At 51.3% G+C, this 281669-nt stretch overlaps 7 protein-coding genes across 15 annotated transcripts; 3 read left to right on the forward strand and 4 right to left on the reverse strand.

Moving 5' to 3' along the window:
- Positions 1 to 28522: 28522 nt before the first annotated feature.
- Positions 28523 to 41976, reverse strand: KLHL28 (kelch like family member 28). Its single transcript, XM_084207379.1, has 5 exons — positions 41905 to 41976; positions 38354 to 39252; positions 34329 to 34772; positions 30178 to 30386; positions 28523 to 29463 (listed from the first exon to the last, which is right to left on the reverse strand). Exons 2-5 carry the CDS (start codon positions 39250 to 39252, stop codon positions 29300 to 29302), a joined length of 1716 nt encoding a protein of 571 aa, XP_084063505.1. The 5' UTR covers positions 41905 to 41976; the 3' UTR covers positions 28523 to 29299.
- Positions 41977 to 42330: 354 nt separating this feature from the next.
- Positions 42331 to 76967, forward strand: TOGARAM1 (TOG array regulator of axonemal microtubules 1). 5 transcript variants are annotated; one of them, XM_084207344.1, is made up of 23 exons: positions 42331 to 43731; positions 48914 to 49070; positions 49943 to 50071; positions 50628 to 50924; positions 52073 to 52272; positions 53501 to 53733; positions 55631 to 55731; positions 56801 to 56881; positions 57139 to 57299; positions 58111 to 58285; positions 58421 to 58555; positions 60883 to 61027; positions 62160 to 62265; positions 62606 to 62841; positions 65565 to 65723; positions 67263 to 67389; positions 67533 to 67651; positions 70270 to 70416; positions 71766 to 71955; positions 73517 to 73736; positions 74009 to 74095; positions 76105 to 76371; positions 76773 to 76967. In XM_084207344.1, exons 1-22 carry the CDS (start codon positions 42352 to 42354, stop codon positions 76344 to 76346), a joined length of 4827 nt encoding a protein of 1608 aa, XP_084063470.1. In that variant the 5' UTR covers positions 42331 to 42351; the 3' UTR covers positions 76347 to 76371; positions 76773 to 76967. The 5 variants fall into 5 exon arrangements, with proteins under 5 accessions (XP_084063470.1, XP_084063469.1, XP_084063471.1 ...); XM_084207343.1 differs by having other exon boundaries at positions 76105 to 76967; XM_084207345.1 differs by having other exon boundaries at positions 42331 to 43698; positions 76105 to 76967.
- Positions 76968 to 77931: 964 nt separating this feature from the next.
- PRPF39 (pre-mRNA processing factor 39) lies at positions 77932 to 92699 on the forward strand. 3 transcript variants are annotated; one of them, XM_084207014.1, is made up of 14 exons: positions 77932 to 78037; positions 81319 to 81670; positions 82038 to 82163; positions 82800 to 82918; positions 83659 to 83826; positions 84479 to 84635; positions 85643 to 85750; positions 87627 to 87791; positions 88100 to 88226; positions 88312 to 88580; positions 89125 to 89309; positions 90512 to 90586; positions 91157 to 91277; positions 92410 to 92699. In XM_084207014.1, the coding sequence occupies exons 2-14, from the start codon at positions 81341 to 81343 to the stop codon at positions 92458 to 92460; spliced, it is 2001 nt and encodes a 666-aa protein (XP_084063140.1). In that variant the 5' UTR covers positions 77932 to 78037; positions 81319 to 81340; the 3' UTR covers positions 92461 to 92699. The 3 variants fall into 3 exon arrangements, with proteins under 3 accessions (XP_084063140.1, XP_084063142.1, XP_084063141.1); XM_084207016.1 differs by lacking the exons at positions 77932 to 78037; positions 81319 to 81670; positions 82038 to 82163 and adding exons at positions 82335 to 82405; positions 82510 to 82672; XM_084207015.1 differs by lacking the exons at positions 77932 to 78037; positions 81319 to 81670; positions 82038 to 82163 and adding an exon at positions 82342 to 82672.
- An 893-nt stretch (positions 92700 to 93592) lies between these two features.
- On the reverse strand, positions 93593 to 97672 carry FKBP3 (FKBP prolyl isomerase 3). The gene is made up of 7 exons (XM_084207017.1): positions 97415 to 97672; positions 97230 to 97331; positions 97046 to 97153; positions 96438 to 96573; positions 95461 to 95528; positions 94560 to 94657; positions 93593 to 93820 (listed from the first exon to the last, which is right to left on the reverse strand). Exons 1-7 carry the CDS (start codon positions 97523 to 97525, stop codon positions 93766 to 93768), a joined length of 678 nt encoding a protein of 225 aa, XP_084063143.1. The 5' UTR covers positions 97526 to 97672; the 3' UTR covers positions 93593 to 93765.
- A 115-nt stretch (positions 97673 to 97787) lies between these two features.
- Positions 97788 to 157448, forward strand: FANCM (FA complementation group M). Of its 3 annotated transcripts, none has more exons than XM_084207011.1 (23): positions 97788 to 98344; positions 99364 to 99536; positions 100478 to 100555; positions 101155 to 101313; positions 121495 to 121626; positions 122451 to 122583; positions 123268 to 123396; positions 123828 to 123929; positions 125310 to 125497; positions 127831 to 128037; positions 132113 to 132329; positions 137107 to 137264; positions 137802 to 137966; positions 147190 to 149032; positions 149738 to 149817; positions 149919 to 149987; positions 150450 to 150560; positions 152204 to 152360; positions 153213 to 153319; positions 153915 to 154451; positions 155113 to 155917; positions 156315 to 156606; positions 157290 to 157448. In XM_084207011.1, exons 1-23 carry the CDS (start codon positions 97912 to 97914, stop codon positions 157417 to 157419), a joined length of 6405 nt encoding a protein of 2134 aa, XP_084063137.1. In that variant the 5' UTR covers positions 97788 to 97911; the 3' UTR covers positions 157420 to 157448. The 3 variants fall into 3 exon arrangements, with proteins under 3 accessions (XP_084063137.1, XP_084063138.1, XP_084063139.1); XM_084207012.1 differs by having other exon boundaries at positions 125313 to 125497; XM_084207013.1 differs by lacking the exons at positions 155113 to 155917; positions 157290 to 157448 and having other exon boundaries at positions 156315 to 156534.
- LOC311155116 (heme-binding protein 2-like) lies at positions 105584 to 113342 on the reverse strand (the record flags this gene model as incomplete). The annotated part of the gene is made up of 5 exons (XM_084208033.1): positions 105584 to 105755; positions 106747 to 106930; positions 108369 to 108510; positions 109541 to 109632; positions 113114 to 113342. The coding sequence occupies 5 exons, from the start codon at positions 113340 to 113342 to the stop codon at positions 105584 to 105586; spliced, it is 819 nt and encodes a 272-aa protein (XP_084064159.1).
- A 1513-nt stretch (positions 157449 to 158961) lies between the features above and the next one.
- Positions 158962 to 171389, reverse strand: MIS18BP1 (MIS18 binding protein 1; the record flags this gene model as incomplete). Its single annotated transcript, XM_084207970.1, has 16 exons — positions 158962 to 159053; positions 159201 to 159243; positions 159813 to 159897; positions 160390 to 160538; positions 161019 to 161158; positions 162331 to 162500; positions 163280 to 164129; positions 164807 to 164912; positions 165368 to 165531; positions 166192 to 166355; positions 166586 to 166676; positions 167583 to 167713; positions 168278 to 168354; positions 169138 to 169649; positions 169871 to 169993; positions 171272 to 171389. The coding sequence occupies 16 exons, from the start codon at positions 171387 to 171389 to the stop codon at positions 158962 to 158964; spliced, it is 3015 nt and encodes a 1004-aa protein (XP_084064096.1).
- Between the last annotated feature and the right edge of the window lie 110280 nt (positions 171390 to 281669).

The following is a 281669-nucleotide window of genomic DNA, read 5'->3' on the forward strand; positions in this document are numbered from 1 at the left end:
GAGCTGGAGGGACCACAGGGACCATCCCAGCCCCATCCCTGCCCAGACCCCCACCAACCCCACCCTGTCCATCCCTGGCAGCGCTGCCCAAACCCCCCTGGAGCTCTGGCAGCCTCGGGGCCGTGCCCATTCCCTGGGCAGCCTGGGCAGTGCCAGCACCCTCGGGGGAAGGGCCCTGTGCTGAACAAGGCGCTCCCAGAGCTCTGCCCAAGGCTGCTCTGGGTGCTGCCACCAGCCCCAGGAGCTTTGAGCTGTTCCCGTAAATCCATGGCAGGGCTGTGCCCAGGGCCCCTCTGGACCCCTGGCTCAGCTCCCCAGGACATGGAAAGCACAGGTTTGCAGCCAGCTTAGCATCCATCATGCAGAATAAAGAAAAAGTGCTGGCATTATCTCTGCCTCATTGTCAATGCAGCCGACAAGAGCGATTTCACTGCTCCAGGCCCAGCAAACTGCACACGATAGAGGATTGCAGATAAAATATTGGGCTGCATTCAAAATTCACTTTCAATTTGAATGCATTTGAGCTGGAGCTGGCAGCTCATGGGGAAAGGAATAATGGAGCAGAGCAGCGTGGCTGGATGTGCTCAGTGCAGAGCCTGCAGGGCAAACAGCTCTGCCTGGAGCTGCTCCCCATGGAGCACAGAGAGCCAGGGCTGGAGCCCCTCTGGAGCCAGCCTGGGAGAGCTGGGAATGTTCCCTGGAGAGGAGAAGGCTCCAGGCAGAGCTCAGAGCCCCTGGCAGGGCCTGGAGGGGCTCCAGGAGAGCTGGAGAGGGACTGGGGACAAGGACAGAGGGACAGGAGCCAGGGAATGGCTCCCAGTGCCAGAGGGCAGGGATGGGTGGGAGATTGGGAACTGGGAATTCCTGGCTGGGCTGGGATTGCCAGAGCAGCTGTGGCTGCCCCTGGATCCCTGGCAGTGCCCAAGGCCAGGCTGGACACTGGGGCACCCTGGGACAGTGGGAGGTGTCCCTGCCATGGACACTGGGACACCCTGGGACAGTGGGAGGTGTCCCTGCCATGGACACTGGGACACCCTGGGACAGTGGGAGGTGTCCCTGCCATGGACACTGGGACACCCTGGGGCAGTGGGAGGTGTCCCTGCCATGGCAGGGGCGGCTCTGGGGGGGTTTAAGATCCTCCCAACCCAAACCATTCAGTGAGTTTGATCCTGATTTGATGGGAATTGTCCTCACAGGTCCCTGAGAGCCCTCAGGATGTCCCCAGCCTGTCCCTTGGTCCTGGCTGGCACAGTGGGAGCTGTGCTCAGCCCTGGGGCCCTGCAGGGAGCCCAGTCCTGTGACAGAACACAGGGAGTGAAGATGTCCCTGCACTGGCTGCCTCATTTTCCTGCCATCCCACTTCCTGGCCATTTCATTTGTCCCTTTTAAGGCTTCAGTGGCCTTTAGGAGGAAAGGCAGAGCCTGAGGAGAGGTTCCCCATGCTCCCATCCCAGCCAGCCCTCTCCACATCCCGCTCCAGTGGGCTGGGCAGTGAGCCCGGGGCCTGGAGCTCTGCAGATGGGCTTTGGGGCAGGCTGGGGGGGACAGCACCCTGGGACACTGGGAGGGGTCCCTGCCATCCCAGGGGGGGCACTGGATGGGACTGAAGGTCCCTTTAACCCAAACCATTCCATAATTCCATGACATTTTGAGATTCACACCCCCTCTGTGGGGGTGTTTGCAGGGATCACAGGGGGAGGGAAGAGATAAGGATCTGACTCCATGTCCAGAAGGCTGGTTTATTATTTTATGATATATATCATATTAAAACTGTACTAAAAGAACAGAAGGAAGGATTTCATCAGAAGGCTGGCTGAGAATAGAAAAGGAATGAATAACAAAGGCTCAGGCTGACCAAAACAGTCCGAGACAGCTGGGCTGTGCTTGGCCATTAATTAGAAACAACCACATGAGCCCAATCCCAGACCCACCTGTTGCATCCCACAGCAGCAGACAATCACTGTTTGCATTTTGTTCCTGAGCCCTCCCAGCTTCTCAGGAGGAAAAATCCCAAGGAAAGGATTTTTCACAAAATATCCTGGCTGCACCCCTCTCCCCTCACCAGCAGGAAACGCAGATTTTGAGCCCTTTAAACTCTTCTGAAACGAAGCGCAGGGCAGGGCAGGAGGAGGGTGCAGGGAACGTTTCCCACTCCCATCCATTCCCATCCCTCCCTGGGATGAAGTTCTGGGCTCCTCCTGCCTTTGCCTTGGGGCCAGTCGCGTCTGCCGCGGCCGCGCTCGGCGGAGCGACGGCGGAAATATGCAAAAGAAACGTTATGAAAGCAACATGATTAAATTTTCTGACAGCGCTTGCCATGATGTTCAGAAATGCATGAAATGAACGAGGCTCGTTCGTGGCTTTGTTATCTCTGCCAGGTTGCCAGGGAGGGAGGGAGGGGAGGAAAAAATCCTGAAAATTAAAATAATTTTTCAATATGTTAGATAAATATCAGGGCTCTGGAAGAGGTGTGAGAGCAGGCATGAGAAATACTTCAATTTAAAGAGAGGGAAAGCTCCATCAAAGGGCTGCCAGGGGCTGGCTGTGTGCAGGGGAGGGAGCCTGCTCAGATCCCAGCTTGGGGACAGCCTGGGAGGTCCTCCCAGCCGTGGGGATGCCGTGGGTGTTCCACCATTCCAGCATCATCCGTGGGACTCTGGGGCTGGGAGCAGCCTGGGACAGTGCGGGGTGTCCCTGCCATGGCAGGGTGGAGGCCAATGGGATTTTAACTTCCTCCCAATCCAAGTAATTTTGGGAGGAACCAGTTCATCTTCTCCATGAAGCAACATCCCAAACCGGCCTGAACTCCAAGAACCTGGATATTTTAAACCAAAAATTCTGCTTCTTACTGCATCTCCATCGGGGTGGGGTTCTTGTGCCCCCCTGTCCACTCAGGGTCCCCATCAAAGAATCATAATCCCAGGATGGGTTGGGGTGGAGGGACCTCAAATCCCACCCAGTGCCAGCCCTGCCATGGCAGGGACACCTCCCACTGTCCCAGGGTGTCCCAGTGTCCATGGCAGGGACACCTCCCACTGTCCCAGGGTGTCCCAGTGTCCATGGCAGGGACACCTCCCACTGTCCCAGGGTGTCCCAGTGTCCATGGCAGGGACACCTCCCACTGTCCCAGGGTGTCCCAGTGTCCATGGCAGGGACACCTCCCACTGTCCCAGGGTGTCCCGTGTCCAGCCTGGCCTTGGGCACTGCCAGGGATCCAGGGGCAGCCACAGCTGCTCTGGCAATTCCAGCCCAGCCAGGAATTCCCAATTCCCAATCTCCCACCCATCCCTGCCCTCTGGCACTGGGAGCCATTCCCTGGCTCCTGTCCCTCTGTCCTTGTCCCCAGCCCCTCTCTCTGCTCCTCTGAGATAAAACCTCTCCTGGAGCTGCTGCTCTGGGCTCAGCTGGGAACTGACCCAGTTCCCAATCTGCTTCACTCACCTGCAGTCAGCAGAGAAAAAATAAAAACAAAAACAAAAACAAAAACAAAAACAAAAACAAAAATAAAAAATAAGTATTATATAGTAATAGTAATAATAATAGAACTATTGTGTGCCTGCAGCCCCAGCTGTGCCCTGTGCCTGCCCAGCCCCATCCTGAGGAGCTCTCTGCACCAGCCAGGGCACCTGCAGCTCCCAGCCCTGACCCCCAGAGCCCTTTCCCCTCCAGACAGCTCCTGTGGCTTTGACATCTCCCACTTCTCCAGCTCCACTGAATTAATTTCTGACTGGTTTCATGTAAATCAAATTGCTTGAGATTTCTGCCTTCAGATTGGAAGTGATCACATTAAACCACAAAATGCTCTTGGCCACAGTGAGACTAAAAATGAGATTTTGTACACTTGTTCTTCCTCATTAAAATCTTTATTTTTTTGTCAACAGACAACTTTGTCCTTCCCAGATCATTTGTCCACGTGGTGTTTTGGTGAGATCCAGCTTGGAATGTGGCATCCAGCTCTGCAGGAACCAGCAGCACAAGGAGCTGGAGCTGCTGCAGAGAGCCCAGAGGCATCCAGGGAGCTGCTGCAGGGCTGGGGCCAGGCTGGGAGAGCTGGGAATGTTCATCTGGAAAAGGGAACATTCTCCAGGGGAACATCCAGGGACACCTCAGAGCCCCTGGCAGGGCCTGAAGGGACAGGAGAAGTTGCTGCTGTTGCCCTCCAGGTTCAGGAATTGATCAAATCCTCCCATTTTAGGGGAAAAAAGGGCTGGGGTTTAATTAAACCCACAGGAAAGAGCTGAAAACCAGGAAGGATGGGAACTGGGAGAGCTGGAAAGAAGGGAATTGGATCCAAGGATGAGGCAATTCCAGGAATTCTGTGCAGGAGTTACCTCCCAGGAGCCAGAATTATTCAAAAATGAACCTCTGCTAGGGAATCAGGATAATTGGGAATGTTCCCCTGGAGAGGAGAAGGCTCCAGGCAGAGCTCAGAGCCCCTGGCAGGGCCTGGAGGGGCTCCAGGAGAGCTGGAAAGGGGCTGGGGACAAGGACAGAGGGACAGGAGCCAGGGAATGGCTCCCAGTGCCAGAGGGCAGGGATGGGTGGGAGATTGGGAACTGGGAATTCCTGGCTGGGCTGGGATTGCCAGAGCAGCTGTGGCTGCCCCTGGATCCCTGGCAGTGCCCAAGGCCAGGCTGGACACTGGGACACCCTGGGACAGTGGGAGGTGTCCCTGCCATGGACACTGGGACACCCTGGGACAGTGGGAGGTGTCCCTGCCATGGACACTGGGACACCCTGGGACAGTGGGAGGTGTCCCTGCCATGGACACTGGGACACCCTGGGACAGTGGGAGGTGTCCCTGCCATGGACACTGGGACACCCTGGGACAGTGGGAGGTGTCCCTGCCATGGCAGGGGTGGCACTGGGGGGATTTAGGGTCCCTCTAACCCAAATTCTGGGATTCTCTGCCGGTGTCTGGCACAGGGCTGCCTCCCCCTGCTCGGCCCAGGGGTGTTCCCAGTGCCTGGGAAGGGCTTTGGGGCTGGGTCTGAGGGGACAGGGCTGGGGGAGATCCTTGGATCAGGACCAGGATCCCTCCCAGTGCCACCAGCCCAGCCCCTGGACTGCTCCAGCCCCGGCTGCCTGAGGCTGCTCTGCTGCTGTTGTTCCCTTTAATGAGGCAGGGAAACATCTCCCTGGGCTGCAGGTAATTGGAGGAGCAGCCCGGGCACTGGGGAACTCGGGCAAAATAAATGCAGGAGCCTAAATTAGTTCCAGCATTTTTAAGTTGCAGAAGTGCAGAGGCAAAACAGAAAAAAAGCCCAGCAGCAGCAGCAACAAATATTCCCAGAGAGCTGTGTTGGCTGGAGGGAGGAGGAGCAGGAGCTCTGCATTCACAGGATCCAGTTCTGCACTCTGCCAGCCAGGACAGAGCCAGGGCCCCCATCCAGGGACATCTGGGACTCCAGGCCCTGCTGGGACACCCAGGGCTGCAGCTGGGGCTCAGGGAATTGCTGGGATGGGCTGGAGCCCAGGGAATATCTGGAGCTGGCACTGGGGGCTGGGCACGGGGTGGGCATCGGGCACAGCTGGGATGGGGCACCCTGGAGGGCTTTGCCAGCCCCAGGGATCCTGGGATCTGAGCCTTGGGCACAGCCTCCAGGGGCTCAGAGGGGTCAGAGGGCTCTGGGAGGGCTTTGCCAGCCCCAGGGATCCTGGATTCTGGGATCCTCCAGGGCTCAGGGGACTCAGAGCACCCTGAGGGCTCTGGGAGGGCTTTTCCAGCCTTGGGGATCCTGGATTCTGGGACTGAGCCTCGGGCAGGGGGCTCCAGGGGCTCAGAGGGGTCAGGGGGTATGGGAGGGCTTTTCCAGCCCCAGGCATCCTGGATTCTGGGATCCTCCAGGGGCTCAGGGCAGCCTGAGGGCTCTGGGAGGGCTTTTCCAACCTTGGGGATCCTGAATTCTGGGCTGAGCCTCGGGCAGGGGGCTCGAGGGACTCAGAGGGGTCAGGGCAGCCAGAGGGCTCTGGGAGGACTTTTCCAACCTTGGGGATCCTGAATTCTGGGCTGAGCCTTGGGCAGGGGGCTCGAGGGACTCAGAGGAGTCAGGGCAGCCAGAGGGCTCTGGGAGGGCTTTTCCAACCTTGGGGATCCCAGGATTCTGGGATTGAGCCTCGGGCAGGGGGCTCCAGGGACTCAGAGGGGTCAGGGCAGATAAAGGGTTCTGGGAGGGCTTTTCCAACCTTGGGGGTCCTGGGATTCTGGGAGCTTCCAGGGGCGCAGGGGACTCAGAGGGCTCTGGAGGGCTTTTCCAACCCCAGGCATCCTGGAATCTGGGATCCTCCAGGGCTCAGAGCAGCCAAAGGGCTCTGGGAGGGCTTTTCCAACTCCAGGGATCCTGGATTCTGGGATCCTCCAGGGGCTATGGGGACTCAGAGCAGCCTGAAGGCTCTGGAGGGCTTTTCCAGCCCCAGGGATCCTGGATTCTGCCTCGGTGCCTCTCCCACAGCCCCAGGGGAGGCTCCAAGCAGACCCAGCTGCTCCTGTGGGTTTGCCATGGGGGTCCCAGGTGGGTGCTGGAGCATCTCCCCTGGGACACTGATCCCACCCAGAGCCAGCCCTGGGCACAGAGCTGTGCCAGCCCCTGCCCAGTGCCACGGATGCTCTGAGCCAGGGGGCAGCAGCTGAGCCTGGGGTGAGGCTCCAGCAGCCCTGCCCTCCCCAGAGCCTGAGCAGGGGCAGCTGGAACCTTCTGGAAGGAGCAGCAGGGCTGGGTAAATGCGCACTGGGGATTATACAACCTTACAGGCATACACAGAGCTGATTTTTACTTTCTCTTATTAATATTTTTGGGGAAAAAACCCACTGAGCACAGACTCTGAGTGTTGGGTGTCAGTGCTGGGGGGCTGGGATGCCCCTCAGGGCCAGGCAGGGGTGGGGGCTCGGGGGCAGAGTCCCCTTTCTTTGGGTGTCCCCCCCACTGTTTGGGACCCCCCAAAGGGTGAGGCTCTGTCAGGGGCTCAGGGGCAGAGTCCCCTTTCTTTGGGTGTCCCCCCCATTGTTTGGGGCACCCCCAAAGGGAGAGGGTCTGTCAGGGGCTCAGGCCAGGCAGGGAGGAGCTGGGGGGCTTCACTGGAGCCTTTTCCTTGTGATTGCAGCCAGGCTGAGCCAGAGGGGCCCAGGCTGGGTCCAGGGGTCCGAGACCACCCTGGGTCTGTCCCCAGTCAAGCTCTAGCAGCAGCACAGATTAATTATTGCCATGGCTGCTGCTGCCTGCAGCAAAGAGAATCCCAGCATGGTTTGGGTAAAGGGACCTCAAATCCCACCCAGAGCCACCCCTGCCATGGCAGGGACACCTCCCACTGTCCCAGGGTGTCCCAGTGTCCATGGCAGGGACACCTCCCACTGTCCCAGGGTGTCCCAGTGTCCATGGCAGGGACACCTCCCACTGTCCCAGGGTGTCCCAGTGTCCATGGCAGGGACACCTCCCACTGTCCCAGGGTGTCCCAGTGTCCATGGCAGGGACACCTCCCACTGTCCCAGGGTGTCCCAGTGTCCATGGCAGGGACACCTCCCACTGTCCCAGGGTGTCCCAGTGTCCAGCCTGGCCTTGGGCACTGCCAGGGATCCAGGGGCAGCCACAGCTGCTCTGGCAATCCCAGCCCAGCCAGGAATTCCCAATCTCCCCTCTAAATCCCCCTTCTTTCAGCTCAAACCCACCCCCCCTGGCCTGTCACTGCTTTCCCTCACAGAAATTCCCTCTCCAGCCATGGGGAGATGCTTTCATGACTTCCAAACCCTGCAAGAAGCTTCGATTCCCGAGCTGAGGCACAAGGAACCATCAGAGAGAGCAGGCAGATTGCTTTTGTTCTCCTTTCCTGCAGATTTCCCCCAGAACAGACAGAAGCAGTGACACTGATTACTTGTTGCATCATTAATATTTAACAGCTTGCCATAATAAAATATTTAAACTCAAATATATTGATTTTTAGCACGTTAATACAGTTGCAGCACAAACAGGATTAGCAAGGTCTCATATGCAGAACTTTAATTAAATCCATAAACCACACTTTTTTAATAAGCTCTCACACAAAACTTAACTCCAAATAAATGCTTTCTAATGGGCAGGGAGCCTCTGCAGGAGCCAGAGAGGATTTTTGGACCTGGGCAGGTCCCACATTTCCTGAGAGGAATTCCTGCCCTCCTGGGAACCTCAGGTGACATTTTCACCCACTCTGAGCCACCTAAATGTTGTCTTCAAGAAAGAAATGACAGTTTTATCAAGAAATGATGGCAGTTTGGCTGGTGGGGGAAGGAGATGGGGCTGGGGAGCTGGGGACACCCTCAGGGCAGGACCTTGCATGGGGTCAGAGCCCAGGACATCCCTCTGTCTGTCCTGGAGGGCTCCAGCCCCTGCCTGGGGGCTCAGAGACCCTGGCACAGAGCCCAAGACCCCTGTGCCTTTGATCCTGACCCATGGAAAAACAATTACCAACCTTTGCAGGAAGAATTAGAAGTCAAGAGAGTTTAAGGAGAATGACAGTTAGTTTGTCATGGGGTGAAAATTTGATTTTTGGGGTTTTTAGAATGGGGGTTCAGGAGGCAAGATGGAGGAATCTGGGTGTGTCCTGTCCTCCTCCTTCTTCTTCTTCTTCTTCTTCTTCTTCTTCTTCTTCTTCTTCTTCTTCTTCTTCTTCTTCTTCTTCTTCTTCTTCTTCTTCTTCTTCTTCTTCTTCTTCCTCTTCTTCTTCTTCTCCTTCTTCTTCTCCTCCATCTCCTGCTGTGATGGTGGCACTGCTGGATTGGTTTGGAGCAGAGACAGACTGTCTGACACAGGGGATAGGTATTGGGAAATTATTGTAAATAAAGCACAGGTAGTTTTAGTATAAAAAGATAACTGTGTGTAAGTATAGTTATATACTTATATATGGTTATAACTATATATAAGTGTAGTATAACTATATCTTAGTATAAAAAGATAACTATATAACTTACTATAAAAAGATAACTAAAGTTTTTAGTATAAAAAGATAACTCTGCCCTGAAGGCAGTCAGTGTGCCATGCCCTGCTGGACAGAACTCAGCAGCTCAGAGAAAGAATGGAATGGATATCAGAGAATAAACAGCCTTGAGAACCAGAGCTGAGGAATCCTGGCTCCTTCAAACTTGGGGCTGGGAAAAAGAGACTTTCCAACACCTTGGGGTGATCCTGACCCCAGAGACCCCAAGAGACTCCAGGGTCACCTGCCAGAGCTCTGGGGGATTTGTCCTCCTCCACCTCCAGGGACACCCCAGCTGCCACCCCATGCTCTGGCAGTGAAAATATCCATTTTGTGCCTTTGCTGGGAGTTTGTCTGTGCTGCTGCCCCCAGGGATGCTCAGACACAGCAGGCAGGTGGTGGCTGCAGCCACACTCACATGAAGCCATGAAGAATTTGGGGGGCAAAAAGGCAATTTTAGCACCCTGCACCTCCCTGTGGCCTGATGGGCACGCAGAGGTCACAGGAAAGGTCAGGAACCTTTTCCCCCAGTCCTGTTCCATCCACCCAAGCTGCCAAGGGACCTTCCCAAGAAGCTTTCCATCAAACCTCCTCCCTGAAACCCTGGGTCTCAGCAGTGCTGGGAGAATGTCAGCTCATCCTGCACGAGCTGAATCCCAGCCCCAGGGCTGAGGTCACACCAGGAGAGAGCTGAGCTTGTCCTGGAGAGCCAGGGAATGGCCAGCAAGGAGCCAGCTTGCCATCAAGCCCCAGTTTATTTGCCATCACACCCCAATTTATTTCCCATCAAACCCCAATTTATTTGCCATCACACCCCAGTTTATTTGCCATCACATCCCAATTTATTTGCCATCACACCCCAGTTTATTTGCCATCACACCCCAAGTTTTGCCATCACACCCCAATTTATTTGCCATCACACCCCAGTTTATTTGCCATCACACCCCAATTTATTTGCCATCACCCCCCAGTTTATTTGCCATCAAACCCCAATTTATTTACCATTAAACCCCAGTTTATTTGCCATCACACCCCAATTTATTTACCATTAAACCCCAGTTTGTTTGCCATCACACCCCAGTTAGTTTGCCATCAAATCCCAGTTTGTTTCCCATCACCCCCCAGTTTATTTGCCATCACACCCCAATTTATTTACCATTAAACCCCAGTTTATTTGCCATCACCCCACAGTTTATTTGCCATCACCCCCCAGTTTATTTGCCATCACACCCCAATTTATTTACCATTAAACCCCAGTTTATTTGCCATCACCCCCCAGTTTATTTGCCATCACACTCCAATTTATTTCCCATCACCCCCCAATTTATTTGCCATCACCCCCCAATTTTTTGCCTTTAAACCCCAATTTATTTCCCATCACCCCCCAGTTTATTTGCCATCACCCCCCAATTTATTTGCCATCACACCCCAATTTATTTTCCATCAAGCCCCAGTTTATTTGCCATCAAATCCCAGTTTGTTTGCCATCACCCCCCAGTTTATTTGCCATAACTCCCCAATTTATTTGCCATCACCCCCCAGTTTATTTGCCATCACCCCCCAATTTTTTTGCCATCACACCCCAAACCCAGAGCCAGCCAAGCTCCCTCCCTGCCCTGCCCCCTCCTGCAGAGGGGATTCCTGCCTGGGGTGGGGGTGGGTGCTGATGTTCCCAGAATTTTGGGGCAAGGAAAGCCCAGCCAGCCCCCAGCACCCTCTGGAGCCCTTCCCATGGTTACCCCTGGTTTTATAGTGCCCACCCTGAGCACTGCCAGCCCTGCTTGCAGAGGTGGGTCCAGGTGGGGATGGGGCTCGGGGCCATGGGCAGGAGGGAGGAGCCTCAGATTGCCCCAGGGGATGTTTAGATGGGATCTTGGGGAAAATTCCTCATGGAAACCTTGTCCAGTCCGTGGTGGGTGAGGTGAACACCTCAAATCCTGAATTCCTGCCTCACTTCTCACCAGCCCTGTACCAGAAATATTATTTCTGCATTTCAGTTTGCATTTTCCAGTTGTTTATTTTTTTTCCCAATAAAACAAAACAGTGGGGGAAAATGACCTTTTCAGGTTTTAGATGTTCTGGAAAGGGGAAAAAAACCCCCAACTAAGTGATTCTGCTTTAAAAACCATTAAAATATTCCAATGGAGGAAGCTCAGGGATCTGTAATTATTACCAGTGGCAGGGCTTATTTTTCCTGCTCTTGTTAGAACCTTCACAACTCACAGCCTCCTTCCTGCCAGATGAGATCCTCTGCCTTGCCTTCAGGGTCTGCTGTGGGGAAAACCAAATCCCTGCAGCTGGAAGGGGACCCAGTGCCCCAATTCCTGAGGGGCACAGGCACCCCCAGCCCTGGGTGCCCCAGCGAGGAGGGTGGGGGGGCTCAGCTGGGGGGACCCCAATGCCCCAGCACCACCCCAGGTGGGGATCTCAGGCTTTTCCCCATCGTTTTCATGGTTTTCCCCATCGTTTTCATGGTTTTCCCCATCATTTTCATGGTTTCCCCATCATTTTCATGGTTTTCCCCATCATTTTCATGGTTTTCCCCATCATTTTCCTCCCAGATAGCAGGAATTCCTGCTGGACCCTGAGCCAGCAGCTGCCCTGGGAGCATTGCCAGGAGAGCCCTGCCTGGCTGAACCTGCTGGTGACCACTGCAAATCCCAATCCCTGCTGCAGCCAGCCCCTGCCAGCACTGGGACAGCAAATCCCAAATAACCTCTTCCCTAAAGCTGTTTAGGACAGACAGGGACAGGCAGGTGCTGCTGAAAATGCCTTTTCATCTCCCAGCATTGTGCCTGTGGAAATCCCTTCCCTGTGCTCGGCTGTGAAATTGTAAATCTGCTTGGGCTGGCTTTGAGGGGATCAGGATTGTTCCTGAACCCCTGAGAGACCCCTCAGGTAAATCCTGGCTCCTCCTCAGCAGCCAGTGCCATCAGTCTGGGATCCAGGATCAGCTCCCTCAATCCAGGATCCAGGCTGTGGATCAGCTCCCTCAATCTGGGATCCAGGCTGTGGATCTGCTCCATCAGTCTGGGATCCAGGCTGTGGATCTGCTCCCTCAATCCGGGATCCAGGCTGTGGATCTGCTCCATCAATCCAGGATCCAGGCTGTGGATCTGCTCCATCAATCCAGGATTCAGGCTGTGGATCTGCTCCCTCAATCTGGGATCCAGGCCATGGATCTGCTCCATCAATCCAGGATTCAGGCTGTGGATCTGCTCCCTCAATCTGGGATCCAGGCCATGGATCTGCTCCATCAATCCAGGATTCAGGCTGTGGATCTGCTCCATCAATCCAGGATCCAGGCTGTGGATCTGCTCCATCAATCCAGGCTTCAGGCCATGGATCTCCTTCCTTGCTTCTGCTCCATCCATCTGGGTTCCATACCATGGACCTTTTTACCTCAGTCCTGCTCCATCAGTCCAGGGGCCACAGTCATGGAACTCCTTCCCTGGTCCCACTCCACCAATCCCAGCTCCATCCCATGGATCTCCTTCCTCATTTCCCTGCACATTCCCAGCTCCATCCCATGGATCTCCTTCCTCATTTCCCTGCACCATTCCCAGCTCCATCCCATGGATCTCCTTCCTCATTTCCCTGCACATTCCCAGTTCCATCCCACGGATCTCCTTCCTCATTTCCCTGCACCATTCCCACCTCCATCCCACAGATCTCCTTCCTCATTTCCCTGCACCATTCCCACCTCCATCCCACAGATTTCTTTCCTTTCCCTGCCCCATTCCCAGCTCCATCCCACAGTTCCCCTTCCCCCCTGCACGGGCAGTGTGGCTGAGCTCACTCCCCGGAGCCAGAGCGAGCACGGGCTCCTTTTCCCTTCTGGAAAGATGCCGGGGAGCATTTTTGGGCTCTGGAATCGCAGCCCTGGCAGCAGTGGAGCTCTGCTACCACCTGCAGGGCTCCTGCTCCGTATCCCAAAGGCAGCCGAGGCTTTGCAGCTCCCTGGTTTCATTCCCGAAGGTTTTCCCGTCGCTCCCTGTCCCCGCAGAGGGTCGCACACAGCCCGGGCAGCTCCCGCATCCCCGCCCCGCTCTGAACAAGGCGCCGGCCCCAGGAATGCCAGGAAATGTTTTATTGGTGCACAACAAAGCAACCGCGGATGCCAGCACACGGCGTGGCATGGGACAAACCCTGCCCTGGCACGGAACAAACCCTGCCCTGGCACAGAACAAACCCTGCCTAGCACGGAACAAACCCTCCCCTGGCACGGAACAAACCCTGCCCTGGCCCTGCCCCTGGCCGGGGGCACCTGCTCCCTCCAGGCCCCCCAGGACCCCGAGCTCCTCTTCTGCCCAGCCTGCAGAAGAGGAGGCTCAGAGGGGCCCTTACTGCTCTCCACACCTTCCTGAAGGGAGGCTGCAGACAGCTGGGCTCGGTCTCTCCCACCGGGCAGCACTGACAGAACCAGAGGACACAGCCTCCAGCCAGGGCAGGGAAGGGACAGTTGGATATCAGGAGGAAATTTTCACCAAAAGAATAATAAAGCACTGGAATGCTCTTCCCAGGGAGGTGGTGGAATCACCATCTCTGGGTGTGTTTAAAAAAGCCTGGCCATGGCACTGGGTGCTATGGTCTGGGTGAGGTGTCAGGGCATGGGTTGGACTCGATGATCTCAGAGGTCTCTTCCAACCCCATCATTCTGGGATTCTGTGATTCTGTGATTCTGGGATTCTGTGATTCTGGGATTCTGTGATTCTGTGATTCTGGGATTCTGTGATTCTGGGATTCTGTGATTCTGGGATTCTGTGATTCTGTGATTCTGTGATTCTGGGATTCTGTGATTCTGGGATTCTGTGGTTCTGTGGTTCTGTGATTCTGGGATTCTGTGGTTCTGTGATTCTGTGATTCTTCAGCCCTGCTGCTCCCTGCAGGCCCAGAACCAGCACCCAGCCCCGGCCCGGGGCAAGGAGCATCTCCAAGGAGATGGAGCAGTCATGGCTGAGATTCCACCTTTCCCTTGGCAAAGAAGGGCAAGGACGGGAGGTGGCGGTGTCGCGGCGCTGGAGCGGCAGGGATGCCCAGGTGAGCCCAGCCGCACACCTGGCACGGCAGGGGTGCCCAGGTGAGCCCTGGCACGGCAGGGATGCCCAGGTGAGCCCAGCCGCACACCTCTGCCGTGCCCGGAGTGCCCGCAGCCCCCCGGGCTCTCTGTTCCCCGCTCTCCCGAGGCAGCCGCGCATACCACTCGCAGGTTTCCCTCCCATCTCCGAGTGACCCGCACCCGGCAGCAGCGGGGAGCAGCCCTGCCCTGCCCTGCCCTGCCCGGCGGGGCTGGGAGCCTTTCCCGAGACATTCCCTGCTGGAAATTAACCCCTTGCTCCCCGCCGCTGCTCCTGGCTGAGGACAGACCTCCCCCTCCTGTCCCGCGGAGCCCCCAGCCCCAGAGCAGCAGCGATGGGCCCGCGGGCAGCGCCACCCGCCCCGGATCCATCGGGAATCTGGGCTGGGGGTGATGCCAGGTGGAGGGCGAACTCCTCCCGGGGGGAAGATTCCCTGGTGCTGGGCGGGAGCAGCGCCTCGAGGCGCTGGAGTGTCCCCGGCTGTCCCCGGGTCCCCCGTGCCCACCGTGCCCGCCCGAGCCAATTCCATGGCACGAACCGGGACAAACGGGAACGGGAATGGCTAAAAGTGAATTCCGGCGGCAGAGCCGACACCGGTGCTCATCTGCCGGGGTTATCCCCCGGGAACCGGAGAGGCAACGGAGAGGGAGGGGCAGGCACAGAGCGAGGGCAGCTGCGGAACGGAACCGGCCTGGGAATCACAGCTCCCATCATCCCTGCGCCCCGCTCCTGCCCCGCCGCGTCCCGCACCCATCCTGGATCCCGCATCCATCCCGGATCCATCCCAGATCTCACATCCATCCTGGATCCCGCACCCATCCCGCACCCATCCCGCACATCCCGCACCCATCCTGGATCCCGCACCCATCCCGGATCCATCCCAGATCTCACATCCATCCCGCATCCCGCACCCATCCCTCATCCTGCATCCATCCTGGATCCCGCACCCATCCCGGATCCATCCCAGATCTCACATCCATCCTGGATCCCGCACCCATCCTGCATCCCGCACCCATCCCGGATCCCGCATCCATCCCAGATCTCACATCCATCCCGCATCCCGCACCCATCCCGCGTCCATCCCGCACTTATCCCGGATCCCACATCCCGCATCCGTCCCGGATCCACCCGGACCCGTCCCTCATCCATCCTGCATCCATCCCTCGTCCATCCCAGATCCTGCATCCCGGATCCCGCACCCATCCCGCGTCTGTCCCTCATCCATCCAGCATCCTGCATCCCACACCCATCCCGCATCCATCCCACGTCTATCCCTCATCCATCCCGCACCCATCCCGGATCCCGCACCCATCCCTCATCCATCCCGCGCCCATCCCTCTCCCCGCCCCTGCTGGCAGGCAGGCCCCGGCCCCTGGTGCTGCTCCGGGCGAGTCCTGGACCCCTCTCGGTCCCGGGGGAGCGTTCGGAGCTCCCGCAGCCCCCGCAGCCCCCGCAGCCCCCGCAGCCCCCCAGCCCCGGCCCCTCCCCGCGGGCTCCCGGGGCAGCCCCGGGCGCTCTGCCGGGTTCCCGCAGCCCTGCCCCGAGCCGGGCACTTCGCTGCCCAAATCCGGGCTCGGATATTATTATTCAGCACAATCTCATCGGCTTTTATCCCTCAGCAGTGACCTTAGGATAGCGCGTTAAGCCTACAGAAACAGCATTTGTAATTAATCTATTTCCATAAGATTAGCATGTCAAATGTCACGGGGATGCGTGTAAGATCCCTTCGGAGCGTCAAATCCTCTTGTCCGAACGGCTTTGAACCCGCGGCGGTGGCAGCGGCGAGCGGGGGCGGGGGCTGCCCGCGGACCCCTCCCCTGCCCGGAAACCTCGGCTCGGGCGGGGGCTGCACAATCCCGGAGCTGCTCCATCCCCCTCACCGGGGGGGTGAGGCCAAAACCTCCCATCCCATCTATCCCATCCCATCCCATCCCATCCCATCCCATCCCATCCCATCCATCCCATCCATCCCATCCAATCCCATCCCATCCCATCCATCCCATCCCATCCCATCCCATCCCATCCCATCCCATCCCATCCCATCCCATCCATCCCATCCATCCCATCCCATCCCATCCCATCCCATCCCATCCCATCCCATCCCATCCCATCCCATCCATCCATCCCATCCCATCCCATCCCATCCCATCCCATCCCATCCCATCCATCCATCCCATCCCATCCATCCCATCCCATCCCATCCCATCCCATCCCATCCCATCCCATCCCATCCCATCCCATCCCATCCATCCATCCCATCCCATCCCATCCCATCCCATCCCATCCCATCCCATTCCATCCCATCCCATCCCATCCCATCCCATCCCATCCCATCCCATCCCATCCCATCCCATCCCATCCCATCCATCCCATCCCATCCCATCCAATCCCATCCCATCCCATCCCATCCCATCCCATCCCATCCCAGTTCCAGCTCCCTGCTCCAGGCTGAGTCGATGCCATCTCCGCCCTCTCCCCGCTCACCATGGTGCATCCTTTCTAAACCAGCAGCCCAATAATGCCAGGGGCATCCAAGGGATTTGTTTTGTCTTCCTGTGGCATGAAAACATCTTGTACCGAGTCCTTACCTGTAAGGAAATTCCCTTTCTCCCTCCAGCACCAGACATTTTTCAGTTTAATTTTGGGTATTCTCCCAGGGGTCGGTGGGGAACACCCCAGATCCCAGCAGGGCTCTGCTGGGAATCCTCTGCTCATCCCAACATTTTCATTTCAGCTCAGCCCCAGCTGCTCTGGGCACCCTGTGCCAGCCCCTCCCCACCCTCCCAGGGAACAATTCCCAGTTCCCAATCTCCCACCCATCCCTGCCCTCTGGCACTGGCAGCCATTCCCTGGCTCCTGTCCCTCTGTCCTTGTCCCCAGTCCCTCTCCAGCTCTCCTGGAGCCCCTCCAGGCCCTGCCAGGGGCTCTGAGCTCTGCCTGGAGCCTTCTCCTCTCCAGGGAACATTCCCAGCTCTCCCAGCCCTTGGAGCAGCTCCATGGGCTCTGGAGGAGGCAATGGAAGTTTTCATTTGGACTTTTGGACTTTTGTGGCAAGAGGAAAAGTCTTCTATTTTCTAATCACAATCTTCCTCTCAGAAACTCCCCCCTTTAATTGGGTTCTTTGTTGAGTGCAGCTCTTTTCTTTTGAGTAATTAAAAACTATGACCTTTACTAATTAAATTTAATAATTAAAATGTAATTTTGAAAGCAGGTTCCTCAAATAGAGTTATTTATTTCTTTTCTTTGTGCAGAATAAAAAAAAATTTCTATCATCAAATCCTCACTGAGGCTGAATCAGGGGGGGAAATGCTCCCCTCTCATTCCAAGAGGGGATTATCCCTAATCCTGGTTTTTGTCTCCTTATCCAGCCCCAGGCCATCCCATGGACAAGCCAGGTCACCCACGGGCCCCCCTTCTGTCCCAAGGCCCCCATCCCAAATCCCCCCTTCCCATCCCTTTGGTTCCCCCAGGGACATCCCAGCATAAATCCCATGGAATTCCAAATCCTGTCCCTGCCCCAGGGGTAAATCCCATGGAATCCCAGATCCTGTCCATGCCCCAGGGGTAAATCCCATGGAATCCCAGATCCTGTCCCTGCCCCAGGGCACTCCCAGGGTAAATCCCATACAATCCCAGATCCTGTCCCTGCCCCAGGGCACTCCCAGGGTAAATCCCATACAATCCCACAGTGTGTCCCTGCCCCAGGGCACTCCCAGGGTACATCCCATACAATCCCACAGTGTGTCCCTGCCCCAGGGCTGTCCAAGGGTAAATCCCATACAATCCCACATCCTGTCCCTGCCCCAGGGCACTCCCAGGGTACATCCCATACAATCCCACAGTGTGTCCCTGCCCCAGGGCTGTCCAAGGGTAAATCCCATACAATCCCACATCCTGTCCCTGCCCCAGGGCCCTCCCAGGGTAAATCCCATGGAATCCCACAGTGTGTCCCTGCCCCAGGGCACTCCCAGGGTAAATGCCATGGAATCCCACAGTGTGTCCCTGCCCCAGGGCACTCCCAGGGTAAATCCCATACAATCCCACAGTGTGTCCCTGCCCCAGGGCACTCCCAGAGCTGTCCTGGTGCCCTGCAGACCCCCCCAGCTCCCTCCCAGGGATGTCCCCAGGCTGCAGGGGACACCGAGCTCAGTCCCACCTGCTCCCCCTCTGTCATTCCCAGGGACCCCACAGCTCTGGGCACTGCCCTGGCACCATCCCAGCCCTTGGAATTCTCCCTGCCCCCATCCCCAGCCTCCCTGTCCGGGTTTGAACAGCCAGGTGTCTGCTGAGGAAGGCAGGATCCGCCCTGAAATGGGAAATGTAAATCCCTTACCTCCAGATGATTATAATTGTTAAATTAAGGGGCTCTCAGGCAAAAATATGGGATAGGAATAACAGTTCTTAAACAGGGAAATTAAAAATACAAATGCAATAGTATTTTAATACCATTAAAATATAGAGATATAGACACAAAAATATATAATATATATACATATCTTATCTATCTGTCTATATCTATAGATATATAAATCTATCTCTCTATCTATCTCTCTATCTATCTATCTATCTATCTATCAATCATCTATCTATATCTATATATCTATATCTATGTCTATATCTATCTATACATGTATATAAACCCCACTGCCAGAGTGAGAGCATGCCCTGTCCCCCTGTGTGTCAGGGTGGTGGCACAGTCCCATCCCAGGGTGGCACAGTCCCATCCCAGGGGTGGCACAGTCCCATCCCAGGGTGGCACAGTCCCATCCCATGGTGGTGGCACAGTCCCATCCCATGGTGGCACAGTCCCATCCCATGGTGGCACAGTCCCATCCCAGGGTGGCACAGTCCCATCCCATGGGGCTCAGCCCTCCTGCAGTGCCAGCTGTGGCTCTGCTGCAGCAGGATCCTGCACAAGGGGGGAGTTTTCCTCTGCAGCTGCAGGGCTGCTGGAGATGGGCCTGCTCTCCCTCTGGGAATGCAGGGCAGGAGAAAGCTGCTCCTCTGGGAATGCAGGGGGCAGAGGCTGCTGTGCTGTTCCAGGGCAGATTGGATCCAGGTAGGAATGCTTGGCTCCTGCCCTGGGCGCAGCATCTCCCCATGGGATGGTGGAATTGGATCAGCCCTGCAGGGACACTCAGTGGCCATGGACAGCAGAGATCTGCTGCAGGGAGGATGGGCTGGGGGAGAGATAAAGGGAACTGCCCCATGGACAGAGAGAACTGAAGGAGCGCCAGGGGGAGGATGGTCAGGACGGATGGAGATGAGAGATCTCTGCAGCCAGGTCCTGGAACTTGGGGTTCATTGCAAAGGGCCAAGTGCAGGGCCCTGCTGGGAGCTGCCAGCCACAGCTCAGAGCAGCCCCAAAGAGGGAGAGAGAGGTAAAGAGAGAGAAGGGAAGAGCGGGGTAAAGCGGATGAGGGAGTAAAAGAGAGGATAAGAGAGCGAGGTTCCCATTCCAATACCATAAATCTTCTTCTGTGCTGAACATTCTAATTCTCACTGACCAATCTGGTACAATACACAAATCCTACAGCATTTACACACAGACTATAGGAATCATTCCATTCCCGTGCTGTGTTCCATTTTAAACCCTAAAAACTCCTCTGTGGGCCCCTTCTGCCAAGCCAGCAGGGTCTGCTCTGCCCCTTGGAGCTGTCTGCAAGCAGAGGGTGTTGTTCCATCCAAAGGGGATCACCTTCAGCTGGCCACACCATTGTTTTCCAGCTGTTCAGTAACTGAGGTGTCTCAAAGCTGCTTTCATTTCAATCTCTCTTACAGTTTCCATATTCTCAAAATCTTTTGCCAGGCAATCACATTTATAAGGCTTTCCTGCCTCATCTTCCCCAGCAGAGAACTGCCCCAGCTCTGGCAGGTGGGGACAGAACACACCCCCAGCCACATCTTCCAGCCTGAGGCACACCCAGAGCCTCTCAGGCTGTCACAGAGAGGCTGGCACTGAGCTGGCCCAGCGCTGGCTCCACGTGTCCCAAATTCTCCCCGTGTCACCACTTGTCCCCAGCATCTCCAGGCAGGATTAAAATGCTTTTCTTCCCCCATTTTCTCCCTCTCTTTCTCTTCCTGCTGCTAAAGTTCAGGATGACACAAGGCGATAAGCTCTGTCACTTTGAATTAAAGCAGCTGGGCTGGGTTTATCTGCAGCAAGGGGAATGCAGATAAAGTGTGATATCCCTGGGAAGTGTTACAGACCCACGTTACAATATTGGCTTTTTGCAAATATTCCAATGGATTCTCTCTGTGTGCTGTTCCAGTAACTTTGCTATAAAGATCCAGTTGTTATTCCTGCTGCTCATGAAGCTCAGTGCAGGAGCTGCTGGCAGTGTGCTGTGTTCCAATGCCTGCTGGGCTGGGAGAACTGTTGGGAAGGGTGAAAGTTTGACAAGAAAGTCTCACAGATGTGTGTGTGCCTGGCAGAAAGATTTTTGAATGTGGAGTCTGAAGAAGGAATAGAGATGGAAGCAAGTTTTGATACAGAAGAAAAGAATTGCTGAGCCAGCCTTGCTGGCTAACCAAGGAGCCAAAGGCTGTGTGAGTTAGAAGGGGTTTTATGGCTCAGAGCAAAGGATAAACCCAGCCCAAACAAGAAGATGTTTTTACCAAGCAGGAAGAGAGCACAGGCAAACAAGGCAGCAAAGGTGCAAAGGAGAAAAAAGGTCTCAGAATTTCCCACTGCAAGAAAACTGCAAAACAACTTGTGGCTGAAGCTGCAATGTGCTGACTGTGAGTGACTGGAGAGCAGCCCCATGAATGTGGCACTGACAGGAGCTGGGATGGGCTGGAGGTAACAGTGAAGGGATGGATTGGCTCTGCTGTGGGAAGGTGCTCAGCAAAGAAAAGTCAATCATGCACTGGAACCTAAACTAAGGGTCTGCAGGGCTGCCTGCAGCTGGAGCTGACAGCTGTGGGCACAGCTCTGTCACCCACGGCCCTGGGCTGCTGGGACACCTTGGATGGAATAAATTGCATTGGGAAGAGCCCCTGCAGTCCCACATCCCTCATTTCAGCTCTTACATGTGTGCTGTGTGTAACTCTGCTCTGCAGATGCAGTTGTTCTGATTTTGGGAAGGAAGGATGCTTTGTGCCCTCTCCCAGGAACCAAGGTGGGGCTCTGCAGGGACCATCCTACTCCCCTGCAACCCCTCCTCTCTGTCCCATTCCCATGCCCATTCCCATTCCCATTCCCTGCCCCATTGCCATTCCTGTTCCCATTCCCATTCCCACACCCATTCCCATTTCCACTCCCAATCCCAGCCCCATTCCCATTCCCACACCCATTTCCGTCCCCATTCCCATTCCCACTCCCATTCCTATTCCCACTCCTATTCCCACCCCTATTTCTATTCCATTCCCATTCCCACTCCCATTCCCATTCCCATTCCCATTCCCACTCCCACTCCCCATCCTCACTCCCAATCCCATTCCATTCTCATTCCCGTTCCCATTCCCACTCCCATTCCCATTCCCACTCCCATTCCCATTCCCACCTCCATTCCCACCTCCATTCCCACCCCCATTCCTATTCCATTCCCATTCCATTTTCATTCCCATTCCCATTCCCATTTCCATTCCCATTCCCACTCCCATTCCCATCTCCATTCCCACCCCCATTCCTATTCCATTCCCATTCCTACTCCCATTCCCACCCCCATCCCCATTCCCACTCCCACTCCCCATCCTCACTCCCAATCCCATTCCATTCTCATTCCATTTAATTCCCATCCCCATTCCCACTCCCATTTTTATTCCCCATCCCACTCCCAATCCCATTCCATTTTCATTCCCATTCCCATTCCCATTCCCATTCCCATTCCCATTCCCATCCCACTCCCATTCCCACTCCCATCCTCAATCCCATCCCCACTCCCATTCCTACTCCCATTTTTATTCCCCATCCCACTCCCAATCCCATTCCATTCTCATTCCCAATCCCATTCCCATCCCCATTCCCATCCCCATTCCCACTCCCATTTTTATTCCCCATCCCACTCCCAATCCCATTCCATTCCCATTCCCACTCCCATCCTCAATCCCATCCCCATTCCCATCCCACTCCCATTCCCACCCTGCCAGGTAGCAGGACCCCACTCCAGTCCCTGTGTCCGGCCACCTCCAGCCTCCCTCTCCCAGGATTTCACCACCCTTCACTGGATCCATTATTTCCACAGCTTTCTCCCTGTGCTGGGTGAGGACCTGGAAGGAAAAAAGCTTTGGAAGAAAAAAAAAAAAACCTTGGAAGGAAAAAAACCCGCCTGCGTTTGTTCCTAGCTGGGCACCAGCCTGAGCTGAATTAGGTGAATCTGAATCACCACAAACCACTCGGGAAATGGAGGGGAAATTTATAAATTCTTATCTCCAGCTCTCCAAATTAATCTGCACAAATAAGTAAAGTACTTTTCCATTTAGGATTTAAAATAAACAGGAGGGCAGAGAAGGCTCAGCGCAGACTCGGTGTGTGCTCTGGCACAGCTCCAAGTGTTCCCTTGGAATTCCAGGGCCATGTGGGGAAGGAGCAGAAGCTCCAAGGGAAGCAGAAGCGCTGGCACAGGTGCCCAGAGCAGCTGGGGCTGTCCTGGATCCCTGGCAGTGCCCGAGGACACTGGGGCTGGAGCAGCCTGGGACAGTGGGAGGTGCCCCTGGAATGAGATGGGATTTAAGGTCCCTTCCCACCCAAACCATCCCAGGATTCTGTGACTTTTTGAGATGCCCCTTTCTCCATGCAACCAGGAGAAGCAAGTTCCAACCTATTCCCAACCCCTGCCTGCCCAAGGAAAGGCTCTCAGACACAGCACCCCCTCCACTGACACTCCCTCATCCATCCATACAGATTTCCATGACCTGGCACGAGGAGGAGGAGGAGGAGGAGGAGATGAGGCAGAAACACACCTGGGGGCTGGGAGAGCCAGTGGAGCTGCTCTGGAACAGGGATCTGGGGAAGAGCTCCCGGTGCTCTCAGGGGCTCCCTGGGGCTGTGCCCAGGGCAGGAGCCCCATTCCAGCTGGGAGAGTTCCCAAAATGGGATCTGCAGGGAGCTGAGGGATGGGGCAGGGCAGGAGGAAACAGCCTCAGGCTGCACCAGGGGGAGGCTCAGGTTGGAAATCAGGGAAAATTCCTTCCTGGAAAGGCTGTGCAGCCCTGGCACAGCTGCCCATCCCTGCAGGGATTTAAAAGCCCTGTGGATGTGGCACTTGGGGACATGGCCAGTGTGGCCTTGCCAGTGCTGGGGAAGGCTTGGACTCGATCTCAGAGGGCTTTTCCAGCCTCAAGGATTCCATGATTCCATGGTGGGGTACCTGCCAGCCGTGCCCAAGGACCCAAGGGAGAAATGCCCAAGCCCAGCATGGCTTGGATTCACTGAACCCACAGCAGCAGGAATTTCCCCATGGAAAGGGGGCTCAGGAATTTTCCCATGGAAAGGGGGCTCAGGAATTTCCCCATGGAAAGGGGGCTCAGGCCTTGGAGCTGCCCAGGGAGGGTTGCAGTGCCCATCCCTGCAGGTGTCCCCTGGAGGTGGCACCCACAGCTCTGGGCTGGGGACAGGATGGGCACAGCTGGGGCTCCATGGGCTGGGAGGGCTTTTCCAGCCTCAGGGATCCTGGGGTTCTGTGAGTGACCCTCGGGCAGGGGTTTGGGGGCTCGGGGGGTCAGGGCAGCTGGGGGGGCTGGAGCAGCCTGTGCCTGTCCCTGTGTGGTCCCACAGTGATATGCAGAGCCTGTCCCTGTGCCACCGAATGGTGACATCCAGAACGTGTCATTGTGCCACCCAATGGTGACATCTAGAGCGTGTTCTTGTGACACCCAACAGTGACACCCAGCGGGATCCAGCACTGACACCCAGCGGGATCCAGCAGTGACATCCAGCAGGATCCAGCAGTGACATTCAGAGGGATCCATCAGTGACACCCAGCGGGATCCAGCAGTGACATCCAGCAGGATCCAGCAGTGACATCCAGCGGGATCCAGCAGTGACATCCAGTAGTGACACCCAGCGCGGTCCCACAGTGACACCCAGCAGGATCCAGCAGTGACACCCAGCGCGGTCCCACAGTGACACCCAGCGCGGTCCCACAGTGACACCCAGCAGGATCCAGCAGTGACACCCAGCGCGGTCCCACAGTGACACCCAGCGCGGTCCCACAGTGACACCCAGCGCGGTCCCACAGTGACACCCAGCAGGATCCAGCAGTGACATCCAGTAGTGACACCCAGCGCGGTCCCACAGTGACACCCAGCAGGATCCAGCAGTGACACCCAGCAGGATCCAGCAGTGACATCCAGTAGTGACACCCAGCGCGGTCCCACAGTGACACCCAGCAGGATCCAGCAGTGACACCCAGCGCGGTCCCACAGTGACATCCAGTGGGATCCAGCAGTGACACCCAGCGGGATCCAGCAGTGACATCCAGCAGTGACACCCAGCGCGGTCCCACAGTGACATCCAGCGGGATCCAGCAGTGACATCCAGCGGGATCCAGCAGTGACACCCAGCGCGGTCCCACAGTGACATCCAGCGGGATCCAGCAGTGACACCCAGCGCGGTCCCACAGTGACATCCAGCGCCCGCTCGGCCCCGCTGCAGCCCCGCTGCCGCCACCCCCAGCCGGCAATTCCAAGGAAAAAGCGCCTTTTCCTTTTCCTTTTCCTTTTCCTTTTCCTTTTCCTTTTCCTTTTCCTTTTCCTTTTCCTTTTCCTTTTCCTTTTCCTTTTCCTTTTCTTTCCCTTTTTTCCCTTTCTCTTTTCCCTTTTCCGCTTCCCGGCAGCAGCCCGGGCCAGCGGCTCCTCGGGAGCGCTGCTGCCGGCTCCGCTCCTCCCGGACTCCCGGCACTGACGCGGACAAGGCACGGACGGGCGGCTCGGAGCCCAGCCCAGCCCGGTGCTGCGGGGCCGGGCCACCAGCACCGCCCGGATCATCCCCGGCACCGGCGCATCCCCGGGACCGGCACCGCCTGGATCATCCCCGGCACCGGCACCCCTCGGATCATTTGCGGTACCGACACCGGCACCGCCCGGATCATCAGGGTGCTGGCACCGCCCAGATCATCCCCGGCACCGGCGCCGCCCGGATCATCCCCAGCACTGCCCGGACCATCCCCGGTACCAGCACCGGCACCACCCGAATCACCCCCCCGACACCAGCAGCATCCTCATCCCCCCGGTACCAGCACCGCCCGCATCCCTCCCGTACGGCCCGGGCCCGGCTCCCGGCCCTGTCCCACCGGGGGCAGCTCCGGGCTCTGCCCCCTTTCCCTCCCTGGGGATGGAGGAGCTGAAATCCCTTCTCTGTTGGGAAAGGCTGGGAGAGCTGGGAATGTTCCCTGGAGAGGAGAAGGCTCCAGGCAGAGCTCAGAGCCCCTGGCAGGGCCTGGAGGGGCTCCAGGAGAGCTGGAGAGGGACTGGGGACAAGGACAGAGGGACAGGAGCCAGGGAATGGCTGCCAGTGCCAGAGGGCAGGGATGGGTGGGAGATTGGGAACTGGGAATTCCTGGCTGGGCTGGGATTGCCAGAGCAGCTGTGGCTGCCCCTGGATCCCTGGCAGTGCCCAAGGCCAGGCTGGACACTGGGACACCCTGGGACAGTGGGAGGTGTCCCTGCCATGGACACTGGGACACCCTGGGACAGTGGGAGGTGTCCCTGCCATGGACACTGGGACACCCTGGGACAGTGGGAGGTGTCCCTGCCATGGACACTGGGACACCCTGGGACAGTGGGAGGTGTCCCTGCCATGGACGCTGGGACACCCTGGGACAGTGGGAGGGGTCCCTCTGAGGTCCTCCTGGAGCTTTCTCCAGGCTGAACAATCCCAATTCTCCCAGCCTTTCCATGGACATGTCCCATTTTCCAGAACAATAATAAGAGTTAAAGTCCCAGTGCTCTGACCCTGTGTGTGCTGGAGCTTGTCCAAGTGCATTAATAATAAGTTAAAGCAGTGTGGGGGTAAAAAACAGGATTTGATCCTAAACAAGCTGGAAAAGTGGGGGAGAAGGGGCAGCAGCCATGGAATGAGGACATTCCATGAGAATGGGAGCAGCTCCAGAAGCTCCAGCACTGAGCACCACACAAACCAGGATTTGCCAGGTTTATTTCATTGAACAGCTTTGAATCCAATGGAATCAGCACAGCAATGCCTGGAGAGCACAAGAACAGCAGCCTGGGAGCTTCCAGAGAATCACATCCTGTGCAACTCAAAGGCCACTTTTGTAGACAAAACAAAACCAGGATGTTGCTGCTTAAAAATATATATATATATATATTTACAGGTAAGTCACAAATCTACAGGGATCAGTTTTTACCCCCAGCCAAAGCACTCTGGCCAAGCCCAAGTACAAAATTTCCTGTACAATTATTAAATCCTGCTAAAAATCTGAGTTTTCCTTGGGTTTAAACCACAGCACTCCACATAAGGCCAAAAAAGGTGAAAAAATAGGAATTACCATGCAGTTCTTTGTGCTTCAGATCAATGGAAAGAATTGGAGGCAATTTGGGATGTTTGCATTGTTTCCTCCAGTGAATGGGGATTTATGGATGGGAAGTTCACTGAAGCAATGTCATCTCCCAGACACAATGTTTGTAACATGCAGAAAAATTCCAACAGCTTCTGGAAGGAAAGCATTCCTAGGAGGAGCTTGTAGATTATTGTCTTTTAAAAAGCAGAAATTCTGGGCTGTATGGACACAAATAAACTCATTTAACCCATTGTAAAGTGCAATTTCAGAGACAAGGAACTGGAACAGGATGAAAATTGGGAATTGTCACATCTTAGCTGCAGGTCCTTGGTTTTGCAGCTCCCAGCCAGGCATTCCCATGGGATTGCTGAGTTTCCACTCAGCTTTACCCTGACTGTTGTGTCCCTCTGCCCAGGCACTGAGGGACAGGACAGAAATGGGGATGGGCTGAATTTTAGTGACACAGTCCCTAAGCTGATCCATCTCCAGGTAAGGAGTTCAGCAATAACAGCGGGAAAATTCTTCAGGCATTTCTCCTGCAGAGTGAAAAACAGTTTCTGCTGATTTCTCCAGTGAGGCAATGTCACACCCACAGCACAGGGCCAGTCTGGGACATCGTTCACCTCCTCTGGCCTCACCCCAGTGGAAGGATTCCCCAGGGAAAGGGGAGGAACAGGATGATCTTTAAAGCCTCTTTCACCCCAAACCACTGTGGGGTTTATCATTCCCACTGCCTGCAGAAAGGGAATAAAATATTTTGCAATTTTCAGTGCTTTGACTTCCATAAATGCTAGATGTTGATATAAATAATCATCATAATATGGATTTTTAAAAAAATGCTGATTTATGGAGTTTTTTTAATGATGTTTTTGTTGTTTATGGATTTTTTTGTTGTGATCCATCCCTGGCAGTGCCCAAGGCCAGGCTGGACACTGGGGCACCCTGGGACAGTGGGAGGTGTCCCTGCCATGGACACTGGGACACCCTGGGACAGTGGGAGGTGTCCCTGCCATGGCAGGGGTGGCATTGGGTGGAATTTAGGGCCCTTCCAACCCAAACCATCCTGGGATTCCATGATTCCTTCTCCTCCCCACACACAAGAGAGCAAGTTCAGCCTTGGAGCCCCTCCTGTGCTGCCAGGAGATGCCCTGGAACAATGACATCAGGCTTTTATTGCTGTCACTGGAACGAACCCCTGTGGGTCAAATGAACAATTCCAGCAGCTTCAAGGCAGTTTCTCTTTTTTAAAGTCCTGCTCAGTTCCACCAAACCTGAAGGAGACCAGCAGGATTTTATGGTCTGTGCAGTCACCTGGGATATGTGAATGGTGTTTTATGGTGACAACTCCCTCCTGGACTGGTGAAATCCCAGTGACTGGAATGGAGGAACTGAAGGAGCCCTGGCTGCAACCAGCTCCGCAGGAGTTCAGGATAAATCCAGAACACTCAAGCCTCCCCATTTAGGAAAATCATAAAGAAGTGGCTTTTAAAGCAGCTATTTCAAATATTATTGCACCTTTCAAAATAACACTGTGTGGGCTTGGCAAACAAACACCAAACATGTTAAAATAAAGGGAAATTCTGGAGGCACAAACATCCTTAGTACCAGGCCTGTCAATGGGCAGCCACCACAAAAATTTAAGGTAATTGAGATCAGAAGACAACCCAAAATGTGCTAAATTTGTTGAGTTCCATTTAAATGATGATTATAACCCACAGCATCACTTTCTCTCTCTCTGGCCCAGTTCTCACTGAGCTCAGGGCTGTGTGGTTAATGCAGTGGGACTGTGGTGAACCCCAGACCTGCCCCTCAGCAGGACACACATTTGGGATGAGCCCTGTCTGAACTCCCTGCACTGCTGGAGAGGCAGAACTGCCTGAAGAACCCGAGCTGGCATCTCCCCGTTTGTGAGCATGGGAACAATAAATCTGAACCCCCCCTAAACACCCAAGAGGGAGCTCATTCCACAGGGAGTGAGGCTGCAGAGCTGCAGGGGCACGGGGGGATGAAGCAAAGAAGAAACCAAACCAGTGGAACAATCCAAACATGCTTTATGCACCAAAATCAGGAACAGCCTCGGGGGTACCCCTACATTTAGCACCATTGTGAGATGGGAACACTCAGAGGAAGCAATCATACAGTCCTTGAAAAAAGGGGAACACGGACATGAGCGAGGATGGGATGGGCTGGGATGGAGGTTTTATTGGGTATCATGCTAGGAACGCTGCTGATCTGATTTCTCCTCGCATTCCAACTGAAAGCACACAGCAGCATGAAGTCAGTTCATCTAGCACTCGTTTCTCCACGACAAGAAAACAGAAGGGAAAAGTTAAAAATGCAAATTCTCTTCAGTCAGATCCAAAAACGTCCCGAGGAGGCAATAAATTTGCCTTGTAAATGTCTCCGAGGATCATCCCGGCCCTCCTACCAGGAAGCAGGTGACAAAGGAGAGTACAGGCAACATCCTACGGCATTTATTATGTACAAACCTTGAGATACAGAAACAAGGCAGCCCTTGAGTTACCGGCCATGAGAAGCCCCGTGCAGCAGGGGCGCTCCCGGCGTGCAGCACAGGCGGGGCTCGGCCCCCTGCGCTCCCCCTGCCGCAGCACGGGCAGCTCCGCATCCTCAGCGCCAAGAGACACAAGCTCTAGAGAGGCTCGGACAGACACGCTCCCGGCTGGATCCCGGCTCTCTCCGAACGCACAGCCGCGAGCAGGGTGCCCAACCCAGCCGGACGGGGCAGCACCGGAGGCTGCCCGGGAGGAGCGGGTCCCTCCCGGGCCGGGCCCGGGCTCGGCTCCCAGGTCAGCGGCCTCAGAGGGCCGTGAGGCCGAAGTTGCAGCGGCAGTACATCATCCCCGCCGAGTCCAGCCACGAGTCCGAGATGGGCTCGTACCTCTGCACCGTGTTCAGGTAGGAGGAGCCCGAGTGCCCCCCCACCACGTACAGGTGGTTATCGATCACCGCCGCGCCCACGCCTGCGGAGAGAGGGGAGCGGCATCACAGCCTGCCCTGCTCCCGGCTGCGGCCACCCCGACTCCTCTCTGGCTAAAGGAAGGGGCTGGAAACGAGGAGCCCTCTCTGCTCGGGTCTGACACCCCTTTGTGCTGCTCTCATCCCCTTTCCTGCCACAGAACAACCTCCCTCTGAGCCAGTGCCCCATCAGGGACTGCGGGACAGACTGAGATCCATGGCATGTCCTGAGCTGGAGGGACCATCCCAACCCCATCCCTGCCCAGACCCCCAGCAATCCCACCCTGTCCATCCCTGGCAGCACTGCCCAAACCCCCCTGGAGCTCTGGCAGCCTCAGGGCTGTGCCCATTCCCTGGGCAGTGCCAGCACCCTCTGGGGAAGAGCCTTTCCTGATACTTCCCCTGGCCCAGCCCCAGCTCTCCCTGAGCCCTGTCCCAGAGCAGATATGGGAGCTGCACCCCAACCCTGCACCCCTGAGTCTCCACACCCAACAGAACAGTGAGCACAGAACTGCTGCAACTCATCGCTGCTGAAATCACTGAAAAAACAGGAGGTCGGGTAGAATTACTACTTCCTACCATTTTTGTTACAGCTCAGCATTAATAAACTGAACTTGGAGAAATCAAGATCCTTTCCCAGAGTGCTGCAGTGACCCTCAGCCACAGCTGGAGTCCCTGCCACTCTCCCAGCTCAGAGGTTCATCTCTGCCATGTCTCACCTGTCCTGGGCTCCTTCATAGGCCGGCACACCGTCCACTGGTTCTGGTGGGGGTCGTACCTCTCGATGCTGGACAGGTGGGACACCCCATTGTGCCCCCCCACCACGAAGATGAAGCCCAGCATGACCCCCACCCCAAAGTTTATCCGTTTGTCAGCCATGGAGGCCACGGTCTCCCAGGAGTTCTTGCTTGGATCGTAACGTTCCATGCTGCAAGGCAAACACAGCTGTGAGCCAGGGAGCTGGGCATGGGATGCACTCCTGGAGCGGCACAGGCACAGCCAGGAGGCTGGGGAATTCACTCCTGGAGTGGCACAGGCACAGCCAGGAGCCTGGGATCTCAGGGATGGGGATTCACTCCTGGAGTGGCACAGGCACAGCTGTGAGCCAGGGAGCTGGGCATGGGATTCACTCCTGGAGTGGCACAGGCACAGCCAGGAGCCTGGGGAATTCACTCCTGGAGTGGCACAGACACAGCTGTGACCCTGGGATCTGGGGAATTCACTCCTGGAGTGGCACAGGCACAGCTGTGACCCTGGGATCTGGGGAATTCACTCCTGGAGTGGCACAGGCACAGCTGTGAGCCAGGGATCTGGGGAATTCACTCCTGGAGTGGCACAGACACAGCCAGGAGCCTGGGATCTGGGGATGGAATTCACTCCTGGAGTGGCACAGGCACAGCCAGGAGCCTGGGATCTGGGGAATTCACTCCTGGAGTGGCACAGGCACAGCTGTGAGCCAGGGATCTGGGGAATTCACTCCTGGAGTGGCACAGGCACAGCCAGGAACCTGGGATCTGGGGAATTCACTCCTGGAGTGGCACAGCCAGGAGCCTGGGATCTGGGGAATTCACTCCTGGAGTGGCACAGGCACAGCTGTGAGCCAGGGATCTGGGGAATTCACTCCTGGAGTGGTACAGGCACAGCTGTGACCCTGGGATCTCAGGGATGGGGATTCACTCCTGGAGTGGCACAAGCACAGCTGGCTCTGCCAGAATTACCACACAGGAATAATGGAGTACAGAGGGAAGGACTGCAGCTGATGGAAAATGCAGTGGGTTAGTTGCTTGGTACAACTCAACAGCAGCACCCAGAAATTGTGTTATCACCTGGGAAGCATCAATCACACCCCAGGGCACTTCTAAAACCAAAGCAGCCCAACAGTGTTGCCAAAATTCAGTTTTAACCTATTTTTATAATATATTCAGTCAAAGGTTGAGCTCAATGATCTTAAAAGACTTTCCCATCCCAAACGGTTCTGTGATATTTCCCCCTGGCACAGGAGCTGGTTCAGCCTCTCCCATGTCTTCAGGTCATGGCCTAAAACCAAGAGTCAGAGCTGAAAGCTCCTTCAGAATGTCTGGTGTGATTTTTTTAAAAATAAGAACTTCAAATGTGTATCACATAAATAATATATTAAAATAATATCATAATCTATTAAAATAATATAATAATCTAGTAAAATAAAAATGCTGTGAGAAACAGAACACAATGCAGAGCTGAAGTGTATTTCTTTGGCTACACAGCAAATCCAAAATTACCTTGAGGTTGGCCTAAAAATACCATTCAGAGAGAAAAAGCATGTGGAGAGCGTATTTATATTCCTCAGGAAAAGCTCAAAGGGGCTGCTGATCAAACCACTGAAGGCAGGAGAGGTTTCAGGATCAAAGGGAAATGAATTCTCATCGTTATTAATATTTCTGATCACTGTACAGATGGTCAGTCATTAACACACTCATGGCTCAGAGCTGTTCCTGCCCAAGCACAGAGGGGCAGGAAAAGGGGGCAGAGGAGATCAGCAGCAGTATAGAGTTTGGAAAAGGGGTTCATTATCCAATGTGAGCTGGATTTAATGCCAGAGCTTGGGGAGCCTGGTGCTGCATGGCATGGCCCAGTACTCACACCTCCAATCATAAATAAAACCAGAATTATTCACAGAATATGGAACACCCTGAGTGAGAAGGATCAAGGAGTCCAGGGAAACTTTTCCTAATAGAAAGAAGAACCTTTTCCTAAAAGAAGAACCTTTTCCTAATATCCAACCTGAACCTGCCCTGACTCAGCCTGAGTAAAAAAGTCGATGCAATTCATCATCACAACATCTGGTGCCACCCTGCTGAACAATCACTGTGTCCCTCCCTGGGAACAGGAGTTTCATTCTTCATTCAGCTCTTACACTTGTAGTTTATTACTCTGCTTCCTGGAGGGACATTCAGCTGGTTTGTTCCCATCTGAATGATGGCAAATGATTCCTTTGGATAGCTGCATGTCCCTGGACATCCACAGGGAACAGAGGAGTTAAAGAGCATGGTGGTACCAGGAGAACTCCTTGGGAATGCAAGGTCTGAAACAACCCCTGGAGTCACACCAGTAATGCCCATCCTCACTCCTGCTATGAGCAGCAACACTAATTCAAGATCCCATCAGAGTTTTGTATTTATTTTGTGTATATTGAGCATGGGAAAACTCCTATTCACCTCAAATCAGGGCTTTTGTGGTAAAGCTCAGCACCCACCCTCAGATTTTGCAGGCTTGAGTTCCAAGGCTAAGTAACGTGCAGGCATGTCTTTGTTTTTACCTTTTTGGTAAAATCACCTTGTAGGTGATCTAAAAAAGAGTGCAAACAAGGTGGAACACACAAAGTGGAATAAAAATAAAGATTTTCCTTTTGACTGATGGGACTGGTGTGACAGAACAGAGATTAATGAGGCCCAGGATCTATTGGAGATTATTTAATTGGCTGCCCAGGGGGTTCACTGGTGCCCAGGTGGGCACAGGGTCAGCCCAGCACATAGAGGGGCAGGACAAGGATTAATGAGGCTGCCCAGGGGGTTTGCTGGTGCCAGGTGGGCACAGGGTCACCCCCAGCAAGGACCTGTTCATGTGGGCAGGGGAAGGATTAAAAAAGATGCCCAGGGTGTTTTGATGATGCCCAGGTGGGTGACCCCAGCAGGGACCTGTTCCTGTGGGCAGGGGAAGGATCAATGAGGCTGCCTGTGGGGTTTGGTGGTGCCCAGGTGGGCACAGGTGACCCCAGCCCGTACCTGTTCCTGTGGGCAGTGTGGGTTCCCCCAGGCCATACTCCTGTGCCCAGCTGGGTTCCCCAGCCCACACTCCTGTGTGCCCAACTGGGCTCCCCAGCCCGTACCTGTTCCTGTGGGCAGTGTGGGCTCCCCCAGCCCACACTCCTGTGCCCAGCTGGGCTCCCCAGCCCACACTCCTGTGTGCCCAGCTGGGTTCCCCAGCCCACACTCCTGTGTGCCCAGCTGGGTTCCCCAGCCCATACTCCTGTGTGCCCAGCTGGGTTCCCCAGCCCACACTCCTGTGCCCAGCTGGGATCCCCAGCCGTACCTGTTCATGTGGGCAGTGTGGGCTCCCCCAGCCCACACTCCTGAGCCCAGCTGGGCTCCCCCAGCCCACACTCCTGTGTGCCCAGCTGGGCTCCCCAGCCCATACCTGTTCCTGTGCCCAGCTGGGTTCCCCAGCCTGTACCTGTTCCTGTGCCCAGCTGGGTTCCCCAGCCCGTACTCCTGAGCCCAGCTGGGTTCCCCAGCCCACACTCCTGTGCCCAGCTGGCTCCCCAGCCCACACTCCTGTGCCCAGCTGGGTTCCCCAGCCCACACTCCTGAGCCCAGCTGGGTTCCCCAGCCCACACTCCTGAGCCCAGCTGGGTTCCCCAGCCCACACTCCTGTGCCCAGCTGGCTCCCCAGCCCACACTCCTGTGCCCAGCTGGGCTCCCCAGCCCACACTCCTGAGCCCAGCTGGCTCCCCAGCCGTACCTGTTCATGTGGGCAGTGTGGGCTCCCCAGCCCACACTCCTGAGCCCAGCTGGGTTCCCCAGCCCACACTCCTGTGCCCAGCTGGGCTCCCCAGCCCATACCTGTTCCTGTGCCCAGCTGGGTTCCCCAGCCCACACTCCTGTGCCCAGCTGGGTTCCCCAGCCCGTACCTGTTCCTGTGCCCAGCTGGGTTCCCCAGCCCACACTCCTGTGCCCAGCTGGGATCCCCAGCCGTACCTGTTCATGTGGGCAGTGTGGGCTCCCCCAGCCCACACTCCTGAGCCCAGCTGGGCTCCCCAGCCGTACCTGTTCATGTGGGCAGTGTGGGCTCCCCCAGCCCACACTCCTGAGCCCAGCTGGCTCCCCAGCCGTACCTGTTCATGTGGGCAGGCCCGTAGCCCCCGATGGCGTAGATCATGCCGTCCAGCACGGCAGCAGCGAAGCAGCTCCGTGTCCTGCTCATGGGTGCCACCAGCTGCCACTCCTTGCCCTTGGGCACGTACTTCTCCACGCTCCTCAGGTAGGACTGGCCGTCGTAGCCGCCCAGCGCGTACAGCTCCCCGGCCAGCACGGCCACGCCCAGCGTGCTGCGGCTCTCGAACATCCTCTCCAGCGAGCTCCAGGTGTTGGTGTCGGGGTCCCAGCACTCCACGGAGCTCTCGTGCTTCCTGTAGCTGATGCCCTGGCACACGTGGGTGGCGATGCCCCCCACCACGTACATCTTCTGCTCCAGCACGCACACCCCGAACTCGTAGCGCGGGATGCTCAGGGGCGCCAGCCCGATCCACGAGTCGTTCTGGGGGAAATACATCTCCATGCTGCAGGGGAAACGCACGGCCAGTCAGCAAAAGAAGGACTGGAATGGCTGAAAGTATGCCCCAAAGGGAGGAGAAAACACACCAAAATAACCACCAAACCAGCCACAGAAACGGGAGAGAGAAAAGCAAATTAAAGAGAGGGAAGCACACATCTGCATTTACAAATGTACATTTAGAAACTACTGCCAGCAGTTTATAAATGTGCATTTTATCTGCACTCTGTAATTTAAACAAAATGTCCACGTAGCACAAAGTAACCTGAAAAACACATCTTTAAAACAGCTCATTTCTTTTAAACAGCATTTTAAACCTTAAAGCTAAATCTTAACCTTAAGTCTAAACCTTAAAGCTCAACTTTAAGGCTCAACCTTAAAGCTCAACCTTAAAATATCATTTTCTTTTAATTATACTCAGTGTGAGAACACGGTGGATCTAGCTTGCCCCATATAAAGTCTAGCCAATCTACCTGAATAGTTTAATTAATAAATTAGCTAAATAATTAAGAGGCTATCTGGTACAGAGGAAATGTGATCTGTTCAAAAACCATACAGGAGCATGAGGCCCCTGGAGAGCTGACAGGCACTAAGAGCCCAGGAACAGGAGCTGAGACACCAGAGAACAGAGATTAATATATTCTAGGTAATTTTGTTATTATGAAGCACCAAAAAACTGAAAATAATCCAAATTATACTGGGAGGCTACATTTTTATAATCACTGAAGAAGGAGGGAAAGAAGCAGAGCTGAAGAGTATCAGAGAATGACTTTGTTCACCCAAACATTTTCTCATGAAGCACAAAACCCTCTTTACTTTTTAAGTCTGTAAACCCAACAATTCCCAGCCCTGACATCTGGTTTAATATCAGTGACCATCACTGGGAAAATTAACTTGAAATGACTTTGATACCTCTGAACCCAGGGAAAAGAGCACCCAGCTCTGCCCAGGTTTTCACATGTGTTTCTCTCTGCAAGCACAGAACTGTCCCAGCAAAGGAGATCCCAGAACAGGATCCAGAATCCAGCTGTGGGACCAGTTCAGGCAGCCTGCCCGGGCACAGGGAACACTCCTGGGGCTGCTCAGGGCTCCCTGAACATCAAAGCTCTGTCAGTGGGAGTATAAATGGATAAATGGGTATTTGTATAGAACAGCCTGCACACAGTTTAACCAGCAGCTCTGGGAATGCTGATCCCATCTTCTAAGCACACCCAGCCACACCAGCTTGGGACATTAGGTTGTTTTTCTCTCTCTTTTGTTCCTTCTGCTCCCAGGAGGAGCCTCAGGGACACTCCAGGAACGGAGGAGGTTCATTCTGGAATGCAGTGAAGGAGGAGGGGCTCCCACCTGTTCCTGCCTGCTCAGACACCTGCCCAGAGCTGGGATTAAAGCCATGATCACACCATGATCCAGAACTCCTTCATGGAATCACTGGGAGGTTAGAAAAGAGCTCCAAGATCAGAGTCCCAGCTGTGCCCACCCTGTCCCCAGCCCAGAGCTCTCAGTGCCACCTCCAGGGATGGGCACTCCAACCCTCCCTGGGCAGCCACTTCCATTTTTTCCTTGAAACAATTCCTCCTGCAAATACCCAATAATCCCTCAGAACAGACAAAGGCAGAGCTCAGATCTGTGCCTCTCTTCTGGATGGAAAAATCCAACAATTCATTCCCAAAATTCAGGAATGGCAGCCCCTAAATAACACAGGCCAGCTGCTGGGGAGACAATTCCTGCTTCCAGAGAGGAACTTTCTGTCCTAAATCCCATCCCAGGATCTGCAATGCAATGGAAAAACTGGACTGAAACCCAACCTGGCATTACTGAAATATGTTCAGATTAGATTGGGTATTTCATCAAACCAGCCCAAAAATCTTATCAAAATCTTATCAAAATGAGCCCCAAGCTGGAACTCCCAGGTACCATTTTCCATGGGGAAATTCCTGCTGTGCCCACCCTGAGCTCCCCTGGCCCAGCCTGGGGCCGTTCCCTCTGCTCCTGTCCCTGTTCCCTGGAGCAGAGCCTGGCCCCTCTGGCTGTCCCCTCCTGGCAGGAGCTGTAGGGAAAAGTCCCCCTGAGCCTCCTTTCCTCTCCTTCACTCTGCTCTGATTAAGCCTATCTTAATTCCAAGGATTTTTGAATTATCAGGAAGTACATTTGTCAGATAGCAAGTTAATTTTTATGATTTGTTTGTAATAATAACAAATCAGGGGAAAAATTAAGTAAAACGGAAATACCTGGAAGGAAAAATTGAACTGTACAGACTTAATTAACCACCTTATTAACTCAATCAACAGAATGAAAATTATTCCAGAGTTTGTTTTTTTTTTTTGCACAAACAAATGTCTGGCACAAACAAAACCTCCTAACACTGCAAATTACTCATGAAATAAAAAAGGATTTTGAACTTGGGGCTCATCCTTGTTAAAAAAAAGAAAAAGAAAACCTTCTGAAGAGTTTTTATGGAGAAACTTGGGGCTCATCCTTGTTAAAAAAAGAAAACCTGCTGAAGAGTTTCTATGGAGGAAGTTGGGGGTTATCCTCGTTAAACCTGCTGAAGAGTTTTTATGGAGAAACTTGGGGCTCATCCTTGTTAAAAAAACCTGCTGGAGAGTTTTTATGGAAGAACTTGGGGCTCATCCTTTTTTTAAAAAAAAGGGAAAACCCGCTGAAGAATTTTTATGGAGAAACGGGTTTCATCCTTGCTAAAAAAAACTGCTGAAGAGTTGTTGTGGAAGAACCTGGGGCTCATCCTTGTTAAAAAAATCTGCAGGAGAGTTTTTATGGAGGAACTTGGGGCTCACCCTTTTTAAAAAAAAGAGAACCTGCTGAAGAGTTTTTATGGAGGAACTTGGGGCTCATGCTGGTTAGAAAAAGAGAACCTGCTGAAGAGTTTTTATGGAGGAACTCGGGGCTCATCCTTGTTAACAAAAAGAAAAAGAAAACCTGCTGAAGAGTTTCTATGGAGGAAGTTGGGGGTTATCCTCGTTAAACCTGCTGAAGAGTTTTTATGGAGAAACTTGGGGCTCATCCTTGTTAAAAAAACCTGCTGGAGAGTTTTTATGGAGAAACTTGGGGCTCATCCCTTTTTTTAAAAAAAAGGGAAAACCTGCTGAAGAGTTTTTATGGAGAAACTTGGGGTTCATCCTTGCTAAAAAAAACTGCTTAAGAGTTATTGTGGAAGAACCTGGGGCTCATCCTTGTTTAAAAAACCTGCAGGAGAGTTTTTATGGAGGAACTTGGGGCTCATGCTGGTTAGAAAAAGAGAACCTGCTGAAGAGTTTTTATGGAGGAACTTGGGGCTCACCCTTGTTAAAAAAAAGGAAATCTGCTGAAGAGTCTTTATGGAAGAATTTGGGGCTCATTCTGGTTAGAGAAAGAGAACCTGCTGAGGAGTTTTTATGGAGAAACTTGGGGCTCATGCTGGTTAGAAAAAGAGAACCTGATGGAGAGTTTTTATGGAGGAAAAGAACAACCACACCCCGCAAACCCTGGTGGGACTCCCAGATCCCTTCCAAGCCCAGGGACTGGGGGATCCCAGGTGCCAGGGTGCCCTGCCAGGGGTGCCAGGCAGCGCCCAGAACCGCTCCTCACCTCTCCAGGCAGGCGAAGAGCCCGGCCTTGCCCCCCACGGCGCAGAGCACCTTGGGCGCGCAGCGGGGCCGCGTCAGCAGCATGGTCTGGTGGGACAGTCTGTGCTCGGGCATGAAGTGGTACTTGAGGGCCTCGTTGAGCAGGTGCTTGCAGGTGTGGTCGTCCCGGATCAGGTGGTTGGCCTCGTAGAGGCGCGTGAGGAACTTGACGCTGAGCAGGGGCAGGCGCACGCAGTGCAGCAGCTGCGCCAGGTACTTCTGGCGCTCCTGCACGTCGTACTTGATCCAGGACTCCAGGGCGTAGAACACCGTCTCCTCCGTCAGCACGTTCAGGCAGTCGTTGGACACGATCTCGTCCAGCTCCGAGTGCGTCAGCTCCAGGAACTCCTCGGTCTGGCACACGTCCTCGAAGTTCTGGCAGATGAACTTGTTGGCCGCCAGGTAGAGCTCGCGGCAGCCGTAGGTCTCGGCGAAGCGCGAGATGCCGATGCAGTTGCCGGGGTCCAGCTGGCTCTCCAGGAAGGCGCAGCACTCCTTGACCACCAGCTTGACCTGCAGCAGGTTGGCGGCGGGCAGCAGCGACTCCACGGTGTCCTGCGAGATGAAGACGGTGCCGGTGTAGGCGTACTCCACGATGGCCTGCAGCGCCGCCTCGTCCACGCACTGGAACTCCACCTCGGCGTTCTCCTTCTCCGACAGGTTCCCGGTGAACATGGCCTTGAAGTAGGGGCTGATGCTGGCCAGCACGGCCTTGTGCGCGTGGATCTTGGCCTCGCCCGCGCGCAGCACCACGTCGCACAGCTCCTGGTGCTGCCGCAGCAGGTTGAGGCCCTGCAGGAGCTGCTCCGAGTGCAGCGGGGTCAGCTTGGCCAGCAGGAACGGCGGGGACGACGGGTCCATCTGGGACAAACACAGTGTGCAGCTGTCACTCCACGTTTTGGCACACAGAACAGTTAAAAAGCAGTTAAGTTATTCTGTCTTGGCTTTTAACTTAATAAGGTTTGTTACTCCCCAGTTCCCTTTTCAACCCTTACCTTACCTGCCGCACTTTTTCATGCAAGTTAAATCCAGGACCTTCAAATGTTCATTAACAGTCTATGCTAGATTCAGCTCTCAATTAAAAAAACCCACAACAATCACTTTTCTTTTCGTTCTGGAGTAAAATGTGATCTGATTGTTCTGATGATCCCTTCCCACTCAGGATATCCCGTGACTCTACATTAAGGGTTTGAGAGAACTGAACAGCAATAGAAGGAAACACAGATAACTAAAGAATAAACTGGCTTGTTTGAGATGAAGTTTTAAAAGTTCTTAAACTCCTTTTGTGCAGTTCAATTCCTGCACTAAACTCCTTTTGTTCAGCTCCCTCCCTGCTTAGAGCTCCTGGGGAGCAGCCCAGCCTTGCTGTGCATTTCTCTGGCAGGGAGCACCTTCCTATTCCCATTCCCTCTGGCAGCCACCCCCACAGAGCCAGCGGGGCTGGAGCAGATTCCTGTGCTGTGGATGCACAGAGGAGAAAGGGGAGATCCTCACCTCACCCAGTGGCTCCCAGCGTGCCAGGAAACCCCTGCTGGGACGGGCTGGGGCTCTGGAGAGCTCAGAGCTGCCAGGTGAGCAGGGGACAGGCTGAGCTCTCAGCACTTCCCCAGCACTGGCAGCTGCCCACGCTCCCCAGGAGAGCAGAATCCTCACTCCCCCACACAGCTCCTCTCCCCCAGGTCCCGTGCACATCGTGACACTGGAGCCCCCGAGTACCTGCTCTAATTAGAGGCACCTGCTCTAATTCCAGCTCTGTGAGCACTGCCAGGGTGCAGCAGCTCTTTGTTCAGCCCCCAGTGCTGCTCTGCGGAGAGGTGGAGGGTAGGGATGTGTCAGGATCCTGGGCCACGGGGAAAGAATCCCATTGTTCTCCAGGGAACAACCCCCCACTCCTCAGCAGAGCAGCTTTTGATTTGCTAAATGATCTCTGCAAGATCTTGCTTCTTTTATCTTCATAATAAGTTCATCATTTGCACTGCTCCCTAAATGACACCTCACTTGCAGGTGAGCCCACTTAAAAGTGCTTAATTGGAAATATTCAACGTTTAAATGCAGAATACAATAGCAGTGACAGGGAAGGGGCTGAAAAACCTCTTACCCACAAAGAGATAAATAAGCTCTCTTATTATCACCCTTCACTGGAAAAAATAACTGAAAGAAACTAATTTAAGTGCATGTGCAAAAGGCAAGATCATAGGCAACAATGTTTTCTCTACCACAATTTTGCAGCATAAATTATCCATGGAAAAAATTTAAAAATTTAAAATAATAAAAAAAGCTGTCCAGCAGCTAAAAGAATGCATTCCCCTTTTGTGTTCGTGTTCAGTTCCTGGTTTGATCATACAAACACACAAAAAATAAGGAAACACAAGGCACCCATGGAAAAAGGAGTGGTCCCAGTTCAACTGCATGACCTGCCAAAACCCCTACAAATAACCATATTTAAGGTATTCTGCACCAATAAAGCTTTGTGCACCATGCTGGTAGAACCTCTCACCCCCTGCACGGCCAGGCTCACCCATACCATGGATTTGCTGCTGTTTATTTTTCTTTTCAGCAAGAAAGCAGCAGCCGGAACATGAAGCAGCCCTGGAATCGCATCCCAGCCCAGCGAGCCGTGCTGGGGACACCAAACGGCCACGCCCGGGCTCCGGGCTGTCCGATCCTCCCAGCCTGTGGCTCAGACTTATCTCCGACCGCAGCAGGGGCTGGAAACAAAGAGGTTAACCCAGGGAACTCCTCAGCTGGGGATGTGGGCGTGCTGGGGAGCAGCACAGGAGCTGCGGGCTCTGCCCTGCCCCGAGCGCGGCTTCGGGACCGCCAGGGACGCGGCGGGGCCGGCTCTGCGGCCAGCGGGGAGCAGCAGCCCCGAGCGGGCTGAGCGCGGCTCCGACACCCGGGGAAGGACAGACAACCGCAGCAGAGGCTGCCCCGCTGCTGGAACGGCTGCTCGCCCCGCGGCTGTGCCTCAGCCCGTCCCCGCTGGGCTCCCGGTGTCCCTGCCCGGGATCCCTTCCAGCCTCCAGCACTCCGGGTTCCCGGTGTCCCTGCCCGGGGTCCCTTCCAGCCTCCAGCACTCCGGGCTCCCGGTGTCCCTGCCCGGGGTCCCTTCCAGCCCACAGCGCTCCGGGTTCCCGAGCGCACTGGACTCCCGGTGTCCCTGCCCGGGATCTCTTCCAGCCCACAGCGCTCCGGGTTCCCGAGCGCACTGGACTCCCGGTGTCCCTGCCCGGGGTCCCTTCGGTGCCCCAGCTGCCCTCTCGGCCGGGTCCCGGAGCACGCTGGGCTCCCGGTGCCCCTGCCCGGGGTCCCTTCCAGCCCACAGCGCTCCCGGTCCTTGGGTCTCCGCCACTCTCCCCGTGCCGGGCGGGCCTCCCGCGCAGCCGCTCCCGCCGCATTCGCACCCCGCCCGGGGACATGGCACCGCCGGCAGGCGGCACCGCGGCTGTGTCCCGGCGGGTCGCGCCTATGTCCCGGCGGGTCCCGGCCGTGTCGCGCCGTCCCCGCTCTCACCTGTGCCGGGGTGCCCCAGGCCCGGCCCGGCCGCGCCGCCGCCTCGCTCCGCCGCTCCGCCACCGCCCGCTCCGTCACTTCCGGCCGCCCCGCCCCGCGCGCCCCGCCAATCAACGGCCGTGCCGCCGCACACACCCACACCCGCCGGTCCCCGGGCGGTACCACAGCGCGCACCGCGCGGGGGGCACGCCGCGCTTTCGCTTCCCCGGCGGCTTTGCTGCAGCCCCGTCCCGGCCGCTCGAGTGACGCTGCTCTCCGCTTCCTCGCCACCGCGCCCGAGCCCCGTCCCGCCCGCAGCGGCCTCAAAAGATGTAGCGGAGGTACGCGTGTCCCCCCCGCTCGCCGCGGCGTGGTCGGCCCCGCGCCGGCGCGGCACGCGGCGCCCCCTGGCGACGGCGGCGTTGCTGGGCGGGGCCTGAGGGCCGCCCATGGCCGCGGCCTCGGGCCATGGCGGAGCCGCCGCCCGGAGCCGCCGCTCCGCGGGGCCGCGGCCGGGCCTGGGAGCGCGGCGGCTCCGCGCAGGACCGTGAGGACGGCACGGAGCCCTCCGGCTCCGCTCACAACGGTTCGGGCACGGAGCCCTCCGTTCCCGCTCACAACGGTTCGGACACGGATCCCCCTGGCCCCGCTTTGAACGGTCCGGGCACGGATGCCCCCGGCCCCATTCACGACGGTTCGGACACGGAGCCCCCCGGCCATGCTCACAACGGTTCGGGCACGGAGGCTCCCGGCCCGCAGGAAGACACGGAGTGCCCCAGCCCCGCTGAGGACGCGGCCGCCCCGCTGGGGCCGGAGCTGTCGCTGGTGCCGCCGGAGCTCCGCGCGCGGCTGCTGGACCGGCGGGACTACCGGGGCCGCGCCCAGGCCGTGGAGCAGCTGCGGCGGGCGGTGGAGGGCTGCAGCTCCGCCGCGCTGGGCGCCGCGCCCGCCGCCGCGCTGCTGGGGCTGATCGCGCTGCTGGACGCGCTGCTGCACGACCCCAACTTCGCGGTGGCGCGGGGCGCGCTGGAGGTGACCCGGCTGCTGGCGCTGCGCCTCGGCCGCCGCGTCCCCGCCGTGCTGGCCCCGCTGGTGTGCGCGGCCGCCCGGGCGCTGGGGGACGCGCAGCCGGCCATGCGGCGGGACAGCGCCCGGCTGCTGCTGCGGCTGATGGCGGCGGCCGGGCCGCGGCCCGTGCTGCGCCTGCTGCTGCAGGAGCGGCTGCTGCGGCACCGCAGCGCCCGGCTCCGCGAGGAGCTGCTCAACACGTGCATCGCCGCGCTGCTCGCCTACCCCGCCGCCGAGCTGGACCTGCCCCAGCTGGCGGCCGCCCTGGCGCCGGCGCTGCTGGACGCCAAGCGCAGGGTCCGGCACGCTGCCATGGAGGCGTTCGCCGCGCTGGCCTCGGCGCTGGGCCCCGGCAACGGCGGCGCGCTGCTCCGCGCCCTGGACGCGGTGGAGCTGCGGGCCGGCGGCGCGGGCGTGGCGCTCGCCGTGCGGGCCCGGCTGGCCAGGAACGTGCTGCCCCGCCTGGGCGAGCAGGGACTCGTGGAGTACGGCGTGCCCTTGCCCTGCTCCGGCCGCTGCCGCGGGCCCTGCCCGCCGCCCGGCGCCGACACCGAGTGGCTGCTGATGGGCGGCAGGAGCCGCAGCGCGCACGGGCACTGCGGGCGCCCCGGCTGCCGCGATGCGCCGCACGGCCCCGCCTGTGCCCCGCGGGGACTGAGCCCCAGGAGAGTCCTGAGCGCCGGCAGAGGCAAAAACAAGCTGCCCTGGGAGAACGAGCCGGCTGCCGACGGGGAAGGTGGCGCGGGGGTGAGGATGCCTGTCGCGAAGGGTGTGGAGCAGGTAGGGAACTCCCCGGGTGCCTTTGTGCTTAAGGCGTTTCCAAAGGGAGGATGAAGAGTTGTCAGGGGCTTGCTTTTGTTCATTACATTAAGTGGGAGATGTTTGGGATGTATGGCTGCTGTTTGATAGGTCTGTTCACTCACATGCTCTGGAAAGGTAAATTTGGGAATTCGTTAGGTCAGATTCAACCAAGCAATTTACAAAGAAATAGATGAATCTTTTTTTGAGACCTGAGATGCTCTTTAGATCTCACGGTAGTGACATGACTCTGACATGTCAACAATGACAGGTGAATCGCTGGGAATGAGCACAGAAGTGGGGAAAACAGCCTTTATTTGTATGTTTGTGTTTGAAGGTGTGGTACTGACTGCAGAGAGTTTCCTGTTTGGGTGAGAACTGAGCAACTCCTTCAGCTCAGGCTCCGAAGGCCGAGCTGCGGGATGGGGCTGAGCCAGGGCTCTTTGGGATAAACCTGGTGGCTGCCAAGGGCCTGTGTGGCTCTTGCTCCTTGGGCTGATCCAACCAGGAAGAATGTAGGTCAGGCTGGAATAAGGACTCTGCTGAGTTTGGCTGTAATCACCTACTGACCACGTCGGCAGCTGGAAAGGGGAGGAACCTCTGGAAAACTGTCCAGGTTCTTTTCCCTTTGCCAGTGGTTCTGTGGTGTGTTTCGGATCCCACACAGGGGAGTGTATCTCTGTGAGGTGGTTTTTCTGTTGTGTTTTGGGGTTTTTTTTTAAAGTGGGCATGTTTGATTTATCAGAACTTGATGTCCTGTGAGGGAGCTGAAGCAAACAGAGCTCCTCAGGAAATGAGAGGCTGTGCAGAGCAGATTCCTCAGTGCCACATTTACGTACTCAGATTTTAATTCTCAGTTGCTTGGTAACTTGTTGCTGGGCTGGATGAGGTCATGGACAGTGAGTGCTCCTCTGCAGCCTGGCTGTGGGGCAGGCTCTTAACCAAATAAACTCAGGTCATGTTTCTGTACTGTCAGACCTTGAAGTTCATGCCTAGACTTGAATGCTCATCTCTTTCCTTGGTGCCTGTTACCTCTCCTGAGGCTCCTGAAGACATCTGTATCTTCCTGAGCTGCTGAATCAGTTCCCTTGGGATAACTGCAAACAGGGTTGGGATAACAAGATGTGTAGGAAACACCTCTGGAGCAAGAAGGGTTTCCTTTTTGGAACAGTTTTTCAGTATTAACTAATACAGCTTGTAAAAAAACCAACAAAAACCAGTGCCAGTGTTCTCCTGGCAGGCTGGGCCAAGCCCTGTGCTGCTGCTGTTTTTCTGCAGCTGTGAACAAAAAGCACGTTAATACAGGCACCAACACCTGGCTGGGGTTTGGAAAGGAGGAACATTCCCTGCATGGGACAGCCCCTCTGCAAGCCAGTCAGGGAGGGGCTCTGGGAATTGTCCTGCTCTGAGAGGAATGACCCTTTGTGCATGAGGCTGTGTTTATCTCTGTGAGGTGGGAGGCGTTTCCAGCCCTGCAGACAGGGAGAGAAAGCAAGGAACCTGTGGGCTCTCTGTGGTTGGTGTGTAAAGTGCATTTGGAGGTGGGGTAAATCACCAGTTCCTGGAATGGTTTAGGTTAAAGGGACCTCAAAGCCCACCCAGTGCCACCCCTGCCATGGCAGGGACACCTCCCACTGTCTCAGGTGGCTTCAAACTCCAGTGTCCAACCTGGCCTTGGGCACTGCCAGGGATCCAGGGGCAGCCACAGCTGCTCTGGCAATTCCAGCCCAGACAGGAATTCCCAGTTCCCAATCTCCCACCCATCCCTGCCCTCTGGCAGTGGGAACCTGATTTGGCACAGGATGAATTGAGTCCTGCTGGCCAGACCCAGTTACTGTAAAGGAAACTTAAAACATTGGGGTGGTTTAATGGTGGAGTATTTACCTGACTGCTGTGGTTGACACCTTTGCTGCTCCTTCTTTGCATCCTGATCTTTTGTCTCATCACATCTGACTGAAGCTCTCTGGGGCAGGGGGCACTGCCAGTGATGCTGGTGACCAGAGGGAATGGCTGGGGCTGGGCCAGGGGAGGTTTAGGTTGGAGATCAGGAAAGGCTCTTCCCCAGAGGGTGCTGGCACTGCCCAGGCTCCCCAGGGAATGGGCACGGCCCCGAGGCTGCCAGAGCTCCAGGGGGGTTTGGGCAGCGCTGCCAGGGATGGACAGGGTGGGGTTGGTGGGGGTCTGGGCAGGGATGGGGCTGGGATGATCCCTGGGGTCCCTCCAGCTCAGGACATTCCATGATCTGCCTCGGATGCAGGAAGGTGAATTGTGTTTTCAGTGTGGGAATGTAAACCTGGCTGGTGTTCCCTGGGCTGAGGACATTCCAGGAGCTCTGTGTCAAGCTCCTGTCCCTGGGCCACCCAGCAATCAGCATCTGTGTGGGGAGTTAGCCCTGCATCTGCCCTTAGCTGCCTCAGTGAGGAAAATGCATTTATCATGCATAAATCTCAGGCAGTCGACTGGTTTCTGGACATGTCAAATATTAATTATTAATTCAGACATTCCTTAGAAATGAATTTGCTTAAAAATTAACTTTTGGAGTCATTCTGTGGCTGAAAGGATGCATGGAAGTAGCTTAATGTTTAAAGCTGTTTCCCTGCCAGTTTTTTTAGGGTCATGTTACAGGGTGATTGTCCAAGGCTGTGTCTAGACTTTCCTGATCAGATAAGGTGTGAGTAAAACATGTGTAAGTTAATGTGTACTAAAAATAAAAGGTAGATAAGGCACATGGACCGCAGGGGTTTGTCTGGCAGCCTCTCTGCAGAGCTGCGGGTTCTCCATCCCTGGAGGTGTTCAGGTGTTCAAGGGCAGGTTGGAATATGGAATATTGCAGGCTGAAAGTTACCCCTGGCACACACAGACCCTGCAGGCCCTTCCCTGCTGCTGGAGGTTCCTTTTGGGGGAAACAAGAGCATTTGAACATTTCACTGGACATTGAAGGCCTCTCACAAAGTTCATGTGAACTGTGGGATCTCCCCTCACTCTGTATGGAAATCTGCTCATTTCCATATTGGTCTGATAGCTGGAGAAACTGATAGCTGGGCTTTGTGGAGTGTTCAGATGACCTGGGAAACCCCATTTATGGAACAATCCCATTTATGAAATCCCATTTATGGAACAAAACTCTCTGTTTCCCAAGGGTCAGAGGGACACAGAGGGTGAGCAGTGTGTGGGATAAAGGTGTCCCTTCCTTGGGCATCCCTCTGGGATCTGAGCCCTGCTTTTTCTGGAGCTGGGAGAGGATTCTGGGGAGATGTTTTTCTGTCTCTGTGTGGTGTTGGTCTGTTTCTGAAAGGACATTGTGATGCTGCTGGTGTTGGGTTAGGAGCACCTTTGGTGTCTCCCATGGCACAGCTCTGCAGGGAAGGGATGCAGGGAGGGAATGTTTGCTGTGACTCCAGCTTGGACAGTGGGGCTTGGAGCAGCCTGGGGCAGTGCAAGGTGTGGGATGGGATCCGTGGGATGGGATCCATGGGATGGGATCCATGGGATGGGATGGGATGGGATCCATGGGATGGGATGGGATCCATGGGATGGGATCCATGGGATGGGATGGGATCCATGGATAGGATGGGATCCATGGGATGGGATGGGATCCATGGGATGGGATGGGATCCATTGGATAGGATGGGATCCATGGGATGGGATGGGATCCATTGGATAGGATGGGATCCATGGGATGGGATCCGTGGGTGGGATGGGATGGGATCCATGGGGTGGGATGGGATCCATGGGGTGGGATGGCATGGGATGGGATCCATGGGATGGGATGGGATCCATGGGATGGGATCCATGGGATGGGATGGGATGGGATGGGATCCATGGGATGGGATCCATGGGGTGGGATCCATGGGATGGATCCATGGGATGGCATGAGATCAATGGGGTGGGATGGGATCCATGGATGGGATGGGATCCATGGGATGAGATGGGATCCATGGGTGGGATGGGATCCATGGGATGGGATCCATGGGATGGGATTTAAGGTCCCTTTCCACCCAAACCATTCCAGGTTTCCCTCATGGGTCACTCTCAAGGGCTTTGCTTTGGTAACCAAGTTACCAATTCCCGTGGTAGATGGATTCAGGTGTTTTCCAGCATTTGTGGAATTTAAAGGAATCTGAACTCTTTTGAGGAATCCCTTTTCTAGGATCTGTTATCTACTCCAGGGAAACATCTGGCAGCCTTGGGTTTGCTGTATTTCCCACCTCCAAGCCTGTGTTGAGTGAATTTGCAATGCTGGAATTATAATTTGGGTACAAGGAAGCAGAGCTTTCGCTCCTGGAGCTGGGATGGGACCAGCTGAGCGAAGCTGTACAGTCCTGGCAGTGTTGGAATTTACTCTTCTGCATATGTTGCTTTATCTGTATGGGAAAATGGGATGGAAATTTATTCTGTACCAGCTCCTAAGCAGAAAATTCCCTCTATCCCAGCTGAAACCAGGCTGTGGTGGTGTGTACAAGGAATATTTTTTTATGGACTGAAGGATCTGTGGATGGAATGATGTTTGGTGATTGCAGTAGTGGGAAGGAATGCCAAGGTCTCACATCTTTTATCCCAACTTGTAATAGCCTGGAATAAACCACTTCAGCATTTTCCTGCTCTTCTTTTCTTCCTGCGTCCCTCAGAAGGAAGAGCAGCCTGGGAATGACCTAAATCACTGACTTTACTAATTAAATCAGAAATTTATTTAATGCATGACCTTTTCTTTGTTAAATATTGGTATGATTGAGATTTTCTCCCTACCTGTAGCCAGTTCTCAGTAAAAGCTGCTGGTGTAGCCAGGTACAGTTTTTGACTGGAGTGCATGGTTTGCAAGAATCTGGAGTGTGTGGTCATTCCATTCTGAGATTTTGGGGTTCTGTTTTCTATTTAAACACTTCCCCATCTAAAAGCAGATAATTCAAGAGGCCAGTGTTCAATTTTTAAAATAGTTCAATTCTCTATCAGTTTATTTTGTTGAGGTTTTTATTCCCCTTTCAGTGGGAGTAGTTTTAACCTGTATTTTAGTATAACCAGCTCAAATGCTTTGCAATGCTTAAAATATTTGAATATTGGGCAGGTGGGGAAGTAAAGCTCGTGTTGAAATGTTGTAAGTGTGCTGTTTGCCCAGAGCAGGGCTGTGCCTCCCTTTCCCACCAGTTTCTTTTGCTTTTCCCTGCAGGTGGCTGCAGCCAATGATTTCCTGCACTCCCCGAAGCTGCGGCCCTCGCAGGGGATCCCAGGCAGTGCTGAGCTGCTTTTCAGCAGGAGCAGAACTTCCAGGACTTTACTCCAGCCCAGTGTGGAGCTGACCTCTGAGCACCCTGCCCTTGCTGCTGGTGAGTGGGGGCACAGGGACGTGCTGCAGCTGCCAAGGCAAGACAGATTTTAGTGTGGGAAATGAATTTGTAGAGTGAAGCCCACCACAGTATGGGGGAGAGATGTGTTGTCCCAGTGGGGAGTGGAGGTAGAAGTGGCTTTTTGATGGAAACCACAACTCCTGCCACTCTGAAGTTATCTTAGAAAACCCATTCAGATAGATCAATGGCCTCTTGAGCAGAAAAAATTGAATGCTCTCAAAAAATTAGTAAATGAACAACTACAAAAAGGCCACATCAAACCTACCAAGAGTCCCTAGAGTTCCACAGTTTTTGTCATTCACAAGAAGACTTCTGATTCTTAGAGATTGCTGCATGACCTAGAGAAGATCAGTGAAATGATAGAGGACATGGGGCACTTGCTTCTCTTGGAGAGATTCCAAGAGCCTGGCCTCTTGCTGTCTTGCACAGTTCAGCAGCCAGAAGGGTCTGGAAAGCTTGGGCAAGACCAGACCTGAGGGACTGTGGCCCTGGGCTCTGTCCTTGTCCCCTCTGGGGAGTCCTGGCCTTGCCAAGTTTGCTCCCTTGGGTTTTAAGGTGTTTGCTGCCCTTCATTGTCACACACTCAAAGAGGGGATTGTCCAGGGGGTTCTTTTGCCCCCCTGCAGTTCCCAGCTGGAGCAGTGCCCTGGAAGAGCAGCCAGTGCTTTTCCCTTTTTCCCTCTGAGCTGCTTTTTGAGGTTGCTTAGAGACTCTGGAATGAAGTGCTTGGAGTGTGAGTTTCCCACTCAGAGCTACCCAGAGTCTGCATTCCCCATGAAATGTGATTGGATATTCTCTGTTGGACACCACGTGGGAACATTGATTTGCTTCTTTGTGTTCTCTTCTGGAAGGTGCTCTGGGCTCTCAGCAGCCCCAGATTTCAGGGAAGTGTGGGACACTCGGATGCCCACGTGGGAGGAGTGGCAGTGTGGGCTCTGATTTGCAGTTTTTGGGACTGAATAACTGTCAGCAGGACAAAGGTACGTGGCTTTGGCCAGGGCCTGTCACTTTGGAGCTGTCTCTTTGTTCCTTTGCTTCCCCAGGAAATGGGAGCTGTTACTGAAAGGTTGCTCAGACCCTGTTCAGGTGGCTCCTCCTTCCTGTGTCATTAATTAGTGGCTGTTAATTCACAGCCCCACCTTTGATCTCTGGCTGTGTCAGGGTGTTAGAGAAAAGGAGCTGTTGGGGGAGGATCACAGCACTGTGTGATCTACTTTCATCACTGTTTTTTAAATACAGTTCTCCAAAACATGCCTGAGAAATCATTTTAAGGCTTAAATTCACGTGTTGAGGGGAATGCAATTTGCAGAATGAAGTTGATTGATTTGTCTGCTTGCTTGGGCAAAACCTTCAGGCTCTGGCTGCCTAGTGGTGCATTATTTCATGGGAAATTATTCTTATGATAGATGATTTCATTGGAAACTATTTTTATGGGGCATTATTTCACTGGAAATCATTCTTATGGTATTATTTCATGATAAATTCATCTTACAAGACCCAGTTACCACAAGCACTGTTCTCTTTTCCTTTGCTCAGTTTCTTCCAGCCTCAGTTTTTCCAGCAAGACCCAGAGAAGTTTTTGCACTCAGGCAGAACCCACCGTGTCCTTCCAAGGTCCCAGTGCCAGCCAGGGCACCTTCATCCTGCCCTCCTTCCCCCTGTCATCCCCCAGGAACAGCCCCAAGCACCTCTCTGCTCCTGCTGCTCCTGCAGGGAAGTGCCAGGAGGATCCCAGGGGCCTCTCCAGCTCCTGGCCTCTCAAAAGCTTCCAGGGGCTGCCTAAGCCTGCTTGCCAGAAGCAGCTGCTCAGCCAAAAGCCAGGAGACAACACAGGTGGGAATGGTCTCAGTGTGATCAAAAGGGATTTGGGGGTTGTGTTTTGAGGGATTTTTCAGTGGTCAGAAAATCCCCAGTGGCAGGTGACAGGGAATTGGGCAGTGCCCTGGGTGCAGTTGGGAATGGGAGGGATTTATTGATTTATTCACTTATTTATTTATGGCTTCACTGCTCACATCCCTGCAGGCTTCTCTTCAAAATTGGAGCCTTTTGAAAAATATCTACAGCTCTGCTTTTCCTAATGTCTCAGGGCAAGGAGTGTCTTCCAACTCAAATAAACCCAAAGTGGAGCACTTTTAGGGAAAGTCAGTACAGAAATCCCTGGTACTGCTCAAACCCTTAATCCACGTGCAAGAAAAGGGTTACTTGGTGCTTTTTAGCTTTTTACCTCTTCATTTGAGTCATGGAATCCCAGAATAGTTTGGTTTGGAAGAGACTTTAAAACTCATCCAGTTCCAAACCCCTGGGTAAAAATACCTTTACTCTCTGTTTAGGTTAAACTTCTTCCTCATCACTCAGGAGGTTTCTGAAACAAAATATCAGTTTCCACACAAAATTTTGCACTGATTAAAAAAAATCTGTTTGAAATTTCATCTTTACTGAGACCCATATTTTTGTGCATATATAGAAAATTTCTAACTGAATGCTTTGGGAATTTCCTGCCCCTGGAATGGGACTGTGCCTTGTAGATTTATTCATCACTTGTTTTATTATTGTATTTATTATTTGTTATTGCATTTATCACTTACCATGTGTTTTCCATATGCATTTTGATTTTCTCTGGTTCTTCAGAGTACCTCTGTTGTTACAGCACCTTCCATGGCAGTTTGGGGATGAGTGTTTTCCTCTTAATGAAGAAAGTTAATTACTTTTTAAAGGGTCTAAGGGCATGTGCATACAATTCAATGATCCTTGTGTGTCCCTTCCAGCTGAGGATATTTTGATTCTTTGTTGGTGTGCACATGCATGAAACACTCCTTTATATTTTCCCAAAGGAAGGAGACACTAGAAATGGAATAAACTGATACCTGAGCCCACACAAGTGTGCTTTAACCCTGATCCATGGCTGGGGGAGGTTTCTAGGCACAGAACTGAGAGGTGAGGTTTGTCCTGGCGCCGTCCCTGACAGTCCCTGTGTGTTCCAGGGGACAGCCTGCTGGAGAAGCCCCCCCTGCAGCTGAGGGGCACCCTGGGCAGAGCCCAGGGGCTGCGGGGGGCCCGGCCCGTGCCCCCCATCCCGCGGCTGCCCAGCCCCCGCGAGCCCCCCGGCGGCAGGGGGGACACGGAGCTGGCGGCAGGGCTGGCAGAGCTGCACCTGGAGCAGGAGGAGGTGGACCAAGAGGAGGTGGGTGACATGGATAAATGCATTTTTAGCAGCGTTCCCCATCCCTTTGGAGCTGCCTGGGGTGGTGCAAGGTGTCCCCACCTGCGGGACAAGGGGAGCTTCAAGGTTCCTTCCATCCCAAACCAGTCTGGGATCCTGTGGCTTCCTGGCTTTGCTTTTCTGTCTGTACCTTCCTTTTCTGTCTGTACCTTCCATCCTCTGGTTGCCACTGAAAGGAACCTGAGGTGTTAAACAGAGGAGGAATTTCTAACATGAAAAATATTCAGCAAAAAGAGGGGAGAAGGCTGCAGCATGAAACTCTAATAATTAGAGATTTTCCCACTCATTTGAGTAGGATCTCTGCTTGCTGGGCACTGATTGCGTGGTTTAGAGGAGGTTTAGATGGGATATTGGGAATCAGGAATTCCTGGCTGGGGGGGACTGGGATGAGTTCCCAGAGCAGCTGTGGCTGCCCCTGCATCCCTGGCAGTGCCCCAGGCCAGGCTGGACATTGGGGCTGGGAGCACTTGGGACAGTGGGAGGTGTCCCTGCCATGTCAGGGCTGGAATGGGATGATTCTTGAGGTCCTTAAGGTCTTTTCCAAGCTGTTCCATGGTTCTGTTTTTGGGGTGTGCAGATTTGCTGGGGAAAGCCTGAGCTCCCACTGTGTGCTGGCAGCCATCAAAGCCCTCCTTTAAGCCCCTGAAAGCAGAGAGCAGGTGCTGTGTTCAGCAGGAATCTGTCCCCGTGCTCTGGAGAGGGCAGCTGGGGCACAGCACTGCTGTGAGGCTGTGTGTGCTCACAGGATAACTGCTCTTGTGAAATAAAACAGGCAGCACACAGCCTGGAGCTGTGCCTAGGGAAATCCAGGTTGGATAGCAGGAAAAAGCTTTCACAGAAAGGTGATAAAGTTCTGGAATGTTCTGCCCAGGGAGGTGCTGCAGTCCCCATCCCTGGGTGTGTTTAACAAAGCCTGGATGTGGCACTGGGGGCCAGGGCTGAGTTGAGGGGTTGGGGCTGGGCTGGACTCGATGATCCTGAAGGTCTCTCCCAACCCAGTGATTCTGTGTGAAACCAGGAGAGGGATCATTGTAATCCCCCAAAACCATGTGTGTGCTGATCGCTTTACCCAGCAGGGCCTTGGGCACCCCATGGGCTGGCCTGAACTCTCAGAAATAGATTTTATTTAGCTGAAAGAACCTTTTCCTTCTGCAGTGAGTGCCCCCTGTCATTTTTCCCCGCTGTCCAGATGCAGAATTCCCTGAGGTCCCTGCGGAGCAGCGCGGCCAAGAAGAGGGCAAAGCTGAGCAGCAGCATGGCCGAGCTGGAGAGCCCCGACTCGGCGGTGAAACTGGAATTTCCCGGGGACTGTCCCTCCCTGGGCTCCTCCCCCGGCACCACCTCCACCGGCGAGAGTGGCATTTCCAGCCAGGAGTCCCCGGGCTCCCCCGTGGCCACGCTGCCCCCCAGGAGGAGAGGGATGTGAGTGTCACCTGGTGTCACACAGCCTTAGTTAAATCATGGTATTAACTGCTGTCTGTTTTATGTAGCAGTGCCTTGCTCAATAGCCTGATTTTTCTATGTGAATTATGTTCCCCTCTGATTTTTCTATGTGAATTATGTTCCTCTCTCAATGACATAATTCTATTTTTTTCTGGCTTCCAACGTGAAGCTGCAGTAGGCCAGGGCAGGGGGCAGTGCCAGGGGCAGTAAATATTTGATAAAGACATTCCCTGGTACTGCAGAAACATGGCCAGAGCTGAGCAGGGGAGTCAGAAGGACAAGAGGGAAGAGGAAGGGTAAGGTTGGGTTATTACAGCCTGGAAATTGAATTGGGTTCGTTGAGAAGAGGAAAACAATGCACATGTTTCTTATTGTGGATCAAGAGCTGGTTCCACTTATTCTTGAGAGATAATTGTGAATTTAAAATGCCTTCCCAGAGCTCTTCTAAATAGAAATTGGGTGGTGACAAATGCTGCTCTGATTGTAAAGGGCAATAACCCAGTTGGTTATGAGCAGTATAAACTATTGTTTAATGGAATAAAAAGAGTTTTGAGGAATTTTGCAAATTTTCCAGTCCAAAAATCTCCTCCTCTGCTCTCAGAGCCCATGATGAAGCTCTGCTCTGAAGATATTTTTATGTGTACTAAAAGCATCTTTTATAGACTCTCAGACTCCCAGAGTGGTTTGGGTTGGAAGGGACCTGAAAAATCAGCTAATTCCAGCCCTGCCATGAGCAGGGAGCCTTCCATGTAACAGAACTGAACTGCATTCCCAACAGAAAGCAAAACAGGGAACAGAAAAAGCCAAGGGCTTTGAGGCAGGGGAGCCTGCAGTGATTCACTAACAGCAGGTTTTCAGTTGTGCAGCCCAGAGCTAATTTATATTCACATCCCTTCCCCGTGTGCATTACTGCTGAGTCACATTTTAAAAATAACCTTTAAAATGCCACATCAGATGTGGAATCCTGCAGAAGTCAAGTGGAGCCCTGGGTGTGCTGGTTTGGGCTGAGGCAGGCTCTGTGCCACACTGCCATGTCCATTGTCCAGTGCTCCACTGCATCCTCAGCATCCAGAGGAGTTCTGAGCAGCCCGGAGGAGAGGGGACACCTGGCAGTGCCCCCGGACTGGAGAAGTGACAAAACCCCTCCCAGGTGTCACTGAGAGCCTTGCAGGGCTCAGAGGAATGCCAGGGAGCTCAGCTCAGGGGGTTGTGAGCCCTGGCACAAAGTGGCACTGTCAGTTCCCACAGTCTGTGGCTGGGCACCAGGAATGGGGGTTTGGGGGGTTTGCCTTGGCAAGGGTTGGGTTTATCTGCTGATAAACTGCCATGGGTGATGGGGTAGAGGAATTAGGGACATTCCTGGAGCATGAGCTCCCCTTGGAGCTTGAAGAGTCTTTAGCTGTGGGTATTGCACTGGCTCTGGGTTCCATCACCTTTTATAGGCAGAGAAGGATTTGAAATTTAAAATAATTTAAAATTGTTCCAGTAGATAAGAGCATTTTCCTGGTGAATGTCTCTGCTGGCCACTGAGCTGAGAACAGCTCATCCCTGTTGTGGCAGGAGGATTTGGTCACTCTCCTTGGCCAGGCTGGAACCAGCATCATCAATCCCCAGGCCAAACAATTCCTTACTTCATGGGTGTATCCTGAATTTACTCCTGGTGTAAGGTTTCCTCATAAGGGTTTTCTTCAGGGTGTTCTTCATAATGGACCTGCTCGTCAAATAATTCCCACTGAATTCTGTTCCTGCTCAGTGTGAACATTTGTGGGAATACTGGAAATGGATTTGCCATGGAGAAACTGAAATCTGTTGTTGTTTCTGGCTGGGCTTTATTATTGTGGAGAATTGCCTCTATAAAATGTGTTTATCTGAACAGGTCAGACACTTTTGCAGCCCTTGGCAGCAAATCCCATCCTGCAGAAGCATCTGCAGCAAGGCCCAGAGGCACAGAGGGGGCAGAGCATCCCCCCAGCACAGGTATGTTCCTGTCAGTGCTCACCTGAGGGACCAGAGTGCCCCTGGGGTGAGCACTGAGCCCATCCCTCAGCTCCTAGCAAAGGCAACTTGCAGCTGCTCTGGGGCCAGACTGGCATTTCAGGGTGCTCAGGGGAGGAGTTCCAGCTCATTTCCATTGAGGTGAAGTGCTGCTGGTGTGTTCCACCCTGCCAGGGCACTGCAGGCCCCTGAGCTGTGGGGGTTATTAGCAATCAGAAACACATAATCACAGAATGATTCTGTGCAGGGGCTTTTATTGAGGAGCTCTGGGTGTCAGGGGCACAGACCCAAAGCTGACTCAGACATGGCTTCAGGATGAACACGTTTTTGTACCCCTGTGGTTATATAACTACATATTAATTACTAAACTTATATTGTTCTACTGTATACATTGAGTTCATTCAAGCATGGATTTTGTCATTTCCATCAAACCCCCCAAACACCATTTCTCATTAATCTTGTTACAATTAAACAATAATTATATCCAATTACCAATTATCACATTTGCCAATCATATCATTTATCATAGTCATTAAGTGATTATACAGGTGCAGTTTTGCATGAGCCAGTAAAGCCTCACATTTCCCCAGGGCCTACCAGGCCCAACCTTTCTTGCCAACTCCCCTGAATATCCCTTGATTTTAGAAACATTTTATCCCTATACTATCAGGATTATTTGTGTTTAATCAGTTCTGGTTCTACTGGATGGAGGAAAGGAGCTGAGGGAGCTGTGTCCACAGACTGTCCCTCCATGCCTTGTCCCCAGTCCCTCTCCAGCTCTCCTGGAGCCCCTCCAGGCCCTGCCAGGGGCTCTGAGCTCTGCCTGGAGCCTTCTCCTCTCCAGGGGAACATTCCCAGCCTGGCTCCAGGCTCGTGTCAGGGGGATGTGAGCATCCCTCATCTGGGTGTTCAACAGATCCTGCTGGCTACCCAACAATGCCCTGGTTCAGGAAAGGGATCAGCTCAGATGTGGGGTGACATTTTAGGAGGATGGAACACATCCCAGAGCATACCCACCATGATGGGCAGGGGATGCTCTTTGTGCTTTCAGGCCCTGCAGAGTCAGTGCCTGCTTTTGCACCAAAGGACGATCTGGGTTTCACTTCTGGAGACGCTGCTGTTGTTGGCACAGGTACTGCAGACCCAAAATCATCCCCTGTGTCTCTCTGAGTTATGAAATGAGGGTAAATGTGCCTCTCTAGAGTGGGGGAAGAACAAAAAGATCTGTGCAATGTTTTAGATTGTTCACAATGCCCAGTTCAATGGGAGCACAAAGAATGATGTCTGAAATCGTTGCAGTTGCTGGATAGACAATTCCGGTCTGGAATGAGATGGTTTGGTGTCCCTTCCCTCCCACAGCAGTCTGTGAGCCTGTGTTCTGCCCTCCAGGTGTCTTGGGGAGCCCTCCTGCCCCAGCTGCCAGCCAGTCCATGCCCTGTGTGGCCAATGGGGATGCCCAGGGTGCCCGGGAGGGAGCAGAGGCAGCCCCAGGCAGAAGCTTCCAGAACAGCACTTCCCATTCCTGTTCCCAGGCAGGGAGGGAAGGAGAGGTAAGAACTGCCCAGCCTGGTGCCCTCTCACCCTGGGGGTGTGGGGTGCAGCCAGCCCTGCTCACTCACAGTCTGTGCTGGGGCAGCAGGAGTTTGGCTGGAGCTGCTGCTCCTGATTTTCTTTTCTTGTGGTGGCACCTGGATGTGCCAGGAGCTTCCCACCATGCTCAGATCCCTGAAGAGAGGCTGCAGGAAGGAGTGGAGCTGGGAAGTGCCCTCCCTGAGTCCCACAGCACAAGCAGATGTGGAAGGAGGGGTCAGCTGGGTGGGATCAGGTCTGGTTTTCTCCAGGGATGAATTAATCCAGCTCCAGTCAGTTTTTCTTAAAAGCCATCCTGAATATTTGGCCATAGTCTGGTCTCTGAGGAGTGGTGCTGTTTGTTAAAAACTATTCACAAATGTAAATGGAGCGAGATTTATCTGAGTGAAGTGTGATACAAAGTCAAAAAACATTGAAATGCAGCTCTTTCTGCAAGCCTTTAGAGTAACATTTGAAGAATACTGAAACTTGAAGTTAATGATTTACAGTGTCTACATTTTCTGATTTCCCCTGAACATGTGAACCCTTGACAGGATCAGATTCAAATCAGTAAATTGATTAAATTTATTAAACTGAACTTAAATTTAACTGGATTCAGTTTATTTGCTGAGTTTTCCTGAGGCACAAAAGTGTCATGAACACAGGAGAGAGAAGGGTCAGATCAGAGAAGATCCTGATTTTCCATGCTGACCTTGGCCAGCATCAGGAACTGGGCATTCAGTTCTGGGGTAACTTATGCTTGATTTTTAATTTTTTTTTTTTTTTTTGCAGATAAAAATGACCTTGTCAAAATCTGCTCAGGAGAAGCTGAGGAGGAGGAGGAAAGAAGACAAAGAACACAACCATAAAGAGCAGCAGGAAGGCAAAGACTTGGAAGGGAAGGAAGAATTCCCTTGGGAAAGGATTAGACTGAGTATGAGTGAACCAGAGAAACTCACAGCAGAAAGTGAGCATGAGGGTTTGTCTTAAATTAATATTCCCAGTTCAGTGCTGCTGAAATGGAAATTAGGGCTGGTAATTCTGGGTTTTAACTTGGTTCTGATTGGTTTTATTGTAGTTTGGCCATTTTCTTCTTTCCTAGGGTTTAGTCTCTGTGGGGATTTACTGACATCACCAAGAAATGGATCTTTGTCCTTAGAAAATGTGGCCTTGAACCCTTCCCTGAAAAGAACATCCAGTTTGAAGAGGTCAAAGTGTTCATCCTTGCTAGATTCTGGTAAGCTGGGACAGTAAACTCTTTAAATATTTGGGTAGGTGGAGTGAGACAGTTTCAAAATGCAATTTATTTGTGCAGGGGACAGTTCTGAGGTGCTCTGGAAGATCAGTACTGTGGGGATTTAATTCCTCAGGGGGATTCCACTGATCATTTTTCATCTAGAATCTCTTAGGGAGTTCATGAAACATCAGAGGCTTTTAGTTTGATCAGGATCTGGAATGATACAATGCATTAACAGCAAACTGACTCCCTCCTGTCCCCAAAAACCCTCTTCTGGGTACATTTTGGCACTGAATTGCCTTTAAAATAAGCAGTAGGAAAATGTTAAGAGTAGGAGCTCCTACTGATGGTGCTTAAAGGTGGCCAGAATTTGTCTAGTGTCTCTTAAGGTTTATGATGTTATTAGCACACTGTGCATCTGTTTTTACATTAAACATCCACCACCTTTGTGTTTGTACTCTTAAAAGTGAAGGTTGTGTGCAAAACTGAATTTACATGAACAAAACTCTGATTGATTGGGGCTGCCCCTGGATCCCTGGCAGTGTCCAAGGGCAGGGCTTGGTGGTGATGCCTTGGTGGCTCCCTGGGGCAGAGCTGGGCAGGGTTAAAGGAAAGAGCAGGGATTCATTAAAAGGAGATAATTCCCTCACAGGACACCCCTGGGGTAGGGCTGGGCACAGTTAAAGGACAGAGCAGGGATTTATTCAGAGGCCTCACAGGACACCCCTGGGGCAGAGCTGGGCAGGGTTAAAGGACAGAGCAGGGATTTAGTCAGAGGCCTCACAGGACACACCTGGGGCAGGGCTGGGCACAGTTAAAGGACAGAGCAGGGATTTATTTATTCAGAGGCCTCACAGGACACACCTGGGGCAGTGCAGGAGCCCGGCCAGGGCTGCCCCCAGCTGGAGCCTGGCTCAGGAGCTCTCACACTTTTCTGAGCTTTGCTCCATCTCCAGGCTGGGCTCAGGTTCCAGTCCCAGCCCCAGGGGATGCTGTCCCACCCTCCCAGGCTGCTCTCCTCCCTTCCCTGCTGGCACTTTTGGGGCTGCAGCTGCAGCGCTGTCCCTGCTTCTGGGGCTGGGAAAGGATTGAGAGTCACCGATGGCGTGTCCCATGTCACTGATGGTGTCCTGTGTCACTGATGGTGTGTCCCATGTCAGAGCTGTGTCCCCCTGTCACTGATGGCGTGTCCCATGTCAGAGCTGTGTCCCGTGTCACTGATGGTGTGTCCCGTGTCATTGATGGTGTCCCCTGTCATTGATGGTGTCCTGTGTCACTGATGGTGTGTCCCATGTCAGAGCTGTGTCCCCTGTCACTGATGGTGTGTCCCATGTCAGAGCTGTGTCCCCTGTCACTGATGGTGTCCCTGTCCCTGACGGTGTGTCCCATGATGTCCCCTGTCGCTGACGGCGTGTCCCCATCACTGATGATGTGTCCCATGGTGTGTCCCCTGTCACTGATGGTGTCCCCCTGTCACTGATGGCGTGTCCCATGGTATGTCCCCTGTCACTGATGGTGTCCCCTGTCACTCATGGCGTGTCCCATGGTGTGTCCCCTGTCACTGATGGTGTCCTGTGTCACTGATGGTGTGTCCCGTGGTGTGTCCCCGTCACTGATGCTGTGTCCCCCTGTCACTAATGGTGTCCCCTGTCACTGATGGCGTGTCCCTGTCACTGATGGTGTCCCCTGTCACTGATGGCATGTTCCATGGTGTGTCCCCTGTCACTGATGATGTCCCCTGTCACTGATGGTGTCCCCTGTCACTCATGGCATGTTCCATGGTGTGTCCCCTGTCACTGATGGTGTCCCCTGTCACTGATGGCGTGTCCCATGGTGTGTCCCCTGTCACTGATGATGTGTCCCATGGTATGTTCCCTGTTACTGATGGTGTCCTGTGTCACTGATGGTGTGTCCCGTGGTGTGTCCCCGTCACTGATGGTGTGTCCCCCTGTCACTAATGGTGTCCCCTGTCACTCATGGCGTGTCCCTGTCACTGATGGTGTCCCCTGTCACTGATGGCATGTTCCATGGTGTGTCCCCTGTCACTGATGGTGTCCCCTGTCACTGATGGCGTGTCCCATGGTGTGTCCCCGTCACTGATGGTGTCCCCTGTCACTGATGGCGTGTCCCGTGGTGTGTCCCCCTGTCACTGATGGTGTCCCCTGTCACTGATGGCATGTCCCACGGTGCTCCCCCTGTCACTGATGGTGTGTGCCCCTGTCACTGATGGCGTGTCCCATGGTGTGTCCCCGTCACTGATGGTGTCCCCTGTCCCTGTTGGCGTGTCCCGTGGTGTCCCCTGTCGCTGACGGTGTCCCTGTCCGCAGAGGAGCCGTGCCCGGGGCGGGGCCGCTGCCGGGAGCCGCCGGTGACGCAGAGCCCCGAGGTGCTGGACCCGGCCGAGCTGCTGCCCTTCCCCCGGCCCGAGCCCGCCCTGGCAGAGGCGCTGGCGCTGCTGGCTGACCACGACTGGTGCGTGCCCGGGGCTGGCAGGGCGGGCACGGGAGGGCTGGGGCAGACACAGCGCCGGGCAGAGACAGCCGGGGCACCGAGCCGGAGGGGAGGGAAACGGGCTGGGCTGGGAAGTGGAGCGGAAAGGAATTCTTAAAGCTGGACAGAAGGTTTGCATAGTATGTGTTTGTATGTGAGCAAATACATCCTGTATAAATATAAAAGTACTGAGAAGTTTTTAAAACCCCTCTCTCAGTTGCTCCATCTCTGGGTCAGAAAAGGACTGAATCTCACAGGGGGGTTCAGGCAAGTTTGAGATTAAAGGAGCTTTGTAAATCAGGGCTGAGAACCGAGCCTACAGAGGCTTGAGGAGTCTGGCTTGAAGGACTGGAGAGGCCCCACCAACACCTTCTGGGGGCTCTGTGTGTAAAATCAGCAGCCCAGCCTTGGGGCTCTGTGTGGAATCAGCAGCCCAGCCTTGGGGCTCTGTGTGGAATCAGCAGCCCAGCCTTGGGGCTCTATCTCGACTTAGAAGCTCCTTTAGGTGCTCTGTGTGGAATTAGCAGCTCGTCCTTGGTGCTTTGTATGGATTAAAAGCATCTCTTTGGTGCTTCCCAACTTGGGATGAGCTTACAGAGCTGCTCCCTTCAGTCTGGGGAAGGAAACTCCTCTAATTGCCCCTGGTGCCAGCTGGGAGCAGAGCTGTGGGTGCTGTGCTGGAACTGCTAAAGTGTTCCAGCACAGCACCCTCAGAAAAGAAAAGACAGATTTGCTTGGAAAGGTTCCTGCTTTATCTCTTCCCTGGCAGGGCAGGCAGGCCGTGGCACAGGGTGCCCAGAGCAGCTGTGGCTGCCCCTGGATCCCTGGCAGTGCCCAAGGCCAGGCTGGACACTGGGACACCCTGGGACAGTGGGAGGTGTCCCTGCCATGGACACTGGGACACCCTGGGACAGTGGGAGGTGTCCCTGCCATGGCAGGGTGGCACTGGGTGGGCTCTGAGGTCCTTTTGAACCCAAACCATTCTGGGATTATTTCTCATTGCTTTATTTTACCATCTAACTTGTTTGCTATTTGATTCCTTAGAATTCCACACTTGAGGATTTTAATGAGGCTTTTCACGTGGATGGAATTAAAATATTATTTTTTCACACAGGGAGAAGAAAATTGAAGGTCTGAACTTTGTCAGGTGCTTGTCTGCCTACCATGCCCCTATTCTGACTGCAAAGCTCCATGAAACAACTCTGGCTGTGGCTCAAGAGGTTAAATTTTCCTACCAGAATATTCCACTGGCTCTCTGTGTGTAAATATGTATTTTACAGCTCTCTGAAATGATTTATGCTCACCTCTGTTGAGTTTTCCTCAACTGAGCAGTCTCAAGGATGATTTGAGACTCAGAGGCTGAGAAAATGTAGATTTTAACTTTATAACATTTTTATGAGTGTCTATTTTAATTCTCACCCATTATCAATCAAGTTAGAAATGTGTTTCTCAGTTGCTTGTAATGTTACTTAAAAATGACAAAGGGCAAACATGAATATTTATTTTAAAGTCTCTCTGATCAACATTATTCATTGTTTTTTGGGTTTTTCCTGTGTGCAGGTCAAGAATTTACGCTCAGGTGTTTCTCGAGCTGCTGTGGTCTGTTTAGGGGATTTGTTCACCCACCTGAAAAAGAGCATGGATCAAGAAGTAGATAATGCAGTAAAAGTCCTTTTGCACAAAGCTGGGGAATCCAACACTTTTATAAGGGAAGAGGTAGACAAGGCACTGAAGGCCATGGTTAATAATGTGACTCCAGCACGTGCACTTTGTTCTCTTATAAATGGAGGGCAAAGGTAATTCCTATAAAGACTTTATCAAGAATATTGTGAATAGAGTAAATTTATCAAATGTAGGCTTTTTAACATCAAATCAGAGTACAGTAGACAGAAATTTGAAAACCAGTAAATCAGCTGTGCTAAACCTCTACCCAGGGCAATGTTTGTTGGCATACATTGAATTAAAGCCCCTCTCTTCCTTTCTGTGCATTATGTAAGAGGTTGGCTGTTGATTTTGGTGTATTTTCTGGCTGTTTTGCACCACTTCAGTGATTTTATTTGCTGTTACTGTATATTCTTGGGGAGCTGCTGTTTTGCTTTGCCTGGTAAAGCTGACATAATGTTCTTTCTTTTCCTCCTTTGCTCTGCAGTCAGTTCCTGTCTTGGCCAGTGTTCAGCACCTCTCTTTATTTAGAAAACTGATTTATAACTTCCAGTTCCCTAGCTGCATCTGTCTTGCTTGATTCCTCCTCTCTAGGCTGAGCCTTTGTGTCTGCATTTTAATTTCCTTCTCAGTGCTGGTGGCTATTCTTTTCTGGAGTTAATTCCTTTCTTTCCTTGGCCCTGTTCAATTTGTTTTCCTTTTCCATCCTCATTCACTGCTCACCCATCTGAGCTGGGTGCACCCCCTGGTGCTTCCTCCCTTCTCTGCCACCCCTTGGCATTTCCCAGGTTCCATTTCCCTTCATGACACATTTCAGGTGCTCCATTCAAAATCTCTCCACAGATTTCCTGCACAGCTCCAATCCTCAGAGTTGAAAATGTTCTCTTTTGTTTCCTGGGCAGCTGGTTGTTGGGGGATACATGGATTCTGTCTCCTGACAACTCTGCTGCAGTTTCTGCTCTTTAAACTGAAAGGCAAAAGTCAGCCTTGGGATTTCCATTCTTTAGGAATTTCTGGGATCCAGACTGACTTGGGATGGATGTCCCACCCCTGGGAGTGTCCAAGGCCAGGCTGGACAGGGCTTGGAGCAGCCTGGGGTAGTGGAAAGTGTCTCTGCCCATGGCTTTGTGGTCCCTCCCAACCCAAACCAGGCTGATTGCATCATTTTGTGAATTCAGGAGTAGCGGGCAGTAACTGCCCATGGCTTTATTCAGCGCCCAGGGGAAGTGCCCTGTTTGGGTTCTCCCTTCTTGGCCTCAGACCCTTGGACCCCCTGGGCAGAGCTGTCTCTCCAGACCTCCCCACCTTACCTGGCAGATCCAAACTCACCTGCTCAGGGGTTTTCTGTAGGGATTTGCCCCCTCCACTTGGTGAGTTTGTATAGGTTTTCTGCTATTTAAGGCATCAGAACTGAGCTGAATACTGCCTTTGGGCACAGATTAATCTGTTCACAGCTCAGACTTTCCTAACTCATTGAGTACAGGAAGTTTTTAATGGATCACACATCAGGGCATGCCTAAAGGTGCAGCTTTTCTAGGCCTGGCTTTAGGAAGCTCTGGCCACGTCAGCAGGAAAGCTCCTGGAGCACAGGGCAGCTCCAGCTCCAGAGGCTCTGACAGGAATATGGAATTACCCTTCAAAGGGGAATCTGTGTCTCAGTTGGAAGTGAAAAGTGTTTGACACAACTGTAATTCCACAGGGGATGCTCTCTCTAAGTTGGACTGAGTTGCTTAAATTCACCACAACATAATCCTTCAATTATGGTGTCACTTGCAATTCATGGGACCTCTTAAAATGTGCCTGGTTTCTGCTCAGCTCCTTTCAGCCCTCTGTGATCATGACTGTAATGCTGGCAGCCCTGACTAGACAGAAATACTGATTCTTCATCAGCCCCAAAGTTGGGTTTGACTTTACAACAAGAATAATTCCAGTGGGAGTGTCCCAGCCCCTGGCAGGGGTTGGAACAAGATGAGCTTTAAGGTCCCTTCCCAACCCAATCTGGGATTCTGTGAGTGGAGTCATGATCCAAGAGCCTGATTCCGGGGACAGAGCTGAGAGTGATTTTACTTCAGGGATTTTAAAATCCTGTTTCTTACCTGTATGCACTGTGTTTGCCTCTAGGGTGTTGTGTGCACACAAATGTTTTCCAGCTGTTTCCATGAGCAGGGGTTGTTTGCTTCATGGAGTGAGGTCTCTAAGCCTCTCAATTCTTGTTTTCCCCTTGACAGTGCAGCAGGAGTTGCAAATTGTCCTCAAAGTAGCATTTTTAATTCAAATATAAAATTGGAAACATTAGAGTTTGCAGGATTTTGTTCCTGAACACAAGTGGGACCAGCAGGGGCAGCAGGATTTAGATAAAAGGATCATTTGCTGCACGAGTTTGAAGGCTGAGTCTGGCTGTTCTCTCCTTTGCATCAGCACAGGTGTTTATTTTGTACAAAGCAGGGATCAGGAGACTCCTGCAGGATCTTTAGGAGTCGATTGAACACTGCTTTAGTCAATTTTAAAGTGATGTCAGTCAATTTGCTTTAGTCAGTTTTAGTCAAGTGCCCAGAATGTGTGTCTGAGCACAAGAACTGGTTTATTGTAGAGCTCATTGAAAGAACAGTCATGTGCTTTGTAAAATGAAATTATCTGAATGAAAACTAGAACTGAAATTCTAAAAGCCCCCTGCCTGAGTCCAGGGATTGTTGGAAGGTGTCCCTGCCCTGGCAGGGCTGGCAGGGGATGTGCCTGGAGCTCCCTTCCAGCCCGGCCGCTCGGCATCCCGTGGCCGCGGGGCCGTGCGTGGCCGGCAGGGCGGGTGGGGCTGTGGCAGCCCTGCAGGGCCGTCCCTCAGGCCTCTCTCCCTCCCCAGCCACCTGCACTCGGCCGTGAGGAGATGCACAGCCCAGCACCTGGGGGACATCGTGGAGCGCCTGGGCCCCGAGCGCGTCCTGGCCGGGGGCCGGCCCGTGGCCGAGCGGCTGCTGCCCGCCATCGCCAGGTTTGCCCAGGACAGCTCCCAGCAAACACGGTGAGCACTCCTGGGGACAGGGAACTGTCCCCTGGGGCTGGGGCTGGGGGTGAGCACTGCCTGGGGACAGGGAACTGTCCCCTGGGGCTGGGGGTGAGCACTGCCTGGGGACAGGTAGCTGTCCCCTGAGCCCCTGGGGCTGGGGGGTGAGCACTGCCTGGGGACAGGGAACAGCCCCTGGGCTGGGGGTGAGCACTGCCTGGGGACAGGGAACTGTCCCCTGAGCCTCCGAGGCTGGGGGTGAGCACTGCCTGGGGCTGGGGGTGAGCACTGCCTGGGGACAGGAAACTGTCCCCTGAGCCACTGGGGCTGGGGGTGAGCACTGCCTGGGGACAGAGAACTGTCCCCTGAGCCACTGGGGCTGGGGGTGAGCACTGCCTGGGGACAGGGAACTGTCCCCTGGGGCTGGGGGTGAGCACTGCCTGGGGACAGGGAACAGCCCCTGGGGCTGTGGGTGAGCACTGCCTGGGGACAGGGAACAGCCCCTGGGGCTGGGGGTGAGCACTGCCTGGGGCTGTGGGTGAGCACTGCCTGGGGACAGGGAACAGCCCCTGGGGCTGTGGGGTGAGCACTGCCTGGGGACAGGGAACAGCCTCTGGGGCCCTGGGGTGAGCACTGCCTGGGGACACAGCCCAGCTGCCTCTGGGGCTGTGCCCTTGGGAGAGGTTGGGTTAGGAGGGAAAAGACCCTGGGGAGCAGTAAGGGTTGGATAGGCCTGGAGCAGCTGGGAGGTGTCCCTGCCCTTGGCAGAGGTAGAAGGGGATGGGAGTTAAGGTCCCCTCCAAATAAACCTTTGAGTGCAGCTGTTATCCCAGCACTGGCAGGACTGTTAGGGTAGTGCCTGTGCAGGAATCCCCTGGATACCTCCCACACACCCTGGCTGCAGGAGGAGAGGGGCTCACAGGATGTGCTGTGCCGGGCACAGAGGGAGAGGCAGCCACACAGGGAATGCTGGCTCCTGAATCCACACCTGGAGCTGATCCATGTGTCTGGTTGACAAGGCTGGACCACTCTGGTCAAAGCCAGCAGAACTGGAAGGCTGTCCTCATTCATTTGGTCAGTTAATTTAAGTGATGCTTGAGCACATCCTCTGGGAGAGGATGGAATAGGGACTCAGCAATCTCAGAGTCATGGAATGCCTGAGGTTGGAAAAGACCTCCAATAACACTGACTGGGGACTCCAACCCTCCCTGGGCAGTGCCAGGGCCTGAGCCCCCTTTCCATGGGGAAATTCCTGCTGTGCCCACCCTGAGCTCCCCTGGCCCAGCCTGGGGCCGTTCCCTCTGCTCCTGTCCCTGTTCCCTGGAGCACAGCCCGACCCCCCGGCTGTCCCCTCCTGCCAGGAGCTGTGCAGAGCCACAAGGGCCCCCTGAGCCTCCTTTGCTCCAGCCTGAGCCCCTGCCCAGCTCCCTCAGCCTCTCCTGGGGCTCCATTCCCTTCCCTGGACACAACCTCCCTGCACCTTTCCATTTTGAAATCCCACACCTGGAATGACCAAGCCAGTCCCTGTCCCTGGATGTCCTGGTGCTCTCCCTGCAGGTACTATGGGCGGAGGATGCTCTTCAGCATGATGGCTCATCCTGACTTGGATAAAATCCTGGAGAAGTTTGTGCCACCCAAGGACTTGCCTTACATTAAGGAAACTGTTGGCAGCCTACGAGAGAAGGTGTGTGGGAAAGCTCTTGTGTAGCATCTGGGGCAGCTGGAGGTGTCCTGGGGGCTACTGGCTGTAGACAATTGCAGCACTGCAGCCACAATAATTCCCTGTGGTTCCCTTGGCCCATGAATTCCTGCTGTACCTTTGTGCAGGGCCTGGGGGAGATGCCCTTGGATACACCCTCAGCCAAAGGAAGGCGTTCCCAGACTGGAAATGTTGGACATTTGAGGTCGTCCTCTACTTGCAGAGATGCTCCCATCATCCCAGACAGGTAATGAGTTCCATTATCCTGTGAGGAGCGTGGCCAAGGGGGGAGCACAGAAACAGCCACACAGGGCTGGCAAAGTTAAACATCCCTCAAGGAAAAGGAAAGTCTTGACCTGTTCCAGAGAAACTCTTAAATAGAGTGACCAGTTACATGAAAATGGTTTTGTGCATTTTGAAATTAATTTGTCTACTGGCCATGTATGAAATACAGATGGTGCACAAACCACCTGGAATTCACAGTATGGAATCACAGAATCATGGAAGGGTTTGGGTTGGAAGGGCCTCAAAGCCCATCCAGCACAACCTCCCACTGTCCCAGGCTGCTCCAAGCCCAGTCCAGCCACACCTGGGACACTTCAGGGATCCAGGGCAGCATCATCCCAGATGCTGCTGTTCAGACTCATGGAAAAACCATTCCTGGTTGGAGCCACAGCACAAATTACTCATTTCTACACAACTGTGGACACCAAGGACTTACTTAGACCCTGACTGAGGATGCTGGGGGGGGTTAGATCGTACTCTGACCACTTTTAGTTTTGTTTTATCTTCTTACCGGTTTTATATTGACCTTTTTTAGGTCTTGGATATACAGCAGCAATTTTTGGGCTCAGATAGATATGAACACAATGACGCTATGGGGATTACCACGGGACATTCCACCCCTTCTTCCATATCATCTGGTTGATGCCCAAATGAGTACACTGGAACTTTAAACACAGATATCTATACATTATACATATATATATACACACACACACAAGTACAGTTATTTCAGTGGTCACTGCCCATCCCGGATATCCCAGGTAGTTCTGGTAGGACTGGAGCAGCCCATGGTAGTTAAATCATACAGCAGCATAGAGCAGCCAGGGGTGCCCAGGCCTTCCAACATTACAGGTTCTTCTCACCCCCAATCAATCCCCCTGATGCACCTGAGACATTTCTGCATCACCCACCAGGTCAGCCAGGCCCCTGAGCAGAGACAGCCCCATGGATGGGTTTGTCTTTGCCTGAGGCAGGATTAATGCACCCAGTCTTTCCCAGCATCCTGCACCTGTGTGCACCACAGGGGGGCCTCCCCAGAGTTATCCTGAGACCCCAGATCCCAGGGTTTCTCCCACTTGGCCCTGATGGCAGCTCACATTTTCATGGATCCATGTAAGAGCCTGACTGAGGGATGTGGGACTGCAGGGGCTCTTCCCAATGCAGTTTATTCCATCCAAGGTGTCCCAGCAGCCCAGGGCCGTGGGTGACAGAGCTGTGCCCACAGCTGTCAGCTCCAGCTGCAGGCAGCCCTGCAGACCCTTAGTTTAGGTTCCAGTGCATGATTGACTTTTCTTTGCTGAGCACCTTCCCACAGCAGAGCCAATCCATCCCTTCACTGTTACCTCCAGCCCATCCCAGCTCCTGTCAGTGCCACATTCATGGGGCTGCTCTCCAGTCACTCACAGGCAGCACATTGCAGCTTCAGCCACAAGTTGTTTTTCAGTTTTCTTGCAGGGGGAAATTCTGAGACCTTTTTTCTCCTTGCCACATTTGCTGCCTTGTTTGCCTGAGCTCTCTTCCTGCTTGGTAAAAACATCTTCTTGTTTGGGCTGGGTTTATCCTTTGCTCTGAGCCATAAAACCCCTTCTAACTCACACAGCCTTTGGCTCCTTGGTTAGCCAGCAAGGCTGGCTCAGCAATTCTTTTCTTCTGGATCAAAACTTGCTTCCATCTCTATTCCTTCTTCAGACTCCACATTCAAAAATCTTTCTGCCAGGCACACACACATCTGTGAGACTTTCTTGTCAAACTTTCATCCTTCCCAACAGATCCAGTCATGGATTACCCAGGATGCAGTGTCCATGGTAAAGGCCACCCCTTGGTCTCGTGCCCACTTAGAGGTGGCACCTCTTCCCCGATGACCTGAGGCCCTGCCAAGCTGGAAGGAGCTCTCCCTTGTTTGCAGTCCAGAGCTACCCGTGACACTTCACTCCTGCAGCCTGACCCAGCTATTTGCTGTGGTGATGCTCCTCACCAGCCCAGCTCTGAGGCACAGCATGGACTTTCACTGTCAGCCCCTCTACCTGGCCAGGGATGTTCTGCCATTCTCCAGCAGCCAAAACCAGTTTCCCTCTGTGCTGCCAATTTTCCTTTTTCCACCTTTCCAGCCACTCCCACAAAGTGTTTGCCACCATCCACCAGTCAGGGCAGAGGGAGTGTTGGCCACTTCCCTTGCTCAGGGGTGTCCAGAGCCAGCTGGAGGCTTTCAGCTCTGCAGCCTGCCTGGATCCACCTTCAGAGCTTCCATGACTCCCCATGGAAGGCTCCACATACTTCCCATGTCCTGCTGGTTTCACCAGTGAGCAGAGCGTCACCTCCCACCCTCTGCTGGCTGGTTCTGTGCTGGGGCCTCCTCAGCACTGTCACCTTGTCTTGCTTTGAGACAGTTTAATGAGGTGGGCACTCTGAAATGAGCAATGAGCTCCCCTTGATTCCAGTCAATCCCTTTCTGCCAATAAGGAATGGGATGTGAGTAGATATAAGTGAAAAAATAAGTTTTTTAACAGACTGCTAACAGGCAGAGAGGAAAATGTAAATAACGGCTGGATAGTTAAGTGCTAAATCTCATTAACTCCCCAGGAAAAAGAAGAGACCCAAAATGCTGGAAATACCCAATGCTATCAGGGATGGCCTTCAGGACAAAGGGACAAGCTGGTGTCAGATCCCTCTTGGGAAGCCTCGTGGAGCAGTTCCAGCAGCAGAAAAAGGCCTGGCAGCTCATCCAGGGTCAGCCTCCCCCTCCCCACAGCAGGGCAGGCAGGGCAAGGGGCCACTCGGGGTTGTGTCTCCCTGGCTGGTGCTGCCCACAGTGGTTTGGAGTGGGGCTACTCTGCTCCTGCTGGGACTCCTCAGCTCTGAACAAGCACCCGCAGAATTTGTCCTTAAGGCAGCTCAGACCTGCTCACTGCAGTCCCTCCGAGCTGAGGGAAAAACTAAAAATGAAAAGGGAAGAAAAAAGAACCTCTGCCTGAGCAAAGACCAAGCAACTGCAAAGGCAACACCACACAGAGAAATCCCACAACGTGCCTGGGTGGAGGGATTTTCCAAACCCCCAGGACAGCACCACACACACACACAGGATCCCTGGCTGAGCTGGATCTGGGATACAGGAAGCACCCCAGGGCATTTCACTGTATTCTTTCTGGGAGGGTGGCACCCAAGATCACCCCAGGGCACTTCACTGTATTCTTTCTGGGAGGGTGGGCAGGCCCTGGCACAGAATTCCCAGAGCAGCTGTGGCTGCCCCTGGATCCCTGGCAGTGCCCAAGGCCAGGTTGGACACTGGGGCACCCTGGGGCAGTGGGAGGTGTCCCTGCCGTGGCAGGGGTGGCACTGGGTGGGATTGAAGGTTCCTTCCAACCCCAGCCATTCCATGGTTTGTGATTGAATGAACTGAAAAAGAAGTACCCCCAATTTGAAAGCAAGCCAAGAACTGCATCCAAGAACACAGAGTTCAGAGGGTTGTGACTGCAGTGTCTCTTCAGAACTAAATTTCTTTAACACAACCCTCCACAGTTCAAAATAATAACTGGTTCTACATTTACTGATAAATTTTGATTGCTTATTCCATTCCTCATCCAAGCCTTGTGTCCAGGAATTAGGAGAGTTAATGACTGTCTGGATGGTCTGTAAATACCTGGACAGAGAGGTGATTCCACAGGTTTTAGAATTCTTTCCATGACTCTAATGGGATCAGGTGCCACAGGAAATTTGTTTCTAAATATTCTAGGAAGAGTTGTAGGGTTTTCAACTCAGCATGGAGTGTTACTGAGGTAACACCTGGTCTGGGGTCAGCCTTTAAAGTACTCTGGGAATAAAGATTTGAACTACAATAAGTTTGGGGAAGTTGTTACCCATTGATGTAAGGGAAGTTCCCAGTTGATCCTGGTCACAAAACCAGCTGTATTTGGAGCAGAGTGGATATAAGACTTTGGGAACAACACTTACTATTAGGTGATTTATTTTTAATTCATGACATTTAAGGTGAAACTTTGTGTTTACTTCTGATACTTGCGAGAATGTGTGGGATGAGCCTCCTGGTCCAACTCACGGAACAACATTTCCCTTTCCCACAGGGACGGCCCGGAGAGCCACGAGGCCCCACGGAGAGCAGCCCCTCGCAGTGCCCTGGAGAGCGAGGAGTACGTCAGGGACATCGTGGGCTCGCTGAACGCCAAAGATTTCCGGGAGCGCATCCGCGGCGCGCGGCAGCTGCTGCTGGACACGGAGAGCAGCCCAGCCCTGGTGCTCCCCAACATCGTCAGGGTAACGCTGCCACAGGCTGGGGTTCAGAGGGCCTGGAGCTGGGCTGGTGCCTCAGGTTTAGCTTTTGTATTTTTCACATTCTGTGCTGCTTTAGTGGGCAGTTATGATCTTCATATGAGGGGATGGTGAGCTCTGTGCACAGAGCAGGGAGACAAAACAATTCCTGCTCCAGCTGGGCACCAAGGACAAATGAGCCAAATCTCAGCCCAGGAGCACAAACCCCGTGGGCTGGAGAGAGAAACAAGCAGGGTGGGACTGCAGGGGCTAAAGCTGGGATGGGACAATGAACTGCAAGGTGCAAATGGAGCAGAACTGATCCCAGGGAGAGACCCCGTGCCCGGCCGGGCATTTTGGGGCCATTTTGGTTCATCTTGGGTGCAGCCCTGGCTGGGCTCTGGTGCTGCCCAAGGTGGGTCCATGGAGGAGATCCTTTGAATAAATCCCTGCTTTATTCTTTAAGTCAATCCAGCCTCTGTTCTGGGTCAGCCTTCTCAAGGCATCAGGGTCACCAAGTTCTCTGAGAAAAGTCTTGGATCCTTCTTGGAATAAGGATGATGGACAGAGAGCATTGAGGAGCAGAGGGGTCTGTGAGAGGCACTAAGGGAGGAAAGGAAGGGAATGGGAGGAAAAATGTGAAATTTTTCACTCAGGCCATTTTTGAATCACTGCCCTGAGAAGCTGTGTCTGTCCCATCCCTGGAAGTGTCCAAGGCCAGGTTGGATGAGGCTTGGAGCAGCCTGGGATAGTGGAAAGTGTCCCTGATGATGGGATGGGCTTTAACATCTCTTCCCATGGAAACCAGTCTGTGATTCCATGATTTCTGGAATCCTTGTGCTGTTTTTCATACCACTCTTGGGTAAATATCAAAATATGGAATAGTTGTGAAAAAAGCAGAAGGGATTAATGAAGAACTGTAAAACTGAAGTAGAGTTACAAGTTTTTGTGTGGGAGAAGGTGAGGAAAGTGTTATGCCAAATTTACTGTGCTAAAGCTCACGATGAGGATCCTGGCCAATAGGAAAGGAGGTTTTGTAGGTGAAAGAAACATCCAGCAGCTGTAAATTAAAGACAGATACAATGAAAGGAAACCAAAGCTTGTCATCCAGCAGTGCCATATCTTTGTGTGGAATGATGGAACTGTGCTGTGGAACCTCCTGGTATCCAGTCTGGGGATGGGTTTGAAACCTTTCAGACATTCCCTGTGCTGAACAGAGCCATGCTTCCCTAAAAATACTGACTGGCAGAAAATCTGGGTCACAGTGAGAGTTACTGTGCCTGGAGTCCATTGCACTGCAGGGCTTTAGATCAGATTAATGCACAGGGTTAAAATAGCAAATCTGGCTTGACTTGCTCAAAAAATGATCCCAGAATTTGCATATCCCAGAATCCCAGAATTTCAGAGTGATTTGGGTCAGAAGGGACCTCACAGAACACCTATTTCCAGCCCCTGGAGAGAGCAGAGCCATCATGTGCCAGGGTGGACAGTTAAAGGGTAGCACTAAAGCAGGTGATGAGCTTTATTGATTCCCAGTTCCACGAGTGCTGCTTGCATGCTTTTCCAGATCTTTGACGCTTTCAAGCCTCGCTTGCACGACTCCAACAGCAAAGTGACCCAGGTGGCTTTGGAGGCCATGCACAAGATGATCCCACTGCTCAAAGACAATTTGTCACCTGTGATCAACATGTTAATTCCTGCCATAGTGGATAACAACCTCAACTCCAAAAATCCAGGGATTTATGCAGCTGCCACAAATGTGATCCAGGCTCTATGTCAACACTTGGGTGAGCAATTTATTTTCTCTTAATTTGAAACAGTTTTAATTGTGGTGATTAAGTTGTAAATTTCAAGTGTTACTTTTTCCAAGAGATGCACAGAGTTGCTACACTGTAAAAATCATTTGGTTTATTCTCACCACACAAATCACCTTGATATTTCTCAGTAGTGCTTTGGTTATTTTTCCATAGCATTTCTTCTTTACCTTTTCCCATGTTGTGTTTATTTCCAGATTTAATTTCCATTCAAGAATTTAATGTGTTTTGCTCTTTGCCTTTAGACACGTCCCTGCTCCTGCAGCCGTTCTGCACAAAAGCCCAGTTCCTGAGTGGAAAAGCAAAGCAGGACCTGACAGAAAAGCTGGCTGGTAAAGTGCTGCTTTCCTTTGCTTGTTTGCTTGTTTGGGTTCCCTTAGTTAGGGAAATTAATTGCAAGGTGGAGGGGTGGGTCTGTACCTCCCTTTCTGTCTCAGGAGGTTGTGCAGCAGTTGTCACATTTCAGCTCTTTAATGGAAATTGGAGCTATTGCTGACAAAACAAAGGATTAGTATTAGCATTAGTGTTATGTAGTCAGATGGAAGATGTATAACTACCTGGAATTTATAAATATTTATAAGTATATTAAGGATTTAATTTAAATGTAAATACCTCATATATTTAAATACCGTAAGGATTAACATTTATAAATACCTTAAGCATACAATAATTTTAACATGGCATTGTATTCCCTCTCCCAGTGCTCATTCCCTCGTGCTCTTGTCAGGAATCCAGACTGGTTTGGGCTGGAAGGGACCTCAAATCCCACCCAATGCCAGCCCTGCCATGGCAGGGACACCTCCCACTGTCCCAGCTGCTCCAGCACTGCCAGGGATCCAGGGGCAGCCACATCTGCCCAGCCCCTGCCCACCCTCCCAGCCAGGAATTCCTTGGGAAAAGCTGAATTTCCATGCTTTAAATGAACAAGGAATGTCTTCATGGGAAATACGCTTGAACCAAACATTTCCTTGGCTCATTTTCAGAGCAGTTCTGTGTGAAATGGAACTCAATAATAACACAATGGACAGGCTGTTCTTGAAATATCTCTAAGTTTGTGCTTTCTGAGGGTGTTAAACAGCCTTTAAACAATCCCTCTCTTGCTGGGATTTTTGGAGTGTTTGTATTATATATCAGAAGAGGCTGTTCTGACAGAGAGGGAAACATTTGCTAATGAAACATTGAATTCATTCTTGAGGAAAATATTTCATCCTATAAACAGATATATTTATTTTATACATATTTTATATGTATGTGTGCAGGGCCAGGAGCTGGACTCATGATCCTTGTTGGGTCCCTTCCAGCTCAGGATATTCCATCATTCATCAGCCTAGTATAAGGCTGTTTTTTTATTTCTTTGAGTTTTTTTAGCTTAATGGAGAAGTGTAATTATCAGCAGCACTGGTGCTACTGTGTCAACTCCTGGGAGATGATAAAAGGAGTGGTTGTGGGAAAATCTGGTATTTTTTATGGGAGCTGATGATGTTGCAACAGCAAACTTGTGTACAGCAGCAGTTTGAGGAGATGATTTAAGTGTTTTTAAACCCTTCTCAAAGGCGGGGATCACATCAAAATCAAAATTTTAATTTAAATTAATATTTTATCCTAACTCTTTCTTGCTACCTTGCTGGAGCTGAACCCCTCTCAAAGCTGGGGATGACATCGAAATTTTAATTTAAATTATGATTTTGTCCTGACCCCTGGCTTGCTGCCTTGCAGAGCTGGTGCTAGTACTGTACCCGTCTCAAAGGTGGGGATCACATCAAAATTGTAGCTTAAATGAATATTTTCTTGCAGAGGTGGTGCTGGAGCTGTACCCCTCTCAAATCTGGGGATCCTATCAAAATTATGATTTAAATGAATATTTTCTCCTGGCAGAGTGGGTGCTGGGGTTGTACCCCTGTAAAAGGCGGGGATCACATCAAAATTGTAATTTAAAGAAATATTTTATTGCAGAGCTTGTGCTGGAGCTGTACCCCTCTCAAAGCTGGGGATTCCATCAAAATTAAATTAATATTTTCTCCTGGCAGAGTGGGTGCTGGGATTGTACCCCTGTCAAAGGCAGGGATCACATCAAAATCGTAATTTAAATGAATATTATATTGCAGAGTGGATGCCGGAGCTGTACCCCTCTCAAAGGTGGGGATCCCATAGAAATTATAATTTAAATGAATATTTTCTCCTGGCAGAGCAGGTGTCAGAGCTGTACCCTTTTCAAGCTGGGGATCCCATTTAATGTAATTGAAATGAATATTTTCTGGCAGAGGTGGCGCTGGAGCTGTACCCCTCTCGCATGCGGGATCCCATTGCAATTGTAACTGACCTGAGTGTTTTCCCCCGGCAGAGCTGGTGCCGGAGCTGTACCCTCGGAAGCCCTGTGCCGTGGAGCAGAAGGTGCTGCCCGTGCTGTGGCACCTGCTGGGCAGCTCAGCGGGCGGCGGCTCCGTGCCCGGGCCCCGCACGGCCACGGCCGCCCTGGCCCAGGCCCTGTGGGCGCAGATGGGCCCCGGCCTGCTCGCCCACGCCGCCGCCCAGCCCCCGCACATCAAGAAGAGCCTGGAGGAGCTTTTGGAGACGGGAACATAAAATCGTCAAATGGCCATCCCTGCAGGTGAAGCTCCAGCGCCGCCTGAGCCGGGCACACGGACGGTGCTGCCGGGACACGGGCGGGAACAGCCCTGAGCTGGGCACGGTGCCTGAGGGAGAGCCCTCAGAGCCGGGCTGGGCCGGACTGCACCGGGAGAGACACCGGGGCCAGGCTGGGCCAGCCTGGGGAGCTGAACTGGGCTGTGCTGGGCCAGCCTGGGGAGCTGAACTGCGCTGTGCTGGGCCAGCCTGGGGAGCTGAACTGGGCTGTGCTGGGCCAGCCTGCAGGCCTGAACCGGCACAGTGTGCGGGGCTGAACTGCGCCGTGCTGGGAGAGCTGTGCTGGGCAGTGTGGGGCTGGCTCCCCTCACTGTCACCAGCGTGGCCATGGAGGAGCTGCTCCAGTCCATCTGTGCTTCTCTCCAGAGGCTCCAGCCCAGGACCTGTCCCTGGATTGCCCATGAAGAACCACACATCAGCACTGCGCTGTACATGGAGAAGTGGAAGAGGGTCCTGGACACAGTGATGCAGTGCTGTTTGTGAAAAACATGTATTTTTGTACCCTCACAGGCAGTGGTGCAGTATTTGTTGTCTCAGGGCTGGGCAGTAGGGAGAATGAACCCTGACCCTTCATTTCCAGCTGCAGGCTCTGGGCACATTGGACATGGGACACAATGGGATATATAAATAAAGGGATTTATTTCTGTACAGGGATGTATTTCTGCAAAGGGCTGGGGAGGAGGGGCTCAAGAGCTGCTCTGCTCGAAGAAACCTGGTGACAGTGGCTGAACGTGAGCCCAGGCGTGCCAAGGTGGGCAACAGCCCAAAGGCACCAGGCCTGGACCAGGAATAGTGTGGCAGCAGGGCCAGGACAGTGGCTGTCCCCTGGGCTGGCACTGCTGAGGCACCTCCAATCCTGGGAATGGCTCTGGGCCCCTCAGTTTAAAAGGGATAGGGAGGGGCTGGAGCATGTTCAGGGAAGGGAACAGAGCTGGGCAGGGGCTGGAGAATCCCTGAGGGAGCTGGGCAGGGGCTGGAGAATCCCTGAGGAGCTGGGCAGTGGCTGGAGAATCCCTGAGGAGCTGGGCAGGGGCTGAGCCTGAAGCAAAGGAGGCTCAGGGGGCCCTTGTGGCTCTGCACAGCTCCTGGCAGGAGGGGACAGCCGGGGGGTCGGGCTGTGCTCCAGGGAACAGGGACAGGAGCAGAGGGAACGGCCCCAGGCTGGGCCAGGGGAGCTCAGGGTGGGCACAGCAGGAATTTCCCCATGGAAAGGGGGCTCAGGCACTGGCACTGCCCAGGGAGGGTTGCAGTGCCCAGCCCTGCAGGTGTCCCCTGGAGGTGGTGTGGGTGACTCGGTTTAGTGGTTTAAGGGCTCCAGTGGCAGTGCTGGGTGTACCGCGGGATCTCTCCATCTGCTTCTAGGATGTGTTTCTATAGGGGCTGTATTTATTCTGTTCCCTTTACCGGGCTGTATATATTCCCGTAGCGGCCCCTGTCTCACAGCTCGGCCCCTCAGGGCCCGGCGCCATTTGGCGGGAAGGGGCGGGCGCTGGGGGCGGCCGGTGCGCACGCGCGGGGGCAGGCGGGCACGCGGGCGGTGCGCGCGCGCGCGCGGGGCGCTGTGCGCGTGCGCGGTGCGTGAGGCCCGGGCGAGGCGGCGGCGGCGGCGGCGGCTGTGGCGGCCCCGGCAGGTACCGGCGAGGGGCGAGGGGCTGCGGCGGCACGGGGCCAAGGGGAGGAGAGCGAGGCGCTCCGACAGCAGGCGGGAGCGCCCGGGCGGAGGGACAGCCGTGGCGGGAGGCCGAGGCGGGCGGAGGCCGGGCCGGGCCCGGCCGCGCGCGGGGCGCTCCGAGCGCCGTGTCGGCCCCGCGGCCGCTGCCAGGCCTCGGGTTTGCTCGAGAGGTGAACTGTGCCGTGGGGGTGTATCCCGGTATCCTTGTTGTATCCTTGTATCCCCGTTTTCTGCGTTGAACGGCCTCTGGGCGAGTAACGGGCCCTTGCGAAGCCGCTCCGCGCCGCGCGGTTTGTGACGTTATTGCTCAGATTGGGCCCCGAGAGGCCCTGACGGAGAGGGAACGGCCTCAGCCGGGGCCAGGGCAGGCTCAGGATGGACACCAGCAGGAATTTCCCCATGGAAAGGGTGCTCAGGCCTTGGCAGGGGCTGCCCAGGGAGGTTTTGGAGTGCCCATCCCTGGAGGTGTCCAAGGAATTCCTGGACGTGGCACTCAAAGTTCTGGGCTGGTGGCGAGGGGGGGATCGGGTACAGCTGGGCCTCGATGGCCTTGAAGGGCTTTTCCAGTAAATGATTCCGTGATTCAAACGAAATCCCGGCCCAGGCGCGCTGGGCCCGGGCAGCGCCCGCCCTGCCCCGGGTGGATCCAGCAGTGCCTTATCAGGGGTGTGAATGGAGCGTTCTGGGCAGAGCTCAGATAAGGCTCCGCATTCCTGCTCCTCTGCAGTTTCCCTGTTTGTTTTCCATTAGTCCGTTCACGTTTATGAGCGGCAGTTTTGTGTACAGCAGTCTTTTGCTGGTAACAGGCTGAGTAATACATGTTGGCATCAATTATTTAATACCAGTGTGTGTGTAGCTGTCTTATACTCTGATTCAGTTGTTTAGGCTGTGTGATGTCAAACCCTTTGGAATTAACTTGAAAACCCGTGGAATTAAGGTGGAAACCCTGGAATTAAGTTTCCCTGGTGTGCCCCATCCCTGAACTTTCGTGGCCTGTTGCATTGGCTGGTTTAAGCCATGGATTGCAGTCAGATTTTGGGATATGCCAGGGATCAGACTGGAAGGTGTTTGGCTGGAAGAGCTGTTAGACAGACTTGGTTTCAGTTTGAAGCCACGTGTGCCGATCCTTGTGAGTTTTCACAAGCTCAGCCCTTGTGTCCCCATCCATACAGCTTCTCCTTTATCCTTTTTTCCCTCCTCATCTGAAGATGGCTGGATTTGGAGAGCTGTTTTTTAAGATGGAATATGTCTTCTGAATCAGCTAGAGGGAGGAAACATCTGTTAAACATCAGAATAAGTGTAGGTCGTGAATTACTGCATTTCTAATGATGACAGAATCCATGGAATCATTAGGACTGCTCATTAAGTCCAGCCATTCTCCCGTGCAGCCAAGGCCACCCCGTGTCCCCAAGTGCCACATGCACAGGGCTTTAAATCCTTCCAGGGATTTAAAAAAAAATCCTCCCTAGGGATGTGGACTGGGCAACTGTGCCAGGGCTGGACAGCCTTGCCATGAAGAATTTCCCCGATATCCAACAGAAACCTCTCCTGGTGCAGTTTGAAGCCGTTTCCTCTTGTCCCATCACTAGTTATCTCTGTCACTGTTAGGTCAAATTTTATAGCCGTAAAAAGCCTTTAAACTATTTTTTCTAGTTTTGGGGCTGCGGTTTGTGTCACTCCTTCCTCTTACCACTCGGTTCGAACCTGCGTGAGGCACCCTCTGAAGTGCAGCGGCCTTTGAGTGATTCATGTCTCTGCCTGTTGCACTGGGATAGGCACAGTGATACTCTTTGATACTTAATGTATAACTTAATGTTACAAATGAGGTTTTTTCTCAAAATCCTAGAGTCACAGAATGGTTTGGGCTGGCAGACCAAAGCCCATCCAATTCGCCCCCTGCCATGAGCAGGGACGCCCATCACTACCCCAGGCTGCTCTAAGCCTTGGCTGCCTAATGATGGAGAGCAGAAATACTTTAAAAAGCAGTTATTAGAAAACTTGCAGGATAGACAAAGTTCCTTGGCTTGGGGATCTCCTGGGAAAACATGAGCTGTTATCCCAAGAATTGAAGCTGCTGGAGATAAGGGAGAGAGGTTTTGCATTCCTGGCAAGAACTTCACCCCAGTATGTAGTGGTGTCTTCTCCATGCCCTTGTTGAAGTGAAAGCAGTGCTCTGGGTGTCATCTCTTCAGGTTTTTGGTGTGAAAATACTCTGGACAGTTCTGGGCTGGGCACTTGTGCTTTCTTTTTGAAATCCCAAATGTATTTGCCACCTGCTGCAGGGAGAACACGGGAGGAACCAGGAGTGCAGTGCAGTGTGTGAGGATGTCAGTCCAGCGCTGTCCTTCGTGCCAGCTGGACTCAGGGCTGGGAGCTGTTGTGTCCTGCAGGGTGGTGTTCCCTGGGGTCCCTGGGCCACTCCCCTGAGTGCCCCTGCTCCAGCTCTGGGAGGGAAGGCTGGGATCAGCCGAGGCTGGGTGGCACCCAGCCAGGTCAGGCTGGCCTGGTGCTGGCACAGCAGGGCAGGGCCAGGCAGTGGCTCTTGGCAGGGACATCAAAGGAAGAGTGGGAGGAAGCAGGAGTCTGTCCCAAGGGCCAGGAGGAAGCGCCTGGCACTGGGTGTCGGTGGGACTGAGGGGCTGCAGGTCAGGGGCTGCCAGAGCATTTCTGTGGCCCTCTGGTGCTGGTGGGTGTGTTGGGACATGACTGATGGGGACTGAGTTGGTGCTGACAGGAATTCTTGTCTTTGCTTTAGCCTGGTGTTGAGGGCACCTTTTAACACCTGTTTTTTTCCCAAAGAATTTACTGACTGTACTAGTGGGAAAATTGAATGAATTTAGGGACATGGGTCCATGGTGGCCCTGGCACTGCTGGAGTGACTTGGACCTGATGGTCTCAGACAGCTTTTCCAGCCTGAATGTTTTTATGAAATTTGAACATAATTCTTTATTTAGAATAAACTTCCATTGGACTCCTACCGGAAAACTGTAATGATTCACTTTTATACCTCGGTAGCTCCCTGCAGTGGTTTTTTAGAAATCCATATTGATTTGTATGTGCAGATGTGAAAATTTGTGACTGCTGTTAATATTTTTTATTGTTGAGCCAAGCTGACGCGTGAGGCAGGTGTAACGGGGGTTGTGGTGAAAAACAGGGATGCCTGGAGCGCCTGGGCCACTGTGAGCTGCTGATCACAGCCCAGCTGTGCCCCAGGAATACTGAAGGGTGCTGTTCCCCCAGGATCCAGTCGCACAGTGGTGCCATGGAGAACACAGAGAGCACGGAGGAGGAGCAGCCAACTGTGGGCAATGAGAGCGCGGAGCCCGAGGCCGAGAGCGCGGCCGAGGAGCAGCACATGGACTTCAGCACCGAGATCATGAGTGTCACCGAGATGGAGCAGTCCCCAGACAGCTCCCCAGACCTCAACGAGGACAACACGCAGGAGAGCGAAATTCCAAACATTGAGAGCTTACAGACCACAGATATCGAGGCTGATTTCCCTCCGGATTTTGACAAGTTTTGGAAAGTAGTAGAGGACAATCCACAGGATTTCACAGGATGGGTTTATCTACTGCAGTATGTAGAGCAGGAGGTTCGTACCTGCCCCTTTCTCCTCAGTCTTCCCGAAATAAATAAACAAAGAAAACTAAAGTAATGGAATTCCAGTGGCAAATGTAGAATGGACATCAAGCTGTCACAGACACTGATTTAAGGCAGCTGCCCTTGCCACTGCTGTCATTTAATCACAAAATGCCAGGATGGTTTGGGTTGGAAGTGACCTTAAAAAGCTCGTCCAGTTCCACCCCCCTGCCATGTGCAGGGGCACCTTCCAGTAGCCCGGGTTGTCAGTGTCTAAATAACACCAGGCATTTCTAACACGGTGTTAATAATTGTATTTAAAATAGCCTGAAGCTGTTGCTAAGGGAAGCACTGATGTGCTTGCTCTGTGTTTCCCACAGAACCACTTGCCAGCAGCCAGGAAAGCCTTTGACAGGTTTTTCTCACACTACCCCTACTGCTATGGGTACTGGAAGAAGTATGCGGACCTGGAGAAGCGCCACGACAACGTCAAGCAGTCAGACGAGGTACGTAGGGCCCGGGGCCAGCGCTGCCACCAGTCCCAAAGCCACCAATGACTGTCCCACTGCGAGTCATTGGGCTGCCAGTGCCTGCCCTGCACGGCCAGGGCTCGAGGGACGTGTTTGCACGTGTCACAGCTGTGGCATTTGGAGCTAATGTTCTCTCTCTTTGTTGGCAGGTGCGTTAAACCTCTACAGTTTGTCAAGCTTTGCAGTGCAAGCCTCTGTATTACACTGCAGCTTAACAAGTAGGGCAGGGCTTTTCTGTCACTTCCATTTATTACTCATTTTCAAAACAATAATAGTTGGTTTGCTGGTCACAATTGCTCCATCTTATTGCATTTTTGGTCAGACGCTGTCAATGATGCTCTAATGGGTCTGTGCCCTATGGTCTGTACCCCAAAGCCTGCCCACACAACCTGGTCAGAATGCAGGGACCGCTGCGCTTTGAAGATCAAGACTCTGCACGTGGAGATCAGAACATTGCCATGTTCTATCCAACCTCCACCCGAATGGTAATGGTAGATTATTTAAACAAAATTCCAGTAATTAGTATTTCTAAGGTTCACCGGATAACACAGTGTTGCCTCTCTCTTAGGACCCCATTAAGGATTTGAAGTACAGTTCATGTTCTCTTCATAGGTCTATCGCCGAGGACTTCAGGCAATTCCTCTTAGTGTTGATCTTTGGATACATTATATTAACTTCCTAAAGGAGACCTTGGACCCTGCTGATCCTGAAACTAACAGTACCATCAGGGGGTGAGTTGGGAGCACCCTGATACCCATACGCACCAGTGGGATCAGGTTATTGAGTTCTTAAGACAAGGGGCAAAACCCTAACAGCCTGGTGTCACTGTAAGGAATTTTAAATTAAGAGATGATGGAGCCAAATTCCATAAGAAGGGGGTGACTGTACAGTGTGGTGGTACAAGGGGAAGAAGCTTCAGAGCTTGATTGGATGTTAAGAAATACTTAGTACAACATCTGGAATCCTGGAATTTAATTTCTTGGCGTTTCCAGGGTATGGCTAGGATGTGCCTGCTTGCTGTGGCTGGCAGTGGACCTGGTTAAAGGGTTGGGCTAGAGTTTGATCTGAAGGCTTAATTGAACTGGAATTGAATCTGAACCAAGCTGCAGAATTGCTGCACAGCTTTTGGGTGTTACACTGCTGCACTGGTGGGTTTGGAGTCTGTACAAGACAAAAAGTGGTAAAGGTTGTGTATTTTCCTAATATCTTGTGTTCCTGCCAGTGGCTTCTGCTGTTGCCTGTATTTCTTCTGTTGTGGAAGTGCTGCAGGCAAAAAATGAGTGTGAGCTTTTGGAATCTCTAGACACCTTTCTGTAGCTATCTGGAAAACACTCTGAAGTGTGTAAATAATTAATATAAGTCTAGTTTCAAGGAAACGAGGATGCTCATGACCTTTAATAAGAGCTCGGACTTTCCTTCCTTGCTCTGGTCCTGGTATCCAGAAACCAGTGTAAAACCTTTCCTTTTGCAGAGCCTATGAACACGCAGTGCTGGCTGCTGGGACAGATTTCCGTTCTGACAGACTCTGGGAAATGTATATAAACTGGGAAAATGACCAGGGAAACCTAAGGGAAGTTACATCCATCTATGACCGCATCCTGGGAATCCCAACGCAGCTCTACAGCCATCACTTCCAGAGGTAAAGGGAAAGCAGGCAGTTAATGCCATGAGCACAAGAACTTGGAACAGGTTTATGTAGTTATTTACTTACATACTCAGGCAGCTAGACTGATTGTTAGAAAGGACTGATGCACATTTGAGGAATTTGGTTTTAGGTAAATTCAGAGGTTCTGTTGTGGAATAAGGACAGGCTTTGAAAGTGTGGGGAAGAAGAGAGGATGTCTTTGAGAAATCAGAATGAGCAGGTTTGGACTTTATTAGACATGCAGTGCCCATGTGTGGTGAAGCACCAATTTAACTGACTAAAGAGGAATCTTGGTTAAGTTTTAGATAGTGGAATTCTGCACTGGTAGGAAGACTTGAGCAGCAACCTCAGTTAAATTGCACACAGTTTTTCCCAGATCTCTTGGTGTGGGAAATAAAGTATTTCCTTTATAACTGATTTTGTCCTTTGCCATCTCTTTTCTATGGCAAGGGTTCTGTCCCTTTGGCACATGTTACTTGTGAGGGAGATGGGTGCTGGCAGTTCTGGGTGTGAGCTGGCAGCACTCAGTGTCACTCAGGGGCCATGAAGCAAAGCAGAACCCCCTGGGATTCATAGTTGTGCCCTGTTGGGCAGCAGTGCAGCGTGAAACAACCCCTTTGCAGTGCCTCTTTGTGGCTGTTGTTAGGTTTAAAGAGCACATCCAGAACAACCTGCCCCGAGACTTCCTGACCACAGAGCAGTTTGTGCAGCTGCGCCAGGAGCTGGCGGCCGCCAGCGGCCACAGCGGCGAGGACGGGGATGAGCTGCCCTGCGGCACCGAGGACATCACCGACCCCGCCAAGGTACCTGCAGGGCTGGGCACAGGGCACCACCCTGCCCTTCCCTGGGGCTGGGCAGGCCTTCCACTGCAGCCAGCTCAGTCTGCTGGGGCTGGGCTGTGCCCAGAGAGCTCCTGCACAGCAGTACCCTGTGGCACTGAGGACATCACTGACCCCACCAAGGCACCTGCATGGGGTGGGCACGGGCACCTCTGCCCTTCCCTGGGGCTGGAGCAGAGCTTCCATTGCACCCCCTTGAGCTGTGCCCAGAGAGCTCCTACAGCCCTGCAGCACTGAGAACATCACTGACCCCACCAAGGCACCTGCATGGGGTGGGCACGGATACTTCTGCCCTTCCCTGGGGCTGGGGCAGGGCTTCCACTGCAGCCACCTGAGCTGTGCTCAGAGAGCTCCTACATATCAGTGCTCTGCAGCACTGAGGATATCACTGACCCCACCAAGGCACACGCAAAAGGTGGGCACTGGCACCCTGTCCTTTGCTGGGGCTGGGGCAGGGGTTCCACTCCAGCCACTTGAGCTGTGCCCAGAGAGCTCCTGCACATCACTGCCCTCTGGCTTGTGTGGTCACAGGACAGCCCCTTCCAGTGCTGGCAGGGGTGTTAAAGAAACGTGTTAGAAAATGAAAAAACATGAACAAACACTAATTATTCTAGGTCAGCAGATTGGGATCTGTGGTCTAAGAATGCTCCTCATCAACAGTGGCCTGGGCAGGTTCAGACTGTTACAGGCCTAGGAACACCTGGAGCTGTCCAGAGGAATTGCTGTGAAAACACAGGCACACTAAAACCTGGGCTGACTTGGATCCAAATACATCCTTAATCTCCAATCAGCTTTAGCATAGGATAAACACCAGTTCAGCTGTGTGTGCTAAGGCCCAAGTCTCCATCATGCAGTGTCCCAGCCCTTCCCTGGCTGCTCAGGGAGAATCCATGCATGTCCCTGGCACAGGAGGCAGTTACAGAGGTGATACCATGTCTGCTTGTGTTACATTTTCTGACATTCTGTTCTAGCTAATCACTGAGATAGAGAACATGAGGCACAGAATCATTGAGATCCATCAGGAGATATTTAACCACAACGAGCATGAAGTCAGTAAGAGGTGGACGTTTGAGGAAGCGGTAAGTGGGGTGGGGTTTGTGTGAGGCAGCATCAGCTGTGGTTTGGGAACAGGACTGGGAGCTGGGAATTGTGTGAAACAGCCTTAACTTAAACTGCTGGGAGGGGATTGAACAGAGACTCAAAGTTGGAACAGTTTCACTTCTCTGCCATTTTTCTTGTGAAGAGGCACCTGGTGATGTAAAGATCTCAGAGCAGTGCTTGGAGAGAGGCAAGGTGCTGTAATGTTTGCTAAGCCAGTGAGTCCTGGGAGTTAGTGCTGCTCATGCCCTGGGGTGGTGCAAAGGCATGAGGGGATGGAGGGGACTCCCTTTGTAAGGTAAGCCTGGTCTCAGAGGAGAATGAAATTCCTGTGCTTTTGTATTGTAACATTACACACTTACAGGTAGCTTTTGTTTTGGACCTCCTCTGTATAATGTATTAAAAGTAATTAATTAAACTAATAATTTGATCACTGCAAATATACAGCTTTTGCTGTAGAGTTAGGTTGGATTCCATTTGAAAAAACAATGGGAGGTTTTCACCTCAGTCTTTATATTTTTCTTCCTGGCAAACATGGTCCTTGTTTTCAATTTACTTCTTATTCTAAAGAGTCCACTGTGTTACCCAGCCGGGACAGATTTTCAGAGACTCTTTACTGGGTCGGGTGTCAGAACTGGTGATTGTCTGCAGGGGGTGGGACTGGCTCAGGTGCCTCCACAGCCCAGGAACTCACGGGCAGAGGGGGAGCCATTGTCAGTGAGCTCTGTACCAGTGACCCGTGGCAGGAGGGAGCAGAGCAGAGTGTCCCAGATTCCTGCCTTGGGAAGCCTTAAGCTGCCAGTCTGTGGTTCTTGGGAGAACCCTGGAACTGTGGGCATTGGGCAGGAAAGGTGTGGGAAGCTGGGTGTCCCCTTGCTGGTCACAGTGTGCTCTTGTTACCAGCAGTGTCTGCTCTGGAGCCCCGAGGGGCTGGGGGGAGCTGCACGTGCAGAGTTCAGCCTGTCCATAAAGGACAGCAGTGAGGTGCTGGGCACAGGATCCCACCCGGGGCTGGGGATTCCTTGGAGCTGTTTCCAGCAGGAATGGGACTGTGAGCTGGGTAAAATAGCCACAGAGTGTTGGGTTCCACACCAGAGATCAGTGAGGAGCCTGAAGGGAGGGATTGGCTTTAAATTTCAGGTGGCTTTGAAGAACTGGATTCTCCTTAATTACTGTAAGTTCTTCATCCATTTGTATGGGTTTGGATCCGAGAGGAAATTGCAGCACAGGAGACAGATAATCAAATGCAATAAAGATGGTGAGCAAAAGCAAAGGATCTCTGGCAGGATGCCAGACAAAGCAATTTCAGTTTAAACAGAGCAATGCTTAATTTTCTGTGCTGAGCTCTGTCCCACCCAGCCCCTCTTGCAGCCACCAATAACAAGACAATAGTGCTAAATTTGTGGTCTTGCTGTAACCAGATTGATGTAAATATTTGATAGGAAGTCCAGTTCAGTGCTCTGTCTTTCCTTGTCATGATTCTGAACGAAATTCTGAGTTGAATTTTCAGGCTGGGTGTCCCACAGTGAGCACTTCACTTGTGTGGATGGATGTGGGCAATGTCCAGTGTGTCCATAATGTCACTGACCCTGGGCTGCCATGGGTCCTCCCCTAGCATCTCTAAACACTTGCACTCCTAAAGCTCTCTAGGAAAGGAGGTTTCTAGCCTGGAATGTCACTGCAGTAAATCCCTTGATCCACACCTGGATAACCCTGGATTGAGTAGATGAGGAGGTGTCCCTGGAGCCCTGGTCACTGAGATGGCAGGAATTGAGTGTTGGCTGTGTGGCTGTTGATTGTTTGGCCCCCGTTGGTGGTGTGTTTGTAATCACCAGTTGCATCCTGTGACTCTTGCAGATCAAGAGGCCTTACTTTCATGTAAAACCTCTGGAGAAAATTCAGCTGAAAAACTGGAAAGAGTACTTAGAGTTTGAGATAGAGAATGGCACTCACGAGCGAGTCGTGGTCCTCTTTGAGAGATGTGTCATTTCATGTGCCCTCTATGAGGACTTCTGGATCAAGGTAAGGGAGGCAGCTCACGGCTCTGCTGGTGCACACCTTGACCTGGTGACTAACCCTTGTACCCTGTGGAACGTTGTTCATCTATAACTATATCTGTTGCATTAGGAGATGGTCTGCTTGCAACCAGATTTGACTGCTGCATTTGCCAACTGCGTTGCCTCTCTACGTCCTTCCTTACAGAAACTAGTCTAGTGGTTCCATAAAGGTGCTGAATGGGTTTAAACAAAAGAATTTTATCGTTCTGGCATGTTCTTGGAGACAAATACAAGCTTTAACCTGCCTGGTCTCTGCTCTGTTTCCAACCCTAGTATGCCAAATACATGGAGAACCACAGCATCGAGGGCGTGAGGCACGTGTACAGCAGGGCCTGCACCATCCACTTGCCCAAGAAACCCATGGTGCACATGCTGTGGGCAGCCTTCGAGGAGCAGCAGGGTAAGGGCAGCCCTGCCTCTCAGGGGGCTCTGCTGGGGGAGCTCTGGGATCTGCCCTGTCCTAAAGCATCTCCCTGCTGTTGCAGGCAACATTGATGAAGCCAGAAGGATCCTGAAGACGTTTGAGGAGTGCATCCTGGGGCTGGCCATGATCCGCCTGCGCAGGGTGAGCCTGGAGCGCCGGCACGGCAACATGGAGGAGGCGGAGCAGCTGCTGGAAGATGCTGTCAGGAATGCCAAGTCCATCAGTGAAGCCTCCTTCTATGCCATCAAACTGGCCCGGCACCTCTTCAAAGTGCAGAAAAACCTGCCAAAGGCAAGAAAAGTGCTGTCAGAAGCCATAGAACTGGACAAAGTATGTGTTCCCTCTCGGCTGTCTTACCCAAAACTCAAACCACCCTGGTGTCTTTCTCTCTTTCTGAAGCATTTTGTATAACATGGCAACAGTGATGACAGGTGTTGTAACTGGATGTAATGTCCCATTACTGCATGGAGACAACAGTCCCTCTAAACTGATGTTGCCATGTCCCAGCTTGGGAATGTGGAAGTTTGAACCCTTTTCCCATAAGAAGCACAATGTGCTTTGCACCTTTATTTTAATTTTTAGAATCCTAAATGTTCTCAGTGTGTTCAGTGTTATTGGTGTGGGGGCAGTGTTTGGTGGTTTGGTGTCAGCACGGGAATATCTGGCACTCAGATGCTGCCAGCAAAATGCAGCACCTGGGTTTGTGGTGTTGATCACTTCTGGTGTGTTTGTGCGACAAACCAGCCCAGGGAGAGAGGAAAATCCCTTTATTGCCTGTCACTGTGTGTGTTATGGGGTGAACTGGGGTGTGTAACAGAGTTAAAAACCTGCTGTGAGGGTCAGGTGTGCACCTCCTAATGCCTGTTTTGCACAGGAAAACACCAAACTGTACCTGAACCTGCTGGAGATGGAGTACAGTGGTGACCTCAAGCAGAACGAGGAGAACATCCTGAGCTGCTTTGACAAGGCCATCCATGGGGCCTTGTCCATCAAAATGAGGATCACATTCTCACAGAGAAAAGTGGAATTCCTGGAAGATTTTGGGTCTGATGTGAACAAGTAAGATGTCCTGTGGGCAGTGGCCAAACTGGGGTCACTGGGAGAGTGCTGGGAGAAGGGTGGGGTCAGTGGCTTCTGTAAAATTATTTCCTTTGTGCCATCAGCTCTTTATAAGGAACAGCTGCTTTTCTAAACCAACCTCCTGGCGTTAAACAGGAATAGATTTGTAAACAGGAATAGATTTTTATAGAGGAATTTCTTTTCAGAGAATTGCCCCTTTTATCTGAAGTGCCCAACGCCTCACTGAGCAGAGCTCTGCTGCCTGCCAGGTTTTCCTGTGGTTTCCCCTTGCTTGGCCCTATGGAGGGAGGTGCTCCCCAGGGGAAGGGGACAGGTCTGGCACAGGTGTCCTTTGAGACTGTTCCTGGGAGCTGCTGCTTGTTTCAAAACTGCACTGGTCAGGTTTTTCAGTGTTCAGCACTATCAGCAACTGTGAACTTCTGTGGAAGGATACACCAGAAATGCAAGTTTTAAATTTAATGCTACGATATATTTTTCTCTTTATTTTCTATTGTTTTTGTTTACATTTTGCAGCTAAATAACTCAGAAGGATTAATGACAAGTCAGTTGTTCTGCTTTGTATGTTTTTAACAATAGCTGTCCTTAAATTCTGCTGCCTCTGCATGGCCATCAGTCAGTGCAAGTTTAGGATCTGAGACAGATCAACACAAAGAATTTTGCAGTTCCCAAATAATCCCAGAGCGCAGAATGAGTACGAGGAACTTTTTATCAGAGCACACTGTCAGAAACGGCAGGTTTTGTGAGGTGCTGCAGATGAAGGGGGTATGCAGTCAACATTTGTGAGAATTTTAGCCAGGACTCTCCTGTGCTGCATTAACCACACGTGTTCTTCCCTGCTGGATGGGCAAAGGCTGCTCTGGGATTGGAATAATTTCCAGTGTTTAAATGCTGATTGCCACATCTCTGTGCTGCTGTGGGTGGCATCACCAGCAGGCTCTGAAGGAGCAGCTGAATCACAAATCATTTCTAGAAAACTTCTTTATGAAGGAGCTTGATAAAAGCTGCATAAGGTGTGAGGGAAGTTGAGCAGGTTGGGAACTGGAGTTGTCTTTCCCCCGTTTGTTGGTGGTCACTCATTAGAATGTATTACATTGCAGTTTGTTGTACTGTTACAGCTCCCAGTAGGCTTTGCTCAGGTGTTTCAAACACAGGCAAGGCTTGACTGGCTGTGCTCTCCCCAGGCTCCTGGATGCCTACGACGAGCACCAGGCACTGCTGAAGGAGCAGGAGACGCTGAAGCGGCGGGCGGAGAACGGGTACGGACTGAGCCCCGCTGCCCTGGGCAGGGCAGGACAGCTCTGGGGGCAGGGCAGGGAGCAGCCTCGCCCTGGGGGGTGCTTTAGTCTGTCAGTGGAGGTGTTTGTCAGCTTTGAACCCACTGATGTGAAAATAGAATCACTTAATTTTAGTCCTTTGAAGTGTGTACCAAATAGAGCTGTGCTGCCTAAATGTTCACAGAATTGTTTGCATTGGAAGGGACCTTAAAGCCCTAAAACCTGCCATGGACAGGGACACCTTCCATAGACCTCCATCCCTGCTGGCCTTGGACACTTCCAGGGATGGAAATAATTTTGGAAAATAAGTTTTTGGGTTGTTGAGTTGAGTTGAGCCGAACAGTGCTGGTAAAGTAACTCAGTCTCTAAGCCAGAATCTGCCTTTGCTGTCTCAGTTCGGGCACCTGCTTTAAACCCAGCCTGTTCTGCAGCACAACCCAAACTGTCCTTCCCCGACCCCAGTTCCCTCACCCCTCTGGGCACCCAGCTGAGCAGAGTTGAAGCTGCCCAGCATTGCTCTGAGGTGCCAGAACAGGCTGTGTTCCCCTGCAGCTCGGAGGAGCCTGACGAGAAGAAGCTGCTGACGGAGGAGGCGGGGCTGGCGTCGGCGCAGCTCATGGACGGGGACATGCAGGTCAACCAGGCCGCCTACAACTACAACGCCTGGTACCAGGTATGGGGCAGCCTGCAAACTTCCCCCTCCTGGGAAACAAAACTCAGCTCCCTGTGGTGCTGGCACCTCCTGGGCGTGCTCCACAAGTGCTCAGTGTTCTGTGTGGAGCGAGGAGCAGTTTGGTGGCTGTGCTGTCACACAGGGAGGGGACAGGGGAGGACAGCAGGGCTGTGGTGTGTGGAACTGTTCTGCCCAGATGGGCCGTGGGGTGCCCCTTTCCTGTGTGCCTGGATAGTGACTGTCTCCAGGCAGTGATTCCTGTAGTGCCTTGGAATGGGTTCTGCTGGTACACAGCACCAACAAAATCAGCTTGCCTCTGGGGCTCTTCTTCCGGGGCATTTTACCTTGGAATAGAATTGTTGAGGTTGGAAAAGCCCTCTAAGACCATCCAGTCCATCACTGACAAGGCCCCACTGACCCATGTCCCTACTGCCACAGCCATGTGGTTTTTTAAATCCATGGCCAATTTGAGGTGGTTTTATGAAAAGCATTGTTCAGACTGTGGTGAGCCCCCAGAGCTGGGGGAGCAGCGGTACAGCTGGGGCACAAACCTGGGTACCCTGCTTTGGGATTGTCTGCAGCCAGGTCGGGAATTCTTTCCCAAGTCAGGCACTGGGAGCCGTCTCATGCAGCACAGACTGTCCAGTGCTAGGCCAGGAAAAATGCCCTGAGCTTCACACACAGCACTGGCAGCCTTGAGGCTGGGCCAGGGGCACTCGGGCTGAGATCAGGGAAAGGTTCTTCCCCCAGAGGGTGGAATAAGCGCTGGAAAAGCTCCCCAGGGAATGGGCACGGCCCTGAGGCTGCCAGAGCCCTGGGAGCACAGGGATGCCAGGCTGGGATTGTTGGGGTGTGTGCAGGGATGGGGCTGCGCTGGCTGATCCCTGTGGGTCCGTCCCAGCTCGGGACATTTTGATTCTGTTGTGATGAGGATCTGTCCTGGGGCAGCACCCTGTGGTACCTCCACCCCTGCCTGCCTTTCCCAGGCTGTCCAGAGGGAATGGCACTGCTGGCCTGCATTCCCGGGGTGCTGTGCTGGCACAGAGGGGCTGGGCAGCTGCGGGGGCTGTGCTGCCCCAGGGGCTCCAGCAGGGATGTTGGTGGCTGATGCTGCTGCTGTGTTTGGTTCCAGTACAACTACCAGAACGCCTGGAATTACGGACAGTATTACCACACAACCTGATCCCCGCAGGGAGTGAGTCCACTGTGCTGCAGTTTCAACAAAGATGGAATAAAAAAAATTATATTTTTCTAATTTTGGGCTGTGAAGGAACTGTTGTGCCACCTGCTTTTGGTCCTCTGCATGTGAACCGAGCTGCTGCTCACGGGGTATGTGTGAAGCAAGATTCGTGTGCTGGTAACTGATAAATGGTCTCTGTACAATTCTCATTTTACCATAAATGATTTTTTTAATTCCCTGCACTAATTTATGGAGTATCAGAAGAATTCTCGTCGGTCTCATGATTCCATAATTGAGTGGGTGAAGCTGTGGGGGTTTGGGTTGGTTTTGCCCCAGAGCTGCTCTGCTGCCTGGCCCTGGCCCAGGGCTGGAGCCAAGGCTTGTCCCACTCCAGCCCAACTGCCGGGGAGCTGCTCCAGGCCCGGGCTGTGTTGGGACTGGGGGCCTTGGCAGAGCTGCCACACGGGTTCTGTTGCGTGGGAGGGGGCAGGGATTAAACCACCTTCATTCTTTTTTAAAAGCACAAACTGTGTTTGGGATGAGTTTTGTATTTAGAGTTTTTCATGTACACGGTGTGAGCAAAACTTTTTTCATTTTGATCAAAGTGATCATTCCCATTTTTGTAATAAAAGCGAGGAATTCAGTAGGTGCTCTGAGCTTTCTTGGACTGCCTCATTCGAGCCAGGAGGGAGAAGAGAATGCCTGAGTTGAGCTCTGGTGGTGTTCACAGGAGGGGCACAGGGACACCTGGGAACACCTGTGGAACACCTGGATCTCTGCCAGCAGAGCTGCTGTCAAATAAATGGAGTGGGAATGCCGTGGGACTGTGGAGCTGGAATGCTGTGGGAGTGTGGGATAGGAATGCCGTGGGGTTGGGCTCCAGAGGAGGGAAGGAGCCCTGGCTTGGGTGTGGGGCCATGGGATTGTGGAGCAGGAATGCTCTGGGGTTGTGGAACAGCAATGCTGTGGGACTGTGGGATAGGAATGCTGTGGGATCATGGAGTGGCAATGCTGTGGGACTGGGCTCTACAGGAGGGAAGGAGCCCTGGCTGGGTGTGGGCCCTGCTGCTCCGGGGGCTCTGCAGTGCCTGGCAGAGGAGCGGGGGGAGCACAGACACAAAGAAGGGAGGCACTGGCAGGTACAAACTCTGCTTTAGTGGTGGGGCTGTCACTACAGCAGCGGGGCAGGGACAACACTCAGCACTCATCTCCACAAAGGCACCGCTGTAACCGGAGCCTGGAGTTACAGCAACACCAGCAGGAAGCTCTCTCTGGCAGAAATGGATTCCCAGCAGCACAGGAAATTCTTCACTCAATATCCACCAGCTCCACTTCAAAGAAGAGTTTTGCATTTGGTGGGATCCTGTAGGCAAACGTTAAGGAAACAGAAAGGAAGCAGCCCCTGCAGTGACCCCTTCCTGGGCAGGGAGTGCCCAGCTGCTCCCCAGCCTCTCCCATGTCCCTGGGATGGCCCTGACCTGGCAGGACACCCCAGATCCAGGCACAGCTGCTGCCCAGCAGGAGCTGTCAGGAGACAGGGACAGCCCCATGGACACACCTTCATCAGCACACCCTGCTCCTCACTGCCCTGAGCTGCCCCAGCCTGTCTGCAGCTGTGGGGCAGCGCCTGGGGAGGTCCCACTGTCACAGGGGAGAAGCGTCCAGGCAGCCCTTCAGATCACAGGATTCCAGCACAGGAGAACAATCCCTTCCCCTCCTCCAGGAGTGTTGGGAAAAATAAACAGGGCTGCATGAAACACTGTGGGATCACTCCTGCACCCCCTATTTCAGCTGTATCCCAGAGCCAAGTGTAACTCTGGCCCTGCTCCTGTTTCCCTACACTGGTTAGGATCCCCATCAGGCAGAAGCACTTGCAAGCAGCTGCAATAAAAATGCAGGTGGAAAACAGCAGCAGGCTCCCCCTGCATGAGTTTTTCTCCAAAAGAAAAGGGCAGTTAGGAAGCGCCCTGAACTCCCTGAGTGGGAATATCCTGAGCTTGCTGTAACACGGGAACCCCTCTCCTGTATCCCTGTCCATAAAGCACTTCCTTGCCCCCAGCATTCCCAGGCTCCCTGAGGAGTCAGAGATCATGGAAGGATACTTGGCATCCGGCTGCCCCTTCTTGCCATAGGCCCACTCGGGCTCGATCTCCAGCTGGGCCTTCTCTCCTTTGCTCATGGTCAGCAGGGCCTCATCCCACTGCAAGGACAGAGCAGCTCCAGCCAGGGATGGGACCTGGGACTGTGACCACGGCCCTTCCCAGCTTCTCCTGGGGCTCCAGGAATGCGCACACAGCCCCAGGCGCCCTGCCCAGCCCTGTGGAGCACTCCGGGGGGAGTTTCCCTGCCCACACAGCAGCCCCACAGAGCAATCTGTGCTCCTGTGCTGGGATGACACCGGGGAGCAATGGAACACATCCCATCAGCATTCCCAGCTTCAGGATTCCCTTCCCAGGGCGTGCCAGCGATTGGTGCTGTCCCCGCTGAGGGCAGGCTCTGGCACCCACAAACCCGATTAAACCTGGGCCAGTGCTGCTCCTGCAGCGCTGCCCACGGACACAGCCCCATCCCACAGCAGGACACCTGCAGCAAAGGAGGCTCAGGGGGCCCTTGTGGCTCTGCACAACTCCTGCCAGGAGGGGACAGGGACAGGAGGAGAGGGAATGGCCCCCCACTGGACACCAAGAGGAATTTCCCCATAGAAAGGGTGCTCAGGCCTGGCACAGAGTAGAGGCCAGGGAAAGCAAGCAGGGATGGATGGAGCCCTGGGATGCCATCAGTCTCAGCTGCTGTGAGACACTGACAGGGCTGACCCCAGGGAACAGAGCCTGTTCCAAGCTCTGCCTGAGGAGGGAATGACCAACGATGAGTGCTCCATCCTCCCAGTGCAATCCCATGCAATCTGCCCCTGTGAGAAACAGAACCCAAAAACTGCACCCCAGTCACAAACCACAGAATGGAACTGCCCAGGGACTGGGAGGGAGCCCTGCATGCTTTACTTACACCTCGGATCACTTTTCCTACACCAACTTTGAAACTCAAGGGCTTGGCTGCTTTTTTCTTCTTTGAACCTAGAAAAGAGTTTTATGTTCATTAGCCTCAACATCACAGCAGCACACTCCACACCTCTGTAGAAAACTGCCATTACAATCATGCTTTATATAAATAGCTGTTCTTCTGATATTATTTTTAGCCCAATATCAGATTTTCAGGGGGAAATATTAAAGGTGTGCACTAAAACATCATTAAATGTTCAAGGCGCACCAAAGCATCCTTCAAACCCCAAAAGCTCATTCCTGAATTACTCAAGTTGACTGTACAAGTTATGGACATATTAAGGAACCAAGAAAAGTCAACAGGGGGCATACAAGTATGAGGAATTACAGACAGTACTCCAGTGACTCTGGAATACTGTTCAGAGTGTGGGGCATCACTGCTGGGAAAGCCTTTCCAGTATTGTACCATTTCAGACCCCTAAACCCTCTGATCTGTCACAAAACTTCAGCAGGGAATACTGCACACCAGAGTATTCAAATCCCTCTCATTCCAGTGCCTCCATATGTAAAGATTTACCCCAGAATGGCCCCAAGATGTGTTTATTTAGAGAAATTCAGGACACTGCTGGCGCAGGAGTTCCCGATGCACTATCTCCCCTTCGGATTGACTCCCTGCATTCCACATTCCCCGGGCCTGGAATGCCAGAAGCCAGGGCTGGCAGGATGCAGCCTGCAGCCCTGTCACTTGACACCAGCCAGTCCTAAAATACTGCCCTTGCTAGCTCATGGAAAATCAGGATCAGGGAGCTGCAGGGCAGCTCGGCAGCACCGTGATAAAGCTGTTTGTCAGGAATGCTCCCAGACACACCTTCCAGGGGCAAACCCCTGCCCACATCTGCTGGAGGAGCCCAGGTAATTCCCTCCAGGAGCATTTGCAACCAGCCCCAGGAGTTTATCTGCACATCTATATATCTATAACCTTACTTGATTGAATATTGGTATCGAAGACTGTCCCATCCTGCAGCTTTCCTGTGTACCAGCAGTGGACAGTGTCTCCCTTCTTTGGGAAGTTGGTTTTATCACCCTTCTTTAAAATGGATTTTGTGTACTTTGGTGGCCCCTAAGGTTACAAAAAGAGAGTTGTAACTGGTGGGTTAAATAGTCCCAGATATCCAAGACCGAACAACCGCTGAATTTAAGGCATAAAAGAAGATACTGTTAGTGGCAGGGCTGCAACATTTGGGGAAAATGCAGCTTAAGGTTAAGATGGGGTAGAAACACCAGATTTCTTATTGTAACCAGGTTTTTGAAGATTTAGGATCACACAATCTCCTGAGTTGGAAGGGACCCACAAGGACCATCCTGTCCCTGCCCAGACCCCCCAATAATCCCACCCTGGCAGCGCTGCCCAAACCCCCCTGGAGCTCTGGCAGCCTCGGGGCCGTGCCCATTCCCTGGGGAGCCTGGGCAGTGCCAGCAACCTCTGGGGAAGAGCCTTTCCCCGATATCCCCCTAACCCTCACCCCGAGACAAGCCACCCGCATAATTTGATTTTCCAGGCGAAAAACGCGAGTCGAGGGCATCACACCAACCTCCTCCACAGCCTCCTCGGCCTTCACCGCCTTCCCCTTGGCCTCCTCCGCCTTGGCCGGCTTCGCCTTCTCCGCCGCCTTCTCGGCGCCGTCCGTGCCCTTGAAGCGCTGCGAGGGGAAGGATGAGGAGCCGCCCGCACGGCCCCGGCCCCGGCCGAGCCCAGCGCCATCCCCGCGCCCTCACCTGCGTGTGGAAGAGCTGCGTGTACGCCGCGATCAGCTGCTCCTTGTTCGCCGTCTTGGCCACGTTCTTCACCTGCCCCAGCAGCTTGTGCTCCGCCAGGAACTGCGGGACACGCGCGCCAGGCGGTGAGGGGACAGAAACCCGCCCAAAGCTCCCCCGCACGATCGATTATCCCCCGCCATTACCGCCTGCGCCGCGTGCTCCTGCAGGAATTTGATGATCTCCTTCTTGGCCAGCGCCTCGCTCCGCAGCTCCTCGGCGCTCCAGGGCTGCGCCGGGCCCGCGGCCGCCGCCATCTTCCCACCCGCCTCCCGCTCCTCCTCCGGAGAGGAGGGCTGGGAGCCGCCGGGCAGGGAGCGGGGCGGGCCGGGAGAAGGCCGCCGGAGAAGGGGAGGCTCCGAAGGCGGCTTCGCGACCGTCCCCCTCAGCCCCGGCCGAGCGCCCGGCGGGAATTCGGGGAGGGGCGCCGAGGGAGGGACAAAATGGCGCCGCCTCGGGGCTGGCGGGGCACGCCCTGAGCGAGGGCAGCGGCGGCAGCGGCGGGACCGGCCCCGGGCTCGGCGGGCACCGCAGGGCGAGGGCAGGGCCGGGGGAGAAGGGAGGAGGGCCGGGAGGCGGCTCCCGTCCCTCTCGGCGGCGGTTTCAAGCGGCGGCGGTGAGGCAGGGCTAAGATGGCGGCGGGATGAGCGGCGGCCGGCAGCGCACTTTGCCGCAGGTGTGGCGGGCGCCCCAGGGCCGAGCGGAGCAGCGGAGGGACGCGGCCGGGGACAGCGATGACGAGCTGCTGCTGGCAGCCGCGGCCGCGGCCGACCCCGGCCCGCCGCAGGGCTTCAGCGAGGCGGCGGGCTCCATCTGGATCTACCCCACCAACCTGCCCGTGCGCCCCTACCAGGAGCGCATGGCCGGCGCCGCGCTGCTGGCCAACACCCTGGTGTGCCTGCCCACCGGGCTGGGCAAGACTTTCGTGGCCGCCGTGGTCATGTACAACTTTTACCGCTGGTTCCCCTCGGGCAAGGTGCTGTTCCTCGCCCCCACCAAGCCGCTGGTGGCTCAGCAGATGGAGGCGTGCGGCCGCGTCATGGGCATCCCGAGCCGGGACATGGCGGAGATGACAGGTACGGCTGCCGGGCGTGAAAACCCACAGTGTGGGGAAAAATAAAAAAATGAGAGGAGTTTGGAGGCCTGACTGCCGGTTTGGCCGTATTAAAAGCCCAGGTCGCCTGTATAAAGGGCGAAGCGCTGCGGTGCAGCCCTGTGGGTCACAGCGGGCGCGCCTCTGCACACACAGAGCGCGCTGTGGGATGCCTAAGCCAAAAAAGAATGGCTCGTTAAACCCACCTCAGAGCTGTTCCTGCCCCTCCTTCTCCTCCCCTCGTCACTTTCCGTGTCGCTTTCCTCGTCACTTTCCATTCACCTTTTTATGAAGTTTTTGCAGCCCCCCCCGAGCTGCAGTTTATTCCTCACCGAGGTAACAGCCTTGATGACCGAACTCGTAACCTGCTTTTAGGTCCAGACCTTTCCCTGAGGTGTTCTTAATGATGTAGTGGGCATCTTGAGCTTCCCAGCCTTGATTTCCATGGTTCCTGATTTAACTTTTTAATGCAAAAAACTCTTCCTAGTCATTGTATTGCATCAAGGGGAATACAGGTTGGATATCAGGAAAAAGTTTTTCCAGAAAGGGTGATAAGGTTGTGGAATGGCTGCCCAGGGAGGTGGTGGAGTCCCCATCCCTGGGTGTGTTTAACAAAGCCTGGATGTGGCACTGGGTGCCAGGGGTGAGTTGAGGTGTTGGGGCTGGGCTGGACTCGATGGTCTTGAAGGTCTCTTCCAATCTGGTCATTCTGTGAATATTCTGTGAATATTTTGTATTCAGCGAGGGTGGGCAGGCTCTGGCACAGGTGCCCAGAGCAGCTGTGGCTGCCCCTGGATCCCTGGCAGTGCCCAGGGCCAGGCTGGAGCACCCTGGGACAGTGGGAGGTGTCCCTGCCATGGCAGGGGTGGCACTGGGTGGGATTTTAGGTCTCTTTCCCACCCAAACCATTCCATGATTTTATGTGTCTGCCAGCCCTGTCACTGTCAGAACCTGAGCTATACCTTGTTCTGAGTTCCCTGATGTTGTTTCTTTGATTTCCAGGAGGAACCCAGGCTCTGGGCCGGCGGGAGCTGTGGAACACCAAGAGAGTCTTTTTCCTCACTCCTCAGATAATGGTCAATGACCTCTCTCGTGGGACCTGTCCTGCTGTGGAGATCAAATGTCTGGTTATTGATGAAGCCCACAAAGCCCTTGGCAATCATGCCTACTGCCAGGTAGGGCTGGAGCCACCCCACTCTTCTGTCCCAGTCACAAAAACCTTCCCTGAAATTGCTTCCAGCATCTCCATAAAGCATTACTGTCATTGCTGTGGGGAGATTGTCCTTGAGGCCCTTAACTTTGCTTGAAAGACATCCAACATTCCTGTGAATTGTTACTGCCTTGTTAGTAATATCTGTAAGGTGTTTTTACAGTGCCTCTGTTAAATTGCAATTTTAGTTTAAAGATTGTTTTGGCTGGGCAATGTTAAAAACCCAGTGTTTTATAAGGTTCTTTAGCAGAGATAAGTCAGTTCAAGATTTCTTTTTAAATATTGAGGTTGTGTTGATTAGCCAAGGGTTTGTTGCATTATCATGGGTTAATCTCCTGAGAGCAAAAGGGGACCTAAAAGTTATGTTGATACACTGGAGAAATTTACTGGATATTTGTGGAGTTCAGATTACTTAGGATTAATCATCTGTGAATTACCTTTTTTAGAGTTTTTCTTCAGACTCACGTTTTGGCAGCTCGAGTTAGTGGGCTGTCAACACTTTCGTTAAATTGAGTGAGAAATAATTTCATAATTTTTCCAGGTTGTTCTTGGTGCATTTCCAGAATGCCCCTGGATCCCTGGCAGTGCCCAAGGCCAGGCTGGACACTGGGACACCCTGGGACAGTGGGAGGTGTCCCTGCCATGGACACTGGGACACCCTGGGACAGTGGGAGGTGTCCCTGCCATGGACACTGGGACACCCTGGGACAGTGGGAGGTGTCCCTGCCATGGCAGGGCTGGCACTGGGGGATCTTCAAGGTCCCTTCCAGCCCAAACCATTCTGGGGTTCAGTATTTCTGGAGTGTTTTGTTCAGCCTTCCCTGCTCAGTGGGTATCTTCACTGCTGCAGTTTGTAGAAGGAAATAATCTCCTTTCAGGGCCTTAATGAAGCTTTCCTGCCCTTAGGTTGTGAGGGAGCTGAGCAAATACAGCAATCAATTCCGGGTCCTGGCCCTGAGTGCCACCCCAGGCAGTGACACCAAGGTGAGCCCGAGCTCCTTGGGTGGTTTCAATGATCCAGGGTGAGTGGGAGCTCTGTTCTTTTGCTGGAGCCTCTGCAGGGTCCTGAGGAATTCCACAACAAGACTGAATAATTTGCAATCATTACTTGAGGAGGTTTGGTGTTTCTCATGCTATAAACCACATTTTATTGATTTGTGAGGGTGGGCAGGCCCTGGCACAGAATTCCAGAGCAGCTGTGGCTGCCCCTGGATCCCTGGCAGTGCCCAAGGCCACGCTGGACGCTGGGACACCCTGGGACAGTGGGAGGTGTCCCTGCCATGGACACTGGGACACCCTGGGACAGTGGGAGGTGTCCCTGCCATGGACACTGGGACACCCTGGGACAGTGGGAGGTGTCCCTGCCATGGACACTGGGACACCCTGGGGCAGTGGGAGGTGTCCCTGCCATGGCAGGGGTGGCTCTGGGTGGGATTTAAGGTTCCTTTCCAATCCCCAAGTCTGGAATTCTATTTCCTGACCTTTTATTTTTCATTGTAGGCAGTGAGTGCCTTTTCCTTGCTATTTTATGTAACCCCTTCTAAAATACAGAAGTAGTTACTTTGTTTTTGTGGCTTTACCAGGCTGTGCAACAAGTTATCTCCAACTTGCTGATTGCTCAGATAGAGGTGTGTGCTGAAGATTCTCCAGAAATTCAGCCTTACTCTCACGAGAGACAAGTGGAAAAAATTGTAGTTCCACTTGGGGAAGAACTGGTAGAAATTCAGAACGCTTACATCAAGGTGAGTGACTGCATTTGCTTTTTGGTCAGTGGTCAGTGACAGGAAATGTTTTTCATCTCTGTCTAGACTTGCAGTGTTTATAAAGGCAACACTTTCTTATGTAATTAACTTTGATTATAGGGTAAATTAAGCACCATGGGTTCAACTCCAGCAGCTGCAGTTTCATTTTGCACCAGTGACACCTTTTACCTTGCAGTAACTTGAAAAGCTCAGGTGGAAATCTTGGAATTGAATTTTCCTCACCCTATTTCAGCAGTCTGCAAAATTGACACCAGACCTAAACTGAGGTTTCTGCATTGGGCTGAACTCAGTATTAAGATGTTGGGAATGCCTTGAGGAATCTGTGTGTGGACTGGAACATTTTCTTTGACTAAGAATAATTTTATTTAGAATAAGCTTTAAGTCGTCTGTGAGTGTAATTAGTTCTCCTGGAGGTTTTTGTATTGGTTTATTTGGCCTATTAATTTATTTATTGGCCTATTTCTATTATGATGATGACATCTTTTTATTTTTTACCAATCTTTAATGCCCAAATAGAAGAGATTTTTGGGGGCCAGAGCTGTTTGTCAGTCAGCTGTAACTTAGTGATCTGTGCCTTCCCAGTAACATATTTGTTGGCAAATGATGTTACATAAAACACCACTCTGGAAAGTGTAAAGTATCTGCTGTTTTTTGTTTAGAGGCATAAAAAGTTAGGATTGAGTTCTATATCAGCCTGTTGGCCTCAGAGCATATGTGTTTAACAAAGCCTGGGTGTGGCACTGGGTTTAGTAAAGGTGTAGGGCTGGGCTGGACTCAGTGATCCTGAAGGTCTCTCCCAACCTGGTCATTCTGGGAATTTGGTTAAAATTCATTGATTTTGGTGTAGCTCTGTGAAGGCAAACTTGTGAGTGCATCAGCTCTTTGCAACCCAGGGACCTGAGAGTGTTTAAATGAGGAACTTCCACTGGTAAAGAGAAACTTCAAAGTTTTGCATCACTGCAGGTGCCTCTGAGGGCTCTGTTGAGTGCAGGGCTTTGTTTTGGGGTTTAAGCTGTGGTGAGCACCTTGGTTTGGCTCCACCAGCCTTGCCTGAGCTGCCTTGTGGCTGCAGTGCTTTCTCTTTCCTTCCTCTGCTCTGGATTTGCATTTCAAGTGCTGCTGCTTTCCTGGAGAACACAACTTCTAGTAACACCCAGGGCTGCAGGGAAGGTTTGCAGTGTGTGCCAGGGCCAGGCCTCACTTCTGGAGGCCTCAGCACTTGGGGAAGTGGCTCCTGGCCCTCAGCTTCTGGGGCCTCAGGTGACCATTTCAGATGTGGGGCTTAAATGGCTTTTGTAGAATCAGAGCAGCATCCCAAGGCAGGAGAGCAAAAGCACCCGTGTGTGCTGCAAGAACCAGAGCCAGGTGTCCTGGGCACAGTAAAATCATTCTTTAATTGTGCCAAACAGTAAACAAGACAACATTTCAGTGTGAGCAAAGGACAGTGTCAGACAGCACAGCACAACAATGCCAGAGGAACTCTGTGGAGATGTCTTTACATACAATAAGCAAGGCCCTGAGTATCACAATAGCTGGAATCAACTTTTTAGGCACTAACTCTGGTTTGGAAAATACACAGTATGCAGGACAACACTTATCTGTTAAGGCTACATCATTTAATCTTCCAAAAATAGGGGTGAATGCTGATGTATTATCTCCTTTCATGAGCAGAAAGCTAATAACTTCACATTAAACTGAAACTGCAGGAGTGGCTCCCAAAGCAGAACCAGGGATGGATAACAAAATACCTGTTCTAGGCAGTCATGCCTGACATGATGTTGTCAGATCTGAGTAACAGTGATGTTTGCTTGGCATTCAGTGGTGTAACAACTAAATAAACTGTATTTTGTGTCAGCTAAACGCTGGAGCTGTTGGTCCCTGTGCTCCTGAGGGCCAGTGGCAGCTGTTGGTACCAAGCCATAAAGTGTATCTCCAAACTGGAGCTGAAGTAGGTTTTTTGTTTGTTGGTTTCTTTTGTTTTTTCTCAGCAGCAGAAGCCATCTAACAGAAGTCAAAATAAATAAATACTATCTTGGGATTCACAGTTTGCCATAAAGAGCTGGGAGTGCTGGGCTGCAGGTGGGATGTCAGCACACTCAGAGCTGCTTGTGCTTCAGGGATGTTTCTAGAACGTCACCCACAGGGAGCTGAGCCGCAGGAGGGGTTGGCAGGGACATCAGACGCAGCAGATGCTTTTGCAGGAGAGGCTTAAAATGTGAATTATGTACAAACTGGTGCTCTGTGGTGAGAGGATTTCACTGCTTCCAGGAGCTAGCCAACATCTGTTGTGCCAAAGCATAATGAGAATTTCCCTCACTGGCAAAAGCAATCAGATGGCAGAAATTTCTTTAATTTGCCATAAAATCTTGTCAGAGGTGAAAATTACTTTTAAGTGCTCTTATAAAAATCAGGGGGAGGATATGAGAACAAAACCTTTGCCTCCCTGGGCCCTCTAGTCAACTCAGTTTTAAAAATATTTTCACTGTTTTTCTTTAATTAAGAGCTTTTAGTTTAATACTGGCTGGCATTTTTAATTTTCCTTCTCCCAGGCTGGGACACTCTATTGCATTTTAGTTTGTTTGGGTTTTTTCCCCCTCTCCATAAAGACTCTTGGGTTTTTTGTGTTAAAACTAAGGCTTTTGTGTCTCTTTATTTCATTTCTGTTTCCTTTTCCCCCTCTCCTTGCTGCTTCCCAAGGAATGTCTGTGCCCAGCAGGCAGCAGAGGGCACCTTGGTCCTGCTTAAACCAGGGCCACTCTGATCCTGCTGCTCAGGGAGAGGTTTTGGGTTGGGCACAGAGCCCTCCCTCCCTGTGGGACCAGGAGGCTTCAGGGTCTTTCAGAAGTCCTCCACAAATCATTTTTGGAGTTGTTTTTTCACCCTGCTGTGAGTTAGCAGCCCCTGGCTCTGGTTGCTGGTCTGTGTGTTGGAATTAAAGAGCACAGAAGCTCTGTTGGAACTCTAAATCCTGTAACCAATAAATAATGCTGGTGATGTACTCAATGAATTTTATATAAAAAATATTTAACCTCTATTAAGAATAAACTCTACCATCACATCAGTAAGGGGAGACATTAGGGAGGGATTTTGGAGAGCAAACTTGTTTGCTACCCTGACTCTAAAGTGCAGTAGGTGCTCTTGGGCTGTGTGGAACAGTGGGAATGCTGCTCCCAGACCTCCTGGGGGCTCTGGAATGTGGGAGCTCAGCCTCTGTATGGAGCCAGGCTGGCAGCTGGGGGCTTATCACAGGGGTGAAGGGCAAAACAAACAACAAATTGATATTAGGGAGAAAAAACTCTCACAGTGAGGGTGGTCAGGTGCTGGGACTGGGCCCAGAGGGGCTGTGGGGTGCCTGGGGATGCTCAAACCCAGCTGTGCTGCCTGGAGCAGCAGCCCTGCCCTCAGCAGAGGTGTCTGCCCCAGGTCACTCCCTGCTGGGACGTTCTCTGTGGATATTTGTGTTGTTTATGCCATTAACAGCCAGAAGTCCTGAGCAATTTACTCCAGCTGCAGTGCTTTAAGGCCCAGCAAAGCTGGGAGAATGAGCTGCTCAGAAAACTGCAGTTCAAAATAACCAGTGTCTGCTTAGCAATGCCAGAGCCAGTCGTGGGATTCCTGGGGGGTGTGATGAGGGTAACCTGTAGTTTTGCTGTCAACACTTGAGTGAGCAGTAGGACTTTTTGGTCTCTCTCCAGACTGGGGGTGCTTTGGTTGGGAGCTTCCTGAGGTAAGCTTTGGGGGTCTCTGTGCCACAGCTGTCAGCCTTGGCCTGTTCTTACTCCATGCTCTAATCTCAGTGGGCTAAGTCTGGTAGCTCTCCTCAGGAACTGAGACCTGGACATTCTTTCTCTGCCTGTGTGAGGTGGGTTTGGTGTGTCACACTGAAAGCCCCGGGGGGGATTGTGCAGCACCAGAGCAGGCCAGGGCTCCAGGATGTCCCCAGGGACCATCCCAAGCCACAGGCAGGCTAGGGATGCCAATAAGTGCATGAGGGGGGAGGTCTCTGCCTCCCTTATCTGGTCAGTAAGATAGAAAAGGTGAACTAACTTTTAAAGTGCTCAAACCCTCCATTAAATTGGTGTGAAAGCTGTCGGAGCTGCCGAAGGGATCTGTGGCTGGGGAGCTGAGCTGGGCTGGCTGTTCCTGACCCAGCTGAGATCCCCAGGGCTGACCTGTGAGGGGGGACACCTGGGCTGCCCGGGGTCACCTGTGGCAGGGAGGAGGCTCCGTGGGCAGCAGCAGCCGGAGCTCAGGGCCGCTGCAGGAACCAGATCTCGTTGTGGCGGTTGGCGGCTGCGGGGTTGGTGTAGCCGGCGATGATGAAGGTGTCCCGCAGGCACAGCTCGGGGCTCTCCAGGATGGCTGCCAGCAGGTTGATCTCTCTCATGATGGAGTCCTCGTTGGTGATCCCTCGGAAGCTCCTGCAGGGGTCAGCTCAGATCAGCTACAGCTGCTTCCACAGCTCCCTGATGCCGGTGGGGGTGGCTGGGTGGCTCTGCACCCCGGGGATGGCGACAGGACAAAAGGGACAGCCCTAAGATGCACCTGGGGAGGTTTAGGCTGGACTTGAGGAAAAAGCTCCTCACAGAAGGAGTGATTGGGCATTGCAAAGGGCTGCCCAGGGAGGTGGTGGAGTCACCATCCCTGGGGGTGTTGAAGTAAAGCCTGGATGTGGCACTCGGTGCCATGGTCTGGGTGACAAGGTGGTGTTAGGGCATAGGTTGGACTCAATGATGTCAAGGGTCTTCCCCAACTTAGTTCATTCTGTGATTCATTTTAAACCCATTGTTCTTCCAGAGCCACTGTTACATTTTTCCAGAGCCAGTGTTCATTTTAAACCCACTGTTTTTCCAGAAATGCCTTCGGAATGACTTGGTTTTGTTTCACCAATGGTACTGACTGTGATTAATCCCAAACCATTTTTTCTTAAAGTTTTCTGTGCCACGTCAGACACTTTGTTCCCAACTGTACAGAATAGTCTGAGGGTGTTTTATCACACATTTACTGATGCATCATTTTACCAAGTAATTGATATAAATATAGAGTAACCTGAGCTGGAAGGGACCCACAGGGATTGTGGAGTCCAATCACAGCCTGCCCAGACCCCCCAACAATCCCACCCTGTCCATCCCTGGCAGCGCTGCCCAAACCCTCCTGGAGCTCTGGCAGGGCTATGCCAGAGCTGTGCCCATTCCCTGGGGTGTCTGGGCAGTGCCCAAAACCTTTCCCTGTTATAAATTCGTAACCTTTGTTTCCTGACCATCCCATTCATAAAACAGGCAGCTTTTACAACTCTTGAAAATTAAGTTTGACCATTTGCTGCCTTTTACAAGGTCTAAAAATCCTAACGTGCCCAGAGTGAGAGCTGGATGTTTTTCCTGTGCTGAGCAGAGCAGTTAAAGCATTTCTCACCTGCTGTAGACAATGGTGGCAGGCCACTCCTCGATGATGATGTCAGAGTCGAAGGGGTGTGGGGGCTCGTCCTGCAGCACCTCGGGCAGGTAATAGGCCACTGTCACCGCCTGTGTCATCGCCGACTGCGCCTCGTTGGTGTGCACGATGGTCACGATGGGCACCGTGATGCCCAGGTACAGCCCTGCCCACACAGGGGGTGAGAGCATTCATTCAGCAGACTCAGGAGCAGCTCTGCACGCTGGGCCTGCCTGCTGAGCTTGGGCTGAAGTGTTTAAATGAGCACCAGGACGTTAATGAAGGGGTTTAAATGAGCACCAGGGCGTTAATGAAGGGGTTTCACTGGGACGGTTTAGGCAGTGAGCGTGTGCTCCAAGCTGGGAGGAGCAGCCAGTGCCCAGAGCAGCTCTGGCTGCCCCTGGATCCCCAGAAGTGTCCCAGACCAGTTAGACACTGGGGCTTGGAGCAGCCTGGGACAGTGGGAGGTGTCCCTGCCATGGCAGGGGTGGAACAGGAAGGTCTTCAAGGTCTCTTCCCACCCAAACCATTTGTGATTCCATGATTTCACTGTGCTTTGTAGTTTTTGTCCAAAACACATTTGGTGAGCTCTCCCCTCTTCATGGAGGCCAGGCAGTTTGCCTGTGGTCTTTTCCCCCTCCTTAAAGGGTTGTGTTTCTCTTCAAACTGACCTTGTGTTGTGGTTTAATATTTGGGAACAAAACTGCAGGCAAGAGAAGGGGCTGCTCTGTGAATTCCCTGAGGGTTTGCTGGTGTTAAAAATGTTGCAGTATTTTTTTGCACTGTTGTGTGTTTGGACTGCAGGAGGCAGAAGGAACTTCCTTTCTGTACAGTTTGATAACACCCTGCAGTTCTGGAGCTAAAATTACTTTTAAACCACATTAAAGTGTTAAAAGAATGGGGAAAACACCTGGGGAGGGAAAAGCGTTTGTGATCAATGTTTGTATTTTCTTGGAAAGATACTTAAGGACTGAGTCAATTACAGCACAGAGCACTGAGCATGGCAAAACTTGATAGTAACTGGAGGATGAAAAATATGAGAACTGATGTCTGGAAGTGAAAACCAGATTAAATTGGATTGCACGCCAGGTGCACATTTTACAGGCAGGCACAAGCTCTCAAGGACATGGTGGATTTGCCATTATTTTGAGCTAAAACTGGATTATTTTGCTGGAAAACATGCTTCAACCACAAATTTGCCGTGTCCATTGGGACAGGGACAATTTAATATCTTGAACTAAAGGGAAGGAGGCAGAAAATTCTGCTCCCTTTTGATATCACACTGCCAGGTGATTCCAGTGCTGCTGTGAAAATGAAACTCTGCAAATCCTGTAGCAAATGCCAGATTTCCAGCAGAGAGCTTGGAGCAGCCTGGGACAGTGGGAGGTGTCCCTGCCATGGCAGGGGTGGCTCTGGGTGGGATTTAAGCTCCTTCCAAACCATTCCAGGATTTTGATGACTTTTCTGGAAAGGCTGTATCATGGAAAAACATCCCGACCCGATAGGGTGTGTGTTTGGAAAAAGCTGTTCAAAGCATCTCCCTAGTTAGGAGGGAGGGCAGAAATACAATTTTCCAACTGCTGTGGGGTTGAGGTGTCAATTACCTGAGGAGTTCTGCTCACAGATGTACCTCATGAGCTTCATGAAGCCGAGGCAGATGCTCTGCTCGTACTGCTTCTCTTTCATTTTGATACAAGCCCACTTGGCTTTCCCATAGTGCCTTTTCTCATAGAGCAGATCTCCCAGCTGCAAACAACAGGGAAGAATTTGGGATTGTCATTCAGTCAGCTAAAAATATCAGTCAAACAAATAAATACAAGTTGAGCACAAGAACTGCATCTTTTCAGTGCCATCACCTTGAAAGAAATATGACTTTTAATCCTTCCTCCTATAAACCAAGGAAAACACTGCTGATTTTGGATCAAAAATTACTTCAGCAGATTTTTAGGTAGTTCTCCTTTAAAATAAGGATCTTTCATCTTTTGGGCTGGCACTATTAAACATTTAGTTGCAATTAACACTGAATAACCCTATTTTTTAGCTGCAGTTGTAACAGTAATACTGTAACATTAAAAAATGCTTTTAACATAAACAGTCAGGAGTCCCAAACTTCATTTAAATGGTTTAAATGAAACACACTCAAATGATGGTATTTATAAGCATGAATTATTTAAATCTATTTAAAAGAAATGTGGCCAAAAAGTCCTCATAGATGGTCAGTAAAGGTTTTTGTGGTTTTTGATTTAAAGTTAAACATTTGTTTGCACATTTCCTGAGCTGGAAGCAATTTGCTGTACATTAATTTCAGTTTTTTATTAGAGGATAAGATGGGTTTATAAATTGCTGCTTTGTTTCATAATGATCTGTGATACAGAATTATATTTTTGGTTTTAAATAATTCAGTAATTCATCTATTTCAAGTACTCTTTGCTAAGGTTTTATCAACATGACTGTAAAGGAGCAAATGCACCAATTTAAATGAAGAAAATGGGTATTTTATTTCAAATGGCAAAGAAAGAGGGGTTTTTGTTAAATTAATTTTGTCTCAAGGGCTGTAATTCCTGGCCATCCTCTGGCTTGTCTGTTCGTTTCTACCTTGCAGAAATGAAAATTACACATGTGCAGGGGGTGAGATGTTCCAAGTGAGAGGCAGTGGCACAGTTACAATGCTTTGCACTCATGTTCAGATCCTGTGGAGTTAAAAGCCCTTTGTAAGGAGCCCCATTTCCATTGCTGGGAGCCAGGGGTCCAGCCCTGTGTGCAGGGGCAGCAGTACCTTCTCCTTGCGCTGGATCAGGGTGAAGGGGATGCTCTGCCTCTCCTGGGGGTTGTTATTCCTGGTCAGCTGCTGGATGGGCTCTGCCATGTCTGCAACAGAACCACAGGTCCCACGTGAGGCTGCAGAAACCACGCTGGAATGTGCTTCCTTCTCTTGGGCTGCTTTTGTTTGCCCTTCTGTAGGCAAGGGAAAAGCTTTTCCTAGGAGAGCTTTGTCATGGACATGTTTTGTGAAAAATCCCTTCATCAGGATCTTTTCTTCTGAGGAAGTGAGAGGCCTCAGAAATGAAATGTAACCAATAATTATCTGCTGCTGTGGAATGCAACAGGTGCATCTTTGCTTGGTCCCATGTGACTGTTTTTAATTAATGGCCAATCACAGTCTGGCTGTCTCAGACTCTCTGGTCAGACACAAGATTTTATTATGCTTCCTTTCCTTTCTAGCCTTCAGATTAAATCCTTTCTTCTATTCTTTAGTACAGTTTTAGTATATCATTTTCTTTTAATATGATATATATCATAAAATGATAAATCAGCCTTCTGAAACATGGAGTCAAGGTTCTCATCTCTTCCCATGTGGGGGTTGCCTGGAAATTCAACAGAGGTTACCTGGGTTCTGCCCCTGTGCTGGTAGGAATGGGTTTCCCTCTCCCATTCCCTACATTTCCTACCCAAGTGTCCATGGAAAGCTTTTGGCTGGGCCCCATTTCCTTGCCCTGTGCAGGGAACACTCCCAGTTCAGCACCTCCTGTGCTCTTGGATTCAGGTGTATCCACACAAAGGAACTTAGGGGGGCTGCTCTTGTGGCAGGCTCAAGGAGATACTGCTGGGGGAATGAATTTCCAGGGGATGTTTATTGACTAAAGGTGCAGCTGTAACTGTGGTTGACATCAATTCTAGCTGAAGGTCATGAATAAATTCTGGTGAGGAGGTGATCCCTGACAGACAGGCTTGGAAACTGTGGGTACAAGGTGAGTCTTAGGAGTGGAACACCTCTCTTCCACAAGATCTGGTCCCCTGCCTTCCAGAGCTGGAGTGATGAAGGCATTTGTGTGCTTGGAGGATTAGAAACTCGATTTTATGTGCAATGTTTGGCAGTCTGGATGTGAATCCCTGCCCTGCTGCCCCACGGTGTGTGCTGGACATGCAGGAAAAGGGGGACTTTCAGCTCCCAGAGCTCTTTTTGGGGAGCTGGAGGTGCCTCAGGGTCTCGGTGGAAGAGGCAGGACAATGGGGGAAGGGAGTATTTATTATCCATGTTTGAGAGGAGAGGAGAATTAAGATGCAGGAGAATTAACTTGGCCGAGGTCACTCAGTAAATCTGTAGCTGAGCTGGGAATCAAACCTCCATCTCCTGGCATCCAGTCCAGGGGTTTAGCCTTAAGACTATTTGGAATAGTAAAGATCCTTAAACAAAGGGGAGGGAAAAAATAAAGGGAAAAAAGCTACATTGTAGTAAAGTGTAAATATTTTTTCTTTGCAGTATGTCACTGGGAAACATTTAAAATGTAACTAATAACTGATATGTAAATGATCTCTTTGAAGGCTGAGGGGAAAAATAAAAGTAGATTTCACCACTGAATTTTCCAAGAATTAGGAAAGCTTTCAGGACTCTAGAATTCACTCTATTTTTAGATTACTTTATCAATTAGTGGGGATGGGTTATGTTTTTTGCATTCCATGTTAATGCAGAGGATAGGGATTACAACTGATTAAAGTCCTTTGGGGAGTTTTATCCTTCAGTTTATGAATCTGTGCTTTGTGTTGTCCCAGTCTGGAGAGCTCCACCTGTGCAGGGCCAGGCAGGCAGCAGAGGGACAAGGACAGTTGTGTTTTCTGCAGCCATGGTTTCAGTGATGCACAGGGATCAGCCAGTGCAGCCCCATCCCTGCCCAGACCCCCAGCAATCCCACCCTGGCCATCCCTGAGGGTGTTGTGCTCCCTCCTGGAGCTCTGCAGCCTCGGGGCCGTGCCCATTCCCTGGGGAGCTGTTCCAGTGCTGATTCCACCCTCTGGGGGAAGAACCTTTCCTAAAATCCACCCTAAACTTTCCCTGGGTCCTGTCCCTGTCCCAGAGAGGCAGGAACATGGGCTGCTCCCTGTCACAGGGGAATTCTTCCTCCTGGAAAATCCCCTCCTCTTTCAGCCCTGGACAGGACTTGTATTACTCTAAAAATCTTGTATTATTCTATCTTGATTTCAGTAACGTGCTGAGTGCCACAGAGCAAACCTGTAGTACTGTGTAACTAAATCATATGTGTAAGTGTGTACCTAAAACATGCTCACACCCTGCTTTTGACATATTCCTTGGACTTTGTATCCCTCCTGATGGAATTTAGGGATTCCAGTGCCAGGCACCAGAACAGCAGGTAATTCTGTAGGAAGGGCTCTGGTTTTCTGCTGTGCTCAGGAGTGTTAAATAGAGACCCTCTGTGCCCTGGGGATCCTGGAGCTGTCAGATTCCAGCATCCCAGACACAAACCCATGGCTGCTGGAGTGAGTACTGACACTCTGGGATGGCCCTGGGCATGCAGAGACCCCTCCAGGGGCAGGGAGAACAAGGCAAGGCAGGGAGCCCTGCTCAGACCAATCCTACCCTACTTTTAGTACATTAATTGTCATCAAAGCTTTACACAGGTAAGATGAGACTTCAAGGTATGGCTGGAAAAGGAGGATGGACTCAATTTGCTGTGTTGAAATATAGAAAGAGTTTTTAAAGAGTTGTAATTGAATACTGGTAGTGTCCCCTGCAGCCCGGGCAAGGTTTGGCTCTCCCCACCTCGGGAAGGTGAGTTACCTGCATGGCAGAGATGCTGCAGATCTCTGCTCCTCTGGCCAGGACAGGGCAGAGTTAAATCTGACCGAGCTGAGCCTCTGGTGACTCTGCTGCTTGTTAGGAGTTCTCTGACTCATCAGTCTTTGAGATTCTCCAGTCTTTCTTAAAATTGAAAACAACCGATTCTGACTAAGATGAGCTGATTCTGACTAAGATGAGCCAGGGAGCCTCGCTGTCAAAAGCAAATCAATCCTTTACTTGTTTACTCTGGGCCGTTTTTAACACAGCCCTCCTTCTTTAAAGAACTATACAGGGCTATAGGGGATACTTTTAGAAAGAACGCTTTTGCAGGTAGTCAGTTTAATATTTAATTAGCTCTGAAAACTCGCACTGATTGTTTTCAGTGTGAATGGGTCACTGAGTCAGGTCTGAAAACTCGCACTGGTTATTTTCAGTGTGAATAGGTCACTGAATCGGGTCTGAAAACTCGCACTGGTTGTTTCAGTGCGAATGGGTCACTGAATCGGGTCTGAAAACTCGCACTGGTTGTTTCAGTGCGAATGGGTCACTGAATTAGCTCTGAAAACTCGCACTGGTTGTTTCAGTGCGAATAGATCACCCTGGCGCTGCTGCAGCCGCTTCCCTGCGTTATGGAAAGCTTTGCATCCCCCGGGTGCAGCTTTAGCCGCTCCGGAGCCAGGCTCCGGTGGCTCAGAGTCGCGCAGGACTCTGCTGGGTGTTCATTGCCCCGTCCCGCGGCCCCAGCCCGTCCCGGGTCCCGCATCCCGGCCTTACCTCGGGGCACGTCCACCTGGTGCCCCCGGCCCACGCTCTGCCAGTAGCTCAGCAGCCGCTCCTGCTCCTCGTCGTCCATGCGCTCGGCCGCCTCCTCCTCCAGGCTGCTGCCGTGGCTGTGGTACGCCGAGTCGGGGCTCTCCTCGGCCAGCCCGTCCAGCTCCTCCAGCGTGATCGCGGCGGGGCCGCCGGGCCCCGCGCCGCCCATGCGGCACCCGCCCGTCTCCATCGCCGCTCCGCGCCGCGCCGCCGCCGCCGCCGGCCTTATCTAGGGACCGGCACCGGGGCGGGGGCACCGCGGGCACCGCCTCTGCCCGCCCCCGCCGGGCGGGCACCGGGCGTGCATGCGGGGATGGATGGACGGGAGGGCACCGGGCATGCATGCGGGGATGGATGGAGGGACGGGAGGGCACCGGGCATGCATGCGGGGATGAAGGGATGGATGGAGGGACGGGAGACTGACTGCCTCTGCCCGCCCCCGCCGGGCGGGCACCGGGCATGCATGCGGGGATGGATGGAGGGACGGGCGGGCACCGGGCATGCATGTGGGGATGGATGGAGGGAGGGACGGGAGGGGACCCGGACATGCATGCGGGGATGGAGGGACGGGCGGGCACCGGGCATGCATGCGGGGATGGAGGGATGGATGGATGGATGGAGGGACGGGAGACCGCCTCTGCCTGCCCCGCGCCGGGTGGGCACCCGGGCATGCATGCGGGGATGGATGGAGGGACGGGAGGGGACCCGGACATGCGTGCGGGGATGGAGGGATGGATGGAGGGACGGGAGACTGACTGCCTCTGCCCGCCCCCGCCGGGAGGGCACCGGGCATGCATGCGGGGATGGATGGAGGGACGGGAGGGGACCCGGGCATGCATGCGGGGATGGATGGAGGGGCGGGAGGGGATGCGGGGATGGAGGGATGGAGGGACGGGAGGGGATGCGGGCATGCATGCGGGGATGGAGGGATGGATGGAGGGACGGGAGACCACCTCTGCCCGCCCCGCGCTGGGGAGAGCCGGGGATGATGGATCCAGGATAGATGCCCGCTCCTGGTGCCTTCATCCCATGCTGCAGGGTCCGAGCAGAGCAGAACTCAGACAAGTTTGTGTTCTGGCTGTTTTCCCACTCATTCCCTCTCTCCCAGCTGTTCTCTTTGTTGTGTTTCCCCCACTGCTCTTCATGTCCTGTAAGTCGTTACTGGGATTTTATTTTACTGCTTTCTAACCACACTTTAAAGACAGATCTTTCATTTTGTTTAGGAGATCTCTGGGGTCTTGCTAAAATATTAGGAGTGCAAAAACTCTGGGCTATTTTGTTACCGAAGTCCAGCTTTGGAGGTTTTCAGCTGTGTGATTTTGCAGTTGCTGAGATAAGCCTTTGAATGAGGGAGATGAGCAGCCCCGTTATGGGGTAGATATGGAGATTAAAGCAGGATCTGGATTTGAATCAGGAGTCTGTGTGGACTCTGTTGTCATTTATTCCAAATTTAACATGGAATGTTACATTTGTATTGTGGCCCTTTTTGTGCAGACAGAAAAGGGAATCCTGGGGCATTTAGGGGTTTAGAATAATAGGAAAATAGTCCTTTCCTGTGGACTGTTGATGCTTCCAGGGAAAGCTGGAGCTTGGTGGTGTGACTGTTGGGATGCTTGATCTGCCCCCTCCCTTTTTGTGGGCAGTCCCTTTCTCCAGGCTCAGCTTTGGCTCCCCAGCCCCAGGGGCTGAGCTGGCTGTGAAAGTGAACCCTGACTTGCCTCAGAAGCTGAGATGTGCCAGTCCTGATGTGCTCCTGGCAGGGCATACCCAAATCCTGCTGTGCCTTGGAGGTGCTCCTGGGGGAATTCATAACCAGAGGCACAGCTGGGATCCCTGAGAGGGATTTTGGGCACAGTGGCTGCAGGGAGTGAAGCCCAGGTCACTGAGGGGGTTTGGGCTCTGGCTGCAGGCAGTGAATCAGCACCAGAGGCTCTGGAATTCACTGGGAAGGCAAATTCTGGAGCAGGGCTGGAGCCTGTGCTTGTTTAAGTGTCTGGGTGGGTGCTGATCTGATTTCACGGGCAGCCGCGCCACAGCAGCACCACGGGCTCCCTCGCTGCAGGGAATTCTCTGGCAGGGGCCAGAGACCTGGCTGAACCCTCAGCCCCAAGGGGAGGCACAGTGGGAACCCAGCCCTGCCCCAGGTAAATCCCACATCACACACTCCAGGGCTGGGGGGAGGAATTTTCCACTGAATTTTAGCTCTTGGCTTATCAGTGCCAAGGGGGGGCATCCTGGCTCTTGGAGATTTCTTCCAGGAACTGGCATTCCTGTTTGAGGCAGTGTGTGCATGTTCTTTTTCTGCCCATCCTACGTAAATAATTCATGGAAAACAGTCCCAACTTTTTTGCTTACACTTTAATTATGAGAATTAATAGTTGCTTAAATGAAATTATTTCTAAGTATGAAGTGTGTTTGCTGGAGATGAGAGAAAAAAATAAAGAAAAACCAACCAGCAGAAAAAGAGTTTAAATTCACAGCTAAATTTCTCTATATATGCCAAATGCCACAGAATATTGACTAAGAGAAAGAGGCTGGGAGGAGCTTAAAATCTTGTTTTAAAAATCCCTCTGTACAAATTACTCTGTGTGTATTTAATTTGTCTTTGATTCCTGATGAGCTTGGTAATTAGTGCATTTGATGGAGTTCTGAAGATGTGATGGGCTGTGCTGGATGGATAACAGAGGAACTTGTTGTTACTGCAGGTGAAAAAAGCTGATTTTTTTGTTGTGTTTGTTGTGCTTTTTTCCCCAAACTTGCTAATTTTGTGTATGACTGCTGGCTAATAAACAGCCACTCCTTGAGAAAACTCAGTTTTGGTAGTGCTGTGTTCTCTGTGCATTCCTGGCAGGTTCTATCTCTGAATAGAGCAGAAAACCTGATATTCAGCCTTCAAAATTTCAGATCCAAGCCATACTTAGTGGATGCTCCTTTCTGTCTGACAGCCACTTACTGAGTGGTGAGTTGATGTAGAAAAGACACTTATTTTAACATGTCTCAATAAAAAGTAGACTTCTTCTTGGTGAAATCAGTTGAAAAGTAAATATTGGAGGTCTTGTTTTACGACCTTCATGAAAGGAAAATGCTGTAACAGGAGAAAACTCAGCTCTTAGAAAAATGCAAAGTATTGGATTTTTGGCTGGATTTTTTTTCCTTGGATTTTTTTCCAGGGAAGAAGAGTGAATTTTCAGTGTGTCTCATGTCCCTGGAAGATTGGGAAGGGTGTGAGTCAGTTAATATAAACTTAAAACTTTGTTTCCAAGATCATTACTGGGCTGAGCAGTATTGGGGCTTGGAGAGTGACAAGATCAGCTAAAATCCACCCTGCCCTGCTGTGTCCCTGCTGCTCTCCTTCCTTTATTGGCCAGGTGAGAAAGCATCAGGGAGGAATTGCCCAAAATGCACTTTTCTGCCTGGTTCAGAGTTTGTCACGACTCTGAAGTTTTACAAGAGAATAACTAAAACTCAGTGCCAGTCAGAGCTCCAGAGCCTCCCCAGCTGGCAGACACTAAATGTGGTTTGCTCCTGGAAGTTATTTTGGGGGGTGTTGGCTGCTCCACGGACACTCCTCAAGGTATCACACTGGGGGAACCCAAACCTCCCTGGTTTCAGTGCTGGAACAGAGCAGGGAATGCTCTGGATCCTCCTCTGCCCTTCCCTGGAGCAGGGGGAGGCTCTGGCTGTGTCCACACTCCCTGCAGCACCTCTGCCCTGGCACAGCCTGGCCACAGCCCTGCCTGCTGAGCCCCCTGTGCCTGCTTTTGTCCTGCCCTGCCTTCCTTGGCTCTGCTCCTGGAGAGGGTGAGGAGCTGGAGCAGCTCAGGGGCCACGAGGGGCACGGAGCTGCATTTCTCCTGGAGCTCTTGGTTTGGGGGATCCCCTTAGGGCAGAGCAGGGGGTTGGGGTGTGGTGGTGCCTCACTGGCACTACCTGAGCTCCCTCCCTTCACAGCAGCTCAGCCCCAGCACGCTGGGAAGGGATCCCTGGATAGCCAAGGCCAGGTTGGACACTGGGGCTGGAGCAGCCTGGGACAGGGGAAGGTGTCCCTGCCATGGCAGGGGTGGCATGGATGGGATTCAGGGTCCTTCCAACCCAAAACCTGGGACAGGGGAAGGTGTCCCTGCCATGGCAGGGCTGGCATGGATGGGATTCCGGATCCTTCCTACCCAAAGCCTGGGACAGGGGAAGGTGTCCCTGCCATGGCAGGGCTGGCATGGATGGGATTCAGGGTCCTTCCAACCCAAAGCAGTCTGGGATTCTGTGTTGAGCACTGATAGCGCTGGAGCCAGGGGTTTTGGAGGAAGGTGCAGCTCTCAGCCCATGGTGGCTCTGTAAAGCCCAGTCTAAAACCCCTCCCAGGGGAGGCTGGAAGCACCTGGGGAGCTCCTGTGGAGGGGATGCACCTTTGGAGTCCCTGTGTGTGGAGGTCCTGTCTGCTTGGCAGCAGGTTTCTGCCACCCCTCCTTCTCCCCTGGGAAAGAAAAGCCACTCTAGCAGTTATTTCTGGGTGTTTTTCTTTGGTAAAGAACCCCTGCAAATCTGCACTAAAATAATTAGGTCAGGGCGTTAGTTTAGAGCCTTTGTTTTTTATTGTGCCAACAGAAAACAGATTAGGAGCAGTTTTTAGTGAGGTGTAGCTGGCACAGGAACAGCTCTTTGCCCTGTACACAAGTCCTCAGCTCCTGTCAGAGCTCCAAAAACAGGTTCTAAGCTCATCATGGGCTCCAAGAACTCACTGTGGTTTGCTGTGGGAGATACCTCAGAACAGAAGAAGTCTTTGTGCTCTTGGCAGGTCCAGTGCAGGATGGGATAACTCTGCCAATTGTCTTTTATCTGCTGGCTGTAAATCTGTCAGCTCTGAACTCCAGTCACTGAGCTGGAGAAAGCCACGAGTGCTCCTGAGCAATTAATTGGAATTAATTCTATGGCTGTGTTTGGGTAACACGACACTGGAGTGTTTTGGAAAGGCTGAGGGGACTTTTCCAGAAGTATTATCTTTTTAATTAAAAATGAAGGTATGGAGGCAAGATAAATGTAACCAGGGAGCAGTGCCTGCTGCTGAGGCTCTCCTAAGTAGGTTGTGTTTACTGTTCCCTGGGAGTTCTGAAGCTCCAGGTGACTGCATCCTGCTGCCTTTCATAACAGCACCAGGGTTGTTTTGCAGAAGGTGATTAAATCAGACAGGGGTGTACATTGAGCAAACAGGGACAATATCATTTTCTTATATGTTAGAAACTAGGTCAAGGGATGAAACAGAAAAGTACAGGTAATGGAAATTGCTTTTTAGAAAAAAACGCTCTGCAGCAGCTATAGGAAACCATAAACCAGTGCTGAAATATCAGATTTAGTGGCCATTCCTTTTTAATGAAAATATTAATTTCTTTTCAAGAGGAACATTTGTGAAAAACCTGAATCTGTTTCCATTACTTGAGGCATAGTTTAAGCTTCATCTTCAGCATTTCAAGTGTGCTCATGTCCAGCTGTTTGGGGTTTGATGGGAGGGTCATGGGATATTCCAGTGGTATCCATTCAAATAAAAAGCACTGAGTTCTTCCTTCATGGTCAGCATTTTGGTTTATTTGGTAAATACATTTTCCTGTAAGCTGGCACAGACATCTCTGTCTCTGTCCTTTTAAGGGGACTCATCAGGTACAGCTTGGATTGAAAAACAACAGAACAGTAACAAACTGATAAAACACCAAGTTCTGAATTTGAAACCCTTAAAACTAAACTGCATTTTTAATTTTGTTCTCACTAATATGAGAAATGAACTCCTTGTGTATTCAGCCTTCCCAGTGGCTTGGTGAACAGTTTTGGCTGTATTTTAAGAAAACAACATTTGCTTTCTTCATTTATTTCTCCCTTTCCTCCAGAAATTCCTGGCACTACTGCAGCCTCCAGTTGGTGTTTGCTTGTTGGTGGTGTTAGAGGTGTTAGTGGTTTATTTGGCTTAATTAATCCATGAGCCTTAATTAGAAGGAATGCCTGGGGATGGAGTGTCCTGCCTTGCTTTCCCTGGGAGCTGTGAGGCCGTGACCCAGCTGCCCTGGGGATAAAGGGGACCTGGAAGGGCTTGGGAAGGCCTTGGAGTGTCCCAGGTGACACCTTTGGGTGTCCCAGGTACCCCGGGGGACACAGAGCAGGCAGGGAGGGGCTCCCAGGTAAAAGTCAGGGAATGGTTTGAGTTGGAAGGGAATTAAATCCTATCCAGTGCCAAGGCAGGGACACCTCCCACTGTCCCAGGCTGCTCATCCTGGGGAAGGTGTCCCCATCCAGCCTGGCCTTGGGCACTGCCAGGGATGCAGGGGCAGCCACAGCTGCTCTGGCAATTCCAGCCCTCCCACCCTCCTGGGGAAGAGGAGCAGCCCAAGATGCCCCAAAGCACTCAGAGTCTGGGCTCCATGTCTGGAGTTCCCTCAATCTGCTGTGAGCTGCTCACCCTGCTGCTGCAGCCTGGCTGACCTGGGGATGGGGGGTGGAGATCCCCCAGCACGGCTGAGCTGGGGCTGCCACAGCTGTGCCTCCACCCTTCCAAACTTCCCCTGGCATTTCTGATTCATGCTGCTGTCATTGATGATGGCAGTTACTCCCACTCTGTTCCTTAGGATTTTAGAATAGATTTAGATGGGATATTGGGAAGGAGTTCCTGGCTGGGAGAGTGGGGAGGGGCTGGGCTGGAATTGCCAGAGCAGCTGTGGCTGCCCCTGGATCCCTGGCAGTGCCCAAGGCCAGGGTGGGCACTGGGGCTTGAAGCCACCTGAGACAGTGGGAGGTGTCCCTGCCAGGGCAGGGCTGGGATGGATGGGTCCCTTCCAGCCCAAAGCATTCTGTGATTCTGTTTTCATTTTAATGCCACACAGGTTCTGCACACAGAGTAAGAAGATAAAAGAAGACCTATAAATAAACAATACTATAAACTAGTTTATAAATTTAACAATAGGAATAATCAAAGCAAGCAGACAGAAGTTGAGCTGAGCTGCCCCTGCACTGCCAGAGCATCAGCAGCACGTGCAGGTTCAGGATATTTGTGCATCCTGACAGCATCTGGGAACCCAGCACAGGAGCAGTGCCTGGAGTAACTGAGTGTTTTTACTCAGGGATAAACACAGACTGAGTTCTACACGTGGCTTTCTGTGCCTGTCACGACATTTTCTCCCCATCAATGCCACTGCATTGATGCCACTGCATTGATGGGGAGATCAGTGTTGGAAGCCTGACTTAGGCCTGGCTTTATTGGTTTATTGGGTGCTTTTCATTGGTTTCAGTGGGCTGAAGGGACCCTGAAGTGATTAAGCATTTGTTACACTACAGCCCTCTTAGGGTAGGGCAGCTGTGCTGCTGCAGGAGTGCCTGGACACTTGGGAAACATTGGGTGCACGGATGTAGCACTGGGAAACTGTCTGTTGGCTTTGGAGAAGCCTGTGCTTGTGCACTGGGCTTTTTGGGGCCCTTGGCCAAGGGGGCCAACAGGTTGTAAACAGGGTTTGTGGGACAAATCTGATTACTGCAATTATGGCAGAGTTAGTGCTCAGGCCAAACTAAGTCTGTGGAAAAATCCTGACCACCTAAGGCTGGGAAGCAAAGAGGAAAAACAGGATTAAGATGTATTAGTGCAGGTTATTGTCCTTGCTGCAGCGAGGTGGAAAGCAGGTACATGTGATTTGGAAAACAAGCTGCATTTTGGGGTGGGTTCTGCAGGAAATGGGACACGCTGCTGTGCCTGTGCCTGTTCCTCTCTGCTCCTGTCTCCCAGTTCCCATCCCCTCCACACAGATCCTGGACATGCTGGCCAGTCCTTCACCCAGAGGTGAATCCAAGTGTTCCTGGGATCAAGGTGTCCTTGGAGTGTGAACAGTGAGAGGGGAGCTGCAGCCCCTGTTCCATACCTGGGGGTCCATCCCATCCTCTCCCTCTCTGCTGGCTCAGCCCCTGTTCCATTCCAGATCCCAGGGGTATTTTCCCCTCCTCAGTTCCTGGGTGGATCCAGGGTTATCCTGGGACAGGAGGGTATGGGAAAGGACCCCCAAGGATCATGGAGTCCAACTGCTAACCCTGCACAGGACACCCCAACAATCCCACTCTGTGTCTGAGAGCCTTGTCCAAGTGCTCTGGCAGGAATTTGGGAATTAACCTAAAAACATCCTAATTATGGAGAACCTTCCACTGAGGCAGAGCACCTGCTACAGTAACACAGCACTCAGAATTCAGCACAGCTCCCTTTGAAAAATCCTGTGTCTCAAATCAAACCAATGAGCTGCTCATGTTCTGTTGTGTAGTATCTATAAAAATAAAATAATTTCAAAGGGCTCACCCCCTTTATCTGTGCTGGCTTTTGTTTGCAGGTACTGGAAGCATTTGCTGGGCGCCTGATTAAGGTGGGAGTTTTATCCAGGAGGGATATTCCCAGCCTGACCAAGTACCAGATCATCCTGGCCAGGGATCAGTACAGGAAGAACCCTTCTGCACAACATGCAGTAAGTTCTTTATTTATTTCATGCTATTAAAGTGGTGAATAAATAGGAATAATCCATTGTTACAATATTTCCGGAGACATTTTAAGTAGATTTCTGTTTTTAGCTGTGGGATAAAATAGAATCTCAGCACAGTTTAGGATGGAAGAGATCTTTAAGATAATTTATGAAATCTATTTATCTACTTTAAGATCATTTATGAAAAATATTCCTAATTGTTCCACATTTCTGGATGCCAATATAGAAGAGTGAAGGAAAAGATTGGGCACTCCATTTAAGTGAAATTGCTTTGAGAACTTAAATTGTAATCACTGACAGCCAAGTTTTCATTTTCCCCTCCAAGGTATATTCCTGCTCCTGTTTTTTTGGTAAATCCTCATGGAATGGTCAAATTTTGGAAACTTAAAGAAAATTGTCTAAAAAAAGACTGTGTATCTCAAAAGGAGCAATGGGAAATCTCCTTCACTGTGAGCAAGGCAACTTTCCTGAGTTAATTCCATAGCCTGGGTGGATGTGCCAGAAATCCCTGGTTTTCCCAAATGCTGATGGTTCAGCTGTCAGAGCCTGAGGGTTGATGAGCTGTTTTGGGAGATAATAGAGGTATTTTGGAGAGTATTTTGAAGGTGGAAGAGGACTGCCTTCACTGAGCATTGCATTGTGCAGTCTGTCCCCTGAGGGCTCTGATGGACAAACTGCTCCCTGGGCATCACTTTGGGGTTTGCTCTGCTCCTCAGGTGCCAAAACTCTGGTTTTGGGCAGGAATTACAGCGGGATTCCTGCTCCTCAGCCACTTCCTAACTCCATCACAATCTGCTTTTCTCCCCCAGGGAATCCATCAAGGCATCATTGAAGGAGACTTTGCCCTTTGTATCAGTCTGTACCACGGGTACGAGCTGCTGCTGCAGATGGGAATCCGCTCCTTATTCATCTACCTGTGGGGAATCATGGATGGATCCAAAGGTGAAATCTCCTCAGGAGCATCCTTCCTTTCAGCTCCACTTCATTTACCTTGCTCTATGGCTGCTTTGGCACAAAACACCTTAAGGAATGAGGGGCTGCAGATGGATTTGGTTTTCTCTTCCCCTTATTCACAGAATATTCACAGAATGACCAGGTTGGAAGAGACCTTCAGGATCATGGAGTCCAACCCAGCCCCGACAGCTCAACTCACCCCTGGCCCCCAGTTCCACATCCAGGCTTTGTTAAACACACCCAGGGATGGGGACTGCACCACCTCCCCGGGCAGAACATTCCAGAACTTTATCACCTTTCTGTGAAAAGCTTTCTCCTGATATCCAACCTGAATTTCCCTTGGTGCTGCTCCAGGCTGTGTGCTCTGGTTGTGTCAGTTCCTGGAGACAGAGCCCAGCCCAGCTGAGCACAGGCACCTTTCAGGAGCTGTGAGAGTGATGAGGGCAGCCCTGAGGCTCCTTTGCTCCAGGCTGAGCTCCCCCAGCTCCCTCAGGGCTCCTCTCAGGGTTTGTGTTCCCAGCCCCTCTCCAGCCTCGCTGCCCCCTCTGGATGTGCTCAAGACTCTCAAAGTCCTTCCCAACCCGAGAGGCCAGAGCTGGGCATGTGGGGTTTGCTAAAGGCAGGGTCTGGGAAAGCAAACAGAATCCTGAGGTGTTCCAACCCTCTCCACAGGGCTGTCCCGCACCAAGAGCGAGCTGGGGCGCAACGAGGATTTCATGGAGCTCTACCAGCAGCTCCAGGACATGTTCTCAGACGCTGCTGTGACTCCTGAGAGTGGAAGTGTTGGCAAGAGCACAACAGGTCAGGATTCTCCTCTCAGGGACAGAATATTCCTGTTTAAAAGTTGTGCTGCCCTGGCTGCTGCTCGTTCTTCCAGACTGAATTCCCAATGTTCTGTCTCTCCCTCCCTCTCACTCTTCCCTCGGTGGTTTTAGCTACTTCCAAGGAAGTTTTCTGTGTTTGAAGTTTTTTATTTGCTCTAAAATGAAGGTTAATATACAACTGTTTCACTGTAAGTCTTTTCCAGTGTGACTCTAACAAAAGTAACAGCACTTTCTCAAAATCTGGGTTTAACAAATGTTCTTCTGTCAGCAGGTTATTGTTTTGTTTAGAACCAATGTCAGGATTTGGGTCTGACTCAGATAATTACAGTGAGAGGCAATGAAGTTCACTGAACCTTCCTGCTTGCTTCAGGTTTATTTACATCTTTCACTACTTTATTTCCTTTCCAGCATTGGAAAAGAAAAAGGAATTTGTCTACAGCCATCCAAAACTGAAGAAATTGGAGGAGATTGTAATAGAGCACTTCAGATCCTGGAAACAGGGAGGTTCTGGTGAGTACCAACAGCTCAGGAAACCTGGAATGGAAACAAGGAATACCCTCCTGATTGATTTCCTCCTTTGTGCTGTCTTATTGCTTTGATTGTTTGTGCATCTTCCCCTCTAGAAAACTTCACCACAAGATTTCTATAAGATAAAACTTCCTATAAATTCTCATTAATAATTTGATATAAACTGCTCTAACAGCTGAGTAAAGCAGGGATAGGGAATTCATTTCTGGGGCTGCCACCTTTCCTGCTGGTCCTGTCCCCAATTGGCAGCCTCACCTCAGTCCCTGCTGCAGAGTTCAATGAACTCATTTAAGGACCTCAAGGATAAAAGTTCTGATATCCAGCCTGAGGATAAGAATTAACAACTCTGAGGCATCAATGTGAAGTTCAGACCCTTCAGTTGCATTCCCCTGTCCCTCATTCTTTTTCGTCTTGATGAAGACATCATTCACATCTCTTTGTTTTTGGGATGTTTCAGCTTCTTGATTCCAGCCTTTGGACTATTACATGAGTAATAATAACATTTGTTTTGCATCTTGTTCACTTTTTATCTTGCCTGTTTGGGTCTTTGTGCTTTGTGAAGTTCTGATAATTTCTGACCTGCCCTTTTTATTTTTTTTTTTTCTCTCTTGGATGCCCTGTCCCCAGCAAACCTTTGAAATGACTGATGTTTTCTACTAGGCAACTTTGTTTCCCAGTTCTGTGTTTGTAACTTTAGGATAAGTCCCAATGCATTTAATGCAATTCCCTTCTTTTTTCCCCTTCCCATTCAGAATTCTTTCTGTCCTCCCAACCTCCCTCCTTTTGCTTCCACTGTAAAAACCCTGCATTTGAGATGGGAAGGGGAGGAATTCTTGCCCAAAGCCATCAGCCATACCTGGAACAGCGCCAGCCCTTTCTGTTCCATTCATTGCCCCTGGATCCCTGGCAGTGCCCAAGGCCAGGCTGGATACTGGGGTTTGGAGCAGCTTGGGACAGTGGGACATGTCTCTGCCTCAGCAGGGGTGGGAATGGGATGGGAATTAAGGTCCCTTTGAACCCAAACTGGTCTGGGATTCTGGGATTATGGTTCTGCTGTCCTGAGAGTCCTGAAATGGAAACAACAGCTTTGTGAACTCCAAAACACTTCCCATCCAACCCCAGCTTTTCAAAGTGCCTTTAGTAAGGGTACCTCAGTAAAGACATTCTCATTCTCACATTCTCCAAAACTAGAGCATACTTTAATCCAGAGAGGAATTTTTCAAGGAGGTGGATCTTGGAGCATTTTCTGCCCATTTTCTCTTCCCATTAAGTGAGACAAGAGCTGTGAATGTGTAACTTGTGGGAGGTGCCCCGTCCTTTTTTACCAATGATTCTATCAAAACCTGCCATTTTCAAATCCAGCAGCTGAAGGCAGGAGCGAGGGCTCCCCTGGGGACACGAGGGTGATGATCTTCTCCTCGTTCCGGGACAGCGTGCAGGAGATCGCCGAGATGCTGGCGCGGCTCCGCCCGGCCGTGCGCGCCATGACCTTCGTGGGACACTCCTCGGGCAAGAGCACCAAGGGCTTCACCCAGAGGGAGCAGCTGGAGGTGAGGCACCAGGGGCTGGCACTAGGAACTGATTTATTAAAATTATGGCTGTTGATCTAGTACTGATATCCACCTGTGAGGGACAAAGACTCTCTGACAGTTCAGAGTTATACAGTGTGTGTTTATTGTGGGATAGCTCCCAAATGCACACCCCAGTTACAGGTGATCACAGAGTCCTTTTATCTGTACAGGTATTGAGTACCCAAAATACAAATCCATGTTCATACCTTGGGCACATCCCATTCCCAACATGGACATTGATCCAGTACCAATATCCAAAGACTCTCTGACAGTTCAGAGTTAGAAAGTGTGTGTTTGTTGTGGGATACTCCCAAATACACACCCCAGTTACAGGTGATCCCAGAGTCCTTTTATCTCTAAGTATATCAGAGTATATCAGAGTATCCATCAGTATATCAGAGTATCTATCAGTATATCAGAGTATTGCATACCCAAAATACAAACCCATGTTCACACCTTTGGTACATCCCATTCCAATGGAATCAGTTCCAAAGCTTTAAGCACGGGCAGTTTGTCCCTTGGAATGGGTCCGTGGTCCCTTTCGTGGGGAGGGGTCCCAAAATGAGGAAGTCAATGAATCTTCCTCCTTCTGCCCTTTCTGCCTTTGCAATGCAAATGTGACAAATGAACCCTTGGTGGGACTCCCCTTCCCTGGCTTCAGTTGGTGTCAGGACAGAGGAGGCCACAATTGTCTGATGTTCCCAAAGCCATTGATCAGTTTCCATATTCTTCATTACAAACCCAGCCCACCAAACATTGTGTTGACAAGCAATCAGATCTTAGTTAACTACTAACTCTAAACTTCATCGAGGCCTACCCATTTATTTTAAAAAAGACAACACCTTAAATATTTAATTGCTATGTTGGGAGGATCAGTTTTACAAGTTTTACACAGTTGGAGACAGAATAAGGTGGGCTTTTTTCCCTTTATTTTAGAATTAAAGAGTTGAAATGCTGATGCTGGTCACACTGGGTTGTGGTGTTTGATCACAAGGTACCAGCTGGGAAATTTAAAAAGACAAAATTTGTCCTCTTAGAATTTTCTTGGTTTGAAAAGGTGTCTGCTAAAGAGGGCAGGAGCCTCCCTTGAAATGGAAAATGTAAAGCCTCTCCCTCTGAATTATTGTAATTTTGAAATAAAGGGGCTCTTAGGCAAAGATGTGGGAGCAGGAATGACAGTTCTTTACTAGGAAAATTAAAAATACAAATGCAATAGTATAAACAACAAAAAAAACCCTACTGCCAGAGTCAGGGCATGCCCTGGTCCCCTGTGTGTCAGGGTGGTGGCACAGTCCCATCCCATGGGGGTGGCACAGCCCCATCCCATGGGGGTGGCACAGCCCCATCCCAGGGTGGTGGCACAGTCCCATCCCCGGGGTGGCACAGTCCCATCCCAGGGGTGGCACAGTCCCATCCCATGAGGGTGGCACAGTCCCATCCCAGGGTGGTGGCACAGTCCCAGGGTGGTGGCACAGTCCCATCCCAGGGTGGTGGCACAGTCCCATCCCAGGGGTGGCACAGTCCCATCCCAGGGGTGGCACAGTCCCATCCCATCCCAGGGGTGGCACAGTCCCATCCCATCCCAGGGGTGGCACAGTCCCATCCCAGGGGTGGCACAGTCCCATCCCATGGTGGCACAGTCTCATCGCAGGGTGGTGGCACAGTCCCATCCCAGGGGTGGCACAGTCCCATCCCAGGGGTGGCACAGTCCCATCCCATGGTGGCACAGTCTCATCGCAGGGTGGTGGCACAGTCCCATCCCAGGGGTGGCACAGTCCCATCCCAGGGGTGGCACAGTCCCATCCCAGGGTGGTGGCACAGTCCCATCCCATGGGGTGGCACAGCCCCATCCCATGGGGCTCAGCCCTCCTGCAGTGCCAGCTGTGGCTCTGCTGCAGCAGGATCCTGCACAAGGGGGGAGTTTTCCTCTGCAGCTGCAGGGCTGCTGGAGATGGGCCTGCTCTCCCTCTGGGAATGCAGGGCAGGAGAAAGCTGCTCCTCTGGGAATGCAGGGGGCAGAGGCTGCTGTGCTGTTCCAGGGCAGATTGGATCCAGGTAGGAATGCTTGGCTCCTGCCCTGGGCGCAGCATCTCCCCATGGGATGGTGGAATTGGATCAGCCCTGCAGGGACACTCAGTGGCCATGGACAGCAGAGATCTGCTGCAGGGAGGATGGGCTGTGGCAGAGATAAAGGAAAAACTGCCCCATGAACAGAGAGAACTGCCCCAGCTCTGACAGATCTGCCAGCCCAGGACAGGAATACAAATCAGTGTTCCTGGCTGAGCACTCAGTGCCATTCCCTGTCCCTGCAGGTGGTGAGGCGTTTCCGGGAGGGCGGCTACAACACCCTGGTGTCCACCTGCGTGGGCGAGGAGGGGCTGGACATCGGCGAGGTGGATCTGATCGTGTGCTTCGACGCGCAGCGCAGCCCCGTGCGCCTGGTGCAGCGCATGGGCCGCACCGGCCGCCGCCGCCACGGCCGCATCGTCGTCATCCTGGCCCAGGGCCGCGAGGAGAGGGTGAGCCAGGTCATGGTCAGGCTGGGAGGGATGGGGTGGCACGGCCAGGCTGGGAGGGATGGGGTGTCACCAGCTGTCCTTACAGACGGGGCTCGTGGTGGTTCAGGGATTGATCTGAGAGCGCAAAAACCACCGACACGGCACGGGGGTGTGCAGTATTGATCAATGACCGGTGCACCTTTATGGAATGACCACAGCAAAATGTGTTGGGGAGGGATTGGGGAAAAGGGAAGAATAAGGAAAAGAGGGAGGAAGGGAAAGGAAGGTATATAGCTGCAAACATAGAGAGACAAAGTCCTTCCATGTCCAGCCAATCGAGTTCACCAGGTCACGTCCAGGGAGATCTCAGAGGTGCCAGTTCATCCAAACTCTTACTATACTGTTTTTTGATGGGGGAAGGGAAATGAATCTTGAAATCCAATCAAAAGTAGTCTATTGCATTTTCAGGGGGAAAAAACGGTATTTGAAGAAGGGTACACACAGTCCATGTTCTCAGCAGTGGCAGAGAGCCATTGTCTTCTTGTCCCACTGCTCACACCCATGACATCCACCTTGCTTTGGTCAGCTTGCCTCCCCCACACCTCCCCTGGGCTGGGGGTTCAGTCCCAGTCCTTGGAAAGAGCCGGGGGCCCTTTTCACACAGGGGTTTCATGTCTCAGTCCTTGATGGAGAGGCTGCTTCCATCTCAGTCTGTCTGTCATGGTGGTTGTAAAACAGGTGAGGGCTCTTCTGTGGGGACCACCCAAAACTCAGGAGAAGTCCAGCCAGGCCAAGAGGTGGGAAAACTTCTGGGGCTGTTGTTGCAAAAGGGCAAAGTGCCCCTTCCTCCTTTCACTGGGTTTACTGTAACATACAGCAAACACATCTGTGAACAATGGCCTAGCTCTGTGCTCAGGCCCCAGGGTCCTTGGCAAGTAACTTTCTCCAGCAGGGCCAGAATTTCAGACAAGGGTCTTTTTTCTTCACTGGTCCCCAATCTCTGTCCCTTTCATGATGATCGTGAGGCAGATGAGGGAAACTTTGGACAAAGACTCACACAGGGGTAGGATGGTCTGGATGGACAGAGATGAGAGATCTCTGATGGAACTTGCAGTTTATTGCAGAGACAGGTGAGGGCTAACAAAGCTGGAGAAGGGCTGGGAGCACAAACCCTGTGAGGAACATTTGGAGGAGCTGGGGCTGTTCAGCCTGCAGAAGAGGAGGCTCAGGGGTGCCCTTATTGCTCTCCACACCTTCCTGAAGGGAGGCTGCAGACAGCTGGGCTCGGTCTCTCCCACCGGGCAGCACTGACAGAACCAGAGGACACAGCCTCCAGCCAGGGCAGGGCAGGGACAGGTTGGATATCAGGAGGAAATTTTCACCAAAAGAATAATAAAGCACTGGAATGCTCTTCCCAGGGAGGTGGTGGAATCACCATCTCTGGGTGTGTTTAAAAAAGCCTGGCCATGGCACTGGGTGTCCCTTGGCAGGGACACCTCCCACTGTCCCAGGGTGTCCCAGTGTCCAGCCTGGCCTTGGGCACTGCCAGGGATCCAGGGGCAGCCACAGCTGCTCTGGCAATTCCAGCCCAGCCAGGAATTCCCAGTTCCCAATCTCCCACCCATCCCTGCCCTCTGGCACTGGGAGCCATTCCCTGGCTCCTGTCCCTCTGTCCTTGTCCCCAATCCCTCTCCAGCTCTCCTGGAGCCCCTCCAGGCCCTGCCAGGGGCTCTGAGCTCTGCCTGGAGCCTCCTCCTCTCCAGAGGAACATTCCCAGCTCTCCCAGCTTGCCATGCCACCAAATATTAAACTGCAACTGAGAGATTCCAGGGCTCTTCCAAGGGTGCAGAGGAAGGTGTGGGGGGGACCCTGGGGGTGCTGGTGATGGCAGTGGCTGTTCAGGCTGGTGCTTACGGGGCTGGTGACGCCACCGGCGCCCAGAGCTGGCTTTAGTGGCCGCGCTCTTGCGTGTGAGGATGAGGAGATCGGCTTAGGTGCAAATCCACTTTGGCTGGGCTCCTGCAGCCCAGCACTCAGGCAGAGCATAATTAATCATCTCTGAGTACAGACTGTCCCCTGGGACATCCACGTCCCGCTGGAGATGTGCTGGGAGCTGGGGGATCCCAGCACAGCTGGGCCAGCTGCATCCCACAGCCCTGCAGGGCTTGGGCTTGGGCAGGGCAGGATTTGGGCAGGACAGGCTGGGCCCTCCCTGCTGCCATCACCAGTGAAAGGGGCTGCAAACCAATACATCCAAGCTCTGTGTCAATCAATTGTAAACCTGAAGTTTCAGACTCTTGGTATTATTTAATTTATTCCAGTCAGTGCTGTAGCTCTGGTTGGGATTTGTGGATGGCAGGGATTTAATTCTGAATGAACTACAGAGAATCTTCCCTAAGGGGAAAAAAGTTTCCCCTTTGAAGAGATGAGAGTTAAAAATGATAAACCTGAGTGGAGCTTGTAAATAGATATTTCCTCATGCTGCTTACGGAGGCTGGTTACTATTGAAAGCTCTGCTCTGTAATGGTGTATAAAATAGTCCCTTAAATTCCTTGGAGCTTCACTTAAGTAGTTGGATTACTGTGTTGTCCAGATTTTCTGAGATATATTTGAAGCAGAACCTCCCCTCAGGTAAAGATGTAATTGTATACATCTTTTTTATTTTGAGGTCAGGAAATAAGTTTAATTGCAAGCCAATATTGTCTTGGTGGGTTTGTTTGGTTTTTCTTGAGGGTGTCTTTTGTGTTTGTTGTTGGGTTTTTAACTTTAGCAGAACTGGAAAGAGGTTCAGTGTGGAGGTTCTTCCCCATCATTTAATTTGCAGCTAAATAATTGATGTCCATGTATTAATTTATAGGAATCTGGGGGGTTTTGTGTGGTTTTTTTCCCTTTGTTTTAGTTTCAGGATTTTGTTTTGTTTTGCTTGCTTTATTTTTGGGGTTGTTTTTAATCAAACCATTTCAGGTCAGTCACAAAGCTTTTGAAGATGTTTTATTGGGAGGAAGGGGTCAGTGCAGGTCTGGCAGCGTGACGTTGGCAGGAATTTCTGTCAGCTCAGTGTTTGTTCTGTGGCTCCCACGTGTTCCCAGGGCAGCCTCTCCACGTGGCAGCTCCCGTGAGCCCCAGGGCCCAGGCTTGGGATGTCCCTGGAGCTGCTGGGATGGTCCTGGGATGTCCCTGGAGCTGCTGGGATGGTCCTGGGATGTCCCCTGGAGCTGCTGGGATGGTCCTGGGATGTCCCTGGAGCTGCTGGGATGGTCCTGGGATGTCTCTGGAGCTGTTGGGATGGTCCTGGGATGTCCCCTGGAGCTGCTCAGCCCAGGGAAGCACAGGGAAGGGAAAAGCCAGTGAAGTCACAACTCTGTGATGCTGCTAATTTGGTAACATCACATTTTTCTGCCAGAAGAACACTGGGGTTTGACTCTTCTAGGATTAAAAAGTTATTTTTTTGAGTGCCTGAGGGGTTTATCAGAGCTGGCTGTGGGCCTCTTCCAGTTTTATTCAGGGAATTTATTTATTTATTTATTTATTCATTCATTCATTCATTCATTCATTCATTTTTGCTCCCTGAAATCCTCTCTGTCAGGTGGCAGCTGCCCCCCTGGGACACTCAGGGTCTCAAGGGGCTTGGGGAAGAGTAGAGCACCAAACCTCCTTGGGGAGGCACTTCCAGAGGGAGGCCCCAGTTTCTCTCCTCACATTCCCCAGCTTTGCTATGGTTTCTGCATTGCACAATAAAATGGGGAGTAATTGAAAGGACTCAGAGCACTCATGACATCAACAAATCATCTTAGACTTTTTTTTTTTCTTGCTTGAGCTCCTTTCCCTGTTTCTGATGTAATCTAATTTACATCATCCCTGTATCAGTGACAGCTTGTAACTTCCCCCAGGCAAGGGCTGTGCTCCTTTCTCACTCTCCAGTGCTGTGCCTGCTTCTGGTCCATTTAAAAAACCCCAAACCAAACAACTCCTTGCTGAGGGAACAGGAATTAATGAGAAACCCCACGGACACTGAGGTGTTCTTTTAGTTTTGATCGAATGCTGTGAGAAAACCAATCAATCAGCAGATGATTTATCTATTCACCTTTTCTTTCAGACCTACAACCAAAGCCAGTGTAACAAAAGGAGCATCCACAAAGCCATTTCAGGGAACAAAACCCTTCGTTTCTACCAGCACAGCCCGCGGATGGTTCCGGAAGGCATCAATCCCAGAGTGCACAAAATGTTTATCACTGCTGAAAAACAGGAGCAGAGCACCTCGAGGAAAGAGGGGAGAGGCAGCTCCCTGCAGCACAAATCTGCCTGTGTCACTGGTAAGAGGATTATGGTGTTCCCAGCACTTCCAGCCCTCCCTCCCGGGGCTTGGGGCTCTCAGGGTCACTCTGTCAGCTCAGACACTGCCCAGGGCTTCTCCTGAGCATCCTCACAGCTCTGCCCCTGCACCTCCACATCCTGACCAGGCCTTGGTTCCTCCTCCTCCATGGAGTCACTCTCTGCGAGTCAGAAACTTCAGCTGCACACACAGGAGGCAAATGTTCATCCCAGAATCCCAGAATCCCTGACTGGATTGGGCTGGGGGGACTTTAAATTGCCATGGGCAGTGACACCTTCCCCTGTCCCAGGCTGCTCCAGCCCTGTCCAGCCTGGCCTGGGATGCTCCCAGGGATGGGGCAGCCACAGCTGCCCTGGGCATTGTGGCTTTGTAAATGACAATAAACCAGAAGTGCTTGAAAACGGAAGGGTTTGCTCTGAGGAAAAGGAGCAATCAAGGGTAGGTATTTATGAATTGTGCAGACTCTCTTGGAGGAAAATGGGGAGAATTCTCTTGGAGGCTTTTTAGCTGATGCAGTTCAATGGCATGGGAATGCTCAGGCAACTGGACACAATCCTAAGATAGGAACAAAAGTATTTTATAAATACTTGGGAATTTTCCTACTCTATCTCTTTGTTAGTGTCTATCTGTTTCTGTAAAGACCAACAGCAACATCTTGAAAGAAGAAACTCAAAGCCTTGGGAAGGTTCCTATTTGTGACTAAACAGACACAGCTGCTGGAAAACAATCAGAGCCCAACATGGGATGAAAATAATCATTCTGGAGCATTTGTTGATCTGTCCTAGAAAAGAGAAATGAGCAGGGAGGGCATAAAGGAAATGATAATGCTGGGAATGTTCTTGCTGTGGGAGCAGCACAGGGGCTGGAATTGCCCTTCTGTGTGAGCCACGTGGGCAGGCTGGGCTCTGGGTCCCCAGGGTGGCAGGGCTGAGTGGCCAAAGTGACCAGGGCTGAGTGCCCAAAGTGACCAGGGCTGAGTGCCCAAAGTGACCAGGGTTTGAGTCCCCATAGGTGGCCAGGGTTGATTTGCTGAAGGAGGCCAGGGCTCTGTCCCCAGGGTGGCCAGGGCTCTGTCCCCAGGGTGGCCAGGGCTCAGACCCCAGGGTGGCCAGGGCTCAGACCCCAGGGTGACCAGGGCTGAGTCCCCAGGATTGCCAGGGCTCTGTCCCCAGGATTGCCAGGGCTCTGTCCCCAAGGTGGCCAGGGCTGAGTCCCCAGGATTGCCAGGGCTCTGTCCCCAAGGTGGCCAGGGCTGAGTCCCCAGGGTGGCCAGGGCTCTGTCCCCAGGGTGGCCAGGGCTCAGTCCCCAGGGTGGCCAGGGCTCAGTCCCCAGGATTGCCAGGGCTCAGTCCCCAGGGTGACCAGAGCTCTGTCCCCAAGGTGGCCAGGGCTGAGTCCCCAGGGTGGCCAGGGCTGAGTCCCCAGGGTGGCCAGGGCTGAGTCCCCAGGGTGGCCAGGGCTCTGTCCCCAGGGTGGCCAGGGCTCTGTCCCCAGGGTGGCCAGGGCTCTGTCCCCAAGGTGGCCATGGCTCTGTCCCCAGGATTGCCAGGGCTCCATGTCCCTCCTGCCAGCCAGGGCTGCCCTGTGCAGGTCACTGAGCACCACCCTTGTGTGGGATCCCCCTCACTGCTGGGTGAACCAGAGGCTGCTCCTGGTTTTAGTGACCCTCAGGATAAAGCTCCCAAAGAGGACAAAGAAAGGAGTTGACTTTTTTGCATTTTCTCATCATTTTAGTGCCCATTTCCACGATAAAAATTGGGTAAAGCTGGCAGCACTGGGTGAGCTGGGTGTGTTCTTATCTTTGCTCTCACTTTGTTGTTGAGGTCCAGTTCATCCTCAGGTTTCTCCATGGCAGAAACTGAGCGGTCATGGGCTGAGTTATCACAGGAATTTCAAGCATTCTCCGTGTTTTCCTGTCAAAATAAATACAATCATGGAATCATTTAGGTTGGAAAACTCTGAGTCCATTGTGTCCAGCCATTCCCCAGCAGTGCCCCGTGTCCCCAAGTGCCACATGCACAGGGCTTGAAATCCCTCCAGGGGTGGGGACTCCACCCCTGTCCTGGGCAGTTCCAAGGCCTGAGCACCCTCTCCATGAAGAAATTCCTCCCCATGTCCAACCTGAACCTTCCCTGGCACAGCTTGAGGCCATTTCCTCTTGTCCTGCCACTCATTACCTGAAAAAATACCCATTTCCTGTTCTTCTTAATTTGATCCAATTTCTATTAATTTTACTTCCCTTCCAAACCTCTTCCATAACTTTTGTCTGTCAGCCCCAGAAGGATCCAATATCTTGTGCTGCCCCTTCATTAGCCAAGTATGTCCTTCAGTTTTCAGAGCTCTCCTTCAAAAACTGCAGTAAAAAATCCCTTTACTTCATCAACTTCTTATATAACTTCTTGTCTTTTAATATTCTTTTTTCTCTCTGATTTTTGGAGTTTGTTTGGGGTTTGCTGAACTCTTAAGCATTTTAATATTGTGTTCCTGGGAGCTGAATCTCATTTCAAGCTACAAGTAATTCCTTTTTCTTTTTGCTTTTGTCCAGATGAAATCTCATTTTCTTAATTCTTCTGCTGGTTCTCCACAATTCTTCTACTCCCTCATTTCAGATGGATCAATTTTGAGTTGCCAATGACCGTGGGTTTTGTTTGATTTTACAATTTCATGTTATTTCTATAATTGCTGGTTTTATTTAATGATGATTGGTTTGGACTCACTTTTCAAGATTACCAACACCTGCTTTAGGATTTAAACACCTGCTCTGTGGGGTTTTCATGCCTTTCCAGTTGCCTGTGGCTAATTCCTGCTCTCTTCCCACTTCAAGAACAATGAAAATGCGTTAGTTCTGGAGAAAAACAAGGAAAATAACGTGGATGATTTAAGCGCTGTGTTTGTGTCTGGTAGGGCCTGGCATCCCTAACTCGGAATGTTCTGGAGGATAATTTCCCATGGGACAGCACCAGCTGCTTCCCATGGAGGGGAGAGGCTGTGCCAGGGACTGCAGGATGTGCTGGTTCCCAAGGCTGATCCAAAGAGCCCTATCAGCCTCCCCGAGGATGGGAATGTTCTCCCTGCGCTCCCTTCTCTGATGGCAGCACTCCTGTTTGTCCAGGTCCCTCTTTCTCTGTGTCTGGGAAATGTTCTGGGCAGCCCCAATCCTCCCCAGCAGGGAGCTCTGGGAATCCTCTGTTCCCAGGTTCTCCAGCTGCTGCAGGTTGCCTGGCAGGGTTGCAGCATGGCTCACCTGGGCTGATATCACGGGATCATCTCGTCCCTGTCCCACGGAGCTGGAACACTGAAGTCATTGTTGTTCCCACGTGCCCTGGTGGGGCTGGGTGGAACAGCTCCTCAGGAACAGGGAATGGGCACAGCCTGGGGCTGCCAGAGCTCCAGGAGCCTTTGGACAGTGCTGCCAGGGATGGACAGGGTGGGATTGCTGGGGGATCTGGGGTGGGCTGGGTCCCTGTGGGTCCCTTCCCACTCAGGACATTCCTGATTCTGTGACCCCTGTGGATCCCTCTGATGCTCTGTGCAGGCTGCCCTAGAGCAGAGGCTGGGTGGAGTTCCAGAATAAAGCAGGGATTTATCCAAAGGATCCTCCATGGACCCACCTTGGGCAGCACCAGAGCCCAGCCAGGGCTGTACCCAAGATGAACCAAAATGGCCCCAAAATGCCCGGCCGGGCACGGGGTCTCTCCCTGGGATCAGCTCTGCTCCATTTGCACCTTGCAGTTCATTGTCCCATCCCAGCTTTAGCCCCTGCAGTCCCACCCTGCTTGTTTTTCTCTCTCCAGCCCACGGGGTTTGTGCTCCTGGCCTGAGATTTGGGTCATTTGTCCTTGGTGCCCAGCTGGAGCAGGAATTGTTCTGTCTCCCTGCTCTGTGCACAGAGCTCACCATCCCCTGATAGGAACCCCAGACCCACACAGAGCAGCACAGAATGTGAAAATAGAAAAGCCAAACCTGAGGCATCACCTTCCCACTCAACATTCCTTGATTCTGTGATCCTTGTGGGTCCCTTCCCACTCAACATTCCCTGATTCCAAATTCTTCTCTGAGAATTCTTCATTTCCTTTTCCTGCAGGTCAGCTCCTTGGACTGGGTGTTCCCTCTTCAGGAAAGTGGCCTCCACACTTGGGTCAGAAATACTCCACAGCAGTGTTGATCTTGTGGGATGTTATAGTGGTGGCCTTAAGAACATCAGTGTTGGTTCATTTTTCCAGGTTTTCCTGAGCAGGACATGAGCAGGACTCTGGGTTTGCTCTGTGCAGACACAGCCCCTGGCAGCTGGACCTTGACAGGATTGAGAGATCCTGATTCCTCTTCTGTGGCATTAATTCCCAAAAGAGCCTGGGCTGCAGATTCACCCCAGATCCTGGCAAATTACCTTCATTGTTTTTCTCCCAGCTTCACACATCTGGCCTGAAAACAATCACATTCCCAACTCTGATTCCTTGGGATCACCTCCCAGCCCGCACTGTTGAAGGAGTTTGGCATTATTTGGGGTAGTGATTTATATCTGTCTCTATTTTATGTGATGCCCTGCCCCAAACCAGCTGTTTAATGATATTTATCAATATAAAACATTAACATTCTTCAGATGCTTGTCCCTGGATTCAGATTCTCTGCATCTGCTTTTGGTTGTGGCTCAGAGAAGATGTTTTTTTGTGCCTGGTACCACAGCAAGTTCTTTTATTCTGTGCTTCCTTTTTCCTACAGCAGGTAACATTTTCCTGTTGTTGTTTTTCCCCCCACAGGCCAAAAGCAAATGAACTCCCATGAGAGCTGGTCCCTGTCACCTGAGGAGTTTGAAATATGGGACAGGCTCTACAGGATCAAGGAAAGTGATGGAATAAAGGAACCAGTATTGCCTCGAGTTCAGTTTGAAACCTTGGAAAACCTGGAGGAAACCACAGTGAGTTCCATGCAATGCTGTCTTGGACACGAGGCCTGAAGGACGCTGCAAATGCCAGAGTTCACTCTGGATTTGGAGGAAGTCTCTTATAAAAATGCCTTTTTGAGATTTACATGTGGGTTTTTGAGGTTAGGAATTTAGGAGTTAGATATTTGAAATGGGACTTTGAGGTTGGGTCTGTAAGTAAAAAGTTAGGTCTGTAAATTAAGAGTTGGGTTGATAAATTAAAAATATATTAGGAAGTTCAGTATCCATTGAGTTCTGCTCCTGTTTTTAAGAATTCCTTGCAGGATGCTGTATTCACAGAGTGCCAGGATGGTTTGGGTTTAAAGGGATCTCAAACCCATTTCATCCCACCCCTGCCCTGGACACCTGGGCACCTTCCCCTAGCCCAGGTTGCTCCTGATTTTTATTTTAGACCAGACTTAAAACTGAGTGGGAATGTTTAAATCCTTCTCTGCATTTCTGTATATTTTGTCCCTGAGAGAGAAGTTCAGCTAAACAATTCCTTGCTGAAAATCTCTTTTCCCATCCCAGTTTCCCCTGCAGAAGCCCGAGGAGGGGGCAGCTCGGGAGCTCTCCCTGTCTGAGTGGAGCATTTGGCAGAATCAGCCTCTGCCCACATCCCTGGTGGAGCACTCAGATCGTTGTCACCTCTTCATCAGGGCCATGGAGATGATGGAGCTGATGAGGCACCAGCAGGTAAGAAACATGCCCAGGGACTGAATGCACAGTTAGAATGGTTTAAAAAGAATTACATTTTTAAAGAAAGACTAATTGTGAAACAAATTATGTGTATTTAATCTTGTGTAAAAATGTCTCTCACTGCTGTTCTATGATTCCTAGTCTTTTCCACAGAAACTGTTTAAAAAAAGGGGAAAATCCCATCTTTAAATCAGTCTTTTCTTAATGGATTCCAGTATCAGTTTGTGACAGAATGGCATGAAATACAGAAGCTCCAAATGCCAGGGAGCAAAGCCACCACGAGGGATATCAGAGCTGTTCCAGCATTTGGGAAGAGTCTGGTGTTGTGTGTACATCAAAAGCTGACAGAAAAGTCATGCAGGAACCCATGGCATGTTTTAGGGGATTTGTTTTAGGCTTTTTGAGCTTGTTCTTTTGAACTAAAAAGCCAATTGTTCCTAAGAATTAAGGGATAAGAGGAGCTAAGCCAAACAAACATGGATGGATCTGTTTGGGAGATGGGAATTTTGTTTTCTGACAGGGATGGCTACAGAAATCCTTCTGGAAGGCACGAGGAAGGGGGTGCAGAGGTGGATGGAGGCTTCAGTGGTTCACCACCTTCTTTTTCCCTCCAGCTGAGCTCCCCAAATGTTGCCTTTCAGCACGTGGAGGTTTTTTAGGTCATCAGAAGCTGTTGCTAAGCTGCCAGAGTTTCCTGAATAATACCAGGGCTAATCAAGGAGGAGAATGGAGACATTGTAGTTGTGCTCCTGGGGTGTGAAAGGGAGGCTGTGATCAGACCTGGCCAGCTCAGAAAAGCTTCTCCATCCCACCCTCCCAGAGACATTCCTGACTCCTCTGATGTTGGATTATACCTTTTTCTGACCCAGAGATGGGGAAACTGAGAGGTGGTTTAATAACTTTCATTATATGTTCAGTCTCATGAGAAGGGTGAGACAATACAGATGTTATAATTCATGCCATCACAATTAGAAGCTGACTGTTTCTTAATTACAATACATTGTAAGTGTTTCTTAGCCTATCAGCTTTAGCTACACTATGTTGTAAATGCCTTAAAGCTAATTATCTAAAATTACTCTTTGTGGTTCTTACTACAAGGCATCTTTCATAGTTCCATTTCTCTGAAGTATTTAGTCTTATTTGTAAAGCCATCCTTTGAAACTAGTTTATTTTTTTTTCAACAATTTCTGCCTTATTCTATGGTATTTTTAAGTCAGCATTTCTTATTTCAAGGTTTGTATACAGATGTGCATGATGTGAGCCTTCTGCCAGGCTTGGAGAGTTTCTTACAGCTCTATTTCCCACACACTGACAGTTCTGTCCCCAGCTGGGCTCAGGGACACTGCAGAGGGAGAGGGCAGGGATGGCACAGGAAGGATGTCACAGAATATTCACACAAGGACCAGGTTGGGAGAGACCTCCAAGGCCATCGAGTGCAGCCCAACCCCAACACCCCAACTCACCCCTGGCCCCCAGTGCCACATCCAGGCTTTGTTAAACACACCCAGGGATGGGGACTGCACCACCTCCCTGGGCAGAACATTCCAGAACTCCATCACCTTTCTGTAAAAACCTTTTTCTCATATCCAACCTGAATTTCCCTTGGTGCAGCTGGAGATGTCAGGAGGAGGGAAATGGTTCAAGAATCAGCAGGTGCCCCCTGAACCTCCTTTAGTGCAGGCTGAGCCCCTCAGCCCCCCTGTGCCCACAGGCTGAGCCCCAGCTGGGTTGGCCTCCAGCCTGCTCTGTTTGTGTAAGCAGGCTGAGGTGCAGCTCTGGAGCTTCCTCATTCCTCACCTTCCTCACTGGGTGTCCCTGGTGTGCCCAGGGCGCCCCAGGAGCGCAGGAGGTGACACAAGGTGACACTCACCCTTTGGAGCCTCCCAGGGAGAAAGGAAGCACAGCCAGGGCTGGAGTCAGCCCTGACCCAGGGTTTTAAACCCCAGAGCTTCCTGGGCTCTTTCTTACCCTGGAGCAGCTGTGCCAGTCCAGGGACACCTCAACTGATCCACAGGAAGGGAGGAGGCAGCACTGACTGGTCTGATCAGGCAGCTCTGAGCTGAGCTCTTGTCTGAGAGTTTCAGTGACATTGCCTGAAGCCATCCTTGCATGCCTGGGAGGCACTGACAGTGCTCCCATGTCTGGGGGTGTTCCCATTGGAATTCAGAATGTTCCCCTGGAGCAGAGAAAGGTCCTGGGACTCCTCAGAGCCCCTGGCAGGGCCTGGAGGGGCTCCAGGAGAGCTGGAGAGGGACTGGGGACAAGGGATGGAGGGACAGACACAGGGAATGGCTCCCAGTGCCAGAGGGCAGGGATGGGTGGGAGATTGGGAACTGGGAATTCCTGGCTGGGCTGGGATTGCCAGAGCAGCTGTGGCTGCCCCTGGATCCCTGGCAGTGCCCAAGGCCAGGCTGGACACTGGGACACCCTGGGACAGTGGGAGGTGTCCCTGCCATGGACACTGGGACACCCTGGGACAGTGGGAGGTGTCCCTGCCATGGCAGGGTGGCACTGGGGGGGTTTGAGGTCCTTTCCAGCCCTTCCATGACCCTCTGATGGAAGGGTTGGCATGGATGTGCTGTGCATCCAGGTTCCTGCTATAAATATTCCATGGCTAATTACACCCAGCTCATCTGTGACGTTCATTTACGGTGCTTAATTAACAGAGGGGTTTAACACCAATGCAGTCAAAGCTCTTTCCTTAAATACCCGAGAGAGGGAACCTCAAACCACAGTTTTATTGATGATTTTCTTACTGGGGGATGAAACAAAACCAGGCAAATCATTATTTTACAGTGAATAACCAAATGATCTGGAAATTTCTGCTCAATTGTTTCTTGGGCAGAATTTCATTCAGAGATTTGTCCTGACAATACAAGCCAGCACAAGAGGCATTTGTGTGGTTTTTTGGGGTGTTTTCTTTTAGAGAGGAAATTCACTGATGTGTGGCTTTCCTTTCCTTGTACCCATTCACTGATTCAAGAAGTTTGTATTTTATATTATTATTTATATTTTGTATAATAGCTTAAAAAAGTCAATTTAAAGGCTTTTTTTAAAATAGATGAAGTGAAAATGGTTGGTAAAAAAAAATTGGTTTTATATGCTCTTAAAATCTTAGAGAATAAGTTGACCCAGTCCAAAGAAAATAAAAAAGTCAAAGGCAGCCCAGATGTGACCCCTGGAAAGGCACATCCAGCAAAGCCTTTAATGCCCTGGGGGCTTTATTGCCACAGCAACGCCTTGGGGCAGATGGGGGATTTACTCCCAGTGGGATTTTTGGTGCAAGTTCTCCTTCTGCAAAACTATCCCATCTCTTTTAAGCATTTTTTTGCAAATTCGAGTGTGCTGTTTGGAAATAAGGCTGGAGAGAGGGATCCTTGGAGGGGGATGATGTTTGTGCAGGTTTCCCAGGGACTGGGGAAGTGCCAGTGCTTTGTTTTTCCTTAGAGAGGAGGAATGCTTCATTTCAGTGTCCAGGTGGGAGGGTCACTCTGGAGCTTTCCCATTTCCAAGCTGGCAGTGGGAACTCACAGCTTTTCACAAGAAAAACAAAATAAGTTCCAAAATCTTTGGGATTGTCTCGGTTTTTCACCCTCTGACTCTGCACACCTTGGGAGGGACACATCTCCTAACCCTGGGGTGCCCCTGGAGCTGCTGGCTCTGCAATCAGCTGTCATTTATCATCTGGCTGGGGCTGCCTCAGGGGATCCTCCAGGTGAGCTCACCTGGGAAAACATTCCCAGGACACTCTGCAAAAACCTGAAAAGGCTTCCCAAGCCTTTGGAATTTTAAATCAGGTGTGTTTTGGTGGAAAAATTGGTGTTTTCAGCCAGCTGGACCTCTTTTCCTCAGGAGACCCTGAATGAAAAGTTAAAAATGGTTCAAATAAGGACAATGAAATGGTTTTATCTGGGCCTTTTAGGGCCTCATTGCCCATAAATTCTCTCTGATTGAAATCCTCTTCTGAGATGTGTCAAAACCTCTGATTCCAGAGAAGGTGGAAGGGTTTGGGCTGGTTTTGGAGGGTGAGGTGCCAGGGAGCCCCAAATTCTCAGCTCTCCAAGTCAGCTAGTTCCCTTGAATTGCTTCCTCTGATCTTGTTGCCAAATTTTCTGAATTCAAGCCATTAACTGAGACCAGGGCTGGGTTGTTGAGACCTGGAATTGCAGGTGCTGGGTGCTTTTCCTGGGGCTGGGGTTGTGCTCCCAGTGAGGGCAGAGGAGTCCCAGTGATGTGGGAGAGGGACTGGATGGTCCCAGCCCAACCATTCCATGGATCCCTGCCCTCAGCTCCCAGCCCTGCCATGCCAGTGGCACTGAGAGGGCAGGGGCAGGGTGGGTTCTCAGTGAGTGGGATTGTCAGTGTGGAATCCTGGAATGGTTTGGATTGTAGGGACCCTAAATCCCACCCCTGCCATGGCAGGGACACCTTCCACTGTCCCAGGCTGCTCCAACCCTGCCCAGCCTGGCCCTGGGCGCTTCCACAGCTCCTCTGGGCACTCTCATTGATTCCTGATGTTCTTGAACGTTCACCTCTTCAGCCTCTTTATTGCTCCTGCTCCCATATTTGCCAAGGCACATATCCTGGATTTTGGAGCCATCTTTCTTTTTAGGGATCTTAGGCTGTTTTTATTGGGGAGCAGAAAGCAGAACCCAAGGGAATGAGCAGATCCATCAAGAATGTGATGCCATTAGGGAGGGAATTATCTCAGTTTGCTGGAAGGAAATTGGGGTTTCTGTGTCCCTCAGGCTTCTTCCATGACTCAACTAAATAAATTGTTAGAAATCATCTCATGTAATACACTTAAACCTCCAAACCCAAGGTTGTGACAGTGCTTTTTGCCCTGAGGTGTGTTGTGGGAAGGGAGCAGGGGTGGAGCAGGGATGGATTCCTGGAAGGGCTGGTGAGGAAAAGGCAAAAGGCTGCTCTGAGCTCAGGGAGGGGAGCAGGGCACACACAGAACTTTGGGCAGGGACCATCAGTGCACAAAGCAGCAGTTCTGGGAAAGGATGGGAAAGATCCAGAACAAACTCCTGGAATCACAGGGACAGTTGGGTTGGAAAGGAGCTTAAAGCTGTTCCAGGGCCTGCAGGAGAGGGGATGGGGAGGGCTGGGGTGAGGAGCAGCTGCTGCTTGGCCAGAGCACAGCCAAGGGGCAATTCTGCAGGGTTTAATTGTTAAAAATGCACAGTGCAGCTGCCTACAGATTATAGCAGCAGCACCAGGGTTTCATCAGGCAGAGGAATCTTGTTAGAAAATGTGCATCCAAAGCAGCTCATGGGGAGAGAGGGGGTAACTGCAGTCTTGGTACTTGATGCATTAAGTTTAAATACTGGGAACTAGAATGGGTATCATTACATATCTATTTATATATAAAAATGAAATTTAATATTTAATATTAATATAATTACATAATATTATAATCTATACTGTTATAATTCAATAAAATAAATAATTTGATAACATATAGCTATAATATAAAATAATATTATGGTTACAATAATAACTATATAGTTATATAGCTATATAATAACTGCATAGTTATAGTTATAATAATATTATAGTTAAATATAATATAATATAATATAATATAATATAATATAATATAATATAATATAATATAATATAATATAATATAATATAATATAATATAATATAATATAATATAATATAATATAATATAATATAATATAATATCTGTTGTTATATTAATGTATTAATATAATTTTATATTTAATATTAAAACTTTCATTTTCTCTTCCTATTTTCTATGCTAAAACATATTTTGTTTTTTAAAGTGAATCAGTGGCTCCAGGCAGGCTCATTGATTGAGTACAATAATCTCAGAGCTGTTTTCCTGCTCCTGACCTATTTTCTGAGGAGCTGGTGCACCCTGGAGCTCTGGGTTAGAGGGGAGCTGGGCAGGTAATTTAAGGTTCCCCATTTGTGCACGTTCAGGCCGACCCGTGCTAATCCCAAACGTCCCTTTCACTGTCCCAGCACGGGCTGGCCTGGCTGGGACAGGGTGTTTTGTGCAGGAGAAAGTGCTTGGGCTGGAAGTGGAGCAGTTACACAAGCCCTGAGCCCAAAGCAGGTCACCCAGCTCTGCCCTCGATGCTAAATTTGGCTCTGGGCTGTCCCTGGCCCCAGCAGCACTGCCAGGCTCCAGCAGGGCTGAGCTCCTCTCCCAGCACTCAGGGGCTCTGGGGGCATTCCTGGGAAATTCCTCACTGATCCTGCTGCCTGTGCTGGGATCCCCAGGCCCAGGAAGGCTGGGGTGGGAAGGACCTTCAATCCCAGCCAGGGCCACCCCTGCCATGGCAGGGACACCTCCCACTGCCCCAGGGTGTCCCAGTGTCCATGGCAGGGACACCTCCCACTGTCCCAGGGTGTCCCAGTGTCCATGGCAGGGACACCTCCCACTGTCCCAGGGTGTCCCAGTGTCCATGGCAGGGACACCTCCCACTGTCCCAGGGTGTCCCAGTGTCCATGGCAGGGACACCTCCCACTGTCCCAGGGTGTCCCAGTGTCCAGCCTGGCCTGGGGCACTGCCAGGGATCCAGGGGCTGCTCTGGGAAACTGCTTTAGTTTGGGCTTTGTAGGTTTTGGGGGCTGTATTTCAGTGGGTTTGAATTTGTAGGTTTTGGGGGCTGTATTTTGATTGGTTTTAGGGTTTAGTTTGACTTTTGGGTTTGTAGGTTTTAGGGGCTGTATTTGGGTTTGTAGGTTTTGGGGGCTGTATTTGAATGGGTTTGAATTTGTAGGTTTTGGGGGTTGTATTTTGATTGGTTTTAGGGTTTAGTTTGGCTTTTGGGTTTCTAGGTTTTGGGGGTTGTATTTTGATTGGTTTTGTGGGTTTTGTTTGGGTTTTGGATTTTTAGGTTTAGGAGGTTGTACTTGGATTGGGCTTGGGCATTGTAGTTTGAGTTCAGGGTTTGGAGGTTTTGGGGGTTGTAGTTTGATTGGTTTTAGGGTTTAGTTTGGCTTTTGGGTTTCTAGGTTTTGGGGGTTGTATTTTGATTTGTTTTAGGGTTTAGTTTGGCTTTTGGGTTTCTAGGTTTAGGAGGTTGTACTTGGATTGGGCTTGGGCATTGTAGTTTGAGTTCAGGTTTTGGAGGTTTTGGGGGTTGTATTTTGATTGGTTTTAGAGGTTTTGTTTGGGTTTTGGATTTTTAGGTTTAGGAGGTTGTACTTGGATTGGCCTTGGGGATTGTAGTTTGAGTTCAGGGTTTGGAGGTTTTGGGGGTAGTAGTTTAATTTGGCTTGGGCTTGGAGGGTCTAGGGGCTGTAGTTTTATTTTGGGGTTGTAGGTTTTGGGGGTTGGAGTTTGGCTCTGGGTTGGTAGGTTTGGGGGGTTGTAGTTTCATTGGGTTTGGGTTTGTAGGGTTTGGAGGTTGTATTTTGATTGGGTTTGGGGGTTGGAGTTGGAGTTTGGAGGTTTTGGGGATTGTAGTTCGAGTTTTGGATTTGTAAGTTTTGGAGCTTGATTTGATTTGGGTTGTAGCTTGATTTGATTTGGATTCGTAGGTTTTTGGGTTGTTTGATGAGTTTGAGGTTTGTAGGTTTCGGGGGTTGGATTTTGATTGGGTTTGAGAGTTGGAGTTGGAGTTTGGAGGGTTTGGGGGTTGGAGTTTGAGTTTAGGGTTTGTAAGTTTTGGAGGTTGTAGTTTGATGAGTTTGTGGTTTGTAGTTTGGTGGGTTTGGGATTTGTGAGCTTTGGGGATTGTAATTTGATTTGTTTTCAGTTAGTGGGGTTTGGGGATTGTAGTTTGATTTGGTTTGTACTTTGGTTAATTTTGAGTTTGTAGGTTTTGGGGGTTGTAGTTTGATTGGGTTTGGGGGTTGGAATTTGATTTGATTTGGGTTTGTAGGTTTTGGGGTTGTTTGATGAGTTTGAGTTTTGTAGATTTTGGGATGTACTTTGATTCATTTTGGGTTTGTAGGTTTTGGGATGTACTTTGGTTGATTTTGGGTTTGTAGGTTTTGGGGTTGTACTTTGGCTGATTTTGGGTTTGTAGGTTTTGGGATGTACTTTGGTTGATTTTGGGTTTGTAGGTTTTGGGGTTGTTTTGTAGGTTTTGGGGTTGTACTTTGGCTGATTTTGGGTTTGTAGGTTTTGGGGTTGTTTGAGTTTGAGGTTTGTAGGTTTTGGGGTTGTACTTTGGCTGATTTTGGGTTGCAGGACAATATTAGGCCAAGCCTGATGAGCGCTGCCCTCTCAGAACTGTGTGGGGTGAGCAGGGACAGCACCTCCTCCTGTTTCACTGGTGTGCAGTGGTTTGGCAGCTAATTAATCCTTAATCCATTTAATTTCTGTCTTGTTTGTGTAACGCTGAAATGCTTGAATTGAGCCCTTGTGCAGGGGCAGTTGCTGCTGAGATGAACCCAAACAGGCCCTTATCAGCCCCACTACTGCCACTCCTGTGCTCCTCTGCTCAGGTGACACCTGGGCACTGAACTGGAACCAGGCTTGCTGTTCCTCTTGGATTTCAGACAAACAATTCCATGTCTTGAGTCTATGTTCTGACCAGGCTTGAGGTAAACAAATTATTTACAACCTGCCAGATCAAAATCATCCTAAAACCCTCTTGTGACAATTCTTTTCCTCACTGTTTTTATTAAGCCTTCTCCTAAGGCAGCTTTAGATAAAAAAATCCAGACTTGGAGTTTCTTTGGATATCTTTACAAATGGATGGTTTGAGCATCAGCATCTTTGTGAAATTGGTGTTGAAATGATGATGATGGTGATTAATGACAAAATCTGTTAATAGTGCACAGTTTGCTTTGCCTGCTGCAACCAGAGAGGATCCCCAGCCTTGTCAGGGATCAGTCTTCAAATTCCTGGAAGGTGGCTTTGGATCTTGCTTCCAGAAATATCTTCAGACAAGCCAACCTCTAATTATAAAGTCATTTTCCTCTCCCTCCATAAAGGTACCTCGTGTAATTTCAGGGATTAAGGAATCCAGGGATTCATCTGCCTGAACTGCCAAAAAATAATTGTTCTCTTCAGATCCTCCATGTCCAGGCCCACTGTGCTGTTCCCAAGTGCATGTTTAACAGAGCTGGTTGCCTTTTGAGCAGCAGATTTATAGACATCCATGGAAAATTGACTCAGAGTCTGTGGGAAGTTCTGCAGGAGAACAAAACCCTCGTCCCTGTTTGGAGGTGGCTGTGAGCAGCCCCGGGTGTGCCTCTGGTAACCTGTGCCCTGTGTCCCCAGGGAGACTGCAGCTATGGACAGGAGCTCCAGCCTCACCTGCAGATGGAAGATGTGAACATTCCAGGGAACAGAAGGAATCCCTCCGTGGCCAACCCCCCCTGGGATCAGAGAGGTCGCTGCTCCAGGAAAGACCTGGCAAAATCCAAACCCAAACCATTCCCCCCCGATGCAGATGATAACGGGAGTGACTTCTTTGCCACCTTTAAAACAACCAAAGCCAAGGCTCCCAGAAGAGCTCCTGGGCTCAGTGAGGAAGTGCCTGTGTTGCCTCAGGATCCTCCTGCCCCTCCCGCAGGAACAAGGCTTGCTGTGCCTGGACACTCTCACCCAGGCAGTGACAAGGACGAGGGGATGGAGGTGACGTTTGACTTAAATGCCTTTATTGACCTGTGTGACAGCAGTGACAGCTCTGAAACGCCTGCCAGTCCAGCAGCAGAGGAGAACAGCCCTGCAGGTGAAGCCTGTGGGGCCCTGGGGAGGATCCACAGGGACTCGGGGTACGAGACCTCCCCCGTGGCCTCAGAGCTGTTCTATCTCCCCGAATCCTGCAGGGATTCCTTCACACTCCTGGGACCACCCCAGGAGCCCCCGGGGCTGGAACAAACATTTTCCCAGGTGCAAAGGCTTCTGTCGCAGCCCCCTCCCTCTGGGGATGAGCTGGAGGGTTTGGAGAGTCTGATGAGAGAGGAAGGAACGAGATCTCCTTCCCCCAAAGTTCTCCCTGATGGTCGCTCAGAGGCACTGCAGGACAGCATCTCCCCCGTGTCCCCAAAAACTGACCCTTCACTGCTGCTCCTGGACAATCCCAAAGTGGCACTTCCCAGGGAACTCTGTGCCTCCAGAAGTCCCCATTTGTCCAACACTGTGCCATCTGCCAAGGCTGCTGCTGTTGAAGAGGAGCAGCTGTGGAACGACAGCTTTGATGGCCTGTTTGACAGTGAGGAATTCCCTGAGACCCCACACAACGCTCCCAGCAGGGACCACCCCCTGACACACGGCCCTTCCAGGGAGCCTTTCCTTCCCAAGGACGCAGCAGAGGCTGCCCTTGCAGTTCCTGGGGAGGAGCAGAGTGTCCATTTGTTTGAGGATGAGGCTGCTGAGGACACGGGCGAGGGCAGCCCCGTGAGCACTGAGCCTCCAGCCGGGGCAGGTCCAGCTGGGACCATCCCTGGGGCAGAGGGAGAGCCAGGCAGGGAATTGCCCTGTGTGAGCCCCAGCCAGCCCTGCAGGGAATCCACGGGGCCATCAGGAGTGGCCCTGGAGAAGGATGATCCCTACGACTGCTCCCAGGACCTGTTCTCTGTCACCTTCGACCTGGGCTTCTCCCTCGAGGACAGCGGGGACGAGACCCCGGAGGAGAGCGGGAACGCCGGTGACCCCAGCCTGAACTGGGCCCTGGGGAGTGCCAGAACATCCCTGAGCGATGGCTCCAGGCTGGAAACCTCCCCAGGGTGGGACTGCAGGAGGCTTGAGCGAAGGGACGTGTCCACACCGCTGTCCCACCAGAGCAGGGGCAGGAGTGGCAGGGCAGGGAGCGAGGCTGCTCCTGCTGCAGGGGCTGTCCTCGAGTCAGGAGGCAGCAGGAGGGGAAGGGAACCCCCTGAACCTTTGCCTTCAGCACTTCTGACCCCAACAAGCAGGAAGGGTGTGAATGTCAAAGCTGTTGAAAGAATTTCTATGAAAGTCTTCTCGAATGCCAGGGAGCAAATTCCAGAGGTGCCTCCTGTAGATGAAGTCAAAGAAAGCCCTTGGAGGCAGAACTGTGGGAGATCAGCCGTGGATTCCCCTTCAGGAGGGACAGAGAGCCTGGAAAACACCAAACTCCCTGGATCCCATGCTGCAGGTAGGGAACTTGGTGGGACAGGAGTTAGACCTTCATGGTTAGGAAACAGGATCCAGGATCTTCTGGATCCTCACTTTGGTTTTGTGGCTGAGGTGGGAAGGTTGAAAGGAAGAGGAGTCATGGCTGTGATGCTGGACGTTGGGTCAATGAGGGGACAATCCCTGGCTCCTGTCCCTCCATCCTTGTTCCCAGTCCCTCTCCAGCTCTCCTGGAGCCCCTTCAGGCCCTGCCAGGGGCTCTGAGCTCTGCCTGGAGCCTTCTCCTCTCCAGGGAACATTCCCAGCCCTCCCAGCCTGGCTGGGAGCAGCTCCGTGGCCCCTCTGGCAGTGACATTTGCAGCCCCACTCGCTGCTGTCACAGGGATTTGTGTCACAAATGCTGCCACAACTCTGGCACTTGCTCAACTTTTAATGGCTTCTTCTCTTGGTGTCCTGCTTTCTCTTCCCTTTTCCTGCCTCTGCTGCCTGGGGAAATCACTTCCCCCCAGGGCTCTCCAGGGAAGCAGGATTTATTGTCCATCCCAGCTGGAGATTATCTCTTTTGATTAACAAGGCTGAAGAGAACAATATTTGCCCTGTAGATCAATAAATAATCTCCTTTGGAGGTACTTTTCTGAGAGAGGCAGGGTTTGATTGCTCAGCTCTAACAAAATTGTGTTGGGAACTGTGCAATTCTGGTGAATGCTGTTTGTTCTGTTTTCTGCAGGACCCAGCAGCGACAGCGAGGAAGAGATCGTTTTCCAGAGAAAAAACAGAATAAAAAAGAACATTTTGATGTCTCCTGATGTGAGTCTTAGAGGAAAAAAATTAGACAAGAGAAGCAAAATGGCAATTCAAACAGCAAAACACAAACTGTGTGTGCACTGATGTTCATGTTGCTCCCACAGGGGATGGATGAGAGCGACCTGGAGTCTCCAGCTCGGGTCACCAGGAAACGCCGGCGCCCTCCCAACGTGGTCAGCAGGGAGTGGGGAGAAATGATGGGAACTCACTCCTGCTCCCTCCTGGGGTCTCCACACATGACACAATCCCACCGTGGTTTGGGTTGGAAGGGCCTCAAATCCCACCCAGTGCCAGCCCTGCCGTGGCAGGGGCACCTCCCACTGCCCCAGGGTGTCCAGCCTGGCCTGGGACCCTGCCAGGGACCCAGGGGCTTTGGTGGCTTTGGAGCTGTTATTTGGCAGTGAAACATTGCAACAGGCAGGGAGGGTGAAATAGCCTGCCTGCCACAGAGCTTTGAAGCAAGAAAAAAGCAAATTGATGGCACATTTGAGCTGATTTTCCTTCCAAATGCCATTTTCCTGCCCTGCCCATGGCTGGGGTGGCACTGGAGCACCTGTAAGGTCCCTCCCCCCCCAGGCTGGGGTTCAGTCACTCCTGGGACGGTCCCCTGCTCACTCTGTGTGTTCCCATTGCAGTCAGACTCATCCAGCGAGGACAGTGGGGATTTCCAGAGGGGCAGGAGCAGCTCCAGGGCCAGGCCCCGGCCAGGAGGAGCCAAACGTGCCAGGAGCTGTGGGACAGCCCAGGTGGGTGGCACTGTGTCCCCCAGACAGCCCAGGTGGGTGGCACTGTGTCCCCCAGGGACTCTGAGCTCAGCTTGGAGCAGCTGCACTGCGGGGTGGGGCTCTGCCCTCCCTCAGCAGCTCCTGCAAACTGGAACTGGGGATGCTGGGGAAGGGCCTGGGGCAGAGGGGACTGCAGGGCTGGGGGACAGCTCTGACACCACCACAGCTCAGAGGGAAGCTCCAGGGGTACCCTCAGAGGAGTCAGGGTCCTGTCCAGAAGGAAAAAAAAAAAAAAAAGGAATACTATAACAAATTATAGTAAAAATATTACATTACATTATATTTAGTATAATATATTTGTTGTAGTATATTATAGTATAGTATATTTATTATGGTATACTCATTTTATATATTATATTATATCATATTGTATTTATTATATTTTATTATATTTCCCATGAATACCTTCCAGATCAGGGTATTCTGGGATTGTATGTTATATTAATATATAATATTTATATATTTTTAACAAAATAAAATAATAAAACAGTATTATTATTAATTTTATAACAGTAATAGCTACAATAAAAATTTATTATTATCATCATCATCAGGATTGGGCTGTTTGCTCATATGACTGATGCCCACTAATGGGCTCAGGCCTGGACATTCAAGGCAGCAATGGTCCCTCAATCCCAAGTGTTAAATCTCAGCTCAGTGTTTAACACTTCAGCAGGGATGGGGCAGGAGGGGAGGCAGCACCAGCCTTACTGAAGCTAAAAAGCTCTTCAATGTTTATGGCTGTGGTTGCACTGGGCAGAAATTGCCATGATCAGGGCTCCAGGGCACAATATGTTGGATACTTTAAAATTTTTTAACAATAATCTTCATTATTAAGGCTTCCCTTATGGTATCAGTGTTTTGTGGCAAACAAACCATTCCCTTGGAGTCATGGAGATATGCAATATTTTTGGGGCTAATTTGATGTTTTACTTTAATACTTTATAGCTGAAATTACAGCTGAAATGAATTTAATGTAAAGTACCTCAGACAAAACACCTTCCTGAATTAACTTTGGTTTCTGTCTATGACCTTGGGAGTGTTTTGTTGCCTGGTTTTGATGGAATTTAGGATCAAGTCCCCTGCACTGCAGTCACAAGGGAAGTGCCTCATCTTCCCTGGACTGAGCTGCACCATCTGAGGGATTCATTGTCTGATGAGTCCTAAATCCTGAGCAGAAAAGGGCAAACCAGGGTGGGCTCTGTGTCTGAAATTCCTGCTGCACTTGGGTTTGGAGGAATCCAAAATCCAACTGGATTTTTTGAAAGCAAAGGAAATGAATAAAACTGGATTTATAAATTACAGAGTGACCCATTGTGTGTGCTGGGCACTCTGAGCTGGGTATTCTGTGTTGTGCACTCTGAGCTGGGCACTCTGAGCTGGCTATTCTGAGCTGGGCACTCTGAGCTGGGTATTCTGTGTTGTGCACTCTGAGCTGGGCACTCTGCCTGTGCCATTCCCTGCCCCAGCAATGGATCCCCTTCCCAAGGTGGATCCCTGTGGTGCTCCAAGCTCTGCTGGAGCCCTGGGCTGGCTCGGGCAGAGCTCTCGGGGCAGTGCTGGTTAATTAGGAGCAGTTCTAATTGCCCTGATGGTGTGTGCAGGCTGCAGGCAGGCAGTTCCTGGAGGAGGAGGCCGAGCTGTCCCTGCTGGATGCTGAGGGGATCTCGTCGGACGAGAGCGACGGCAGCGGGGAGGAGCTGAGCACGTCCCTGGCCGAGTTCCTGGATGATGAAAGGGAACCCACACAGGCCCTCAATGGTGAGTGGGGACCCCCAGAGCATCCCAGAGCCAGGGCATCCCTGGGGTGGGAGCCAGGGGCAGGGACCTCCTCACCCGGGCTCAGGAGCTGCTCCTGCCACAGCATCCAGGGCTCTGCCAGCCTGGAACACCTCCTGCACCCTGAGGGAGAGCTGGGGCTGGGCCAGGGAGGGTCAGGCTGGAATCAGGAAAGGCTCTTCCCCAGAGGGTGCTGGCACTGCCCAGGCTCCCCAGGGAATGGGCACGGCCCCGAGGCTGCCAGAGCTCCAGGGGGGTTTGGGCAGCGCTGCCAGGGATGGACAGGGTGGGATTGGTGGGGGTCTGGGCTGGGACAGGGGCTGGGATGGTCCTTGGGGTCCCCAGGACATTCTGGGATTGAATGGCAGCTTTCATGACACAGGCTGGGTACACTTGGAGTCCCAGGATGGGAAAGGGTGGGAAAGGACCTCAAACCCCCCCCAGAGCCACCCCTGCCATGGCAGGGACACCTCCCACTGTCCCAGGGTGTCCCAGTGTCCATGGCAGGGACACCTCCCACTGTCCCAGGGTGTCCCAGTGTCCAGCCTGGCCTTGGGCACTGCCAGGGATCCAGGGGCAGCCACAGCTGCTCTGGCAATCCCAGCCCAGCCAGGAATTCCCAATTTGCCATCCAGCCCTGCCCTCCTTCCTGATAAAGCCTTAGGCCTGGGCTTTGGGATTTCTGGAGAGGGCTGGAGAATTGCAGAGTTTTGCTTTGGGAAATACAGGCTTTTGGGAAAGCATAAAGGAACATGGAAAACACAGCGTGACAGGTGTGAATTAAATGTTCTCTCTGCACTAACCCTGGATTCTTTTCTCTCTTGTTGATTTCAGACAGTGAGATGAGGGCAGTTTACCTGAGCTCCGTGCGCAGCCCCGCCCTCGGCAGCCGGCACAGGATGGTCCCCAGGGAGTTCAGCCCCTCGGCCATCTTCTCCCAGGTGGGGAGGGCAGGGCTCCTCTCCTTGGGGACTTCCCTTGTGGCACCAAGGGAGGTTCTTGGCCCGTTCTGAAGAGCAGTTACAGCCTCTTTTTAGTAAATTACAAGTTCCAACACTAAACTTCAGCCTGGAGAAGGGAAGGATCTGAGAAAACCTCAGAGCCCCTGGCAGGGCCTGAAGGGGCTCCAGGAGAGCTGGAGAGGGACTGGGGACAAGGACAGAGGGACAGGAGCCAGGGAATGGCTCCCAGTGCCAGAGGGCAGGGATGGGTGGGAGATTGGGAACTGGGAACTCCTGGCTGGGCTGGGATTGCCAGAGCAGCTGTGGCTGCCCCTGGATCCCTGGCAGTGCCCAAGGCCAGGCTGGACACTGGGACACCCTGGGACAGTGGGAGGTGTCCCTGCCATGGACACTGGGACACCCTGGGACAGTGGGAGGTGTCCCTGCCATGGCAGGGGTGGCTCTGGGTGGGATTGAAGCCTCTCAGCCCCGGTTTTTGTGTGTGGGGAGGGCTGGATAAGCCTGGGGCCCTTCTGCTGGGGAGCAGCAGAACCACTGCAGCTTTCCAAACCTCCCCGGCTCTGTTTCCCCCCAGATCCCTGAGCAAGACGTGACCTATGCTGAGGACAGTTTCTGCGTGGGGGATGAAGAGGAGGAGGCTGCCAGTGGCTGCAGTGAGGAGGAAGAGTGTGTGGATCTGGAGCTGCTCACCAGGGAGGGCAGCAGCAGCAGGCAGCAGTACCTGACCCGCCGCAGGAGGAGGCTGAGCCTGGCCCAGCGGGCAGGGAACGCTCCTGCCCCAGTGCAGAAGAAGAAACCTTCCAGAATCATTGTCCTGAGTGACTCCAGCGAGGAGGAGATGGGAGCCAGCAGAGAAAAGCCCCTGGAAGGAGGGCAGGGCAAGGGGCAGCTCCCCAGGGCTCTGCCCTCAGCCCCCTCTGCACAGCCCAGGAGCGGGGCTGGGGAAGGCACAGCTCCTCAGGCTGGGGAACAGGACACAGAGAGGCTGCTGGGCCTGGAAGCTTCCATGTCTGGGATGCTGGATCCCCCCCCAGAGCTGCCAGGCAGGAGCACATCCATCCCCCCAGCTGGCTCTGGCTGCAGGAACACGGAGCTGCAGGCTGCTGCTGAGGTCAGTGCTCAGGGAAAGCAGGGAGCTTCCTTGTGGGAGAGAATTCCTGTGCCAGGGCTGTTCTGAGGGCTGGCAGCAGCAGGAGCCAGGGAATCATGGAGTGGTTTGGGTTGGAAAGGACCTTAAAGCCCTTCCCATTGCACCCCTGCCATGGCAGGGACACCTGCCACAGAGCAGGTTGTTCCAAGCTGGCCTTGGACATTTCCAGGACCATCCCCTTTCCTTGCTGCTAGAAGCTTTGTACTCCCAGGGTAACCTGGAGCATTTTAGGAGTGAACAAATTAAACTGGGGTTAGATTCTCCCTCGGTCTGACAGTCATGGAGGATGGTGGAACAGCAATGTCCACTGATTCTTTGGGTTTGTATTAGAAAATCCTGGTTCTCTGTCTGAATTCAGGGCTTTCAGCACCTCCCTGAGGTTGGGTTCCTGATCTCTCACACTTCCCAGCCTGATCTCTGTCCTTTACAGGATCCAGGTTTTGTTGAACTTCTCAGGGAAAGCTGCTGCTTTTGTCATCCAAACTCTGGGATAATCAGCTCAGCTCGGTGGGGAGACTGATACAGGGATTAAAGTGTCAATCTGAAAGTGTTGATACTGCAAAACATCCTTTTATTGATTTGATGTAGAACACCCACGATCTGTGATTTTCAACACTCACAGGTGTTCAGCTCTTTGAAGAAGACCCACGGGAGCAGCTCAGGCTCGGCACGTCCTGCTGTCCCAAACCCTTCCTCAGCCACGGCTCGGACTTCCAGTATTCCCTCTGAGCACAGCCCCTCCCCGGCTGGGATATCCCGGGTTCCCTCTGAGCACAGCCCCTCCCTGGCTGGGATATCCCGGGTTCCAGGGGAGCACAGCCCCTCCCTGGCTGGGATATCCCGGGTTCCCTCTGAGCACAGCCCCTCCCCGGCTGGGATATCCCGGGTTCCCTCTGAGCACAGCCCCTCCCCGGCTGGGATATCCCGGGTTCCCTCTGAGCACAGCCCCTCCCCGGCTGGGATATCCCGGGTTCCCTCTGAGCACAGCCCCTCCCCGGCTGGGATATCCCGGGTTCCCGGGGAGCACAGCCCCTCCCTGGCTGGGATATCCCGGGTTCCCTCTGAGCACAGCCCCTCCCTGGCTGGGATATCCCGGGTTCCCTCTGAGCACAGCCCCTCCCCGGCTGGGATATCCCGGGTTCCCGGGGAGCACAGCCCCTCCCTGTGCATCCTGGCGGACAGCCGGGAGATCTGCTCGGGGCCGGAGGTGCTGTCGTGCCTGCGGGCCGGGCACGGGCTCCGGGTGCAGGTTTGCTCCCTGGGCAGCAGCGATTACATCGTCAGCAACCGCCTGGCCGTGGACAGAGTGCTCCAGTCGGAGCTGCAGAGCCCCGGGAACAGGAATAAACTCAGCCAGAGGCTGCAGCGCCTGCAGGGCATCTTCGAGAGGATCTGTGTCATTGTGGAGACAGACAGGGTCAGGCCAGGTGGGTGCTGCCAGAATGCCCTGCTCTGAGGGACACAGGGAATGGCTCCCAGTGCCAGAGGGCAAGGATGAATGGGAGATTGGGAACTGGGAATTCCTGGCTGGGCTGGAATTGCCAGAGCAGCTGTGGCTGCCCCTGGATCCCTGGCAGTGCCCAAGGCCAGGCTGGACACTGGGACACCCTGGGACAGTGGGAGGTGTCCCTGCCATGGCAGTGCTGGGATGGGATGAGATTTAATGTCCCTCCCAACCCAAACCATTGTGGGATTCCACGTCAGGAACAAGCACAATGTTATCCGTGCGCAGACATTTGTTTTAATCCAAAAATCCAAACCCTGCAGTGAAATGATTCCACTAGACAATAACAGATCTTGCCTTCCTGTGCTTCCACTCCTCAGGAGAAACATCCCGGTGTTTCCAGAGGACTCAGCACTATGATGGAGTGCTCTCTGCCTTGGTCCAGGCTGGAATAAGGATCCTCTTCAGCTCCTGCCAGGAGGAAACTGCAGCTCTGCTGAAGGAGCTGGCTCTGCTGGAGCACAGGAAGGACGCTGCCATCCAGGTGCCAACGGAGCCGGAGGGGCACGGCCGGGACATCCTCAACTTCTACCTGAGCATTCCCAACCTCAGCTACGGAGCTGCCCTCAACCTCTGCCACTCCTTCGGCTCCATCACAGCCGTGGCCAACAGGTAAGGCCAGCACAGGGCATGGCAGGGCCTCCAGGGCCCAGCCTTCCACTGCTTCTCCTCCCCTGGAGCCAGGGAGAGCCTTCCTGCACCTTTCCTACTGGGATGGGTGCTCAGGGAATCCCTTCCTGCACCTTTCCTGCCGGGATGGCTGCTCAGGGAATCCCTTCCTGCACCTTTCCTGCCAGGATAGCTGCTCAGGGAATCCCTTCCTGCACCTTTCCTGCCGGGATAGCTGCTCAGGGAATCCCTTCTGGGATCACTGCTCAGGGAGAGCTTTCTGGCTCCTTTCCTGCTGGGATAGCTGCCCAGAGAATCCCTTCCTGCACCTTTCCTGCCAGGATCATTGCTCAGGAAAAGCCTTTCTCGCCCTCTCCCAGGAGCTTTCCTGTCCCATCTCAGCTCCTCACACATTCCTGTCTCTCCTGCTGAGCAGCCCGGGGCACTGACTGGGCTCTGCTTCCACCCTCCCTCCTGCTGCCCCACGCTCCCTTTCCCTCTGGCATTCCCTTTTCACTGCTCAGGTGTGCTGCCAGCCCTCGGGCACCTGTGCAGAGGTGACCGCAGAGCTCCCGGTGCTGCCCCGTGCCGGGCAGTGCATCCCGGGCTCCAGGGGCTGCCCCGTGCCGGGCAGTGCATCCCGGGCTCCAGGGGCTCCGGGGCTCCTCCCGTTCCCTCTCTTGCAGCTCGGTCCCGGCGCTGGCGGCGGGGGCGCGGCTGAGCCGTCCCCAGGCCGAGGAGCTCCATCGGTTCCTGCGCCACAACTTCGACCTGCAGCTGCTGCCTCAGCCCCTGCCTGCCAAGGGGAAGGGCTGAGCTCGGCACTCGGCACTCCGGACCCTGCACTGCACTTTACCCGGTCGGGATTGGATGTAAATGATGTAAATAAACACTTGTCAAACCTCAGGGTGTGGGAGCTGCACTGCCCCGGCTGGCACGGCCCCGGCTGGCACCGCCCCGTGTGTCCCCAGGGTCCCTGGGCCGGGGGAGGGCACAGCTCTGGGGCAGGGCTGGGGCGATCATCCCCAATTCCTGTAAAAACCACAATAACGGCTCGAGTACCTCTCGGCAAAGCTTTAGGGAATGACGGCGAGGAGCCCAGCACCCATCACTGCCCCGCGTTTCCAGGTTAAAACGGGACCTGCCGCTGTTCCGTGCTCCCGGGACACGGGTGGGGCTCTGCGGGCCCCGGGGCAGCGCGGCCCCCGTCCCTTGGTGCCTCTGCCCGGCCTCAGGTTCCCGATCCCTCTCCAGCCCTGCCGCCGCAGCCTCGGCTGCCACCAGCTGGAGAAGGACGGGATCGGCATTCCCAGCGCTCCCGGGGCTGAGGGAGAAATCCAGCCCTGGAACGGGAGCTGCGCGGGGCAGCCGGGTCAGCCACGGCCCCGCTCAGGTGAGACCGCACCTGCAGAGCTGCCCCAGCCCTGGAGAGAGTCCAGAGGAACCCATGGAGCTGCTGCAGGGCTGGAGCTGCTCTGGAGCCAGGCTGGGAGAGCTGGGAATGTTCCCCTGGAGAGGAGAAGGCTCCAGGCAGAGCTCAGAGCCCCTGGCAGGGCCTGGAGGGAATCCAGGAGAGCTGGAGAGGGACTGGGGACAGGGACAGAGGGACAGGAGCCAGGGAATGGCTGCCAGTGCCAGAGGGCAGGGATGGGTGGGAGATTGGGAACTGGGAATTCCTGGCTGGGCTGGGATTGCCAGAGCAGCTGTGGCTGCCCCTGGATCCCTGGCAGTGCCCAAGGCCAGGCTGGACACTGGGACACCCTGGGACAGTGGGAGGTGTCCCTGCCATGGCAGGGTGGCACTGGGGGGGATTTAAAGGTCCCTTCCTACCCAAAGCATTCCATGATTCCAAACCAAGAGGATGAAGCCTTGCAGGCACCATTCCAAGCTAGACAGCTCCTGGATTCTGTTGCCCCACAACTCTGAGTAATCTGTGAGTAAAAAAAGCTTCTCCTTATTTATTACATTAAGGAAATGTAAAAATTCAAGCTGTCCCTGGAGTAAATTAAAAAGCAATTTCAGTTCCTTCTGGACTGCTGCTAAATTTATTATACAGCCATGTCCCAGAAGATATTTTAGCTTAAAATGAACCAAAACTTGGCAGTCACTGGTATCTATGTATTTCTCCTTCCCAGGAGAAGCGGGACACAGAGGGGAGGAGCCTGGACAAGGAAATGCCACTTTGTACACATGGAAAAGCCAAGCATAGCCAGCAGGGTGGGAAAGGAGTTTAAACACATAAAACTACAGCAGGGCAGCTCTTCCAAACTGAAATCATTCCAGCATTCCCTGCTAGAGGGGCAGCAGAACCCCCGTGCTCTGAACAGCAAGTGCTGAACAAGTCATCCACAGAGTCCATCAGAGGGAAAAATAGGAATCCTGCTCCTCACTGGACGAGTTTGGAGTCTCAGCCGTGAAGAGCTTCCCCACCACTGGGGCTGGGGTGACTCCTGCAATAAAAACAGGGATCATCAGGGAATGTGCCAGTGGGAAATGGGGGCAGAGAAGGTTCAGAGAGCAAAAGGCTGATGGGACACAGCTGATGGTGATGGAGAAGGAAGGGAAGGAGCTGGAAATGAGGAGCCAGGAATACTCACTCTTGGTTCTGCAGGAAGCCGGTGTCTCGAGCACAGCTCTGGCCTGAGGGAGGGAAGGAAGGAAAGAGGCTCAGCCAGGGCTGGCACCAGCTCAGGGTCCCCATTGCCCAGAATTCCCACAACTGCTTTCCCTGAACCACAGGCACAAGCTGCTCCCAGGACCACAGGGTTTTATGGAAAAGCCAAAGGAGCTGCAGAGCCTGGGAGAGTGGAAGAATTGATACCTGAATTCAGGGATACAAGGTTGACTTATGGTCACTTTTAGGAGTTGGACTGGGTGATCCTTGTGGGGCCCTTATGGGTACCTCAGGATATCCTATGGCTATTGTTCCTTTTCCCACTGTTCAGAGGAATTTAACAAGAACCTAAAGACCACAGAATTCCAAAGCAATTCCAAATCCTGACTAAAAGCAATGGAGTTAATCCTGACAATGAAGAGCTCCCTTCTCACAAAGGAACTTCTCTCCACACCAGCAGACAGCAAAGCCAGGGAGAGTTCCCATTTTCCATCCAGGGCTCACAGGGGGCTGTGATCCCAGGATTGTGTCTCCTCTGGCCAAGCTGTGCCTGGCTCAGTTGGCAGTGGGCAGGGTCCAAGGAAAGCAGCATTACCGACTTCTTCTTGATCTTGTCCCAGGTGCCTCTGCTGCCCTGGGTGTTCTTCTGCATGCGGAACACGTGCCGGTCGTAGTCATTCCTGGACACAAGGGAGCAGGGCTCAGCAGGGCTGCAGTGCAGCCAGGGAGCCCACACAGCTCCAGCTCCCACAGGGAACGAGCGGGGCTGGATCAAGGGCTGCACATCCCAGGGCAGGGATCACACCAAGCCTCATCCCCTTCCCAGGCCCAGCCCATGTGACAAAACCCCACTGGCTCCAGGTTCCCAGATGGTTCTGGTTCTCTGAGCAGAGCCTGGAGCCCTGGGTGAACAGGGCAGGACTGAAGGCTCTGCTGAGGCTGAAGCCCAAGCCAGGCCATTCCCAGGGCTGGGAGCAGGAGCTGCCCACAGGGAGCTGAGCAGCTCCAGCAGCACACGGGGCTGCAGGGAAGAGCTTTTCCCAGGCAAAGCAAGGCTGCAGGAGTGGCTGGAAGTGAGCTGCTGTCCCAGCTCCAAAGCCACCTTTCTCAGAGACAGAAAGGGATCTTGGGCAATGCCAAGGCTTGCAGAGAGCTGGTGGAAGAGCTCCTACCTGTTGATGGGGACCAGCATTCCTGGGCTGATGTGCTCACACTGTGGGGTTTTCACAGGGGGAAAGAGGCCTGAGGAGGGGGTGAGCGGGAGCTCGGAGAGGGTGAAATCCTCGGTGTCCCCGTCCTGGCTCCCTCGCAGTGCTGGCAGCTGCAGAGCCACCTCAGAGCTGTCAGTCACCTGAGCCTGGAGTGCCTCTCTCCCCCCTCTCAGCAGCCCCTCCACTCCTCCCTGCCCTGGATCTGACTCCCCCTGGCCCTGCTGAGGCACGTGCCCAGAACTGGACATGACCCTGCACCTCCACCTTGGTCCGAGTGCCCCTCCAGATCCTGCCCAGCGCTTGGCTGAGGGGTTTTGGTGCTGCCACACCCTCAAAACGTCATTTCTGGTTACAATCCCAAGCTCCAAGCTGCCCAGGACTGCTCAGAAGGACCATTACTCAGGTGGTGCTGTCACCATGCAGAGCCTCCTCCCAGGCTGTTGACTGCCCCCAGCCAAGGCCTGCTACAGCACGAGAAGGAAAGGAGCCTCTTCCCACAGATCCCCAGGATTGTACTGGTGGAACTGGAGCAGCCCCCTGGCACACCCAGCAGGAGAGCAGTACCACAGGAGCTGTTGTCCCAAGTTTACCTGGACCCTCCTCTTCTGGAGGGGTGTTGCAGTGAAGACGTCATCATGGTTGTCCTTGGGCAGGTGCTCCAGGAACTCCCTCATCTGCTGCTTCCGTTTGAGGGTGCCCACCTTGGCAGTGATCACTGGCTCCTTCTTATCTGCAGGATCTAAACAGGAATCGTCTCAGAGAGCAGCCATGGGGTTAAAATTCACTGCCACAGTCAGTGCCACAGCCCAGTCCATCCTCTGGTGAAATCTCTTTCAGCTTCTTTAGGATCCTTTTGAGGTCTCACACCATTTTTGCTTTCCAAGCACTTTCCCCACTCCATCTTCAGGGGAGGGTCACTGCAGGGTCACCCATCAGGTTCACTGGCACTGTGACAGAAGTGTGCTCACTGTGCCTTGCAGAGAGCAAACCCACAGCCGTGTCCCCGTGTCAGGAGGCAGCAGGGCTCAAAGGCTCTGCTCCTCAGGGACACTTTCACTGAAGCCAGGCTCAGGAATGCTCAGCTCAACTTGTATCCATGGCAAACCTTAATCCAATCCAGCCCCAAATGAAGCTGCAGTGGGGGATGGCAAACACCAGAGAACAGGACCAGACTGCCCTTGGGCATCCAAGGAGCCAAATCCCATCTGGACAGAGCTCTGCAAGGAGCTTGTGACCTGCTGGGCCTCCAGGAGTCTCTCAGGATGTCAAGAGCTCTTTCCCCTGAGGGGTCAAGGCCAGAAAGGTTCTTTCCTTTCCCTTCTCGTCACCTCAGTCATTGATGACATCTTCCAACCTCCACACCAAAAGGTGACCTGGCTCACTGCCACACCCTGATGTGCTCCTGTGGATTTATCCTATGGGAGCAGAATTGGTGAGGCTGGAAAAGCCCTCCCAGCCCATCCAGTCCAACCCTTCCTCAGCACTGCCCCATGTCCCCAAGTGCCACATGCACAGGGCTTTTAAATCCCCTCCCTGGGCAGTTCCAGTGCCTGAGCCCCCTTTCCATGGGGAAATTCCTGCTGTGCCCACCCTGAGCTCTCCTGGCCCAGCCTGGGGCCGTTCCCTCTGCTCCTGTCCCTGTTCTCTGGAGCACAGCCCGACCCCCCGGCTGTCCCGTCCTGGCAGGAGCTGTGCAGAGCCTCAAGGGCCCCCTGAGCCTCCTTTGCTCCAGGCTCAGCCCCTGCCCAGCTCCTCAGGGATTCTCCAGCCCCTGCCCAGCTCCTCAGGGATTCTCCAGCCCCTTCCCAGCTCTGTTTCCTTCCCTGAACATGCTCCAGCCCTCAGTGTCTGAATCAGAATCATTTACCCCCCACACAACACCCAGACAGAAGATGCTGGTACCTTTCTTCTCAGGTTTTCCCGACGTGGTTTTCCTGGGCTGCTGCTTGGAGCCTTTCCCCTGCTGCTCCTCCAGGTACTTCCCCTGGCACTCCTGGGCCGAGCGGGACCCCACGGCCATGGCCACCTCCTGCCAGAAGCCGCTCCTGTGCTTGGGGAACGCGGCGATGGCCCTGCAGGGACAGCAGGGGCACAGTGTCACCAGGCAGGGCACAGCCCTGCAGCTGCCTGGGAACCACCTGGGCCATGCACTGAGGCGAGCTGGCTCTGGCCTCTTGTTGTTCCCCCTGGATCCCTGGCAGTGCCCAAGGCCAGGCTGGACACTGGGGCTTGGAGCAGCCTGGGACAGTGGGAGGCGTCCCTGCCACGGCACTGCAGGGGATTTAAGGTCCCTCCAAGCCAAACCATTCTTTGATCCTGTGGTGGCTTTTCTTCAGAACAGGCAAATTTATTTAAACACCTTCAACTGACAGAAGTATCACAAGATAAATTTCCTGCTCACTTGTGCAGGCCTCTCAGACCTGAGCTACTGCTTGTCTTAAAGAACTAAACCCAAACTTGGCCATTTAACACTCAGTGTCTATTAAATATTGCCCAGTGGTTTAAGTAATTAGATGATGGATTAATTAAACAGCCTTGCAGTTAACCTGCTCACAAAACCACATCATGTTTAACCTGTTACTGCAATCTGGGGAGGGGACCTGCTCCCTCTCACTATATTATACTGGTGTTTCATTTGTGAAGAAAAGTAAGAGGGAATAATAATTCTTAATTATTATTAGGGAATAATAGGGAATAAAATTAGGGAATTGAATAGGAATATTTCTAATAGGGAATTAAAACACAAAGGAAACCTGGGAAATCATGAATCTGAAGCCCCCCCAATCTAGACCATTCAACCCTTCCTGATGCCCAGGGAAACTTTTCCTCTGAACACAGGATGAGCCCTTACTTGTGAAGCTTCTGTAATTCCTTCTCAGACCAACCATCACCTGCCCTCGAAAAAAGTTCCACAGATTTCTGCCCCTTTGTGTCTCTGGGTTTGGCTGCTGAAGGCCTGGCACTGTTGGAGATTCCACAGTTTGTTTTTGTCGGGGGTGCTCTGGCACTGCTGTCCTTGCTGGGAATCCCCTCGTTCCCTCTCTCAGTGTCAGAACGGAGCCTGTACCTGGGAGGGCTGGTTCTGCCCCGTGCCCTCCCGGCCTGAGCAGGCAGAAGGGAAGCACTGGACTCAGAGGATGTTCTCCCTTCAGAAGGGGGCTCAGACTCCTCACTGGACTCGGGCCCACTCAGCCTCACCAGCACATTCCGGGAGGGCTTTGCTGTCCTTTGGCCACAGGACTTGTTTTCATCATCCCAGGAACCTCTGGAGCCAGAGCAAGGTTTCTGCTTTTGAGACTCTGGTTCTAATATAGATTTCTTTTTCCTCCTGATCAGCAGTGGGGTGTCCTCACTGGACTGCTCCTCCTCGTCCTCTGAGGGCTCCTGGGTGGGGAGAATCCTCTCCTTCCCTGGTTGGTGCTGCTTGGCTGACCTGAGGGAGTTCCTGTAGCCCTGCTCGTACATGCTCGGCTCTCCAGGGCCTGCTGCTCTCTCCGCTGCCCCCGGGGCTCTGCTGCCATGTTTGTTCAGTGCCTTGGTCTTGGAGGAAGCCTCCCTGGCAGGGAGCTGGGATGATTTCGTTTTTGTGCCCCTGATTCCAGGCTCATTTTCCTCCTCATCCGAAAGGAAGTGCCTGCCCTTCCTGCTGCTGGCAGACCTGGGCTCCCCTCTGGAAGTGGCTCCTCTCTCGCTGCTTTTCCCTGGAAGAGAAGGAGCCAGAGCCCGTCAGGGGGTGCAGGGTGGGTCCTGCTGTGCTTGCAGCACAGGCATCTGCACCCCCTCCAGAGCTTTACCTGCCAAACTACAAACTCAGAGCTGCTCTCAAGGGCTCTCCAAAACTCTACTGACTGAGCAGGCACATCCCCAAAGCTCAGCTCTGCTCCAGAGAGCTTTTCTGCAGGAAACATTGCAGCTGCTTTAAGAGAGAAACTTCTGCTTTATATTGCACATTCTTCTCAGGCTTCTACCACCACCCAAATTCTACTAAAACCAAATTTTTATTAAAAGCTCTGTTAATAGAATTTTTTGCCAACATTTCATTTCTTCCATCCAAGTTAAAAAGCAAAGCCAGGCCACCAGGTCACTGGATTGGTGAATTCCAAAAAGTCCAAATGCCTTCATTTCAAATTCCAGAATGAAATCCCTGTGTTCCCATCATGTAATAAACAAAGTGATTTACAAACAAAGCTCTTGTTTGGAGCTGTGAAACTCCACATGAATGCTACTCTGATGATTCTTCAGAGAAAAAGCAGTTGATCATTAGAATATTTGAATAATTTCTTTGCATTAACAGACCAAACCCTACTGCTCCAGCACCCACTCACAATTCCACTGATTCCATCAATAACTTGAAAAGAGAAAAAAGATTAGTTTTTACCTTTACTTTGGATTTTTGGCATTTCCTCTGTTGTCCTCATGTTTTCCTTTGGTTTATTCTTAGAGTTGAGACTGGTCTTTCCTTTGGGTTTTTCACTACTAGGGATCTTCAAAATAAAACAATTGACTCTAAAACTATTTTTTTCTCCAGGCTGAGCCCCTTTCCCAGCTCCCTCAGCTGCTCCTGGGGCTCCAGCCCCTTCCCAGCTCTGTTCCCTTCCCTGGAAATGCTCCAAACCCTCAGAGTCTCTCTTGCAGTGAAAGGCCCAGAACTGACCCCAGGATTTGAGGTGGGACCTCACCAAATTCCTGTCTGATACAATTATCTTTCAAAACACCCCCAATTTTTTCCCCAGAAAGAATTCCCCATTATGTCAGATTTAGAGACCACAATTATCTGATAATATGGACAGAAGACTATTTTTGGATGTGTTTTCTAATATTTGGATTATATTTCCAAGATTTCCTTTCTCTTCAGGTGCCTCTAAGAGCTGCCCCTGTTCTGTTCCCCACCTGGTCAAGTTTAATAATTCTATTGAAGTCACACTTAAGAGGACCTTACCACATTTAGATAGTCCACCCATCCGTTTTGTATGGTGACATTCAGGTCCTGATCCACAAACTCCCTCTGCCCACACCAGAAGTTCAGGGGGGGTTTGACGAGGCGCCCGCTGCGAGTGTAGACCATGCTGGAGTCCTTCCTGGAGATATGATTTGGTGTTATGACTGCAAGGGAAAAAAAACCCAAAGAAAGAAGAGTTTAGTCCCAAATTTTGCATAGAAAATTCAGTTTAGCAGATTTCACAAGCAGAAGAACAATGCTGTGCCTAAAGTGGACTACAAGGGAAATGTACAACGTCCCCAAAGTTGTTCTTTTTAAAGCATTGTGATAGAAATAAAAGGACTGAAGTAAGAAGCTTCCCAAATTATAAAATTTACTGTGGTAAACTTTTTACTTTGTTTAGAAGGTTATAAGTACTGTGAAAGTTGTTTGAGGAGGGAGAACAATAAAGAAAAGTTGTCACATGGAACAGCTGCTCACTGAGACAAACGAGAGTGAAAAATAAACAGGAGTGATGAGAGAAAAGCATAAAAGCTTTTGCAGTGCTAGCAAGAAAACCTGATTCCAGCAATAACAAACAGCACAGTGGGGTTTGGGAAAGGCCCATTGGACAAAGACCCCAGAAAAAGGTAAAAGTTAAATCTGAGTTAAACCCCAGACTGTCAGTGCCTGTGGCAAGGCAGGGACTGCACTCGAAGGCTGAGCCAAACCAGGGGGCTCTTACAGCTTCACAGCCATATCCTGGAAACACAGCCAGCACAATGAACTTCACTCCAGCCAGCCCCAGGTGTCTTTTCCAATGGAAAGGATTGTTAAATACTCACAGATGTTCCCATGATTCTCTGGTGATACCTCATAGGTGGTGTTCCTCACTGCAGGGTTCTTTGCTTTGCTCACTGAGCCTCCTGCAGGTTCCAACGCATCAGTTCCCCCCAGGGAGTCACTCTCCTCATTTTCCTCCCCACCACTCTCTTGAACTCGTTCTTTCCTGATGGTTTGGAGTTTGAGACAAGAAATAACAGCCACTGAGGAAGCTGCTCTTTAACACACAGCGAAGACATGAAGCCCTGGTGGGCAGCAGCCTGGTGGGCAGCACAGCAGTGGCATCATGCCCACATCTAAAACATTGCACACTCCTCTGCTGTAATGCCCTCAACAAGAAAAGTCTCAATGAACACTTAGAACACTGCAGTGATAGAGAATCTCCAATGAAATTACCTCCTCCTTTCCTCAAGAAACTCCTCCACATACTCCTTCCACCTCCTGGAGAAGCCAAACGTGAATTTCTTGATGAAGCGGTAGGGGAAGCCTGGGGGGAGCACAGGGGACACGAACAGCAGCTCAGCAGGGCTGGCACTCCCTCGGGGGACACAAGGACCCCCCAGAGCCTGTTAAACCCAAACAGCAGAGGAACTGACCCACACAATTCCACCCAGCACACTCCAGTCACTCTTAGCTCAAGGGAACCTCTGCAGCACTAGAGCCACTCTGCTCACAAGCCTTATGCTGCTACTTTTCCTTCTCAGAATATTAAAACAGAAACAAATATAAGTTCTTAGCAAAGAAAGCAATAAAATCTTCAAGTCAGAGAGCAGCCAGAGCAGGTATTTATCAGCAGGGACCTCAGTGCTGCAAGTGAGAAGGAAACACTGAAGTCACAGACACTTCTGTGGGCCTGAAAGAGCCAACATTGAAGGCAGGATGGGTAAAAAATGGTGCAACACACCTGGGGCACACCTGTGTTAGGGGAAGTAATGCCGAGGGAATGGCTGGAGCTGGAAGTGGGGTGGGGGCTCAGGCTGGAATCAGAAAAGGCTCTTTCCCAGAGGGTGCTAGCACTGCCCAGGCTCCCCAGGGAATGGGCACGGCCCCGAGGCTGCCAGAGCTCCAGGGGGTTTGGACAGCGCTCTCTGGGCAGGGACAGGGGGTTGGGATGATGATCCTGGGGGTCCCTTCCAGCTCAGGATATTCCATGATTCCAACTATTTATTCCACCCATGCCACAGGCTATCTTTGTGTCCTCAGAGCTGCCTGTGAGCACTGACATGCAACTCATTCCCAGCCAACATGCCAGAGGAGCACACAGAGCAAGGAGAAGATAACAAATCCTGTATTTGCAACTGCATGAAAACCCCATTTCCTTACAAATCCCACATTCTCCAAACCAAGCTGAAACAGTTTGTAATTTGTAAATGATTCAGAATCAGCAGCTCACCTTCCTTCCTCATGGCAGCTGAGTCAATCTTGCCCTGCAGCACGTAGACAGCTCCCGAGGAGGTCTGCACCTGGTTGTGAGTGACGCGCTCCGTGATGGCACTGCTGTGCCACAGCAGCTGCCTCATGTCCCTGGCAAAAGACACAACAGAAATCACTTCCAGAAAGGATTCCAGTCTGGAATGCTGGCACTCCATGAGGGAAGGGTGGGATCCCCGTTTTCTGAGGGATTCAGGTGCTGGCAGGATGTGCTCTGGGCTCGTTTTCCTCTCTTAGCCTGGAACTGACACAGTTCTGCCCCACCTGACGCTGGGGCGGGGACAAACTGAACCTGTCACTGCTGCAGGTGTCACTCATGGGACAGCAGCCCAGCTTGGATGGGGCTTGGAGCAGCCTGGGACAATGGGAGGTGTCCCTGCCCTTGGCAGGGGTGGCACTGCAGGGGATTTAAGGTCCCTCCAAGCCAAACTGTCCAGAGCTATTTGATATTTGATTAATTTCTCTGACCCTTTCTGGTTATCTCAGCGCAGGGATCTGAAATGAGCTCCCCAGTCATTCCCTGGATGCTGGCTCTCCCTCTCTTGCCCACACAAAGGAATTGTCTCTTCCTTGATAAAGCACTCTAAGCTCTGTACCATTATCTCATGTTTGGTGTCCATGGTTTACTTTACATTTAAATAATAAACTGGTTCTTACTTCCTTTTCCCTTCCACGCAGATTGCCGTGTTTCCAGCCAACACTTTAATCCTCCAGCTGCTCAGGCAGATGTTTTTCTTTTCCAGAAAGAAAAAAGAACATAAATAATTTGAATGTATTTATTAGCCAGCACTCCTCAGTGATCAGATCCAATAACAAAAATAGCTCTTTCAACATCTTCTAAGCTACAAATCTGGAATATTAGAGGATACCTGATCCTCAGCTCAGTCCTGAAGGTGACTTGGTTTATTTCAGGAAAAACATCAAACACTCTTGGCCATGGTGAGGGAGAACAGAACAAGTCCCCTGCAATCCCCAATTTCCCCAGGGAACAAGGGAAGCCTTGGGCAGGTGTGCTTGTGCCAGGCTCCCAGGGAAGCCCAAGGACTTTCCCAGGATTTCTTCAGAAAGGGAGGGATGCTGCAGGCTACACACCAATCTCCTAGGAAAAGATTCTCCTCCAGTTAAACTGGACAGGAGTCTGGATGTTCCATAGGAAAGCCGAGCCCTTCCCCTCTCCATCGGCAGGGCACGTTCCTGGATGGATTCATGCCCAGCTGGGAAAGGTCTCTCCTCCCTGGATCTGAGCAGGCAGCCAGGAGCTGGCAGGGCCCGTGATCACACCATGGCTTGTACGCACTACCCCAAAAGTGCTTCTTTTACACAAAAACCCCAAACCCTGAACATCTGTCATCTTGGAGTATGGAAAAAAAGGAACCCTTTGCACGGGAATATATACCGGTAAAATCTAAAGTTAATATTCCTCTCAGTGTTCCTGGCTTTTGACAAGAAAAAAAATAACTTCAAGCTATCAGCCCAGAGGAATTGCTCATCTTCCCTCAAGGATTATGTTCTCCCACCTCTTTGTGTGCTTGTCCAGCAGATTGATCAGCAGGAGGTTTATCCAAAGGGACCTTGGGGCCTTCTGCCCGCTTCTGCTTCCTTGGAATTCGGACTGGAGAGGAGAGCAAGATGCTACAGAAGGGCTGGGAGGGGTTTTCAGGATTAGTCTCTGGTGCCTTTTCCACTGCTGGAGCAGCTGGTTTTTTGCTGGGCTGCAGCTCTCTCCTGTCTTCATGAAGCTCTGGATGTTTTGCCTCTGCATTTCCACACCTTCCTTTTACCTGATTCCCATTTTCCCAAGGGATGGATTTCACTTGCAAAGGAGAAGCCACTGTTCTCTGAGACATATCTCCATCAACATCTACTTCGACAGATTCCACCAGGAAAACATCCACATCATCCTTATCAGAGTCCACCTCCCCTGCAGGCTCATTCCCTGGCTGCTCAGCACAAGCAGCCTGGACTGAAGGATTCTCTGCAGTTCTGGAAGGAGGAACATTCTGCTGGCTTTGGGTTGAAGTTGGTGTAGCTGCCCATTTAAAGGGAAAAAAGAAGGAATAACAAAGAAATTAGGGATATTTAAGCATGGGAACACGCTGCCCAGGGGGTGGGGGAGACCCATGCCAAGGGCACTTGGGGACAGTGCTGGGGGAACAGTTGGACATGCTGGCCTCAGAGGGTTCACAAGCTGAGCAATGCCAAGGTTGTCTGACTGGAGGGAGTTTGTGCTCCCCAGAGCAGCCCCAGTACCTTGGTGCTGCCGCAGCTGCCACTTCACCCGCAGGAAGAACTTCTGGGGGGTTTCCAGCACAGGAGGCTCTGCTGGGGGCACCTCCACAGGCTCCATCCTGGGAGCCTGAGGCAAAACCGGCTCTGGAAGATAACCAAACAAACAAACCCCAAACCCCTCTTTTGATTTGGGGAAGAAAAACATTTTCATGGGAGGTGGGGAAGGGAAATATGATTTTTTAATATGCTTTTTATTCAAAATAGCCCACAGAATCCCAGAATGCTTTGGGTGGGAAGGGACCTTAAATCCCATCTCATCCCACCCCTGCCATGGCAGGGACACCTCCCAATGTCCCAGGCTGCTCCCAGCCCCAGTGTCCAACCTGGCCTTGGGCACTGCCAGGGATCCAGGGGCAGCCACAGCTGCTCTGGGCACCTGTGCCAGGGCCTCACCTCCCTCACTGTAAAAAAGGGTCACATCCAGTTTGGTGTCAGCTGCAAACCTGCTGAGGATGCACTGGTTCTTACCATGGCATGCATAAAAATATTAAAGATAAAAGCCAGCAGGGAGAGCCCAGTAGAATGCCCCAGTGGGATTTCAAACCCCAAGAAATGTTCCACACACCTTTCCCTTCCCTGCAGACTGTAAGGAATAGTTACAGCAATTTGGTTTGATTTTTTTAGTTACAAGGTGGTTTTGAAAGTGTTGCATGGGTCAAGCCCACTCATGAACACAGCAGAGGGAACAATTAGTGCCAGAGCGAGGCAGAGGAGGAGGAAACCAAAAGGGAGGGAATCCTCTATAATACAGAGCAAGGAAGAGACATCAGCACTGCTACAGACACAGTCCAGCACTAAAAAAACCCTCACCACCCAACTTTTCTGAGTCTCAGCACCTGGGCTGCAACCAGTGCTGGCGCCAGTGTTTTTTACACCCACCAAGAGGCTCTGGATGCTTTTCCTAGATCCTGAAAGAGCCATGAGTGGGAAACACACAGGGGGAAAATGTTCACACCTGAGACAGCTCTCCTGAAGAAGCTGTGGAATAATCATTGCTTCCCAAGTGTGCCCAGGCTCAGGGCTGATGGGTGTTGGTGTCAAGGGGCTTTGTGTCTCCATGGGTCTTCCAAGAACAAAGGATTAAGGCAATGGGCAGCAGCAATGAGAGCTCTTTCCTTTCTAGTATGGTCCATAATAATAAAAAACTGTTTGGGAAAGGAACTATTAATAATTCCTGTCATATGGGATTGTGGACTGGTGTAAATAATTAAAAGGCTTAGGAAAATGTCACTTACTGCAGCACAAGAAGCCTGCAAGATCTATGAACTAAACTCGGGTTTACATCTTTGTGCTTTTTATTCCAAGTATTCTGAAGGCAAACACACCGCTCTCACGGAGTCACCGAGGGCTCGCAGAACTCACCTGCTCTCGGCTGGGCGCTGCCCGCCTCCTGGGCCGTGCCGGGCCAGTGCTGCCGGGCCGCGGGGCTCAGGATCACGTCGGTGGGGACCCTGCGCTGCTGCTCCGCCCGCGCCTTCATCCGCTGGAAGATCTTGGCCGGCGACTCCTGCCCGGGCGGCTCCGCAACGCGGCGCTTCGGCGGCCGCTCGGCGACGGGCGCGGGCCGGCAGTCGGGGCCGGGGCGGCAGTCGGGGCCGGGGCGGCAGTCGGGGCCGGGGCGGCAGTCGGGGCCGGGGCGGCAGTCGGGGCCGGGCGCGGGCCGGCAGTCGGGGCCGGGGCCGGGCGCGGGCCCGGGGCGGCAGTCGGGGCCGGGGCAAGTCCGGCGCTCCGGCCCCCCGAGCTGCGGGCCCAACGCGCGGCTGTCCGCGGCGGCGACGCTGCCCTGGCCTGGCAGAAGCTGCTTCAGCGGGGTGAGCGTCCCCGCGGGAATGCTGCTGAGGGACACAGAGCGGAGCGGCGGCTCCCCCACGGCGGAGCGGCGGCTGGGGGTCGCGATGATGTCGCAGACTCGCCTCCGGCACTCCCGGGCGGGCCCCAGCCCCCTCATGGCTGCGGATCGGCCCCGCCGCTCCAGCGGCGCTCCCCTCAGGCCGCCGCGCGCGCAGATTCGAGCGCAGCCGCTGCGCCCGCCGATTGGCGGAGGGGAGCGCGACTGCGGGCCGAGACCATCTCGCGCGGGTGCGAGGGGTGTTAAGAAATGAAGCCATTGCCGGACGGCGTTGAGGCAGGCGGCAGCAGGCCTGGGCTGTGCCCGAGCTCCCCTCTGCTCGGCGCGGTGGTTGGGCCCGCCCGTGGGCGGGCTGTGCGGCCGTTGGCGCGGAGCTCGCTGCGCAGGCCCCCATTGTGCTCCCTGCCAGGAACAAAACACGGCCCGCGGGAAGTCCAGCGAGGAGAAATTCCTTCTTTCCAGGAACAAACGGGTGTGTGAGATTTGTGGGTGTAATTTGGGTAGCTGCGGAATTCCTACAAGTTTTGTTAGAATTCCTAAGCTCGATCAGCATGGCCGAGCAGGTCCCCCCTTGTTTGTGCTGCCAGACGCCAGCGGAGCTTCCCAAATGGGATCCCAGAAGGGTTTGGGTTAAAGGGACCTTAAATCCCCCCAGTGCCACCCCTGCCATGGCAGGGACACCTCCCACTGTCCCAGGGTGTCCCAGTGTCCATGGCAGGGACACCTCCCACTGTCCCAGGGTGTCCCAGTGTCCATGGCAGGGACACCTCCCACTGTCCCAGGGTGTCCCAGTGTCCAGCCTGGCCTTGGGCACTGCCAGGGATCCAGGGGCAGCCACAGCTGCTCTGGCAATTCCAGCCCAGCCAGGAATTCCTAATTCCCACCCATCCCATCTAAATTTCCCCTCTGGCAGAAATACTCTGGGTTTTATTCTTTTTTTTTTCTTCTTCTTCTCATAAATTATATTTCTTGAATAATTTTTAAGCTTGTTTGCTGTTTGTTCCACAAAGGAAGAGCATCACGTCTGTTATTCAGAGAAGAAAGACTAATCCAGACTAAGCAGGAAAAGCTGTTGGGGATAAAAGAGTTAATTTGATTTTTTGTTGAGTGTGGGTGGTTCTGGGGCAGAGCATGTACACCTGGAGACAATAAATGCAAATTTAGCTCAAGGCCTCTAAGCGACTTCTCAGCCTCATCAGCTGTGTGTGCTGTGGGTTTAAAAGGAGAAAAGTGGATTTTACTGGGATTTATCCATGTGGATCTCAGCAGTTCCCAGAAAGGACCTAGAACTGGGAGTCCTGCTGCTTCTCTTTGGGAAGGTGGCTGATGCCAATCAAAATCTTCATGGGGAAAAAAAAAAAAAAAAGAATGAATCATGGTGCAAGGATGATGATGGCATTGTAAAGAGTTTTCCAAGCCCCCTTCCAGGCTTCTGCCTCTTCAGTTCCCAGTGGAAGTGCAACCTGTGCAGCTGAAGTTCCCTGCCTTGGGTGGATCAGGGGCAGAAATTCAACCCCAGAGGTCTGTGGTGTGCATTGTACAGCCCAGACACCTCAGTGAGATCTGTAGCGGGGTTAGACTGGGGAAAAACCCCAAAACCCTCCTTGCATGCTGTTTGGCTGGAGGGTGTGTGCTTTTCTGGGTTTTTTAATGGAAATATTTAAGGTTTTTCCCTTTTTTTGGGAGGTTCCTTTGACAAGTCTTGTCAATCAATCAATCCTGTAAATTATATATATTAAGTATAGAGGTATAAGAGTAAATGTTTACTCAGTGTTTTGGGATCTTAAGTCAATTAATTGCATGTCTGGAAGCAAAAGCCAAATGTTTCTTTTCTTTGGAGTACCTGGAAGGAAATACTAATATTTCATATATTTATAGATATATAGGTTTGGTTTATTAGTGACTTTAAAATGCAGAAATACAGAATAATCTTCATTAAACTTAAGGAAACCTTTTCCTGCTGGATTTCACTGTATCTCAGACTGACAGGACACCCCACACTGTGCTTAGGGTGTTTTATTCTTATTTCTTCTTTTCCTCCTCTGGGTTAGGATTATTTATGTTCTCAGCCAGCAGCTCAGGGGGTGGAAGGATAGAGTGGGACAGGAGGTTGTGCTTTAGGGATAGCAGAAAAGTAATCAACAAAAAAATTAATTATTATGAGCAGCTGTGCCTAGGCTGGGGTTCCCCTCGTGAGGTGTGAAAAAGGCCAATCACTTGTTTTTGAAACTTTAGAAGTTTAATAGTAATAAAATGGTTATAAAAATCGTAATGCAATTAGAGTAATAAAAATTTTTAACAATTTGGATTAGGACAACATGAGACAATAAAAACAAAGAGTTATGGACAGTCCGGGTTCCTCTTTCTGGGCAAAATAAGCCCAAAAGGCCCCAGGTGAGCAGAGCATTAACCCTTCAAAGCAGCAGCCTGTTGCACATTCACACCCCTCATCCCTGGTGCATCAATTCCATTCCCACCCAGGATTCTGGCTGGGCACTGTCAGCTCCTTCCTCTGAGTCCTGACGGCGTCTGCAGGGCTGAGCAGGCAGGAAGAAGTTCCTTTGTTCTGATCATGGGGCAATGAATTCTCTTTCTCTGAGAGATTCAGGTGTGCTGTGGCTGCTCTCTGGTGCCAGTCCTTTCTTTAGAAAAAGTATCTGACATAGCAGAGTTTCTATTTTAACATTATGTTATAACCTAAAACTGTATGTAACACACTGCTAAAGAGAATTAACACAGCATCACTTTCTAACAGAACACATCGAGTATTCATTTGAATATGTCCTAGGCTGACCTTATGATGCTTGTATCCCCATTCCTGTGTGCTGTTTATGCTGGATATTATGTTCTGTGCCTTCCAGACTGGCTCTGCAGAGGGAATGTTTTGTTTTGGCTCCTTATCAGCCGCTCCCCCACGGCCAGCAGGACACACAGACAGGACAGTACATGGTGCTGCTTCTGCTTTTGGCCTGGCTTTTGGCTTTGCTCTTGCTCCTGCTTTGCTCTTGCTTCTCCTCATTAGTCAGTTTAGCTAAACAGTCCAAATTTCTTCCTGGACTGTTTCTCCTTTCCTCTTTTGGAACCACTCGAGCCTGCTCCGGACTGGGCCCTGGGCACACCCAGAGTTTGCACCCTGTGGCTGCAGCAGCTGCCCCAGCACTGAGGGACTGATACCAGAGCGACCACCCCAGAGAGACTTTCTGGATTTGTCATCGTTTTCAGAGCAGTGACAGAGTGCTGGCACCTGGTATTGTTCATTTTGTGTGCTGGGGGTGCTGTGCCTGTTCAATAAACAGGTTCTTTCCACTTCTCTCCCAGAAATCCTTCCCGAACCGGCTGGGGGGAGGGACTGTGTGGGTTTGCTTTCTCGAGAGGGATTCGCTCCCAAATTTGCCCTAAATCGGGACAAAAAACCCATCATAAAATGCACATTTTTCACGCTGCATCCCGGGGGAAGCTGGGGCTGCCCGGCTGATCCAGAGGGAAGGAGAAGCGCCGAGGTGGAGGTGCGGTGGGAGAGGAGCGCTGTCCCCACGAGGTGGCAGGAGCTGCCTTCCGCAGCCATCCCTCCCTCTGTCCGTCCGTCCCTGGCGCTGTCCTGCTCAGGAGCAGAGCTGGAGCAGCTGCGGGCAAGGGTCACTACAGGACTCTGTGAGAAGTGCATATTACACGGCTCTACGTAGATACTTACTGTATGTATTTGTTGTATTGATTAGGAGTGCTGTATTAACATTTTAATAGTATGGGAAATGTAGTTTTGTAGTTAAATGTCACAGACATTTTCTGAAAAATCCTTTTGTTAGAATTTTCTCTCCTGGGAAGTTTCAGCCTCCCCATGTTTTGCTGCTTTGGAATGTGATTTGGAGAATTGTTCACCCAGCTTGTGAATTGTTTTACTTGATGACCAATGGCAGCCACCTGTGCTGAGGCTGTGAGCAGCCACAGGATTTTATTATCATTCCATTCCTTCCTTTCCTGGCCTTCTGATGAAATCCTTTCTTCTATTCTTTTAGTATAGTTTTAATATATCATTTTCTTTTTATATAATATATATAATGAAATTAAATAATAAATCAGCCTTCTGAAACATGGAGTCAAGATTCTCATCTCTTCCCTCCTCCTGGGACCCCTGTGAACACCACCCCAGCCTGTCCCAGCTGGAAGCACTGAGCCAGGCACTGCTGCAGCTTCTGCACCAGTGTCTCTCTGAGTTTGGGGTGTGGAGCTTTGCCTGCACAGGAGCAGGAGGAATTCCCTGTCATCCTGGTGAGCATCATCCCTGCATCTCCTCAGAATGAGAATTTCCAGTTTGGTTATCAATTACAGTTCTGGCTGTGTGTTGGAGGGAGCTGCAGCTGGTTCTAAGTTCTCTGCTCTTTCTATTTCTGAGGCCTGCTTCCACAGCTTTCTGAAAGTCTTCTTACCTTTACTAATTCCCACATGGCTCGAGGTGTTTCTGTGGGGCATTTATGGGATGGAGAGCAGGACTGGGAGCACCTGTGCCAAAGCCACAGGGCTCTGCAGGCAGGACCCTGAGGAAGATAAAGGTGTGTTTGGTATGCAGAAAATGCAAAACCTGTGTGGCTTTGTGCAAAGCTGTGATGAAGCAATGTTACTAAGGAACGTCAGTGTCGTGGGCAGTGCTATTTTTAGCTGCACTGAAAAGGGATAGATACTGAGCTTTTGGAATCTCTGAACAGCTCTGTGTGTGCCAGCCATGGAGACCCCATCTCTTCTATCAATTGCTGTCAGCATTCAGGTATGGTTTTCTAAATTCCAATCACCATCCTGGTAATTGATCTGCCACCCCAAATTCCCTCACTGTCAGCTGCCTGGTGTTGCCTGGCTGGTCAGTCCCATTAAACATTCTGGAGCTTTTGGGGGCTGCTCACAAGTTCTGTGAAAATTGTCTGTGATAAGCCCAGGTTGTGGTCAGTTAATAATCTTATTTAAACAGTGATTGAATAGAAAATATTTAGTGGTTGAATAAAATAAAAATGATTGAATAGAAAATTAAATATCATCAAAAATGAAGCACAAAAGATAAGAATTTTTTTAATGCATTCTCTAAGAGTTACTGATTCCCAGTAAGAGATCCAAGCTATTGCAATCATTTCATCTTTTAATTCTTTTAAAACATCCTTGCTGTCCTCTTCCTTATTGGTAAAGTTTTGTTTTTACTCGTCTCTATAACTTTCCTTATCTTTTGAGTGTTTTTGCGAAGTGATCTCTTTGAGTAATCTCCATTGGTTGCAAGGCTGATTTTTATTTAAAGACAGATTTGTTGTGCCTGTTATTAATACACAGCACGCTGTGATGATGGAGTGTCCTGGTTTGGGCTGGGATAGAGTTCAGTTCCCTCCCAGGAGCTGGGAGTGATGTGAATTCAGAAAGAGGATAATGAGCTGGGGTTAAACCACCAGAGGCTGACGTGATCTCCTGCAAGGTGAGATGTTCTCCCAGTGCCGTAACCTGCCCCAAGATTTGGCAAGAAGTCATGCAGAAGTAACAAAGGAAATAAAAAATTCTTGTGGCTCGTAATCAGGGCTGTTTTGAAGAGGATTTTTCTCTGGTGGTCATTTCCCAGCAGTGAAATTGTAGTGTTTCCATTCAGGGAAGAGAAATCACCTCAGAAATAACAAACAGATCAAGCTTGTGCATCTGAGCAAGGCCTGAGCTGGAAGGGTGTAAAATAGGACAGTGCTTAAGGCAGAGCCCTCTGCTTTTCTTGTTTTGGTTTTCTTCACCGAGGCCTAAGCCACTGCTGGAAAGACTCCCTGTGTAATTTGGAAATGGGGAAAGAAATGTTCCCCTCAGCTCTTTAAACCAAGAGCTGTTGGTGATTTCATTCTCTCCTGGAGTGTTGCTCCAGTGGTGATGAGATTTAGCCTAATCTGCATTAATGCTGCCTTTTAGCATTGGTTTAGGAAGGAGCCCAAAACCCCACCTGGAGCTCCACAGGGCTGTTCTGGAAGAGGCACAGAGCTGGAGATCCATCCTTTATAGGGAATAATAAATGGTAATGCCCTCCTTAGCATTTCAATGTCATGATTAAAAATTCCAGAGCCTTATTAATTGAATATTTTATATTCCTGCAAATGGCCTTGATCCTCACAATGGCATACTAATTCCAAGGGAAGGGAGAGGGAACATGTTCAGATTCCTGCAAGGAGTCCCTGCAAACAAAGCTTTTAAACTGACTGCATTAATGGGTTCTTGGGCAAGGTGCTGTGCATGAGCATGGACGGGGAGGCAGCGTGGATGTGTTTGCATTTTGGATTTATGGGGTTCCAGAGTCACATGGGGGGGGTTTGCTCTTGGTACTGCTAGGAGAAGCTCAGAAATGGATTATCCCAGGGGATTAAATTCTGCAGGTTTCAGTCACCAGCCCATCAAGGACACTGGGCTGCAGAGCTGAACCTTTCCCCTCTTGTTAGAATTTAAGGAAATTCCAGGCTTCTCCTCCCCTGAAGTCACCAAGAGTGGGAAGGTTTGACAGAAGGGAATTCATGACCCTGTTCAGGAGATGAGGAGGAGCAGCTGAGGGAGCTGGGCAGGGGCTGGAGAATCCCTGAGGAGCTGGGAAGGGGCTGGAGAATCCCTGAGGAGCTGGGAAGGGACTGGAGAATCCCTGAGGAGCTGGGAAGGGGCTGGAGAATCCCTGAGGAGCTGGGAAAGGGCTGGAGAATCCCTGAGGAGCTGGGCAGGGGCTCAGGCTGGAGCAAAGGAGGCTCAGGGGGCCCTTGTGGCTCTGCACAGCTCCTGGCAGGAGGGGACAGCCGGGGGGTCGGGCTGTGCTCCAGGGAACAGGGACAGGAGCAGAGGGAACAGCCCCAGGCTGGGCCAGGGGAGCTCAGGGTGGGCACAGCAGGAATTTCCCCATGGAAAGGGGGCTCAGGCACTGGCACTGCCCAGGGAGGGTTGCAGTGCCCAGCCCTGCAGGTGTCCCCTGGAGGTGGCACTCAGGGCTCTGGGCTGGGGACAAGGTGGGCACGGGGCACAGCTGGGACTCTGACCTTGGAGCTCTTTCCCAACCTCAGGGATTCCAACGTTCTAATTCAGTTTTCTCCTGGCACAACTCCCTTGCAGGGTTACAGGGAGTACATGTTATTACAGATTTCAAATCCATTTCTTGCTTTTCTTTCTCCCATACTGCAGAAATAGTAATTAACAAATAAATAAGCCATTAAGGCTGTGGGAGGCAGCCAAACCTGCCCCTTGTTTTGTGGAGCTGAAGTTCATCAGTCCATTTCTGGTGGAATTTAGTGCCAGATGTGGAGTTTATACTCCACACTTTTATGGCTATCTCAGCTTACCATCCACTCAGACTCAGCACTGGTGACATCTTTTTCCATCCCCTCTCTCCTATTTTGATAAAATCTGATTTTACTGCAGCACTTTCAAGACAAAAAAAAAAAAAAAAGAAAAGCCTGTTAATAAAATTATTTTCCAAGAGCACTGGTGTCCCAGCTGGGCCTGGGAATTATCCAGGAGGCTGGAGAAGCAGCAGCTGAGAGGGCAGCAGTGATGCAACGAGGAGGGAAGCAGGGAGCCACTCTGGGTTGCCATGGCTACTCCATCCCGTGGTCCCGTGTCCCTTTGGATGTCTCCATTCCCCAGCTGAGGATGAGGAGCAGCTCAGTGGGATGGGGGCCCTGAGTCAGGGCTGCTGCCCAGCTCTGGCACCTTTCCCTGGGGAAGGAGGAGTGGCACCTGGAGCCTCAGTGTTCAGGGAATGGAGTGCCCCTGCAGCATTCCTCGGGCAGGACGGGTACAGTCTGTGAGTGCAGTGCTGCTGATCCCCCTTCCCTGGCACTGCTGGATCCCAGGGCTCCAGAGGAGAATCCTGGGGCCTCCACCAGGGTCTGATCCTAAGAAGTTTGGGAAGAGATGCTCCCGGGAGCTGGAGGGATTAGGCAGAATAGGAGTGTAGATGGGATATTAGGAGTAAAGTCCTGGCTGGGAGGGTGATGAAGGGCTGGGATGGAATTCCCAGAGCAGCTGTGGCTGCCCCTGGATCCCTGGCAGTGCCCAAGGCCAGGCTGGACATTTGTCAGAATTCACAACATCCCTCTGTCTGTCCTGGAGGGCTCCATTCCCTGCCCGGGGGCTCAGAGACCCTGGCACAGAGCCCAAGACCCCTGTGCCTTTGGTCTTGGCCCATGGGAAAACAATTACCAGCCTTTGCAGGAAGAATTAGAAGTCAAAGAGTTTAAGTAGAATGACAGTTAGTTTGTCACAGGGTGAAAAATAGATTGTTAGGGTTTTTTAGGATGGGGGCTTGGGGTCCCAAGATGGAGGAATCTGGGTGTGTCCTGTCCTTCTTCCTCCTTCTTCCTGGCCTCCATCCTCTGCTGTGATGCTGGCACTTCTGGGTTGGTTTAAGGTAGAAGCTCACTGTCTAACACAGGTGATGGGTATTGGGAAGTTATGGTAAATATTGTACACGTAGTTGTTAGTATAAAAAGATAACACTGCTCTGGGGGCAGGCAGAGTGCCCCTGTCTGACCTGCTGGACAGACCTTGGCAGGCCAGGGAAGGAATTTTACAGATAAGGAACAATAAACAGCTTTGAGCATGAGAACAGAAGAATCCTGACTCCTTATTTGACAGCAGGGCTGGGAAAAGAGACCTGTACACATCTGGGGGTCACTGAGCAGCTGAAACCCCGAGAGACACTGGGGCTTGTGAAAGAGCCTGAGATGAGAGATGTGGGACATCAGGCAGCTCTTCAAAATGCTGTTTATTGTACAGAAGGTGTTACAGCAGCCATGTGTGGGATTTTTGGGGTCCCCTGTGGCAGGAAGGAAATGTTGAATATGACTCCATGTTCTTAAAATGCTTATTCATTATTTTATGATCTATATTATATAAAAGAATGCTATTCTAAAACTATACTGAAGAATGGAGAGAGGATACAGGCAGAAGGTTTAATAAGATACTAATGAAAACTCCTGACTCTCCAGAGTCTGACACAGCTGATGGAGATTGGTCATTCAGTAAAAACAATTCACCTGTTGGACAAACAATCTCCAAACACATTCCAAAGCAGCAAAACACAGGAGAAGCAGTCAGACAATTATTATTTTCATTTTCCTCTGAGGCTTCTCAGCTTCCCAGGAGAAGAAATCCTGGTGAAGGGGTTTTTCAGAAGATGTGATGGTGACAGCCATGGCTGGTGGGTGACAGAGCCACCCCTAAAGCTGCCAGCTGCAGCCATAGGCCAACCTGCAGCCCCTTAGTTCTGGTTGCAATCATTATATATTTTTCTTTGCTGAGTATCTCAGCACATAGCAGCCAACCAGCATCACACAGAGCACCTTTCCTGCTGCCCACAGCCTGTCCCAAGCACTGCCATTTCCATGTCATGGCCATTGCTGTCCAGCCACATCAGTGAGTGAGTTACAGTTTAAGCTTTAAGTTGTTTCTCTGTTTTCTTGCAGTGGAAAATTCTTCAACCGTTTCTCTACTTGCCTCATCAGCATGTTTGTTTGCCTGTGGTATCTTCTGCTTTTCCTAGGATCTATTTCTGCTTGGTAAAATCATCTTTTTTGTTGGTGGTCAACATATCCTTTGCTCTTGTCATAAAACCTCCTTCCAGCTTGACTTACCCTTTGCTTTTTCAGCTGTCCAGTAACGACTGGTTAATTTCTACATCTCCTATTCTTCTGTATCAAAACTTGCTTCCACCTCTATTCTGCTCTCAGGTTCTGCATCCAGAGAGCTTTCTGCCAAGCACACATAGCTGGGAAACTTTCTTGTCAAAGGGTCATCTTTCCCAACAGGCTTGGGGTGGAGCAGCTGGGACAGAGGAAGGTGTCCCTGTCCATCCAGGGGTGGCACTGATGGGCTTTAGCATCCTTTCCAAGCCAAAAGGGGATGGTTGATTGATGATTTGTGATCATATTTACATTTTTGTTTGGTTGTTTGGGGGGGGGAGGAAGAAAAGAAAGAGGTTGGTTTTAGGGTTAGTTCTGTATTTGTTTTGGGGTGATTGTGGAATGATGATGATTAGTTGTTTAGTTTTTAATAGTAAGAAATATAGAGGAAGGGGAGTAGAAAATGGATTGATGGTAAATGGTTTGGACAATGTAGGGAGGTATGGTTTAATTGTTTAACAAAAAAAAAGTCAAAATTAAAAGAAAATGAATGTATAGAAGGAGATTTAAATGTTAATTCCTGGCAAGTGTTAAAATAATTAATATGTCTGGTGACCATTCCACTATCTGTTGTGCAGCCTGGGATTTGATGATATCAGCTTTACCAGTGAGCAGATCATCAAAAAAGGGGAAGGAGCAGAATCTGGACTATAGTCTAACTGTAGAGAATTGCTGGAATATTCTGTCTTCTTTTTGAAGCATCAGCAGCAGGTCTGAAAGGCCACTCTGGCACTTTAGCCTTGCAGAGGCTGCAGAAGGGGAGGTTTCTGTGACAGAAGTGATGGATGCTGCACTTGCTAAGTGCTTTTGTTCTCTCCAGGGGTCAGGTGCAATAAAGCCAAGCCCTTCCTCCTCACAGGCACTTGCACCTCACCTGTGCTGCCCTGGGGTTCCTCCCTGGGCTCTCTCCTGCCCGCAGCAGCCACGGGCTCCTGGTTGATGCAGACGCTGCCAGACCAAATCCCTGCTGCCTGCTGAGGGGAGGCAGCCCCTGCCAGGTCCCTTTCCTCAGGGCTGATGGGTTAAATTGGGCACACAGCTCCTTTGCCCCGGAGCTGGGAAGGGTTTCAGAGCATTGCAGCCTTGTGGTCTGTTCTTCACTGGAATTACTGCTCTGTAACCCCCTGAGTGTATTTACCTCAGCCCTCCCTGGCAGCGTTCCTCTGGAGCACAAAGAGCAGCAGGAGCAGAGCTGAGGAAGCAGAAATGTGCCATTTTTCCCATTGCCAGCCCCAAAATGTGGGATTTTGGCACTGCTTCACCTGGGCAGTGCTGGCCAGGTGGATTTTTATTTTTATTTCCCGTCCCAGAGCGCTGGCAGGGTCTGACACCGGGTGGGTGCTGCTGATGCTCCTGAGGGTAACTTCCATTCCTTACAGTCCTGGAATGCTTGGGGCTGGGAAGGGACCTCAAATGCCACCCAGTGCCCCCCTGCCACGGCAGGGACACCTCCCACCATCCCAGGGTGCTCCCAGCCCTGGCCTTGGGCACCTCCCTTCCAATCCAAACCATCCCTGTGGCTCTGTGACTGCTCCCAGGGCAGCTGGGGGATCTTGCAGCCCATTCCCTCTTTCTGGGGGAGTGGACATTTCTTGGGATGTGTCAGTGCATCCTGTGAGGCAGGGGCAGGGACCTGAAGCATGAACCCAAGTGGCTTTGGGATGGTTCCTGCCTTTCTCTGCTAGTCCTCTCTGGAAAGCACAGGCAAGAATCCCATTTTTTATTTTCAGTTTTTGAGCCTGGCTCTGTTTGTGTGCTCCCAGTGCCCCAGAGCCATCGCTGTGTGACAGGAAATGTGCCTTGGGGTGGGATAATGATGCTGGGACAAATCCCTGCCTTTTTGTGTCTCCCCTTGGGCTCTGGAGTTGTGCCTTGTTGACCTGTCTGAGCCACGGCATGCCCTGCCCTGCTCCTGAGGGAACTGAGCCTTTTCCACACCAAACTGGGTGTGAATTTCCACAGGATCTTCCAACAGCAGGGAAAAGCAACCTTCCCCATGGTGTGTCCCCACTGCTGGCACACCTGCTCACACCTGGGCTGCGTTAGTGGCACTTCCAAGCCCTATCCAGGGTGACATCTGGCAGGATGAGGAGCTGGTTTCACCCTTGTGTTCCCTCCTCTCAGGGTGTTCTCCCTTCCAAAATCATTTGGGATGCCTGGAGGAGATCACTGGAGTGTCACCAGTGAGTTTAGCACACAGGACTGGGAAGCAGCTGGAAAAGAGTGCCCAGGAAAGAGGAGGCTGTGATATTGTCAGGGCCCCCTGGCAGGAAGGGAATGATGAATCTGATTCCATGCTCTTAGAAGGCTAATTTAGTATTATATTATATTATATCATATTATATTATATTATATTATATTATATTATATTATATTATATTATATTATATTATATTATATTATATTATATTATATTATATTATATTATATTATATTATATTATATTATATTATATTATATTATATTATATTATATTATATTATATTATATTATATTATATTATATTATATTATATTATATTATATTATATTATAGTATATTATAGTATATTATAGTATATTATGGTATATTATGGTATATTATGGTATATTATAATATATTATATTATTATAGTATAGTATATTATAGTATAGTATATTATAGTATATTATAGTATATTTATTCTATTTATTATATTATATTAATCATATAATACCATATCATATTATATTTATGCTAAAACTCTACTAAAGAATAGAGAAAGGATACAGACAGAAGGCTTAACAAGATACTAAAGAAAAACTCCTGACTCCCCAGAGTTCCACACAGCCTGACTGGGATTGGTCATTAAGTCAAAACAATTCACATTAATCCAATCACACAATTCACCTGTTGGATAAACAATGTCCAGACCACATTCCAAAGCAGCAAAACAAAGGAGAAGCAATCAGATAATTATTGTTTGCATTTTGCTCTGAGGCTTCTCAGCTTCCCAGGAGAAAACCCCAGGCAAAGAGGATTTTTCAGAAATGTGACAGTGACAGGAGGCACAGGTTGGTTCATGGTGTGGGGAGAGGGAATGGGGAGCTTCACTCAGCTGGGGCCTTTCACAACCTTGTGAAAATATGGTAAAAATGAAAGGAAGAAAGAGTGCAGCACTCCCTGTTAGTGATAAGTGACATTATTGAGGGATTTTTCACCGCCCCATGCTGTGTATCATGAAATTACAGTGAGATAAGCAAAGTTTTATTTGCCCACTGTCTGGGAGACAGTGTCTTTTACTTGAGATTCAATTTTAACCACCCATGTTTCTGGAATTATAAATGTAATTAACTGACTGTGGTGTGCCAATGACAGCTTGGAAGTGCTAAACTGCTGAAGTTTTGTGTGGGAAAAATCCATCCTCGTGCAAGCTGGAGGGGGGCCTTTGCTGGCTGCTCTCCCTGGGAAAAGGAAAGCAAAAAGCCTTTTTTTTGTCATAAAGGAAAAACAGTTTTGTTGTTTAAAGGCTCTGGGATGTTTCCAAATGGTTCTGTTAAGAAGCTGAGAAATAAATACATATTGTAAAATGAATTTAATTTGGGCTGGCACTAAAATTCATGATGAAACAAGGGTCATAAAAAGCCTATGAGCACTCCAGGCTGTGAATGGACATTCCCAGGCACCTCTGTCTCTGTGAGCTCCACATTGCCTGGAAAACAGGAGAGCTTTTGGGAATGGCACAAGGTAATTTCCAGTTTACTGCTGGAAGAGTCCTGGAGGGCAGACCCTGAGCGTGTGCAGCACCCAGCACCTGCAGTTCCCACACCCACTGTGCTTTCACCTTCCCTCAATTTTTTCCTCTGCAATTGTTTTCAGAAATAGAATCCCAGAATCCCAGACTGGTTTGGGCTGGAAGGATCTGAAATCCCACCCAGGGCCAGCCCTGGATGGGCAGGGACACCTCCCACTGTCCCAGGGTGTCCCAGTGTCCATGGCAGGGACACCTCCCACTGTCCCAGGGTGTCCCAGTGTCCATGGCAGGGACACCTCCCACTGCCCCAGCGTGTCCCAGTGTCCATGGCAGGGACACCTCCCACTGTCCCAGGGTGTCCCAGTGTCCATGGCAGGGACACCTCCCACTGTCCCAGGGTGTCCCAGTGTCCAGCCTGGCCTTGGGCACTGCCAGGGATGGGAATCCTGCAGTAGTGTTCCAGAAGGATCAGCTTGGCACTGAGCTGGCACAGAAAATGTGAACCTTGTGCAATTTATAAACACTGAAAAGGTCCTACAGTGAGAAACACCAGGAAACTTTCCTAAATCTAGTGCTATCCTCCTTTTTCAGTCATGCTCCCTGCCAGGGAGCAGGGGCAGGCAGGGACCCCAAATTCCAGTTCCAACTCTTTCCCAGGATCCTGCCAGCCCAGAGATGAGCCTGGGTGTGACCCAGCCCCAGCTGCTCCTGGCCTGGGCAGGAATGCATTCCACAGGGAAACCTGGGAGATGTGGAATGGAAAATGGGGGAGGTGAAGGTGGGAGTGGGTGCCTGGTGCAGTTCAGTGGTTGTTCACACAGAGCCTGGTTTTGTGTTTCCCTCTGAGGATCCAAACCCTGCTGATCCAGCAGCACTTTCATTTTATACAGAAAGAAATATAAACATTAATCTGATCTGTGTGAAACTTGGCTCCCTGCTGCCTTCCCAGAGCTCACCTCAGGGTTCAGCTGGGCTGGGGTTTGACCTCTCCTATTCCACCCAGGGGAGCACAACCACCCCTGGCTATTCCCTCCACATCCTGCAGGTTGCTGCCTGCCCCAGAAACTCCAGGATGCAATTCCCCACCATTAAGCACTGGAGCAGCAAATCAGCCCTGGGAGTTTATTTATGGATCCTGGAGATGCACAGTCCTTGGATTGCAGTAAGCAGGGCAAAAATGGGGTGAATGCTTGGTCCAGGGCTGGAGAAATGCTGTGGATTTTTGCTGGAATCTCCACTGGTTTAACCTGTGCCAGGTGATGGATGGTTCAGCTACCAGAGGCAGAGAGAAGTGAGAAAGGAAGTGAGGAAGTGAGGAAGGAAGTGAGGAAGGAAGTGAGGAAGGAAGTGAGGAAGTGAGGAAGTGAGGAAGTGAGGAAGGAAGGAAGGAAGGAAGGAAGGAAGGAAGGAAGGAAGGAAGGAAGGAAGGAAGGAAGGAAGGAAGGAAGGAAGGAAGGAAGGAAGGAAGGAAGGAAGGAAGGAAGGAAGGAAGGAAGGAAGGAAGGAAGGAAGGAAGGAAGGAAGGAAGGAAGGAAGGAAGGAAGGAAGGAAGGAAGGAAGGAAGGAAGGAAGGAAGGAAGGAAGGAAGGAAGGAAGGAAGGAAGGAAGGAAGGAAGGAAGGAAGGAAGGAAGGAAGGAAGGAAGGAAGGAAGGAAGGAAGGAAGGACTTTGTGCTTTGTTTTAAGGAAATCATGCAAGACTGGGGTTAAGCAATGTTGCTAAGAAACATAAGCTGTGAGAGGATATCAAGTGAGCTGTGGAAATAATAAATTGGCTTCTTGCTTGCACCAGGAGTCCCATCTCTCAATCGCTGTCAGTAGGGCCTGTGTGGAACACGTGTGCTCAGCCACCTCCTGCTCCTTCAGTACATTAATTTAGTCTTGTTTATGATAATTAGCCCAAATGTTCAGCATCCCCACATTTGCCAAGAACTGTGAGAGCAGCCTTGTTCATCTGGAGAACATGTCTGCAGCAGCAGGTCCTGTGAGGGCATGAGGCCAAGGCTTCCTTCTTCTCCTGTTCTCTTCCCTTCTCTACTTTGGGCACAGATTTAGGTTGCAGGGCTGGAAGGATCTGCCTGGGCTTCCCTCAGGAGCATCCCTGAGGAGTGATGGTCACAGGAGAGTGGGATGGGTTTGGTTCTTGCCCCCATGGGCAGCAGGGTTCTGCTGGCTGTTCAGCAGAGATTTGTGAACTTTTGGGATGTTCTTCCCACTGCTGGTTCTGCTGTGTCACAGTCTCTGAAATGTCACAGAATCCCAGGATCCCTGGGGTTGGAAAAGCCCATCCCAGCTGTGCCCTGTGCCCACCTTGTCCCCAGCCCAGAGCCCTGAGTGCCACCTCCAGGGGACACCTGCAGGGCTGGGCACTGCAACCCTCCCTGGGCAGTGCCAGTGCCTGAGCCCCCTTTCCATGGGGAAATTCCTGCTGTGCCCACCCTGAGCTGCCCTGGCCCAGCCTGGGGCCGTTCCCTCTGCTCCTGTCCCTGTTCCCTGGAGCACAGCCCGACCCCCCAGCTGTCCCCTCCTGCCAGGAGCTGTGCAGAGCCACAAGGGCCCCCTGAGCCTCCTCTGCTCCAGCCTGAGCCCCTGCCCAGCTCCTCAGGGATTCTCCAGCCCCTTTCCCAGCTCCATCCCCCTCCCTGTTCCTGCCCTTCCAGGTCTCTCTTGCTGTGAGGAGCCCAGAACTGACAGGGCACTCGTGGTGCCCCAGCAGTGCCAGCTCAGGGGACACCCAGGGCTCCTTGGTGGTTCTGAGGAGCACCACGGGCAGGGGCAGGGTGGCAGCACAGCAGTGACAGTGCCCTGCCAGCCACGCTGAGGGACACAGGGACATGGGAATGGAGCCATGCTCTGAGCACCATGCTCCCAGCCTGCAGTCATTCCCACTGGAGAGCTGAAGGAATGGGAATGGCAGACAGGGAATTGGCTCTGGAGCAGAAGGACAATGGCAGAGACAGGGAATTGGCTCTGGAGCAGAAGGACAATGGCAGACAGGGAATTGGCTCTGGAGCAGAAGGACAATGGCAGAGACAAGGAATTGGCTCTGGAGCAGGACAATGGCAGAGACAGGGAATTGGCTCTGGAGCAGAAGGAAGGACAATGGCAGACCCAGGGAATTGGCTCTGGAGCAGAAGGACAATGGCAGACCCAGGGAATTGGCTCTGGACAGAAGGAAGGACAATGGCAGGAACAGGGAATTGGCTCTGGAGCAGAAGGACAATGGCAGGAACAGGGAATTGGCTCTGGACAGAAGGAAGGACAATGGCAGAGACAGGGAATTGGCTCTGGACAGAAGGAAGGACAATGGCAGACAGGGAATGTGGCTCTGGAGCAGAAGGAAGGACAATGGCAGAGACAGGGAATGTTGGTCTGGAGCAGAAGGACAATGGCAGGAACAGGGAATTGGCTCTGGAGCAGAAGGAAGGACAATGGCAGGAACAGGGAATTGGCTCTGGAGCAGAAGGAAGGACAATGGCAGGAACAGGGAATTGGCTCTGGAGCAGCTGGAGGAGTTCTGGGCAGCAAGACTCTCCAGTCACAGCACGTGCAGGGAGACTCGGCCTCCCGAGATCTGAGAGCCATTAATCATGTGGAATTAAGGCAGTTAATCAAGTCTCAGGAACTGACAAAAGATTGTCCCTGAGGCTCTTTTACCTGCGGTCTCTTTGGAAAATGACGCTTTCAGCTTTCCACTCGGCTGCCCCGCGGGCGGAGCCGTCTCTTCGGCAGAGCCCAAGGTCAGCCGCGATCCGGCCGAGCCCGGAGCCCTGCTGGGACTGGCAGTGCCCTGCTGGGGTCACCCCGGGGCCAGAGGGGCCCCAGCAGGTGCTGCACACATCAATTCCCTCCCTGCAAGCTGAAGTGTTTCCCACCATGAGCTGTGGGCAGGGATGTGCAGCTCGAGGCTCGGGCTCTGCTCTCGCTCTCCGAGTTCATGCTGGAACACTAATTCGGCTCATCTTTCCTCGTGACATCATTTATGTAATTAATTTCAAATTGGATTGCTCCAGATGCTGATTCTGCCCTCCTGGCTGGCACCTGCTTTCTTCCAGTCACACCCGACCAGGGTCGATGGCCCAGCCAGGGCTGCTCCCTGCGGGGTGGATGCTCCAGGGGCAGATCCCACACGGACAGAGAGGGGCCTGGGGCTGGCACAGCCCTCCCCGCTCACAGCCCTGTGGGATGTGTGGGACAGGAGCCCCGGGGCCGTGTCCCAGCTGTGCAGTCACAGCACAGAGCCCGTGGAGGCTGGGATGAGGGCATTCCTGAAATGGGGACTGGGGAGATCCCTGGGATGTCACTGTCACCCCAGGGCACACAGAGAGCTCCCCGTGCACATCTCTGGGGTGTGTGGCACTGTGGGCAGTGCAGCTTGGGGACAGGGACACGGGGAAGGGACATGGGACTTGAGGTGGGCATCAGAGACTTTGAGAGGCCATGGACACAGGGAATGGCTCCCAGAGGGCAGGGCTGGGTGGGAGATTGGGAATTCCTGGCTGGGCTGGGATTGCCAGAGCAGCTGTGGCTGCCCCTGGATCCCTGGCAGTGCCCAAGGTGGGACACTGGGACACCCTGGGGCAGTGGGAGGGGTCCCTGCCATGGACACTGGGACACCCTGGGACAGTGGAAGGTGTCCCTGCCATGGACACTGGGACACCCTGGGGCAGTGGGAGGGGTCCCTGCCATGGACACTGGGACACCCTGGGACAGTGGGAGGGGTCCCTGCCATGGACACTGGGACACCCTGGGACAGTGGAGGTGTCCCTGCCATTCCCTCCCTCCCAAGGGAGCCCAGAGCAGCTGTTGTGTGTCCTGTCCCAGGACAGCACCGGAGCAGGGATATTCTCTCCTCATTCCCGTGTGGATCAGGGCTCGGGGCCGTTTTCCCCATCCAGTTCTGGCAGTGCCAGCAGCCCCGCTCCAGGCGCAGATCCCAGGAGGGCTGATCCCAGGTGGGGCAGAGCGGGACATCCCATCCTCGTCTCCTGTCATTGCCAGCAGGAGCAGCAGGTGGCGAGCCCAGCCTGCCTTTCGTTCCTGCTCCCGGCCGCAGGAATTCCCCGGGAACAGCGGCACGGCACGGATCGGGTGTGCCTGCCCTGCCCCAGCCCCGGGACACGAGGGACAGCTCCTCCCGTGCTCCCCATCCAAATCTTTGCCTCGGGCTTGTCCCTCCGAACGAGCTTCCCGGCCTTTCCCACCTTGGCACGGAACATTCTGGGATTGCAGCGCAGGCAGTGACTGCTCTCAGCTGGGCGGGGAGGTGCTGGTGGATGCTCTGCTCCAGCTGCTTCACCTCACGCCCTAAAGTCTGGGGCAGGGTCTGGAATTCACAGAATCCAAGAGTTTGAGTTGGGAGGGACCTCAAACCCCATCCACTGCCACCCCTGCCATGGCAGGGACACCTCCCACTGTCCCAGGGTGTCCCAGTGTCCATGGCAGGGACACCTCCCACTGTCCCAGGGTGTCCCAGTGTCCATGGCAGGGACACCTCCCACTGCCCCAGGGTGTCCCAGTGTCCAGCCTGGCCTTGGGCACTGCCAGGGATCCAGGGGCAGCCACAGCTGCTCTGGCAATTCTGTGCCAGGGCCTGCCCACCCTCCCAGGAACAATTCCTGCCCCATATCTCACCTCAATTTCCCCTCAATTTGAACCCCCCCTTGTCCTGTCCCTCCATCTCTTGCCCAAAATCCCTCTCCAGGTTCTTTGCAGGCCCCTTCAGACACTGGAAGGACGAATTGCCAGGGGGCCCTTGGAGTTTTCAGCTGCATTAAACCTCTCCAAGATATGACTTGCTGCTTTTCATATTTTTTATCAGTCTGTGGAGAATAAATTAGCTCAGGTAGGAGATGTGGCTACAGGGATGATAAAGAGGTCAGGGACTGTCCCTTCAGTACTCTGGTACCTGCTCACAGCCCTGCTTGACCTCAGGGAAGGAAGAAGTTGGTTAAAATTGGAGTGACTCAGTTTAACTGAGATAAATAACCACACACAGCACAAGGAACCTCTCTTGGAGAAATTAATTTGAATTAAGTTGCAGCAATAACATATTTTTCTGTGGTTACTTCAGTGGGGAAATTGAAAACATTTTTTGCAGGATGTGGCAAGGGATGATCTCAACACTTCCTGGGAAAACCTGAACAATGGAGACCTTTGGATAAGGCTGGAAGTGCTGCCAGGGAATTAGGTCATGCTTGGCCAGCACTCCCAGGGATGCACAGGGGGATCGTGGGGTGTCTGTGCAGGACCAGGAGCTGGGCTGGAGGATCCCTGGGGGTCCCTTCCCACTCAGGATATCCCAGGATTTGGGTTGGAATTCTCTCCCCTGGTGTTCTGTACATCCCCCTCGCTGGGGTTCCACGGGATCCCTTCTGTGGGAGGCTCTGCTGGGGGATGGAGCACAGGAGGGTGACACTGGCAGGAATTTGGGTGGCTGTGCCAAGACACCAGAGTGAGATCCATGCTGGAATGTGTTCTGGAGTGCTGGATCTGGGCCTGGAATGGGCCTTTCCATGGAGTGCTGAACCTGACCAGCACTGGGACTGCTTCCCCTGCTCCCAGCAGAACTCTGGAGATTCCTGCTCCATGCACAAACACCTGGGAGAGCACCGGTGCTTCCCAAGAGAAACAGAGCTGCCCTGACTATTGTCCAGAGAATCATCCTGCTCTGAGCACAGATCCTGTGAGGAGCAGCTGAGGGAGCTGGGAAGGGGCTGGAGAATCCCTGAGGAGCTGGGCAGGGGCTGGAGAATCCCTGAGGAGCTGGGAAGGGGCTGGAGAATCCCAGAGGAGCTGGAAAGGGGCTGGAGAATCCCTGAGGAGCTGGGAAGGGGCTGGAGAATCCCTGAGGAGCTGGGCAGGGGCTCAGCCTGGAGCAAAGGAGGCTCAGGGGGGACCTTGTGGCTCCTGGCAGGAGGGGACAGCCAGCTCTCTCCCAGGGAACAGGGACAGGACAGGTTTAGTTTGGGTACTGGGCAGATTTCCTCACGGAAAGGTCGCCAAGCAGGGGCAGTGCTGCAGTGCCCATCCCTGCAGGGATTTCAAGCCCTGTGGATGTGGCACTCTGGGGACATGGGGCACCCTGGGGAATGGTTGGACTCGATCTCAGAGGGCTTTCCCAGCCTCCAGGGTTCTGTGATGGCAGGAGCAGAGCTCTGATGCCCTGGCAGTGCCCCTGAGCACAGTCAGCGTGGTGAGAGCCCCTCTGCCCCTCTGAGCCCCAGGCAGTCCCTGGGCCTCCTGGTGGGATGTCCCTGGGACTGGGACAGGGGAACAACACCTTGGCCCTGCTGCTCTGGGACCTCTGGGGGTGCTGAGGGGGGCAGGGGGTGCCCAGGGCGCAGCAGGGCACGTGAGAGCACGGCTGGTGTGGCTCCACCTGGGGGAAATGCATTTTCTGGCTGCTCAGTATCTCCCAGGGCAGCCTGAGTGAGCCCAGGATGAGTTCTGGAGTCAAACCCCCCTCGTTTCCAGCACACAAAGCTGCTTCTCCCCGCTGAGGCTCCGTGGGGATGGGAGGCGAGGCTGCCCCGCTCCTCACTGCCACACCTCCCTCTGCCAGCCCCCAGAACGGAGCAGCAGAAGTAATGGACTGAGGAGCCATTTGGAGGGATTTGAAAGCCCTGTTGCACATCAGTCTGCAGTGTCCCCACTCCATTAATATTCCAGGGAGAGGAATGTAACAGAGCCATCTCGTGATTACTCTGCTGATTACGGGGCATCATTACCCGTCCCTCTCAGCCAGCTCTGGGCTTTGAAGCTGCAGACAAATAATGAAGGTGCAGAGCAGAGAGCACCCTCTCTCTCCCTCTCCCCAGGTAAAACACCCTCTGTGATTTATTACCTCCCCTTAAGAAAAGCAGGACATAAATTACGCAGCGTTGCCAAATCTTTCGGCTCTCACAGACAAGGCTATTTGCTAAATAGTCTGTTGGAAGGGCTTTTTGATGCTGCCAAACATCCTAACAGAATTTACCTGGAAACAGGAGTTCTTGATCAGTTTCATTATTAATCTATAGAAAGGAGTTGCTTTTTTTGCTCAGAGGATGTGTCTGAAATGGAAAACACAGTTCAGAGCTGCCACAATTCCATGGTCCCACCTTCAGGGGGCTGAGAGGGTTCTGTTCCAGCCCTGGTTCTTCCTGCCTTGATTTAGGGGGGATCTGACCACGGGATTTATGGAGAGATCTGTGCCTGGGTTCAGCGTCATTCTGCAGGACAGGCATAGAAGAAGTGAGATAAAACTGAAAATAAACTTGGGGCAGTGCTGGAAGGCAGCAGGGACATCCTCATCCCTCGTGTGCAGGGAACCCAGAGCTGGACACAGCACTCCAGGAGCTGTCCTTGGCCTCACCCAGCTCTCCTGCGCCCCTTCGCCCCCCAGGGACATATTTTCCTCAGTTAAGCCCCAAAAAGGCAAAAATTATTTCCTTCTGGAGCCCACAGCTGTATTTCCACTGCTTATCTTGCTCTCTCCTCCGAGGGTCTTGAACTCCACCTTTTCCCATGGTCCTGTGTCCAAGGCCACATCATCCATGAGTTTTCTTCCTGCTGTGAGTCCAGGTCCAGCACAGCATCTCCCCTGCTCATTTCAGCAATCACCTGCATCAAGAAATCCTCTGTACACACCCTGGAGATCCCCTGGATCACCTGCATCCAGCCTGGCACAGGTGCCCAGAGTGGCTGCCCTGGATCCCTGGCAGTGCCCAAGGCCAGGTTCGACACTGGGGCACCCTGGGGCAGTGGGAGGTGTCCCTGCCATGGCAGGGGTGGCACTGGGGGGGATTTGAGTTCCCTTTAACCAAAACCATCCTGGGATTCTGTTCTATGGTAGAGCCCATCTGGCAGGCAAAGCCACCCAGGGGCACCAGGGCCCATCTGTGGGGAGGCATTCCAGGCAGGAATTAACCCCTGGGTCCATGGGCACCTGGCTGGGGCTCAGCTGGAACTGGTGACCCCCCTTGTTCACCCTCCCCAGAGTGCTGCCTGAACAGCACATCCACATCCACAGGGAGCAGGAGTTGTGCCCAGTTCCAGCTGGTACAGGAAAGGCTCCCCCAGCCTGATCCCATCCATCCATCCATCCATCCATCCATCCATCCATCCATCCATCCATCATCCATCCATCCATCCATCCATCCATCCATCCATCCATCCATCCATCCATCATCCATCCATCCATCCCTCCATCAATCCATCCATCCATCCATCCATCCATCCATCCATCCATCCATCAATCCATCCATCCCCCATCAATCCATCCATCCCCCATCAATCCATCCATCCCCCATCCATCCATCCATCCATCCATCCATCCATCCATCCATCCATCATCCATCATCCATCAATCCAGCAATCCATCCATCCATCCATCCTCCATCCATCATCCATCCATCATCCATCCATCCATCCATCCATCCATCCATCCATCATCCATCCATCCATCCATCCATCCATCCATCCATCCATCCATCATCCATCCATCCATCCATCCATCCATCCATCCATCCATCCATCCTCCATCCATCCATCCATCCATCCCTCCATCATCCATCCATCCATCCATCCATCCATCCATCCATCCATCCATCCATCATCCATCCATCCATCCATCCATCCATCATCCATCCATCCATCCATCCATCCATCCATCCATCCATCATCCATCCATCCATCCATCCATCCATCCATCCATCCATCCATCATCCATCCATCCATCCATCCATCCATCCATCCATCCATCCATCCATCATCCATCCGTCCATCATCCATCCATCCATCCATCCATCCCTCTATCATCCATCCATCCATCCATCCATCCATCCATCCATCCATCCATCCATCATCCATCCATCCATCCATCCATCCATCCATCCATCCATCCATCCATCCATCCATCCGTCCATCCGTCTGTCCATCCATCCCATCTCCCCCCAGCCCACCCCCAGCAGTTCCAGCTGGGCTGAGCTTTGCCAAGCCAGGCCTGGACAATCCCTGACGACAGGAGGGATGGCAGAGGGTGCAGAGGGAGAGGCCCACGATGCCGTGGGGGAGATGAGCTGAGTTGAGTTGTCAGCCGGGGTTCGGGGGTCAGAGCAGTGATTTATTTTTAATTTGGGTGGCTGACAGCTGGGATTTCATTTGTGGCTCCGCAGGCCACACCGAACAGGAGGTGTCAGCTGATGTGTCACATCACATCAGAGCGGAGCCGCCTGTGCTGCACTCACAGACACCTTGCAGTGACTCCCTGCAAACTCCAGCTGGGAGGAGGGAGCCTGGAGCAGCCAGTCCTGCACTGGGAATGCAGGAGGATGGATCTGCCCCCCTGACACACACAGCAGTGCCTGCCAGGCCTCAGCACCTGAGAGAGCCACAAACCCAGCCTGGCTGCAAAGCAGGGACCAGCTACACCCTCCAGGAACCACTAAATCCACCCAGCAACCATGGCCAGGATTTATTGGTGGGATTAATGGCACAGAATTAAATTAATGCTGGAGCTGGGCCAGGGGAGGTTTAGGGTTGGATATTTGGGAAAGGCTCTTCCCCAGAGGGTGCTGGCACTGCCCAGGCTCCCCAGGGAATGGGCACGGCCCCGAGGCTGCCAGAGCTCCAGGGGGGTTTGGGCAGCACTGCCAGGGATGGACAGGGTGGGATTGTTGGGGGGCTGGGCAGGGCCAGGGGCTGGATCAATGATCCCTGTTGGTCCCTTCCAATCTAGGACATTCCATGTTTTTATGAGAGAGCTGCTCTAACCCTGTCCTGCTGCCAGCTGGAGGTGGGTCACTCCAGCCACTTGTGGAAGCTCAGTGGGAAGGAGAAGCTCAATTCCTCTCCATGTGTCTTTTCCTGCTGGTCTGCTATGATGCCTTCAGACCTGTTTGCATCAGTTTTAATCATAGAATCCCAGATGGATTTGAGTTGGAATCCCATCCATCCCACCCCTGCCAGGGCAGGGACACCTCCCACTGTCCCAGGCTGCTGCCAGCCCCAGTGTTCAACCTGGCCTTGGACACTGCTAGGGATCCAGGGGCAGCCACAGCCCCTTTTTGCCTCCCCATCTCCCCAGGCTGTGCTTGTGCAGCAGGTCCTGCTCTGTGCATTACTTGGCTCTTCCCACTATAAACTGCAATCATTTTTCCCTATCTGTTTTCCACTCGTCAGAAACCCTTTGAATTCTCAGGCTGGCTGCCCCAGCTGCTCAGGGACCAGCCTGGGTCAGTCTGGGCTGTGCCTGCCGTGCCTGTGGTGCTTTTCCTTGCCCAGACTGCTCAGGGAAAAGCCAGACAGTGCCAGGGCCAGGGAGATGCAGGGGCACACTCAGCTGTCCCCTGGTCACAGGCAGCTGCTCTCTCAGTAGGATGTTCTGGCTTCCTACCTCTGCTTTGTTTTATCCCTGTTGCCCCGGCTCGCTCGGAAATGTCACGCCAAAGAGCCTCAGAAGCATTATTAAAGTCAAAATAAATGACATTTACTGTCTCCTGCTTTCCAAAAGCCTGTTAGGCAGTCACAGGAGGAAATGAGGGGTTTTTAAACCCTGCCTGCCTGATCCCTTCCCTTTTATTACCATGTCTTTTCCAAGGATAAATCCCCCCTGAGTTTTGCTGGGATAAATAACTGCTAAGTCAATGTAATTGTTGTCTGCAGCGCTGGGCACAGGGCCTGCAGGCAGGGGCTGCTGGGCTCAGAGTGAGCTCTGCTCTCTGACACAAACCCTCGTCAGCAAGGGGGACCAGGACAGCGCTGGTGGAGCCTCCCCCCGAGTCCTGGAGGAAGCACCAGAGGAACGACAAAATCTGTCATCCATCCATCCATCCATCCCTATCCATCCATCCCTCCCTCTATCATCCATCCATCCATCCATCCATCCATCCATCCATCCATCCATCCTCCATCCATCCATCCATCCATCCATCCATCCATCCATCCATCCATCATCCATCCATCTATCCATCATCCATCCATCCATCCATCCATCCATCCATCCATCCATCCATCCGTCATCCATCCATCCATCCATCCATCATCCATCCATCCATCCATCATCCATCATCCATCCATCCATCCATCCATCCATCCATCCATCCATCCATCCATTCATCATCCATCCATCATCCATCCATCCATCCATCATCCATCCCCCATCCATCCATCCATCCATCCATCCATCCCCCATCCATCCATCCATCCATCCATCCATCCATCCCCCATCCATCCATCCATCCATCCATCCATCCATCCATCCATCCATCCATCATCCATCCATCCGTCATCCATCCATCCATCCATCCATCCATCCATCCATCCATCCATCCATCATCCATCCATCCCCCATCCATCCCCCATCCATCCATCCATCCGTCATCCATCCATCCATCCATCCATCCATCCGTCATCCATCCATCCATCCATCCATCCATCCATCCATCCATCCATCCATCCATCCATCCATGGCTCAGGGCCAGGCAGAGCCCTGTCCTCACCACCAGTGCCAGCTCCAAAAGCCTTTCTGCTCCTTAGGATCACGGGATTGTTTGGGTTGGAACAGCCCCGCAAGAATGAGTCCAGCTGCTCCCCAAGGCCACTCTGACCATGTCCCCAAGTGCCACATCCACGGGGCTTTGAAATCCCTGCTGGGATGGGCACTCCAGCACTGCCCTGGGCAGCTGTGCCAGGGCTGGACAGCCCTTTCCAGGAAGGAATTTTCCCAATATCCAACCTGAAGCTCCCCTGGCACAGCCTGAGGCCATTTCCCCTTGTCCTGTCCCAGAGCCTGACCCTCCTGGCAGGAGCTGTGCAGAGCCACAAGGTGCCCCCTGAGCTTCCTTTGCTCCAGGCTGAGCCCCCTTCCAGCTCCCTCAGCCTCTCCAGACCCTTCCCAGCTCCTTTCCCTTCCCTGGGAAATGGGAATTTCTCCAGGACACACAGGTGACCTGCCCACTGGGCTCTCCCCTTCCAGCACCACTTCCCACCCGAGCACACACAAGGAATAAAGAGGTTTGGGCTTCCAGCTCCTTCCCAGCAGTTGCTGCATGTGCTAAGAGCAGCCCAAGGATTGCAGTCCTGGCAGAGTTTCCTTGGATGTGATTTCCCAAAAGCTTTTAAGCTCTACCCTGGGAGTTTGTCTCTAATTGCAGAAATAACAAAATGCCTTTGAGCATATTTATTCACTAGAGTTTGATTTTAGTTACTCATTATAACAGTGTTAATAGCAGCCTGAAGGGAAGGGGCAGGATTGCATTTGAGCAAGAGAGAGCCAAAGATGAGTTGGTTTAAATTTTTGCTTAATGGACCGTTCTGTCCTCAGAACAGTTTGTCTTTCCTGCCATTTTTATTTCCCCTTTTGCCACTTGATGTCTCAAACCCAGAAATAAAAGGCAACAGAGTTATCTAATACCACAAGTGTCAGATCTCATAACTTGGTGAAAATCAGTCCTTCAGGGAAATTGAATTTATTGCCAGTTGAAATATGAACGCTTTTATTTGCTCTGGAATGTGAGCCTGCCTTTGTTAGCAGGACTGACCTATCCTCACCAAAGCCAAAGGTTGATTTTGGCTGCTCACAAGTTGTTCAGGGATGGAAGAGAGAGAAGAGACAGGGGGGAGACTCAGATTAAGGAAACTGATGATGGAATTGCTGTTTTACCCAGAAACAACTCTTGGATTCCCTGGCCCCTGACTCCTGCACATTATTGAGGTTTCAGTTCTGCAGCTCCTGGTCCCAGCCCTCATTCCTGGTCCATGCAGGACAGGGATAAAAACCAGGATTGTTGCAGTAGGTGCCCTGCTTTGCTTCTTGGACAAGAAAAACCCTGATCCTTTAGAGCAATTTGTCCTTTTCCCCAGCCAAGGGAGGCTGGAGCTGGGGAGGGAGCTGCTGTTTGTAGGGGAACAAAGGCTTTGGTCGCTGTTTTGGGGGTGTTTGCAGGAGACAGGCACAGTTTCCCAATCCCAGAACCCCAGACTCACAGGGATGGTTCAGACCCTCCTGGTGGGAAGTTGGGTTTTGCCAGGCCGGCTCTGACCCCAGGCTGAGCCCTCCCTGGTGGGGCTCTGTCCCTTGAGCTGGAATGCAAAGCTTTGGCAAGAGGGGAGCTGCCTGAGGATCTTCCTTTGGGAATTTTTAATGGATCCAGACCTCTCAGAGTCCTGCTGCACCCCTTGCACCCAGCTGAGCCCGGCTTGCTTAGGACAGCACCAACCCAAGGCTTCTCCCACTCCTCTGGGTTGGGATTTAAACCCGGGCGCTGTTTGCTTGGTGAGTTATGATGGATAGAAGAGGGCTATTCATCTTGCTGCAAGGCTCCAGGGGTTATTTATACCTTTAGAATTTGTCAGAGGGAAATTTCCGAGTCAAACAAACATGTAATTTATTCGTGGCAGCGCAGAGAGTCTGAAGAGTTTAATTTCTGTGGAGATGGAAGATGCAAGGAGCCCCATTTGTCAGGGCAGACAGCAGAAGTGATGCCAGGCTGGACTGGAGATCCTTGGAGCATCATCCTCAGCTGACACTGGTTCAGGGCTTGTGGCTCCCAGGGAACTGCTGCTGGCTCCTTGTCTTGGTTTGGAAAGCCACGTGGCTGCTAAGGAGGGCAGGAGCCTCCCCTGAAATGGAGAATGTGAACCTTCCCCAACCCCCCCCCAGTTGCTATAAATTTTAATATAAATTTGAAATTAAGGGGCTCTCAGGGAACAAAAATTATGGGAGCAGGAAATAACAGTTCTTTACTAGGGAAGCAAATAAAAGGATAAAATAAACAATGCAGTGAACCAAACCAACACTGCCAGAGCCAGAGCACAGCCTGACACCCTGTGGGTCAGGGTGCTGCAGCAGGGCCATTGGAATTGTGGCTCAGCCCTCCTGCAGCGCCAGGGGTGGTTCTGCTGGAGCAGGGATCCTGGAGAAGGGGGCAGAATCCTCTGGAGATCCAGGGGCAGAGGCAGCTGCTGCTCCTCTGGGAATGCAGTGGAGAAGCTGTGCTGGTGTTCCAGAATCTCCAGATTATATCCAGGCAGGAATGCTTGGCTCCTCCCTCTGGGCTCACATCTCCCAGTGGGATGCTGCAGCTCTTATCAGCCCTGCAGGGACATTCAATGGCCTGTTACCAGCAGGTGTGCCCTGAGAGATAAGGAAAACTGCCCAATGGACAGAAGACAGCTGCCACAGAGATGGTGATAGAATCCATCCTGCCTGGCAGTCTGGGACACTCCTGCTGTCCCCAGGCCTTGGAAGGGAATGGTTTTTCCATGGACTGAATTTAGAGCTGCCTTTGGAAACGGACAGCTGAATAAAGATCCTCATCTGAAAGCATCTCCAGCTCCAAGTGCCTTTCTGCAGTGTATTGCTTTTCCATCTGTGAGGCTGATAAAGCTCCTCCTGCAGTTTAATGCTGGGTTTCATCCTGGCTGATCAATAATAATTCCCTGCAGGACAAGCACGGAGGGGTGATGGGAATTAATGAGCTGTGCCTCAACCCACGCTGTGTTTACAGACTCTGCAAGTCCTCCCTGGCACTTGGGTGGCTCTTGGCACAGCATCCTCATCAGAATTATTCCCTTTCCAGCTCTTCCTCCTCCCAAAAATGCAGCTGCAAGTCCAGCCCTGAGCTGAGAAACCTCCTTCTACTACTCCAAGAGACTCTTGGAGGATCACAGCCACAGGAGCTGAACTCAGCACAGCAATCTCCAGCTTTTCATTTTAGCTCTGGGCTTCTTTGAGTTTACATCTGCAAATTTTGGGTGTAAAACTCAATTTTCTCAGGTAGGAGACCCCACCAAGAGTGTTCTTCCACAGGGGTGACACACCAAAGCCCTTGGTACATAAAAATAGGAATTTCCTCCCAGTTTTGGGAACTCTTAACCCTTGTGTCCTCCTGCTGAGAAGGGTTGGAAGCAGCTCCACTTGGTGCCATCACTGCTGCTCCAGGAATGATCCCAAGGAACCTCTGGAGATGGGGATGGGGTTGTATTTAACCAAATAATCAACTCCTGTGATCACTCCACATCTTGGTGCTTTTTTTTTTGATGCTTGAATCTTTTTTGTGCCTTTCAAAAACGGTCCTGAAGTTGTTCTGGGACTGGGTGAGCCTTGGCAAAATTTCTGTGGATCTTCAGGCACCTGACATCGCTCCTGAGAGACTCTGTGACCTCCTCCTCCTCCTCTGCAGGGTCAGGCTGGGATAAATCCTCCCCCCATGGATAAATCACCGAGCCTGAGGATGGCTTCAGACATAATTCCTTGGTTACATGGAGACAAGGGGTTTTTACAAAGCAGGGGAACAGACAGCAGGGCAGGATAAAGATGAAGAGCCTGATGATTTTTTGTCTTTCAAGTGGTCATTTTTCACATCAGGTGAGGCAAAACTGGGCTTGAGTGACATTTCTCTAATGCAATTAATTATTTATGGTTTTCTGCGAGCAGCAATCAAGAGGAGCAGCACTGAAATGGAATTTATATCTCCATTGATTTTTAAAGAGAGGCCTGAAGTGAGTGCAGGGTCTGTGCCAACCCCAGCTGGGTCTGCCTGGGCTTTAAAGAGGGACACACATGGCCAGGAGCTCCAGCACAGGTGGGAGCTGCTCCTTCCCTGCCTCTGAAGGCAAAAATTGTCATAAAATCCAGACTGGTTTGGGTGGGAAGGGATTCAAAGTTCATCCCATCCCACCCCTGCCATGGCAGGGACACCTCCCACTGTCCCAGGGTGCCCCAGTGTCCATGGCAGGGACACCTCCCACTGTCCCAGGGTGTCCCAACCTGGCCTTGGGCACTGCCAGGGATCCAGGGGCAGCCACAGCTGCTCTGGCAATCCCAGCCCAGCCAGGAATTCCCAGTTCCCAATATCCCGCTCATCCTGGTGCCTCCTCCTCAGCACCTCCACGTCCTTCCTCTGCTGGGGGACCACAAATTAATTCCGAAATAATCAAAGCTTTTCCAGGGTAAACTTCCACGTCCATAATTAGGTTTGGATGGGGCATTTGTTCTCTTGCCTATCTGGAGCTGGGAAAATGAAATTCCTCCTTGCAGGTAACGTTTGCTGCTGCCTTGGTGGTGTTTTTACCCCACTGACTGCACGGACTTCTCTGCTTGAGGAGCTGCTGCCCGGATTGCAGCAGAACAAAAGGGAGAAAAAACAGCATTTTTTTTGCCATCTTTTTATTCTTCATGTTCTCTGTTTCTATTTTAATTACAGAGTTTCCAGACACAGGAGGGAATTTGCATTTGATGGTTTGGATGTTAATGATGCTGTTGTGTCTGCTGTAATGAAATGTTTCCCATATGCTGGCTCCAATGGAAGGGTTCTCCCTGGAGATCTCCAGATGAGCTCAGCTTCCAGGTGCCACAAGGAGTTTGTGTGCTCAGGCTGCACAGGACAAACACACACTTTTAATTTCATATCCATGCTTAGAAATACCTCTGATTTCCATGGAATAAAGCCAAGGATTAAAGCTGAATGGATGGAGTGGGTTCTGCTCTGGGGGCCCAGCAGGGACTGAGCCCAGGAATTCCCTGGCACAGGAGCAGAACTCCAGCCCTGAGCAGAGCCCAGAGAGGGGCTGGAGTCTCCTCCCTGGGATATCCCAGAGCCACAGTTCTGGCCCCTCAGTTTGGGAAGGACATTGAGATGCTTGAGCACCTCCAGAGGAGACAACGAGGCTGGAGAGGGGCTGGGAACACAAACCCTGTGAGGAACATTTGGAGGAGCTGGGGCTGTTCAGCCTTGTTCCAGGTTGCAAGGCAAGATGTATTCTGTTGCCATCAGTCTGGCAGTTGTCTGGTGTCAAGTGGGTAATGCTCCTTATCTCTGTCCCTGAGTGATCATAATCAAGGTCCCTCAGCAGGGGACATCTGCTGATAAGGGGCTATTGAATGTCACCACAGGGCTGATAAGAACTATAACATCCCATTGGGAGATGCTCCGCCCAGAGGGAGGAGCCAAGCATTCCTACCCAGATATAATCTGGAGATTCTGACACACCAGCACGGCTCTGCTCCACTGGACTGCCCAGAGGAACAGCAGCTGCTTCTACTTCCACAAATCTGCAGAGGAAGAATTCACCCCTTTCCTACAGGACTGCCCTGCTCCAACAGAACCATGCCTGACACTCCAGGAGGACTGCAGCCCCTTTTCCAACTGGACTGCTACCAACACCCTGACCCACAGGGTGTCAGGTTGAGTTCTCATTCTGACAGTGTTGTTCTGGTGTTTGCATTGTTTTTATTTTATCATTTTATTTTTTTCCTTCCCTATTAAAGAACTGTTATTTCCTGCTCCCATATTTTTTACCTGAGAGCCCCTTATTCATAGCAGTTCAGAGGGGTGGGGAGGGTTTGCATTCTCCATTTCAGGGGAGGTTCCTGTCTCCTTTAGCAGGCACCTGTCTTTCCAAACCAAGACAATCCTGCAGAAGAGGAGGCTCAGGGGTGCCCTTACTGCTCTCCACACCTTCCTGAAGGGAGGCTGCAGACAGCTGGGCTCGGTCTCTCCCACCGGGCAGCACTGACAGAACCAGAGGACACAGCCTCCAGCCAGGGCAGGGCAGGGACAGTTGGATATCAGGAGGAAATTTTCACCAAAAGAATAATAAAGCACTGGAATGCTCTTCCCAGGGAGGTGGTGGAATCACCATCTCTGGGTGTGTTTAAAAAAGCCTGGCCATGGCACTGGGTGCTATGGTCTGGGTGAGGTGTCAGGGCATGGGTTGGACTCGATGATCTCAGAGGTCTCTTCCAATCTCATCATTATGGGATTCTGTGACTCTGCAACTCTGTGATTCTGTGATTCTGTGATTCTGTGCAGTTGTGCCAGGGGAGATCTGGATTGTGTATTCGGGAAAAATCAATTCACTGAAGGGTTTGTCAAGCACTGGCACAGGCTGCCCAGACCAGTGGTGGAGTCACCACCCAGTCCTTGGAGGGATTGCAGAAATGTGACATATGGGGACATGGGTTAGTGGTGGCCTTGGCAGTGCTGGCAGAATGGTTGGACTTGATGATCTTGGAGGCCTTTTCCAACCTAAATGTTTCTGTGATTCACATGGACACACTGCTGTGCCCTGAGCAGGGACTGGCAGCTCTGTGGTCCCTTCCAGCCTGACCCATCCAGGGATTCTGTGGCAGCTTTGGAGCTGTGCTGGAGGACAGGGAAGGCTTTGGGGAGCGAGGTGACAAATCCTGGCTCTGGGCTTTGCAGTGCCACAGGTGCTGCAGAGGGATTCAGTTTCAAACAGGGCATTACTGAAGGAAAATCCAAAAGCACGGCAAAAAAGTTAAATTATTTTGGAAACAAAAGCCATGCAGTAGGCTGAGTAAAATTCTTTTTAAATACCTGTAAAATTCCTTTATTTCTCCTGCTTTCCAGTGCCTTGCACTCCTTTGGCTTTGTTATTCTCAGCTGTGAGCACATTTAGGTCTGATTCCACCCCATTCTCTGCTGCCTCCAGGATTTTAGGGATGCAGGAAGAGCCTCCTGCCTGCCAGCCATTCCTGGGAGCAGGAATTCTGCAGTGGAGCCATTCTGAGCTTGGCTGGCTGCATTGCTGCAAACCAGAGTGAGCTCCTTGTTGAACTGTTCCCTGGAGCAGTTCCCAGGAGAGCTTTTCCTGCTCTCCCTGCACACAGTCCCAGCCCGGGCTGTATCAGAGCCCCTCCTGGAGAGCTGTGGAGGGGAAAATTCCCTTTATTCCCTGAGAACCCCGTGAGGGGTCCCAGCACGGATCCCTCTGCTCCTGCTGTGTGCTGGGCTTTGGGCTTTTCTTTTCCCTCTGTGCTGCCAAGCACCAAATCCATTCCCATAAAAGCTGCTGGGGTTGTGGTTTCCATCTGGATTTGCTGTTGGCAGGATTAGGAGCAGGAGGAATTGCTTCCCCAAATTCCCTTCTCCAAGGTCCTTTACCGACAGCTCAGTGCTGGCTGGATGAACCCCGGGGAGGTGCCCATGATCCAGGGAATCTCTCCCACTTTGGAAACCAGCACGTGGCCTTTGGGATTCTCTTCTGCCTGGGAGGGCTCAGTTTCTGTGATAATATTTGAAAAAATAAGGATTTCTAGGAGCAAGACACTGAGGGGCTGGAAGGTGGCCAGGGAAGGGAACAGAGCTGGGAAGGGTCTGGAGAATCCCTGAGGAGCTGGGCAGGGGCTGGAGAATCCCTGAGGAGCTGGGAAGGGGCTGGAGAATCCCTGAGGAGCTGGGCAGGGGCTGGAGAATCCCTGAGGAGCTGGGCAGGGGCTCAGGCTGGAGCAAAGGAGGCTCAGGGGGCCCTTGTGGCTCTGCACAGCTCCTGGCAGGAGGGGACAGCCGGGGGGTCGGGCTGTGCTCCAGGGAACAGGGACAGGAGCAGAGGGAACGGCCCCAGGCTGGGCCAGGGCAGCTCAGGGTGGGCACAGCAGGAATTTCCCCATGGAAAGGGGGCTCAGGCACTGGCACTGCCCAGGGAGGGTTGCAGTGCCCAGCCCTGCAGGTGTCCCCTGGAGGTGGCACTCAGGGCTCTGGGCTGGGGACAAGGTGGGCACTGGGCACAGCTGGGACTCTGACCTTGGAGCTCTTTTCCAGCCTCAGGGATTCTGTGAGGTTTAGATTGGATATTTGGGAACATTTCTTCCCTGAAAGGGTTCCCCAGGCCTGGCACAGCTACAGGGTGGAGTCCCCATGCCTGGAGGGATTGAAATCCCTGTGGATGTGGCACCTGGGGACATGGGGCAGTGGTGGCCCTGGCAGGGCTGGGGAATGGCTGGATGAACTTTGAGGTCTTTTCTAACCTTCATGATTCCATGAATATCTGTCCTCTGGAGTTCCTGTCTCTGGAGGTGTCCAAGGAATTCCTGATGTGGCACTGAGAGCTCTGGGCTGGGGACAAGGTGGGCATTGGGCACAGATTGGCCCTGGAGCTCTTTTCCCACCTAAACGTTCCTGGGATTCTGGGATTCAGTTAAGTTTGGAATACCCAACTCATTCTTCAGTCTGGAGTCTGTTGAAGTTCATGAGAGATGTTCTGCTTGCTTTTATTTTTCTTTTTTCCCTGATTGCTCATTAATTGTGTGTAAACAGCTTGGGGTCAGCACAAGTTTGTTTATTAGGATTTATTTAAAGATTCATTTTGGTGATTCATTTCTCCCTGAGCGTTTGGAGGAGATGATTTCAGCCACTCCCATTTGTGCTCCTGGATCCTGCCAGAATGGAGCTGGGAGCTCTCTCACCCCTGGAGGTGTCCCAGCAATTCCTGGAGGTGGCACTCAGAGCTCTGGGCTGGGAACAAGGTGGGGATGGGGGCACAGGTTGGGCTTGGTGACCTTGGAGGGCTTTGTCCCCCCTGGCCAGGAACATGATCCAGGCGTTTTCCCCTCTCCTCCTTCCCTGAATTTTCCCCTCCCCAGCGACAACACTCGTGTCTCATTCTGCCTTTAGAACCCCCCAAAGAGACATTCCAGGGTGTGAAACTGGCCAAGGAGAGCTGACCTCTCCCTGGGTTTTGGTGTTCAGTGTCCCCCACTGTGGATCACTCTGCAATGCTGCCTGGGCAGGGAGTGAGCCCCAAGTTCCTCTCATCTGCCTCACGATCGTCGTGAAAGGACAGAAACTGGGAGCACCAAAAGGACCCTGCTGGGAATCCTGGTGGGAATCCTGGTGGGAATCCTGGCCTGTGGGGGTGTTTGCAGGGGGCCCAGGAGGAGGGCAGAGATGAGGATCTGACTCCATGTTCAGAAGGCTTGGTTTGTTATTTTATGATATATATCATATTAAAACTATACTAAAAGAACAGAAGGAAGGATTTCATCAGAGGGCTGGCTGAGAATAGAAAAGGAATGAATAACAAAGGCTCAGACTGACCAAGACAGCTGGGCTGGGATTGGCCATTAATTAGAAACAACCACATGAGCCCCATCCCAGCCCCACCTGCTGCATCCCACAGCAGCAGACAATCACTGTTTGCATTTTGTTCCTGAGGCCTCTCAGCTTCTCAGGAGGAAAAATCCCAAGGAAAGGATTTTTCATAAAACCTGTCTGTGACAGGGGCCTTCCTTGAGATGGTTGCTCAGCACGATCCTGAGCACCCTGCCGGTTTGCCAAGCTGCTGTTTGCAGGTGTGTGTGCTGCCATGGACACTGAGCCTGGTGAAGGGGGGTGACTTGTCCTGAATGCTTGCACCTGCTTCATGGCTCCTGCTCCAAGAGCTCCTGAACGGCCCCACCTCTTGACCTGGTTGGACTTTTCTGGGGTAACCATGGTGGAACCCCATGGAAGATCCCTCATCTGCTTTTCAACCACTGTGACAGATGGGCTGAGGTGGACAAAGCCCCCTCCCCAGGACTGAGACCCCGTATGGAGGAGCTCTGCCCCCTCCCCAGGACTGAGACCCCGTATGGAGGAGCTCTGCCCCCTCCCCAGGACTGAGACTGAAACCCCCCACCCAGGGGAGGTGTGTGGGGAGCTGCCCTGACCAAAGCCAGATGTTTGCCTGCAGGTGTGGCCTTTGGACCAAGGGGACAGTGGTTCTCACCCACTGCTGACAACATGGACCACCTGTTAAATTTTTATTGTATCTGTTTCCCCCCTGGCAATTTTCAACAGGCTCACTGTTTATTGTGTCTGCTCCCCATCAAGGATTTCTAGATCTGTTCCCCCCTCAGCAATGGACTATAAAGAACCTTGAGTTAACCAGGACTTTGGAGATCTCCCCGACATGACAGGCAGATTCCTTTGGCCAGACTACAGAGGGCTTTGTCTCTACATTAGGCAGCTTTTATCCCCTCTTTCTCACTGTTTCTCTATTTTTTCTCTCCCTTAATCCCTCTATCACAGTTGCTGTGGTCCTTCAATAAAGGGCATTTGTTTTGCCTGGTACTGCAATCCCCTCTCTGCTGTGTTTTGCACTCTGAGATCAACTCAGGACCCCCTCCCCTGGACTGTGACAGGTCCCTGTGCTGATAATCACTGTTATCACTGCCCTGGCCCCTGCAGGATCCCCACCACTGAAGTGGGCAATTACTGCATTTTAAACTTCATTAAAAAAGGATCCACACAGGGAGAAAAGTTACGGATGTGATCAAAGGATTCATTTCAGGAACAGCTCCTGGCACTGTGCTCTGAGGAGGGATCGACGCCTCCAACAGGAGCCAGAGCTGAATTGTTGGGAAGTCAGGGGGGATTCCATGACCTGGAATTCAGGAGGAAAGGCTGGGAATGCTCACCTGGAGGGGATGAGGCTCCAGGGAGAGCTCAGGATCTAAAACTGGCTCCAGGAGAGCTGGAGAGGCCCTGGGGACAAGGGATGGAGGGACAGGAGCCAGGGAATGGCTTCAAATTACCAGAAAGGAGGTTTAAATCAGATATTGGGAAGGATTCCTGGCTGGGAGGGAGGTGAGGCCCTGCACAGGTTCCCAGGGAAGCTGGATCCCTGTGGATGCCATGGGAGGGATCAGCACAGAGTGGCTGTGGCACTGACAAAACTCATCTCAGGCCTTTACAATTATTTTCTTTAAAAGAAATTCTGCTCTGAGGATTTATCCCATGTCACATGGAGCCACCTAATGCCACGAGATTGAGTTTAATTACCACCCTGCCAAATTGCAGCAAAGTTGAGCAGTGTCTGCTCCCATCCCCTCTCAGCTCTGCCACGGATTTGTGTGAGAGCAGGAGAGGAAAGCTGGGAATTGCTGCTTTTATGTGCACGTAGCTGAAGTGAACCCCAAATTAAAATGATGAGCGTATCATGGCTCCCAATTAATGGCCTCAGCAGCTGAAATGACACTTTTGTAAGTGAGTTAAATATCATCTGGGTTCCTTCTGCCTCTGCCCTCGGCAGCCTGGTATTTTCCATCGTCTCACAGACAGTGATTCCTGCAGCATTTAATGGGGCTGGAAGCAAAAGCACAATAAAACTGGAGACAGGAGAAGCTGAGAAGTGAGGACGGGGATAATGGGAGGGGATAATGGGTGGTTAATGCCGTTAAACACCTCCTGCTTAACGCTGGCGGCTCCTCTGCTTTTGCCAAGGAAAAGTTTGAAGCGGTTGCAGGTCCTGACTGCTGGAAGCTCTCCCTGGAAATGATCCCCCTGCTGTGCTGGGGTGGAAATCTGGGAGCAGCTGGGGTGGGGGCTTAGGGTCCCTTCCCAGCTGCTTTTTTTGTTTTAGATGGGCACATGTGTTCTCAGCCTGCTCTGTTCTGCTGGGGCTGCCTCGGGAAGGGGGAAAAGGAGGAGAGTGCTGGACCTTGGGTGTCCCAGGCTGCTGGGAGGGGACAGCCTGGCCTGGGAGAGCCTCACACCTGCCTTTGGGGAGCCTGGAGCAGGTGCAGCCCATCCCCAGCATGATTTTCCTCCGTTATGGGATCCCAAACTGGTTTGGATTGGAAAGGACCTTAAATCCCATCTCGTTCCAGCCTCCTGCCATGGACACTGGGACACCCTGGGACAGTGGGAGGTGTCCCTGCCATGGCAGGGTGTTGGGAAGGATGAAAGTTTGACAAGAAAGTCTCACAGATGTGTGTGTGCCTGGCAGAAAGATTTTTGAATGTGGAGGCTGAAGAAGGAATAGAGAGGGAAGCAAGTTTTGATCCAGAAGAAAAGAATTGCTGAGCCAGCCTTGCTGGCTAACCAAGGAGGCAAAGGCTGTGTGAGTTAGAAGGGGTTTTATGGCTCAGAGCAAAGGATAAACCCAGCCCAAACAAGAAGATGTTTTTACCAAGCAGGAAGAGAGCACAGGCAAACAAGGCAGCAAATGTGGCAAGGAGAAAAAAGGTCTCAGAATTTCCCAGTGCAAGAAAACTGCAAAACAACTTGTGGCTGAAGCTGCAATGTGCTGCCTGTGAGTGACTGGAGAGCAGCCCCATGGATGTGGCACTGACAGGAGCTGGGATGGGCTGGAGGTAACAGTGAAGGGATGGATTGGCTCTGCTGTGGGAAGGTGCTCAGCAAAGAAAAGTCAATCATGCACTGGAACCTAAACTAAGGGTCTGCAGGGCTGCCTGCAGCTGGAGCTGACAGCTGTGGGCACAGCTCTGTCACCCACGGCCCTGGGCTGCTGGGACACCTTGGATGGAATAAACTGCATTGGGAAGAGCCCCTGCAGTCCCACATCCCTCATTTCAGCTCTTACAGCAGGGCTGGTGGCACTGGGTGGGATTCAAGGTCCCTTCCACCCAAACCATGCTGGGATTCTGGGATCAAACCCACTGCAATTCCCGAGGGTGCCAGTGTGGGAAGCTGGGATTCAGCAGAGCTCCTGGAGCAGCCTGAGCTGGGCTGAGCAGCTGAAGCTTTGCTGAGCTGGGTCTCACAGATCCGGGCTTGTGCAGAATTGCACTGCTCTAAAGCTGATTGATAAACACTTAAAAACATTTTAGAACCTTTCAGCCATTGCCATCAGCTCTATATCGTGAAAAATGTAAAGAAATCTGCCAAACCCTTCCGAGGTTTGGTCAGGCGCTTGGAAGGTAAAGTTAAATAAAAAGGGAAAGCGAGGGGCCTCATTTGCAGCTCGTTTGCAAGGAGCAGGATCTAATTAAGCACTTTAAGGGGCGGGACACTGAGGTGTGAAGTTTATTGAGTGCTTGGTTAACTATTCAATTAGTCTGGGTGTTTTGTGAGCTGGTATAATTCTAATTCATGGCAGGATCAATGGCTTGATTTAGAAGAAAATATAACATAAAACTCTAATTCCGAGAGCAGTGGAAGGCAAGTAATTACCACAAATTGATTTTGTTACCATAATCATTGCCAATATTCTTCTAATCAGGTAAATACTGCTGGACAGCTCCGAGGAGACTTCAGGATTTGCCATTAAAATCAGCTTTGCTTCCTCAGATTATTATTTGAAGTGGTAATTGAAAAGGTTAGTTAAAATTGGCTTAAATACCAAAGGTTGATTCCCTCAGAAACACCAACCTGGTGCTCCATGAGCAGCTCCCACCACCCCAGGGTGCTCCAGCCTGGCCTTGGACACTTCCAGGGACCAGCAGCTGCTCTGGGCAGTGGATGAGGAAAAATGTGCCTGGGATAAGAGGAGGAAATTCCTTCCTGGGAGTGAAGAACCATCCCCAGGTACTGGGAGAGCTCCTCTGTGCGTTCCCAGCTGGGGAAACTGAGGCACAAGGGATGCCAAGGCCTTGGAACAGGGCTCTGGCCAGGCTGGGGTCCAGTGCCTGCTCCCTTTTTCCAGCTGCTCTTCCCTGGCTCTGCCAGGTCCCCGTCACCTTCCTGCCCTGCCAGGCAGGAGAGGGATCTGGGGAAGGAGCTGCCAGAGCTGAGGGGTTTCTTTAGGAAAAAGCCTGAATGATTTTGCTGGTTTTTTTGGTTTTTTTTTTTTTTCCTCCAGGAGAAGATTGAAATGAAGGGCAGCAGAGATTTGGGAAATAATCCCCTTCTCCACGGAAGCTGCTCTGATGCTTCCCGTGCCATAACAAATCAGCGAGGATTACAAACCCTGTCACTTGTGTAAAACGTCCTGCCAGCGCTGGATCCACCCCTCCAGCTCAGCTGGGATGGAGGGATGAGCCTGATGGACACCCCTGGAGCTGTCAGTGCCCTCCCTCGGGCAGGGATGTCCCCTGGAGCCACAGCCCTGCCCGGGCACCACAGGGAGCTGGAGCCGACTGCAGGTGGAGCTCAGGGCATTCCCAGCTCTGTCCTGGCACAGGGAGCGCCAAGGAATAGGAGAGGATGCAGGAGGAGAGCAGGAGACGGGAGGTCAGGGAAGGTTCTTCCTCAGAGGGTGGAATCAGCACTGGAACAGCTCCCCAGGGAATGGGAGTGATCCCTGCCAGAGCTCCAGGGGGGTTTGGGCAGCGCTGCCAGGGATGCCCAGGGTGGGGTTGTTGGGGGTCTGGGCAGGGATGGGGCTGGGATGGTCCTGGGGTCCCTTCTGGGACTCTGCCTGGCTCAGGGGAGGGAATCCCAGTGGATTTCCAAAGCATCCCTCGCTGTTTCTGGGGATGTGAAATGGTTCCATCAGCTCTGAATTGTCCTTGTTCTGCTCCTGTGGAGTTCATCCTTCCCTGGCAGGGTGGGCAGCCCTGGCACAGGTGCCCAGAGCTGCCCCTGGATCCCTGGCAGCGACAGGTTGGACACTGGGACACCTTGGGACAGTGGGAGGTGTCCCTGCCATGGACACTGGGACACCCTGGGACAGTGGGAGGTGTCCCTGCCATGGACACTGGGGCACCCTGGGACAGTGGGAGGTGTCCCTGCCATGGACACTGGGACACCCTGGGACAGTGGGAGGTGTCCCTGCCATGGACACTGGGACACCCTGGGGCAGTGGGAGGTGTCCCTGCCATGGACACTGGGACACCCTGGGACAGTGGGAGGTGTCCCTGCCATGGACACTGGGACACCCTGGGACAGTGGGAGGTGTCCCTGCCATGGCAGGGCTGGCACTGGGGGGGATTTGAGGTCCCTTTAACCCAAACCATTCCAGGATTTGGGGATTTTTGGATACAGATTTAGCTCTGTCAGGTTTTTAAGGATGTGTGGCCGTCAGGTTCCTTTGGCTGATGAGATGAGGAGCAGCTGGACACTGGAGAGCAAATCCATGAATGTCTCTGCTGCTGGGAGAAAACACTTTAAAGGGAGGGCAGCAACCTGTATGGGGAAAATCAACCTCCTCTGATCCTGAGAATGCCTCTCTTGTTTTCCTTTGAGCTCCACAAAACCAGAGGAACTGTCACTGCTGCACTTAGTACTCTTTTTTTTGCTCTGTGACATGAATTAATGCTGACAGATGTGGCTTTGGAATTTTGCTTTTTCCAGTCACAGTACATGCAAACAGCGAGTTGTGGCTTCTGCTTGTGATTTCAATGACTGATTAAAAAAAAATTCCTTGCAAAGGATTGCCTGGGAAGATGCAGTCCTGACTTCAGAGACATCAAATAGGGAACATTGTTCTCTTTAGTGGAGGAACACTTTATTCTGACCCTTGTGGCTTTGTCACTGTTTTAGGGCTTTTTAATTGAAAAATAAATATATCCTGTCTCTGCACTGAAACGTTTCCCTCACTTTCCTGGGAAGTTTTTCTTCTCCACACATCTCTCTGAGGAACCTGACAGCTGAAGATTTTTTGGAAGCAAATCCAAACCCTTGTGCTCTCTTGCTGGCAATAACCTCCTGAAGTGCTGGGAACAGCAGGAGGTGGAATTAACAATTCCCTTCCATCCTGCCCTCCCGAGGGGAGGCGAGGGAGCTGGAGCCACATTGTTTTAGTCCTTGCATTCAGGGGCTCACCATCAAAGCAGCACCTGAGAGAACTTTCCCCACGTTGTCCAGCATCAATTGGTTTCTGGTCTGCCACGGGGAGTGAAGGGAGCAGATGAAATCCTGGGAAAAGGCTGGCAATAAATCCTGCTCCTCGGAGGGCTGGAGAGTGGGGGGGATGTGCTCCTCTCCTGTGAGCTCTGTGTTCCCTCCCTCCCCAGGATGGGGATACAATTCCCAGCCTTCTTGGCTTGCCCAGGAGCCCCTCAGCCCATCTGGGTGGTGCCTCCTTGTTTTTGGGAGCTTGGATTCATCTGGGTCAAGGTGAAGCTCCTGGAATTGGGATTTCAGGGTTTCTGTGCTGTTCTGAGCAGGTGAAGATGTTGGAGCAGCTCTGGCAGTGCTGCAGCTTCTCCTGAGATGTTTCCTCCTCCAGCGAGGGGCTGATTCCGTGTTTCTCCTGGAGGGTGAGTCCAGGAGCCCTTCATCCCTCAGAATCATCAAGGTTGGAAGAGACCTCCAGGATCATTTGGTCCAACCAGCACCACCAGAGCCACCCCTGAGCCACGTCCCCAGGTGCCACATCCAGGTGCTACCTGAACAACTCTGGAGTGGAACAAGGTGGGCTTTGAGGTCCCTTCCCAGACCATTCCAAGAGTTCATGGGGAAATTCCTGCTGTGCCCACCCTGAGCTCCCCTGGCCCAGCCTGGGGCCGTTCCCTCTGCTCCTGTCCCTGTTCCCTGGAGCACAGCCCGACCCCCCGGCTGTCCCCTCCTGCCAGGAGCTGTGCAGAGCCACAAGATCTTCATTGGGGGCATGATGGCACCAGTGGGGAACCCCAGCCCCATCCTGGAGTAAATGCAGGTGACCCCAACTCTGGGAAGACTCATGGAATCAATCATGGAATCAATCATGGAATCAATCATGGAATCACAGAAGAGTTTGGGCTGGAGCACTGTGGGACAATGGAAGGTGTCCCTGCCCTTGGGGGGTGGCACTGCATGGGCTGTGAGGCCCCATCCCACCCAAACCATTCCAGGACTCTGGGATTCTCTGGGATGGTCCTGCTGTTGAAGGGGCTGCCCAGGGAGGTTTGCAGTGCCCATCCCTGGAGGTGCCCAGGGGAATCCTGGAGGTGGCACTGAGAGCTCTGGGCTGGGACAGGGTGGGATGTGGCAGTCACATTCTCTGGAAAATCCCCTTGCCCAGGATCTTCTCCTGGGAAGCTGAGAAGCCTCAGAGAAAAGGAAAACAATTCTGATCTCATTTGCTTCTCCTGTGTTGTGCTCATGTGGAATGAGTTTGGAGATTGTTCACCCACAGGTGATTGTTCCATTGCATTCTGCTGGGAGTTGTTTTCACTCTTTGGCCAGTCAGGGCCAGGCTGTGTCAGGGCTCTGGAGAGAGTCAGGAGTTTTCATTATTATCTTTTATCCCTCTGTAAGTGTCCTTTCTGTATTCTTCAGTATAGTTAATGCAGTATTCTTAATATAATATAGTATCATAAAATAATAAATGAGCCTTCTGAGAACATGCAGAGTCAGATCCATCATTCCTTCCTCTGCCTGGGAAGCCTGCAAATACAAGAGTGGGCATTGGGCACAGCTGGGACTCTGATCTTGTAGGGCTTTTCCAACCTCAGAAAATTTGGGGTTCTGTGATTTCATGCCAGGGCAGCAGTTTGATGGGACATCCTTTTATATAGGCTGAAAATGCTGCTTTGCAAAAAAACAAGTGAGAAGTCAGGAGCATGCAGAGGGCAGGCACAGCGCTCCTCTCTGGGATTCCTGCTGGGAATACCCCACCTTTGGCTGGGTTTTATTTAAATGAGGGATTTCATTCCCGCATTGCCATTTCCCAGCCTCAGGGGTGGCTGGAAACACTGAGGGATTGTGTTTGATCTGCTGTCAGTGTGCAGGTGCAGCAGGCAGGGCTGCCTTCCCTGGAGCTGAAACAGCAAATTCCCTTTTTGAAGGGAGCAGCCACCTCTAGGAAAACTGTGCATGCTCTGCTCAGAGAATATTTATAAAGATTTACAATATTTTCTGTCAGGAAATGCGTATTTTGGGGATCATTAGGAAGTTAAAATCCAGGTGTTGCTGCTGTCATGGTTAAGTGAAAGGCACTGGAGAGCTTCTGGAAGAATTTTTGGGAATCCAGCATTCTTCTGTAGTCTGGTGTTGGCTACCTGGAAATATGGAAGTGGGACAGAATCCACTCTGGCAAAGCATGGCTTGGCTGGATCTGCTTCCAGAGGGAGTGAGCTGTTATCCAGAGCTTTATCCAGCAGGATTTTGGTGAGATCAGGAGCCATCCATCATGGAGAGGTGGGAAATGAACCCTGGATATACAGACAGGATCTGCACTGAGCTCAACTCCTGCCAAAGCTGTGCAGTGAATCCAACCAACCTCATTTTTCAGGAATAGGGTCAGGAACTGGGAAAAGCATCATCCAAAGCTGGCTTGCACAGGAGTCAGGAGGTGCTGAGGTGTGGCATTCACATTCTCTGAAAAAATCCCTTGGCCCAGGATTTTTCTCCTGGGAAGCAGAGAGGCCTCAGAGAAAAGGAAAACAATTCTGATCTCATTTGCTTCTCCTGTGTTGTGCTCATGTGGAATGTGTTTGGAGATTGTTCACCCACAGGTGATTGTTCCATTGCATTCTGCTGGGAGCTGTTTTCACTCTTTGGCCAGTCAGGGCCAAGCTGTGTCAGGGCTCTGGAGAGAGTCAGGAGTTTTCATTATTATCTTTTTAGCACTGAGTATCCTTTCTGTACTCTTTACTATAGTTAGTATAAGATTCTTTAATATAACACAGTATAATAAAGTAATAAATGAGCCTTCTGAGAGCATGGAGTCAGATCCATCATTCCTGCCTTGGTCAGGGCATTCCCTGCAAATACAACCCTGAGGGCTCCTGCGCACAGCAGCTCCATCAGATCCAGGGATGGCTCTCCCTTGTTTCCATTTCCCACTTTTCTCTTGTCTATAAGCTGCTGAAGTTTCCTCCTGTGTTAATTTTCTGCCCATCTCCACTGCCATGAAATAAACGAGGCAGATTTTGGGAGTCAATGCTTCAGCTGCTGGGGTTTTTAGGCTCCCAGTTTTGTCCACTGAACGAATCCTTCGTTATCTCAGGAACGATGGAAATGCTCTGCAAATCCTGGTGCTGCAGGGGTCATTCCTGGGAATAATGCACAGCCCTGTCTCCTGGGAGGATGCTGACATTCCCAAGGGTTGCTAAAGGCTCATTTTTCCCATGAAAATCTGCAGATTTATGACTTTTGGAAGCCTTTCAGGACATGTACCTGATTCTGGAGCACCAGGAAAGTGCTGCTCCCAAGGAAGTGGCTCCTGGCTTCCCCAGTGTGCTGCCCTGGGGCTGTGTGAGGGAAAATCATCCAGGTGTGGTGGGAAATCCAGGAGACAGATCTCTGTTCCCAGAATTAAACCTTGAAGTGCCCAAGGCCAGGCTGGATGGAGCTTGGAGCAGCCTGGGACAGGGGGAGGTGTCCCTGCCATGGCAGGGGTGGCACTGGGTGGGATTTGAGGTCCCTTCCACCCCTGCTGGAATCTGAAATGCAGGGAGCTCTCAGAGCTTTGGGGCTGTGAACCAAAGCTGAGAATTGAACCCAGGATTTGATCCCAGACCTTGGGAAAGGCTCCCAAACTGAGGGGCCAGAAGTGAGAATGTGGATTTATAGTTTAAAGCAGACTAAAGTTGAGCTAAGGAAAGGAAAGTTTAGAGTTTCAGAGTTTGAGATATAAAAATAAAAGTAGTTCCAGAGGTAAACAAGGGGTTTGGAATGCAGCACTGTGGGTTTGTGGGCCATAACTTGAGTGGCTGAGGAAGCTCACACTGCAGCATGGGTCCATAAGATGAAATATTTAAGGATTGGGTCAAAACCATAAATATCCTTGTTGGCAGTGTTTTACTGGTCAGTAACTCCTTATTCTTGTGACTGAGGGTGTTGTCACCTTCTGAGCCATGCAGTGAAGGTGTGAGCTGAACTCACCCTTCCTGCCTGTGCAGAAGAGAAGAGAATAAACCAAAAATGAACCAAAAATGAACCAAAAATAAACCAAAAATAACCCACATCATCCAACCCAGCTCAGAGGTCCTGTCTCCAACCCACTCTAAACTCCTTCAAAACCCCCCCACACCCCAAACCATCCCAGGAGTCCCTCAGAGGTGACCCTTGGGCAGTCACAGAATCCTCCCACAGTCCCAGTGTGGTTTGGGGTGGAAGGGGCTTCACAGCCCATCCATTTCCCAGCCTTTGCCACGGCCAGGGCCACCCCCCTCTGTCCCAGAGCTCCTGAGACGTTCCCTGCTGCAATCCCTGTCTCTCACTGGAGCTGGGATCCCTCAGGCTGCATTCCCTGCCTCCCCTGCAGCTTCCACAGAGCGACTCTTTTGTTATTCATTAAATGTCTAAATAAATAATGCACTGCTGTGCTGCTCCACAGCCTTCTCCTCCTGTTAATTTGGCTATGAAAAGTTGGGAAATTAAAAAGTTTTGCACCCTCACTGGATATTTAATCCTCTTGCCAAGCCTGTGTACAGGTTTCATACCTTAAGGCTCTGGTGCATAATTACCATGCCCTGCTCCCATCCTGGGCTTTTGTTGGAGAAGGTTCTGGATTTTATCAGAAAACACCTTCTCTAATTTTAGTATGCAAAATTCTAATTACAGTATGAATTTTTTATTTCTTAATTCTTTACAGTTTTTGTTCCCCCTCTGGGTACCGAAACATAATTAATTCTGCTTTACTTTTTTTTTCCCCCTAATAGATTTATGTGTATTATCATATATATTAAATTTTCAGTCCTGTAACCTTTTTTTTTTCATTTTTTATTGCTTCCCACACTGACAATGTTCACTTCATTAAAAACATGTAATCCCTGAGCTGTGATCAAGACATAATTGCACTTTTTTGGGGTATTATAGTAACAGAGATGTTTTTCTTCTTTTATTACTGAAACCCCTCTTAATGCTTCCATGACTTTGAGTGACCCCCCACAACCTGCAAGGGGATTCCAGGCTGGAATTCTGGCACTGCCAGGGTTCCAGGGGCAGCCACAGCTGCTCTGGGCAAAGAACAAATCGTGGATGTGGGGATGAGTTTGTTTTAATTTCACATAAATAGATTTAATTGTTTCCTTTGGAGCAATCGGGGTGGGGATGGAATTTACTCTATGGGAATTTTGATACAAAATTAAGAAATCCTGCTGTAATCCTACAGAGCTGCTGTCAGCCCCAGTACTAATAACTCTGGGTAGAATTGAAGAAACGGGGAAAATGAGTGTGCAGGTAAATGAATTCCTGGTTTTGATCTATTAAACCAACTTCATCATTGCCTTGACTTCCAGTGGAGTTCCTGCAGGAAGAGATGGTCCAGCCAAACTTTCCCATCCATTTTCTTCCGAAAGGGAACACTTGTCTGGAATGAAATCTAGTGAAACTATCTGAAATTTATTCTAATTACACTTAGGATGGTGGGGTGGGAGATTCTGCAGCAGCAAACCTTCCCAAATAATTGTTGAAGAGACATCCAGAAGTTTCCAGAGCACCAGAAGTGCTCACTCCTTTTCCTCCCTCCTTTCCACATGGATGCTATCCTCTTTTGCTGAGTCTTTAAATACGGCCAGAATGTATCTGGAGAACAATAAAAAAAACAAGGAAAAAGAGATGCTGCTCCTGCAGCACGGAGGGGGAGTGATTCCAAGCAGAAACTGTTTCTATTTTGAGGTTTTCCTCTCTTCCCCTTCCCAGTGGTGCCTGTTTGGGGTTGTTGGAGCATGGAAACAATGAAATGGGAGAGTGCTTTGTCCTTGACCTCTCAGTCCTGATCCCAGGGGCATCCTGCAGCTCCAGGAGAGGCTGAAACAGCCCTGAGCCGGGCTGGGGAGGGAAACTGAGATCAGAGCTGCAGTTCTCCCTGCTGCTCCAGGAGATTCTCCCCTCTAACAGGTTAATTAACTGCTGCAATTAACTGCCCTGCAAGCTGCTGCCCCTGTTTCCCACCTGGAGGAGGGCTGGAGTGCCTGTGGCACTGGTCAGTGCACTGCTGGTTTCTGTCTGTGCATCCCAGGGACACCTTCCAGCATCCCAGGTGCCTCCAACCTGGCCTTGGACAATTCCAGGGATGCAGCAGCCTCAGCTCCTCTGGGAATTCCATCCCAGCCCCCTCCCCACCCTCCCAGCCAGGAATGCCTTCCCAATATCCCACTCAAATTTCCCCTTTTCCAATGTGAAGCCATTCCCTGGCTCCTGTTCCTCCATGCCTTGTCCCCAGTCCCTCTGCAGCTCTCCTGGAGCCCCTCCAGGCCCTGCCAGGGGCTCTGAGCTCTGCCTGGAGCCTTCTCCTCTCCAAGGGAACATTCCCAGTTCTTCCAGCCTGGCTCCAGAGCAGAGACATCTCACCTAAAAAAAAATCATTATAGTATTGAGCTGTAAAAGTCTCCCAAGTCCCCCAGAGTGTCCAATGTGTCCCTCAGGGTCCCATCCTCCTGAAATCCAAGTTCCATCCTCCATGACCTGTCACCCCCTGCTCCTCCAAACACATCTGGGTTGTGAAATTCCCGTTGAGCATCAGCTCAGCAGAAGGTTCAGCCTGACTGGCAGAAAACAGGGATGACAGAGTTGTTTTGTACTTCTGTCGTTTCCCTCTTTGACTGGAATATTCTTGACTATTTCCACTGGCTCTCACCCCTCCCCCTTCTCAGTAAAACGACAGAAAAAAAAATAAAAATCCAGCAAAATCTGGCACTTTTCACCCTTCTGCTGAGCTGAAGTTTCCAGCAGCCTGGCTGGTGCTCTGATCTCATTTCTGTGCAATTCCCATTGTTCCCAGAGCTGCTGCTCCTGTCGGGCCGGGCCCCTTTCGGGAGCCGTCGTCTCCATCCCTCTGTGCCCAAGTTCTGCCTCCTTTCAAAGGAATCTTCCTCTTGAAGTGCATTTTCCTTCTTCTCTTCAGCTGGGCAAGGAAGTGGCAGCTGTGATGGGGAGGGGGAGGCTGTGCAGGTTTTCCCTTTCATATTTTCCACGCTGGGCTCTGCAGCCGCTCCCTGAAAGGCTCAGTCCCTGCAGAGCCGACCCTGCTGCTGCTCCCGGGGCTGGGGAGCCCTTCAAACACTCCTGGGGAGCCCTTCAAACACTCCTGGGAAGGAGGAGGGGATGGCTGGGGAAGGTGGTTTGTGGTTTTTCTACAGTCCATTGTTGGGGAAGATGAGATGGGAAAGCCTTATAAATGTGATTGCCTGGCAAAAGATTTTGACCATATGGAAACTCTAAGTGAGATTGAAATGAAAGCAGCTTTGAGATGCCTCAGTTACTGAACAGCTGGAAAACAATGGTGTGGCCAGCTGAAGGTGATCCCCTTTGGATGGAACAACACCCTCTGCTTGCAGGCAGCTCCAAGGGGCAGAGCAGACCCTGCCAGCTTGGCAGAAGGGCCCACAGAGGAGTTTTTAGGGTTTAAAATGGAACACAGCATGGTGATGTAATGATTCCTATAGGCTGTGTGTAAATGCTGTAGGATTTGTGTATTGTACCAGATTGGTCAGTGAGAATCAGAATACTCAGCACAGAAGAAGATTTATGGTATTGGAATGGGAACCTCGCTCTCTGATCCTCTTACTCTCTCTTTCTCTCTCTCCCTCTCATCCTCTTTCCCACTCTCTTCTCTCAGTCCTGCTCTGAGCTGTGGCTGGCAGCCCCCAGCAGGGCCCTGCACTTGGCCCTTTGCAATAAACCCCAGGTTCCAGGACCTGGCTGCAGAGATCTCTCATGTCCATCTGTCCCAGCTGTCCTGCCCCCAGCCCTCCTGCAGTCCCCACCAGGATTGAGCAGGGATGAGCACTGAACAGAGGGAGCTGCAAGGCAGGGCCCTTTCTGTGCCCCCCACCTGCTGCTCCTCCAGGAGCTGCTGGATTTTAATTTCATGGATCCCCAGACTGGTTTGGGTGGGGAGGGACATGAGAAACATTCCAGTGCCACCCCTGTCATGGCAGGGACACCTCCCACTGTCCCAGGGTGTCCCAGTGTCCATGGCAGGGACACCTCCCACTGTCCCAGGGTGTCCCAATGTCCAGCCTGGCCTTGGGCACTGCCAGGGATCCAGGGGCAGCCACAGCTGCTCTGGGCATTTCATTTATTTCTGAATAATTTCCTGAAATCGAGGGGAAGTTGTACAAATATGAGCACATCCAATGGAATTCCATCCCAGCCCCTCCCCACCTTCCCAGCCAGGAATTCCTTCCCAGTATCCCATTCCATCTACCCCCTTACAGTTTAAAGCCATTTCCCCTTGTCCTGTTCACTCCAGCCAGGAATTCCCAGTTCCCAATCTCCCACCCATCCCTGCCCTCTGGCACTGGGAGCCATTCCCTGGCTCCTGTCCCTCTGTCCTTGTCCCCAGTCCCTCTCCAGCTCTCCTGGAGCCCCTCCAGGCTCTGAGCTCTGCCTGGAGCCTTCTCCTCTCTGGGGAACATTCCCAGCCCTGGTCCTACAGGAAAGATGGACAGAGCTGGAAAGAGAGGATTTCCAAGGGCTGGAGGGACAGGAGCCAGGGAATGGCTCCCAGTGCCCAAGGGCAGGGATGGGTGGGAGATTGGGAATTGGGAATTCCTGGCTGGGAGGCTGGGGAGGCTGGGGAGGCACCCCACTGGGCCCAGAGAAGCTGTGGCTGCGGAAATGGCTGGTGCTGAAGATCAGAGGGATCCACCCCGAGCTGGCTCTGGAGGAAAGAGGAATTTTTCCAGCTGCTGGGGTTTCTGGAGTCCCCAGAGGGGGACAGCAGGGACAGGCTGTGCTGGGAGCTCCCGTGAGCCCTGGGTTTCTGTGCCCTCTACACAAAGTTCAGGGCCATAATTCCCATTCCAGAGGGGGCTTTGCTCCCCCTCCCCTGAGGTCTGACCCCTCAGCCCTGCCCAGGCAGGAGCCTGCACACACCCAGAGCTTGGCTCCAGCCCAAAGGAAGGTGCTGTTTGTCCCTGTGCCAGGCCAAGTTTGTCTCTCTGCCCACATCAACCCCCTGGAACTGAGCTCTGCCCTCCACCAAACCACTGAGAAACCTCAGCCTGAAACCTCCAGGAGGGTCTCCCATCTCCTGGAGCTGCTGCTCCTGGTGGAGGCTGCTCTGAAGAACAGAGAGGGGAGTGCAGGAGAAGATAAAAGAGAAAAATTAAACTGTTTATGAAAGTTTCATCAAAGCCCTGTTTGTGATGCTGAAGGGAATCTTGGCTTACCTTGACACAAACTTCATTCATAAACTCAGCTTCATTATTTCTGAAAGACTTTGTCAGCAGCTTGGCAGCTCGGAGAGACAAGCTCATGATTTGCTTTCTTCTGTGACTAATCCAGATACTAAACACTGGCATTTATGTGCCTCTCATCAGCCCAGATCTCTGTGCATGTCATTTCACTTGGCTTGAGTAGGGGAAAAAAGGCAATAAATAGGAATATTAGTGCTGTAATTCCTCCCCTCTTCAGGACCTGGAGCTTCTCAGGCTTTTCAGGCTCTCTAAAATAGCACTGAGAAGTTGAACAAGAAGCTTGAGATCAAACAGTGCCAGGAGAAGCTCTTGGAGTGATTGGGAAAGCTGAGCATGACTGGTAACAAAATGAAACTGAGCCTGGGTTTGATTGATGCCCTGGGAACAGGGATCCACTCTCCAGCCTTCCCCACAGTCTGAAAATCTGCTGTTATCTTTGGGTTTTTTAAGAAGAAATGATTTTGTTTATTCACAGGGAATAAAATGGCAGGATCTGATGCCAGTGGGAATAAATTCTGTTTGTCCCTCAGGAACGTCAGTGACCACAGCAGCACTTTTGATGCCACAGCTCCAGGTAAAATTCATCCACTGGATCACAGAATCCTGGAATGGTTTGGCTTGGAGGGACCTCAAATCCCCCCCATTCCCATGGGCACCTTCCACTGTTCCAGCCCTGTCCTGTCAGAGCCTGACTGAGGGATGTGGGGCTCCAGGGGCTCTTCCCAATGCAGTTTATTCCATCCAAGGTGTCCCAGCAGCCCAGGGCCGTGGGTGACAGAGCTGTGCCCACAGCTGTCAGCTCCAGCTGCAGGCAGCCCTGCAGACCCTTAGTTTAGGTTCCAGTGCATGATTGACTTTTCTTTGCTGAGCACCTTCCCACAGCAGAGCCAATCCATCCCTTCACTGTTACCTCCAGCCCATCCCAGCTCCTGTCAGTGCCACATTCATGGGGCTGCTCTCCAGTCACTCACAGGCAGCACATTGCAGCTTCAGCCACAAGTTGTTTTGCAGTTTTCTTGCACTGGGAAATTCTGAGACCTTTTTTCTCCTTGCCACATTTGCTGCCTTGTTTGCCTGTGCTCTCTTCCTGCTTGGTAAAAACATCTTCTTGTTTGGGCTGGGTTTATCCTTTGCTCTGAGCCATAAAACCCCTTCTAACTCACACAGCCTTTGCCTCCTTGGTTAGCCAGCAAGGCTGGCTCAGCAATTCTTTTCTTCTGGATCAAAACTTGCTTCCATCTCTATTCCTTCTTCAGACTCCACATTCAAAAATCTTTCTGCCAGGCACACACAGATCTGTGAGACTTTCTTGTCAAACTTTCATCCTTCCCAACACTTTCCAGCCTGGCCTAGGATCCTTCCAGGGATGGGAAGCCTCATTATCCTTCCTGGAAGGTCCCTGGGGTTTGTCAGGAGCTCTTGGCACGATCTGCTCCCCCTTTCCGGGCTGGAGGGGCTGCCCAGGGCCATGGCAGGTTTTGCCTGGATTTGCTGCCTGTGATTCCTGCTGCCATTCCAAGCCTGGATCAGGTGGTGATTCCCAAACTGTGTGCTCTGAACATTTCTTCTTCCCCAAACTTTTCATTTTCTTGCTGAAAAAAAACCCCACCAAAAAAAGAAGTTGTCAGGCCAGGCTTGTTTTGCTTTCCCAAAGCTGCAGCAAGAAGAACTCTCTCATTCTGTTTGATTAGGGTGATAAATATGGATGTGTTCCAGCCTAAATATTTTATGGGAAAAGAAGTTGTGTTCCCTTAATGCTCCCATTAGTGGCACAGCAGGTCCCCAGCCCAGGTGGGGTTTGTGCTCCTGGAATTCCTGACAGCCTTTGCTGGACCCCTGCTCCCATGGGATGGGGAAAACCAGTCCCACAGCGAAACTGGGAAAACTGGAGAGGGACTGGAGGATGGATCTTTTAGGATCCTTCCTTCCTTCCTGTCATAAGCCAGGAAAGTCCTTCGTTTTTCCCAAATAATGAGGGATGTGCAGTGTTCCTGGGGAAAAGCAGGGATGAATCCTACATCTGCTGTGTTCATTCCACTGGGATCACCTCAGGTGGTTGGCACCGGGTGCCAGGAGAGAGCCAGGCATCCCAAGGGAGCTCTCTGTGTTATCCCTGAGTGAAGAACAGTGAAATCCTGGATTTGGGTGGCACCTTGGAAGTGGAAGATGCCCAGGGAAGCCCCTGGGAGCTGGGCTGATCCCTCTGGGCTGGTGGGGAGCCGTGGGCATCTCGGAGGTGCTGTGGTGGCTTTGGGGTCTGTGTCCCTGGAGAGCCTCCCAAAGCTGCCTGAGAAGATTCCAGGCCTGGGAATTCCCATCTTGTTCTACCCAGCTGTTGGAATTCAGAACATCCCTCTGGCAGTCCTGGATTGCCAGAACCCCTGCCAGGGGGCTCAGAGACCCTGGCACAGAGCCCAGGACACCTGTGCCTTTGATTATGACCCATGGAGCAAATTACCAACCTTGTATGAGGATCTGCAAGGCACAACAGTTTAAGGAGAATGATAGAGAATTTATCACGGGGTGAAAAAATAGATTTTTGGGGTTTTTGGAATGGAGGTTCATGGGGCAAGATGGAGGAATCTGGGCATGTCCAGCCTTTCTCCTTCTTCTTCTTCTTGGCCTCCATCCTCTGCTGTGATGGTGGCACTTCTGGATTGGTTTAAGGCAGAAGCTCACTGTCTGACACAGGTGATGGGAATAGGGAAGTTTTGGTAAATATTGTACATGTAGTTTTTAGTATAAAAAGATAACACCAGAGTGCCTCTGACTGTACTGCTGAGCAGACCTCGGCAGGCCAGGGAAAGAATTTTATAGATAAGGAGCAATAAACAACCTTGAGAACGAGAACAGAAGAGCTCTGACTCCTCCTCTGACTGCCGGGCTGGGAAAAGAGACTTTGTGACACACCTGGGGTGACTGTGAGCAGCAGAGACCCTGAGATCCAGCCAGTGGCTGTGCCCTGGTTTCTGTGTGTTCCAGATTCAAGGCAAGATGTATTCTATTGCCATCTGCATGGCAGCTGTCTGGTGTCAAGTGGGCAATGCTCCTTATCTCTGTCCCTGAGTGATCATAATCAACAGGGGACATCTGCTGATAAGAGGCTATTGAATGTCACCACATGACTGATAAGAACTATAACATCCCATTGGGAGATGCTCCGCCCAGAGGGAGGAGCCAAGCATTCCTACCCAGATATAATCTGGAGATTCTGACACACCAGCACAGCTCTTCTCCACTGGACTCCCCAGAGGAACAGCAGCTGCTTCTACTTCCACAGATCTGCGGAGGAAGAATTCACCCCTTTCCTACAGGAGCCCCCTGCTCCAACAGAACCACGCCTGACACTCCAGGAGGACTGCAGCCCCTTTTCCAACTGGACTGCTACCAACAGCCTGACCCACAGGGTGTCAGGTTGAGTTCTGACTCAGTGTTGTTCTGGTGTATTGCATTGTTTTATTTTATCCTTTTATTTATCCCTTCCCTATTAAAGAACTGTTATTTCCTGCTCCCATATTTTTTGCCTGAGAGCCCCTTATTTAAAATTCATAGCAATTTGGAGGGGTGGGGAGGGTTTGCATTCTCCATTTCAGGGGAGGCACCTGCCTCCTTTAGCAGGCACCTGGCTTTCCAAACCAAGACACTGTGCCTGGAGAAGATCCTGGAAGTGGGAAGGGCTGGATCCCCCTTTTCCCTGCGGAGCTTGGCCTGGTGGCCGGCTTGCTCCTCATGGATCAGTGGTGTCCCTGGGCTGCTCACAGGGGAAAGCCCACCTTGGGAAGGAGCCATCTGTGTCCTCTGAGTGCTGCTGCTCCTGCAGGATGCAGGCACCAGCATCCACATCTTCCCACCACAAAGCAGGAGCGTGGTGGATTCTGTGGACCGTTCCTACTGGAGAAAACTTCTCCACTTCCCTTTGGGCACAGAGCTGGGTTTTACTTCTCTCAGAAGCACCTCCAGCAGCTCCACAGATGGGATTTGCCGCTCCAGGTGCTTCTCACAGAGAGGCCTGACCCCTCCACAGGCTTGGAGAGCCCTGGTGTCATTCCAAGCTGCACTTCCCGACAATCCAGGGAGACCTGGGAGGCAGAGCCGTGGGCTCAGCGCTCTGGGAAGCCCACGGAGGTCTCTGCCAGCCCCCTGCTCTCAGCTCTGCACACTTTGATCCTTTGTGCCTGCGGATTTCTGCCAGAAAGGCTCATCCCAGCACAAGGAATAACAAAAAGTTGCTCCTTAAGGAAGAAAGGATGAAACAAGGTAAAGAAACTCAAAGGAGCTGCCAGCACTGGGTATCTGGAAGGGAGCAAGAAACTACGAGGCGGAATCTGCTATTCAAATCTCCCAAGGTTTTCCAGGCAGAACACATTGATCTCCTGGACAATGAGGCTCCATAATTTCCTACTTTGTGCCAGTGAAATATCCAACAAAAGCCCCAGGATTTAACAGCTGGACTTGCTGCTTGATGGTTTCAGATCTCGCTGTGGGTTCAGCAGAAAAAGAGGGCTCATTTTAAAGGATCTAAAACTGAAAGTTTCCTGTCACCTTAGGAAACTTTTAAAAATACTTTTCACCTTCAAAGGGAACCTGGAAGTTCAATGGAAGGTTTGGAGATGACACATTAAGGATTGGCCTCAAAGCCTTTGCTTCCTCAGTGGTTTTGAAGATTAACACAAAACCTGTAATAAATTAATCTGCGTACATCGGGGTTGGAGTGAATCGGGAAATTAATCTAGGAATGAATCAAAAGCCCTGTGGGTCTCTGCAAGGACACAGATACAAAGGGTTTTGTCTCTCTCTCATCAGTCCTTGGGTTTCCCAGAGCAGCTGTGGCTGCCCTGGATCCCAGGCAGTGCCCAAGGACACGGGGGCTGGGAGCAGCCTGGGACAGTGGAGGTGTCCCTGCCATGGCAAGGCTGGAATGGAAGGGGTTCAAGGTCCTTTCCCGCCCAAACCAGTCTGGAATTCTGTGATTCTTTTCCCCCCAGCTCAGTTTTGCTTCCTGTCACTGACACCAACACAAATAATGAAAATACTGAGCTGGGGCTGTAAAGGAAAAATAAGATTGCCAAAATCTGACCTTGTTTGGAGTCAGTAAATTGGTGTCTCTTTGGCTGATCCAGCTCCTCAGAACCAGCTCGTGCAGCCAACAGCTGCCCCTGACCAGTGGCACTGAGCTGGTGGAGCAGCTGGAAAATGGGATGTTGGAATCACCCCTGTGGATACTCCAGGGGAAGCTGCTCTGCTCCGTTCCAGTGATACACAACCACTCCCACCCTTCCTGCAACTGTGAACCTGCTGCTCCTTGCTGGCAGATTCACACTTCTCCAGAATCACAATAAAATCCACAATCTTATTATAAAATACAATGCTTGGAGCACACTAAACAGGTGTCAGGTGCTTGCTGCAGGAATGAATTTAACAAGCATTTAATAAACCAGCTGTATTTAGACTCTGAACTAGAGAAAACCAGCAAAACTCGAGGTTATGATCATAATCAGTCCCACATTTTGTGAGCAGAGCACACAGACCTGCTCCCAAAACACAATTAACCTGCAGGCTGTGTTTCTGTCTCAGGGTTTTCATGGAATGGGGGCGGATGGGAATTTGATCAGGGTTTCTCAGGAATGCAGCTCCTTTACTGAGCAGCATTCCTGGGGTTTGCAGGGATTCAGGAGCAGCCCTGAGTGACCTCTCATTTAAACCAAGTCCTGGCTGACAGGGATTTGAAATGTCAGGAATGTTGTGCTGGAATGAAGGGGAAAGCTGTGGCATTTGGGAGGTTTGAGCCATCAGCAGGTTTCTGCCTGGGGCGAGGCAGAGTGAACTGCCCTGGATCCTGGGAAAGGTGGAGCAGATCTGGAGCGGGACAGGGCTTGGGGCATCCTGCTCCAAGGGGAGGTGGCCTTGGAATGACCCAGGAGTCGGGTGATGGTGGCTGAGATGGACATATGGACATCGGGATGAGACTCAGCTCCTCCCGCCTCAGCTCCCTCTGGGATTCCATGGCGGAGTCTGGTTTTAGGAGCAGCCAAATTCCAATGGAATCTGTGACCTGAGGGGCAGAGGGAATGGAGTTTGTTTGGTTTATGTTCAAAGCAGAAAGCTCCCAGTCCTGCTGGCAGCTCTGCCTGGGGAGCAGGGACACCCCACCCCAGCCACCCCACAAGGGCCTGGCGTTCTCCTGGGAGTCCAAGCTTTGTAAATGGGATGGAAAGGGAAGGGTTTCCCACCCCCTCAGTCCTTCCATCCCTGCTGGGGTGGGGGACAGGTCCTGGGGGCTGATGGCACCACTCCCTGCTTTTCCAGCTGCTCCTGGGGGAAGTTTGGGGCTGGAGCATCCCAAATCTGGGAATGTCACCCTTCCTCTGACCGGTAGAGCTGCAAGCTCACCAGAAAGTGGGAATTGTGTCTTCATAAAAGAAGCTGAATTAATCATCAATCTCCTCCCTGATTGAGAGATGCTGTTGCCATGGTCTGGGCTGCTCCTGGCTATGCCTGAGGAGTCACCCAGGTGGACATTCCTGCCTTTCAAACTAATTAATGGCAGGATTTTCACGGCTGTATCAATAACCCAGCACTTCTCCATTCTTGAGTGGACTTTGAAGCTCTGGCTCTGCTGAGCAGCCGAATAAAGGGGCACAGGGAGCTGGAATTCATTAATTAATAATTAGTGATGAGCTCTGCTAAGCGGCTGAAGATCAAGGTCTACAGAAAAGTTGGGAGAAAGAATCCAGGCTGTCATTTGATTTTAATCAGGAGCTGAGAACAAACCCCACACCATTCCTGTGTGAATGTTCCTGTGGAAAATACATCCTGAGAGAACTGAGGGCTCACCCTCAGGCTCCTCCTTGGCATCAAAGTTGGGGTGAGGAGCAGCCCAAGAGTCACCAAAACTGCAGGAAAAAATCACTCTCCAACATTTTTAATGTTAGAGAATCAAGGTACTGCTTTATTCTGGCCAGGCTGTGCAGCAGAAATGATTTCATCCACACATAGCCCAGGTGTGCAGAGAAAACCATTCCGTGACATTGGAGTTTTATTGGATTTTTCCTAAAGTTTATACATTCCAAACCCTTAGAAATCCATTGGTTTAATGTTCATTTGTCCCAAGCTGGGGAGTTCTTAGTATTTGGTCTCCTATTGGGTACAGATCTCTTTGCTTCGGATGGGAATTTGGTCCTGACTCCTGGATTTCCTTATCAGCCTTTTCTGGAGTCTCAGGCTGCAGGGTGGGGCTGGGGCTGTGAATTCTGTCCCCACCTGTCAGAGCTGGGGCAGTTTTCTGCTGTTCATGGGGCAGTTTCCTTTCTCTCTCCTTTATCTTTCCTTTATCCAGCCCATCCTCCCTGCAGCAGATCTCTGCTGTCCATGGCCACTGAGTGTCCCTGCAGGGCTGATCCAATTCCACCATCCCATGGGGAGATGCTGCGCCCAGGGCAGGAGCCAAGCATTCCTACCTGGATCCAATCTGCCCTGGAACAGCACAGCAGCCTCTGCCCCCTGCATTCCCAGAGGAGCAGCTTTCTCCTGCCCTGCATTCCCAGAGGGAGAGCAGGCCCATCTCCAGCAGCCCTGCAGCTGCAGAGGAAAACTCCCCCCTTGTGCAGGATCCTGCTGCAGCAGAGCCACAGCTGGCACTGCAGGAGGGCTGAGCCCCATGGGATGGGACTGTGCCACCCTGGGATGGGACTGTGCCACCACCATGGGATGGGACTGTGCCACCACCCTGGGATGGGACTGTGCCACCCCTGGGATGGGACTGTGCCACCACCCTGGGATGGGACTGTGCCCCCATGGGATGGGACTGTGCCACCCTGGGATGGGACTGTGCCACCACCCTGGCACACAGGGGGACAGGGCATGCTCTCACTCTGGCAGTGCTATTTTTAATTTTTGCATTTTATTCTTATCTTTATTTCTTTTTTTTCCCCTATTAATAAAGAACTGTTGTTCCTGCTCCTATATCTCTGCCTGAGAGCCCCTTAATTTCAAAATTACAATAATTCAGAGGGAGGGGATTTACATTTTCCACTTCAGGGGAGGCTCCTGCCCTCCTTAGCAGACACCTGGCTTTTCAAACCAAGACAATCATCAGTACAGGAGTTTTATCCCAATTAATCCAGGTCTGCAGCTGCCCAGAGCCCAGGATCCCTGTGTCCCCAGCTGTGCCAGGGGCAGTGTCTGGGGTTGCTGGTTGGCGTTTGCTGATGGTCGTTGATGTTTTGTTGATGGTTGTTGGTTTTTGGGTATCTCTTGGTTGTTATTTTTTGGGTATCTCTTGGTTGTTATTTTTTGGGTATCTATTCCCAGTCTGCTAAGATGTTCAGCTCAACTCTGTTGAGTGCTGTAACATCCCTTAAAAAATAAAAAACAAACTTTAAAGTTCCTTTCCCCAAGGCAAAGGCAAACCAAGCTTGACTAGAGAAAATAATTTTTTTTTTTTAATTTTGATCTTGGTGTATTTTCCAACACAGGGAGCTGGGCAGGGGCTCAGGCTGGAGCAGAGGAGGCTCAGGGGGCCCTTGTGGCTCTGCACAGCTCCTGCCAGGAGGGGACAGCCGGGGGAGCAGGACAGGATGAGAGGGAACTCTTGATGGTTGTTGGATTATAAACCTGGGTGGAAATGAGGTGAGAGGTGGTGAAAGGAGGGGCAGAAGGTGTGAGCTGGACACTGGGCATGCCCTGAGGGTGCTGCTGTGCAGCTCCCAGGCCTGGCTTTGTCTTTCAGGAGGTTGTTAAAGCCCCATGAAAGCCAAACCAGAATCACACCGGTCCTCGCGTTTCTGATAAGAGAAATCCTTTGAGCAAATTCAATTAGGGAGCTACAAACTTTGTTTAAATTTAAATTAGCTCCTTGACAGCCAAACTAGAAATTATAAGTGAGTAGATTACAGTTTATTTTCAAGTATTAATAATTGTTTTCCTCACTGAAGAATGGGGTGGATGGCTTTGTGTAGTCTGGCTGAAATAACTGTGCTGTGTTCCAGGGTTTGGGATCCAGGCACCCAGGGAGAGGGGACTGGGAAGGGACTGAGGGGAGTTTGGGGGGCTTTGAGAGGCCATGGATGAGGGAATGGCTTTGACCTGGGTAAAGAGGGAGATTGGGAACTGGGAATTCCTGGCTGGGCTGGAATTGCCAGAGCAGCTGTGGCTGCCCCTAGATCCCTGGCAGTGCCCAAGGCCAGGCTGGACACTGGGACACCCTGGGACAGTGGGAGGTGTCCCTGCCATGGCAGGGCTGGCACTGGGGGGGCTTTGAGGTCCTTTCCACCCAAACCAGCCTGGGATCCTGTGAAAGCTGATTTTGACAGCTCTGTGCAGCAGCTGAAAGTTTTGCCTTCTTGTAACCAGTGCCTTAAATTTATGTTTGGAAGTTAACCACTGAAGAGCTCACTTTAAAAAGCGTTTGCCTCCCGAGTTTGCTCTCCAGTGCCAGCTCTGTCGGGCTCCTGAGTTCAGCAGCCAGATAATGACCTCCAAATTACCAACCCTCTGTGCTTTGCAGTCCATCCACTCACTCCAAGGCAATTATTCCTTGCTCTGGATTGAGGAGGAGAAGAATTCTAATGGAATCTGTGACCTGAGGGCAGAGGGAAAGGAGTTTGTTTATTTTCAAAGCAAAAAAGCTCCCAGTCCTGCTGGCAGCTCTGCCTGAGGAGGAGGGACATTCCACCCCAGCCACTCCACGAGGCCCTGGTGTCTCTTTCCCCCACTCTTAATCCATCTTTTCCTTGTAAATGGAAAAAACCCCTGGCACAGGTGCCCAGAGCAGCTGTGGTGCCCCTGGATCCCTGGCAGTACCCAGGGCCAGGTTGGACACTGGGGCTGGAGCAGCCTGGGACAGTGGGAGGTGTCTCTGCCCATCCAGGGGTGGGATGAGGTGACCTTTAATGTCCCTTCCAACCCAAACCCCTCTGGAATTCTGTGTCTGCTCACCAAGCAAACTTTACCCTCCAAGGGTAGATCATGACAGTAAAAATCTAAGGTTTCATTGTGTGCATCAAACATTCAGAGAACAGCTCCCAGCCCCAGGGCCCAGCCTGGCCTTGGACATTCCAGGGATCCAGGGGCAGCCCCAGCTGCTCTGGGCACCCTTTGCTCATCTTCCCCCACCGTCACAGGACAAATGTGTTTTATTGTGCCCACACTGGATTTTATATCATTTAATTTGTGCCTCTGTCCTGGCAGTGGGCAGCACTGAGAGGAGCCTGGCTCTGCCACCTCCACTCCCTCCCATCAGGAATTTATCCCCATAGGCTGTGAAATACAAAGCTGTGTTTGGTGTCTGGCACAGAAAGGAAATGTGTGTATTTGTGATTGTGATATGTGTGCACACCGACCATGGGACGGCTGCAAATTCTGATAATAACTGAGGAAAGTAAAGCATGGAATAAGGCCTCTGAACCAGCCTGTGTTTGCAATTAACCTGGATTGATTTAGGAGCATTTGAATTACAGCATTCAGGATGTTGCTCTTTGCTTGTAGTCAGGCCTTAAAGAGTGCTGCAATGGAAACCTTTTTAGGTATAATTTTAAAATATTGTTTGTATCCTTGAAACTATAGCTTTGGAATATATAGAAAGGAAATATGCTTATCTCACTCCTTAACAAAACTGAGAAAAACAGCCTGAGACAGGAAGATGGACATCGTCTCAAGGATTTACAACTTCACCAAGGGAAGCTGGACATCACTGATAGCCCTTGTGATAACAAGGGGGACCCACATCTGGGGAGCTGGATATCACTGATAGCCCTTGTAATAACAAGGGGGACCCACATCTGGGGAGCTGGACATCACTGATAGCCCTTGTGATAACAAGGGGGACCCACATCTGGGGAGCTGGACATCACTGATAGCCCTTGTGATAACAAGGAGGACCCACATCTGGGGAGCTGGACGTCACTGTTGTGAGATTTATAGTCCTTGTGATAACAAGGGGGACCCACACCTGGGGAGCTGGACATCACTGATAGCCCTTGTGATAACAAGGGGGACCCACATCTGGGGAGCTGGACATCACTGATAGCCCTTGTGATAACAAGGGGGACCCACACCTGGGGAGCTGGACATCACTGATAGCCCCTGTGATAACAAGGGGGACCCACATCTGGGGAGCTGGACTTCACCAGATGGGATACCTCATTGTTCTTGTGGAAACTGGACCAACGTCTCAGAGGCTGCCACCACCATCTGGGGATCCTCCTTTTTGGGACATAGCCTGAGAAAAACTAAATCACAATAGTGTATAGAATTGTGATGTAAACAAGTAGAAATAGAAACTGCTGAGAAAGCTTCTGAGTACCCCTATAAATACCTGTAAGCCCAAATATCGGTGTGCAGTCGGAGGGAAAACTGCTTCCACTGTACCCAGCACTGTTCTGCTCATACTTTACCATCATTAATTAATAAATTGATTGTTGCTTGAATGTTGGCCTAGTCAAGCTTCTTATTTATAACATCTGATAAATTTATCCCCATGGGTGAGATCTCCCTGCATTCAAATCCAATCCAGGCTTGCAAAGTCCTACAGCCCCGGGGGCAGGGGGGCCCATGATGAACTCCAGAGCCACAGGGGCACAGAACAGCCCCTTGAGCTCCCACACCTCCCACAGACAAAGTTTTGGGGGGATTTTCTCTTTCTGCCACGAGTATCTTCGATGCTGAGCCTGAGCCAGGAAAGGTTCATCTGCTGGGGCAACGGGGTGAGGGAGGAGCGGATGAACAGTGACTAAATCATGAGCAAATCTGAGAAATCGCTTTCCTAATTGTCAGATTCAAGGTAAATCCTTTTTACTGGATGTGGTGAAGGGAAAATGAGCATTTAAATTCTGCACTTTGTGCTTTGGGCACATTAGGGGAATTTTTTCTGGTCACTGAAGGTCATCAGTACAATTCCATGTTTAATCCCCCTCCTGCTGCAGAGGTCAGGGAGGTGTCCAGGCTGGGATAAACTTGGTTTGTTACAGCAACCTCCAGCACAAGGAAGGAAAATTTCAATTATCCAAGAATAAAAATTGGTGGGTGACTGGGGAGAGCTGATCTTTCACTGGTGGCCTGAGAAAAACCCAGGAATTTTGCCTTGGGGAAAGGACTCCTGTGTTGAGATGTGCCAGGAGAAGAGATGTCAGGTTACCTGCAGGTGATAAAGAGAACAGGAATCCTGTGATGCTGCAGCATAGATCTGCCTCTCCCTGGGATTATTAGGGAAGTTGGAGGGGTAAAATAAGGATATTGTCCCAGCTGAGCACACAAGGAAGGATGGAAAGGTTCAAACCCCTGAGTGTGTCAGGGCTCATTCCCTGGCTCCTGTCCCTCCATCCCTTGTCCCCAGTCCCTCTCAAGCTCTCCTGGAGCCCCTTCTGCCCTGCCAGGGGCTCTGAGCTCTCCCTGGAGCCTTCTCCTCTCCAATTTTTCTCGGCTCATCAGACTGACTTTTCCAAGGATCCATTGTCTCCCCTGGACCCTGGGTGTTGCCTTTGCCTCAGCAGCTGTTGTGTTTGCCTTTCCATGAAACATTCCAGGTTCCTCAGTTCCAGCCCTGACCCAGCTCCCTCACCTCAGGTGCCACAGCTGCTCTGGCAATCCCAGCCCAGCCAGGAATTCCCAATTCCCAATCTCCCACCCATCCCTGCCCTCTGGCACTGGCAGCCATTCCCTGGCTCCTGTCCCTCTGTCCTTGTCCCCAGTCCCTCTCCAGCTCTCCTGGAGCCCCTCCAGGCCCTGCCAGGGGCTCTGAGCTCTGCCTGGAGCCTTCTCCTCTCCAGGGAACATTCCCAGCTCTCCCAGCCTGGCTCCAGAGCAGCTCCAGCCCTGGGAGCATCCATGGGCTCCCCCAGCCTGGCTCCAGCAGCTCCAGTTTCCCACCCTGCTGGGTTTGCAGCACCAGTTGAGCAGGTGAGGGGAGCGGATGGAGCGGGGCAGCGCGCAGATATCGCGGTTGGGTTGGTCTGAGTGGGATGATCGTCCCTGTGCCCGTGGGTTTGTTTGCAGGCTGTCAGAGCAGGGTGTGATCAATGAAGGAGGGGCTGGGGGTAATCAATGAAGGAGGGGCTGGGGGTAATCAATGAAGGAGGTGCTGGGGAAGGACTCCAGAGCTCCCTGAGTGCTGCAGGGACTTTGTCCCTTAACCTCAGGGAGCAGTGGGGTTTGGACCCTGGGGGTCTGTGGTGTTTGCTGGGTGCCCAGACAAAGGAGGAATTGATGGATCTGACTCCATGTTCTCAGAAGGCTGATTTATTATTTTATTGTACTTATATTGTATTAAAGAATGCTATGCTAAATGCTATATATACTAATACCAAATATACTAAATACTATATACTAAATACTATATACTAAATATAGTGTATATATATAAATATACTGATGCCAAATATACTATATATATAATACTAAGTACTGTACTATACTTATATTATATTAAAGAATACTATACTAAATGCTATATATACTAATACCAAATATACTATATACAAAAATATATACTAATACTAAATATATTATATATAATACTAAATACTATACTATACTTATATTAAAGAATACTATACTAAATACTATATCTATTAATACTAAATATACTAATACTAAATATATGATATATTTATATAAATATACTAATACTAAATATACTACATATATAATACTAAATACTATACTTATATTATATTAAAGAATGCTATACTAAATGCCATATATACTAATACCAAATATACTATATACTAAATATACTGTATATATAAAAATATACTAATACTAAATATACTATATATATAATACTAAATACTATACTATACTTATATTAAAGAATACTATACTAAATAATATATATACTAATACTAAATATCCTATGTACTATATATGAAATATACTCTATATTTATATAAATATACTAATACTAAATATACGATATATATAATACTTAATACTATACTATACTTATGTTATATTAAAGAATACTATACAAAATACTATACCTACTAATACTAAATATACTCTATATTTATATAAATATACTAATACTAAATATACTATATATATAATACTAAATACTATACTTATATTATATTAAAGAATACTATACTAAATACTATATATACTAATACTAAATAAACTATACACTATATACTAAATATACTATATATTTATATAATGTACTAATACTAAATATACTACATCTATAATGTTAAATACTATACTTATATTATATTAAAGAATGCTATACTAAATGCTATATATACTAATACCAAATATACTATATACTAAATATACTAATACTAAATATACTAGATATAACTATACTAATACTAAATATACTAGATATATAATGCTAAATACTATACTTATATTATATTATTATATTATATTATAATATCATATTATATAATATGATATTATAATATAATATATCATATTATATCGTATTATATTATATTATGCTATACTAGAATGATACTAAAGAATAGAGAAAGGATACAGCCAGAAGGTTACAAAGAATGACCATGAAAACTCGTGACTGCTGCCAGAGTCCCAACACAGCTGGCTGGGATTGGTCATGAAGTCAAGACAATTCACATGAAAACAATCAAACAATTCACCTGTTGGATAAACAATCTCCAGCCACATTCCAAAGCAGCAAAGCAGGGAGAAGCAATCAGATAATTATTGCTTTCATTCTTCTCTGAGGCTTCTCAGCTTCCCAGGAGAAGCATCCTGGGCAAGGAGGATTTTTCAGAAAATGTGATGGTGCCAGGGGTCCATTACTCATTGGGGAAGGACAGGGACTGATCCTGCTGGGGCTCAGGGCTGGGCAGTGCCTCTGGAATGATGAATCCAGGTTTCTGTGGGGCTGAAGAGCTTTCCCAGGGGGATTCTGTGTCCAAGCAGGGCTCTGGGCAGCTCTGGCTGCTGCAGCTGCTCCAGCCCAGGTCTCACTGATCTGAGGGAGGCTCTGGCCCAGCTCCTTGGGCTGCACCTAGGGAGGGCTGTGGGGACAAACCACAGCCTCCCTCCCAGTCTGCCCCAGTGCCACCCTTGCTCCCAGGCACTTGGGGAGCCCCTCTGGATGCTGCTCTCCGTCAGCCCCACTCCCTCCTCTGCCTGGCCAAAAGAAAACCATTCTTTTTTTGGGAGTGGGTTTTTTTTTGCTTCAAAAGCGCGGAAAGAGCTGACCCAGAGGTGCTCTCATGATTCATCATCTCATGCTCTGCGCTGGTTGAGGCCCTTGCTGTGCAGGCAGCTTTCAGTGGATCATCCCACCACAGTCTCCAGGTTTGCCAGCACTTTCCACCCCCCAGCAGCACACAGATGTGCTGGGCTGGGATTGGTGCAGATTGAGGGCAGCATTGCCTGAAAAAGTGAATCCCTGTGAGCCAGAAGGGAGGAATAAAAGCTGTTTGTGTGCTCTGCTCTGTGTCCAGGGGGCAGAGAAGGGTTGGGTTCCTCTGCCACCTCGCTCAGGTCACAAAAGTTTTCCCAGTTGTCCTCCCAGCCAGAAGGACAGAAGATGTTGTGTGCTGCCACCAGCAAAGGCTTGGAGCTGGAGAAGGGCAGGGATGGGTGGGAGATTGGGAACTGGGAATTCCTGGCTGGGCTGGGATTGCCAGAGCAGCTGTGGCTGCCCCTGGATCCCTGGCAGTGCCCAAGGCCAGGCTGGACACTGGGACACCCTGGGACAGTGGGAGGTGTCCCTGCCATGGACACTGGGACACCCTGGGACAGTGGGAGGTGTCCCTGCCATGGACACTGGGACACCCTGGGGCAGTGGGAGGTGTCCCTGCCATGGACACTGGGACACCCTGGGACAGTGGGAGGTGTCCCTGCCACGGCAGGGCTGGCACTGGGGGGGGGGGGGGGGGGGGGGGGGTTTGAGGTCCTTCCCACCCAAAGCATTCCAGGATTCTGCAATTCCACGAAAGAAGAGGGTTTTGGGATCCTTGAGGAGATTTGTGCTCAGTCTGATAAACACCAGAAGTGCTGCTGTCAGTGGCACCCCTGCCAGGCACAGGGAAGGGCTGACAAGGAGCTGGAACCAAGGGCTGAGGTTCACATCCTGAGCTGTTTTATCCCAAATTCCTGGTGTTGTTCTGCCCTGTGAGGTCCTGGGGCTGGGTGTGACTGACACACGAATCAGCAGATCTGATTTGTGCGCCTCAGGTTGGAGATAAAGGAACACCTTTGATTAATGGGCATGGCTGAGGCTCAGCAGCTCAGGGCTCTGGGAGAAGGGCTTAGGAGTTGTAAAATGAGATCAGTTTTGGGCTCTGAATTGATTTAGATTTGGGTTTGATTAGAAGGAACCTAAAATCCCATCCAGTGCCACCCCTGCCATGGCAGGGACACCTCCCACTGTCCCAGGCTGCTCCAGCCCCAGTGTCCAACCTGGCCTTGCAAGGTTTTTGGAAGCTTTCAGTGAGTGATGGATGTTACCAGCAGCATCCCTCAATCAGGAACCTAAAAGCGATCTGTCCCAATCCTTTGACACTGCAAAATACAGGGAATGGTCCCCTGTCCTCCTGGAACAGCCCCAGCCTCACCAAATTCCTGTCAGGACTCACCACAGCCTTCCCTGAGTTTGCTTTCAGTCTGTTTATACCTTTAAGAAAAGCTGTGGAAATAAACTGTAAATAAATACCTGGAGCTCCTCTGATCAGGAGGAAGCAAATCCACGGATCCCCCAAATCGCAGCAAATCGATTTGCTGCTGTAATTCTCAGGGAATGAGAGATATGGCTTGGAAAATTTAAAATTCACTGCAATCCCTGCAGTGCTGGCAAATCATTTTTTTCTCTGGTTAATGAGCATTGTTTACACTGTTGGTATCTGAGTTCCAAAGGAACAAAACCCTTCCAAAGAGCAGTGAAATGCTGGATTTAAATCCTGGTGTTTCTGAGGTCATGGATACCTTGTGAAACCTCAGAAAATAAAAAGATTGTGTCCCTTGGTCCCTGCAAGCTTTCGATCAACCCCAGTGGTGTGTGGGGGGGTTAATTCCCAATTAACAGGTGTTCATTTATGGCTCCTGCTGTTCCTTGGGATTTGTGGTGGCATTGCATGGAAGCTGCAATCAATTCGATTGTAATCAAGGAATTACTCAGGCACTTCTTGGTTCTGCATGTCCAGAGTGAATTCTGGGCCTGGCAGCATCCTCATCAAAGTGCTGCTCAGTTTTTGTTCCCACACTTTGTGTGCTTTATTTTCCTCCTCATCAAACCCAGAGTGTGAAGGGAGCAGGGAAAGGCTGAGGAATCCTGGAATGGTTTGGGTGGGAAACCCCAAACCCCTCAAATTCCATCTCATCCCATCCCATGGCAGGGACACCTCCCACTGTCCCAGGGTGTCCCAGTGTCCATGGCAGGGACACCTCCCACTGTCCCAGGGTGTCCCAGTGTCCATGGCAGGGACACCTCCCACTGTCCCAGGGTGTCCCAGTGTCCAGCCTGGCCTTGGGCACTGCCAGGGATCCAGGGGCAGCCACAGCTGCTCTGGCAATCCCAGCCCAGCCAGGAATTCCCAGTTCCCAATCTCCCACCCATCCCTGCCCTCTGGCACTGGGAGCCATTCCCTGGCTCCTGTCCCTCTGTCCTTGTCCCCAGTCCCTCTCCAGCTCTCCTAGAGCCCCTCCAGGCCCTGCCAGGGGCTCTGAGCTCTGCCTGGATCCTTCCCTTCTCCAGGTGAGCATTCCCAGCTCCCCCAGCCCCTCAGGCACAGGGATTTAGGCAGCCTGAGGCAATATCAGTCCATGAACTGATTTGTGCCAGGCTTTAAGGCTGTTTTTAGTCTCATCTAAAGAAGACAAGAGGCCCATGAGGAGCAGAAGGGAGCTCAATGGGATAATTGGATCAGGAATCCGGGGCCAGCCTGGCTCCAGCTCGCAGGGATCACACACAAAGAATTCACACTGAGCCAAGACAAAAGCTCAGCCTCGCACAGTTAATGAGGAAGGAGACACAAAGGGGTGAATTTTTAAGTGCATCCATTAAAAACTTTCAAAGGAGAGCGGCACAGTCGGGTGGAAGAGCTGGAGCCTTGTGGAGCCTTTGTGACGCACACATGGAGAGTTCAGATCTTTGGGAAAAGTTTGGAAGGGTCTCCTGTCAGGAAAGGCATTGCCTGGGAATGGAAACTCCTCTGAGGGCGCTCCAAGAGGGGCAGAGGACCCCTCTTCTCTCCCAAAGCGTCGGAATGGTTTGGGTCTGGAGCTGGCACAGGAAGGGTGGCATCGCTGTTTGCCTCCATCCCAAATTTGAGGGAATTCCTTGGGCTCTGGGAGCACTGGAGCTCTCTGGATTTCTGGAGCCAATGAGGTGGTGGAGTCTCCATCCCTGGAAATGTTCAAAGAACGTAGGGATATGGCACTGGGGAGCACTGGGAAAATGCTGGACTTGATCCAAGAGGTCCTTCCCAACCGTGAGGATTTTGTGGTTCCCTGAAATGGCAAATCAGCCCAAAGAGCAGAATGTTCATCCTGTCTAGCACTCACTGTTAATCACATCCACCCCACCAGCTCTGCCTGGATCCACCCCTCTCCCTCACAGGGAGCTCAGGAAGGGAGAGCAGGAATTGCCTGGATCCCCCTGCTCCCAGTCCAAGGATTCCTTGAGTTTCCTTTATCAGCTTCCTGCTCCAGGTCCCTGTTTTCTGTCCAGGGTTCCACTCTGAGTCACATCCATGTGATCCCAGGGATGCCACGGGAGCACAGCCTGGCTGGGAAAGCCCTGCCCGTGCTTGGGAAGCACCAGGGGTTGCCCAGTTAATTTATTGAAATTATGGCTATTGATCTAGTACTGATATCCAACTGTGAGGGACTAAGACTCTCTGACAGTTCAGAGTTAGAAAGTGTGTGTTTATTGTGGGATACTCCCAAATGCACCCCCCAGTTTACAGGTGATCACAGAGTCCTTTTATCTGTACAGGTATTGAGTACCCAAAATACAAACCCATGTTCATACCTTGGGTACATCCCATTGCCAACATGGATATTGATCTGGTACCAATATCCAGAGACTCTCTGACAGTTCAGAGTTAGAAAGTGTGTGTTTGTTGTGGGATAGCTCCCAAATGCACACCCCAGTTTACAGGTGATCCCAGAGTCCTTTTATCTCTAAGTATATCAGAGTATATCAGAGTATCCATCAGTATATCAGAGTATATCAGAGTATCTATCAGTATATCAAAGTATCCATCAGTATATCAGAGTATATCAGAGTATCTATCAGTATATCAGAGTATATCAGAGTATCTATCAGTATATCAGAGTATCTATCAGTATATCAGAGTATATCAGAGTATCTATCAGTATATCAGAGTATCTATCAGTATATCAGAGTATATCAGAGTATCTATCAGTATATCAGAGTATATCAGAGTATCTATCAGTATATCAGAGTATCTATCAGTATATCAGAGTATATCAGAGTATCTATCAGTATATCAGAGTATCCATCAGTATATCAGAGTATATCAGAGTATCTATCAGTATATCAGAGTATATCAGAGTATCCATCAGTATATCAGAGTATATCAGAGTATCCATCAGTATATCAGAGTATATCAGAGTATCTATCAGTATATCAGAGTATCTATCAGTATATCAGAGTATTGCATACCCAAAATACAAACCCACGTTCACACCTTTGGTACATCCCATTCCAATGGAATCAGTTCCAAAGCTTTAAGCACGGGCAGTTTGTCCCTTGGGATGGGTCCCTGGTCCCTTTCATGGGGAGGGGTCCCAAAATGAGGAAGTCAATGAATCTTCCTCCTTCTGCCCTTTCTGCCTTTGCAATGCAAATGTGACAAATGAACCCTTGGTAGGACTCCCCTTCCCTGGCTTCAGTTGGTGTCAGGGCAGAGGAGGCCACAATTGTCTGATGTTCCCAAAGCCATTGATCAGTTTCCATATTCTTCATTACAAACCCAGCTCACCAAACATTGTGTTGACAATCAACCAATTATTAGTTAACTACTAACTCTAAACTTCATAGAGGCCTAACTATTTATTTTAATTAACTCCAATAAAGCTCACTCTAACTAAAACCTCAGCTCCTCTAAAATCTCTAAATTCCTTAAAGTTCATGTCTCACAGTGCTGCTCATTTATCGCCCCATTCCAGGCAGGGAACACAAAGGCCACGGAAATGACAAGTGCTCTGCCTGGTTTTGTTATTCTGGGCTCTGTCACGCTTAATGAGGGGCAGCAAAGCCCTGGCAAAGGAGATGAAACGATTCCTCTGCCCTGGCAAAGGAAATAAAACAATTCCTCTGCCCTGGCAAAGGAAATAAAACAATTCCTCTGCCGCTGGAGGTCGAGTGCTCCGGTTGTAAACACTTTGAAGGGCTCCCACTGATGGCTTCCCACATTTCAATCCTACAGCCACCCCGAGGTTTCCTCACCAGCACTCAGCTGCTGACCTGGAATTTTAGGCAGGATCTGTTGATGAGACGGCTGGAAACTCCAAAATGTCAACTTGTGCCATGGAAGGGTTTGAAAGACAGGGAAGGGAGCAGAAATGCTTCCTGAGCCATTCCCTGTTGGAGAGCCTCTGGGGACAGGAGCTGCCCCCCAAGCCTGGCCCCTGTGGGAGCCATCTCCTCCTCCTCCCCACATTTGACCTTTTAGGAAAGATTTCACGTTCACCAAAATGATTCTTTTGTCTCACCTGGGCCAAGGGAGTAAAGCACAGCAGGAAAAAATGGGAGGCATCCTTCCCCACACTTCTCCAGACTTTGCTACTTAAATAAGCAAATGGTGATAAATTTCTGTCCCAAAATCTCTGTGCCCAATGCCCACCTTGTCCCCAGCCCAGAGCTCTCAGTGCCACCTCCAGGAATTCCTTGGGCACCTCCAGGGATGGGCACTCCAGAGAACAGATGTTCATGGAATCATGAGGGTTGGAAAAGACCTCAAAGTTCATCCAGCCATTCCCCAGCCCTGTCAAGGCCACCACTGCCCCATGTCCCCAGGTGCCACATCCACAGGGATTGAAATCCCTCCAGGCATGGGGACTCCACCCTGTACCTGTGCCAGGGCTGGGGAACCCTTTCAGGGAAGAAATGTTCCCAAATATCCAATCTAAACCTCACAGAATCCCTGAGGCTGGAAAAGAGCTCCAAGGTCAGAGTCCCAGCTGTGCCCCGTGCCCACCTTGTCCCCAGCCCAGAGCCCTGAGTGCCACCTCCAGGGGACACCTGCAGGGCTGGGCACTGCAACCCTCCCTGGGCAGTGCCAGTGCCTGAGCCCCCTTTCCATGGGGAAATTCCTGCTGTGCCCACCCTGAGCTGCCCTGGCCCAGCCTGGGGCCGTTCCCTCTGCTCCTGTCCCTGTTCCCTGGAGCACAGCCCGACCCCCCGGCTGTCCCCTCCTGCCAGGAGCTGTGCAGAGCCACAAGGGCCCCCTGAGCCTCCTTTGCTCCAGCCTGAGCCCCTGCCCAGCTCCTCAGGGATTCTCCAGCCCCTTCCCAGCTCCTCAGGGATTCTCCAGCCCCTTCCCAGCTCCTCAGGGATACTCCAGCCCTTTCCCAGCTCCTCAGGGATTCTCCAGCCCCTGCCCAGCTCCTCAGGGATTCTCCAGCCCCTCCCTGAGCTCAGGGGCCAGGACTGGGCACAGCCCTCAGGGGCTCAGCAGTGCCAGCCCAGGGGACAGTCACAGTCCTGGTCCTGCTGCCACATTGACACAAACATTTTCCTGTCCTTCCTTCCTTGCCTTTAGTTGCAATTCCCTCTCTTCTCTCCACACAGCCTCCCTGAGTTCAGTGAGGCAATCCTGGAGCTGATGGATTTCCCCATTCTTTGTTCTCACAGGTCCCCAGGTAGGAGAGCAGCCCTGTGGAGTTTCCCTGGGGGTGACTCTCATCCCAGATCATTGGCAAAATTCGCTCTAAAGGTGTCTTGGAGTGAGTTGAAAGGGTTTAAACTGAGTTCTTGAACCAGGAGTGAGCATCCCACTGGGTCCTGCATGGAGAGGACTCCCAGCCTCTCCTTTCCCACAGTTCAAGCTTCACAAAGCCTGGAACCTTTTGGCTCTGTCCCACCTCTGCAGTTCCAGTCTGTTTCCATTTTGATCCAGAGACAGAACAAATGGCCTGAAATCGAATTTCAAAATAGTGGGATGGATGAGAAAGCCCTGGAGTCGGGATGTGGGCTGTGAATACACCGGTGCCTCTTTGTCATTGAGGATGTTGGGAGGTGAAAATAAATATTATCGCTTCCTACGAGGTAGTTTTTGCTTCCCCAGATGAATCCCAGAGATAAAGCAGGTGTATTATATCTCTAAAAAATTGTCAGGTCGTTTATTTCCCTTCCCAGTGGCAGAAATCCATTTGGAGTAAACAAATCCCTTCTCTTATCAGGGGGCCTGGTGTGGGCTGTGTTTGGAGATAAAGCCACACTGATTTATCACCACGGGCAGAGGGTGCAGCCTCAGGCAGCTCCAGGTGCCCACAGGGGCTGGGAATTCAGCTGGAACACCTGTGCTCTGGGGCTCCTTTCACCCTTCTCCTTCACACCTCTGTGAAATCAAATTATGGAAAGGTTAAAGTTGGGATTAGCACCGAGTCCATCAGCCCAGAACCAGGTTCACCAGTAACCCACGGCCTTCGTGCCACATCCACACATTTTTTGGACATTTCCAGGGATGGGGACTCCACCACTGCATTTAGCATTTTGCTTTATAACCCTTTCCATGATTTTTTTCCCCCCAATCTCCAACATGAACCTCCCCTGCCACAACCTGGTGCCAACAACCAGGTTATGGGTTCAGTCCCCATTTATTTAAGAGTTGGATTCAATCTTTTTGGGACCTTTCCAACCTGGAATATTCTGTGAATCTGAATCTTGAAGTTGTCCCTGGGAGCACAGCCCAACCCCACCAGCTCCCTCAGGGATTCTCCAGCCCCTTCCCAGCTCCTCAGGGATTCTCCAGCCCCTTCCGAGCTCCTCAAGGATTCTCCAGCCCCTTCCCAGCTCCTCAGGGATTCTCCAGCCCCTTCCCAGCTCCCTCAGGAATTCTCCAGCCCCTGCCCAGCTCCTCAGGGATTCTCCAGCCCCTGCCCAGCTCCTCAGGGATTCTCCAGCCCCTTCCCAGCTCCTCAGGGATTCTCCAGCCCCTTCCCAGCTCCTCAGGGATTCTCCAGCCCTTCCCAGCTTTCAGATTTCTGGATCTTTGAGCTGTGGCTTTGTCACCATCCCAGAGAGCTCAGAGGGGTCCCACAGGGATTGGGAATGCTCTGAGCTCCAGGCACAGCTGCTGCAGCCCCTTGGAGCTGCTCCAGGTGGATCTGGGGATAAACCCCAGCAGAATTCCAGCACTCAGAGCTTCCCCCACAGCCCTGCAGTCCGTTTGCTCCCTATTTCATGTGACATTCCCTTTATTCCTTTCAAGTCTGCTGGGAGAGGATTCCCTCTGTTGAATTGCTCCCCTCAGTGTCCCCGTTGTTCAAGAACAATGGAAAAATATTCCAAGGAAAAATATTTGTGCACAGGCAGGACACAGTGGTCACCAGAGGGAGGAGGAGGGATGTTTGTAGAGCATCTCAAGGTGCTCAGGTGTGGGGTTTAAAATATAAATGAACTCATTTTTTCCCCAGGGATCTGATGGTGATTCCTTCAATCTGGATGCCCAGTTTATGACAGGCAGCAGAATTCTCCTCCTTTAGCCTCAACATCTCACTCATTCCTGTCAAATTCCTCACCTCAGTGGCAGGGGCTGGAATTCAGCTGCCTCCAAAGGAATCCTGAATTGTCTGAGTTTTTAATGAGTAATTTAATAACAAACAGAGAATTTGGTAGGCAGGGGATGGTTCTGTCACTGAGAAAGGCAAAACCAGAGCACAGAGAGGATTTTCTTTTTGGCATCCCCTGGATCTGCAAATTTATTCTGAGGGCTCACAGAAGGATGATTTGCTCCAAACAGGGGCTGGGCTTTGTTCCTGTTGAGCTCCTGACCTCACCTGGTCAGAGAATTCCCATCCCTCAGTCTGGGCTTGGCTTGGAAAAGGAGCTGAGCTCTAAAACAATTCCTCAAAAAAAGACAAACCCAAACCCCAGATCACTGTGAGCAAACTCTGGGAGCAGGGGGGTGCCAATCCCAGAATTCCAGAAGGGTTTGGGTTGGGAGGGACCTCAGATCCCACCCAGTGCCACCCTGCCATGGCAGGGACACCTCCCAGTGCCCCAGGGTGTCCCAGTGTCCAACCTTGGGCACTGCCAGGGATCCAGGGCAGCCCCATCTGCTCTGGCAGTCCCAGCCCAGCCCCTCCCCACCCTCCCACTGACTGCCCTGGACTGCAGAATGATCCAAGATCCCTCTTTTCCTTTGCCTTTCTAAATTTCCAGATAATTTGTTGATTAGGGCTGACATGGCCGAGTTATTTCCAACTCTGCCTAAATGAGCTAATTTGGGAGTTATTAACAGTTAACAAATTTCATTCTGGAGTTGCAAAACCCCCAGAAGCCCTTCAGGAAATAAATCCCTCACAGAGCCTGAACTGCAGACAGACTGAGAGAGATAATTACACACTCAGCTAATTACTGGCTTTGGCCTGGCTTGGAATAATTATGTCCAGGCCATGAGACGAAGCCAGGGGTGAGTGCAGGGACTCAGAGGGGGAATTCTGGGTGTTGTGGGATCCATCCCAATCTGGAGCCTGGTTTGGGGGTGTAGCAGGGCAATTCCACATTCCACAGTTCCAAATTCCACAAGTGCTGCTTGGATCAGCACTGGCTGCTTTGCCTCAGGTCACTTCTGTGGTTTTCCCTCTCAGAGTGATTTTTGCTCAGCTACCACGACTTGCCAGAGTTCCCAAACCACTCTGAGCAGTAATTTGGGATGTAAACACAGAAGCAGCTCAAACCTGGATGGTCTGGGAGCTGCCTCTCCAGGGAGTGGCCAGAATGGGACATTTCTGTTACCCCAGCACATCCCAGCTCTTGGGGACACCTGCAGTGCTCCCACCCCGTGTCCTGCCAGCTCCTGAGCTGCTGGAATTCCAGGGGACTGTCATTCCACTTCCATGGAATCCCAGGACTGCTCTGATTCCCACCTCTGCCATCCCTTCCTGCCCTCCTGGACTGGGGACAAGGACAGAGGGACAGGAGCCAGGGAATGGCTCCCAGTGCCAGAGGGCAGGGATGGGTGGGAGATTGGGAACTGGGAATTCCTGGCTGGGCTGGGATTGCCAGAGCAGCTGTGGCACCTGAGGTGAGGGAGCTGGGTCAGGGCTGGAACTGAGGAACATGGAATGTTTCATGGAAAGGCAAAGGCAACACCCAGGGTCCAAGGAGACAATGGATCCTTGGAAAAGTCAGTCTGATGAGCCAAGAAAAATTGCAGTTGTCCCTTCAGAATTTGGATATCTGCTCACTTTAACTCAGGTGAGCATTTAATCATCTACTCTGACATGAATTATTATCTGTAATTAAACCTCCTCGAGCTTTGAGCAGCAGGGGGAGGAAAGCTCAGCAAAGTCAAACAGGTCTGGGAGAGGTGATGTGGACAAGCACCAGGAACAAAAGCTGGGCTGCTCCATGGAATAAATAATAAATAATAAAAATCCCTTCCAGTATTTCTAAACAGGACAGAGGCTCCCTGTGCTGAATGTATCCCAACAGGAATGCAGGAATTCCTGTTAGTCTGGGAAAATTAAGTGCAGGAATTCCCATTAGTCTGGAAAAGGCATTTGTAGGAATTCCTGTTAGTGTTGGAAAAGCATTTGAGGAATTCCCATCAGTGTTGGAAAAGCATTTTTAGGGATTCCCATCAGTGTTGAAAGAGAATTTCCTGCTCAGGGTGACTCCCCTCCCCAGGACTCCAACCAAACTCTGCCAACCTTCATCCTGGGATTTCCTGGGATTTCCTGGGGTTTCCTGGCAGGCTGAACTCTCTGGGGTGAATTCCTGCTGCTCTGTTCCTGCACAGCTCCTCTGGGCTGTGGTGGTTGTGCTGCAGGAGGACAGTGAAACCTCAGGAATGTTTCCACAGGGACTCTTGGGAGAGATTCCAGGACTGCAAGGACTCCAGGGAGAGATTGATTCCAGAGGAATTCAGGTCATGGAAGTCCAGGATGCTCAGGTCAATATCCAGGTGTTGTCTTTGACTGAGAGATGGGAGAATGGTTTGGAATAGATTATTTCAAAATCCCAGCTTTGCTCCTAAATGCCTTCTGTTTTTGGATATTTTCTGGAGGAAGAGCCTCCTGCTCATGGAGGTTGGACTAGAGGACCTTGAGAAGGTCCCTCCCATCCCAAACCATGCTGGGATTGATTCTGTGACAGGTTTTACAAAGGGGCTGCAGCATCTTCCTACAGCCTGGAGGGGAAGGGAGGTGTCACCCCTGTGGACAAAGAGGGAAGGGATTCCCTGTGGGAGGCTGAGGATGGAGCCAGCCTTCTCTCAGCACTGCCCACACAAACAGCTCTGATATTCCAAAAATCCGGATATTCCTGTTTTCCCACTCAAACACTGAATGTGTTCACAGGGGTCCCAGGATGAGGGCAGAGACGAGAATCTTGACTCCATGTTTCATAAGGCTGATTTATTATTTTATGATATATATTATATTAAAACTATACTAAAAGAATAGAAGAAAGGATTCAATCAGAATGCTGGCTGAGAATAGAAAAAGAATGAATAATAAAGGCTTGGACTGATCAAGACAGTCTGGACAGCTGGGCTGTGCTTGGCCATTAATTAGAAACAACCACATGAGCCCAATCCCAGACCCACCTGTTGCATCCCACAATCACTATTTGCATTTTGTTCCTGAGGCCTCTCAGCTTCTCAGGAGGAAAAATCCCAAGGAAAGGATTTTTCAGAAAATATCATGGCTACAAAACACCAGCATGGGCTGCCCAGGGAGCTGTGGAGGCTCCATCCTTGGAGAAAACCCAAACCCAACCACACCTGGCCCCGGGCAGCCTGCTCTGGGTGACCCTCCTGGAGCAGGGAGGATGGAGCAAATCCCCCTGGAGCTCCCTCCAATCCCAGGAATTCCCTGAGGGCCCAAACTGCTCCATCCTGCCAGCACATCCCCCTCTCCACTGACCTTGAGAGTGACCATTCTTGTGCCAAAACAATGAAGAATTCATTTTACACCTCAAAAAAAAAAAAAAAAAATCTGGATCTGCTTTTATGTGAAGCTAAAAAAAGATTTATGGCTTGAAACCTCCCAAGAAAATCTCCCAGCCACGCAAACCATATCCACAGCTAATTTTCTTGCTGTAACTTTTTAATTTTCCTTCTGCCATATGGCTCCAATTGTGTGTGAGTTAATATTATTCATAAATGCAGGACAAATAGGAATAAGACCAGTTGGAGCAAAATATTCCCCATCTTTTAAATCTCCAAGGTTCTGGGGAAAGCTGTTCTCTTGCAAATTTAATATCTTAACCAAAACCACGTGGGCTGCAATGTTTGACTCCTGCCCTGTGCTTCCTGTCAAGTTGGCAATGTTTTGCCAACAAATTAACGAGGGGAGGGTTCTGGTGAATTTTGATGAGCCAGAGGGAATCTGCCACTCTCCAGGAGTGATTTGGGTGTGGAAAGCTCCAGCTCAGCATTTGTGCTCTCCCAGCTGTTGATTTTTTGTTTCTTTTCTGTTAAGGTTGGGATTTAATGTACAAAATGTTATTTTTGTTTGGGCTCAGATGTTTATCAGTTCTTATCTCTGTTACAGTCTCACAAACCCTGAGCTCTACAGCACTTCATTTTAACAAGTTAAAAATGGAGCTGTATCTTTCGCTCTACAAGGCCTTTTAAGGATAAACTCTCCAATTAAGAAATGACACCTAAATAATTTTTATTTTTAACCTAATGACCAACCACCCATGACCTGCAATGGGGACTTTTTTATCCAATTACACAAAACCACCCAAACCCATGGAGAAGAAGGTGAAAAAGAAGAAGAAGAAGAAGAAGGTGAAGAAGAAAACCTTCCTAAAACCTCCATCTTGTTTTATATCTATTACTGTGTTCTAAACCCCCAACTCTGAGTTTCCCACCCTGTGATATCACACACTTCTATCCAAACTCCACACCCACAATCCCAGTTCTGCCATTCCATTCTGGAATTTCTCCACAGCCTCAGGTCAGTGCAGTGTTCTCCTGGGGGTCAGAGCCTGCCAGCACAGAAAGTCTGGAATACTCAGCACCCAGGGTTCCAACATCCATCCAGCACAGGCCTTCCCTGCTCTTCCAGGAATCTGGGAATTGCTCTGGGCACTCTCCAGCCATGGGGATTCTCCTCTAAATTCACCATTCTGCTGCATTTCCAAGGCCTGCTCAAAAATGGATCCCTGTGGGGTGATTCCATCCTGGTAAATCTCCTGTGGTGGCCCCCTGGAATTGCCTCACATCCCAGCTCCATCTCTCCCAGCAGCCTCATTCCCATGGGATTTAGGGAAGAAGAGGCACAGGCAAATTCAGAGGGATGTATCCAGGGATCCCTTGCTGCCAAGCACCTGCTGCTGGGGAGTTCCATGAGCAGAAATTCTTATCTGCGTTTTTAAAATTTGATTTTCCTGGATAAACTCCTGTGTCTCAGAGGAGGGTGAGGGCACTGCAGTGGTTGGAGCAGGGTTTGGAATTCCATATTTAGGGAAAGAAAAAGATGAGCCTGTTCCTCTTCTGTGGGGACAGAGAGAGCTGGAGTGGGACAGGGGATGGAGGGACAGGACACAGGGAATGGTTCCCACTGCCCAGGGCAGGGTTGGATGTGAGGGTGCATTCCCAGGCTCAGCGTGGAGCCAATCCAAAGATGTCACAATGGACAATTCCTCCTTTTTCCCCCCATTTTCAGCAATGGAGAAGCTCCTTCTCCTTCTCCAAGGACAATCAGTTTCCTGTAGAAGCTGAGACTGCCTGGCAGTGACCAGACCTCAGGATCCTGTGGCAGATCCATCAGGGTTGGATGTGAGGGTGCATTCCCAGGTTCAGCATGGAGCCAATCCAAAGATGTCACAATGGACAATTCCTCCTTTTTCCTCCCGTTTTGAGCCATGGAGAAGCTCCTTCTGCTTTTCCAAGGACAATCAGTTTCCTGTAGAAGCTGAGACAGCCTGGCAGTGATCAGACCTCAGGATCCTGTGGCAGATCCATCCATCGTGGCTCTGTTTAATCATTAAAACCAAATCTCCCAATCTGGGAATTCCTCAGAAACCCAGGGACAACATTTGGATACCCAGAGCTGATCTCATGAATTTGAGGGAAGTTGTGAGGGACAGCAACAAAGTCTTTCTAGGAGAGGAACCAGTTCTGGAATGAGTGAATCTGTGTGGTGCTGTGGGTGTTGGACACTCCCTGCATCAGCTCCAGCCATGGGATTTTCTTCTCCAGGATGGAGAAGAAAATGGGATGGAAAACAAAAAATGCATCACTTTGGAGTTGTGCTAAAGCCTCCACGTGGACCTTTCGAACCCTCCCAAGAACCAGGGGCTGGAAAGGGTGTCACCAATTTTCCATAAAGACTTCCTTTGTTTTGTTGTTCTTTTATTATCCTGCCCACTTCTGAGACAGAACCTCCAGGTTCCCATTGAGGCTTTGAGGTGGTTTGGTTTGAAATGGAAAATATCTTTGTGAGCCTGGAAGAACTGCAGGGAATTCCTGGTGGAGAGCACGGAGTGGGACAGGAGCTTTCATCTCTCCTCCCTCTCCAGCTCCACTTCCTTGCAGCTGGAATTCCACTGCAAATCCTGCTCCCTCCCAGCCATCTGGATCCTTTTTTACTCTGAGCCTGGCTGAAGTGAAAGGGTTTAGTTTAGTGTGGTGAGCTGTGGGACAGCCAGGACTGTGGTGGGGGTGTAGGAGATGCCTGCTCAAAAAATTCCATAAATCCCATCCTCTGGCACAATTTAATTCTTTGGGCTGTATTGGATTTGCTGGGAATACCCCAACGAAGGCAGGAATGATGAATCTGACTCCATGCTCTCAGAGGGCTCATTTATTATTTTCTGATACTATATGATATTAAAGAATGCTACACTAAACTATACTAAAGAATACAGAAAGGACACTTACAGAAGCTACAAAGATAATAATGAAAACTCCTGACTCTTTCCAGAGCCCTGACACAGCTTGGCCCTGACTGGCCAAAGAGTGAAAACAACTCCCAGCAGAATGCAATGGAACAATCACCTGTGGGTGAACAATCTCCAAACACATTCCACATGAGCACAGCACAGGAGAAGCAAATGAGATCAGAATTGTTTTCCTTTTCTCTGAGGCCTCTCAGCTTCCCAGGAGAAATCCTGGGTGAAGGGATTTTTCCAGAAAATGTGAATGCCACAGGCCTGTGATAGGAGAGCAAAATGAGCTGTGGACTAAAATTGGTATTCAGACTTTGAGTTAGGTCTCCCTGCTGATTGCTGGATTTTATACCAGAATGGAATCCTGGAATGGTTTGGGTTAAAAGGACCCTAAATCCCACCCAGTGCCACCCCTGCCATGGCAGGGACACCTCCCACTGTCCCAGGGTGTCCCAGTGTCCATGGCAGGGACACCTCCCACTGTCCCAGGGTGTCCCAGTGTCCATGGCAGGGACACCTCCCACTGTCCCAGGGTGTCCCAATGTCCATGGCAGGGACACCTCCCACTGTCCCAGGGTGTCCCAGTGTCCATGGCAGGGACACCTCCCACTGTCCCAGGGTGTCCCAGTGTCCATGGCAGGGACACCTCCCACTGTCCCAGGGTGTCCCAGTGTCCATGGCAGGGACACCTCCCACTGTCCCAGGGTGTCCCAGTGTCCATGGCAGGGACACCTCCCACTGTCCCAGGGTGCCCCAGTGTCCAGCCTGGCCTTGGGCACTGCCAGGGGTCCAGGGGCAGCCACAGCTGCTCTGGCAATTCCATCCCCCCCTCCCAGGGCAGGTGAAGTGAGCTCCCCGTGTCACTGTGACCCTGCTCCCATCCCTCCCTGCTGCATCCATCCATGGCTCCCTGCTCCTCTCTGATATTTATTTTCCTTCTCTTTTGAAACTCTCTCCTCTCTGCTCCCTTTTCTCATCTGGGCTGGATTAGAAATGCTCTGTTTGCTGCTCAATTCGAGCAGCCTCGCAGACACTGCAAAGTTCAAACAGTTTTAGCTTCTGCCTAAAATATCTCTGTCTGCATTTAATGGGCTTTGCAGGCTGCCGTTTCCAAGTGGTTATTAATGGGATTTGGACAAGGAACTCTTGCTTTGTGCTGCTAAAATGATCTAAGAAATCCCTGCATTGGCTTTTCATTCCATCCATGCAGGACTGTCAGGCAGCAGCTGCTGGGTGTCCCAGGCAGGCCTGGCCTGTCTGTGAGGGGCTGCAAATCCAGCAGCCCCATAATTAACTCCAATCACTGCCTTTTCCTGCCTTAATGCCTTTCCTGTTGTTATCATCCCCTGCAGGACGTGGAAAGATGAAAGAGGTGGAAGATGAGGAGGGAATTGGCAGCTTGGAAGGGAGGGAGGTGGGACCTCATCTGTGTTCCAGGGAATTCCTGCAGCTCCATGGGGGCATGGAGACCTCAGGGAACCGGGCAGAGACTCATCAGGATGGGACAGGAACCATTGGGAAGCCTTTTCTAGAGGAGAGATTTGCAATTATGGGTCCCTGAAATAATGTGGAAAAATATAAACGTTTAAAGGGAACCGGTGGGATTGTGCCAGGTGGGCACAGCAGGAATTTCCCCATGGAAAGGGGGCTCAGGCACTGGAACTGCCCAGGGAGGGTTGGAGTGCCCATCCCTGGGGGTGCCCAAGGAGGGGTTCAGGATGTGGCACTCAGAGCTCTGGACTCGATGTCCTTGGAGCTCTTTTCCCTCCTCATCTCTGGGATCCTGAGCACCAGAATGCCAAAGGCTTTTCCCAGCAGGGAATATCCATCCAGTGCAACCCCCAGCAGCAGAGGTGTCCCTACCCCAGCCCCTTCTGGCAGGGAATATTTCCTGTTCCCCCACAGCTCCAAACCCCTCACACCAACCACAGAAAGTCCTTAAAGTCCCATTTTTCCATATTGAGGCAAAATTTCTGCATGGAAAGGGTGGCCAGGCTTGGCAGGGCTGCCCAGGGAGGTTTGGAGTGCCCATCCCTGGAGGTGCCCACGGAATTCCTGGGGGTGGCACTGAGAGCTCTGGGCTGGAGATGAGGTGGGGATGGGGCACAGGTTGGACTTGGTGATCTTGGAGGGTTTTTCCAGCCTGAATGACTCTGGAATTCCTTGCTGTGCTCTGTTTTATATAATATATATTTGTATATTTATATTTATACAATATATAGTATAATATATAATATATTTATATTATATATTTTATATAATATATTTCTATTCTATTCTATCAATTAGCCTTCTGAGAACATGGAGCCAAATTCTCATCTCTCAGCTGGTCCTGGGGACCCTCACACACACTCCACCACCAGGGGAAGCAATCAGGATCAGGCCTGCAGCCCTCACTGCCCACAGCTCATTAATACGTGCTGCCTGTGGAATCAGCAAACCTTGGAATTGTTCCTGGTTCTGAGAGCAGCACTGAGCACTGACAGGCAGGAGGAAATGTCCTGCAGCGTGATTTATACCTGAGATTAGGCCCAGCTTGTAGAAATACACCGAGTTTAAATCACTGCCAGCCTTGGGAGGAGAGCAGAGGAGGTGGCGACCCCGGTGCAAAGCAAACAAACAAACCAGGGGTTCCTCGTGGACTGGAGTGCAGAGTGTGCAAATAAAAGCTGGGATTTAATGTGGCCTGCTTGGAAATCCCATGGAAAAGGGGCTGGGAATTGGGCATTTCCCTGTCACGACTCCCAACAGCTCCATGGGAAAGCAAAAGCTGAACAGAGACTCGAAGGACATCAGGGACTGGTGATAAAGTGCTTGAACTGGGAGTTACTGGGAGCTAAAACAGGGCTGGGCTTAGTTGGGAGTTACTGGGAGCTAAAACAGGGCTGGGCTTGGCTTAGTTGGGAGTTACTGGGAGCTAAAACAGGGCTGGGCTGGGCTTAGGAGTTACTGGGAGCTAAAACAGGGCTGGGCTGGGCTTACTTGGGAGTTACTGGGAGCTAAAGCAGGGCTGGGCTTGGCTTAGTTGGGAGTTACTGGGAGCTAAAGCAGGGCTGGGCTTGGCTTAGTTGGGAGTTACTGGGAACTAAAGCAGGGATGGGCTTGGCTTAGTTGGGAGTTACTGGGAGCTAAAACAGGGCTGGGCTTGGCTTAGTTGGGAGTTACTGGGAGCTAAAGCAGGGATGGGCTGGGCTTAGTTAGGAGTTACTGGGAGCTAAAGCAGGGCTGGGCTTGGCTTAGTTAGGAGCTGGCCTTGGTGATCTTGAGGGTCTTTTCCACCCTAAGGGATCCTGGAATTCTGATCCTGGTGGAGCCTGGAGTGGAGTTGCCATGACAACATCCCCATGCCCTCCATCATCAGGGCAATGCTTAATTAGTTAATTCCCTTTTTAGGTGCCCAGGTCAGTCCTGCCTTCCCTGCAGATGATGATGATGATGATATTATTGCTATTACTGTTGTTATTATTACTGTTATTATTATTATTATTACTACTACTACTACTACTACTACTACTACTACTACTACTACTACTACTACTACTACTATTATTTACCAATTATCAGTAACTTGAGATCAGCTGCAAGAGAGTGGCCTGGACATGCAGCTCTGCAACCTCAGCTTTTCCTGTTGTTCCATTTTCCTCGGGAAAAATGAATCGAAATCTGCAAATTCCTGCACTAATTCCCAAGGATGGCAGCGCTGGTGGACCTTGGCAGCCTGCCTGGGATTCTGAGAGCATTCAGGAAAGAGTTCCAGGCCATGGATGGGGTGTGGAGCACTGAAAACGGCTGGTTTTCCCCAAATCCATTATTTTACAGACAGAGCACTGAGGGTAGAGCAGGAATCCTTGGAAGCAGCAGGGAGGAGCATCCCCAGACCCTGGGCACTCCAGGCTCTTCCCAGCTTCCCCTCCCTGCTGCAGGACAGAACTCCAGGCTCTCACCACAACTTTTTATCACTTTTCCACGCAGGAATGCAGCCAAAGTGTAAAGGAGTCAATAGTGGAGCCACCAAGGCAGTTAGCAGAGGGTGATTAGCTAATAGCAGTTAATTACTCTGACAACAAAGCAGCCAGGCCCGACAGAGGCTGGAAAAGAAATGATTTTGTCACTTGGTGTCTGAGAGGGCCCAGGGTTCCCCTCCAACCCATTCTTTGTTTGCTTTACAGCCTGATACCTGCTGATAAGATGCTTTCTTTTCAAGTGGTAAATTATCTTAATTAACTTTAATTGTTTGCCGACAAATTTATGCAAATGGAGCCGATCCAGGAGCGGCAGCAGGGGGAATTTGGGAGGTGGCAAAGGAAGGCTGAGCTTTGCTCCTGTCAGTGGGGGAATGGGATCGTGGAATCCTTTCCTCAAAGAATCCTGGAATGGTTTGGGTTGGAAGGGACCTTAAATCCCACCCAGTGCCACCCCTGGGCTGGAAAGGACTCCAGGAGAGCTGGAGAGGGACTGGGGACAAGGACAGAGGGACAGGAGCCAGGGAATGGCTGCCAGTGCCAGAGGGCAGGGATGGGTGGGAGATGGGGAACTGGGAATTCCTGGCTGGGCTGGGATTGCCAGAGCAGCTGTGGCTGCCCCTGGATCCCTGGCAGTGCCCAAGGCCAGGCTGGACACTGGGACACCCTGGGACAGTGGGAGGTGTCCCTGCCATGGACACTGGGACACCCTGGCACAGTGGGAGGTGTCCCTGCCATGGCTGGGTGGCACTGGGGGGGATTTGAGGTCCCTTTAACCCAAACTGGATTTGGCTGAGGCATCTCCTGAGGGAATTCCACACCCTGGCTGGGCACCAAACCTGCCCCTCGTGGGTTTAATTAACAGAGCTCCACCAAGGTTAATTGGAAAGCACACCAAAGTGGAAGGGGAGGGACCCAGAGCCTGCCTCAGTTTGCTGTGGTGGGTGCCTGGAGATGACTCTGAACCCTCAAATCCTGGAATGGTTTGGGTGGGACCAAAGGACCTGAGGATCATCCATGGCAGGGACACCTCCCACTGCCCCAGGGTGTCCCAGTGTCCATGGCAGGGACACCTCCCACTGTCCCAGGGTGTCCCAGTGTCCATGGCAGGGACACCTCCCACTGTCCCAGGGTGTCCCAGTGTCCATGGCAGGGACACCTCCCACTGTCCCAGGGTGTCCCAGTGTCCAGCCTGGCCTTGGGCACTGCCAGGGATCCAGGGGCAGCCACAGCTGCTCTGGCAATTCCAGCCCAGCCAGGAATTCCCAGTTCCCAATCTCCCACCCATCCCTGCCCTCTGGCACTGGCAGCCATTCCCTGGCTCCTGTCCCTCTGTCCTTGTCCCCAGTCCCTCTCCAGCTCTCCTGGAGCCCCTTCAGGCCCTGCCAGGGGCTCTGAGCTCTGCCTGGAGCCTTCTCCTCCCCAGGGGAACATTCCCAGCTCCAGCCAGGACACTCTGGAGTCCTGTTCCAGCCCCTCCTGAGAGTGTGCAGTACTCCCTGGACCTTTGCTTCCTCACCTGCTAAATCTGTTTTTATTGGTGATTTTCCCTCTGTTTTTCTCTTCCCTCAGGCCCTGTCTCATGCTGGGAATTTTGGGAACTGTCCAGGATTTTCAGCCTGTCAGGGTTCTGTTTGCCCTTGCTGGAGTTGTGCTCACCTGCTCTTGTTTAATAATCTCAGCCCCTCTTAATTTCTTTCATTCTCCACCTTTCTGAGTACAAAATTCAATTGCCATGGAACTAAATTGCACCTTATGAAAAGAAGAGAGTAAAAATGCAACAGATCCAATAAAACCAAGGTGCTGTTTTAGGCAGCCCTGGAACCTGAGCAGTCACTTTTTTCCTCACCAATTTCCATTTGTTGTGAGCTCTGGCTTTGGCCTGCTGGTACATCCAGGGATATCTTTAATGTCCCTTAAATTTCTTAAATGTCTTCGCTCCTGTCAGTGGGGGAATGGAATCATGGAATGTTTTCCATGATTATTCAATGTCTTTTCTGAGGAACCACAGAACTGGATTGGGTTAGGTTGGAAGGGACCTTACAGAAAATCTCCTTCACCCCAGATCAGTTCAGACCTGGTCAGCAGTTGGGTTTCACTGCCAGCCCTGGGGATTTTCCAGTGTGAAACCCTCTTGCTGCACTCGGGTTCTGTTTCCCTGTGTTTGGGAAAAGGAAATGAAAAGGAAAAGAAGGAAAAGGAAAAGAAGGAAAAGGAAAAGAAGGAAAAGGACAAGCTGTGCCTGGGCATCTCCAACACTGATTTTCCCACCCCAGGACTGGGGCACTTTCTGCTCCTCCATGAACGAGACCCAGAAAGGTTGGCAGGTGCTTTTCACAACCAGAATTTCCATCTCTGTAATATTTTCTGTGAATTAGAGACAGAATTAAACACCTCCTTTAATTCCTCCCATTGCAAGCTCTTTTTCTGGCACCCTGATTATATCAACCACAAAAATAAAAAAAAAATTCTCCTGACCTGTGATCTTTTCTTGCAGCAATTACCTCGCTGACCTTTCCCTGGGGTTTAAAGATTGAAAACAATCAGAGTTTCCCTGCCTTTGCAGTTTGTAATCTCTGTTTAGGATTCAGGAGGCAGAGCTGAGCTTTATTCACTGAGCCAGGGATGGTTGAGCCTCTGCTCTCCCCTTTGCTGACCCCGAGCTCGTCAGAGCCTGCCCAGCCCCGGCTCTGCCTCTCCAAATGAGCTCATTGGGATGTTGAGCAGCTCCCCGGGCTGGGAGGAGGCACTGGCAGCCCCAATTTGAGTTGGGAAAAAATGAAATATTAGTGAAGGCTGGAATTGAGAGATGTCGATTCTCATCCAGCTCTGTTTGGGTGGAATCAAAAGCATTAATTGCGGAGGGAGATGGGCAGTGGGGCCAGGGCGTGCTCCAGGGCTTTGTTTATCACTGGGGCTTTGTAGGATTGAAAAATGATTTGCATCAGGTCAAGAAGCAGCTTCTGATTTCTGGAGGAAGCTGTAAAATTATTTTGTCTCCTTCTCCTCAGTCAGAGCTGTTATAAAAGGCACAGTTGGAAGCCAGTTATTTTATTTCTTTCTCTCAATCAAATTTCTTGCATTGCCTGGGGTTTTATCTTGAGCCCTTGGCTGTGATTAAAAATCATTTGAGCGTTGATTGGGATCAGGGAGAGGAGGAGATGGAAGGGGTGAAAGCAGAGGGATGGTGTGTGTGGTCAGAGTGGTGCTACGGGGCAGGGAGAGGATCCTAGGGATGGATGGAGAGGATCCCAGGGATGGATGGAGAGGATCCCGGGGATGGATGGAGATGATCCCAATGACGGATGGAGATGATCCAAATGATGGATGGAGAGGATCCCAGGGATGGATGGAGATGATCCCAATGATGGATGGAGAGGATCCCAATGATGGATGGAGAGGATCCCGGGGATGGATGGAGAGGATCCCAGGGGTGGATGGAGAGGATCCCAATGATGGATGGAGAGGATCCCAATGATGGATGGAGAGGATCCCGGGGATGGATGGAGAGGATCCCAGGGGTGGATGGAGAGGATCCCAGGGACGGATGGAGAGGATCCCAGGGGTGGATGGAGAGGATCCCAGGGATGGATGGAGAGGATCCCAGGGGTGGATGGAGAGGATCCCAAGGATGGATGGAGAGGATCCCAATGATGGATGGAAATGATCCCAATGATGGATGGAGATGATCCCAGGGGTGGATGGAGAGAATCCCAGGGGTGGATGGAGAGGATCCCAATGATGGGTGGAGAGGATCCAAGGGGTGGATGGAGAGGATCCCAGGGGTGGATGGATGGAGATCATCCAAGGGATGGATGGAGAGGATTCCAATGATGGATGGAGATGATCCCAATGATGGGTGGAGAGGATCCAAGGGGTGGATGGAGAGGATCCCAGGGGTGGATGGAGAGGATCCCAGGGACGGATGGAGAGGATCCCAGGGGTGGATGGAGAGGATCCCAGGGATGGATGGAGAGGATCCCAGGGGTGGATGGAGAGGATCCCAAGGATGGATGGAGAGGATCCCAATGATGGATGGAGAGGATTCCAATGATGGATGGATGGAGATCATCCCAGGGGTGGATGGAGAGGATCCCAGGGATGGATGGAGATGATCCCAATGATGGATGGAGATGATCCCAATGATGGATGGAGAGGATCCCAGGGATGGATGGAGAGGATCCCAGGGATGGATGGAGAGGATCCCTGGGATGGATGGAGAGGATCCCTGGGATGGATGGAGAGGATCCCAGTGGTGGATGGAGATGATCCAAATGATGGATGGAGAGGATCCAAGGGATGGATTGAAATGATCCCAGGGATGGAGCAGCTCTGCTGTGGGAAAGGCTGGGACAGCTGGGATTGTCCAGCCTGGAGAGGAGAAGCTTTGGGGTGACCTCAGTGTGGCCTGAAGGGGCTCCAGGAGAGCTGCAGAGGGATTTGGGACAAGGGATGGAGGGACAGGAGCCAGGGAATGGCTCCCAGTGCCAGAGGGCAGGGATGGGTGGGAGATTGGGAACTGGGAATTCCTGGCTGGGCTGGGATTGCCAGAGCAGCTGTGGCTGCCCCTGGATCCCTGGCAGTGCCCAAGGCCAGGCTGGACACTGGGACACCCTGGGACAGTGGGAGGTGTCCCTGCCATGGACACTGGGACACCCTGGGACAGTGGGAGGTGTCCCTGCCATGGACACTGGGACACCCTGGGGCAGTGGGAGGTGTCCCTGCCATGGCAGGGCTGGGATGAGATGGGATTTAAGGTCCCCTCCACCCATCCCATGACTCTGGTTGGTACCCAAGCATCCCTCACGTCTGCCTGTGTGGCTCCATCACCTGGATGGGGCTGGGGAGCCTGGAATTTTTTGGGAAATCCCTGAGGTGCTGCCTGGGCTGTCCCAGCATCTCCCAGGAGTGAGGACCAAACCAAGAGGAGCCAATTTAAAAAAGAGATTTTTAACTGCCCTGTTGTTTAGAGAGGACTCATTTCCCTCAGGAAACCGAGGGGCTGGGCATGGATTTGTTGGGGGTGCTGGGACAGAGCTCTGGGATCAGCAGTGACAGCTCCAGGGTACCTGGAGGGGTCTCATCCACTCCCATCTTCCCCTTTCATCCCCAAACCAGCCTGGGATCCCATTTCCCAGTCTCTGTTCCCCTGGGGAGTCTCTCACCCAAATTCTCTCTGGGGTGGATTTCTTTAGTTGAGTTTTTTATTTAAGAGCAGCATCCAGTAGGAATTTCTCCCCCAGGTGCTGCAGCCCTGCTCCTGCAGGTGATTCCATCCAGGTGGATGCTTTTTTTCCTCAGAGCCTTTGAGGAAAGGGATGGAACATTTCCACAGGGAACCTGCAGAGGGAATCTGGAAAGTTCTCCACCCGCTTGATAAATTCCACCCCACCCGGAGTTTGCATCCAAACAAACACTTCAGGAACAATTTCTCCGTGCCACGATGGTTTTCTGTGCTAATTTGGAATCAAAGGACTTTAGAATAATTGCTTATTCAAATAAGAACCCAGTTGCATACCAAATGTTTTGATTAATTGGGGAATTAATTGCTTATCTCACAAGGCTGAAATCACCGTTTCCTGAATCTCTGAGGTGAGAACGAGCTCTCTGAGGACTCCTGAAATGGAGACACTGGGTGGACTTTCAGGCTTGCTTAAGTTTAAAGGCTCTATTTAAGAATTATTTAAGGAAAAACCAACTACTGCAGCACAAAAAGCCTTTAATGGAGGAAATGGGAGTGTCTGAAGAGGATGCTGCTGTTAAAACCTCCTGGAACTCGGGGAAAACTTGAGGAGGTGCTGGGGCCAAACTCCAAATTTCAGAGTTTATTCCCTAATTCTCCTGTTGGAAATGGAGAGAGAGATGGGGACTCACTGAGATGGTCAAAGAATCTGAATTTATTGTGAAATACAAATGCTTACATGGGAATTTAGGAAGGCTGGTAACGTTTTACTGCAAGGATTGGGTTAATCATCACATAAACAAATTTATGCATTTTAAACCTCTCTTGCTTGCAGAAGTCTGCTGTAATTTTCTTTTTCCAGTAACCCCCTCTGATTGAATCTTCTTGCAATCTTGATTTAATCCTCAAAGTTCTGTTTGCTCTTGCCAAGGCATCCTGTAGTCAAATCTCTTGTGCTAAACAGGTCCAAAGTCCATCACCTGTCTTGTGTCCCAACATCCCTGTGTTCTCCCCTTTCCAGCCCCTTCCTGCAATGAGGAGCTTGGTTTATTTTATTTTATTTTATTTTATTTTATTTTATTTTATTTTATTTTATTTTAATTTTTATTTTATTTTATTTTTAATTTATTTTATTTTATTTTTAATTTATTTATATATTATTATTTATTATTTAAATTATATTTAATTTGTTTTATTTCTTTTTCAGGACGATGTCTCCCCTGGAAATGCCTTTTTAAAAGCAATATTTACCTGAGGTCCTTGGATTTTATTGCTGGAGGTGACTTCAACCTCCCCATCTCTGCCCTGCAGGATGAGCACAGCAAAACCTGGCAAGGTCAGGGGGGAGCTGGGAGAGGAACTGCTCCTCTCAGGGGGATGGTGGGACCAGAAGGAATATCCAGGAATTCTGGGTGACCCCCTGGAGAGTTTGGTCATCTCCAGATTTCAGGTGTGCACATCTGTGATAAGCTCAGTAAGGTTTTGTGGATTATTTGGGTATTTTGTGCATTATTTGGGTATTTTGTAGATTATTTGGGTATTTCCACGTGGATGTAAGGATGGAAGTGGGGTTGGGGGCTGTAAATAGGACAGGAAGGGAGATTTGGTTGGGATATTGGAAAGAAATTGCTGATTTTTGGGGTGGTGAGGCCCTGGCAGGGGTTCAAACAGCCAGAGGGCAGGGATGGGTGGGATGCTGGGAATTGGGAATTCCTGGCTGGATGGAAATGCCAGAGCAGCTGTGGCTGCCCCTGGATCCCTGTCCCTGCTCCAGCCCCAGTGTCCAGCCTGGCCTTGGGCACTGCCAGGGATCCAGGGGCAGCCACAGCTGCTCTGGCAATCCCAGCCCAGCCAGGAATTCCCAGTTCCCAATCTCCCACCCATCCCTGCCCTCTGGCACTGGGAGCCATTCCCTGGCTCCTGTCCCTCTGTCCTTGTCCCCAGTCCCTCTACAGCTCTCCTGGAGCCCCTTCAGGTCCTGGAAGGGCACAGTGGGGCCACTCCTGGTCTCTTTTCCAGGCTGGACAATCCCAACTCTCCCAGCCCTGCCCCCAGCTGTGCTCCATCCCTTGGAGCATCCTCTGGATTTGCTCCAGCAGCTCCATGGAATTCCTGGGAGGTTTTGGTGGCTGTGTTCTGGCTGAGGCCCCTCTGTACCCAGCTCCTCCAGGGTGCCACATTCCTGATTTCCTCCTGCTCCAGCAGGACACAGCTCCTTTGGGTCCTCCTCTAGCAACAGATCTGGTGGATCCAGCCAAATTTGGGCTGGAAAGCTCAAATTTGACCTTAAAGCTCATCCAGTTCCATCCAGCTGCCAAAACTGGACCATCCCAACTCTCCCAGCCTTTCCCACAGCAGAGTGCTCCATCCCTTGGATCACCCTCTGGATTTGCTCCATGTAATTTTTATTAAAAATTCTATTTTATTTAATAAAAATGTTATATTTAATAAAATAACATTTTATTTAATAAAAAAATTATATCTTGTTTAATAAAACTGTTTATTTTGGGCATGGAATGAGCAGAACCAACAGCAGCTCCAGGGAAATTGCAGCTTTTCCCACCTTAGCAGCAAACAATTCCTGAACAACTGGAGCAGGGTTGTTATCAAGGAGAAGAAAAAGCTCTTTGTTATGGCTGGGAGCCTCTGGAATTCGAAGAGGTGGGAAAAGCTTTGTAAACAAGCAGGAAATCAAAGTCAAAACGAATTCCAGCCAAGAATTCTTCAAAAGGAAGAGTCATGAAGTCACTGGTGCATTTTAATAACTGCTAAAAGCAAAGGGATAAATACAATATTCAGTTTATGACTTCTTTCTTCACACTCCAGTGAACATAAATTTGGGTAATTGTATTTCCTGGGCTCGGCTGTCTTGGAAGATAAGGAAAAATTACATCCCTGCCTGATGGGAAGGAGCCTCCAGAATGATCCTTTCTTAATGCCAACAATCCTGTAATATTGGAGTTCAGGGTGGTGTCAAAGAGTGACAAGAGAAAACATCAGCGAGGAGTGACTTGTACCAGCCTGGTGTGATCAGAATATTTTCTATTTCCACATTTTCATTGCAATTACAATTTTACCCAGACCCGGGATCCCCCAGCCCCTTTTCCCTGGGTGTCTCTGTGTTTCCATGGGCTGCACTGAGTTTTCCCCTGCCTTTCCCCGTTTTTATTTGCTTTCCCAACAGTTTCATTGCCTTTTTCCCACCTTGGGGATTTCTGTCCATCAGCAGGAGATGCTGGGAAGTTCTCTCAGGGATTGGAAAATTGTGTGGAAATCCTAAAGGTGACGGTTCTGTGGTGAAGAGATTCCATGGAATTCTACATTTATTGATCCCACATCACCTAAACCTGCTGTACCTGCAGGCAGCAGGACTGAGGTGTGGGGACACCTCTTCTTGTTCTGGGAATGTTTTGGGACTGAGCATCCACAGGAGAATCCTGGATTCCCTGGACCTTATCCCAGCAATTCCCCGAGGTTGGATGTGCCAAAATTCTCTTTATTTTCCCCATTTCTCCTCCCTTGGACCATTTCACCCCCCCAGGAACCTCCAGGTGTTGTTCACACCTTCCTGGAAATGGTTTTTTCCTGGAGCTGCAGAGTGTCAAAGCCAGCTGGAATTCCTGTGAGATTTAATAACCTGCTCCCAAACCAGCTCTGGTGGCCCTCTGTTGGGACTTCCCATAAATCCTAAATTTATCTCCCTTATTTCAGCAGGAATTGGACCCAGCTTTGCCAATTCTTAGGGGTTTTCCTTCAGTTTTTGGACATTGCAGTGTTTTTCACTCCATAAATTCCTTTTGCTGCTTGTAAGAGTTTAGGAGGAGCAGTTTTAGGAATATTTTTAGTGGTTTTGTTATAATTACTTAATTTTGTTATCATTTATTGTTATAAAAACTCACGTGCTGCTTGTAAGAGTTTAGGAAGAGCAGTTTTAGGAATATTTTTGGTGGTTTTGTTATAATTCCTTAATTTTGTTATCATTTATTGTTATAAAAACTCATGTGCTGCTTGTAAGAGTTTAGGAAGAGCAGTTTTAGGAATATTTTTGGTGGTTTTGTTATAATTCATGTCAATGCTGTAATTGCCATGAAGAGTAACTCATTTAAATACGTTGGTTGCTCAAATCTATTGATGTGCTCTTGGAGAATGGACCAGGTGATGAAAGAGCTGCTGCAGTCAGGGAGGCTCAGGTTGGACACTGGGAATATTCCCTCGTGGAAGGGATGGTTCAGTGCCCACAGCTGCCCTGGGCAGGGCTGCAGTCCCATCCTGGAGGGATTCAGAGCCCTGTGGATGTGACACCCGGGGACCTTGGGGAGCTTAGGGGGCTTTTCCAGCCAGAGGGCGACTCCACCTGCCCTGGGTGGTTCTGGAAGCTGGCCACTTCTCTGTGTGCAAAATAATCCTGATTTTTTTCCCTAAATCTCCCTTTTCCAGGCTGGGCCACAGCCCTGCTTTGCCAGGGGAGCCTTTTGCGGGGTGGGGCAGGAGAAGATGAAGGTTTGCTGTGCTTTGGTGGCACCCAGAAGGCAGAGAGGGGGTGCCTGAAAATCCCTGCTGACATTCCCAAAGCCTTCCCTGGGCTGGCAGGAGCTGATAATGAAGGACAAAGAGCAGGAGGCTTCAGCAAACTCCTGCACTTGCTCTTTAGAAAAGGGGGTGAACTTTATTCAACTTTGCTCTGAAGGTGCTGAGGATCCTCCAGCCCTCACTGCCTGAGATGTCTTGGCCAAAAATCAACAACATCTCAAGGCCTGACCTTTGAAAAGCTGAGCTTTATTTTCCACATATTCCAATTTTTTTATCAGCAAAAGAGCACCTGGAGTGAATTCCTGATCTCCCTGGGTGGGTTTGGGGCTGGGGATGGAGGGGATCAGGGCTCAGTGGTGCCCAGGAGAGCTGGGACAGGGAGGGGAGGGACAGGGACCCTGCAGGATCCCCATGGACAGAGGGATAACGAGGGGCAGGACACAGGGAATGGCTTCAGACTGCCAGGGTGGGTTTAGGGGGATCTTGGGAACTGGGAATTCCTGGCTGGGCTGGAATTGCCAGAGCAGCTGTGGCTGCCCCTGGATCCCTGGCAGTGCCCAAGGCCAGGCTGGACACTGGGACACCCTGGGACAGTGGGAGGTGTCCCTGCCATGGACACTGGGACACCCTGGGGCAGTGGGAGGTGTCCCTGCCATGGAAAAGGGCTGGGAATGGGATTTAAGGTCCCTTCCCAAACCAAATCCTGGGATTTAATAAGGATTGAGAAAAGGTTCCCAATCTCCCACCCATCCCTGCCCTCTGGCACTGGGAGCCATTCCCTGGCTCCTGTCCCTCTGTTCTTGTCCCCAGTCCCTCTCCAGCTCTCCTGGAATCCTTTCCAGCCCCAGGCAGGCTGGGAATGTTCCTGCAGCCCCAGGAATGGGACACCCCAGGCAGGACCCCAAACCCACCTGGAAATGGTTCCTGTGGGGTTCCACCGACCTTCGGAAATCCTCCCAAAGCACTTCCTCCCTCCCAAAAAGTAACAATTTTATCCTTTTAAAAAGTAATTTTGCAAATATCCAGGCTTAGCTGGGAGTGAAACCTTTTCATCTTGAAGAACTTCGAGGAATATCAAACTTTTTATCACTTTAATGCTTTTTAAATGACATTTTTTATACATTTGCAGTGCAGAATAAGAGAGATCAGTCAGGGAGATTGGGCACGAGCAGATACAGAATTCAGCAGTTGTTAAATAGTGGTGGTCTGCAAGACAGCAAATCTTCAGCTCCTGTGTATTTTTATGGAATTTATTCTATATTTATCGCTCTTTTCATGGCCTCCTGTAATAAATCATCCTCACATATCAGGATGAATTCAAAACAACATTATGGGTTCTATAAAAAAAAAAATTAATTTGGAGATTTTAGTCCAGTTCTGCCTGTCCCTGATCAAAAGCACTCGAGTTTTTCCTATAAAATGAAGTGAGTTTAAGGCCCTTTAATTCTGTGAATCTCAATCTCTGGTTCCATCTTTCATCTGGAAAGGTTTTTCTTTTTAAGGGGGGGAATTATTTCTTCAGTGTGAGAAGTAACAGACTGGGCTTTAAAAATATTTCTCTTTTAATCTCCCCAAGCTCTGTTCCTAATGAACCTGAAAGTTCAGTGCAAACACTAAGCATGAATTTAATTCACATTTGGAGATGGATTTGCTTTGCTTAGCACTTGATGTATTAAATATTTTTGGTTGCTGCTTCTTGCAGTCCTTAATTTAAGGGAGAACTAAAATTTTAGGAGTATTTTACATTTAAAAGGCTCCAAAATTGAAGGTCCTTGATGTGGAAAGTTGTCAAGCAGGTGGGGAAATGCAGTTTACAGCTTATAGATCTGAATTTAGGGTAGGAAATAGAAAAGAACCATAAATTAATTTAATTTTAGCTGCTGTGGGGCTGTGCTTTGGATCTGTGCAGGGTTGGGCTGGCATGGAGTTAATTAATTTGATTTTTTTTGATGGTGTGGGGCTCTGCTTTGGATTTGTGCTGGGAGCTGTTGATAATTCAGGAATATTTGTGATTTCTGGGTTTGCACAGCCCCAGGGGCTGCTCTGCTCCTCTCCCTCCCCACCAGTGATCCCAAAGAATCCAAGGAATATCCCAGATTTTTAACAGTGATTCATGTGAAGGAACTGCTGCTCAGTGGAGTTTTCTGGGACAAATCCATCACAGGAGAGATTTATTTGGGATCAAACCCAACCTTCCTTCTCCAGCCTCCCTGGTTTATTCTTTGAGACGAAATTTCCAAACTTGGGTGTCGAGTTCCAATTTATTTGGGATCAAACCCAACCTTCCTTGTCCAGCCTGATTTATTCTTTAAGATGAGATTTCCAAACTTGGGTGTGGAGTTCCTCCAATTTATTGATCCCACTTAAACCTGTGGAGTCAGATCTCCCATTTATAGATCCCAATTAAACCTGTGAAATCCAACAGCTTTTGGTGTCATTGGTTGGCTTTGGCCATCCAGGGATGAAGGACAGGATTTTCCTGGAATTCAGGGCGATGTTGCCACATGAATGTTTTTTCTTGTCCTTTTTTCTCCTTGGTTGCACATTTTTTTTATCCTGGTTGCACAAACCACCAGATTTTTCCAGCTGATGGCCCAAATCCATGTGGGATGTGCTGGGATGGGAAGGGCAGATGGAAGGACACAGCTGCCAGGCCCAGCTCAAGCTGTCCCTGAGCTTCTCTTCTGAGGACACACAAGCCCATTCCTGCCCTTCAAAAATGAATTTTCCTCCTTCTAAATCCTTGGTTTCTCCAAAAGTCCAAGTGCTGTGAAATGTTTTTTCTTCCTGTAATTATTTATTAGGAAGCAGGAGCAAATCATGGCCCTCACTTGGTATTTTGGGGTTTTTCATTGCCAGCCCCACTGGTGCAGATTGAGCTGAAGAGAAACCAACACTGCTCAGTTTATCTCCTTTATCACCCCCTAATCTCACCCCAGTGGGACCTTTCCACGCAGGGATGTTGGGAAAAGAGGGAAAAGCTGCATTTTCCAAAGCTTTGCTGCTTTTTGTGTCCTTTTCCTCTCAGCTCGCCGCCCACGGCGCTGCTTTGGTTGGTGTATGGAAAATGGCTGTTGGGATAGAAAGCAGAAAATGCTCCTGGAATGGCTTTCCATGGGAATTTCCAGGCAGATTCCCAGGCTGCTGGGTGGTTCAAAGGCTTTCAGAGTCGTTGGCTCAGTGCTGGGGCTGCAGTGATCTCGTTTGGGATCCGGGGGTTTGGTGGCGTTGGAGGAATATCCTCCAGAATCCGCAATGGTCCCGGGAGCTCAGCCTGGGAACAGCTCAGCTCCAAATGGACCAGAAAAGGGGGGAAACTAAAAATTTGGGGTTTTGTTGTTGTTTTTCCCTCAAATTCCACCTTTTGGAAGCTTCTGCAAAGTCTGATATTGCACAATCACAGAATAGTTTGGGATGGGAGGGACCTTAAACCCTCACTCTAAACCCATTCATTTCTCAGTTCCAGCCTTGGAATTTCCTCCTAAACAATAATTTAAGTATTTTTTGGTGTAAAACTCCTCTCCTCTGTCCTGTCTCACTCTGCCCATGCACAAAGTTGATTTCCCTGCCTTTCTAAGCCCCCTTTAAATACTGGAAGTCTCTTGTCTTGCAGTTGCGTTCTCAATTAGAGGATAAAAGTTGTACCTGGTAAAATACAAAATCAATTTGAAGCTCCTGCCCTGAAATCTCACTTGGATTCCAAACTGATCTTGATGGCCAAGAACCCACAACTCCTCTGAAGCCTTGGGAGGAGCTGGCACCTGCTGCTTTAGCCAAGACCACCTACTCAGACCGAATCCCAGGATTCAGAGCTGGAGCCACCTCCCATCCCTGGAGAAGGCTCTCTGTCACCCTGATATTTTCTGAAAAATCTCTTCACCAGGATTTCTTCTCCTGGGAAGCTTCAGCTTCTCCCTGTTTTGCTGCTTTGGAATGTGATTTGGAGATTTTTTTATCCAGCATGTGAATTGTTTTAATTTAATGACCAATCATGGTCCAGCTGTGTCAAGACTCTGAGGAGTCACGAGATTTTCTTTATCATTCTTGTTAAGCTTTCTGAGGCATCCTCTTTCTTTCTTTAGTATAGTTTTAGTATAGCATTAATGTAATATAATAATGTAATGTAATAATGTAATATAATAATGTAATGTAATAATATAATATAATAAATATAATAAATACTAAAGATGATATGATATGTGATATTATAATATAATGTAATATAATGTAGTATAATATAATGTAATGTAATGTAATGTAATGTAATGTAATGTAATATAATATAATATAATATAATATAATATAATATAATATAATATAATAAACATATCAGCCTTCTGAGAACAAGGAGCCAGATTCTCATCTCTTACCCCATCCTGGGGACCCTCAGAAACGCCACAGCTCCCTGCCCCAGCCACGGCAGCAGTGCCATTCCCAGGGGGATTTTCCTTCCTTCTAAAGCCTGGTTGAGGCACCACACCCCAAATGTCCCCAGGGCCATGTCCTTGGTAACCCAGCCCCTCACAACCATCCCTTCCTGCTTCCCAAATCCCAACAGGATCATCTGGTGCCGATGGAAAATTCCCAGTTCAGCTTTCAGATATTTTCCTGTCTCTGGAAAAATCACTGCTGGGAATATCCAGCAAAAAGTGGCACCAGTTGGTGGGTGCTTGTGGGAAATGGAAAATTATCTTTTGTAGGGAATTCTCCAAGCCTGACAGAAGGTTCACACCGTGTGTGCATCTGTGTGCAAACATTGAGACGTGGTTTGGAGACATTTACCTAGAGGAATTCAGGAATAAGACACAAATATGGAAATAGTCACCTACAAAATTCAGGAATAGGACACAAATATGGAAATACTCATCTACAGGAATTCAGGAATGAGATGCAAATATGGAAGCGCTTTTCCCAGTTCCTGAGGGGAAAATGAGACATGAGACAATTAGGACAAATGAGAGAATTGAGACAAGAAATGCTGGCTTAGAATTGCCATGGAATGGGACAGAGATTGTTGAGAGAAAAATAAAATTAGAAACAAGTTTCAAAGGATGGCCTTGCAAATAAGGCTGGATACTTTAGAGAAATGGAACTATGAAAGATGCATTGCAGTGGGACCCACGAGGGGTGATTTTAGATGATTGGCTTTAAGACATTTACAGAAATGTGGCAAAAGCTGATAGACCAGAACACTTACAGTGTATTATAATTAAGAATAGTCAACTTCTGACTGTGATGGGATGAATTATAACTTCTGTATTGTCTCACCCTTCTCATGAGACTGAAAATGGAATAAAAGTTTTTAAACCACCTGTCACTTCCCCCATCTCTGGGTCAGGAAAAGGTACAATCCAACACGTGCTGAACCCTGTTCCTGCCTGCTGGGGCTTGTTGGAATCTGAAGTGCAAGGAATTACCAGAATTTTGGGCCTGTGAGCCAAAGCTTAGAATTGAACCCAGGATTTGATCTGAGACCTTGGGAAAGGCTCCCAAACTGAGGGGCCAGAAGTGAGAATGTGGATTTATAGTTTAAAGCAGATTAAAGTTGAGCTAAGGAAAGTTTAGAGTTTTAGAGTTTAAGTTATTTAAAAAAGTAGTTCCAGAGTTTATTCTCTGGAACTAGAATTTATTCTAAACAAGGAGTTTAGAATGCAGCACTGTGGGTTTGTGGGCCATAACTTGAGTGGCTAAGGAAGCTCACACTGCAGCATGGGTCCATAAGATGAAATATTTAAGGATTGGGTCAAAAACACAAATATCCTTGTTGGCAGTGTTTTACTGGTCAGTAACTCCTTATTCTTGTGACTGAGGGTGTTGTCACCTTCTGAGCCATGCAGTGAAGGTGTGAGCTGAACTCACCCTTCCTGCCTGTACAGAAGATAAGAGAATAAACCAAAAATGAGCCAAAAATGAACCAAAAATGAACCAAAAATGAACCACATCATCCAAACCAACTCAGAGGTCCCGTCTCTAACTCATTCAAAACTCCCCACAAGTAAAATATCACAGGGCTGATGGCAGATCCTGGATGCCAAAGGCACACTGGAATTTGTCTCCATCATTAATTGGAGGGATTTCATCACCCAGCCTCGCGTTCCTCTCTCATTTCCCCTCATGTTCCCTCTCTCTAAACCCATTCATTTCTGGTTTCCATCTTTTTTTTAACAGCACAACGATTTGCAAAATTGAATTCTTTCCAAGTTTTTACCACCCTCATTCCCACATCTTTTCCTGGGATTATTGCCATGGCTGGGCTGATATTCCACCAGGAAGAGTTTCACAGGATCCCAGGGACTCTCTTCTTGTTCATTCCTTGTTTTTCCTTGCTCTCCACATTAACAGATCAATAATCACCACACAAGAGTGGCACAAACTCTTTGTTTTTTATAACCCTGCATTAAAAGATAAACTTTTTTTTGGCAAATTCCTAATCCTGTGTCTCCTGAGGGCTGGGTGATCTTGGCAAGATCAGAAGATTCCTCAGACCATCTGTCTTGTGCTTCCTTTTCCTCTTCATGTATCAGACTGAACAGCTGAGCTCCAAATTTCCCCCAGCCCAAATTATTCTTTCTTCACTGGTTATTTCACAAAGGTAAAAACAGAGTTCAGCACAGAAAGGGCTTTGATGCTTCCATAAAAATAGAGAAACGAAATGATGAAAAATAGGATTTCAAAATCCAACCAATATCCTCAGTAAAGCTGAGCTAGAAACACGAGTGTCACAAATATCAGCATTTTTTTCTGTGTAAAGACACAAAATTGGTGCAAAACCAACACAAAACGGGGCTGAAAATCAAAAGTCAACTTTATAGGAACTCAAATTGAATGTCAAACCAAGTCCCATAAATACAGGACAATTTGGATTGGGATTTAAGGGAATAGACTGGCAACCACATGGAGAAACAGGCTGGAAGTTTTAAGAATGGGTACTGAAAAAAAGAACTCAAAATAGCAATCTTGTAAAAACCACCTTAATTAACCCTAAGCAGATAAAAAAATACACACAAGCCACCCTCCTACCTCATCCCAGAATCAGAACAAGATATTCAGGAGCATCCAAGCCACCAACTCCTTGTGGAAGTCTGGAAATTTAAATAAAAACTAAACTTGCCTTAAAAACTGAAAATAAAACCAGTCCTCCCATAACCCAGCAGTATTATTCTCCTCTTTCTGCATTTTTTGTGGCTTAGTTTTCACAATAATAGGAAACTAAAATCTGACCTTTAGGTTGGATATTAGGAAGGAATTCTTGGCTGTGAAGGTGGGGATGATCCATCCCTGGAAGTGCTGGTTGCTCCCAGTCCAGCTTTAACTGGGCTCCCTGCCTCAGTTTCCCCTCAGGAACTGGGAAAATGCTTCCATATTTGTGTCTTATCTCTGAATTCCTGTAGATGAGTATTTCCATATTTGTTTCCTATTCCTGAATTTTGTAGATGAAAATTTCCATATTTGTGTCTTATTCCTGAATTTCTGTAGGTGAATGTTTCCATACTTGTGTCCTGTTCCTGAATTTCTTCAGGTAAATATCTCTAATTTGTGTTTTGTTCCTGAATTCTTGTAGGTGAATTTTCTATATTTGTGTCTTATTCTTGACTTCTTGTAGATGAATATTTCCATATTTGTGTCTTATTTCTGACTTCCCCCTTTATGTATAAACTCCACACCAACCCAAAAAGTTCCTTAAGGGTGGATTAAGGAGATGTGGCCCAGAATGTTCCAAAATTCAACTTCCAACCCTCTTCCTAATCAGGCACTGGAGCCACTAATCCAATTTTAGCCAGTGACTGAGCCCATTCCTGGCGGAATAAAACGCGCTATAAATCTCATTTAAAAGCCACTGAGATGCTCCTGACAAATTAAAATCTGAAATTAAAAATCAATTTTGGCTGTTTGTGCCTCATTAAGGAGCTCCTTGGTGTGGCTGAGCCCAGCCCTGTGTCCCTGCCTGGCTTTTGGAGGGTTTTTGCTGCAGAAATGAGGAGTGGAGCCCTGCTGGCCTCTCCGTAGCTTTGGGAAGCAGCTGCTGGATTTGGGATAAGGAAGGGAAAAGGAGGAGTTGAAGGAGTGGAGTTACAGGGATGGGGATGATGTGGAAACCCAGGGCTCTGGGAATATTTCTCTGTTTGCTCTGGGGTGCCCTGACCCCAGGGAAGCACTGACTCTGACCCTCATTCATGGAGAAAGTTCCCTTGACTTCAAGACAGACTGGAACACACAAAAGTGTGAAATAGATCTGTCTTGGTTTGGAAAGCCAGGTGCCTGCTAAGGAAGGCAGGAGCCTCGCCTGAAATGGAGAAAATGGACCTCCCCATCCCTCCCAATTGCTATAAATTTTAAATTAAGGGGCTCTCAGGCAACAAAAGTTATGGGAGCAGGAAATAACAGTTCTGTATTAGGGAAGAAAATGAAAGGATAAAATAAACAATGCAGTGAACCAAACCAACCCTGCCAGAGCCAGAGCACAGCCTGACACCCTGTGGGTCAGGGTGCTGCAGCAGGGCCATTGGAATTGTGGCTCAGCCCTCCTGCAGCGCCAGGGGTGGTTCTGCTGGAGCAGGGATCCTGGAGAAGGGGGCAGAATCCTCTGGAGATCCAGGGGCAGAGGCAGCTGCTGCTCCTCTGGGAATGCAGTGGAGAAGCCGTGCTGGTGTTCCAGAATCTCCAGATTATATCCAGGTAGGAATGCTTGGCTCCTCCCTCTGGGCTCACATCTCCCATGGGATGCTGTAGCTCTTATCAGCCCTGCAGGGACATTCAATGGCCTCTTATCAGCAGGTGTCCCCTGAGAGATAAGGCAAACTGCCCAATGGACAGAAGACAGCTGCCACACAGATGGTGATAGAATCCATCCTGCCTGGCAGGCTGGGACAAGATTATAGAGAGCAGTGTGGGTGTGTCACTGGGTGAGAAATTGAGGGTTTGGGGTTTTTAGTGTGCTGTGGATGGCAGCAAGATGGAGGGCACAGGGTGTCATCCTGGGCTTCTTCCTCGTGCTTCTTCTTCCTCCTTCTCCATGGGTTTGGGTGGCATTTTGTGATTGGGCAGAACAGTCCCCATTGCAGCTCTGTGGGATCAGTTATTGGGTTAAAAGGGGAAATAATCAGGTGTCAGTTCTTAATTGGATGGTTCAGTCTTAAAAGCCCTTGTAACCAGGGATTGTTGCCATTTTGTGCCTTCTAATGAAAAGCTGCAGAACTCACAGCAGTGAGACTGTTTCACTGATGAGAAATAACAAACACCTGAGTGTGAACACGAATTACTGTCTCAGTGCCTTCAGTCCAGACCCAGAGAAACCCAGAACTGGCATCCCCACAGGGTGAGGAAGGGACTGGAACGGGACAGGGATGAGGAAAGGGAGCTCAGGGGTTCCCTTGAACCAGTGCAGAACCAGCCTGGATGGGAACCGAGCCTGGAGGAGAAGAAATAGACAAAGAAAAGGGAAATAAATATTCCTGAGAACTCTCTTGGACACTTAAGTGATCAAAAAATGAGATGTGGCACTTTGGGGTGTGGTTTACTGGACACAGTGGGATTGGTCAAAGGTTGGGCTTGATCATCTTGGAGGTCTTCCAACATTAATAAATTTATATCTTTATATACTGATCTTTAATATATGTATATTCTATGAACATCTATTAATGTATAATATATTATAACAATCTAAATTATAATATAATATATTATATATATTATATAATATATATATTATATAATATATATATTATATATTATATATTATATATTATATATTATATATTATATATTATATATTATATATTATATATTATATATTATATATTATATATTATATACTATATATTATATACTATGTATTATATACTATATATTACATATTATACGTTATACTATACAATACATTATTATATATAATATAAATAATGTTTAAATATACTAACAATTATATGTTAATACAAATTCATATTAATACAAATTCATATTAATACAAATTAATATTATACATCTATATGTATAATATTAATTGTAATATCATATATTAATGGTGGATCCTGTTGGCTTTTCCCTTCTGTTGGAAAAGAGGGTGGTGGTGAATGTCCCTTGTCCAGCATGGTCATTCTGTTCCCGAAAAATAAATCAGGGAAACATTCTCCAAGAATTCTCAAATGCTCTGCTTTCCCCCAGTACTGCAGGAGCAGCAAATTTGCTTTTCCTGGTAAATCAAAGTGCAAAATAGAACTAAAAATGTTGGTTTATGTCTACTTAAGGAAATTATATATAATATATATCAAACAAGGGGACTCTAAGGTATTTTTCCTGGGAAGCAGTTTTCTTGGGAAGAGGGTAATTTACTTAAAACTGGCCTGGGGGATAAATATTTTAAATTTTATACATAATATATGTGAAACAAGGGGACTCTAAAGTATTTTTCCTGGGAAACAGGTTTCTTGGGAAGAGTGTTATTTGTGTAAAACTGGCCTGGGGGGAAAAACTTTTTCCTTGGGGGAAAAGATATTTTTTTCAAAATCTGCAAAAATTCAGCTTTATTTAATTTATGTTAAATCTCCTATGAAAAGTTTGTGATTAATGCGTATCAAAAATATATTTGGAAGTTGGGCACCAGTGAAATAAGGAATGTTTTTTGGGAAAAAAAGTAGAAAAAAGTCTTTTAAGGGTCACTGTAGTCCCTGGGATGTAGAGGAGGAGGTGGAGCAGGGAGAGGGTAGATCTGAGGAGGGTTTTGTTGGAGAAAGCCCAGATTTGGGTGTCAAACCCAAAATCTTGGGAGATTCTGAGGTGTTGGAGGTTGGGATCAGGGCCAGGATTGGGATGGGGCTGGAAAAGCCCTGTGGAACATCCATGGGGCTGCCCATCCTCCCTAACTCCAGCTCCACTGCCCACATGGGATGCCTGGAAAAGTTTCCCCAGCCTGGATCAGCTCTCCCAAACCCAACCTCATTATTCTCTCTGTTAATTAACATTCCCCAGAAGGGATCAAACCCCTGAGAGCAGCGAGCTGGAATTCCATCCTGGAGATGTTCCTGTGGCCCTAACTGATAATCCTGATTTTTTATTTGAGCTTGCTGAGCTGTTTGCAGCACATGGGGAACAATCCACGTGCCACGAAAAGGAGAAACCTAAAACCACTGGGGCTGGCAGCATCATTGTCCTGTTGGAGTGTTGTGTGTGCTGCTGTTCCCAGAAAAATCCAAAATTCCTATAAAAATCATCCTTCTCCTATTGGAGTGTTTTGTGGGCTGCTGTTCCCAGAAAAATCCAAAATTCCTATAAAAATCATCCTTCTCCTATTGGAGTGTTTTGTGGGCTGCTGTTCCCAGAAAATCCAAAATCCCCAAAAAAGGCATCATTGTCCTATTGGAGTGTTTTGTGTGCTGCTGTTCCCAGAAAATCCAAAATCCCCAAAAAAGGCATCATTGTCCTGTTGGAGTGTTGTGTGTGCTGCTGTTCCCAGAAAAATCCAAAATTCTCATAAAAAGCATCCTTGTCCTATTGGAGTGTTTTGTGGGCTGCTCTTCCCATAAAATCCAGAATTCCTTCCCAAGTGGAGCAGGAAAAGCTTCCATGGATGCAAGCAGAGGGTAAATGTGTAATAGTTTAAGAGCTCCCTCTGAACTTGGATAAATCATGGAGCAAAATGGGCATTTATTGATGCTCCAAAGGATTTGGAGGGTTTGGATTTCCTTCTCTGTGGTGCTGGCACAGCCCATTCCAGGCATGGAAAAGCTCCTGAGTCAGAGCTAAAAATCCATGGAACTGCTTGAAGCCAGAGAAAACAAATGATGGGAAGTCCTGGGGTTGTTTCCTTCCTGCATTCCCATTTCCTGGTGGGGTTGGGTTGTGTTGGGAAGGTTAGGGCCAGGCTGGGTGGGGACAGGGCTGGGTTTGCTGCTGCTCTGAGATGTCCCATCCTGCTGGGACACCTGGAGGGGCTGTGCCACCTGCCTGTGCCCTGGGAATGGGGTAAGCCTGATGAACAGAGCCCTGGGAATGGGGTAAACCCTGATGGGATAGAGCCCTGGGAATGGGATAGAGCCCTGGGAATGGGATAAACCCTGATGGGATAGAGCCCTGGGAATGGGATAGAGCCCTGGGAATGGGATAAATCCTGATGGGATAGAGCCCTGGGAATGGGATAAATCCTGATGGAACAGAGCCCTGGGAATGGGATAACCCTGATGGGATAGAGCCCTGGGAATGGGATAGAGCCCTGGGAATGGGGTAAGCCTGATGGGATAGAGCCCTGGGAATGGGATAACCCTGATGGGATAGAGCCCTGGGAATGGGTTAATCCTGATGGGATAGAGCCTTGGAATGGGATAAATCCTGATGGGATAGAGCCCTGGGAATAGGATAAATTCTGATGGGATAGAGCCCTGGGAATGGGCTGAGCCCTGATGGGACAGAGCCCTGGGAATGGGATAACCCTGATGGGATAGAGCCCTGGGAATGGGATAAATCCTGATGGGATAGAGCCCTGGGAATGGGATAACCCTGATGGGATAGAGCCCTGGGAATGGGATAAATCCTGATGGGATAGAGCCCTGGGAATGGGATAAATCCTGATGGGATAGAGCCCTGGGAATGGGATAACCCTGATGGGATAGAGCCCTGGGAATGGGATAACCCTGATGGGACAGAGCCCTGGGAATGGGCCCAGGCCAGGACTCTTCCCAGCTTGGCTGTTTTGTGCCCTTGGGGGCACCTGGGAATGTTTGATGGCCTTTGTGGTGGGATTCCAGAGGGAATTCTGGAAAATGTCCTCACAGGTGCCTTAGGGAATAATCTGGGCATCATTCACTGGCACAGGGTGCCCAGAGCAGCTGTGGCTGCCCCTGGATCCCTGGCAGTGCCCAGGCCAGGCTGGAGCAGCTGGGACAGGGGGAGGTGTCCCTGCCCATGGCACTGGAGGGGATTTCAGGTCCCTTCCAACCCAAACCATCCTGGGATTGAGATCCCAGGTGTGGCTCAGACCTCAGGGGCTCCGAGAGGGATTTCTGTGTGCTTTTATCCAGTTTCATTTTGATTTGAGATGTTGTTGGGATAATTTCATATTCTAACAGCTGTGGGAGCAGAAGACTGGAAAATTGGGAATCTTCCCTGTTGGAGAGATCTCAGCATGGACAATTTAATGGATTTATCAACCATGAGAGTGAAGCCCCAAAACAGCTTCAGTGGGACCCCCAGGGTGAGGAGATGAAGCACAAGGAGTTTGTAAATGGGATTTAATGGCAGTGTCCTTCATCAGCCAGGCTGGGATTTAATTACCTTAATGGCTCCTGTGCTCCCAGAAACAACCAATTAAGGCATTTTTAATGAAGTGCGATGGGCACAAGGTAGGAATTGCACATTCATTGGTTGGGATGGCCCAGGTGTGGAGAGGATTCCATGTTCTGGGGGTGGGCAGCCCAGTGTCGTGTCCAAGTGGGATTGTTGTGCTTGGGAGGAGGATGAAGGAGCAGTTTTATCCTGGCAGGGGCAGTCCCAGGAAGCTGAGTGTCCTTTCTGCAGGCTGGGCTGGGATTTTGGGATACCTGGGCTGGCAGGATCCCTCTGGCTTCAGCTGCCAAGGGGGATAATCCCAATCCCAGCCTGGCCCTGTCCCAGAAGCTGCCTGGCACTGCCCAAAGAAGATTTTTTAAATCCACTCAGATTCCAGCATGGATTCCTGGCCATGGTGCCACTCCTGCCAGTGCTCCAGGGGCTCCCTCTGGATCCAGCACAAGGATCCTGGGCTCTGGGCAGCTGCAGACCTGGATTTATTGGGATAAAACTCCTGCATTGATGATTGTCTTGGTTTGAAAAGCTAAGGAAGGCAGGAGCCTCCCCTGAAATGGAGAATGCAAACCCCCTCCCTCTGAATTATTGTAATTTTGAAATGAAGGGGCTTTCAGGCAAAGATATGGGACCAGGAATAACAGTTCCTTACTAGGAAAATTAACAATACAAATGCAATAGTACAAAAAAGAAAACAAATCAGTGCCAGAGTAAGAGCAGTCCCTGTCCCCATGTGTGTCAGGGTGGTGGCACAGTCGCATCCCAGGGGTGGCACAGTCCCATCCCAGGGTGGTGGCACAGCCCTTTGAACACCACACAGGAACTCACTTGAAAGGAGCTGCTCCACCTGTGGAAGTCATGTGGCTACTGGAGGCAGTTTGGCCACTGATGGATCCTGCAGAAAATGGGAACTTGGCTGGAAAAGGGAAAATGATCATAAATATGCATAAAGAGCATTTTAAAAAAAGCAGTTACTTTGGCCTTAAAAGCTGGGAAATGTTTAGCAGAACAGATGGGTTGCACAAATCTGGCAAAAATGAGGGCAGGAGGGATTTGTGTGTGAGTGCAGCAGGGGATCAGGCCAGGGCTGGAGTGAAAAAGAATTTGCTGGCGCTTGGAATTTGTCCATTTTCCTGCGTTTTGGGGGGAAAAGCAGTGCCTGGAATCCCAGCAGGAGGATCCTCAGGAGTGCCTGGGATGAGCTGCAGATCTCCCCTCAGGAACAGCTGTTTCCAGCTCCTGAACATCTCCAGCTTGGGAAGTTTCCTGCTCTTTGCTGCTTCCAGCCCCTCCCAGCCATGGAGAATCCCAGACTGGGTTGGGACCCCAACTTTGGGTGGGAAGGGATCCTAAATCCCATCTCATCCCAGCCCTTTTCCATGGCAGGGACACCTCCCACTGTCCCAGGGTGTCCCAGTGTCCAGCCTGGCCTTGGGCACTGCCAGGGATCCAGGGGCAGCCACAGCTGCTCTGGCAATTCCAGCCCAGCCAGGAATTCCCAATTCCCCATATCCCATCCATCCCTGTTTTCTGAAAAATCTTTATTTAATATATTTTAAATCTTCTTTTATTCAGAGAGGGAAAAACCTCTTGCTGTTTTAGTGTTTGAGATGAGGATCAGTCTCCCAGAAATTGGTGTTCCCTTTGTGGCCTGGGTCTGATTTATCCCCCTGGGATAGGGGCAGGATTCATTTGGGAAACCTGGGGCTCAGGGAGCTGCACTTGGAAATATTTTTATTCTTTTTATCAACATTGAGCATTTTTCCTTTATAATTCCTCAACAGGTAAAATCTGAGGTGTCTCCTTAGAAAAGGAGGTTGGATGTGTGGGATTTTGGGGTTACTGGAGCCAGAAATGTGGCAGTGGTGGCTCAGATAAATCATCACATGGTCATTATAGAATGGGCTGGGCTGGGTTAAACCCCCCCAGAGCCACCCTGCCATGGCAGGGACACCTCCCACTGTCCCAGGGTGTCCCAGTGTCCATGGCAGGGACACCTCCCACTGTCCCAGGGTGTCCCAGTGTCCATGGCAGGGACACCTCCCACTGCCCCAGGGTGTCCCAGTGTCCATGGCAGGGACACCTCCCACTGTCCCAGGGTGTCCCAGTGTCCA

This window comes from Fringilla coelebs (assembly GCF_963513975.1).
Source record: "Fringilla coelebs genome assembly, chromosome: 6".
NCBI classification, from domain to species: Eukaryota; Metazoa; Chordata; class Aves; order Passeriformes; family Fringillidae; genus Fringilla; species Fringilla coelebs.

Bases quoted from the DNA above. Each gene is read 5' to 3' on its own strand.
- FKBP3 (XM_084207017.1), bottom strand. From the start codon at position 97,525: ATGGCGGCGGCCGCGGGCCCGGCGCAGCCCTGGAGCGCCGAGGAGCTG. The intron at 94,658-95,460 runs GTAAGTAAAGCA...CTGTCCTTGCAG, and splicing joins TAGGAAAAGTGATCCGAGGT to TGGGATGAGGCCCTGCTGAC. The intron at 93,821-94,559 runs GTATCCTTCCAT...GTTTGCCTACAG, and splicing joins AAGGGGCAGCCGGATGCCAA to GATCCCACCAAATGCAAAAC.
- TOGARAM1 (XM_084207343.1), top strand. From the start codon at position 42,352: ATGGCGGAGCCGCCGCCCGGAGCCGCCGCTCCGCGGGGCCGCGGCCGG. The intron at 62,842-65,564 runs GTAATTCCTATA...CTCCCTCCCCAG, and splicing joins CTTATAAATGGAGGGCAAAG to CCACCTGCACTCGGCCGTGA. The intron at 71,956-73,516 runs GTAACGCTGCCA...ATGCTTTTCCAG, and splicing joins TGCTCCCCAACATCGTCAGG to ATCTTTGACGCTTTCAAGCC.
- FANCM (XM_084207011.1), top strand. From the start codon at position 97,912: ATGAGCGGCGGCCGGCAGCGCACTTTGCCGCAGGTGTGGCGGGCGCCC. The intron at 98,345-99,363 runs GTACGGCTGCCG...TTTGATTTCCAG, and splicing joins GGACATGGCGGAGATGACAG to GAGGAACCCAGGCTCTGGGC. The intron at 123,930-125,309 runs GTGAGTACCAAC...TTTCAAATCCAG, and splicing joins CTGGAAACAGGGAGGTTCTG to CAGCTGAAGGCAGGAGCGAG.
- PRPF39 (XM_084207014.1), top strand. From the start codon at position 81,341: ATGGAGAACACAGAGAGCACGGAGGAGGAGCAGCCAACTGTGGGCAAT. The intron at 88,227-88,311 runs GTAAGGGCAGCC...CTGCTGTTGCAG, and splicing joins AGCCTTCGAGGAGCAGCAGG to GCAACATTGATGAAGCCAGA. The intron at 88,581-89,124 runs GTATGTGTTCCC...TGTTTTGCACAG, and splicing joins AAGCCATAGAACTGGACAAA to GAAAACACCAAACTGTACCT.
- KLHL28 (XM_084207379.1), bottom strand. From the start codon at position 39,252: ATGGACCCGTCGTCCCCGCCGTTCCTGCTGGCCAAGCTGACCCCGCTG. The intron at 30,387-34,328 runs GTACGGCTGGGG...TTTGCCTTGCAG, and splicing joins GGGCCTGCCCACATGAACAG to CATGGAACGTTACGATCCAA. The intron at 29,464-30,177 runs GTGAGACATGGC...CTCTCTCCGCAG, and splicing joins TATGAAGGAGCCCAGGACAG to GCGTGGGCGCGGCGGTGATC.